Raw genomic sequence first — 285,882 nt, 5'->3', positions numbered from 1 at the left:
ACTGATAATGGGCCTCTGTACGCCCATGTAGATTTATCTTTTTATTTTATTTATTTTTTTATAGCTTCAATAGTCATTTACAACATCTACACTGTATTTCTGATCAATGTGATTATTTTAATGGGATTTTGTGTGTGCTTTTCTTTCAAAAACAAGGACATTTCTAAGTGACCCCAAACTTTTGAACGGTAGTGTATATTTGGAAGGGTTTGATATTAATTAATCTCCGTCTTGTAGCTGCTCTGGAAACTTCTGTGAAATACAAAAATCAGTCGGTCTTCTCAAACAGTAATTTTTGGGAGACATGTTCCAAGGCACCTTATCACTCTTTCTTCCCAAATAAACTCACCTGGTGGAGGGCTAAGATTCATCTGTTTCTCCACCTCGTTCTGTAACTCCTTCAGCTTTTCTGCTTCCTCCTCCATCTCTCGCACCCGAGCTTTGATCGCCTCCAGCTCCTGAAAATAAATAAATCAATACATCAATACTCATCAATTGCAACACACACCACACTAGTCAGCAGGCTTGACAGACATCATGGGAACAAAACAAATGTACAGAATAAATTATTTCATCGTATTCATCCATGCCGTGCAAGTGCGTGACACACTTGGCAGTTCAGTAGCCTAAGATGACCCTGTTCCTGCACTAGCTGCTGAGTGGAACAGGCTAGCAGCACATGACCATTGGCCCGGGGGCCTTTGTATCAGGCTTCACCATTCATTTCACAGACTGCTCACTCAGCAAGAATCCCCACCGCCCCAGTGATGGCCAATAAGACAGTGGTACCATACATCCTGTTGGGTGGGATCCCTTATTGGGTTTAGGCCTCCTTGACATTGCTGCATTGCAGCGCAGTGAGAGTTGCTCCAAATCCATCCTGGACTACTGACACAATTTGCATTGCAGGTTAATCCATGCCAGGTCTTGGGGATGTCTAGCATGGCCCCATTGATCATAACAACCAATAGACAAATTCAAAAGCTTCGACTGGCTTCAAGAGGAAACAGTGAAATTCCTGGAAACTACATGGCTTATTTGATTCGGTGATGACTGGCTGCATTTTGTCGCATATTTAGTGTAGTCTCTTCCCTCCTGAAAATATCGAAGGATGCAAGCCCAGCCCTAAAAAATACCGCACCCCCAGTCTCGCGCTTACATAATTGCTTTCGAACACATTCATGCCAAAGACTACTATCACATGCATATACAAATCAGAAACATTGTAGATAACATAAATGCAAGCCAACAGCTTTAATGTGAGTATTGTCAAACCGCATCTTTGCACACTACCACAGTAATATCCATTACCCACTAATTTATCAAGACAATACCTACTTATAGTCAAAATTACATGTTTAAAAATGCTTGCGTTTCGCAAGTCATTCAATGACTGGGAGAATAAACATTGCGTGTCAGGTGCATGTCTGAAACATCCCAATTATTAGCAAGCCAACTAGCATTATCTCGTCCGCTCCCTCCCACTAACGTTATATCCAGCCCAAATATCCATAAATTCCTACTACAACAGAGCAAGTGCAGCATACTTTTCTGCTAGCATTTTAGCTATATAACAGATGCATAGTAAGTCGCTCTGGATAAGAGCGTCTGCTAAATGACTTAAATGTAATGTAAATGTAAAACATTAAAGCGTTTTTACTAGTCATCACTTCAATTTTCACGGAATTGACCATCATGTTCCGTATGCGCATCAGCGCTTCCATTACAGCAGCCGTCAGCGTATGAGAAAAGAAAGGAGGCGTGTTTACCGTGAGCTCTCGCAGTGTCTGCGGATGGACTCGCAATCCGGCGGCTAATGGTGGCCTGTCCTACCCTCGCCCCTGTCTACATCTCCGTATTGCATTTTTGCGACGAATATTTTTTCTCCACTAGGTCGACAGCACTGGCGCAGAGAAACTACCAACGCTGCTGCGCCAACATGGCCGCCAAAATCACGCATGTCACCACACATTTCTACTGAGCCTCAATGTCGGATATCAACCAATATATTTTTTAAAAGACCACCGGGAATAAAAAATAAAGCTGATTGCAGCTTAAAATAACGCGTTACACCTGCAATCTCTATCGTACAATACACATGTATTGTCTCAACTTGAGTGAGAGTTTGGGCATAAACTATGCCCTTCACTTACCGGGTCCTCGATCGCGGCCTCTCCCTCCTCTAATCCAGGTTCCTCATCGCCAACACCAGGGTCTTCTAGTTCTGGGTGCCCTGGGTCTGAGTCCAGCAGGGATTCTTCAGTCATCCCTGAGTCCATTCCGTTACCGAACTCCGCCATCTCCCAATTCCGGTTTATCCGACGCGCCTCGTGGCTTAAACCAACGTTACAGGCCCCTACTCACACAGCGGGAGAGTGAGTGGGGCGAAAGAAAAAAAACGGCGGAAACCGCCGCTTAGGAAAGTTAAAACGTGAAATAAAAGGCCAGCTTCGACTCTAGTCACTGTCCGAACGGGTTCCAACTACAATTGCAAAGGCTACTTCAGTTGTGTGTGTATCAAAGTTTCAGTGGAGAGCCTAACGTTACAGTTTATTTACATTAAGAAATATACATAACCTAAAAGATTCTCTTCGCGAGTGCTGTGTCCTCAGTTCAGAAATGGAAGTCGGGGGTGGAGTTACGTACTGCGGGCGTAAACTTGCAATCTTATTACCCAATTAAGCATTGTAGACACACCTTCTACCGTTTTTCCTTGTCGTCTATTGGATATATTTCAGCACATTTATGCATTCTTACCAATTTCGCTTTTACACTTCAAACTCTGATTCGATTAGAAGTATGTCAATCACAAAGCCCACCCATTTCGTCTTTCGACCGATGACTGAATTGTCATTAATTCTCTGCTCCTCCACAAGCACAGATAGAACAAATGAGACAGATATTTCACCGGATGTATAAATGTGAAGCATCCGCTTGGCATTTGCAAAAACCACCAAATCTGTTTTTGAGAGAAAGCCCAGTGCCCAGCAACGGGAACGATGGAACATTCTGCAAAATTTCTCATCGATTAAACGTTTGATCTCATTACAGTTGTCTGTTCCCAAAACTAGAATATGTTATGAACAGAGTGGACTAAGTCTTGTACACTTTACCTTTTGCGAATATTTGTTTTTAAACCACGTTAATTTGTAAGGAGTGCAATGGCGAATTGAGTTATTGCACACGCGCACTAACAGAGTAGGTGTTCCCTAACGGAAATAAACCGACGCATGCAAGAACGGGCCAATAGGCTCTCGTTTGCTCGTGCTTGGCTCTTCCCACCTCCTTGCTTGTTCTGCCCACTGTGACTAATTCTTTCCCATTGGAAATGACAGGCTGTGGTCTATCTTGGTTTAGTTATATAAATATTTGCTGCTAGCGTGACACCTTCGAGTCAGGTGAATCCACCTCAATCAATTACATATATTTGGCAGCAATGCACACTTTCAATATTAAAATAATAAAAAAGAAAAAAATTCCCAGAAATGATGGGGAATGTTACTGCAAGAAAAGTCTAGTGAGAGAAAGTGTTGTGAATAAAGTACATAGCTAAATGTTTACCATGTAATTTATACATGGTAATTTAAACTACCAGATCAGGTTGGGTTACAGATTAGGTTGTAATCTTGAAAATAAATGGCTGGATGTGTAATAACTGTACATATCTAACTGCAGACAACCAATGTATATTGAGAGCTCCTCACAGGCGCAGTAGAACTATCATCAGCTTATGCTACTGCGTCCATGTGCCCAGGCTCCATAGGCCTATCCAAATGAGCTATCACAAAAGCCCTATAGGTATCTCACCTCTGCCACCAGTGTAGCCGACTGATGTACACATAAGTATTGGGTGCTATCGTACTATCCTGCGGTCCAGAGACGAGAGCTCTACCATCCACACCAACAGCCCAGGGGCCTCATTTATCAATCATGCGTAGGCACAAATCTGTGAGTAAACCAAATGTGAGATTGATCAATATGAACGGTTGCTTGTGTGTGCATAAATGTACGCACAGCCATGACCATGTGTATGCACAGTGCCAAGTGGTGAAACTGCTTGTCAAACGTAGAATTGGGAAAAGGTGTTGAAAATGTGTGAAATTGTGAGAGTAGGCCTAATAATTAAATCATTTTTTAATTTGTGAACTCATGCATCATACTGTATCTTAACAGATAATTTGACCCCCATCAGTACATTTGTTAAGATAATAATCCATATAAAGTATTTTGTTCAATTAGAGAAGGTATTCCCAAACTGGGGTTTGCGTAACCACAGGGGTACGAGCAATGCCGTCGGGGGGTACGCCAAATAAAAATGTGATTCAGATTTTTTAAATAAAAATAAAACTTTTTTTGTTGTTGTTTTTTTCACATTTTCAAACGGTATATTTATATTTTCCAACAGGGTTATCCATTTGAGTGAGTTTTTTTCTCTGGCCTGAATAGCCTTGTTTCACTGCCAAAAATCAAATTAAACCATCTAGTGTTCAGCAAATAGCAACACAATGTCAAATACAGGTAGCCTAGTCAAATAATTAACATCCAATCACATTAACCATTTCTCTCTCGCGGGAATTCCACTAAAATGCTCTAATATTGATAAATGGTTAAAAGAAGTAAGGCTCGCGTCCATAGAGACATATACCAGCTCTACTGATAGTACTGCTACTACCAGCAGTACTACACCTGCACCTGTCGATGACACAAGTTCTTCTGCTTCCAGGAACACATCCAATGCTAGCATCAGTAATTCTACATTTGTTGTTAGCCCAGCTAGCATGAAAGTTGTGAATCTGATGCAGCCGAAGAGCTACTGCCCCCTTACCCGTGAAAGCACCGAACAACAGGCAGGGGCGTTGGACCATCGAAGAGGCGCAAATATGATGAGAACTACATTGATTTGGGGTTCACTTATATTGGGAGTAGTGCCTTTCCCCAGTGACAGTGTGTTTTATGTGCAAAAGTATTATCTCACAACTCGATGAAACCTTCACTCTTGCGCAGACATTTAGAAACAAAACATGCCAATTTGAAAAATAAGCCACGGGAGTTTTTTGAGTGAGAATTAAGATGACATTCAAGTCATAAGACATGTATAAAAGCAACAGATACCATTAGTAAGAAGGGGCTAGAAGTGTCTTATATGGTGAGCTACCGAGTGGCTAGGACAGGCAAGCCCCATACTATTGTGGAGGACTTAATTCTTCCTGCTGCCGCGGATATGGCTCGGACAATGCTGGGGGAAAAGGACAAAAAAACTATACAGACAATGCTTTCATCAAACTACACTGTTTCACGATGCATCAGTGACAAGGCAGGAGATGTTTCAAAACAATTACTGCTTCAAATACAAGCCAGTGAATTCTATGCGTTACAGCTGGATGAGTCAACAGGCGTGGCGGGCCTGGCACAGCTCCTGATATACTGTATGTCTGTTACATTTATGGGGGGTAAATTAAGGAAGACATCCTCTTCTGCAAACCACTGGAGATGATATTTTTAAAGTACTGGACAGCTTTGTGACATAAAGTGGACTTTGGTGGTCAAGATGTGTTTGTATCTGCACTGATGGCTCAAAAGCCATGACAGGGAGACATAGTGGAGTGGTAACGCGCATGCAAATGGTACACTGCAGCATCCACCAAGAGGCTCTTGCTGCCAAGGGAATGGCTGACAGCTTGAAAGATGTTTTGGACACCACAGTGAAAATTGTTAACTTTGTTAAAGCAAGGCCCCTGAACTCTCGTGTATTTTATGCATTGTGCAATGATAGGTGCAGCGAACATATAACACTTTTACAGCATACAGAAGTGCGCTGGTTATCAAGGGGCAAAGCATTGACACTTTTTAAAACATTTTTTTATGGAGAGACAAGCTTAAAGGTTTCTTTACTGACCATAATTTTCACTTTTCTGACCGCTTGCATGATGACGAGTTTCTCACACGACTGGCTTATCTGGGTGATGTTTTTTCTCGCCTGAATGATCTGAATCTAGGATTACAGGCACTCTCCACAACTATATTCAATGTGCGGGACAAAATTGAGGCTATGATTAAGAAATTGGAGCTCTTCTCTGTCTGCATTAACAAGGACAACACACAGGTATGTCCATCATTGTATGTGCAAATGAATTTAAACTTACAGACAATGTCAAATGTGATATAGCAAAGCACCTGAGTGAGCTGGGTGCGCAATGTATTTCCCGAAACAAACAACTGGATTCGTTATCCCTTTCATGCCCTGCCTCCAGTCTATTTACCGATATCTGAACAAGAGAACCTCATCGAAATTGCAACAAGTGGTTCTGTGAAAATGTAATCAGAAGCCACTGCCAGATTTCTGGATAGGGCTAGGGCTGTGCTCAGAGTATCCTGCCTTGGCAAATCGAGCTGTTAAGACACTGATGCCCTTTGCAACCATATACCTATGTGAGAGTGGATTCTCAGCCCTCACTAGCATGAAATCTAAATACAGGCACAGATTGTGTGGAAAATGATTTAAGACAGATTATCTCCAATACAACCCAACATTGCAGAGTTATGTGCATCCTTTCAAGCACACCCTTCTCATTAACCTGTGGTGAGTTATTCACAATTTTCGATGAACAATTAAGGTTTTATATAAAAAGATGGTTAAATAAAAGAGCAAAATTATTGATTATTATTCTTTGTGCCCTGGTCCTATAAGAGCTCTTTGTCACTTCCCACGAGCCGGGTTGTAACAAAAACTCATTATTATGTTTAATAAATGTATCGTATGTGGCAGGCTTACAATGATGGCAACAACAAACAAAAAACATTTGAGAGTGCGCTGACCCTGGTGCTAGAGGGGGTAAGCAGCTGGAGGTTGAATGTTTGAAGGGGTTATGGAACTATAACAAGTTTGGGAACACTGAATTAGAGGCATGTGTGAAAGTGAAACCATTGTTGAAATAATTTTTTTTTAAAGACTGAGATCATGGGAAATTGAATGCGAGATGGCTGATCTTGCTCTCTTGGAAGATTTGGCACACGCTACTTTTAGTAGAGAGCGCGTTTTGGAGACAGGTTTTTTGTGCATTACAGATTGGCTCATCAAATATCGTTTCCCAAAACCAATCTTATAAGATCTTTGCGAAGATTTAAGACCTGCTATAGACATGCCATTCCGGTGCACATCAAAGTGCTATCCAGTGGTGGAAAAAGTACCCAATTGTCATACTTGAGTAAAAGTAAAGATAACTTACTAGAAAATTACTCACGTAAAAGTGAGTCACCCATTAAAAGTATTTGGTTTAAAATGTACTTAAGTATCAAAAGTAAATGTAATCGCTAAAATATACTTAAGTACCAAAAGTAAAAGTACATGTATAAACATTTAATAAAATTCCTTATATTAAGCAAACCAGACGGCACGCTGATAGCCAGGGGCACACTTCAAAACTCAGAGGTCATTTACAAACGAAGCATTTGTGTTTAGTGAGTCTGCCAAACCAAAACCAGTAAGGATGACCAGGGATGATCTCTTGATAAGTGTGTGAATTAGACCATTTTCTTGTCCTGCTAAGCATAAAAAAAATGTATCTAGTACTTTTGGGAGTCAGGGAAAATGTAAGTAAAAAGTACATTATTGTCATTACGAATGTAGTGAAGTGAAAGTAAAAGTTGTAAAGTAGTAAAGTAAAGTAGTAAAGTAAAGAACAGATTCCCATCTAAAACTACTTAGTACTTTAAAGTATTTTTACACCTCTGGTGCTATCCATCCAAGGGTTTTTGGCAACGACACTTTTCAGCGTGAGGTGAAAAACATCCCTCGATGATCCAATGTTTCTGATGCAATCATCAGCAAAGCAAACTGTAACATACAATATTTATACACCGTAGCACAACATGTTTAATTAAGTCAATGGGTTCCCAAATATCAATGGATCAATAGACAGCACCTACATCGCCATAAAAGCACCATCCCAAAACGAGTTCAACTATGTGAATAGAAAAGGCTTCCACTCTTTATGTGCAGGTGATAGGTTATGTGATGAGCAAAAGACGCTGCTGATTGTGGTGGCAAGGTGGAACGCACGACTCGTTCATTCTTCAGAACAGCAAAGTTGACCTATACGCCGACAGGAGGGAGCTGATGGAGATGGATGCTTATTGCTGAGTGGTGCCTAGTCATTTGAAGTATATTTGCCAAAGCAACTTAATTGTCCTAATGGTCCACCTGGATGTGCACCGGAGTGGCATGTGTTTGCCTTCATAAAGTAGGTCTACCCTATTAGATTGGTTTAGGGAAATTATATCTAATAAGCAAATGTGTACATTCTGCAGAAAAAGTCCCACCGTTCTCTTAAAACATGCTCTCTGCGAAATGCAGCGTGTGCCAAATCAAGCAAGATCTGCCGTTTCTCATTCAACTTCCCATTATTTGTCTTTTATAGTATTGATGGTCCCATGATTTATGAGCTGAAACAAAATATCCCAGAAAATGTCCATACACACAAAAAGCTTATTTCTCTCAAATTCTGTGCACAAATGTGTTTACATTCTTGTTAGAGAGCATTACTCCTTTGCCAAGATAATCTATCCACCTGACAGGTGAGGCATATCAAGTAGCCGATTAAACAGCATGATCAATACATATATGCACCTTGTGCTGGGGACAATAAATGGCCACTTCTGTCACACAACACAATGCCACACATCTCAAGTTGAGGGAGTGTGCAATTGGCATGCTGACTACAGGAATGTCAACCAGAGATGTTGCAAGAGAATTTAATGTTAATTTCTCTACCATAAACTGTATCCAATGTCGTTTTAGAGAATTTGGCAGTACATCCAACCGGATTCACACAGTCAGACCACGTGTAAACATGCCAGCACAGGACCTACACATCCGGCTTCTTCACCTGCGGGATCGTCTGAAGGGTGACGGGTGCTGAGGAGTATTTATGACTGTAAAAATGCCCTTTTGTGGGGGGAAAAAAACATTCTGATTGGCTGGGCGTTGCTTCCAAGTGGGTGGGCCTACGCCCTCCAAGGCTCACCCACGGCAACATCCCTGCCCAGTCATGTGAAAACCATTAATTAGGGCCTATTGTATTTATTTCAAATTATCAATATCCTTATATGAACTATAACTCAAGTAATATCTTTGACATTGTTGCATGTTGCGTTTATATTTTTTGTTCAGTATATATAGCATGTCAAAGATATGTTGCATTCACAATGACATCGAAAAATAATTAAATTACTCTCAATTTCACACATTTGGCACAGTTCCCTTCATCCAACACTTGGCACTGTGCGTACAAATGGTCATGGCTGTGTGTAAATTTACACACACACTCAAGCCAACGTTCATATTGAAAAATCTCACACTGCTTGGAAATTATCCCACGCATGTTTTGTGCAGATTTGTGCCTACATATTATTGATAAATGAGGCCCCAGGTTCCTGATGGAGACAGAACTCTCATTACTATATAACCAGTCACACCTTACACTCAGCAGAGTACAACCATGGCAAAAAGTCAGCTATGCTATATGTTCATCATGAATTTACAAATACATCAACTCTCTTGGCTATGATAACATGTAGCCTATTACAAGAGACTAGTGAAATTGATTTACCAAGCAATGAAACTGGTTGACATACCCATTACATGCTAAGTAGACCGGTTGTTGTTGTTCAATTTATTTTATTTGTTTTCTGTATACCAAAAGAAAACTGAATGGGAGATCAACACAAAATGAAAGTACAAGTGAGGAAAAATATAAGCTTTGTCAATATTCTAAACATTTTTTAAACACACTGCCACCATTATTGTTCAATATTCATACCAATACCATCTTTCTTGTGAAAAGAGGCATCATTAAAACCGTTATGGTTTAATAATAATCAAAACCGTGATGAGAGTAATGATAACAATAGCAGAAGTAGTACAGTTATAACAATTGTGATAATCAAGTGACAATGAAAAATGATTAGAATAAAAAGCAGGTCTCCATAAAACCTACCTACCTTGGACAATGCAACATTGTGTAATCCCATACTTGAAGCCCTGCAACCCAGTCCTTGTTTTAGACAAATGCTACAGCTCCACAACATTAAAACAAATTATTAGTAATTATGGAGGACATTTTAAAACGTTTAGTCTTTGAGCCCAATATAGTGCCTTCCTCATGTTGTGAAGGCTGAAATGCATTAATATGTAGCTCATGGTAAAAATGTTGGACTGGCTCAAGTGTCAAGCCATGGGAGTTACTTTACAGTTTGCATGAAGAACATCTCTCCTGCTCTCTGCCAACCTCAAGATTGCTTTTTGGTTTTTTTAAATGACAGAAAGCAAAAGGAAGGGTAACTTTGGAATATCAGTTTTTTGTAATATATTTCTTTTTAAAAAATCATTTAGTTTAGCATTTTGTTAAAACTATTAATAGTAACATTATTAATAACAATAATATACAACATAAAACCGAAGGAAAACATATTTAGTAGTTTGTGTCCTTCAAAACAGCACCTTCTTTGTTAGCTCCGTCTTGACTTTTTGTATGTCCCTATTGCTTACAAAAAGGTGACTAGAGTACCAAACTGACTCCCTTCTCTTTGTTTCTGGACAAGTTGCATTATTTCTACCCAGTACAAAGATGACAAGTATTAGCTTGCAACCACATATGTTTCAAGACAAAAATATATATAAATTAAACCCCAAAAATTCAAACCCTGTTCTTTTCTTGGTCAAGTCTTTTTCATTTGACCTCCACAGGAAGTTGATGTATATTGATGGTTATAAGCAATAGCACTTGTTCCAATCTTATGCAATGATCCGTTGTGGATATTTTCATTGACCAAATAATAAAAAGGGGAGGAAACATACAATTTTCTTGCTCCACATACTCATTCAATACATCTTGCACACCAGTGATGCATTAATAGATTGGAAATAATTTAACAATAGTTACTGGACTAAGACTCTTCTTGCACGGCGTTAAGGTCTGATCCGTCTTTTGTTTGGAGTTTAATAAGCCAAAACATACCTTTTTTGACAGACTGAAACAAAAACAATGTTTCAATTTAATTATTGTGACTCACCATAAGACATCCAACATGCACATATTTCATTAAGTAGAAATACGCTCTGCATAAGAATGCTTAAGAATAAAAACGTTTCATACAATGTGAAACGCATCAAAGTGCTGTATAATGAGTCTGCCCTCTTCAGCCTCTTCACCCCCCATCTATAGAGGATTGTCATGAAAACAGAGTGAGTTGGTCTCTAGTCCCATAGGGCTCTAGTCAAAAGTAGTGCACTATATAGGGAATATCATACCATTTCAGCCGCAGGCAATGTGCTAACAGGAGGGGATAATAATCTGTTCAGTTTAACGCGCCAATTCTAGTCACAATCAGTTAAAAGTACCTTTAAAATCCAAGTGAAGTGAAAAACACCATCTCTAACTGAACACACTCCACCTGTATCCGAACAAAAAGTTGGGGATACAGATAAAATCAAGACTGCTTTCGTTCAAAGCCACTAAAACAGAGCTACTTTTCATTTGTTCTGGTCAAATCTATCCATGTACAGTCAATCCCAGCAGTCCCAGTTTTATAGGATGCAGTTGGACTAACAAAATGACTTAGGAAGGAGTATACTGTGGGAAATGTAATATCAGACCCAGTCTCAAACAAGTGCCTGGTCCACTATTAAAACTTCAATTTCTAGGAGCACTTATGAGGATAAGAATCTTGCAGTCAGTCATATAATGGCCTAATCGTTTTGCATAAGCAGTCTTTAGGGGATAATACACAAGTATTGTAAGAGTCATTTTAAGGACAAGGATGAGACGACAAGGATTATAACTGCAGACCAGGAAAATATCAAAGGGGACTGGTACATGTTCATCAGTCATTTGATAACTTTTGATTAAGCGTGAAGCAGTGTAACAATAGTCGGTGTATCCAAATGAGTCCAGTTTGGAAACAAGAACTCGGCAGAAAGACGTCCAAGGAGAGGGAGAAAGGGCAACCGGGCCTTTCCAAACATCGAAAACCAAAGGATATTAGCTTGGAAGACCAGTGCCCAATTTTTGTTTCTTAAAATGTAGGAGCCCAATGGGTCCCGAGTCTCTACCAGCACCGACGGGTGCCTTAGCTGGTGCTGCTGGCTGGGGGTGGGGAAGCTGGAGGGTCCTCTACAACAGACCCTAAGGCGGAGACAGAACTGGACCCGGTATCAGATCCGTTGTTGATGATGGTCGCCGGCTGGCCAAAGTTAGTGGTTCTCAGAGTGGCTAGATGTCGAGGGGAGAAGACATGGGATCTTGCTGCTGCTCTGGACTCAAAGCCTGCATTGCAGGCCTCGCACCTGCCTCTCAGCATCTCTCGACCTGCTGGCTGGCCCCTGGCTGGGGGAGAAGATGGCTCCAGGACCGTCAGCTGAACCGGTTTGGGAAGGATAGGACGGTGGGCTCGCAGAGCATTGTACTGCAGATAGCTGCCTGAGCTCATGTCAACCTTCTTGGAGGGATCTGACGACACTGGAGACTAGAAGAGGGAGGGAGAGGGACAGAGAGACAAAGACGTTACTCCAACAAAAAAGGTTAGTGGTGAGTGACCTCAATGTATATATACACACTTCTAGACAAGGAGTAAAGTTTTAGGGACGGTTGCCCAGACACAGATGAAGCCTAAGTTCTAGACCAAAAATCCTGCACAGTGGAAATCTCTATTGAAATATATTTTTTATCCAAAACTAGACTTAATCTTTTTCTGGGAAACCAGCCTTTAAAGTAAAAATAATATGAACAACTTCCCACACCAATGCATAGCAAACTGTACAGTCAAATGTCTCACCAGTTTCTCCTGCTGCAGCCTCCAGCGTTTCTCCTTGGCGCGGGTATTCTGGAACCAGATCTGCACCACCTTGAGTGGCAGCCCCAGCTCCGTCCCTACTGCCTCACACTCCAGCGCATTAGGGTGGGCGCACGTCTCATAGCAAGACTGCAGGATGGACAGCTGCAGACAGGACAGGTGTGTGCGCGGCCTGCGGGTGGTGGAGTGGTGCAGGAAGCTTCCCTCCGATGGAGCAGTCTTGGCGATGGTGACAATGCTGACAGTGGTCTGAGGGCTTGCGCTTTCTGTTGTGGTGGTGGTTGCTCCGGTAGAGGCAGCAGCAGAAATATTGAGCGCAGTGGTGGCAGTAGTGGCGCCGACAACTGTGGGAGCACGGGGGGTTGACAGACCCAACTGTTCCCTAGAAAGTGTGTTGATCTTAAAGGGGCCCTTGGCCGACCAGTAGTTGAGCCCATTTTGTTTTTGAGATGTCGCAGCAAGGGACTTGCTAATTGGAGTAGAGGGCATTTTTGGTACCATGCGGTTAGTGGATCCAGGCCCAGCTAGTGGCTTCTCTTGGTTATGATCATCCACTTCTTCGTCAGAGTCATTTTCCCCAACATCCTCTTCAGGTGTATGTTTGGGAAGGGGGCAAGGCGGGGTAGGATGGGTCTCCTTGGGTACGACAGGGGGAGATGGAGCAATGCTTTTGGGGGCGATTTTGACCATTGTGACATTGTTTGTCACCTCCATTTTGGTATTTGGCACTGCAGACACACTGCTGCTCACGGAGGAAATGGAAGAGGCCACCTCCTTGGGCCTGTTAGGAACTTGGTTTTTGATTTTGACAATTTCCTCTTTCACCTCAGTCTTTGGGAGGGCCAGTACTGGATTGGCTACAGTTGAGACGCTACAGTTGGTGTTTGATTTGGGGGTGCTGGAGAAGATGGGTTGTGACAGTGGCCAGGTGAACTTGATGAGCGGTTTGCCCACTGCTGCCAGAGTGCCATCACTGACGAAGCGAACCTCACCCTTGCGCTCCCTGGCCCGCATGTTCTGGAACCAGATCTGTACAACCTTCTTTGGGAGATGGACCCACTCTGATATCTGCTCAAACTCATGTTTCCCAGGATTTGGATCTTTGAAATAGCAGCCATAAAGCACATCGAGCTGCTCAGCCTGGATGATGGTCCTGGAACGTCTCATGTCCCTGTACCGTCGTGCTTTGGGCCTGCCTTTCTGGTCCCTCTCCTTCTCTTTTTCCCTCTCCCTCTCTCTCTCAATTATGGAGGTGTTCAACCTCTCTGCTGCCCTCATGTAAACAGTGCTGGCCTTAGCCATGTTATTGCCACGTGCAAAGCCACTGCTGTTGGATGATGCTTGCTCAGGTTTGAACTTGACCACACCGAGTCTCCCTTCCTCAGGTAACCCAAAAGCTGTGGGCCTTAGACCTAGCCCGTCAAGCAGACGGCCCTTTTGTGCTGAAGTCTTGTCACCCATGAGAGAGGTGGAGGAAGCAGATGTTGAGCGATGGCTTTTCCTGATGCTGAGATCTAAAGCAGCCTCACAGTCTCCACCATTAGACATGTAGTGGGAGGTGTGGGTTAGGAGGGAGAGTGGCGATGTAATGAGAGGGTCAGAGAACCGGGTGATGTTAGGAGGGTTTGGAAAGGCAGGTACTTTGCCTCCATCTCCTTCTGCAACTCCAAGCCCAACCACTGAGGGAGGGAGAGAGAGAACATAGGGGCTAAGGAATTGAGTAGAGAATGGAGCCAGGGACAGAGACAGAGGGAGGGAGTGTAGAATGCCACTTGGAAGCCCTCGATGGTCAATGGAGATAGAAAGTTGGGAAGGAGGATCAGCTTGGGCCTCTAGTTCCAAATCCACATCGGGGTCTAATCTCTCCTTCTTGACCTCCACCTCCAACTCCCTCTTTCTCTTTCTTCTCTTTGCTCTCTGAGATGCAGCCTCCTCGTCATCATCGTCATCCTCGGCGTCTGAGAGAAACACAGTGGTGGAGCGCAGCACCTTTCCTCCTCCTGAGCCCTGGTCTCCTGCCAGTTCTACCAGAGCCTCCTCTTTAGCAGGGCTGCCTGGCCCCTCCCTCATGGAACCAGTCAGACTGTCCTCCTCACTCACGATGACAGAGGTGTAGAATTCTTCATTGTCTGAATCAGAGGCCAGACACGAGTCCCCTTGGCTCTCCCTCCCCAACTCTTTCCTCCTTCCTCCACTATTGGACAGATCCATTGCGTGACTGCCAGAGGCCTCACCGCTGTCCCTTCCCTCAAGCATATCTATTGTAAGGGCACCTTCCTCCTCTTTGTTATCAAGACGCTTGGATCTTTTACCGTAGGCTGCAATGCTGCGCATGTGCCCTGCGCCCCCAACTTTCTGCTTTTCTTTGGCGCGTCGGGCGTCAGTGAGCCACTTATGTACTTCCGCCTCGGTGAGCCCCACCTCCCTGCCCAACGACTCACAGTCATCACGGGGAGGACTGGCTGCGTCAGCCCCACTACGCGACTCCAGAAACGCACGCAGAACCTGTATCTGGAACTCTGACAGTATCGGGGGACCTGGGGAGAAGTGCCGAGCCCTCAAATTAGCATGGGGATGAGTTGGATCAGAGGAATTTAAGGCGCGTTTAAAGGGGCTCAATTTTGGTGACAAGACAGAGGCACAAGGGCTTGTGCCAACTTGAGATTTTTGAAGGGTACAATCAGGGCTAAGCATAAGATTTAAAGTGGTAGGACTTAGGCTTGAGTTGCTGGTAACAGACGGTGAGCGGTCAATACACTTGTCAATGTTCTCCCCTTTTCCATCTGCAGAGTTCCCTTCGTATGTTGTGCCATCTTTCATTTCATTATCTTCATCTATCCTACATGACTCAACCCTGTTATTTTTGCTTACTAAGGCGCTGATGAGCTCTTGTGCATATCCTTTACTATCCTCTTCACAAATCTCTCTTTCTCCATCACATTCCAGGGGCCAATTTTTACCTTTTTCAGCCTTAAGTGACCTTTTCTCCTCAATTGTCGTCTCGTTCGTCTCTTCCTTCAATTTGCTCTTGTTTGTTTGGTTGTCTTCTGAACAGGTTTGTGTGGTTGCTTGGAGGTCGACAGCTGGCCACTGGTTCTGTAAGCTACTGAGTCTTTGGGCCAGGATAGCTTGCTGGGCAGCATTGAGACCTAGAAGGGGAACAGACTGTGTCAAAAGCTCTGGGTTTAGACTCTGGCTTTGCGTTTGGAGCCCATTCACGATAAAGGGCATGAGCATCTGATGCTGGGGTATGAGCTGAGGTGTGGCTGTGGCAGGGGACGCCCCAGCCGCAAACAGAGAGGGGAGGAGGGAGTGTGAGAGAGAGCTTGGGCTGGACGTGAGGAGGGTGAGAAAGGCAGAGACTGCCTGAGCAGAGGCTACAGGGGAGGAAAGCAGCGAGGGAGCCGGCTGAGTTTGAATAGGTTCTCCGTCTTTGGTAGTCATTGCTGCTGCTGTCAGGCTTGCCGGGATGACACAATTACTGCTGGTGGTGCAAACCAACTGTGCAGTGCTGCCCCCAGAGGTAACAAGTAAGTTAGTAGCCATGTTGTTACTTCCCGAATTTCCAGTTGCACCGTTGGCAGAGATTACTGCATTTCTGCTACGGGTCTGGTGCAAAACAGATTTCAAATGACTCTCCAGGGTAATGGCATGGTTGTAAGAGACTCGACACACAGCGCACTGGTAGGGCTTGTTTGATAAATATGGCCGAGACAGAAAAGAGACTGAGGGAGCAGGGGTGTCATTTTCACCACCCTGTTTTAGGGATCCTGTTCTCATCCGTTGCACATGGGATGCAGAGTTGTAGTGAACACACAATGTGGTCCTGGTAGGAAAAGCCTCTAAGCACGCATTACATTTGAATGGACGGCTGTCATCGCCATCAGCCATTACACCATTTTTTCCTGTGGACTTTTCATTGTCGACAAGTGTTTCTGTGGACTGATCGGTCTCCTGATCCGACTCCAAGACAACTCCACCTCCCTCCGGGTCTTTCACTCCGACTTCCTTATCCATCTCTTTATCGCCAGGCCCAATGAGAGTGTGCCTACTGTTGTAATTCTGCTGGGGTCCTTCAGAGTTCTCATTATTTTGACATGGGTCTGAGAGGGAGTCTGAAGCTTCTAAAAGCTTCAGTTGTAATGATGTAGCATCTGATGTGAAGCAGAAAGACAATATATTTCAGCAGGTGTTTTGGGTCCATGGAACCTTGACAGATCCTGATTAACTGACAACACAAATACAGTCATAGCATATTGATACTTTTAGTTCTAAACCTTCAAGGAACAGGCGTTTAAAATTAACACAAGCTAATTGTTTAGGCTACTCAATATGTCAATGTGCTTGTATCCTTTCAAATAATGCGTAACTAAAATTCATAAAGACAGTGCAAAACCGTAGGTAATGCTGTTAGAGGACAAACTCACCTGTATCATGCTTAACATTGGTGTCCACTCCACTCGGCCCCTGTTTGGGAGCAGCCTGGTAAAGAGAGAAAACTAACATTTTACCTTAAGACTCAATTTTGCTGACACAGGAACCCACTGCTTAGTGCTGCAGTCCAACAAAAGAGCATCTTGGTATAAATTGGTGACTCGTTCTATGATTCTATGACCTGCCAACCCTTTAGAGTACCAGACGCACGCGGCAAATTGGAGATTCAACTCGCGCGCAGAAAACGCCGAATTGGGGTTCTCTTTCCCCCAGCACGCTCGTGCGCGCACTGTCTGTGAGTCTGATCGCAATTATAGAACTATACCAAATCAATTCAACAAAAGGTTGGAATACTTGCTTGACAGCATTCCATTTACACAGATGGTAAAAATCACTAACAAGATCTAATTAGAAAGAACACAAAGGGTCTTTATTCTTGGGAGTTTTTAACATTTTATTAAACAAATAAGTTAGTCTCAGGTTGCGTGATCCTCGTAATGTTGTGGAAAATACAACTAATGGGACGCAGAATTCAAATGTATCTCACACTCGCACAAATGCAACAAGTTACTCGTATTTTAATTTAATTTCTTTCACTAGCAAATGCGAGTGAAGTGCTGGCACTTTCGAGCCCACTGAATCTTATGTTTGCTTGAAACAATTAATGTTTCCCTTTCCACAACACATGGAGCCGAAAAGAGATTTGTCCATGTGTTTACATACAGCTGACAGTCGGCAAACTCAGCATCACAACAAACAGGAGGGGCAGACACGGGGTAGCTACGTCGAAAAACGAGGTATTAATCTCCATTGACTCAAACTCTGTACATGTCTGTGTGTTGCCACTCGAGAAACAGGATGTTAAATTTACTCAGTGATACATTTTTTGTTCAAATGGAGACAACCCCCCCCCAAAAAAACAGGCCCTATTCATTTCTGCGTACTTTTAACTCAGATCTCGTACATGGACAGAGAATTGTGTAGTAGGTACGCAAAATGCATGCATGTTAGAAGGTCTGTATAATAATGCACTAAATAAAGATTTGGCACATTGCACAAGTTGTTACGTATCATGAAATACAGTACCAGCCAAAAGTTTGGCAACACCTACTCATTCAAGGGTTTTTCTTTCTTTTCACTACTTTTGACATTGTAGAATAATAATGAAGACATCAAAACTATGAAATAACACATATGGAATCATTTAGTAACCCCCCCAAAAGTTTTATTTTATATTTGAGATTCTTCAAAGTAGCCACCCTTTGCCTTACATTTACATTTACATTTAAGTCATTTAGCAGACGCTCTTATCCAGAGCGACTTACAAATTGGTGCATTCACCTTATGACATCCAGTGGAACAACCACTTTACAATAGTGCATCTAAATATTTTAAGGGGGGGGGGGGGGTGAGAAGGATTACTTTATCCTATCCTAGGTATTCCTTAAAGAGGTGGGGTTTCAGGTGTCTCCGGAAGGTGGTGATTGACTCCGCTGTCCTGGCGTCGTGAGGGAGTTTGTTCCACCATTGGGGAGCCAGAGCAGCGAACAGTTTTGACTGAGCTGAGCGGGAACTGTACTTCCTCAGTGGTAGGGAGGCGAGCAGGCCAGAGGTGGATGAACGCAGTGCCCTTATTTGGGTGTAGGGCCTGATCAGAGCCTGGAGGTACTGAGGTGCCGTTCCCCTCACAGCTCCGTAGGCAAGCACCATGGTCTTGTAGAGGTGGAGGTGGTGGTGTGATGGTGCTTTGCTGGTGACACGGTCAGTGATTTATTTAGAATTCAAGGCACACTTAACCAGCATGGCCACCACAACATTCTGCAGTGATAAGCCATCCCATCTGGTTTGCACTTAGTGGGACTATAATTTGTTTTTCAACAGGACAATGACCCAACACACCTCCAGGCTGTGTAAGGACTATTTTATCAAGAAGGTGAGTGATGGAGTTCTGCATCCGATGACCTAGCCTCAACAATCACCAAACCTCAACCCAATTGAGATGGTTTGAGATGAGTTGGACCGCAGAGTGAAGGAAACTCATCCAACAAGTGCTCAGCATATGTGGGAACTCCTTAAAGAATGATGATAAAGCATTCCAGGTGACGCTGGTTGAGAGAATGCCAGGAGTGTGCAAAGCTGTCATCTAGGCAAAGGATGGCTACTTTGAAAAACTCAAATATATTTTGATTTGTTTAACACTTAGTTACTACATGATTCCATATGCTGTTACATCATAGTTTTGCTGTCTTCACTATTATTCGACAGTGTAGAAAATAATAAAATTAAAGTAAAACTCTAATGAGTAAGTGTGTCCAAACTTTTGACTAGTACTGTATATTGAGGCAAAATTATAGACAGTAGTAAAATAGAACTCAATTGAATGAACATTAAATGTTTATAATATTCTTGAATTATATAGGCCTACGTAGTTTATACTGTAGGCCATTTATCTTTTAAAGCAGTCATCTTGGTTTCCTGAAGCATATTTTTATTTGCTTGTTTGTAACAGTTAAAGACTTGCAACTTTGTAGTTGTTGTCAACTTCGTTGTGAAGTTAACAGTCAGACAGAACCATTTGATGATGTTTAGTGGAGATCTGTCTATAAAGTGGCGTGGTACACAAAAAAAACTGCTTACGACGCAATTAGCTGTTCTATGAGTGGTCTAAGGCAGTCCGTAACTAACAAGCGTTTTCAAATGCAGCTTTAGTAACAATGGTTTTTGTAAACAGCTCGGAGATTTAACCATGTTCTTACAAAGATTCTAAGTTAGTTCAACTTACACTTAAGAGGCTTTTGGGAAACGTTTTAAAATCCTACAATAACATATACAAATAATGCATGTACAATAATTGATAATGTATTATATTTGATGTCATCCAAGAATCATTAATTAAACACATAGATACAAAAGTCAAGTTCTGTTGACTCGTGCGATGGGAGAAAAATAAATAAATACTAGTCCAGAATGAACTTGCATTGCACTACTTACAATGTCCAGCAACTTGTCTACACAGTTAGGAAGCACACTATGCCCATCATTCAGGTGCAGAGCAAGGGAGCCCCTGTCTGGTAACCCTTGTTGACACAGGGGGCATAACCACACCGCCACTCCGTTGCGGTCACCGCACACTGTCTCACCAGACTCCTCCTGCAAGATCAAAATGTATTTTAGTGGAATTAAAAATATTTCTGACCATGTCCAGGGGTGTTACTCTGTAGAACCAAAATAAAAGCTATACAGTGCAAATGTTCAGTAAGTATGTTGGAAATAAAAATAAACCTAAACAGAAAGTAATCCAAGTTCAGCCTCAATATAGATAATTAACTATTAGATAACAGAAATAGATAGCCTAATTGTTTAGGCTACATTAGACCTACCTAAAATAGTATCAATTAAACTTGGTCCAAATCAATTGAATCAACTTCAAATTAAATTCCTCTGAGGACTACCAATTAACAAATTAACAGTTCAATAAATAAAATACTTTACATTTCTGACATGTAATTGCAATGTCATGTGACACGAAGAAACATTTAAACCACTTCAATTAAAATGTAAGTGAATGGCCTGAATATTGACCTTGACCAGCATAAACTGTCAGCGACTAGCATGATATTTAGGGTCATGCAAAACATGTCGTTTTATAACTAATAAGCGAATAATAGCCATTTGAACATCATACACACTCTAACGTTAACAAAATAGCCTAATGGCCAACATACCTCACCATGAGAACTCAATGCAGTATTGTCCTTTTCCAATGCTACTCGGCAGAAATAGAATTTTGTGGTTAGGTTTAACGACTTACATCGTCGCTATTATTAAGATCCAAATTTGAATACTACTAAATTAATCGAGGCGCGATAAAAACAAAAACAAATCCCAAATACCAACACTTGTATTTGCCCACTTCCGTCCTCACCAATTATCTAGCCGTGCCCAGAAAATATCGTTTAACCAGCAAGGTTGCATGATTATTATAGTTGAGAAAGTGCAATGAGTAATAAAACATAGTTTAAGGCTATATATAACAACGGCGTGGATAAAAATGCCCAAATGGCTCGTGATTCTTTAGCTAATTAACGTCCAACCTAATTAGCTACGCCGAAGTGTTGAATCAATTAGCTAGCAAGCTAGCTAGCGTTAGTTAGCCAAGCTATCGACGTCGCAATAGTTGTTTCTAGCTTGTGTTACGAAATGCAAGAAACACACTAACTCTGTCCTGCAATTATCAGACGGTTAAAAACTGAGACTCGAAACTATTTACCGCCTTGTCTATTCATTAACGTTGCGAAATTAAACAAAAGGACCAAAATAACAGTCGTGGCACTTAGCCTACTAGCTAACAAGAACTTAACCCGTCGCTGTCAAGCTTCCTCAACTAGTCTGAAAAAAAAAAACTAAACCCAGGTGTACATGGCTACACATTCGGAAGTATACCGATCTACTACAAATAGATACACTGTAGGCTTTAGATACTCCGTCCAAAACATCGGCCTCGAGTGCTTCACTTATCCCTCGGATTGTGGGCTGCCAATCGGGGATCCAGTATTACACCACCCGCAGCCTGCTCAACAGCGCAAATTGAGGCCTACATGGACTAAGCTATTTAATTAATGAATATGGGTTCCCTTTACAGATGTGTAAAAAACGGCGCGCCCCCTACTCCCCCACCATTCCACAAAATCTGATAACACATTTTAATGATCTACTTCATTATACAAAATATTTAGTATTTATAAACATCTTTACAATCATTTTAGATGGCTTCGTGCAATAATTGACAAAAGAATCTAATGCTAAGCTACTTGAAACAGACTACTTGCACACTGCGCACGGCAAAAGGGGTGGTGGGGTGAAAAGAAACGGAGACGGAGGTTGAAAAGTTTGGAATTTAATGTTCGAATCCGGTGAATAGAACCATTTGATATACAACATTCATCTTTCGATTGAAACTATCATTTGCACAGCAATCTTTCAAACGCACAATCGCAATTAAGCAAACAGCAATATCGTTTAATTAACTTCAGAGCAATTAGCTAATGCATTTACCTGCATGGTCGTCGCTCCAGCGCACGCTTCCTCTCGCTCTTTAAAACTGAAAAGTTTTCTCTTGCTCGCCCTCCCTCGCCTGTTCTCTCCCTCCCTCATTCGCCCTCTCTCTTTCCCCTCTTCCCTCTAGTAAACACACGACAGCTCCCCCCAAGGCTGATATCTGACATTCAGTAGGGAAGAATACATTTGGCGTCACTATAAAACCTTTATGTAACAATATTAGTTTATTCAGATAGCCTAATATTTGTCTCGTCGAACCAGTGCTGCAGTTTAATGTAATGAAGCATGATGAGAGGGACTCTCCAGAGCCATGTCCCTTGATCTGAAAAAGCATTTGTAGAATTCAATCAACCGGATTGAATCGGATTGCATACCCAAAATACTGATCCTCTATGGAGTCATCAGATTAGGATGAAAATAAACAAGCAGGGCGAATAGCCTACATATTGAAATGTTAAACAATCACAACATGTCACGTCAGGGTAGCCTAGTGGTTAGAGCGTTGGACTAGTAACTGAAAGGTTGCAAGTTCAAACCCCCGAGCTAACAAAGTACAAACAGGCAGTTAACCCACTGTTCCTAGGCCGTCATTGAAAATAAGAATTTGTTCTTAACTGACTTGCCTAGTTAAATAAAGGTCAAATTAAAAAATAAACTGTATCTAGACATTACGCTGCGGAAAATTTTACATCTATTTATAATCATGGTGAGACAATATATGTCTTTGATTAGAGCTATTTGGTCTCTATTTCGTTTCTCAATCCATCAGTAGGCTATTGAATGAGATTGGCATTTCCCAATTAGGCCTAATAGGACCCCTGTCCAATTAGGACACTTGTTACAGTATGTTCACCAAGCCCTTTTATATTACTGTACATCATATTGTGTAGTACTGCATGACAATAGTTTAATTATTCACGAAATATGGGGGATTACGGTTATAACAAAAATACAAATAGTATAGATTATAGGTTTAAAAACGGTACTAACAGTGGTTTTCCAATCTCTGTAAAGTAATTGTTCTGCGTTATTATGACGGGCTATGATGCTCATGAATGCAGTAAGCACCTAGGTGTCCACACTGCGCCTGCCTAAAATACTTGCGGCTGTCAGTGATTTAGTGAATGCTCAATCAACAGTCTTGAACCGATTTTACAAGACTGTTGAATCGGTAATAGCGGTCGTTAAATGGAGGTGAGGTGTAGAATATATGAAATGTTTAACGCTAACGTACTAATCTAGTGTTACTCCTGCACGCGCTCTGTATTTATTACATATCGTAGCTACGTTTCCACACGGCTCAAGGCCAATATTGGGACCATATACTATTCCCTAAATTGAATTTATCATGTGTAGTTGTTAGATTAATTTATTTCACAGTGAGCATTTTGATGCTGATAAATTTGTGTCATTACAGAGTACAATGAGTGTGGAAGTGGAGAGGAAATTTGTCTGTGACGCTGACATTCAGAAACAATTGGAAGAGATGGGAGGTGTGTAGCCTCCAAGTTGTACCATCTCCATAACTCTTGATTTTATATTAGAAACACCAAAAAATATGATTGATGTAGGCTACTTACAATATAGAATGCACCATTTTAATGTATAATGTGGGCTAACTACTAGATTAATTATAGTGGAATGCTGCTGATGAAGGTTGGTAAAGAAAGCTCAAATGTAGACTACACTGTTAATTTAGTTTTATCAGGACAGATTTTATTTCTAATACTTACTTGATATTATTTCTCAGTATACTTAGAAATTAAAAACAAAATTGCATCCTTTCCAGCAGTGAAAACTATTCATTCAAACAATATGTAATACATTTTCTCTGCACCCTTCCCTCTTTCTTGCAACGTTTCTCTCACCAGCGGTGTGTATTGGTCAGAAACAATTCCAAGACAAGTATTTTGACACCCCAGACTTCCTTCTCACCTTGAGAGATGTTTGGTTGCGTTGTCGCCAGGGATGTTGGGAACTCAAATGCACTACAGTTACAAAGGCAGAAGACAGAGTGGGGGAGCCTCAGAAGGCAGAACTGTGTTCACGCTATCAGGAGATAACCAATCTGTCTCAAATTCAGATGAAAGTGAGAGAGTTCATGAAAGAAGGTAATAGGGAGCAAAAAACTGCCAACCAGACGCACCCAGTGGTCCATCAAGACACACCCAAAACTGAAGGTGCAGAGAATTGCCCCACATGGAATGAGTCCTGGCTGATGGAGCTGAATCTGGTTTGCTTTGCAGAGTTCACAACACAGAGGTGTTCATTCACTTTTGGGGGGGAAGGAGATGAAAGTGGAGTGCGTGTAGACCTTGACCAGGCCGACTTTGGCTATTGTGTAGGGGAGATAGAGGTTCTCGTGCCACAGGGAGAAGACATTCAGTCTGCACTGAGGAAGATTGAAAAGACTGCCCAAAGACTGGGTGAGCAGGGGATGCTGGGTATCAGTCATTTATGCACTTATTATTCTTTCTCTCTTAATTTTCATGGTAATGCTTGTTTCTGCCAGAAAGCATGCATCATACAGATTGATGGCATATATGTATTGTACTAATGTCTTCTTATAGATCATTTGTCGCACTTTATGTTACATCATGGAATAAAATGGTGATAACATGGTAATAGTAATGTAACAAATTATTTATACTCACAATAAAACATTCATAACCGTTAATTTCAGTATAATTACATTCATGTTTAAGGGTAATAGTTTGTTATAAGATTTTAAGGATGAAATAAGAGTTTAATAAGGAAAATGGTTGGAAAAAGGGCTCTGTATTGTTACCCCTCTATACTATGGCACAAAGCATGTGGTGTAACCCTGAAATAAGAATATAATTATACTGAAATTACGGGGTATCTGGACAAATAACGTTTCAATGTGAGTAACTATAACTTGTTACCATATCATTACCATATTATTACAACTTTACTCTGTGCTGTAATGTCACATCTTACGGTTAATTTTGTATTTATGTTATATTTATTTTAGAAATATTTAATATTTTCTTTATTTTTCCCTATTTCACCCTCTCCCCCTCATCTTTAGGTTTGTCTGGCGATCAGAAGGTTCAAGGAAAAATGGATGTGTACCTGCAAAGATACTGCCCAGAACACTATGCAAAATTACTAAGTGCATATATATTGTAAGAAATAGTAGCTGGAAGGTAGCTGACTAATGTCATTGAAAATTCTGCATGTCCTTAACTTTATCTAATTCAAGTGGTTAACACAAAAATTATGGTCTATCTTTGTTATTACAATAAACAATGAAAATATATTATGATTGTTGCCCTTGATTTTGCTTTCACAAGACTTCATAATTTCATAATCTCATATGTCCTGCTATGCTGTCTGGGTGTCATAGGCCTAGTACATGGTATTCAACCAGTTCTAAAGAATAATGAACTACCACCCTGTCCACTTGCTGAGTCACTGAATGATAATGACATCTGCCATTCAGCATGTTTTGGATCCACTTTTGCTGGAGACATAGGATGATTGGGAATGGGAATGTCTTCCAACCTCTTATCCCCACATGGTGTGGTTGGTCTTGTCCTGCTTACCAACCTTGAAATAACAAATCAACTAATACCATTGAGTTAGTGTAGTATATAATTCCCTTGCCAAATGAAATACAAAACTTTATTTTTAAAGATCATGTGCAATCATGCATTAAGATAGTTGTGTACCTACAGTTGAAGTAGGTCGGTTAGGACATCTACAATGTGCATGACACAAGTAATTTTACCAACAATTGTTTACAGACAAATTATTTGACTTATAGTTCACTGCATCACAATTCCAGTGGGTCAGACGTTTACATACATTAAGTTGACTGTGCCCTTAAACAGCTTGGAAAATTCCAGAAAATTATGTCATGGCTCTGGAAACTTCTGATTGGCTAATTGACATAATTTGAGTCATTTGGAGGTGTAGCTGTATTTCATTGCCTACCTTCAAACTCAGTGCCTCTTTGCTTGACATCATGGGAAAATAAAGAAATCAGCCAAAACCCCAGAAAAAAAAGTGTAAACCTTCACAAGTCTGGTTCATCCTTGGGAGCAATTTCCAAATGCCCGAAGGCACCACATTCATCTGTACAAACAATAGTACCCAAGTGTAAACACCATGGGACCACGCAGCCGTCATACCGCTCAGGAAGGAGACGTGTACTTTGGTGTGGAAAGTGCAAATCAATCCCAGAACAACAGCAAAGGACCTTGTGAAGATGCTGGAGGAAACAGGTACAAAAGTATATTTTTCCACAGTAAAAAGAGTCCTATATCGACATAACCTGAAAGGCCGCTCAGCAAGGAAAAAGCCACTGCTCCAAAACCGCCATAAGAAAGCCAGGCTACGGTTTGCAACTGCACATGGGGACAAAGCTCATACATTTTGGAGAAATGTCCTCTAGTCTGATGAAACAAAAATAGAACTGTTTGGCCATAATGACCATCGTTATGTTTGGAGGAAAAAGGGGAAGGCTTGCAAGCCGAAGAACACCATCACAACTGTGAAGCACAGGGGTGGCAGCATCATGTTGTGGGGGTGCTTTGCTGCAGGAGGGACTGGTGCACTTCACAAAATAAATGGCATCATGAGGCAGGAACATTATGTGGATATATTGAATCAACATCTCAAGACATCAGTCAGGAAGTTAAAGCTTGGTCACAAATGGGTCTTTCAAATGGACAATGACAAAATGGCTTAAGGACAACAAAGTCAAGGTATTGGCGTGGCCATCAGAAGGCCCTGACCTCAATCCTATAGAACATTTGTGGGCAGAGCTGAAAAACGTGTGCGAGCAAGGAGGCCAACAAACGTGACTCAGTTACACCAGCTCTGTCAGGAGGAATGCCAAAATTCACCCAGTTTATTGTGGAAGGCTACTTGAAACATTTAACCCTTGTTAAACAATTTAAAGGCAATGCTATCAAATACTAATTGAGTGTATGTAAACTTCTGACCCACTGGGAATGTGATGGAATAAATAAAAGCTGAAATGAATAATTCTCTCTCCTATTATTCTGACATTTCACATTATTAAAATACAGTGGTGATCCTAACTGACCTAAAACAGGGATTTTTTTACTAGGATTAAATATCAGGAATTGTGAAAAACTGAGTTTAAATTTATTTGGCTAAGGTGTATGTAAACTTCTGACATTAACTGTATATCTATAATAAACTAAAAATATATTTTTTAAAGAAATATTAACAAAAACAAATGTATAGCAGCCATATGAGATTAGGCTAGCTAGGGGAAGTGCTAGGTAAAGTGCTGAACCTTATGTCATCCCTATAATGTGTTGCTATCCCTGCGGTTTTATGGATGTCCTAATTTCAGAGTTTTCCTGTGGAGAATGCCATCCATGTGTAGAGTTTTGTAGGCATGAGGTCAATTTTCTGAGCTCTTCACATCCAAGTTTCAACATGTCCTGTCAATTTGCACTGGCACAAATTGACTGACTTGGTAGCTTGTTCTCGCGTGAATAGGTCATGTGACACCAAAAGGGCTGGGGTTCTCGCGCAGTTTGCTCCAGTATTGTAAACCATAGAAAAAATAATGAGTTTCTATGTTGTAAACAACATGGCGCATCACGGACTTCGCAACTTCGGTCTGGTTTTATCTTGAAAACATCGGCAGCGAAAACGGCGTATCATCCACAGATAAAAACCGTTTTCTTAAACGGACTCGTGACAACATAATTGGCAAGTTTTTTAGCTTAATATACTACAACAAATAACTGTCAAGCGCGTGTAACCTTATACTTAGAACAGTGTAGGTATCTTTAGGCTAGGCTAGCTGTATTAGCTAACTAGGTAGCTCGTCAGACAATTCATGCGATGGTTAGCTCGTTTTTTGTAACGAACGTTAGAGCAAGTCGCTTGATGATTTTTGCCACTGCATTTTCTTAGCTAGCTAAGTCTTTGATAGTAGTTGTATGTCTGTGTCAAGAAGACACGGTCAATCCCTTACACGTCAGGCAGCTCACCCATACAGGTGAACAGATTTATTATTTTAAAGTAACTATCCTGTGTTTCCAGATTGTTATGAAATATTACTTATAGTTAATTACAACATGAGTTAAATAGTTTACCTTCCCCCAAATGTTAATTAAAGCAGCTATATGTAACTGGGGCGACACGACCAAATTCACATTGAAAAGCTTTTCACAGCGGTTTTGACAATATTTGTCGACATCAACGTTACTTGTTTTGTCACAAACTGAAATTAGATGAACTATTAGAATAAATAAAAAAACAGCAAATTGCGGTGCGATTTCTGCATATTGTACCCTTTTAAGTAACTATGTTAATAAGCAAATGTTATGTGTTGGAATGGTGTTGGTGTAACCCAATGGTGTGGTTTTATGTAATGGAAAAATATGTATGCGAGTAGACAGCTGATTTGCCAGTTCATTCTCCTTAGGAGGATGACATCCTCTATAAGGAATTAGCACGTATCATAGCCATATACACTGAGTGTACAAAACATTAGGAACAACTTCCTAATATTGAGTTGCACCGCTTTTTTTCGCGCAGCGTTGGAGTTATTGACACACTCAAACCGTTCAAAGGCACTTACATCTTTTGTCTTGCCGGTTCACCCTCTGAATTGCAAACATATGTTTTATTTGCCGCCAGCCTTACAGCTGTAATATGTCACTTTGGCGACCCTACCAAATTCACATAGAAATGTGTTATAGATCTGTCATTCAAATATCTGGGGGGTAGTTTTTTTTTTTACCCCTTTTTTCTCCCCAATTTCGTGGTATCCATTTGGTAGTAGTTACAGTCTTGTCTCATCGCCTGCAACTCCCGTATGGACTCGGGAGTGGCTAAGGTCAAGAGCCATACGCTCTCCGAAACACACTGATCGCTTAACCCGAAAGCCAGCCCCACCAGTGTCGGAGGAAACGCCCGGCCTCTACAAGGAGTTGCTAAAGCGAGATGGGACAAGGACATCCCAGCCAGCCAACCCTCCCCTTATCCGGATGATGTTGGGCCAATTGTGTGCCGCCTCATGAGTCTCCCGGTCGCGGCCGGCTACGACACAGCCCACGACACAGCCCGGTATCAAACCTGGATCTGTAGTGACTACTTTAGCACTGTGCCTTAGACCACTGTGCAACTCGGAAGGCTCGATCTGTCATTCTGGAAGCAAGTCTGAGAAGCGCTAGATCTGTCCTATGTACGCTATTTCTATGCTTCCCGTTCTTAAGTTTAGTTTTTGCATCTTTTATTTTCGGTTTTGTACACCAGCTTCAAACAGATGAAAAAACAATATTTTTGGTTATGGAAAAGATATTTCAGTGTTAGATCAACTGAAATTAATCGAACTATGTGACAAAATAAGTATAGTACAAGGATTCCATACACTCAGAAATTTTTGCAACTATGCAATGGCAGAGCGATTTCGTCTTAGTGTGGGAAATGTATATAAAACACAGGAAATCACATTTTTCACTGCACTGGGCCTTTAAAGCATTTGTCATCATTATTCACTTTTCATAGACAACATCATTGACTTCCCTGGCAGGCTCTCGGTATATGGGCTCTCAGTCTAGTTCTGGGATGTCCGGCGGTCGGGGCTCCAGCGGCAACCCTGACCAGTCTGAAGCGGAATCCAACCAGAGCAGCAGCAGTAATAACAGTAACAGCAGTAGAAGTCGTAGATCAGCTGAGGGGCAGCAGGGTGACAGGCAGTCAACAGCAGAGGAGGACGTCGATTTAGCTCAAGTGCTGGCTTACCTATTGAGAAGGTAAGTTGAAGTTGGGACTGGGAGACAGTCTGACCATAGCCTGTACAGTAGCCAAAGAGTAGACCTAGCACTAAAGAAGTTCACTCTGCTCCAAGTTTAAAAAAATACTCAACACAAACTCACATTACTGCTTCTCAGCAGAGGGGAAAACGTTCGTTTTTCCTTTATCATGGTGCTTATAAGGAAATCATGTCAATGCAGAATGGAGTGCTTTCTCCTCTGGAGTTGTGTCCTATGTGTAGCCTCGTCCTAGTTCATGTCAATAAGCACAAGTGTTTCCCCATCCCTCTCCTCCTCTTTGTGTGTACATGAAGGGGCCAGGTGAGGCTGGTCCATGGGAGTGGAGCAACAGGCCTGCAGCTTGTCCAGTCGTATTCGGACTCTGACGAGGACAGCGATGGGGCCTGGGAGGGGCGTCTAGGAGACCGTTACAACCCTCCTGGTAAATTAAGCTGGGTTTCATTGAGTGTACTAGTCACATTTAATCCTACTTTTTAATTTGTGTGCAAGCAATGGAAGAAAAATGACCAAAAATCTGATAAAGTGCTATTCATATAGATATTCCAATGTACTTGACACCACAGTTAAAATAAAAAGTATTGGCATTTTTGTTACACAAGTGTGTTTACACATGTACACCTACTTGCATGCCTCACTGTTCTCTTAATCACTGCTCCTGTGTCTTGTCAGTGGACTCCCAGCCAGACACTCAGGAGTTGGACCGGAGTGAAATCCGGACTCAGATCCTCCTGACCACGGCCTCATCTGACTTGAAAGGCAGGCAAAGCTTCACCCACATGCTAACAGAGGTGAGGGCAAGCATTGTTGGGCAAGCATGTTGGGTCTACTGTGTTCCTCAGGTCTAGAGGGTGATTCTGATTTGTGTTAATCTCTCAGAGGGAACAAGGCCGATGTCGAGGCTCCAGTTTTTCTCACGGAGAGTGTAGTCGCATTCGCTCACAGTGAGTATTACCAAAACGCCTCACATCCACACACTAAAACTAAGCACCGTAAACTCATTGCAGAAACAAGTGAAAGGGGATGTGTTATGAATTGTTCCACTTAAAAGTTGTAATGAATAAAGCCTTATTTATCGGACCATTGACCTGAATGTTAATAGATGAGGAGCCTGTTGTTGCTGAAATCCATTGGTGTTCCGTTTACACTTCTCAGTTTCCTGCCCAATCATGTGACACACAAGGACACATACCAGCAGAAAGCGTTCTGTGGTGTGTACAGTGACGATGGCAACATGTTCCTCTCTGCCTGCCAAGGTAAGGACGTGAACACAACCGTTACAGTAGACTGGGGAGATGATTGAAATTCCTTTAGTTCCTAACCACATCGCTGTGTTTACATGTACATTTACAAAATGGATATTAAAACAATTTCACATTTTTATTTGTAGTGACCACTGATTTCTAAAACATGCATCCTTCCCTGGCTTTCCTAGACCAGAACATCCGTTTGTATGACACCAGTAGCGGGCGCTTTAACCTGAAGCAGACTGTGAAGGCCAGGGACGTGGGCTGGAGCGTGCTGGACGTATGCTTCACCCCCGACTCCCACAACGTGCTCTACTCCAGCTGGTCTGATTACAGTAAGGCTAGGCCACCAGAGCGACGATACCACCCACACTGGGGGGTGCTGCTATTTTAGTCACACTGACCTTAACATAGATGAAGGAATGGGTAGGATTATAACTTAATTTGATGATAGTGAGGTGGAAGGACAGCGCTTCAACCAAAATGAGACGAGGCGCAGTCGATAATCACAGCTATGTCGATCTAATATAAAAGAACTCAACTCTAACTCATTTTGAAAAAAAATGATTTCTAAACATTAAAACGGATGGTTATTTGCCATCATGATCTTCACCAGAATATATCTATTTTGGGCTTCTTGTCATGATGTCACTGGGGTGTATTTTGTACTGATGTGTGCTCTCTTGTACCCCTCTAGTTCATGTCTGCAGTGTAGATGGAGACAGTGAAACCCATACCGCCCTGGACCTCAAGTTAGTGGTTCCCCTCATAGTACTTATAGCTTAACCAATCAGGTAATAAACTGTTCTACCTTCATTCACAAGGATGCCTGACCTTGGAACTAGCTATCATTTCAACTGGCCATTGTTCATTTTGTGTGCCACTATAATGGAGCAACAGGAACCATTTAAGTTAGATGAGTTCATAATGTATTACATGAAAAGCTGAGTGACTCCATTTATGTGATTTTCCCACTTATTTCCTGCTGTTTGGGCTAAATCCTAACTTCTTTGTAACTTCAATGCTTTTGTTTACTTAAATTATATGAATTTGTGTAAAAGGGGCTCACTGATTAGGTGGCTCGTAAGTCTACACTTGCACTGAGCTTTGAGTTACGCGTGTGTTTCTCTGAAGCTAGGATTCAACTTTTTGAGAGCAGCACCATTTTAGGCCAATTATTTCCATGGATTGTAGATGATGTTCCATAATTGGAGATGTCTAAGTGGAGGAGGCTGGTTAATGTTCTGTTCTTCCCTCTTAGCCCAGACGAGAGGAGGTTCTGTGTCTTCTCTCTGGCTGCCTCCACAGACGGAAAAGAGATCCTTGGAGGGTTGGTGCACACAATTTCTTCATCCCAATTTGACATTTTCAGATCAATTTCTAATATTTTTTTAGTTGGTTAGGGACACGTTTAATTGCCTACAGTGCATATCTCACTCTTCGTTGCTTTATTTTCTTCACAGAGCAAATGATGGCTGCCTCTACGTCTTTGATCGTGAACAGAATAGGAGAACCCTTAAGGTCTGTGTGTGTGTCTGTGCTTATAGACCATATTTGCTGTTGACATTGCACTGCAAGTATTTAGTCACACCCTGGTCACCCTCTGTCTGCCCACCAAGCCTCACACTATCGCCTTGCTGACGATACAGAGCGTCCCTCTTATCTTGGAACCCCTCTGTGTATATCACAACCCACCTCACTGTGTTGACCTCTGCTATCTCTTTCCTCCTCACTCTTTTACACACTTCCCCCCTCTCCTCTTCCCTCCTCCCCATCTCCTTAGATTGATGCTCACGAGGATGACGTGAACGCGGTGGCTTTTGCTGACAGCTCGTCCCAGCTGCTGTTCTCGGGCAGCGACGACGCGCTCTGCAAGGTGTGGGACAGGCGGACGCTGCGGGAGGACAGACCCCAGCCCGTGGGCCAGCTGTCTGGACACAGAGACGGAATCACCTTCATACACAGCAAGGTAATAGAAAAAAACACTAGCTGCGTGTGTGTGTCCAGCATTTGTAATCACCATCTATCTACACATTAGGATACAATGTATGTAATCATCCATATCAAAGTACTATTTGAGTATGTACAGTGCCCACAGAAAGTAGTCATACCCCTTGACTTATTCCACATTTTGTTGTTACAGCCTGAATTCAACACTGATTACTTTCTTTTCCCATCTACACAAAATACCCCATAATGAGAAAGTGAAAACATGTTTTTCTAAATTTATTGAAAATTAATTACAGCAATATCAAATGTACATAAATGTTCACACCCCTGAGTCAATACTTTGTAAAAGCATCTTTGGCAGAGACTAAAGCTTTGAATAGGTTTTGGTGTCTGTATCAACTTTGCAAATCTGGATTTGGGATTTTCTCCCATTCTTCTTTGCAGATTTTCTAAAGCTCTGTTAAGTTAGATGGGGATTGGCAGTGAACAGCAATCTTCAAGTCTTTTCAATGGGATTCAAGTCTGGGCTTTGGCTGGGCCACTCAAGGACTTTAACAATTTTGTTCTGAAACCTTTCCAGCGTTGGTTTGGCTGTATGCTTGGGGGTCATTGTCCTGTTGGAATGTAAATCTTTGCCCCAGTCCAAGGCTGTTTGCATTCTGAAGCAGGTTCTCATCAAGGGTTTGCCTGTATTTGGCTCCATTCATTGTTCCCTCTATCCTTACCAATCACCCAGTCCCTGCTGCTGAAAAGCATCCCCATAGCTTGATGCTGCCACCACCAGGCGTCACATTTACATCATTTACATTTACATTTAAGTCATTTAGCATACGCTCTTATCCAGAGCAACTTACAAATTGGTGCATTCACCTTATGACATCCAGTGGAACAGTCACTTTACAATAGTGCATCTAAATCTTAAAGGGGGGGGGGTGAGAGGGATTACTTATCCTATCCTAGGTATTCCTTAAAGAGGTGGGGTTTCAGGTGTCTCCGGAAGGTGGTGATTGACTCCGCTGTCCTGGCGTCGTGAGGGAGTTTGTTCCACCATTGGGGGGCCAGAGCAGCGAACAGTTTTGACTGGGCTGAGCGGGAGATGTACTTCCTCAGTGGTAGGGAGGCGAGCAGGTCAGAGGTGGATGAACGCAGTGCCCTTGTTTGGGTGTAGGGCCTGATCAGAGCCTGGAGGTACTGAGGTGCCGTTCCCCTCACAGCTCCTTAGGCAAGCACCATGGTCTTGTAGCGGATGCGAGCTTCAACTGGAAGCCAGTGGAGAGAACGGAGGAGCGGGGTGACGTGAGAGAACTTGGGAAGGTTGAACACCAGACGGGCTGCGGCGTTCTGGATGAGTTGAAGGGGTTTAATGGCACAGGCAGGGAGCCCAGCCAACAGCGAGTTGCAGTAATCCAGACGGGAGATGACAAGTGCCTGGATTAGGACCTGCGCCGCTTTCTGTGTGAGGCAGGGTCGTACTCTGCGGATGTTGTAGAGCATGAACCTACAGGAACGGGCCACCGCCTTGATGTTGGTTGAGAACGACAGGGTGTTGTCCAGGATCACGCCAAGGTTCTTAGCGCTTTGGGAGGTAGGGATAGTGTTAGACGGGTGATGAGCTGTGCCTGGTTTTCTCAGACATAGCGCTATGTGTTCAGACCAAAGAGTAAAAAATTTCTAATCAGACCACAGAATATTTTCCCGAATGTGAAAGAATGTGTGTCTTTCACATTCCTTTTTCCAAACTCCAGGTGTGATGTTGTACCTTTTTCTCAGGGGTGCCTTCTGTCTGGCCACTCTCATAAAGCCTAGATTGGTGACATGCTGTAGAGACTGTTGTCCTTCTGGCAGGTTTTCCCATCTCAGCCAATGAACTCAGAACCAAGGTTCTTCTTGCCCGGTTGCAGTTTGGTCAGATGGCCAATATTGGAGACCACTGTGCTCTTGGAAACTTTCAAAACTCTAAAAATAGTTTTTTACCCTCACGAGATATAAGGGGATACCCAGTCAGTTGCACAACTGAAGGTACTCAACCGAAATGTGTCTTCCGCATTTAACCCAACCCCTCTGAATTGTACATTTACATTTGAGTCATTTATCAGATGCTTTTATCCACAGCGACGAGCGTGTGTATTAATTTTTATACTTTTTATTTTGTACTGGTCCCTTTGTGGGAATCGAGCCCACAACCTTGGTGTTGCAAGCACCATACCAACTGAGCTACATGGGACCATATCTGAATCAGATATATGCCTCCTCACAATTCTATCTAGGAGATCTACGGACATTTCCTTGGACTTCATCGTTTCTGCTCTGACATGCACTGTCAACTGTGGGACCTTATATATAGACCGTTGTTAATTTCTAAATCATGTCCAAACAATTGAATTGGCCGCAGGTGTACTCCAATCAAGTTGTAATGACACCTCAACGATGATCAAAGGAAATTTGATCCACCGGAGCTCAATTTGGAGTGTCATAGCAAAGGGGTGTGAATACTTACAGTACCAGTCAAAAGTTTGGACACACCTACTCATTCCAGGGTTTTTCTTGATGTTTTACTATTTTCTACATTGTAGAATAATAGTGAAGAAATCAAAAACATGAAATAACACATGGAATCATGTAGTAACTAAAAAAAAAATCATATTTGAGAATAGTCAAAGTAGCCACCCTTTGCCAAGATGACAGCTTTTGTACACTCTTGGCATTCTCTCAACCAGCTTCATGAGGTAGTCATCTGGAATGCATTTCAATTAACAGGTGTGCCTTGTTAAAAGTTCATTTGTGGAATTTCTTTCCTTCTTAATGTGTTTGAGCCAGTCAGTTGTGTTGTGACAAGATAGGGGTGGTATACAGATGTTATCCCTATTTGGTGAAATACCAAGTCCATATTATGGCAAGAACAGCATAAATAAAAAAGAGAAATGAAAGTCCACTACTTTAAGACATGAAGCTCAGTCAATATGGAACATTTCAAGAACTTTGAAAGTTTCTTCAAGTGCGGTCGCAAAAACCATCAAGTGCTATGATGAAACTGGCTCTCATGAGGACCACCACAGGAAAGGAAGACCCAGAGTTCCAACTGCTGTGTGTTTGTGAGACACAGAGTAGGTGAACGGATGATCCTGCATGTGGTTCCCACCGTGAAGCATGAAGGAGGAGGTGTGATGGTGTGGGGGTGCTTTGCTGGTGACACTGTCTGTGATATATTTAGATTTCAAGGCACACTTAACCAGCATGGCTACCACAGCATTCTGCAGCGATACACCTCCCATCTGGTTTGTGCTTAGTGGGACGATCATTTGCTTTTCAACAGGACAGTGACCCAAAACACACCTCCAGGCTGTATAAGGGCTAGGAGAGTGATGGAGTGTTGCATCAGATGACCTGGCCTCCACAATCACCTGACCTCCAACCAATTGAGATGGTATGGGAGGAGTTGACCCGCGGAGTGAAGGAAAAGCAGCCAACAAGTGCTCAGCATGTGTGGGAACTCTTCAAGACTGTTGGAAAAGCATTCCTCATGAAGCTGGTTGAGATAATGAAAAGCTGTCATTCTACAATGTTGAAAAATTAAAACCCTTGAATGAGTTGGTGTCATCTTTTGACTGGTACTGTATGTGTAAATTAGAAATTTCTGTACTTTAAAAAAATATTTCTAAAAACATGTCATTATGGGGTATTTTGTGTAGATAGGTGAGAGAGAAAAAACTTGAATCCATTTTGATTTCAGGCTGTAACACAACAAAATGTGGAATAAATTGAGGAGATTACTTTCTGAAGGCACTGTACATGGTTAAAAAAAAAATAGTCATCTGGATAGGTCAAAGCTATGCAGTGCTGTTTCACCAATCAGAAAGGGTGTCGATCAGTGAGGAAGGATGTATTATTAGTATTTTTACCCTCATTCTGTGGTAACAACACCTTCTGTGTGTCCGTTGAATGCACAAATCACCCGCAGGGACAACTATTTCTCTCAGGAATATGTACATCCATCATTAATCTGCCCTCTCCAACTGGCAGGGCGATGCACGTTATCTGATCAGTAACTCCAAGGACCAGTCCATCAAGCTGTGGGACGTGAGGAAATTCTCCCCCAAGGAGGGCCTGGCGGCCTCGCGGCTGGCCGTTACCCAGCAGAACTGGGACTACCGCTGGCAGCAGGTGCCCCAGAGAGGTGAGAGGCCTGGGGAAGGGGGTTAGGGACGTTTGAGGCAAAAAGGTTGTTATACATTACTGGTTCCTCTTCTAGCTTGCACATTAGATTAAGGTACTATGCAAGTATACATGGTTAAATCTATCCAACCATTTTTTTCTATTTATTACACAGTTGAAGTCTGAAGTTTACATAGTTGGTTTGGAGTCATTAAAAGTATTTTTTTCAACCACTCCACAAATGTCTTGTTAACAAACTATGGTTTTGGCAAGTCGGTTAGGACATCTACTTTGTGCATGGCACAAGTCATTTCTCCAACAATTGTTTACAGACAGATTATTTCACTTATAATTCAATGTATCACAATTGCTGTGGGTCAGAAATTTACATACACTAAATTTACTGTGCCTTTAAACATCTTGGAAAATTCCAGAAAATTATGTAATGGCTTTAGAAGCTTCTAATTGACATAATTTGAGTCAATTGGAGGTGTACCTGTGGATGTATTTCAAGGCCTACCTTCAAACTCAGTGCCTCTTTGCTTGACATGGGAAAATGAAAAGAAATCAACCGAGACCTCAGAAAATAAATTGCAGACCTCCACAAGTCTGGTTCATCATTGGGAGCAATTTCCAAATGTCTGATGGTACCACATTCATCTGTACAAACAATAGTACTCAAGTATAAACACCATGGGACCACGTAGCCTTCATACTGCTCAAGAAGGAGACGCGTTCTGTCTCCTAGAGATTAACGTATTTTGGTGCGAGAAGTGCAAATCAATCCCAGAACAGCAGCAAAGGACCTTGTGAAGATGCTGGAGGAAACCAGTAGATTGTTTGGACATGGTTAGTATCTATATTCACAGTAAAATGAGTCCTATATCGACATAATCTGAAAGGCCGCTCAGCAAGGAAGAAGCCACTGCTCCAAAACCGCCATATCCCAGAACAACAGAAGATGCAAAGGACAGTATATTTTCCACTGACATAACCTGGCTCAGCAAAAAGCCAGACTACCTTTTTGCAACTGCACATGGGGACAAATCGTACTTTTGGAGAAATGTCCTCTGGTCTGACGAAAACCCCAAAACAGAAAAAAAATAGAACTGTTTGTACAAACAATAGTAATGACCATACCGTTATGTACTTTTGGAGCAAATCAATCCCAGAACAACAGCAAAGGACCTTGTGAAGATGCTGGAGAAACAACATTTTTCCACAGTAAAAGAGTCCCAACCTGAAAGGCCGTCAGCAAGGAAAAAGCCACTGCTCCAAAACCGCCATAAGAAAGCCACAGTTTGCAACTGTGGGGACAAAGCATCATGTTGTCTGATGAAACAAAAATAGAACTGTTTGCTTTGCATGTTATGGTTGGAGGAAAAGGGGGAAGAGAACACCATCCCAATCGTGAAGCACAGGTGTGGCAGCATCATGTTGTGGGGGTGCTTTGCTGCAGGAGGAACAGGTGTACTTCACAAAATAGATGGCTTCATGAGGAAGGAAAATTACGTTGATATATTGAAGCAGCATCTCACGACATTAGTCAGGAAGTTAAAGCTTGGTCGCAAATGGGTCTTCCAAATCGACAATGACCACAAGCATACTTCTAAAGTTGTAACAAAATGGCTTAAGGACAACAAAGTCAAGGTATTGGAGTGGCCATCACAAAGCCATGACCTCAATCCCATAAAAAAATTGTGGACAGAACTGAAAAAGCATGTGCGAGCAAGGAGGCCTATAAACCTGACTCAGTTACACCAGCTCTGTGAGGAGGAATGGGCCAAAATTCACCCAATTTACTGTTGGAAACTTGTGGAAGGCTTCCCGAAACGTTTAAACTATTTTAACTAACTATTTTAACTAACTAAGTATGTAAACTTCTAACCCACCGGGAATGTGATGAAAGAAATAAAACCTGAAATCATTCTCTCTACTATTATTCTGACATTTCACATTCTTAAAATAAAGTGGTGATCCTAATTGACCTAAGACAGGGAATTTTTACTAGGTTTAAATGTCAGGAATTGGAATTGAGTTTAAATGTATTTGGCTGAGGTGTATGTAAACTTCTGACTTCAAGTGTGTGTTTATATCACGAAATTGGGATGAAAAAGGGGTAAAAAGCCTACCCCTTTCTCATCCCAATTTCATGATATCCAATTGGTACTTTAGTCTTGTCCCATTGCTGTAACTCCCATATGCACTCGGGAGAGGCGAAGGTTGAGAGCCATGCGTCCTCCGAAACAGGACCCTGCCAAGTCGCACTGCCTCTTGACACACTGCTCGCTTATCCCGGAAACCAGCCGCATCAATGTGTCAGAGGAAACACTGTACAGCTGGTGACCGAAGTCAGCATGCATGCGCCCGGCCTGCCACGTGGAGTCGCTAGAGCAAGATGAGACAAGGACATCCCGGCCAGCCAAACCCTCCCCTAACCCAGACGACGCTGGGCTAATTGTGCACCACCTCATGGGTCTCCCGGTTGGCTGCGACACAGCCTGGGATCGACCCCTTGTGTGTAGTGATGCCTTAAGCACTTCGATGCAGTGCCTTAGACCGCTGTACCTCTCGGGAGGCCGATCCAACCATTATTACTAAATTTCTTAGAGGATTTGTAGACTAAGTTAGCAGTGGCTTTCGGGCTAGGTTTGGCAACCGGGCTCCCATCAGTGGTCTAGATTTAACATTTGCTTTCAGAACATCTCATAACTGCTGCATCAAGTATTGATGACATGGGTCTACCGACAGTTAGGGCAGGGAATTGCCAGGGATCCCTCGATATGATATCACGATACTTAGGTGTATTGCGATTCTATACGTATCACAATTTTATATGTTTTGCTATTTGATTCAGTGATTTTTTTTTTTTGCGATTCGATGTTCCATACATATTGCTCATTATATGTCTGCTGCAGAGGGACAAGACAAAGCCATAACAACATGTTTTGGGGAGGAAAAATTCTCAACATATAGGCTCACCATTTAAAAAAATGTTTAAATCTGAAATTCTTAAGCCATGTCCATTTCCGGTATCATAACGACAAAATCAAATAAAATTGTATTTGTCACATACACATGGTTAGCAGATATTGTGAGTGAAGCGAAATGCCGGGGCTTCTAGTTCCGACAATGCCGTAATATCCAACTAGTAATCTAACAATTTCACAACTACCTTTTACACACAAGTGTAAAGGAAAAAATATATGAATGAGTGATGGTATAGAACGGCATAGGCAAGATGCAGTGGATGGTATAGAGTACAGTATATACATATTTTTATTTGACCTTTTATTTAACTAGGCAAGTCCAGTTAAGAACAAATTCTCATTTTCAATGACGGCCTAGAAACAGTGGGTTAACTGCCTGTTCAGGGGCAGAACGACATGAGATGAGTAATGTAGGGTATGTAAACATTATATTAAGTCGCATTGTTTAAAGTGGCTAGTGATACATTTTTTACATCAATTTTTCCATTATTAAAGTGGCTGGAGTTGAGTCAGTATGTTGGCAGCAGCCACTCAATGTTAGTGGTGGCTGTTTAACAGTCTGATGGCCTTGAGATCGAAGCTTTTTTAGTCTCTCGGTCCCTGCTTTGATGCACCTGTACTGACCTCGCCTTCTGGATGATCGCGGGGTGAACAGGCAGTGGCTCGTGTGGTTGTTGTCCTTGATGATTTTAATGGCCTTCCTGTGACATCGGGTGGTGTAGGTGTCCTGGAGGGCAGGTAGTTTGCCCCCGGTGATGAATTGTGCAGACCTCACTACCCTCTGGAGAGCCTTACGTTGTGGGCGGAGCAGTTGCCGTACCAGGCGGTGATACAGCCCGACAGGATGCTCTCGATTGTGCATCTGTGAAAGTTTGAGTGCTTTTGGTGACGAGCTGAATTTCTTCAGCCTCCTGTGGTTGAAGAGGCGCTACTGCGCCTTCTTCACGATGCTGTCTGTGTGGGTGGACCAATTCACTTTGTCCGTGATGTGTACGAGAGAGGGAGTACAGGTGAGGGCTCAGAACTCACCCTTGTGGGACCCCAGTGTTGAGGATCAGCGAAGTGGAGATGTTGTTACCTACCCTCACCACTTGGGGGCGGCCCGTCAGGAAGTCCAGTACCTAGTTGCACAGGGCAGGGTCGAGACCCAGGGTCTCGAGCTTGATGATGAGTTTGGAGGGTACTATGGTGTTAAATGCTGAGCTGTAGTCAATGAACAGCAGTCTCACAGGTATTCCTCTTGTCCAGATGGGTTAGGGCAGTGTGGTTGCGATTGCGTCGTCTGTAGACCTATTGGGGCGGTAAGCAAATTGGAGTGGGTCTAGGGTGTCAGGTAGGGTGGAGGTGATATGTTCCTTGACTAGTCTTTCAAAGCACTTCATGATGACACCCTAGCTAAGTTACCGTAGCTTTCTTGGGAACAGCAACAATGGTGGCCCTCTTGAAGAATGTGGGAACAGCAGACTGGGATAAGAATTGATTGAATATGTCCGTAAACACACCAGCCAGCTAGTCTGAGCATGCTCTGAGGATGTGGCTGGGGATGCCGTCTGGACCTGCAGCCTTGCGAGGGTTAACACGTTTAAATGTTTTACTCACGTCGGCTGCAGTGAAGGAGAGTCCGCAGGTTTTGGTAGCGGGCTGTGTCAGTGGCACTGTATTGTCCTCAAAGCGAGCAAAGAAGTTGTTTAGTCTGTCTGGGTGCAAGACATCGTGGTCTGCGACGGGGCTGATTTTCTTTTTGTAATCCGTGATTGACTGTAGACCCTGCCACATACCTCTTGTGTCTGAGCTGTTGAATTGAGACTGTACTTTGTCTCTATACTGACGCTTAGCTTGTTTGATTGCCTTGCGGAGGGAATAGCTACACTGTTTGTATTCGGTCATGTTTCCGGTCACCTTGCCCTGATTAATAGCAGTGGTTCGCGCTTTCAGTTTCGCACGAACAATGCCATCAATCCACGGTTTCTGGTTTGGGAATGTTTTAATAGTTTCTGTGGGTACGACATCGTTGATGCACTTGCTAATGAACTCGCTCACCGAATCAGCGTATTCGTCAATGTTGTTGTTGACGCAATGCAGCAAATACAGAATACAGCAAAGAGCTGCTGTTTTTGAGTGAGTTCATGTATAAGTTCTTACTCAGCACTCTCAACACTTTGTATTCAAAACTTTTATGAGCCATAAAATGCACTTTCTTTCTATAAAAAAGCAGTGCAGCAGTAATGAATTAGTAGGGAAGTGCATCTATAGTCTTGCGTTATTAGTGGCTAGGATCTTTTTTAATATCAAGGAATATTTCACGTTCTGTTCATAGGAGTAACGACATGAATTTGTGCATGAGGCAGGAATAATGCAGTGTGACTCGTGTTGCGCCTTCAGCTGAAAGACTGACCCTTTTTGGTCAGGGAGAGTGAAGGGATGTTGAGAGGCGGACCCTCAGATTTCTGCTCTCCCTCCGCTGATACTGACCATCAGATGCAGGCACCATCAGCCCAGAAAAATAAAAAGCAAATGATTTAAATGTATGCTCACTCAGATGTGCCTCATAAGTAATACAACAACAGATCTATTACCGGTGTGATCATATAGCCTACCATAAATGTTTAAATATAATGGTACAAACATCAATACATTGGCAGGGCAATTCAAGCAAAGCTAATATGCGGTGATAATGTATATGGCCAATAGCTTACTGCACAAACTTCATTGCTACAGTACTTTTCATTTTTATTTTAATAGGAAAATGTTGAATAGGCTTATGTTTTTTAAATCAAATCTGAGCGGTTGATCTTGGCTTGCATTTTGACTCTTGTGATATTGACTCAAAAGGTTGGTGACCACTGTTCTAGAGTTTTCCCTGTTAACACTATCAACATTTCCCTTTGCTGTGGAAATTGTGATCGAATCAACGCAATATTAGCTATTTCCAATGCAACATCCCGAAACAAAATTAACTACTAAACAATAAGCTACTAAACAATAGTCATGGATACCACGAAAAACGGGGTAAAATTCCCCCAAAAAATGTAGAGAAAAAAATGTTATGGGATGCATTTTCTCCATTGTTTTTGATGGTAGTCCACTCTGGTAGGCCTACATTATGATCAAATAACCACAGTAGCCCACGTGGCCACTGTTAACAGTGACTTAAAGCAGGTACAGCCTCAGTGTTCACAGTAAACACGTGCTGGAAGACCTGAAAATCTGCTCAGTCCCGAGGGAACATTGCCTACAGTATCTTTTGAGCATTTATCCTCTACTACATGTCCTATTATAAATCTTTGGCCATAAGGCAGCTGTATTTGACTGTGTAAATAGAAGGTGGTGTTGACTGACCTGTCGTTTGCCTGCTGTTCTTCTTTTCGCCTGTCCTCCCAGCCCTGAAGAGACACAAGCTGACCGGCGACACCTCGGTGATGACCTACAGGGGTCACGGAGTTCTGCACACACTCATACGCTGCCGTTTTTCCCCGGAGTTCACCACCGGACAGAGGTTCATCTACACCGGCTGCTCCACTGGGAAGATCATCGGTGGGTCACTATGCCTGGGTGTGGATGTGTTTGTGTGTGTTGAGAGAAATATAGTTTGATTCTGTTTATGTAGAATGCAAAGTGTGTACGTATGTTGGTCTGTATCTGTGGGAGAGAGAAATGGGAGTCAAAAGCATTGTAAAGGGGTTTAACGGACGCTGTGTGTGTCCAGTGTATGACGTGCTGACGGGCAGTGTGGTGACCAGACTCTCTGAGCATGACGCGTGTGTGAGGGACGTCAGCTGGCATCCCTACCAGGACAACATCATCAGCAGTTCCGTAAGTCTCTAACTGGCTCTGCTCCACTTCACTGAGGGGATGTCTTCAATTCAGGAAGTTAATTTAGACCATTCAGAATACCTATCTCATTAAATCAATGTGCTTGTAAGTTCTCTTATCTTTCCTGTTATTTAACATATTGTTCCTTTTCCTCCCTCTTATACCCACTTCACTCATTATTTTTGTCTTTCTCTCCCTCAATCTTTATTTTATTTTTTTCACAGTGGGACGGAGCAGTGCGTGTTTGGGAGCACAGGCAGACCCACCCACTGGATGAGGAGAGGGAGAGGGACTGAAAGAAGGACTGGAAGTGATGATGTCATAGGTATGGGATAGCCTGACCGTGTCAGTCAGTGACATCACTCTGGGGAGAGGTGGAACCACAACAGAGGGAGAGAGCGAAACAACAAGCTCAGAGCTAACCGTGAAATCTCATTGATTCAATGCTGGATAACAATAATTATAGTGTGATTGTGAAGTGTTAATCTCCCAATTCTACCTTCTTACTTCTCTGTGTTGGTGCAGAAGCCATTATTACCCCCGTATTCGCCAATCTGCAGAGAACGGCAACATTTTTAGCGAGACAGTTGAGGCATTGTCTTCTGACAGGTGGTGGTATTCCTACACAGCACTAGTCCTTCCACCGACAGTGCAGACGGAACCATGCTATCTAACTTTAAGACCACGACAGTTAAGAAGAGTTGATGTCTCTCCTCATGCAAGTATAGGCTAAAGAAGGCTGCAGCCTTTTCTAAGTTGGGCTGGAGTCTTTTATGCAGAACCTATTAAAGCTCAAAGCTAACTAAATGCTTGCTCCGCGAGCCCCCAACAAGCCTCTTAACAACAGTATGTTTTTGTTGCTTTGAGTAAAAAGCATCACCCAAATAATGTATACTGTATGTAGACGGAAACAATGTTATAAATTACAGGCGAATTGTGAACAGCCACAAAGACTTGTGACAATTCTGTATAAGATATAATACTTTAATGGTATTAATGTCCATGGGTAAGAATAACTTATTTTGGAGTCCAACAATTCCAATTCAAATATTTGAATGTGTGAATTATGTGTGTTGGGGTTTAAGACACAGTGAAGGGTTGGGAGATGTGTGTGTGTGTGTGCACGTGTGGATACCCACTGGGCGAAAACTGGTTGAATCCACGTAAAAACAATTTATGTGAAGTTGAATCGACATGGAAAACTGATTGGATTTACAAAAAGTCATCAACCTAAGGGAATTTAATATTGTTTTCACCAAACTTTGAACCTAAATCCGATGATGAAATGCTTTGTTGATTTCACGTTGAATTTACATTTGCTGACAACTCAACCAATTGTAAGTCAAAACTAGACATTAACTAGACATCTGCCCAGTAGGTACACACACATTAATGTGTGTATGTTGTTTGACTGTGTGTTTATATCGATGTTCATGTTCCAATCTCAATTGTTTTACAATATCAATAAAACATTTATTTGAACATATTCACCAGAGTTATTTTGTAGAAGTACATAACCTGCCAAATACAGTTGTCAGAAATAATATGAAGGGAATTGCCAGATTGATATCATTGAAGGTTATCTGATAACAACTGTAATTGTTACTACTTCAGTCACCTGTCTTTGCAGTAATTTGCTTTACAGATGGATTTTCACAAAAGTCGCTGCTTGAGCAATAAGAAGCAAGAGGGGAATTGTTTTTTTATGGCATAACAGCTTTAAATTAATGCATAGCCAACCACAGCTAACAGACAATTAGTTGCTATAGAGCCACATCATAGGTCCGTGGGGGGTATTGTAACGGCAGGAATGTTTTTGAACTCTAATATTCGAGTCAGATTTCTTGGCACTCTCAGAGAGCAAGGGAGGAGAACGAGAGAACGAGTGAACAATTAACACACATATGGGATTGGAGCTGTCTGGAGACTGGCCTCTGAGGTTATTAGTAAGTATCTCTGAGATAAACCACCAGGGGCTCGTATCTGAATGAATACAGGCAGATGTTAAGTGGTGGGATACATGGAGCAACATATAATGGAATGTTAAGTGGTGGAATGAGTTTTAGAGAATGCTCTGTGAGGCATGTGTTGCTTGTGACAAACACAGACAGCACGGATGGATTCAAATAAGCATTGACATCGACATTTGAGCATTTGAATGAAGGGCCTAGAAAAGAGGACTTGGCCAAAAAATGAGACTGGCTTTTACTCTAAATGTATTAACAATTTTTGTGACATATGACACAATTATACTTACATCACAATACTGGTGTACGAAGAGTATTGTATTGCATTAGTACAGTACCAACTCTGGTTGGAAACATTTCACAATCTATTAGGCTGATCTTGTGTGCAGGGCCAGATTAAGAAATCATAGGCCCAGGCTCACCATTTTCTGTAAACAAATCTGTGCACCAAGATGCAATCCAAAGTGTGGTAAAATGTACTGTTGAAGAGAAAGGCACTTTATAATAAAGCCATAATAACATTTGCAATGTGGCATAGGCTACAGTTGAGCAGAGGCGTTTTTTGGATTTTTGAGTTTAAATGTATAGAGATAAAGTAGAGGGAACACTGGAACACCAATGATAGGAGTGTATAGGACAGCACTGAACAAATAAAGCTGTAGTACATACAGTGAGGCAAAAAAGTATTTAGTCAGCCACCAATTGTGCAAGTTCTCCCACTTAGAAAGATGAGAGAGGCCTGTAATTTTCATCATAGGTACACTTCAACTATGACAGACAAAATGAGGGAAAAAAATCCCGAAAATCATATTGTAGGATTTTAAATTTATTTGCAAAATATAGTGGAAAGTAAGTATTTGGTCAATAACAAAAGTTTCTCAATACTTTGTTATATACCCTTTGTTGGCAATGACAGAGGTCAAAGGTTTTCTGTAAGTCTTCACAAGGTTTTCACACACTGTTGCTGGTATTTTGGCCCATTCCTCCATGCAGATCTCCTCTAGAGCAGTGATGTTTTGGGGCTGTTGCTGGGCAACACAGACTTTCAACTCCCTCAAGATTCTCTATGGGGTTGAGATCTGGAGACTGGCTAGGCCACTCCAGGACCTTGAAATGCTTCTTACGAAGCCACTCCTTCGTTGCCCGGGAGGTGTGTTCGGGATCATTGTCATGCTGAAAGACCCAGCCGCGTTTCATCTTCAATGTCCTTGCTGATGGAAGGAGGTTTTCACTCAAAATCTCACGATACATGGCCCCATTCATTCTTTCCTTTACATGGATCAGTCGTCCTGGTCCCTTTGCAGAAAAACAGCCCCAAAGCATGATGTTTCCACCCCCATGCTTCAAAGTAGGTATGGTGTTCTTTGGATACAACTCAGCATTCTTTCTTTCCAAATACTCTCTAGCAAACTTCAGATGGGCCTGGACATGTACTGGCTTAAGCAGGGGGACACGTCTGGCACTGCAGGATTTGAGTCCCTGGCAGCGTATGTTACTGATGGTAGGCTTTGTTACTTTGGTTCCAGCTCTCTGTAGGTCATTCACTAGGTCCCCCCGTGTGGTTCTGGGATTTTTGCTTACCGTTCTTGTGATCATTTTGACACCACGGGGTGAGATCTTGCGTGGTGCCCCAGATTGAAGGAGATTATCAGTGGTCTTGTATGTCTTCCATTTCCTAATAATTGCTCCCACAGTTGATTTCTTCAAACCAAGCTGCTTACCTATTGCAGATTCAGTCTTCCCAGCCTGGTGCAGGTCTACAATTTTGTTTCTGGTGTCCTTTGACAGCTCTTTGGTCTTGGCCAGTGGAGTTTGGTGTGTGACTGTTTGAGGTTGTGGACAGGTGTCTTTTATACTGATAACAAGTTCAAACAGGTGCCATTAATACAGGTAACGAGTGGAGGACAGAGGAGCCTCTTAAAGAAGTTACAGGTCTGTGAGAGCCAGAAATCTTGCTTGTTTGTAGGTGACCAAATACTTATTTTCCACCATAATTTGCAAATAAATTCATTAAAAATCCTACAATGTGATTTTCTGGATTTGTTTTCTTATTTTTCTGTCGTAGTTGAAGTGTACATATGATAAATTACAGGCCTTTCATCTTTTTAAGTGGGAGAACTTGCACAATTGGTGGCTGACTAAATACTTTTTTGCCCCACTGTACTCCATAACAGAGTACACTCTCGGCCAACAGGAAGAGGTAGGAAGAGGATGATTAAAAAAATTGAACACCTAAAGATGTGACTGAAGAAAAGAGAATAGAAACAACGGACCGAAAGATTGAAGACTAAATCAAATGGAATTTTTGAAAATGAACATAAGTAAACTACACCAGTGGCTAAGGAACAGAGCTGACCAGGAAAGCTTGTCATGTTTCTCAACACAGTTCTGGTGGTTGTGACAGACCTTTGGGCTGGACTGCTTGGTAGTGCCATATTCAGACACCCTTTTCACCTCCTGTTGTCAGGCTTGGTTCTGTTTGGACCAGTGCTGAGTCTGTGGGTGTCCAAGTACAGCATCTTTGCAAACAGAAACCACTACCTCTGCAGGTGAGAAGACTGTCACGACATAGACCAACACCAAACAGTATTTTGGGGATTAAACGGGCATGATATAAAATATTGGAGAGAGTAGATAAGTTACATTATTTTTCTCTTACTGTTGCTTTGTGATCAATGAATGTATTCTTTATGCTACCTGATTTCACACAGATAATATTCAAGTATCCATACCATCTAGTTCTGTCCCGAGCTATATAGCCATCTTACATTACTGTAGAAGTCTGCTTTGAATTCTCTCAGGATGTTCCTGTGATCATGCTGGGGTTGGGCCTGCGTCTTCACGGGCTCCTTCCTCTTCTCCATCTGTCGATAACCCCCTCTCTCCCTTTGCCACCTCTCACAGATAGCTGTCATGGGAGTGCTGTGGTGGTGCTGTCACCATCTTCTGACTCTGATGGAGAATGCAGCAGGTAGCGGCTACAAGCCAATGCCTGCTACACTGGATGGGGGCCTGAATCTGGGCCAGGGAACCAGTGTCCCAGGTCAGTCTTTACTCTTGCTCCATGAGGGCAAGGCCTCATGCCTGAAAACGGGCATGCTGTTGCGAGGCTTGGAGGTCTCCGAGGACACCCTCCTCCTCTGCTGCCGCCTCCTGGCTGAGGAGACTGCCATATTGGGGCCCTACCTGGCCCTAGGAGGGCCTGCTCCGCATCTCCCTGCTGGGCTTGTGGCTGATGATGCTGTTCTGTCTGCTGGCTCACTTACCATAGGTTCCCTTCCCAGCTGCTGGGGGGAGCTCTAGGATATCTGGGCTGGAGGGGGCTGTAGCAGGGCTGGTATCATTTGCAATCCAGCTGATGCTGTCCTTGGTGGCCTGGAGAGGGACTACTCACCACCACTCAGAGAGCAGTGAGAGAGATGTCCATGACGTGTGGAGGCACTGACCTAAACATTTATGTCTTAGGATAAGAATGGTTGACACTCCACAGCACAAAAAGTCTCTGCCTGATATTTTATAAAAACTAAGTTATGATTTTTGCTTGCGCTTTTCTGGTGCTTTATATTCAATGGGATAACTCCTAATGCCAATAAGATCGAATTGGATAACAGGACGATGACGTACATTACCACAGGATGGAGTAAAGTCTCAAATTTTTCACATGTTTCCTAAACAAAATATTTAAATACTTTCAAATCTCACCTTGAGGCAAAAAAGAACAACTCACTTCATATGTCAGTTATCACTGCTTTATTTTGAAATCTGAATAAAAATGATTGTGTAATACAGCAGGGTTATTTTTATCATTGATGAAAATGAAAACGTTTTTAAATGAACTGTCTGAATGTATTCAGTTACCCAACAATCATCTTAACATGTTGCACTACACGATTTGTATCATAACCAGTGAATGGTTGAGTAGGTGTATTGCCGTCTCCAGTGCACATACAACAGTCAGTTGATCATCAGTAGATGAGGGCTTTGCAGTCCCCTCTGGGCTTCTTGATCTTGTCATAGTTCTTGTTAATTATGTCCAACAGCACGGCCTGGTGAGTGGGTGACAGAAATAGCAGGGTAATTACATCACTGAAATATTTCATCATCACTTACACCATCCTTTCATGTCAAGGGCATCAAACAGTGGAAGATGTCAGGGTAGGTAAGTACAATGAAAATAGCAGGAGGCATTGTAATTATGGACTCAATCAATTTGTTAACAGGGTAAGATTTCCAATGACAACTTGAGGTCTCTTGAGGTTAATACTTGTTCACACTGGTAAATGTTATTCAATTCTGGGTTGAACATTATGGGGATGCTGAGCACTTGAACTCTAATGAGGGGAAAAAAGGAATGATACATCAGGCATCTTGGCTTACATAAGTGTTGCGGATCTCCAGAACCACAATGCGCAGCTCACAGTACTGGTACTGGTCCAGCTCATGCACCAGCTGCCTGTAGTCTCCCTTGAGTTATAAGTATATGCAATATGGTTAACACACACACACCAATGAAAGTGAGCATGTGCATGCACACACACACACACACAAAACACAGAGTTAAACTAACCACATGTGGCTCTTTTGAGGCCTTGTCAACAGCATCCCCTCTCTCACTGTAGTACCTGACAACACATCAAATAATAAAGGTGTGTGTTAGTCACATTAACACATTGATTACATACATAATTAGATAGTATGTAGGTAAAGAGTAATTACACAACTAATTGAAATTATTTTGGTCTAAGTCTCTTACTTTGAGATCTGTGTCTGGAATCCCTCAATCTTCGTGCGAGTGTTGGTCAACAATTCAAACACTTTTTCCTGTGGAAAAACATTCATGAAAATAGGCCTGCACAGGTAAAAAAAACATAATATGAATGACTATAATATATATATATATATATCAGATATGACAATATCTTAGTCATCTCAGAAGTCCATAACACTGACCTGCACAGCTACCCCAAAGTTGTTCCCATCTTCAATTTTGGGAATCTGAAGTTGCACCCACATTGACACCTGCCAGAGCAAGAGATTATAGAATGTATGTATTTCTATACACACTTGCCTTACAATTACACATGCCTTCTCACCTATTTAGCAATAGAGATGTGCTAGTGAATCTTAGATGTAAAATAACAGTTTGGCCAATATAGAGTAACAGAGACAAAAGGCTGACTGACGGTGTTGAGTTTCTCCTTCAGTATCTGGATCTGAGGCTTGATCTCCTTCAGAAGACTTTCCACTCTCTCGTTGCAGGGGATCGGACCACAGGCAGGCCCTAGGGAAAAACACCATCAGAAAACCCAGAGTAGGACAAAGCTATCCCAATGCACTGATCTAAGATTTGATTTGTGTGTCCCCTCTAATGCTTAAAAGTTCAGACGCAGCTACTTTAAACGGAGCATACAAAACATTAAGAACTCTTTCCATGACAGACTGACTAGGTGAATAAAGGTGAAAGCTATGATCCCTTATTGATGTCACTTGTTAAATTCACTTCAAATTAGTATATGTAGTGGAGGAGACAGGTTAAAGAAGGATGTTTAAGCCTCAAGACAATTGAGACATGGTTTGTCTATGTGTGACATTCAGAGGGTGAATGGGTAAGACAAAATATTTAAGTGCCTTTGAACGGGGCATGGTAGTATGTGCCAGGCGCACCGGTTTGGGTCAAGACTGCAATGCTGCTGGGTTTTTCACGCTCAACAGTTTCCTGTGTGTATCAAGAATGGTCCACCACCCATAGGACATCCAGCCAATGACAACTGTGGGAAGCATTGGAGTCAACATGGGTAATAATTAAGTACCTTACTGTGATTGTTTTACATTAAAATGGTCAAAAATAAACAAAAGTAGCTTAGCAAAAAGCAATTTCTCAAGAAAGAATTTTGCTAGGACTGTCTAGCAGTGGTCTGAAGAGGGAGGGGAAAACTAGCTGTTATTGGCAGAGAGGTTTGTAACTCTTTCTTATTGGTCTATTTCCAAATGTACCACCTGATGATATCACCAGGCAGGCCAAAACTCCATCCCACCAAAACAGGATGAAATTATTCCAACCTAAGTGTGGAAATATATATAAAACACAGGTAAATCACATTTTTGACTGCATTGGGCCTTTAAAGTGTCACTCTAGTCTAATGTTCACCTCCTTTAACCTAATTTACTTAATAAAATGTATATCTCAAAAGGTGGTCAAGGTATGTCATGACATAGCACAAGTGGGGATATCGTTTTTCAACAGTAAAAGTACAAAAATCTCTGGAGGACGTTTTTAAGATTAGGGGATGATCCCAGATCTGTACATACAGAAATTTAACAACTAACTGTGGTGGTACATCAATGGTATTGTGTCTTTACCTGCATCGTCATCTTCTTTATCGCTGTCCTTGTCTTTCTTTCCTTCCTTTGCTTCTTTCTGACAAAAAAAAGAGGAACGGGGTAAAGGATTTGCAAGATTGATCAATTTGCATGGTTGATACTACTTTTAATGATTCCAGTGTAATCCAAGGGGTTAATCATGATATAATACTGAATTAGTGAAATGTATGTACCTCCTCTTTCTTCTTTCTCTTTGCCTCTTCTTTAGCAGGGTCTGGCATTGGGATGTCCAGAGGTGACTTCAGCGCTGCCAGGCCATCAGTGCTAAAGGATTTCTGGGGTCCATTTCAAGGGGTATGAATGATAAACAAAGCATTGACAAACAGCTCGTATTTGCCTACTTACAATAGCATTGCGTCAATGTATCTGGACTGAAATCGAAAAGGTGTTTTTTCATGGTCAACATCTGTCCATACCTTCAATAGCATCTCCATCTCTGCAATCTTCTGAGGGAAGAATGATGTGACCAGGGTCTCTGCCTATAACGCACAGGAAATACATCAGTTACCAACGTTGGACATAGTCATGATTACCATCTAAAATGTGCTTATTAGACTATCAAAAATAAATATGTCAATTACCTCTTTAGTGAGCTGAGTGCAGAAGTCATCGACCTAGGAAATTGAAACCAAAGAAATACGATGTATTTATTTTTGTAAATGAAACTGTATGCAAGGCACAGCAGAAAACCCAACTCCCACTGTCTCTACTTTACACCTACTTTACACCTGACTACGATAGCCGGGGTAAGGTCACCTGATGTGGCCTCACCTGGATCTACTGTTGGTCTAATTATCAAAACGCCTTGAAGATTATCAGGGCTGGTGAATTATCTAAACACACATTATATTGGTAGGCTACAGCCATGAATGATTATAGGTTACATTTGGCTTGTGTTTGTTATTACACTTATAACATTTCAATTGACAACCTACCATCTTCTTGGACTCCGGGCGAATGTCTATGGAAGTCATCTTGTGTGATGGGAATATATTTATTTGATAGTCAAAAAATACCCGTTTCAATGCAATAATAGGCAATAATTAAATAGTTGAAAGAATGCGCGATTATCCTAAATGTCTAATTGTACACAACGCGGAAAACAGTCGCAGTTAGTCAGCACACAAAAAAGTGAAAATGAAAGCAAGTAAACACTTTTCAGTGTTCCGTACTTTCCAGTTTTGAAGCTCAAGATGCAGCATCGTGGGATTTGTAGTTTAATTGTGGGTTTAATAACCTGCAGACACTAGGCTCTCCATTTAATGAGTTTGACACCCCTGCTGTAGAAAGCAATAGTAATGGCGTCTTTTTGTAGGCACGAACGCTGCCATGGCTCGTTGGCAAAAAGCCTATGGGGAAAAATGAAACGGAGGACCACTGCGATGTTGGGGTCAACACCTTGAATGGCACTTCAGTGCTCACACATTCTAGTGTGAAACTCCCCTGAGGTCTCTCCAACACAAATGAACCAGCAATTGTGTAGATCACATTGTGAGAATTTCAATTTATGGTAATTTAGATTTTTATGGATTTGATCCAGCAACCTTTCGGTTACTGGCCCAACACTCTAACCACTAGTCTAACTGCTGTACTTTAAAGTACTACTTAAGTCATTTTTTGTGGGTATATGTACTTTACTATTTATATTTTTGACAACTTTTACTTTACTACATTCCTAAAGAAAAGAATGTACTTTTTACTCCATACATTGTCCCTGACAACCAAAAGTACATTTTGAATGCTTAGCAGTACAAGAAAAGGGTGAAATTTACGCATTTATCGAGAGAACGTGTGAAATGGTGCCATCTGCTTCGCTTAATATAAGGAATTTGAAATGCTTTATACTTTTACTTTTGATACTTAAGTATATTTTAGCAATTACATTTACTTTTGATACTTAAGAACAGTTGAAGTCAGAGGTTTAGCCGAAAACATTTAAACTCAGTTTTTCACAATTCCTGACACTTAATCCTAGTACAAATTTCATGTTTTAGGTCAGTTAGGATCACCACTTTATTTTAAGAATGTGAAATGTCAGAATAATAGTAGAGAGAATGATTTATTTCATCTTTTATTTCTGTCATCACATTCCCAGTGGGTCAGAAGTTTACATACACTCAATTAGCATTTGATAGCATTGCCATTAAATTGTTTAACTTGGGTCAAATGTTTTGGGTAGCCTTCCACAAGCTTCCCACAATAAGTTGGGTGGATTTTGGCCCAATTCCTCCTGACAGAGCTGGTGTGACTGGTCAAGTTTGTAGGCCTGCTTGCTCACACACGCTTGTTCAGTTCTGCCCACAAATTGTCCAATGGGATTGAGGTCAGGGCTTGTGATGGCTCGTGATGCCATCTATTTTGTGAAGTGCACCAGTCCCTCCTGTAGCAAAGCACCCCCACTTTGTTGTCCTTAAGCCATTTTGCCACAACTTTGGAAGTATGCTTTGGGTCATTGTCCATTTGAAAGACCCATTTGCGACCAAGCTTGAACTTCCTGACAGATGTCTTGAGATGTTGCTTCAATATATCCACATCATTTTCCTTCCTCATGATGCCATCTATTTTGTGAAGTGCACCAGTCCCTCCTGCAGTAAAGCACCCCCACAACATGATGCTGCCACCTCCGTGCTTCAGGGTTGGGATGGTGTTCTTCGGCTTGCAACCTTCCCCCTTTTTCCTCCAAGCATAACAATGGTCATTATGCCAAACAGTTCTATTTTTGTTTCATCTGACCAGAGGACATTTCTCCAAAATGTACAATCTTTGTCCCCATGTGCAGTTGCAAACAATAGTCTGGCTTTTTTTATGATGGTTTTGGAGCAGTGGTTTTTTCCTTGCCGAGCGGCATTTCAGGTTATGTTGATATGGGGCGGCAGGGAAGCCTAGTGGTTAGAGTGTTGGACTAGTAACCGGAAGGTTGCAAGTTCAAACCCCCAAGCTGAGAAGGTACAAATCTGTCGTTCTGCCCCTGAACAGGCAGTTAACCCACTAGGCTGTCATTGAAAATAAGAATTAGTTCTTAACTGACTTGCCTGGTAAAATTATAGGACTCATTTTACTGTGATATAAATACTTTTGTACATGTTTCCTCCAGCATCTTCACAAGGTCCTTTGCTGGGATTGAGATTTGCACTTTTCACACTAAAGTAAGTTCATCTCTAGGAGACAGAACGCATCTCCTTCCTGAGCAGTATGTCGGCTGCATGGTCCATGGTATTTAAACTTACGTACTATTGTTTGTACAGATGAGCGTGGTACCTTCAGGCGTTTGGAAATTGCTCCCAAGGATGAACCAGACTTGTGGAGGTCTACAATTTTTTTCTGAGGTCTTGGCTGATTTGTTTTGATTATCCCATGATGTCAAGCAAAGAGGCACTGAGTTTGAAGGTAGGCCTTGAAATACATCCACAGGTACACCTCCAATTGACTCAAATGATGTCAATTAGCCTATCAGAAGCTTCTAAAGCCATGACAACATTTTCTAGAATGTTCCAAGCTGTTTAAAGGCACAGTCAATTTAGTGTATGTAAACTTTTGACCCACAGGAATTGTGAAATAATCTGTCTGTAAACAATTGTTGGAAAAATGGCTTGTGTCATGCACAAAGTAGATTTTATATATTTTATATATGCCATTTAGCAGACGCTTTTATCCAAAGCGACTTACAGTCATGTGTGCATACATTCTACGTATGGGTGGTCCCGGGGATCGAACCCACTACCCTGGCGTTACAAGCGCCATGCTCTACCAACTGAGCTACAGAAGGACCACCAAGTAGATGTCCTAACTGACTTGCCAAAACTATAGTTTGTTAACAAGAAATTTGTGGAGTGGTTTAAAAACAAGTATGACATTTGGGTACTTTTTCCACCAGTGCGTGAAACTTTTCATACATTTGGTGTACTGGCATTGGGTACAATTGCCACAATTGCCAGGGTGGATAAGCAGGAGCCTGGTCTTGTTTGAGCTTGACATCGGATCTGACAACAATGTCCAACCTGGTCTCAGAGCATTTCGTATTATTCTTTACGTAAATCCGTGTCTGTCCATTTAGTATATGATACGTTTCGCATGGTATGTATTAATTTGTGGATGTCCATCACCCATTTCGTATGATATGTTTCAAATTACAATTAGTATTATACACTGAACAAAAATATAAACTCAACATGCAACAATTACAAAAATGTACAGAGTTACTGTTCATATAAGTAAGTCAGTCAATTTAAATAAATTCATTAGGTTCTCAGCTATGGACTTCACATGACTGGGAATACAGATATGCATCTGTTGGTCACAGACACCACAGTCTTGCAGTCAGGTCAAGAACGTGTTGAGGACGATGAGCACGCAGATGAGCTTACTTGAGACGGTTTCTGACAGTTTTTGCAGAAATTCTTCAGTTGTGCAAACCCACAGTTTCATCAGCTGTTCGGGTGGCTGGTCTCAGATGATCCAACAGGTGAAGAAGCCAGATGTGGAGGTCCTGGACTGGCATGGTTACACTTGGTCTGCGGTTTTGAGGCCGCTTGAACGTACTGCCAAATTCTCTAAAACAACATTGGAGGTGGCTTATGGTAAAGAAAGTAACATTCAATTATCTGGCAACAGCTCTGATGGACATTCCAGCAGTCAGCATGCCAATTGCACGCTCCTTCAAAGCTTGAGACATCTGTAGTGTTGTGTTGTGTGACAAACATCACATTTTAGAGTGGCCTTTTATCATCCCCAGCACAAGGTTCACCTGTGTTTAATCAGCTTCTTGATATGTCACACCCATCAGGTGGATGGATTATCTTGGCAAAGGATAAATGCTCACTAACAGGGATGTAAACAAATGTGTGCACAACATTTGAGAGAAAAAATGCTTTTTGTGCATATGGAAAATGTCTGAGACCTTTAATTTCAGCTCATGAAACATGGGACCAACACTTTAAATGTTCCGTTTATATTTTTGTTCAGTATATGTTACGAATTTTCAAAACGTAGGATATGTTACTATTATTATGTTACGAATTCTAGCTCGCGCTAACGTTAGCTAGGTTAGGGGTTAAGGTTAGGGTTAAGTTTAGGAGTTAGGTTAAGGTTAGGGTTAGGGGAAAGGTTAGCTAAAAGAGTTAGGGGAAGGGTTGGTTAACATGCTAAGTAGTGGCGAAGTACCTAGCTGAAAAGTTACTAATTAGCTAAAATCTTAACTGGAGTGTCTTGGAATTATGTACAGAATAATAAGAAATGCTCTGAAACCAGGCTGCACTGTCTTTAATGTTTTCATCTCGACAGTAAGCACTGCAGGAGGCTGCTGAAATGTATTCCCTGGAGCTGGGTCTAAGCGTAGAATATCCCAATGTTTTTGATGATGCCTAGTAGTTCTGGACTTTGCAGGGTGTAGGTAGTGATCAGTTGAATGGAGGGTTTCTACATTAAACCCAAAAGGGTTCTCCTATGGGGACAGCTGAAGAACCCTTTCGGAACCACTTTTTCTAAGAGTGTATTCAAACATGTTTGTGGGAGCATATCAGTTTGGCAGACATCCAGGATTTACCCTACAGAACGATGAGACAAGACCAGAAATGTATACCAGGCAACAGTGATTACGAACCCCTCTCTGCTCCAGACCTCCAATAAAGCATCAGCAGCTTAGTTACTTGTCATATAGGACTGTATTGTCTGAGGGTCCTTGTTTTGCTATAGTGTGTTGCAATGATGGAATAATCTAATTTGGCTGACATTCAATTTCAGTCAAAGGAGAAAGATGCAAACCAATTACAAGCACACAAGGAAATTGCTTGAAAATGTCTTGAATTTTCTCTTGGCTATGTACTTAATGTGTACGCTGAGTGTACAAAACATTAGGAACACCTTCCTAATATTGAGTTGCACCCCCTTTTGACCTCAGAATAGCCTTAATTCATTGGGGCATGGACTCTACAAGGTGTCGAAATCATTCCACAGGGATGCTGGTCCATGTTGACTCCAATGCTTCCCACATGTCAAGGCTCCGAGTGGCGCAGCAGTCTAAGGCACTGCATTTCAGTGCTAGAGGTGTCACTACAGACCCTGGTTTGATCCTGTGCTGTATCACAACTGGCCGTGATCGGGAGTCCCATAGGACGGCGAACAATTGGCCCAGTGTCGCCCGGGTTAGGGGAGGGGTTGGTTGTCATTGTAAAATAAGAATTTGTTCTTGCTTAGTTAAATAAAGTTTAATAAAAAATAAATAATAATAACTGTGTCAAGTTGGCTGGATGTCCTTTGGGTGGTGGCCCATTCTTAATACACACGCAAAACTGTTGAGTGTGAAAAACTCAGCAGCGTTGCAGTTCTTGACACAGTCAAATCGGTGCGCCTGGCACCTACTACCACACCCCGTTGAAAGACACTTAAGTCTTTTTTCTTGCCCATTCACCCTCTGAATGCCACACATATACAATCCATGTCTCAACTGTCTGAAGGCTTAAAAATACTTATTTAAACTGTCTTCTCCCCCTTCATCTACACTGATTGAAGTGGATTTAACAAGTGACATCAATAAGGGATCATCGCTTTCACCTGGTTATTCTGTCATTGAAATAGCAGGTGTTCCTAATGTTCTGTACACTCAGTGTATCTCCTTTACAGTCAATGGAGACTTACACAAAATGGGCCAGAAAATGTTGTTAGACTTTGTGATGCATTTAATCCAAAGGGCAAAAGTAATCTTGAAGTGTTTGCGAAACCATTAATTATTGATTGATGTGATTGAGTGAGTGATTCAAACTTGAGCTGTTTTTCACTTCTGCCTAATTGCGAAATATACTGACCAAAGGTCTTTCCTCAATGGATGACAGATGAGAAATGGGAGGGGAGCATTTAGAAGAGAAACAAAGGAAGAGTGGCAAAGGTTGACTGACATGTTAATAGAAGTTGTGTTCTGTACCATAAATAAACGTGCTCAATGAAATAGTATACGTTCAAACAAAGAATGCAATTCTAAATCAAGTTTAATTACTGATACATTAGTCACGTTATGAAAGTACAAGCATCAATAATTATTGTTTGATCCTCTGCCCAATACTTTTCCTTTTGATTAAAAACAAAGTGCAAACATTTAAAAAATATTTCAACCAAACCAGATTTATAATTGCATTCTCTGCCATCTCCCTTTGAATGTGTATTTGAAGATGACATTTGAGTTTCATCCTGGTTCTGTGATCTGATTTGAGTATGCAAACAAATGAACAACAGACATTCCTTGGCCTGACCATTTAGCTGGTTTGAAAATTATTTAAAGGACAGAACACACTTTGTATTTACTGATGATGTTAAATCAAGACATAACAAAGGGTGTCCCACAGGGATCGATTCTTGGTCGGGTTCTTTTCACTATTTACATTAACATTATTTGTTTATCTGTAAAAAATAAATACAAATAAAATACAAATATGCTATTGCCCCCACAGCTGCCAGGTTCTGTCAGAGCTTCAATCTGCCTTTATTGCCCTGCAGAAAGCATTTGTCAAACTGAAATTGGTACCCAATGCAGGTAAAATCAAGTGTATGTTATTTTCCAAATCACGTAAAAATGTTTCTGATGATTTATGTATAAATACATTGGATGGTGCCCTCATTGATTGTGTTCCTGCTTATAACTATCTGGGCATCTGGATAAGTGGAGGCTGGTGGGAGGAACTGTAGGAGGACGGGCTCATTGTAATGGCTGGAATGGAATAAATGGAACAGTATCAAACGCATCAAACATATGCGAACCACATGTTTGAATCCATTCCATGAATTCCATTCCAGCCATTGCAATGAGCCCATCCCCCTATAGTTCCTCCCACCAGCTTCCACTGATCTGGATTGATGAAAAACTATCTTTCAAAAAGCATGCAGATGAGTTAAGAAATAAAAAATAAAAATAGGGTTTGAAATAATTTTGTTCAAAACCTATTTCAAATAGTTTTCATTGTTGGATTGTTGGACATAAAAGACTAAAATCACCTGGAACACAGCTCAAAGTGATTTTCCCAAGTATTTCCATGCATAAATAGGGGCACATGTGACATCTTATTCCAATTTGGGGCGGTAGGTAGCCTAGTGGTTAGAGCGTTGGTCAAATCCCTGAGCTGACAAGGTGAAAAGCTGTCGTTCTTCCCCTGAACAAGGCAGTTAACCCACTGTTCCTAGGCCGTCATTGAAAATAAGAATTTGTTCTTAACTGACTTGCCTAGTTAAATAAAGGTTAATCAAAGTTTGACATTATTCTGTTATGTCAAATACTAAACTCAGAAAAAAAAGAAACGTCCCTTTTTCAAAACCCTGTCTATCAAAGATAATTCGTAAAAATCCAAATAACTTCACAGATTTTCATTGTAAAGGGTTTAAACACTGTTTCCCATGCTTGTTCAATGAACCATAAACAATTAATGAACATGCACCTGTGGAAAGGTTGTTAAGACACTAACAGCTTACAGACGGTAGGCAATTAAGGCCACAGTTATGAAAACTTAGGACACTAAAGAGGCCTTTCTACTGACTGAAAAACACCAAAAGAAAGATCCCCAGGGTCCCTGCTTATTTGTGTGAACGTGCCTTAGGCATGCTGCAAGGAGGCATGAGGACTGCAGATGTGGCCAGGGTAATAAATTGCAATATCCGTACTGTGAGACGCCTAAGACAGAGCTTCGGGGAGACAGGACAGACAGCTGATCGTCCTCGCAGTGGCAGACCACGTGTAACAACGCCTGCACAGGATCAGTACATCCGAACATCACACCTGTGGGACAGGTACAGGATGGCAACAACAACTGCCCAAGTTACACAAGGAACGCACAATCCCTCCAACAGTGCTCAGAATGGCAAAAGGGTTTTCTAATGATCAATTAGCCTTTTAAAATGATAAACTAACACAAGGTGCCATTGGAACACAGGAGTGATGGTTGCTGATAATGGGAATCTGTACGCCTATGTAGATATTCCCTAAAAAAGCTGCTGTTTCCAGCTAATAGTAATTTACAACATTAACAATGTCTACACTGTATTTCTGATCAATTTGATGTTATTTTAATGGACAAAAAAATGATTTTCTTTCAAAAACAAGGACATTTCTAAGTGACCCCAGAATTTTGAACGGTAGTGTATGTTCCAGCCTTCTAACTATCCACTCAAGGGGAAATCGTCCGACATCTGAATGTAATTTGGGACCCATTGGACACAGTTTATCATAGCGCATTGCTCTTTATTATGGGCAATAGGCTCAGTACACATCATTTCATTTTGTAACAGAAAGTAGGCTGGCACTCATTGAAGTCTCGTAGATCGATGCACTGCGCTCTTTTTGTCTATAACGCCCTGGGTTAATAATGCTCTCTTGCATAAACTTCCACCATACCTTACAGTACCTCATTGTTAACCTTCAGATGTATAAATGACCAGACCCCGACTCAGGGATCGCTTTACCCTGGAGATCCCTTCAATCTCCACCGAGTTAGGTAAACTGCTTGATGTTTTTTTGCGCCTCATGGGGAACGATCTCCTAAAGTCCTTAAAGTTGGTGCCTCTAGGGTAATTCCGGTGGATGTTAGAGGGCCTTTTTACTGATGAATATGTTTGTTTCATATGATTGTGTTTTGATTTTGTTGTTTGTTTTTTCATGTATAGTGTAATTGTTGTTTATATATTGGTTATGCTGTTATCTGTGTCAATCATGATGGCATAGCCTAGGTAATTTGTTAGGCCTATTTATCCTATGCAGTGCTTCATTTGTAAATTGGTTTGGTGCCGGAACAAAAAGTGAGCGTGAGAGGGGAGTGACATTGGGAGCTGAGGTACCGGAACCGTTATACTAAAACATTGCATGTATATCATCACATTTGTGTAGTGGAAACCTTTTCTGTGACCTAGGGTCCGGTAAATGTTTTGCCATTAATAAACGCATTGGCCTTTTATAAACGCATTTTATAAACGCATTTCATGCAATTCTACGTGACTGGAGACTTCGGTATAATCTTGTTTTAATGCTGGCAAAACTGGCAAAACAACTGGGAATTCCGAGCTGTGAAATCTCCAACTTCTGATTTTACTGCGTTCAAGACGAGCTCCGACTGGGAAAATTGATTTTGAACGGTCATCCAACACAGAATTCCAAGTGGGGAACTCTGGCTGGCCTCTTTCTAGAGCTCCGACTTTCCGACCAGTTGTCTTGAAAGCACCATAATACTGCATGATCGTAAATGACAGGCTATTTTGATACTGACAAACTGAGAATCTGAGCTCAATGAAAACGACCTTGTCTTGAATCCATCAATAGCCTAGGTGTGTGGAGACATATTATATCCTATGATATGAGGAGGAAATTATAATCCTAAAAATGCTTTCTAGTTTCACTGACTCGCCCAATGATGCACAGCTCACTCCCTAGTGATGGCATATGTGCTCCGTTCTGTGCCACATGCCTCTTACTCTCTCTCTCTCTCTTTTGTTTTACAAAGTAAAACAATATTTGGAAGTTGATCAACTGGTTTGGTAGCCTAAACTTGACAGATTAGACTGAGAGTCTTCTCTTTTCAGCAGGAGCCATTTGCTTCCCAACCAGAGTTTTCCCGCGATTGTAGACTATTTTAAATATTGCGATAGGCCAGTTTTGTATGCATGCTGTTTTTTCACTGAGATATTTTCTGCACGTTTATGACTGCAGGCCATACGCGTTATTGGGCTACTCTCCACAGCTAGGCAATTTTAAATAATACATCCTTTATCCTCAGTGGCTAAATGTTAGGCTTTCTCATGGTTGAGAAAGAGGCAACTCGAATGAACTTTGATGGCGTTTATTATAATTTATTTTACATTGCAAAAAGCTACAATCATTTTTCATGCCACGAGAGGTACCGGATAAATAGGTTCCGGAACGAAACAGGCCAAAACAGAGAGGTGGATTATCCATTTCCAACAGGATCCTGCTAAACCTAAGCACTGGATATGTCGCGGGTGTAATAACGCAGGCAGGCTTACTATTTTATGCCCATTATAAATAACACTTTTGGATCTAGACCATCTGGGTCAAGATAATTTCAAAAGCCTGTTGTCATTATGAGACATCCTTCCGCTGTACTACTTTCTCGACGACTTTGCATTTATTCAGCTGACTCTTCAACAACTTTCTTCCTAAACATTTGATTCTCCATCCATATGCCGTACGTGCCAGTCACCACGGTGGCTGTTCTGTCTTGGCTGATACAGAAACGTCAGAACTTGCATCAGCCGGCAGAGGCGTTTTTGTTGCATGGGCAGTAAACAGTGTATATGTTCAGTAGGAGCAGGGACAGGATATGATAGTTGTATGAAATGCTCTACTTTGTTTATTCTCTTTGCAGTGTTATAGAAAACAAACCAGTTTAACATGAGAGACACCTCCTCTCAGACCTTTTATTTGTTTTCAGACAGTCCTGTTTAATAGCCTAACCTTTGTTGAACGGATAGCGTTATCAGTAGCCAAGACTACTGCTGGATTACTCGACGAAAGAAATATACATTTAGCTTGGTGTATATATGCAATCGGTTGGCTATTTGTTTGCATTGAAGTTGCGGTTTGGAGAACGAAGCGCAGAACCTGGTTCAAGGCGTATGCCTCTCCGATAAGTTACACGTGTTGCAAAGTACAAGGTTCTCTCATGAGCCTACACCAGGTTACCTCAACATTGGAGTTCTTCTTCATAGGCCAATCCGATATGAGTTGTGGTTGGTCCTAAAAGCGCACACGTCTCTCCTCTTTTTGTGAAGATATCTATTTTATTTTATATTTTACAAGATGTCGTGTCTTTTGCTTGGAGTTATCAGAAGGTGAGTATCTAGCATATTGCAATTTGAAACATATTATTTCCTTATTGACTAACCATGGTACAGTATGCTGTACATAGTGTATTCGTTGTCTATTTGAACTGTTCCCAGCCTTGCTACATTTAAAATGTTTTAACTGCATTAGGCAAATCATGGAATGGTGATGATGGTATAAAATGAGTAGTCATGAATTAGTAATATCACTATAGTGGATAAGATACTTTTACCAGTTATCGCAATTTCGCTCATGATATGGCTGTTGGCAGCAATCCTATGCAAACATCCTTATGATGATAGGGTATACATTTATGATGGAAAACTCAGGGAATATCAGAGTTGCATTGTAACCAAATGTTAAGGACACATAAACTAGAAATGACATGTCCATAAAGTTAGGATTAAATATCCTCATTGTTGAATGGAAAGTCATATTGAAGACTATGCAAGGCACTGCAATTAGCCGTTCATCATCTCCAACTTGATTGTCAATTGCTGTTAAATTGACCGTCTTGTTTTAAAATGATCAGCGGAAAGAATAAGTCCAAGCTAGCCAATGAGTTCTATACATTCAAAGGTACAATTTGAGTGCCATCAATTAGTTTATTATTTCTCATAAATCAAATTATATTTCAACAAAATAATGGTTCAGGAATGCTAATCGTATCTGTTTCTAACTGCAGAAATGATTTCAAAACAATCTGAGATGGTGGGTGTAATGGCTTGCTGACATGACATGGAATGACCCCAATGTCAATGAACTACAAAGAAAGATCTTAATAGAAAATGCCACAGACATATAGCACAGCACACACAACTTTGTGTGTCTTGGTTTGTGTCTGACCGACTTGGTGGTGCACAAACCTGACCGACCAGATTTCAAAAGCTGTTCGCCCCGGAGATAGAAAATGACGGACAGAATTTCAAGATCCTATTGCTTTGAATCTCTGTCATTCCACTTTCTCTTCACCATTCTTTCTCAAGGCTGTTGGGTGACGTCACACGGAGAATAACAAGTATGTGAGAAGTCTTGAGTGCATCTTACCTTACTTTTCAGAGTGAACTGCATGACACTGTCAGTCTTACAAACTTGAGAGGGTTCTATGTTTGTGTGTCTACTATGCATTTGTTATTGGTGTGTGTGTGTGTGTGTGTATATGTGTGTGTTGAAACAGCATCATAGTGAATTCGAGATTGTCCGGATTTGTGTAGCCGCCTAATTGACAGAAGTTTCAATGCCTTACTTCTGCATGTCTATGTGTTATGACATTTTTTTCTGTATGTAGGTTGCATGTGATATGTGCATTTCTGCTCAGTTCCTGAAAACGCACTATGGACCAAGCTATTTACATTAAATTTGGGGGGAGTGTGGGTGTGACTGTGTGTGGTGCACAGTGATTGGTCTACATTTTTGGAGGTGTGTTGCATTGTCCTTGTGGAAATGAGACTAAGCAAAGCCCAGCTGCAACCCAAAGAGAGGGCCACAGGGGTTGAGAAATGATCAATTTTCAGGGCTATCTTTGTCCTCGCATTTCTCCCTGACTAGGTCCTATTCTCACTACGAGATCTAAAGGAGAGTCTGAGGAGCGTGGTGGCTAAAGATAATTCTACTTTTCAATTCAAATTACATCATTGCCTTACCTTTAGTTTTCGCTGGCAAAGCAACATTCTTGGTCCACAGCTCAAATTGACCGTAAATATCACAGTAGTGACAAGCAATGTTCCCTAATTTTTTTAAGGGTCAAGTGAGCAGATTTCAAGTCTGCTGAGTGCAAACTTGAACGTTGTGAGAATTCTGTGCAACTTTCGGCGCACATTTACTGTGAACACTGAGGCTGTACCCGTTTTAAGTAATTTTTTAACAGTGTTCAAGTAGGCTACTGTGGCTATTTGATCATAATATAGTAGAGGTTGACCGATTATGATTTTTTCAACCCCGATATGTCACACCTTGGTCATTGTATCTTGTGTTTTTGTTATGTTTGGGTAGGCCAGGGTGTGACATGGGTTTATATGTTGTATTTCGTATTGGGGTTTGTATTAATTAGGAGTGTGTATTAGTAGGGGTGTGTCTAGTTAGGCTTGGCTGCCTGAGGCGATTCCTAATTGGAGTCAGCTGATTCTCGTTGTCTCGGATTGGGAACCGTATTTAGGCAGCCTGAGTGCGCGTTGTATTTCGTGGGCGATTGTACCTGTCTTTGTGTTAGTCACCAGATAGGCTGTAATTAGTTTCACTCGTTTGTTGTTTTGTATTCTCAGTTATTTCATGTACAGCATTTTCTTCATTAAATGTCAATAGTAACCTACACCCTGCATTTCGGTCTGCCTCTCTACAAACAACAGACGAAGTTCATTACAGAATCACCCACCACGATTCACAGACCGAGCAGCGTGTGAACTGGCAGGATCTGAAGGAGGACGATATGGATTATACTACGTGGGAAGAAATCGACAGGTGGGCAGCCGACCCAGTGCGAGTGCAGGAGCCCGCCTGGGATTCCCTACAGCAATGCGAAGAGGGCTATACACGGATGGAATCGAAAAGGAGAGCACGGCTATACAGAGGGAAAACCGTAGGTAACGGGGGAAAGCGCAGAGAGAGAGTGGCAGAGTCAGGAGTCAGACCTGAGTTAATTGTGAGGAGCAGCAATATGAGGACTTCTGGTCTTGGGAGATGATATTAGACGGAAAAGGACCCTGGGCGCAGCCGGGAGAATATCGCCGTCCCAAGGAGGAAATAGAAGTAGCTAAAGCGGAGAGGCGTGTGTATGAGGAGGCAGCACGGCGACGCGGTTGGAAACCGGAAAGTCACCCCCCAAAAAATATTGGGGGGGGCTAAAAGGGAGAATAGTTATGCCAGGTAGGAAACCTGTGCATACTCCCTGTGCTCACCGTTGGGCTAGAGAGACCGGGCAGGCACCGTGTTATGCTATGGAGCGCACGGTGTTTCCAGTGCGGGTGCAGAGCCAGCTGCGACACATACCAGCCCTTCCTATTGGCCGGGCTAGAGTGGGCATCGAGCCAGGTAAGCTTGGGCAGGCTCGGTGCTCTAGAGCTCCAGTGCGTCTGCACGGTCCGGTCTATCCAGAGCCACCTCCACACATCTATCCCCGCACCAGGCTTCCTGTGCGTGTCCTCGCGCCAGTACCACCAGTTCCAGCACCTCGCACCAGGCCTCCAGTGCGCCTCGCCTGTTCAGAGCAGCCAGTGCTTTTCTCCCCTCCTGCGCTGCCGGAGTCTCCCGCTTGTTTAGCGCAACCAGAGCTGTTCTCTTCTCCTGCGCTATCGGAGTCTCCCGCCTGTTTAGCGCAGCCAAAGCCTTTCTCCTCTCCTGCGCTGCCGGAGTCTCCTGTCTGTCCAGCGCCACCAGTGCTCCCAGTCGGCCCAGCGCGTCCAGTGCGCCTCGCCTGTTCAGCGCAGCCAGAGCCTTTCTCCTCTCCTGCGCTGCCGGAGTCTCCTGTCTGTCCAGCGCCACCAGTGCTCCCAGTCGGCCCAGCGCGTCCAGTGCGCCTCGCCTGTTCAGCGCAGCCAGAGCCTTTCTCCTCTCCTGCGCTGCCGGAGTCTCCTGTCTGCCCAGCGCCGCCAGTCGGCCCAGCGTCACCAGTCTGCCAGGATCCGCCAGAAGTGCCAGTCTGCCAGGATCCGCCAGAAGTGCCAGTCTACCAAGATCTTCTAGATCGGCCAGACAACCTTAATCATCCAGGTCCACCAGCCAGCCAGGATTTACCGGAGCCTACTACCTGCCTGAGCTTCCTCTCAGTACTGAGCTTCCTCTCAGTACTAGGCTCCCTCTCTGTACTGGGCTTCCTCTCAGTACCGGGCTTCCTCTCAGTACCGGGCTTCCTCTCAGTACCGAGCTTCCTCTCAGTACCGAGCTTCCTCTCAGTACCGGGCTTCCCCTCAGTACCGGGCTTCCCCTCAGTACCGGGCTTCCCCTCAGTACCGGGCTGCTTCGGTCCCGGGCTGCCCCTCTGTCCCGGGCTGCCCCGCTGTCCCGAGTTGCCCCTCTATCCTGAGTTGCCCCTCTATCCTGAGTTGCCCCTCTATCATGAGTTGCCCCTCTATCCTGAGTTGCCCCTCTATCCTGAGCTGCCCCTCTATCCTGAGCTGCCCCTCTATCCCGAGCTGCCCCTCTATCCCGAGCTGCCCCTCTGTCCCGAGCTGCCCCTCAGTTATGTGGGGATCAGGGTGAGGACTATTAGGCCATGGTCGGCGGAGAAGGTGGATTATCCTAGGACGCGAAGGGGAGGAACTAGGACATTTATAGAGTGGGGTCCACGTCCCGAGCCAGAACCGCCACCATGGACAGACGCCCACCCGGACCCTCCCTATGCTCTTGAGGTGCGTCCCGGAGTCCGCACCTTAGGGGGGGGTTCTGTCACGCCTTGGTCATTGTATCTTGTGTTTTTGTTATATGTTTGGGTAGGCCAGGGTGTGACATGGGTTTATATGTTGTATTTCGTATTGGGGTTTGTATTAATTAGGAGTGTGTATTAGTAGGGGTGTGTCTAGTTAGGCTTGGCTGCCTGAGGCGATTCCTAATTGGAGTCAGCTGATTCTCGTTGTCTCGGATTGGGAACCGTATTTAGGCAGCCTGAGTGCACGTTGTATTTCATGGGCGATTGTACCTGTCTTTGTGTTAGTCACCAGATAGGCTGTAATTAGTTTCACTCGTTTGTTGTTTTGTATTCTCAGTTATTTCATGTACAGCATTTTCTTCATTAAATGTCATTAGTAACCTACACGCTGCATTTCGGTCTGCCTCTCTACAAACAACAGACGAAGTTCATTACACGATACCGATTATTGGAGGACCATAAAAAGCCAATACCGATTAATCAGACAATTTTCTACACATGTATTTGTAATAATGACAATTACAACAATACTGAATTAACACTTATTTTAACTTAGTATAATACATCAATAAAATCAATTTAGCCTCAAATAAATAATGAAACATGTTCAATTTGGTTTAAATAATGCAAAAAACAAAGTGTTAGAGAAGAAAGTAAAAGTGCAATATGTGCCATGTAAGAAAGCTAACGTTTAAATTCCTTGCTCAGAACATGAGAACATATGAAAGCTGTTGGTTCCTTTTAACATGTGTCTTCAATATTCCCAGGTAAGAAGTTTTAGGTTGTAGTTATTATAGGAATTATAGGACTATTTCTCTCTATACGATTTGTACGACCTTTGACTATTGAATGTTCTTATCAGCACTTTAGTATTGCCAGTGTAACAGTATAGCTTCCATCCTTCTCCTCGCCGCTACCTGGGCTCGAACCAGGAACACATCGACAACAGCCACCCTCAAAGCAGCATTACCCAGATGTAGAGCAAGGAGAACAACTACTCCAAGTCTCAGAGCAAGTGACGTTTGAAACGCTATTAGTGCTGTACCCTTAGTATTGCCAGTGTAACAGTATAGCTTCCGTCCCTCTCCTTGCTCCTCCCTGGGCTCGAACCACTCCAAGTCTCAGAGCGAGTGACATTTGAAACGCTATTAGTGCGCACCCCGCTAACTAGCTAGCCATTTCACATCGGTTACACCAGCCTAATCTCGGGAGTTGATAGGCTTGAAGTCATAAACAACGCTGTTACATTGCACAACCTTCAATGTTATGTCATAATTACGTAAAATTCTGGCAAATTAGTTCGCAATGAGCCAGGCGGCCCAAATTGTTGCATATACCCTGACTGAGTGCAATGAACGGAAGAGAAGTGACACATTTTCACCTGGGTAATATTGTCTGCTAACCTTTCTTTTAGCTAAATATGCAGGTTTAAAAATGTAAACTTCTGTGTATTGATTTTAAGAAAGGCATTGGTGTTTATGGTAAGGTACACGTTGGAGCAACGACAGTCCTTTTTCGTGAATGCGCACCGCATTGATTATATGCAACGTTGGACACTCTAGATAAACTAGTAATATCATCAACCATGTGTAGTTATGACTAGTGATTATGATTGATTGATTGTTTTTTTACAAGATAAGTTTAATGCTAGCTAGCAACTTACCTTGGCTTCTTACTGCATTCGCGTAACAGGCAGGCTCCTTGTGAGGCAGGTGGTTAGAGCGTTGGACTAGTTAACTGTAAGGTTGCAAGATTGAATCCCTGAGCTGACAAGGTAAAAATCTGTCGTTCTGCCCCTGAACAAGGCAAAAATCGGCATCCAAAAATACAGATTTCCGATTGTTATGAAAACTTGAAATCGGCCCTAAGTAATCGGCCATTCCGATTAATCGGTCGACCTCTATAATGTAGGCCTACCAGAGTGGTCTACCATAAAAGAAATATGGAGAAAATGCCATAAAATAACATTTTAACATGGAAATAGTTGTGCTATCGTTCAGCCTACACAGGTGGCCATTGCTTGGTGTTCAATGTAGGCCTAAAAATCAGCCGTTTCCAACTAGAATAGTCATTTACAACATTAACTATGTCTATACTGGATTTCTGATCAATTTGATGTTATTTTAATGGACAAAAAATGTGCTTTCCTTTCAAAAACAAGTACATTTCTAAGTGACCCCAAACATTTGAACGGCAGTGTAGCTCTCGCTTTGATCTTAAAACAAGCTCATCTACTCATGACCGCTCATGCTGTAAACACAGTCCAGTTCAAAGTGAATGGCAGTGGTGTAAAAAGTATCCAATTATCATACTTGAGTTAAAGTTAAGATACCTTAATAGAAAATGACTTAATTGAAAGTCACCCAGTAAAATACTACTTGAGTAAAAGTCTAAAAGTATTTGGTTTTAAATATACTTAAGTATCAAACGTAAAAGTACAACTAATTTCACATTCCTTATATTAAGCAAACCAGACAGCACAGTTTTCTTGTTTTAAAATGTACAGATAGCCAGGGGCACTCTCCAACACTCAGACATCATTTACAAACAAAGCATTTATGTTTAGTGAGTCTGCCAGATCAACGGCAATAGGGGTGACCAGGGATGTTCTCTTGATAAGTGTGTGAATTGGACCATTTTCCTCTTCTGCTAAGCATTCAAAATGTAACAAGTACTTTTGGGTGTCAGGAAAAATGTATGGAGTGTAAAGTATATTATTTTCTTTAGGAACGTTGTGGAGTAAAATTTGGCAAAAATATAAATAGTAAAGTGTTAACTAACGGGGAAAACTCTAGAAAGTTGAGTGAAGTTCAATCTTGTGCTTCTCTGAGCTGGCTGATATTTCTTTCGCAAGGCAGTCCCTGGGGGAGCTGCGGGCATCTTAGAGGGAACATTGGTCACAAGCCAGGATCCATAAACTATTGAACAATGACAGATGCTTTTCCTCTAAAACGTATACACTATTGAATAATGCAACCAAACCATATTACACTCTTGAATAATGCAACAATCCACAAGCCTGTGTGTGCAGACAGTTGAATGAGTTATTTTCTTGTCTGTAGGCTACACTCATTACATTTTAGTTTCAAGACAAAAGCACAGAGTTGCTATAACAGCATGTCTTCATCAAGTAACGTTAGCCTATCAAAAATGAACTATTAACCGTTTCATACAAATATAAAAGTGCATTAGGCCTATCTTACAACATTTCAACAAACCACGCTTCATTTTTATTAATATCATGCAAGTCATTTTATGTGGTATAAGAAAATTGTGACTGAAAACGTGGGTATACTGTAAGTGAATTCACCCAAAGAGGTGTTTTATATTGTTTTATATATACCGCCAACCAAATATTTTTTATAAAATGCCATTCGTAACATATCATACATAGGTATGGTGAGCTACATTGAAAAATGACACAAGCAGATTTGTTCAGAAGTGCTGCTATGGTACTTGTAGTGGAAGCTGGGACTTTTGCTGTACCCTTAAATGGAAACATGTTGTGCTTATATGGGGCGCCAGGGTAGCCTAGTCGATAGAGCGTTGGACTAGTAACCGGAAGGCTGCAAGTTCCAATCCCCGAGCGGACAAGGTACAAATGTTCCTAAGCAGTCATTGAAAATAAGAATTTGTTCTTAACTGACTTGCCTAGTTAAATAGAGGTAAAAAAATATTTAAAATACAATACATATGAGCACATGTTATATGTTGAGCACAGTCCTCCCTTTACCTTATACATCTACCATGACAATCTGTCAAAAGTGACTGATGGAGTGAGAGAGAGAGAGGGCAGGAGGATGAAATAAGCCATCAAAGGTGAAACGGAGGAGAGGGGAACTTTGGAAAAGTAAGAAAAGAGGAAACCGGGGTTCCCCAACTGACAAAACGTGGGCCGAATTTGGCCCACTGGTGGTTTAAATGACCCCCAAGTTTTCTGAGCAAAATATACATGATTTTATTCATTTTTATGTTCATGTTGGACATACATAAAACACTGTAAAAACACCAGGAAATCAGCTCCAAGTTATTTACATTTTGGAAATCTGTTCTCAAGAATTCCCAAGCATTATAGCGAGATTGTATAGAAATGTAAGCAAGGTTTGAAATTATGATATTTTGGGCTTCTTGTGGTCAATTTGCAGTCAACAAATTATTTGTAATTATGTTCCAGCCCCCCTGACCATCTGCTCAATAATTGCCCCTTGGCTGAATTTAGTTGATGATCCCTGGTTTAAAAGAAAAATAGAAACCAACCTCCACTCACTGTTGGCTCCCTAATTCTTATTTACCGTGAGTTAAGTTCTAGACAGATGCTCAAGTGATTCTAACAATTGGGCTCAACATGACAGGACAAAAGAACATTAACATTAGAAGCCTACTCCCTAAGTACTCCCTAAGTACTCCCTCCTCCCTAAGTTACTCACTGCTCTAGCACACTCTGCCAACCCGGATGTCTTAGTCGTGTCTGAATCCTGGCTTAGGAAAACCACCAAAAACCCTGAAATCTCCATCGCTAACTATAACATTTTCAGCCAAGATAGAACTGCCAAAGGGGCGGTGTTGCAATCTACTGCAAAGATAGCCTGCAGAGTTTTCTATTACTATCCAAGTCTGTACCCAAACAATTCGAGCTTCTACTTCTAAATATTCACCTTTCCAGAAACAAGTCTCTCACTGTTGCCACTTGCTATAGACCTCCCTCTGCCCCCAGCTGTGCTCTCGATACCATATGTGAATTGATTGCCCCCCATTTATCTTCTGAGCTCGTGCTACTAGGTGACCTAAACTGGGACATGCTTAACACCCCGGCCATCCTACAATCCAAGCTTGATGCCCTCAATCTCACACAAATTATCAAGGAACCTACCAGGTACAATCCAAATCCGTAAACACGGGCACCCTCATAGATGTCATCCTAACTAACTCGCCCTCCAAATACACCTCTGGTGTCTTCAATCAACATCTCAGCGTTCACTGCCTCATTGCCTGCATCCGTAATGGGTCTGCGACCAAACGACCACCCCTCATCACTGTCAAACGCTCCCTAAAACACTTCTGCGAGCAGGCCTTTCTAATTGACCTGGCTGGGTATCGTGGAATGACATTGACCTCATCCCGTCAGTAGATGATGCCTGGCTATTCTTTAAAAGTGCCTTCCTCACCATCTTAAATAAGCATGCCCCATTCATAAAATTTAGAACTAGGAATAAATATAGTCCTTGGTTCACGTCAGACCTGTCTGCCCTTGACCAGCACAAAAACATCCTGTGGCGTTCTGCATTAGCATCGAATAGCCCCCGTGATATGCAACTTTTCAGGGAAGCTAGGAACAAATATACACAGGCAGTTAGGAAAGCTAAAGCTAGCGTTTTCAAACAGAAATTTGCATCCTGTAGTACTAACTCAAAAAAAATCTGGGACACTGTAAAGTCCATGGAGAATAATAGCACCTCCTCCCAGCTGCCCACTGCTCTGAGGCTAGGAAACACTGTCACCACTGACAAATCCACTATAATTGAGAATTTCAATAAGCATTTCTCTACGGCTGGCCATGCTTTCCAGCTGGCTACCGGTCAACTGCCAGGCACCCTCCACAGCAACCCGCCAAAGCCCCCACCATTTCTTCTTTACCCAAATCCAGATAGCTGATGTTCTGAAAGAGCTGCAAAATCTGGACCCCTACAAATCAGCCGGGCTAGACAATCTGGACCCTCTCTTTCTAAAATGATCAGCCGAAATTGTTGCAACCCCTATTACTAGCCTGTTCAACCTCTCTTTCGTATTGTCTGGGATTCCCAAAGATTGGAAAGCTGCCGCGGTCATCCCCCTCTTCATAGGGGTGACACTCGACCCAAACTGCTACAGACCTATATCTATCCTACCCTGTCTTTCTAAGGTCTTCGAAAGCCAAGTTAACAAACAGATTACCGACCATTTCGAATCCCACCGTACCTTCTCCTCTATGCAATCTGGTTTCAGAGCTGCTCATGGGTGCACCTCAGCCATGCTCAAGGTCCTAAATGACAACTTTGAACTTTGACATCATAACCGCCATCGATAAGAGACATTACTGTGCAGCCGTATTCATCGACCAAGGCTTTCGACTCTGTCAATCACCACATTCTTATTGGCAGACGCGACAGCTTTGGTTTCTAAAATGATTGCCTCGCCTGGTTTACCAACTACTTCTCTGATAGAGTTCAGTGTGTCAAATCGGAGGGCCTGTTGTCTGGTCCTCTGGCAGTCTCTATGGGGGAGCCACAGGGTTCAATCCTCGGGCTGACTATTTTCTCTGTATACATCAATGATGTTGCTCTTGCTGCTGGTGATTCCCTGGTACACCTCTACGCAGACGATACCATTCTGTTTACTTCTGGCCCCTCTTTGGACACTGTGTTAACTAACCACCTCCAGATGAGCTTCAATGCCATACAACTCTCCTTCCGTGGCCTCCAACTGCTCTTAAATGCACGTAAAACTAAATGCATGCTATTCAACCGATCACTGCCCGCACCTGCTTGCCCGTCCAGCATCACTACTCTGGACGGCTCTGACTTAGAATACGTGGACAACTACAAATACCTAGGTGTCTGGTTAGATTGTGAACTCTCCTTCCAGACTCACATTAAGCTTCTCCAATCCAAAATTAAATCTAGAATTGGCTTCCTATAATGCAACAAAGCATCCTTCACTCATGCTGACAAACATACTGTAGACATACCGTAAAACTGACCATCCTACCGATCCTCGACTTTGGTGATGTCATCTATAAAATAGCCTCCAACACTCTACTCAACACACTGGATGCAGTCTATCACTGTGCCATCCGTTTTGTCACCAAAGCCCCATACACTACCCACCATTGCAACCTGCACGCTCTCGTTGGTTGGCCCTCGCTTCATACTCGTCGCCAACCCCACTGGCTACAGGTTATCTACAAGTCTCTGCTAGGTGAAGCCCCGCCTTATCTCAGCTCACTGGTCACTATAGCAGCACCCACTCGTAGCACGCGCTCCAGCAGGTATATCTCACTGGTCACCCCCAAAGCCAATTCCTCCTTTGGTTGTCTTTCCTTCCAGTTCTCTGCTGCCAATGATTGGAACGAACTGCAAAAATCTCTGAAGCTGGAGACTCATATCTCCCTCACTAACTTTAAGCACCAGCTGTCAGAGCAGCTCACAGATCACTGCACCTGTACATAGTCCATCTGTAAACAGCCCATCTATCTACCTACCTCATCCCCATACTGTATTTATTTATTTATCTTGCTCCTTTGCACCCGAGTATCTCTACTTGCACATTCATCTTCTGCACATCTACCATTCCAGTGTTTAATTGCTATATTGTAATTACTTCACCACCATGGCCTATTTATTGCCTTAACTCTCTTATCTTACCTCATTTGCACTCACTGTACATAGACTTTTTGTTTTATTTTGTTCTACTGTATTATTGACGATGTTTTGTTTATTCCATGTGTACCTCTGTGTTGTTGTATGTGTCGAATTGCTATGCTTTATCTTGGCCAGGTTGCAGTTGTAAATGAGAACTTGTTCTCAACTAGCCTACCTGGTTAAATAAAGGTGAAATAAAAAGAATTAAATTAAAAAAGCTCCAACAGTATGTGCTCTATAGATTTTCAGTAAAGTCTGCTTGCAGTGACCTGTTCCTGAGAATGGCAATCTACACAGAGGAAAGGGTGGAAAGCCTAACCGTTCTCCTCTTATGGTTCATTTTTTGTGTTCTTGCTTGCTCTCTCTTTTCCTGCTCAGTACTTTGTGGGCAAAAGGTCTCTCTCTCCTTCCCTCCCAGTCTGAAGTTTCTCAATACACACATCTGGTCGACTGCATGCAGAAATGAATCACTTATAATAGACTTCATAAACTGGAGAAGATCTAAGATGACTTCTCATCACATAAATGGTTAAACAGTGTTTAAACAATACTTGTTCCCTGTGACATTGGGCATTTTCCCACCAACAACAACCTATATTCTCTGTTTGCACGTAGGACACTGGGCAGCCTTTAACCCTTCCTTTAGAAATGGCCGTTGTTTACACAGGAAGTTCAATGACACCCACAATGCAGCCAATTGGAACAGACTTTGTCAGCCCTTTTACCGGAACCTGTCTTTCACCTAGCTACCAAGGTAGAATAGTGTGATTTAAATTCTTAGACAAATTAGTCAATAGACCTAGCCATGGGTTGGAATGCAAGTCAAATTATGAGGCAGCTCCTAGAGACAAAGAGATAGCCAAACCAGCTCCAGAGGTTCCTAGACACATCAGTATAAAGAGTTATTAAAAAAATTTTTTTTTAACAAAGTTTCAATTGAAGAGTGCATCTGAGCACACAGAATCCTCCTCAGATTTTTTTTGTTGTCAAACCATCAACCATCGCACCTGGTGTTTCTAGTCAGCTAGCCAGAGCTCTCACACATGTTGTAATTGATTGTGTTTTACCCTTGCATGTGAACACTGGGCTGTTAACAAACAAAAGACAGCCCCCCTACGTGCCTCCACTATTATAAAGAGCTCTGAGCTGAAGTGTCAGGTTGTGATGTCTGTCTCATGCAGATGATTAAATAATAGTGAACATGTATGGGTATTATTTGTTTCTAACCATACACCCGATAATGAAATGTTATTCTAGAATATGTTCAGAAGTAACACATTCACAGTGCTTGCCGTGGTTTAGGTAAAACAACATTCCCAAGAATCCGTTTGGAGAAGGACCCAAGTCTACTCCTCTGTGACACCCCATTGCCCCATTGCATTATTTACCTGTGAATTGCTCTAATACTAGCACTAATAGTAAGAATGTAGTGACACATTTTCCTGTAATCTACTCTCAATAGAATTGCATCCCTGAAACCATACTGAAGGGGTTGATTGTGCATCTTGCTACCCAGTATTTAAATGTTGCTCCTATTGTGTTACCTATTTTAACACCAGATTTAAATTTGATATCCATTTGGGGCACATCTTATTTGATAACTGCGAGTTGCTAAATTATCATAGTGTTGCACCTCTTACAGCTGCTATCAGCCAGCAACCTAATATCATGTCTATATAGTACAGTATGTTTGAATACAGTTCCTCCCCTGTAAACCTCTGTAACACACCCACTTCTACCTCCCTGTGTCTTGGTACAGACGGGGTGGCGTGGGGGCATCTGTGGGGGTCCGCTCCCTGGCCTCGATCCCCTCTCTGCCCCCAGCGGTGGCTGACTTTGTGAAGGGGGCGGTGGATGAGTGCAAGCCTGCCAATGTGCATGTGGTGACGGGGAGTGCAGAAGAGTCGGCCCACATCCTAGCTGGCCTGGAGAAGGAGGGCATGGTGAAGAAGCTACCAAAGTATGAGAACTGGTGAGTGCTGCTGTGATCACTGCTACAAAGGTTTAGTAGGAATTTTGGTCTTTATGTCACAAAGCAGGTTAAGTTCACTAGTGATCTAAGTTAATGTAGAGGAGAATACATTAAAAAATATTCTGGTTAGTGAAGAATTCTTAAATTGAATGTACGTTATTTAGAGTACTAAGTCTGTCAAACAAAGTTATCTGTCTGACTCTGTAATATTAATCTGAAACAATTTCAGTCATACATCAAAGAATCTCCTGGGTCACCTTTTCCACTGTGGCCTTGAGATCAACAAAAGACTCCAAGCCTGTTATACTCATTGCCATAAAGAATTATAAGATAATTAATAGTCTGTTTATGGCTTTTCTGTCTGGGCAGCTGGCTGGCACGCACAGACCCCAAGGATGTGGCTCGCGTGGAGAGTAAGACGGTGATCGTCACCAAGAACCAGAGGGACACCATCCCCACCCCCGGTGGGGGGGCTAAGAGCCAGCTGGGCAGCTGGATGAGTGAGGGTGACTTCCAGAAGGCCAGGAAGGACCGCTTCCCAGGCTGCATGGCAGGTACTGTACTGTACACGCCGTTCTACTCTGGGGCTTTCAGACAAGAGGTTTAACACAACCTCTCTATAGTTTCAGCTGCCTGTATCAGTTGTCTGTAATGGACTGTCAGTCTTCATTCAAATAGGGTTTGTCACTTTTTTAAATGCCTATTTTTGCATCACAGAAAACCGGCCTAAACTTCTAAAATAACTTGCTAAGGCGCCAGTGGCAAATGTTATAGTTGCCTATCAACGTTGTGTTATAATGTTACACTACTGAAGTCCAATTTGGACTAATTAGACTATTTAGACGGTAAGAGGGTCAAGAGTCATTAAATATCAAATGGTAGAGTTTAGGAATAAAGTGTGGGGTTAAATGATTCTGAAACATTCAAATTTTATTGAGACACCAAGGCTTTCAACTAACCAACTGAGACTCGTCTGTAATGGGAAATAATGTCTAACACTCAATTAAAATTTTAATTACTTAATTTCCTCATTCTTCCTCAGGTCGAACCATGTATGTGATCCCTTTCAGTATGGGCCCGGTGGGCTCTCCGCTGTCTAAGTTTGGCGTGCAGGTGACGGACTCGCCCTACGTGGTGGCCAGCATGGGCATAATGACACGCATGGGCACCCCAGTCATGGACAAGCTGTCACAGGGGGCAGAGTTTGTGCGCTGCCAGCACTCCCTTGGGCAACCTCTCCCACTGAAAGGTACCACTGCCCAGAGACTCTCTCTCTATCGCCATCTTGTAAGTTATATCATAAACTTGGAAAACAACAACATTGTTGCATATCACATACAGTTGAAGTCGGAAGTTTACATACACTTAGGTTGGAGTCATTAAAACTCCAGAAATGTCTTGTTAAAAACTAGAGTTTTGGCAAGTCGGTTAGGACATCTGTTTGTGCATGACCCAAGTCATTTTTCCTACAATTGTTTACAGACAGATTATTTCATATATAATTCACAATACCACAATTCCAGTGGGTCTGAAGTTGCCATACACTAAGTTGACTGTGCCTTTAAACAGCTTGGAAAATTCCAGAAAATTATGTCATGGCTTTAGAAGCTTCTGATAGGCTTATTGACATCATTTGAGTCAATTGGAGGTGTACCTGTGGATGTATTTCAAGGACTACCTTCTAACTCAGTGCCTCTTTGCTTGACATCATGGGAAAATCAAAAGAAATCAACCAAGACCTCAGAAAATAAATTGCAGACCTCCACAAGTCTGATTCATCCTTGGGAGCAATTTCCAATCGCCTAAAGGTACCACGTTCATCTGTACAAATAATAGTACGCAAGTATAAACACCATGGGACCACGCAGCCGTCATACCGCTCAGGAAGGAGACGCGTTCTGTCTCCTAGAGATTAACGTACTTTGGTGCAAAAAGTGCAAATCATTACCAGAACTTACAGCAAAGGACCTTGTGAAGATGCTGGAGGAAACATGTACAAAAGTATCCACAGTCCTATATCGACATAACCTGAAAGGCCGCTCAGCAAGGAAGAAGCCACTGCTCCAAAACTGCCATAAAAAAGCCAGACTACGGTTTGAAACTGCACATGGGAACAAAGATCGTACATTTTGGAGAAATGTCCTCTGGTCTGATGAAACAAAAATAGAACTGTTTGGCCATAATGACCATCATTATGTTTGGAGGAAAAGGGGAGGCTTGCAAGCCGAAGAACACCATCCCAACCGTGAAGCACGGGGGTGGCAGCATCATGTTGTGGGGGTTCTTTGCTGCAAGAGGGACTGGTGCACTTCACAAAATAGATGGCGTCATGAGGGAGGAAAATGATGTTGAAGCAACATCTCAAGACATCTGTCAGGAAGTTAAAGCTTTGTCGCAAATGAGACTTTCAAATGGACAATGACCCAAAGCATACTTCCAAAGTTGTGGCAAAATGGCTTAAGGACATCAAAGTCATGGTATTGGAGTGGCCATAACAAAATTCACCCAACTTATTGTGGGAAGCTCGTGGAAGGCTACTCGAAACGTTTGACCCATGTTAAACAACTTAAAGGCAATGCTACCAAATACTAATTGAGTGTATGTAAACTTCTGACCTACTGGGAATGTGATGAAAGAAATAAAAGCTGAAGTAAATCATTCTCTCTACTATTATTCTGACATTTCACATTCTTAAATGAAAGTGGTGATCTTAACTGACATAACATTTACATTACATTTAAGTCATTTAGCAGACGCTCCTATCCAGAGCGACTTACAAATTGGTGCATTCACCCCATGACATCCAGTGGAACAGCCACTTTACAATAGTGCATCTAAATCTATTAAGGGGGGTGAGAAGGACTACTTTATCCTATCCTAGGTATTCCTTAAAGAGGTGGGAATTTTTAGGATGAAATGTCAGGAATTGTGAAAAACTGAGTTCATATGTATTTGGCTAAGGTGTATTTAAACTTCTGACATTAACTGTATCCTACATAATTATACATGTTCAGAAGTATGCCGTTCAAGCACCATTTGCCTCACCTCATTTTGTCTTTCTCCATCTATTCCATTCCTTGCTTTCAAATCCCCCCCCCTCCTCCATCACCATCTTCCTCCCATGCTCCCCACCTCCTCCTCCGCTCCTCCCAGCTCCCCTGGTCAACTCGTGGCCGTGTAGCCCAGAGAAGGTGCTGATCTCCCACCTGCCAGACACCAGGCAGATCCTGTCTTTCGGCAGCGGCTACGGAGGCAACTCTCTGCTGGGCAAGAAGTGCTTCGCTCTGCGGATCGCCTCGCGCATCGCCAAGGATGAGGGCTGGCTGGCCGAACACATGCTGGTGAGAACGGGGACCTGATAGGGGTGCACCTAGGGGTAGGGGACCCTGATAGGGGTGCACCCACCTTTCCCTTTTTTGAAGGGGTTCCAACAGGAATACTGTATCTTAGACATGAAGAGCAGACAGGGAACATAGTAATGAGTAAAAGAGTGAATTCTAATCGGCCAATTGTTTATTTTTTTATTTGTAATAATGACAATTACAACAATACTGAATGAACACTTATTTTAACTTAATATAATACATCAATTTAGCCTCAAATAAATAATGAAATATGTTCAATTTGGTTTAAATAATGCAAAAACAAAGTGTTGGAGAAGAAAGTAAAAGTGCAATATGTGCCATGTAAGAAAGCTCATTTTTAAGTTCCTTGCCCAGAACATGAGAACATCTGAAAGCTGGTGGTTCCTTTTAACATGAGTCTTCAATATTCCCAGATAAGACGTTTTAGGTTGTAGTTAATATAGTATTTATAAGACTATTTCTCTCTATACCATTTGTATTTCATTAACCTTTGACTATTGGATGTTTTATCGGCACCTTAGTATTACCAGTGTAACAGTATAGCTTCCGTCCCTCTCCTTGCTCCTCCCTGGGCTTGAACCACTCCAAGTCTCAGAGCGAGTGACATTTGAAACGCTATTAGTGCGCACCCCGCTAACTAGCTAGCCATTTCACATCAGTTACACAAGCCTAATCTCGGGAGTTGATATGCTTGAAGTCATAAACAGTGTAATGCTTGACGCACAACAAAGAGCTGCTGGCAGAACGCACGAAAGTGCTGTTTGAATGAATGCTTACGAGCCTGCTACTGCCTACCACCGCTCAATCAGACTGCTCTATCAAATCATAGACTTAGTTATAGCATAATAACACACATAAATACGAGCCTTAGTTAATTAATATGGTTGAATCCGGAAACTATCATCTCGAAAACAACGTTTATTCTTTCAGTGAAATACTGAAACCGTTCCGTATTTTATCTAAGGGGTGGCATCCATTAGTCTAAATATTCCTGTTACATTGCAAAACCTTCAATGTCATGTCATAATTACGTAAAATTCTGGCAAATTAGGCGGCCCAAACTGTTGCATATACACTGACTCTGCGTGCAATGAACGCAAGAGAAGTGACACAATTTCACCTGGTTAATATTGCCTGCTAACCTGGATTTATTTTAGCTAAATATGCAGGTTTAAAAATATATACTTCTGTGTATTGATTTTAAGAAAGGCATTGATGTTTATGGTTAGGTACACATTGGAGCAACGATACGCACCGCATCGATTATATGCAACGCAGGACACGCTAGATAAACTAGTAATATCACCAACCATGTGTAGTTAACTAGTGATTATGATTGATTGATTGATTGTTTATTATAAGATAAGTTTAATACTAGCTAGCAACTTACCTTGGCTTACTGCATTTGCGTAACAGGCGTAACAGGCAGGCTCCTCGTGGAGTGCAATGAGAGGCAGGTGGTTAGAGCGTTGGACAAGTTAACTGTAAGGTTGCAAGATTGAATCCCCCGAGCTGACAAGGTGAAAATCTGTCGTTCTGCCCCTGAACAAGGCAGTTAACCCACCGTTCCTAGGCCATCATTGAAAATAAGAAATGTGTCCTTAACTGACCTGCGTAGTTAAATAAAGATTTAATAAAGGTGTAAAAAATAAAAATAAAAAACGGCCAAATCGGTGTCCAAAAATACCAATTTCCGATTGTTATGAAAACTTGAAATTGGCCCTAATTAATCGGCCATTCCGATTAATCGGTTGACCTCTAGAGCTTACTGTATGTGACACAGTCAGTGCCTCATGCAGTAGCAGTGAGTAGTTAGTCCCTTCTGATGTTCCTACATTACCGGAGAAACTGCCCAGTCAATGCCACACCTATCCTCTCAGAAAATATCTCCCTTTCTCTCTTTCTCCCTTTCCTGTCACTCCTCCCCGACTAGATCCTGGGCATCACCAATCCTCGGGGAGTGAAGCGTTACGTGACGGCGGCGTTTCCAAGTGCTTGTGGGAAAACCAACCTGGCCATGATGAAGCCTGCGCTGCCTGGCTGGACTGTGGAGTGTGTGGGAGATGACATCGCCTGGATGAAGTTTGACAGCCAGGGTGAGGAGAGGGATGCACACTCAACACACACTCTGAGACTCAGAGCTTCTGTAGAGACAATGACAGACTAGTAAAGGCTCAAACAGTAACATACAAGAGCATTCACACTCATGTTATTAATTTCATGTCCAGACAGATTGTACAACCCATTGCAACTCCCACTTGTCAAGTCCTTTCCCCTCCTTTTCTTAGAGAGGAAATTATTAAGTTGACTACATCACTTCTTCAAGGAGCAAATCCTTAAATGCATCTCTGTGACTCACCTTGTCACTTTCTCCTCAGGTAAACTCAGGGCCATCAACCCAGAGAACGGCTTTTTCGGCGTGGCTCCTGGCACGTCCCTGAAGACCAACCCTCACGCCATGGCGACCATCGCCAAAAACACAGTGTTCACCAACGTGGGCGAGACCAGCGACGGAGGGGTATGGTGGGAGGGACTGGACCCACCTGCTGCAGGGGTCTCCCTGACCGACTGGCATGGCAAATCCTGGAAAGCAGGTAGAGTTGACTCACTGTAGTGGGGCATCAGGTAGCCTAGTGGTTGGAGCGTTGGACTAGTAACCAAAAGGTTGCAAGATCGAATCCCCGAGCTGACAAGATGAAAATCTGTTGTTCTGCCCCTGAAAAAGGCAGTTAGCCCACTGTTCCTAGACCGTCATTGAAAATAAGAATTTGTTCATAACTGACTTGCCTAGTGAAACAAAGGTCAAATAAAAATTAAACAGTGGACAGCTAGAGTTCACTCACTGTAGTGTCAACAGTGGACAGGTAGAGTTGACTCACTGTAGTGTTAACAGTGGACAGGTAGAGTTCACTCACTGTAGTGTCAACAGTGGACAGGTAGAGTTCACTCACTGTAGTGTCAACAGTGGACAGGTAGAGTTGACTCACTGTAGTGTTAACAGTGGACAGGTAGAGTTGACTCACTGTAGTGTTAACAGTGGACAGGTAGAGTTCACTCACTGTAGTGTCAACAGTGGACAGGTAGAGTTCACTCACTGTAGTGTCAACAGTGGACAGGTAGAGTTGACTCACTGTAGTGTTAACAGTGGACAGGTAGAGTTGACTCACTGTAGTGTTAACAGTGGACAGTTAGAGTTGACTCACTGTAGTGTTAACAGTGGACAGGTAGAATTGACACACTAGTGTTAACAGTGGACAGGTAGAGTTGACTCACTGTAGTGTTAACAGTGGACAGGTAGAGTTGACTCACTGTAGTGTTAACAGTGGACAGTTAGAGTTGACACACTGTAGTGTGGACAGGTAGAATTGACACACTGTAGTGTTAACAGTGGACAGTTAGAGTTGACTCACTGTAGTGTTAACAGTGGACAGGTAGAGTTGACTCACTGTAGTGTTAACAGTGGAGAGGTAGAGTTGACTCACTGTAGTGTTAACAGTGGACAGGTAGAGTTGACTTACTGTAGTGTTAACAGTGGAGAGGTAGAGTTGACACACTGTAGTGTTAACAGTGGAGAGGTAGAGTTGACACACTGTAGTGTTAACAGTGGAGAGGTAGAGTTGACTTACTGTAGTGTTAACAGTGGAGAGGTAGAGTTGACTTACTGTAGCGTTAACAGTGGAGAGGTAGAGTTGACTTACTGTAGTGTTAACAGTGGAGAGGTAGAGTTGACTTACTGTAGTGTTAACAGTGGAGAGGTAGAGTTGACTTACTGTAGCGTTAACAGTGGACAGGTAGAGTTGACTTACTGTAGTGTTAACAGTGGAGAGGTAGAGTTGACTTACTGTAGCGTTAACAGTGGAGAGGTAGAGTTGACTTACTGTAGTGTTAACAGTGGAGAGGTAGAGTTGACTTACTGTAGCGTTAACAGTGGAGAGGTAGAGTTGACTTACTGTAGCGTTAACAGTGGAGAGGTAGAGTTGACTTACTGTAGCGTTAACAGTGGAGAGGTAGAGTTGACTTACTGTAGCGTTAACAGTGGAGAGGTAGAGTTGACTTACTGTAGTGTTAACAGTGGAGAGGTAGAGTTGACTTACTGTAGTGTTAACAGTGGAGAGGTAGAGTTGACTTACTGTAGTGTTAACAGTGGAGAGGTAGAGTTGACTTACTGTAGCGTTAACAGTGCCTCCTGGAGACATGGTGTGACACTGTCCTTGTGTTGTCATTGGGTAGAGAAAGTACACAGTAACACTTCATTAGAATGTCTACTCATAAACTACTTAGAGTTAACCATTAGTAAACTCTTTGTAAATCACTACATCGTGTTTATCCATTAATCTAGTAGCATTAAAAACAATGTAATCATATTTCTAAGTTATTTATATGCTTATCATCAAATCCAATGTTGTAGAAATGTTCATGTACCAGTACTACTCATTTATATACAGTCATAATGTTTTATTCTGTTAATAGTATTCACCGTCTTTCTCTTCTTCCACAGGAGACTCTGCCCCGTGTGCCCACCCCAACTCCAGGTTCTGTACCCCGGCGGCCCAGTGTCCCATTATCGACCCCCAGTGGGAGAGTGACGAGGGAGTGCCAATCGATGCCATCATCTTCGGGGGCAGAAGGCCAGAGGGTGAGTGGCCTTTAATGATCCAATGACTAAACTGTGGTTCAGGAACTCGTATACAACAAGAATAATATTATATTGTCATTGTATTCATGTAGCAGACACTCCTACAAAGCGAGCCTCTGGTGGTATATCCAGTGTTACAAATTATACAGTTTGGTTAATGTAACTGGAAAATAGGTTATTCTGTATTATAACTGTTTTGAAATTGTATGTTCTAAAATTCTTGCTCCCAGTGTGTAGCTGTGGGACACTCTGTCACACTGTTGGCCTTGTACTGACCCCTGACCTCTCTGTTTCCCAGGTGTCCCACTGGTGTATGAGTCGTTTAGCTGGCGTCACGGTGTGTTTGTGGGAGCCTCTATGAGGTCTGAGGCCACAGCAGCCGCTGAGTACAAAGGTACAGTACCTCATAAACCTCATTAAAGAGCTTGTCATAGTATTACATGTGTTAGTACGTAATTTAAGTGGATATGAGCTGTCTATAGAGTACAATGGAAAATTATAGAATAGAACAGGAAAAACATATCTAGGGCTAATATCCCCTGATTGGGTGGTATACTGTATTCCCTGATTCCTCTCCAGCAGTGTCAATGTATAAAGCAATGACCTTTTGATTATTATTATTTTTTTCATCCCTAGGCAAGGTTATCATGCATGACCCCTTTGCCATGCGCCCCTTCTTCGGCTACAACTTCGGTGACTACGTGGCCCACTGGCTCAGCATGGAGACCCGCAAGGCCCCCACCCACCTGCCCAAGATCTTCCACGTCAACTGGTTCCGTAAGGACCCCACGTCGGGCTCCTTCCTCTGGCCAGGCTTCGGGGACAATGCACGCGTGCTGGAGTGGATCTTCAAGCGTTGCGGCCGCGAGAGGGAGGACGAGGCAGCAAAGAAGAGCTTGGTGGGCTGGGTGCCACAGGAGGGAGCCATCAACCTGCAGGGCCTGGGCAGCAAAGTGGACATGGGGGCCCTCTTCGACCTGCCCAAGGCCTTCTGGGAGAAGGAGACCCAGGAGCTGCGGGCGTACTTTACCCAGCAGGTGGGAGCCGACCTCCCCCAACAGGTGGAGGGAGAGCTGAAGGCTCTGGAGGACAGGGTCAGGAATGGAGAGGCATAGACCCAGATGAGTCGGGGTTGAAGGGAGAAAGTTTAGACTATTGGACATTACACTACACTGATGTTGCAATATGGTGGGGATGGGTAGGGGGGGTAAGAAAAAGTGGCTGACAAACTGATTGCAGTTTGGGGGGGAACTGCATTGAGTATATGTGGGAAGATGTAAAGCAAAGGTTCTAAATTGTAAGAGAATACAATGATATGATGCGACTGCATCACTAACCAATGCAGTTCAGTCGCCACTCACTGTCAATGGATACTTGAGTAGAATCAATGTGTAGTAATGCCTTACTGACATCTTGCAATGAAGTACAAAGACATTGGATGTTTGTTTACAAGCTATTATCCCAAATAATAATCTCTTATCATAACAAGGTTTAACATCCATATACATTTTAACATTTTGCAGAATATTAACTACATCTTTTGAAATGCACTGCTGGCCTCTCACTAGTCACTGAGATTACTGAATGGCCATTGGCTTGGAACATGTGAAGAAAATACATCTGATTGGCTCAGGGAACACCAAAACATTTTAACTACATTTTATTGAGTGAAAGATTCATTCACAGTTTTTGGCAACTTGTATTGTCTTCAATTAACATGCATGATAATGATATGTTTACGTTATGTTCAATGTTGGACCAATAATACATTCAATGGAAATTTCATTTAAATGGTTTATTACGATGCAATTAATAAACAACCTCAAAATCTGCCTCAATTGTGTCTTTTGATCAACAATCTAAAATAAAAGAGAGCCGCAGACTCTAGGAGCTCAGATGCAAAAAATGTAATTACCAACGTTTCGACAGCCAAGCTGTTTTCATCAGGGTGTAATCACAAACTGCGGGATGACTCGTTTATATAGTGTCAAAAGACACAGGTGTCTGTAATCATGGCCAAGAGTGGCCTAATATCATTGGTTAATTCTCAAATATAAAAATATCATACAAATGGATAGCATACGATCATAGATTAATTTGACTACACAAGCTTACAAACAATTACAATGGCAAAGTCACAATAATCACAAGAATGGCTTCAGATCAAAGTCTACGTTGAGACCGAAGGGCGCTGGGGTCTTTACATTAAAGATCCAGGCAGCCTCTCGTTTTAACAATAAATGATCAAGGTCACCCCCTGTCCTAGGGAGGTGACATGTTCGATGCCAATATAACGCAGAGACGAAATAGAGTGGCCTGCCTCCAATAAGTAGGCCGCAACTGGATAAGTAAAGTTTTTACATCTAATGGTGCTACGATGCTCTGAGATACGTACTTTTAATTCGCGTTTCGTTTTACCTACATATTTTTTTTACCACAAGGACAAGTTATAAGATAAATAACTGCCTTAGTGGAGCACGTAATAACACCTTTTATTGGGATCGATTTCCCTGTTTGTGGGTGTTTGAAGGATCTACATGTATAAGTGCCATTGCATTGAGCACAGCCATTACATTTGTAATTTCCATCCAGTAGGGGCGCAAATAGACGTTGTTCAGGAATATTTTGGGGTGGTAAATCAGAGTTTACCAATTGGTCTCTGAGATTTCTGCCCCGCGAGAATACGACAAAGGGAAGGTCCGAACACACATTAGCGAGACTATCATCGGATTTTAGGATGTGCCAATGTTTGTGAACAATTCCCTTAATTTGTTCAGAACACTTTGAATAGCGGGTAGTTAGAACGCAAGAATGCGTCTTTCTGCGAGACTGACCTTGAAAAAGGTAATGTTTTGAATTTTCTCAATGGCAATATTAATCTGATCATTCTTGTAGCCCCTCCTTGAACTTTCTTTGCGTCTCAGCCATATTTCTGTCGAAATCGGATTGTTTTTTGCAAATTATTTTGATTCGACAGAATTGGCTGTAGGGCAAACTATTTTTCAAGGGAAGTGGGTGACAACTATCAGCCCTCAACAAACTGTTACGATCAGTAGGCTTCCTGTAAAGATCAGTGTATAGAACATTATCTTCTCAGAAAATCAATAAAACTGATTTGACGTGTATCAGATTGCATAGTAAATCTCAGATGCTCAGAACAGGAGTTAAGAAAAGCATGGAACGCCTGGAGCTGTTTTGCTTCACCCCTCCATAGAACAAACATATCATCAATATACCGTTTCCAAATAATGATGTGAGGCAAGAAAACATTTGAGAGGATTGAAAATAGACTGTTTCTCCATGTAACCCACATACAAATTAGCATAGTTAGGAGCCATGGGGGATCCCATAGCAGTACCTTTCGTCTGAATAAAGCAATAATTTAGAAACTTGAAATGGTTATGCGTGAGTACTATTTCAGCCAATGTTACAATGCAGCACTGGAAGGTAGTTCATTAGGGTGACGTTGCAGAAGAAAATGTTCCATAGCTTCAATTACCGCCCTCATGTGGAATATTAGTGTATAATGACTCAACACCAAAAGTAACTAACAAGGTATTCTCAGGGAGAGGATCAAGAGATTCAATGATAGAGATCATACTGCTGGTGTCCTTTACAAAGGAGGGGAGCTGTTCTGCGAGTGGTCTAATAAAAAAGTCAACAAAAGTAGATAGAGGGGGTACACAAGTCGATAGAGGATCAACACTCAACATAAAAATGGACATTATAACTCCTAAAAAGATACATGGACTGTATATAATATTATAAAGATAACTGTATTAAAGAAGAGGGAAACAGTGACCAATAGATTTGATCATCAGTCAGGCTATTTACACTTACTTCACCAACTTCCTGTCTTGTTTCAAACCACTGTCTCCAGCTAAGTTTGTGTCTCTCCTTAAGCAATCAACCATTTAAATGTATTTATAGAGCCCTTTTTACAACAGCAGTTGTCACAAAATGCTTATACAGAAACCGAGCCTAAAACCCCAGAGAGCAAGCAATGCAGTCATAGTTGACTTTATATGGCTTTAAACTGCCTTCAGTTGCAGGTGAATCTGCTATAGCTTGTGGAACCCACACTTTTAATCAGTTAAGCACTTTTTTCACACCAGAAAATTCAACAAATATCCAAATAATTGAGTTGCACAAAGTTAGAAATAAACAAATCTGCCAATAGAAAACAAATACTCAATACATACTGTACATACCAAAAATACTTCAAATGCACTTTTCTTATCTACTTGTGCGTAAACTCTATCTAGGTCATTAACTGGAGGTTCCTGGGCCCCTCCCGGTCACACTGACTTCAGCATAGTCACTCTCCTGCCCCTGTTCCCTGTCCAGGGCTGCAGCTGGGGTCTCTGAGCCCAAGTTTGGAGAAGTCTATCTCATTGTTTCAATGCAGAATTATAATGTTTTGGTCATTGAGATGAATAACATTGACATGTACAGTCAGTGACTTGACCCATTACTTTAGACAGGACATTCCCTTTGAACAGATGCCCATTGTGGCCACTGCTCTCACGAAGGGGCAACGTTGGGCTTTACAATATACATTTGTTTTTTGTTTTTTTACGGGTCAATGTGTCTGCTGATTATGAAAAGATGGAGCAACATTTTTATTTTAGAATATCTGTTTGCAGCTGGGGGTGGTGCAGGGCATAGAGCTGGAGTTTGAGATTGGAGTGGAGCTGGAGATGGGCCTGGAGATGGGAATAGAGTTGGAGTAGGAAGTGGAGCTGGAGATGGGAGTGGAGTTGGAGATGGGAGTGGAGCTGGGCCTGGAGCTGGAACTGGGTCTGTGGTTGGTGCTGGATCTGGGCCTTTAACTGGAGGTTGGGCTGAGGCTGGAGCTGAGGCTGGAGCTAAGGCTGGAGCTGGAGGTCAGACTGGAGCTGGAGCTGAGACTGGAGCTAAGGCTGAGGCAGGAGGTTGGGCTGGAGCTGAGGCTGGAGCTGGAGGTTGGGCTGAGGCTGGAGGTTGGGCTGAGGCTAGAGCTGGAGATTGGGCTGAGGCTGGAGCTGGAGCTGGAGGTTGGGCCTTGCGCAATACCCTAGATGCAGTTGCAGCCCTAAAAACGAAAAACATTTCTCATAAGAAACTAGCTCCCTGGTACACAGAAAATACCCGAGCTCTGAAGCAAGCTTCCAGAAAATTGGAACGGAAATAGCGCCACACCAAACTGGAAGTCTTCCGACGAGCTTGGAAGGACAGTACCGTGCAGTACCGAAGAGCCCTTACTGCTGCTCGATCATCCTATTTTTCTAACTTAATTGAGGAAAATAAGAACAATCCGGAATTCCTTTTTGATACTGTCGCAAAGCTAACTAAAAAGCAGCATTCCCCAAGAAAGGATGGCTTTCACTTTAGCAGTGATAAATTCATGAACTTCTTTGAGGAAAAGATTATAATTATTAGAAAGCAAATTACGGACTCCTTCAAAGCTCAGTTGTCCTGAGTCTGCACAACTCTGCCAGGACCTAGGATCAAGAGAGACGCTCAAGTGTTTTAGTACTATATCTCTTGACACAATGATGTAAATAATCATGGCCTCTAAACCTTCAAGCTGTATACTGGACCCTATTCCAACTAAACTACTGAAAGAGCTGCTTCCTGTGCTTGGCCCTCCTATGTTGAACATAATAAACGGCTCTCTATCCACCGGATGTGTACCAAACTCACTAAAAGTGGCAGTAATAAAGCCTCTCTTGAAAAAGCCAAACCTTGACCCAGAAAATATAAAAAACTATCGGCCTATATCGAATCTTCCATTCCTCTCAAAAATGTTAGAAAAGGCTGTTGCGCAGCAACTCACTGCCTTCCTGAAGACAAACAATGTATACGAAATGCTTCAGTCTGGTTTTAGACCCCAACATAGCACTGAGACTGCACTTGTGAAGGTGGTAAATTACATTTTAATGGCATCGGACCGAAACTCTGCATCTGTTCTCGTGCTCCTAGACCTTAGTGCTGCTTTTGATACCATCGATCACCACATTCTTTTGGAGAGATTGGAAACCCAAATTGGTCTACATGGACAAGTTCTGGCCTGGTTTAGATTTTATCTGTCGGAAAGATATCAGTTTGTCTCTGTGAATGGTTTGTCCTCTGACAAATCAACTGTAAATTTTGGTGTTCCTCAAGGTTCCATTTTAGGACCACTATTGTTTTCACTATATATTTTACCTCTTGGATGTCATTCGAAAACATAATGTTAACTTTCACTGCTATGTGGATGAGACACAGCTGTACATTTCAATGAAACATGGTGAAGCCCCAAAATTACCATTGCTAGAAGCATGTGTTTCAGACATAAGGAAGTGGATGGCTGCAAACTTTCTACTTTTACATTCGGACAAAACAGAGATGCTTGTTCTAGGTCCCAAGAAACAAAGAGATATTCTGTTGAATCTGACAATTAATCTTAATGGTTGTACAGTCGTCTCAAATAAAACTGTGAAGGACCTCGGCGTTACTCTGGACCCTGATCTCTCTTTTGAAGAACATATCAAGGAAAGCTTTTTTCCATCTACGTAACATTGCAAAAATCAGAAACTTTCTGTCCAAAAATTATGCAGAAAAATTAATCCATGCTTTTGTCACTTCTAGGTTAGACTACTGCAATGCTCTACTTTCCGGTTACCCGGATAAAGCACTAAATAAACTTCAGTTAGTGCTAAATACGGCTGCTAGAATCCTGACTAGAACCAAAAAATGTGATCATATTACTCCAGTGCTAGCCTCCCTACACTGGCTTCCTGTCAAAGCAAGGGCTGATTTCAAGGTTTTACTGCTAACCTACAAAGCATTACATGGGCTTGCTCCTACCTATCTCACTGATTTGGTCCTGCTGTACATACCTACACGTACGCTACGGTCACAAGACGCAGGCCTCCTAATTGTCCCTAGAATTTCTAAGCAAACAGCTGGAGGCAGGGCTTTCTCCTATAGAGCTCCATTTTTATGGAACGGTCTGCCTACCCATGTCAGAGACGCAAACTCGGTCTCAACCTTTAAGTCTTTACTGAAGACTCATCTCTTCAGTGGGTCATATGATTGAGTGTAGCCTGGCCCAGGAGTGGGAAGGTGAACGGAAAGGCTCTGGAGCAACGAACCACCCTTGCTGTCTCTGCCTGGCCGGTTCCCCTCTTTCCACTGGGATTCTCTGCCTCTAACCCTATTACAGGGGCTGAGTCACTGGCTTACTGGGGCTCTGCCATGCCGTCCCTGGTAGGGGTGTGTCACCTGAGTGGGTTGATTCACTGATGTGGTCATCCTGTCTGGGTTGGCGCCCCCGCTTGGGTTGTGCCATGGCGGAGATCTTTATGGGCTATACTCAGCCTTGTCTCAGGATGGTACGTTGGTGGTTGAAGATATCCCTCTAGTAGTGTGGGGGCTGTGCTTTGGCAAAGTGGGTGGGTTATATCCATCCTGTTTGGCCCTGTCCGGGGGTGTCCTCGGATGGGGCCACAGTGTCTCCTGACCCCTCCTGTCTCAGCCTCCAGTATTTATGCTGCAGTAGTTTATGGGTCGGGGGGCTAGTGTCAGTTTGTTATATCTGGAGTACTTCTCCATTCCTATTCGGTGTCCTGTGTGAATTTAAGTGTGCTTTCTCTAATTTCTCTTTCTTTCTCTCTCTCGGAGGACCTGAGCCCTAGGACTATGCCCCAGGACTACCTGACATGATGACTCCTTGCTGTCCCCAGTCCACCTGGCCGTGCTGCTGCTCCTGTTTCATCTGTTCTGCCTTATTATTATTTAACCATGCTGGTCATTTATGAACATTTGAACATCTTGGCCATGTTCTGTTATAATCTCCACCCGGCACAGCCAGAAGAGGACTGGCCACCCCACATAGCCTGGTTCCTCTCTATGTTTCTTCCTATGTTTTGGCCTTTCTAGGGAGTTTTTCCGAGCCACCGTGCTTCTACACCTGCATTGCTTGCTGTTTGGGGTTTTAGGCTGGGTTTCTGTACAGCACTTTGAGATATCAGCTGATGTACGAAGGGCTACATAAATACATTTGATTTGATTTGATTTTGAAGCTGGAGGGTGGGCTGAGGCTAGAGCTGGAGGTTGGGCTTAAGCTGGAGGGTGGGCTGAGGCTGGAGGGTGGGCTGAGGCTGGAGCTGGAGGTGGAGATTGAGCTGCACCAGGACCTGTGTCTTATTCCCCGGTTGGTAATAATATATGCATGTACACTGAGTATACAAAAAATTAAGGACACCTGCTCTTTTCATGACATAGACTGACCAGGTGAATACAGGTGAAAGCTATGATCCTTAATTGATGTCACATGTTAAATCCACTTCAATCAGTGTCGATGAGGGGGAGGAGACCGGTTAAACAAGGATTTCTAAATCTTGAGACAATTGAGACATGGATTGTGTATGTGTCATTCAGAGGGTGAATGGGCAAGACACATTATTTAAGTGCCTTTGTACAGGGTATGGTAGTAGGTGCCAGGCGCACCGTTTTGTGCCAAAAATGGCAATGCTGCTGGGTTTTTCACACTCAACAGTTTCACATGTGTATCAAGAACGGTCCACCACTCAAAGGACATCCAGCCAACTTTACACAACTGTGGGAAGCATTGGAGTCAACATGGGTCAGCATCCTTGTTGAACACTTTTGACACGTTGTGGAGTCAAATCAAATCAAATTGAATTTGTCACATGCGCCGAATACAACAGGTGTAGAACTTACCGTGAAATGCTTACTGACAAGCCCTTAACCATCAATGTGGTTTTAAGAAAATAGAGTTAAGAAAATATTTACTAAATAAACTAAAGTTAAAGAAGTAACACAAAAAATAACAATAACGTGGCTATATATAGGGGATACCGTACCGAGTCAATGTGGGGGGGTACAGGTCCATGCCCCGACAAATTGAGGCTGTTCTGAGGGCCAAGGGAGGGGGGGGTGCAACTCAATATTAGGAAGGTGTTCCTAATGTTTGGAATACTAAGTGTATATTTTGTCCCAATAGAATTCACACGTACACACAGACATTCATTCTTCAACCACTTTCATCTTCTGAATCACTGTCCTTCTCTACATCTGTGCTGACCGAGCCATCACCAGTCAACAGTGAAATTATTCTGTTCTCCATTTTATCTAGGAGCAGCACAGAGGCACCCTGTTGGCTCAGCCTCACACTGCCTAAGACAAGACCCAGGTGAAAGCATGTTGGCTCGGCCTCACACTGCCCAAGAGAAGACCCAGGTGAAAGCATGTTGGCTCGGCCTCACACCGCTGAAGAGAAGCAAGGGCCTCTTTAAAAAGCCCAGCTCTCGCTGGCAATACAAAATGCCATTTTGTAGGTCTGCCTGTATAAGGTGCCTCTTCTCCGCTGCCCAAAGGCAAATGTTATGTAGCATCACTGCACGCTACTTTGCCTGGAGCAGACTGTCCCCCAAGCTGTTGGACACCTGGGACCAGACTGGATAGTCTTTCTGGAGAACATCCACGTACTCCAGTCGTGGGTGTAATTGAGGTGACTTGTTCCTTCCATTGTAGGCATTGATCTGCTGTTTTATTCTCTCCGATGTCCGCTGGACTGCACTTCCGGCGTCGGCAGAGATGGCCGCCTCTCTTTGCGTTCTTAGGAAACTATGCGGTATTTTTATTTATTTATGTGTTATTTATTACATTGTTACCCCAGGAAATCGTAGGTTTTATTACATACAGTCGGGAGGAACTATTGGATATAAGAGCAACGTCAACTCGCCAACATTACGACCAGGAATACGACTTTCCCGAAGCAGATCCTCTGTTTGGACCACCACCCAGCACAATGGATCGGATCCCAGCTGGGAACCCAATACTTACTCCTGCCAGGTAAGGAACAACGTCCTCTTGTCTGTGAGACATCAAACATCTCCAATCGAAAATCAAATCAAGAGTCGGCTTTCTATTCCGCAACAAAGCCTCCTTCACTCACGCTGCCAAGCTTACCCTAGTAAAACTGACTATCCTACCGATCCTCGACTTCGGCGATGTCATCTACAAAATGGCTTCCAACACTCTACTCAGCAAACTGGATGCAGTCTATCACAGTGCCATCCGTTTTGTCACTAAAGCACCTTATACCACCCACCACTGCGACTTGTATGCTCTAGTCGGCTGGCCCTCACTACATATTCGTCGCCAGACCCACTGGCTCCAGGTCATCTACAAGTCCATGCTAGGTAAAGCTCCGCCTTATCTCAGTTCACTGGTCACGATGGCAACACCCATCCGTAGCATGCGCTCCAGCAGGTGTATCTCACTGATCATCCCTAAAGCCAACACATCATTTGGCCGCCTTTCGTTCCAATACTCTGCTGCCTGTGACTGGAACGAATTGCAAAAATCGCTGAAGTTGGAGACTTTTATCTCCCTCACCAACTTCAAACATCAGCTATCCGAGCAGCTAACCGATCGCTGCAGCTGTACATAGTCTATAGGAAAATAGCCCACCCATTTTCACCTACCTCATTCCCATACTGTTTTTATACTGTTTTTATTTATTTATTTTTCTGCTCTTTTGCACACCAATATCTCTACCTGTACATGATCATCTGATCACTTATCACTCCAGTGTTAATCTGCAAAATTGTATTAATCGCCTACCTCCTCATGCCTTTTGCACACATTGTATATAGACTGCCCATTTTTTTCTACTGTGTTATTGACTTGTTAATTGTTTATTCCATGTGTAACTCTGTGTTGTCTGTTCACACTGCTATGCTTTATCTTGGCCAGGTCGCAGTTGCAAATGAGAACTTGTTCTCAACTAGCCTACCTGGTTAAATAAAGGTGAAATAAAATAAAATAAAAAAGGGTCTCCCTTATCTGACGGGTCCAAACTTCCACGTCTGACTGTGTGCTGCCTAAGACATAATCAAGGGCCTAATTCAATCTATTGCCGAACAAAATAAACCACACTGGCAGTTGTGCTGAGTTCTACATGTGCAATGCTCACAAATCAATCAAATGTATTTTATAAAGCCCTTTTTACATCAGCACTTAGTTGTAAAACAGCATCACAAAATGCTTTACAGATACCCAGCCTAAAGCCCCAAAGAGCAAACAATGCAGAGGCAGAAGCACAATACAAGTGGTTCATGGGGTGCATGCTTGTCAGACTGATGTATAATCAGAAGAGAATAGAGCACACAAAAACACTTTCTAATGTTCTTAGATGACCAGCAGGGTCGGGTAAAAACCATAATGGCTATAAAGGGTGCAAACATTTCAAGACTAGGGTCAGACGGCTTTCCTTTTTAAGGAAGTCAAGGTTAATGGGTGGTGTGGGATGTGGGGGCTAGTAACTTTCCATTTACCTTCCCACCCATGGGCCAGACTACATTCAATCCTAGGACTGACAGAAGAGAGATGGAAAACTATTGAGAATGGTTGCAGACTGTATTGCCACCCCTACTTGCCATGTCTATTTGCCAAAGCAAATAGACATGGCAACTCCAAAGGAGTGTGTGTGTGTCCACAGGCGTGGAAGGAAGCTAAAGTAATTACACTACCTAAAAATAGTAAAGCAGCCTTTGCTGGCTCTAACAGCCGCCAAATCAGTTAGCTGCCTTTTCTTAGTAAATTAATTAATGGAAGAGAATTGTGTTTGAACAAATACAATGCTATTTTTTTAAAGAACAAGTTAACTACTGACTTTCAGCATGCTCATAGGTAAGGGCACTCAATTTGTACTGCACTGACTCAGGTGACTGTTGATTGGATAAAATAAATGGATAATAAGATAATAATTGAAGCTATATTATTAGATTTCAGTGCAGCCTTTGATGTTATTGATTACAATTTGTTCATTTAAAAAACTCACTTACCACTTACCATCACATGGTTGAAGAGTTGCTTATCCAGTATAAGCTTCTTTAACATCAGATATGTACAGTGCGGTATCCCTCAGGGTAGTTAGCATGGGCCGTTAATATTCTCTATTTTTACAAATGATTTGCCACTTGTCTTAAATAGGCTAAAATGACTATGTATGCTGATGATTGCACACTCTACACATCAGCACCTACAGCCAGTAAGCTCACTGAGACGCTTAAAAAGGAGTTATAGTTAGAGTCAGTGTCAGAATGGGTAATTAACAATAAACTGGTCTTAAATACACCTAAAAGCATTCTCTTAGACCTAAACCATGGGCATAAACGGTGTGACCATTGTGCAAGTTGAAGAAGCCAAACTCCTAGAAGTAACATTGGATGGTCAGTTATAGTGGTCGAGTCATATTGACAAAGTTGTTGTGAAGATGGGAAGAGGTACAGTATGCCTGTTGTAAAAAGATGTTCTGCGTTTTTGACACAAAGATCAGCTGACTAGTTGTTCAGGCTTTGATCTTATCCCATCTTGATTGCTGTCTGGTAATATGGTCAGGTGCAGCAAAGAAAGACCTAGCAAAGTTGCAGCTGGCTCAAAACAAAGCAGCACACATTGCCCTTAACTGTACACACAGTACTAACATCAAAAACATGCATGATAGTCTTTCATGGTTGATGAGAAATGTACTACTTCTCTTCTAGTCTTTTTAAGAAACATTTGGGTGTTGAAATTGCCTGACCACTTGTATAATCTATTTGCATACATTTCAAACAGATCCCACCAGACACCCAAAACAAAAACAGATATAAGCGTAGCTCAGTTATGTATAGAGCCATGTCACCGTGGAATGCTCTGCCACAAGAGGTTACTCAGGAAAAAGCATATTTTACTTTAAAAAACAGAGAAAAAATATCTTGTATCACAGCGCCTCTCCTCTTTCTAAATATCTAATTTAACTGTACTGTATCTAGTATTTCTGTTGTCTCTGTGTATTTCCTATATATAATAATAATAATATATGCCATTTAGCAGACGCTTTTATCCAAAGCGACTTTCAGTCATGTGTGCATACATTCTACGTATGGGTGGTCCCGGGGATCGAACCCACTACCCTGGCGTATATATATATATATATATATATATATATATATATATATACAGTGCCTTGCGAAAGTATTCAGCCCCCTTGAACTTTGCGACCTTTTGCCACATTTCAGGCTTCAAACATAAAGATATAAAACTGTATTTTTTTGTGAAGAATCAACAACAAGTGGGACACAATCATGAAGTGGAACGACATTTATTGGATATTTCAAACGTTTTTAACAAATCAAAAACTGAAAAATTGGGCGTGCAAAATTATTCAGCCCCCTTAAGTTAATACTTTGTAGCGCCACCTTTTGCTGCGATTACAGCTGTAAGTCGCTTGGGGTATGTCTATCAGTTTTGCACATCGAGAGACTGAATTTTTTTTTCCCATTCCTCCTTGCAAAACAGCTCGAGCTCAGTGAGGTTGGATGGAGAGCATTTGTGAACAGCAGTTTTCAGTTCTTTCCACAGATTCTCGATTGGATTCAGGTCTGGACTTTGACTTGGCCATTCTAACACCTGGATATGTTAATTTTTGAACCATTCCATTGTAGATTTTGCTTTATGTTTTGGATCATCTTCATCAGGTTTTCTTCCAGAATGGTCCTGTATTTGGCTCCATCCATCTTCCCATCAATTTTAACCATCTTCCCTGTCTCTGCTGAAGAAAAGCAGGCCCAAACCATGATGCTGCCACCACCATGTTTGACAGTGGGGACAATGTGTTCAGGGTGATGAGCTGTGTTGCTTTTACGCCAACATAACGTTTTGCATTGTTGACAAAATGTTCAATTTTGGTTTCATCTGACCAGAGCACCTTCTTCCTTCTCCTTGTATGAGCTGAAAGTTTAGAAGGACGGCCAGTTCTTGGTAGATTTGCAGTGGTCTGATACTCCTTCCATTTCAATATTATCGCTTGCACACTGCTCCTTGGGATGTTTAAAGCTTGGGAAATCTTTTTGTATCCAAATCCGGCTTTAAACTTCTTCACAACAGTATCTCGGACCTGCATGGTGTGTTCCTTGTTCTTCATGATGCTCTCTGCACTTTTAACGGACCTCTGAGACTATCACAGTGCAGGTGCATTTATACGGAGTTTTGATTACACACAGGTGGATTGTATTTATCATCATTAGTCATTTAGGTCAACATTGGATCATTCAGAGATCCTCACTGAACTTCTGGAGAGAGTTTGCTGCACTGAAAGTAAAGGGGCTGAATAATTTTGCACGCCCAATTTTTCAGTTTTTGATTTGTTAAAAAAGTTTGAAATATCCAATAAATGTCGTTCCACTTCATGATTGTGTCCCACTTGTTGTTGATTCTTCACAAAAAAATACAGTTTTATATCTTTATGTTTGAAGCCTGAAATGTGGCAAAAGGTCGCAAAGTTCAAGGGGGCCGAATACTTTCGCAAGGCACTGTATATATATATATATATATATATATATATACTGCTCAAAAACATAAAGGGAACACTAAAATAACACATCCTACATCTGAATGAATGAAATATTCTTATTAAATATTTTTTTCTTTACATAGTTGAAATCACACAAAATGTATCAATGGAAATAAAATTTATCAACCCATGGAGGTCTGAATTTGGAGTCACACTCAAAATTTACGTGGAAAACCACACTACAGGCTGATCCAACTTTGATGTAATGTCCTTTAAAACAAGTTAAAATGAGGCTCAGTAGTGTGTGTGGCCTCCACGTGCCTGTATGACTTCCCTACAACACCTGGGCATGCTCCTGATGAGGTGGCAGTCTGTGGTGCATCGTGGCGTTGGTGGATGGAGCGAGACATGATGTCCCAGATGTGCTCAATTGGATTCAGATCTGGGGAACGGGCGGACCAGTCCATAGCATCAATGCCTTCCTCCTGCAGGAACTGCTGACACACTCCAGCCACATGAGGTCTAGCATTGTCTTGCATTAGGAGGAACCCAGGGCCAACCGCACCAGCATATGGTCTCACAAGGGGTCTGACGATCTCATCTCGGTACCTAATGGCAGTCAGGCTACCTTTGGCGAGCACATGGAGGGCTGTGTGGCCCCCCAAAGAAATGCCACCCCACACCATGACTGACCCACCACCAAACCGGTCATGCTAGAGGATGTTGCAGGCAGCAGAACGTTCTCCACGGCATCTCCAGACTCTGTCACGTCTGTCACATGTGCTCAGTGTGAACCCGCTTTCATCTGTGAAGAGCACAGGGCGCCAGAGGCGAATTTGCCAATCTTGGTGTTCTCTGGCAAATGACAAACGTCTTGTGTTGTAACTTTAATGTGTTAGAGTTAATGTTTAAGTTTATTCTTTGAGCTGAGTTAATCTTTAGATTTATTTGCATATGTAATTGTATTGGGTTGTGTTGAATTACGCTTTTTGACTGCAAGTCCCAGAATGCCTTGTGAGAGGAATGAGTGATAACGCGCCAATTATGTGCAGGTGTTTTGGTGATTGTAGCGGACTTTCCGACAGCATCTTACCTGCATTGCTCTGTACCAAAACCATTGTTGTTAAATGTAACGTAAACTAGTATTCTTACTAAAAGAAGCTTTCTTATAAAAACCGACGTCCCGAGTCATTACTAAGAAGTTAGCAAATCTGTAAGCCCAACCCCCACCTGTGGATGGCGGGCCCTCATACCACCCTCATGGAGTCTGTTTCTGACCGTTTGAGCAGACACATGCACATTTGTGGCCTGCTGGAGGTAATTTTGCAGGGCTCTGGCAGTGCCCCTCCTGCTCCTCCTTGCACAAAGGCGGAAGTAGCGGTCCTGCTGCTGGGTTGTTGCCCTCCTACGGCCTCCTCCACGTCTCCTGATGAACTGGCCTGTCTCCTGGTAGTGCCTCCATGCTCTGGACACTACGCTGACAGACACAGCAAACCTTGCCACAGCTCGCATTGATGTGCCATCCTGGATGAGCTGCACTACCTGAACCACTTGTGTGGGTTGTAGACTCCGTCTCATGCTACCACTAGAATGAAAGCATCGCCAGCATTCAAAAGTTACCAAAACATCAGCCAGGGAGCATAGGAACTGAGAAATGGTCTGTGGTCACCACCTGCAGAACCACTCCTTTATTGGGGGTGTCTTGCTAATTGCCTATAATGCCCACCTATTGTCGATTCCATTTGCACAACAGCATGTGAAATTTATTGTCAATCAGTGTTGCTTCCTAAGTGGACAGTTTGATTTCACAGAAGTGTGATTGACTTGGAGTTGCATTGTGTTGTTTAAGTGTTCCCTTTATTTTTTTGAGCAGTGTATATACAGTGGGGCAAAAAAGTATTTAGTCAGCCACCAATTGTGAAAGTTCTCCCACTTAAAAAGATGAGAGGCCTGTAATTTTCATCATAGGTACACTTCAACTATGACAGACAAAATGAAGAAATAAAATCCAGAAAATCACATTGTAGGTTTTTTAATGAATTTATTTGCAAATTATGGTGGAAAATAAGTATGATGAATATACAATGAATATATCAGAACTCAGGATAAGACCCAGATGCAGACAGCTAGTCACAGATGTTCATTGACCCAAGCAGGGGGCAGGCAAAAAACAGGTCAAAGGCAGGCAGAGGTCTGTAATCCAGGGCAGAGTTAGACAGGTACAGAGCGGTAGGAAGGCAGGCAGAATGGTCAGAACCAGGGAAACAGAACTTGCAAAAGCAGTGCGACAGGAAACCACACTGGTAAAACCTGACAAGACAAACTGGCAACAGACCAACAGAGAACACATGCATAAATACACTGGGGATAATGAGGAAGATGGGCGACACCTGGAGGGGGGTGGAGTCAAGTGCAAAGAAAGGTGAAACAGATCAGGGTGTAACAGAATATGAGGTCAGCTTTAATTTGAGTGTACTCATCCATATAGGGTAAACTGTTTAGATATTACAGCACTTTTTGAACATAGAGCCACAATTTTAGGTGGAGGGAGTGCTGAAGGCTTTGAAGGACAGGGTCGGGAATGGAGAATAATTGAATAAGACAGGGATGTTTGAAGAGAGAAAGCTAGGACTATTGGACACTACATTATTTTCATGCTGCATTATGATAGGGATAGGGATGGGGATAGGGTGGGTCTGACAACAGGGACTGACAAGCTCATTACAGTTTTGTGAAGACTGCATTGTGCATATGTGGGTACATGTAAACTAAAGGTTCTAAAATCTAAGAAAATACAATTAAAGGAAATTTCACCCTGGCTCTGCCACGGCATATAGCCCTTACTATATTAACAACATTACATTTTTATCATAAACATCACAATTATCCAAACTACAAGCTAGAACTGGCACATTTTCATTTCTGTCATGTTTGTCATTTATTATCATGTCTTGTCCCTGTGCTCCCCATTCTGTTCGTTTCCCTCTGCTGGTCTTATTGGGTTCTTTCCCCCTTTCTATCCCTCTCTCTCCCCCTCCCCCTCTCACTCTCTCGCTCTCTCTTCTCTCTGTCGTTCCGTTCCTGCTCCCAGCTGTTCCTATTCCCCTAATCATCATTTAGTCTTCCCACACCTGTTCCCGATCCTTTCCCCTGATTAGAGTCCCTATTTATTCCTTTGTGTTCCGTTCCTGTCCCGTCGGTTCCTTGTTTAGTATTCACCATGCTGTGATTGCGTTTCGCCCTGTCCTGTCGTGTTTTTGCTATGATTGTGTATCGCCCTGTCCTGTCGTGTTTTTTTGCCTTCATCAGATGCTGCGTGTGAGCAGGTGTCTCTGTCTACTACGGCCTGCGCCTACCCGAAGCGACCTGCAGTCTGTGGCCGCTTCTCCAGTTATTCCCCTCTACAGACTAGAGGATTTCTGTTATTCCCTGTTTGGACTTAAATAAACTCTGTTTCTGTTAAGTCGCTTTTGGGTCCTCTTTCACCTGCATGACAGAAGGAACCGACCAAGGAATGGACCCAGCGACTTCAGACGCTCGTTACAATGCCGTCAAGATCCAAGGAGCCATGCTCGGCAGACACGAGCAGGAATTGTCTGCTGCTCGCCATGCCGTGGAGAACCTGGCCGCTCAGGTTTCCGACCTCTCTGGACAGTTCCAGAGTCTACGTCTCGTGCCACCTGTTACTTCCTGGCCTGCCGAGCCTCCAGAACCTAGGGTTAATAACCCACCTTGCTACTCCGGGCAGCCCACTGAGTGCCGCTCCTTTCTCACGCAGTGTGAGATTGTGTTCTCTCTCCAACCCAACACATACTCTAGAGAGAGAGCTCGGGTTGCTTACGTCATTTCACTCCTTACTGGCCGGGCTCGAGAATGGGGCACAGCTATCTGGGAGGCAAGGGCTGATTGCTCTAACAAGTTCCAGAACTTTAAAGAGGAGATGATTCGGGTTTTTGACCGTTCAGTTTTTGGTAGGGAGGCTTCTAGGGTCCTGGCTTCCTTATGCCAAGGTGAACGGTCCATAACGGATTATTCTATTGAGTTTCGCACTCTTGCTGCCTCTAGTGAGTGGAACGAGCCGGCGCTGCTCGCTCGTTTTCTGGAGGGACTCCACGCAGTGGTTAAGGATGAGATTCTCTCCCGGGAGGTTCCTTCAGATGTGGACTCTTTGATTGCTCTCGCCATCCGCATAGAACGACGGGTAGATCTTCGTCACCGGGCTCGTGGAAGAGAGCTCGCATCAACGGTGTTTCCCTGCTCCGCATCGCAACCATCTCCCTCCTCTGGCTTTGAGACTGAGCCCATGCAGCTGGGAGGATTCGCATCTCGACTAAGGAGAGGGAACGGAGGATCACCAACCGCCTGTGCCTCTATTGCGGAGTTGCTGGACATTTTGTTAATTCATGTCCAGTAAGAGGCCAGAGCCCATCAGTAAGCGGAGGGCTACTGGTGAGCGCTACTACTCAGGTCTCTTCATCTAGATCTTGTACTACTATGTCGGTCCATCTACGCTGGACCGGTTCGGGTGCTACATGCAGTGCCTTGATTGACTCTGGGGCTGAGGGTTGTTTCATGGATGAAGCATGGGTTCGGAAACATAACATTCCTTTCAGACCGTTAGACAAGCCTACGCCCATGTTTGCCTTAGATGGTAGTCATCTTCCCAGTATCAAATTTGAGACACTACCTTTAACTCTCACAGTATCTGGTAACCACAGTGAGACTATTTCTTTTTTGATTTTCCGTTCACCGTTTACACCTGTTGTTTTGGGTCATCCCTGGCTAGTATGTCATAATCCTTCTATTAATTGGTCTAGTAATTCTATCCTATCCTGGAACGTTTCTTGTCATGTGAAGTGTTTAATGTCTGCCATCCCTCCCGTTTCTTCTGTCCCTACTTCTCAGGAGGAACCTGGCGATTTGACAGGAGTGCCGGAGGAATATCATGATCTGCGCACGGTCTTCAGTCGGTCCCGAGCCAACTCCCTTCCTCCTCACCGGTCGTATGATTGTAGTATTGATCTCCTTCCGGGGACCACTCCTCCTCGAGGTAGACTATACTCTCTGTCGGCTCCCGAACGTAAGGCTCTCGAGGATTATTTATCTGTGTCTCTTGACGCCGGTACCATAGTGCCTTCTTCCTCTCCGGCCGGGGCGGGGTTCTTTTGTTAAGAAGAAGGACGGTACTCTGCGCCCCTGCGTGGATTATCGAGGGCTGAATGACATAACGGTTAAGAATCGTTATCCGCTTCCCCTTATGTCATCAGCCTTCGAGATTCTGCAGGGAGCCAGGTGCTTTACTAAGTTGGACCTTCGTAACGCTTACCATCTCGTGCGCATCAGAGAGGGGACGAGTGGAAAACGGCGTTTAACACTCCGTTAGGGCATTTTGAGTACCGGGTTCTGCCGTTCGGTCTCGCCAATGCGCCAGCTGTTTTTCAGGCATTAGTTAATGATGTTCTGAGAGACATGCTGAACATTTTTGTTTTTGTCTATCTTGACGATATCCTGATTTTTTCTCCGTCACTCGAGATTCATGTTCAGCACGTTCGACGTGTTCTACAGCGCCTTTTAGAGAATTGTCTCTACGTAAAGGCTGAGAAGTGCTCTTTTCATGTCTCCTCCGTCACTTTTCTCGGTTCCGTTATTTCCGCTGAAGGCATTCAGATGGATTCCGCTAAGGTCCAAGCTGTCAGTGATTGGCCCGTTCCAAGGTCACGTGTCGAGTTGCAGCGCTTTTTAGGTTTCGCTAATTTCTATCGGCGTTTCATTCGTAATTTCGGTCAAGTTGCTGCCCCTCTCACAGCTCTTACTTCTGTCAAGACGTGTTTTAAGTGGTCCGGTTCCGCCCAGGGAGCTTTTGATCTTCTAAAAGAACGTTTTACGTCCGCTCCTATCCTCGTTACTCCTGACGTCACTAGACAATTCATTGTCGAGGTTGACGCTTCAGAGGTAGGCGTGGGAGCCATTCTATCCCAGCGCTTCCAGTCTGACGATAAGGTTCATCCTTGCGCTTATTTTTCTCATCGCCTGTCGCCATCTGAGCGCAACTATGATGTGGGTAACCGTGAACTGCTCGCCTTCCGCTTAGCCCTAGGCGAATGGCGACAGTGGTTGGAGGGGGCGACCGTTCCTTTTGTCGTTTGGACAGACCATAAGAACCTTGAGTACATCCGTTCTGCCAAACGACTTAATGCCCGTCAAGCTCGTTGGGCGTTGTTTTTCGCTCGTTTCGAGTTTGTGATTTCTTACCGTCCGGGTAGCAAGAACACCAAGCCTGATGCCTTATCCCGTCTGTTTAGTTCTTCTGTGGCTTCTACTGATCCCGAGGGGATTCTTCCTTATGGGCGTGTTGTCGGGTTAACAGTCTGGGGAATTGAAAGACAGGTTAAGCAAGCACTCACGCACACTGCGTCGCCGCGCGCTTGTCCTAGTAACCTCCTTTTCGTTCCTGTTTCCACTCGTCTGGCTGTTCTTCAGTGGGCTCACTCTGCCAAGTTAGCTGGTCATCCCGGTGTTCGAGGCACTCTTGCGTCTATTCGCCAGCGCTTTTGGTGGCCGACTCAGGAGCGTGACACGCGCCGTTTCGTGGCTGCTTGTTCGGACTGCGCGCAGACTAAGTCGGGTAACTCTCCTCCTGCCGGTCGTCTCAGACCGCTCCCCATTCCTTCTCGACCATGGTCTCACATCGCCTTAGGCTTCATTACCGGTCTGCCTTTGTCTGCGGGGAAGACTGTGAGAGCCGCCAATAAACGCAGGATTAAGAGTCCAAGGTATTGTTGCGGCCAGAGAGTGTGGCTTTCCACTCGCAACCTTCCTCTTACGACAGCTTCTCGTAAGTTGACTCCGCGGTTCATTGGTCCGTTCCGTGTCTCCCAGGTCGTCAATCCTGTCGCTGTGCGACTGCTTCTTCCGCGACATCTTCGTCGCGTCCATCCTGTCTTCCATGTCTCCTGTGTTAAGCCCTTTCTTCGCACCCCCGTTCGTCTTCCCTCCCCCCCTCCCGTCCTTGTCGAGAGCGCACCTATTTACAAGGTACATAAGATCATGGACATGCGTTCTCGGGGACGGGGTCACCAATACTTAGTGGATTGGGAGGGTTACGGTCCTGAGGAGAGGAGTTGGGTTCCGTCTCGGGACGTGCTGGACCGTTCACTCATCGATGATTTCCTCCGTTGCCGCCAGGATTCCTCCTCGAGTGCGCCAGGAGGCGCTCGGTGAGTGGGGGGGGTACTGTCATGTTTGTCATTTATTATCATGTCTTGTCCCTGTGCTCCCCATTCTGTTCGTTTCCCTCTGCTGGTCTTATTGGGTTCTTTCCCCCTTTCTATCCCTCTCTCTCCCCCTCCCCCTCTCACTCTCTCGCTCTCTCTTCTCTCTGTCGTTCCGTTCCTGCTCCCAGCTGTTCCTATTCCCCTAATCATCATTTAGTCTTCCCACACCTGTTCCCGATCCTTTCCCCTGATTAGAGTCCCTATTTATTCCTTTGTGTTCCGTTCCTGTCCCGTCGGTTCCTTGTTTAGTATTCACCATGCTGTGATTGCGTTTCGCCCTGTCCTGTCGTGTTTTTGCTATGATTGTGTATCGCCCTGTCCTGTCGTGTTTTTTTGCCTTCATCAGATGCTGCGTGTGAGCAGGTGTCTCTGTCTACTACGGCCTGCGCCTACCCGAAGCGACCTGCAGTCTGTGGCCGCTTCTCCAGTTATTCCCCTCTACAGACTAGAGGATTTCTGTTATTCCCTGTTTGGACTTAAATAAACTCTGTTTCTGTTAAGTCGCTTTTGGGTCCTCTTTCACCTGCATGACAATTTCACTGATAGAATCGGGAAGTTTCGATTTCTGCTCATAGGGAATTACAAACTCCGGCAATCATAGCGAATGCAGATACCACCCGGTAAGGTAGATGGGGCATTCCCACAAACTTGGACGACGGTGGTGTGTACTTCGAAAGAACACACAGCAATCTCAGAAGTTCTGTAAACAATATTTTTTTGGACAATGTTTTTATGCCAGTGTGGTGTTCTGTGCCTGGCTCTGCTAATTACAAACAAGTGTGAAAATGAGTATGAATCATCTATGGTTTGTTCTCAGCCAATTTAGTGATGCTAGTTAGCTAACCGCAAGCAGACAATATTAAAAATGTCCATGTTAGGTATGGTAACCTAGCCAGCTAGTAATAGATATCAATGCAATTCGTGGGGTGGATAAATGTAGTATTGTTGTTTATTTTATTGTAGGTGGTACAGAATCTGATTCCACCAACAGGCGCTTCCAATCCCTAGCTCTGCACAAAGTGAAGGTAATTTGGTTAAGATATTTACAAGCTGATGGCTAAGATAGCTCCATTTACAGTAAGCATGGTATAAACAGGATTTGGGTAATGTTTGTGTTACAGGTGGTTAGAGGAAGCCTGAGGAGCTCAGAGTACCTTCCAGACCATGTCATCAATTTAGTCTACCTTCTCTTTTTACCTTTTCTTTTTGTAAAAGGTTATCTGGAGTCAGTCCACAGTGGCCTGCTGAAAAATAACCCAAAGTGGCGCCATTTTGGGAACACAAACATGAGGGAGTGCATGCACCTTGCGGTTATGGAGCACAGCAAGATAGTGGGATAGAAACCAGCAAGGGCCCCTGAAAGGTATGAAATCAACACAACCACCTCATTCTTCTCTCTGCAGATTCTCAAAACAGAATACAAAGACTACAAAAAGCCCCTGCAAAGGGCTACTATTGACAATAATGATCTGTCAAAGTCAATGAGCTCAGTACTTTGAGATGAGGAAGGGGGTTTTGGTTGTGCTTAGACCAGGGTTTCTCAAACTTGTCCTGGGGACCCCAAGGGATGCACGTTTTGCCCAAGCTCTACACAGCTGATTCAAATAATGAACTCTTCATCAAGCTTTGATTATGTGAATCAGCTGTGTAGGTCTAGGGCAAAAAATAAAATGTTCACATCTTAGGTCCTCAGGAACTAGTTTGGGAAACGCTGGCTTTAACAGCAAATGTGTTGTTGTGTATGAGAGCAATTGAGGTGCCATTTCTCCTCAATCTCCCACACAGCAATTCATTCTGTGTAAGAACTGCCCTCCTAAGACTTTTCACACCTTCTGCAGCCCATTCACTTTGTTGACTAATCTTTCCTCTCAAAAGCAGCTCCCAATGTCCTCTCATTGTCCCTAAACCATATGCTAGCTGGTCCCATTCGGTTGATTACCAACAAAAGCGCATTGCACAACGTCCCTTCCACAAAAAGTGTAAAATGCTAACACGACAACCATGTCTTTCCAGGAGACGTACAGTACCTGCAAATCTTCTGCAAGAGGACCAAACAGTTGGGGGTTAAGAAGCCCTACACCACTTTCGTCATTCTTATCCAGCTGGCTGTTCACCGCAGACCGGACGAGACGTAAGCATAAAGAGTCTCAGCTTCCCCATCCCACCATGCTGAACACCATTGCCAGTGTACCGAAGCTGGATAAAGAACTATGGCTGCGTTTACACAGGCAGCCCAATTCTGTTATATTTTCACTAATTGGTGTTTTGACCAATCAGATATTTTTCAGAACTGATCTGATGTGGTTAAGACCAATTAGTGGGAAAAATATTAGAATTGGGCTACCTTTGTAAACGCAGCTGGTGTGGCTCAGCTGAAGACCATGTAGAACAGGGGTCTCTAACCCTCTTCCTGGAGAGCTACCCACTTGTAGGTTTTTGCTCCAACCCCAGTAACTAACCTGGCTCATCTTATCAACCAGCTAGAATCGGGTATGCTAGATTAGGGTTGGAGTGAAAACCTACAGGACCATAGCTCTCCAGGTACATGGTTGGAGATCCCTGATGTAGAACCACCATAAAATAAATATGGATATTTTCTATCAATCTTATACATTTGTCTGCATTTATGGAGTCACAGAATATATGTATATTAGCATTCAAGGACTCTGTAGCAACAAACAGATGATAGACCTTCAGATATCCAAATAATGTTTATTTGTCTAAATCTAAGCAGGGGAGTGTATACTATTTCATGTTAACTCAAGATAACTGGTTAGTCAACAAGAATGTTGTGCTAAAATGTTTTTTTATTTTTATTAACTGTAGTACAGTTCCGTGTGTCCGAGTGTGTCTCAGGTGTAGAGACAGTGCAGTGCAGAAAACAGTAGCTATAGATTGGTACACCAGATAATGTGATTTACTCAAAGATTATTGCCAAAATCTTGTCTATTTCAAGTCTTCTCTCATTGATCGAGACAAGTGGGTGTCCACCCAAAAGTGTTGCATGTCATAATGACAAAGACCTGTCTCGATCAATGAGAGAAGACTTGAAATAGACAAGATGGCAGCGTACACATTGTTGGATTACTTCATGGAGCAAAATTAAGTATTTATTTTAATAACGTAACAGTTTCTCAATTTAAATCGAGGACGAAGATGGCATTGCTAACACCATGCCCTTTGCGGACAAGCGCACGCGTCCGCAAATTGATTTTGTCCCCCCAACAACGAACGCGATCGCGACACGCAGGTTGAAATATCAAAACAAACTCTGAACCATTTATATTAATTTGGGAACATGTCTAAAAGCATTAAACATTTATGGCAATTTAGCTAGCTTGCAGTTGCTAGCTAATTTGTCCTGGGATATACACATTGAGTTGTTATTTTACCTGAAATGCACAAGGACCTCTACTCTGAAAATTAATCCACACATAAAACAGTCAACCAAATCGTTTCTAGTCATCTCTCCTCCTTCCGGGTCTTTTCTTCTTTGGACTTTATATGGCGATTGGAAATTACTTTCATAAGGTGTATTACCACCACCGACCTCCGTTCATCTTTCAATCGCCCACGTGGGTATAACCAATGAGGAGATGGCACGTGGGCAAATGCTTCTAAAAGCCCATGAGGAGCAGGAGAGGCAGGACTGAAGCACGTCCTGTGCCACAAATAGAAGCAACACAGACTCTAGTTGGTGCGCGCGAGCAGTGTGGGTGCAATGATTGAATAAAATGTAAAGTCGGAAGTTTACATACACCTTAGCCAAATACATTTAAACACAGTTTTTTCACAATTTCTGACATTTCATCCTAGTAAAAATTCCCTGTCTTTGGTCAGTTAGATCACCACTTTTTTATTTTAAGAATGTGAAATGTCAGAATAATAGAGAGAATAATTTATTTCAGCTTTCATTTCTTTCATCACATTCCCAGTGGGTCAGAAGTTTACATACACTCAATTAGTATTTGGTAGCATTGCCTTTAAATCGTTTAACTTGGGTCAAACGTTTCGGGTAGCCTTCCACAAGCTTTCCACAATAAGTTGGGTGAATTTTGGCCCATTCCTCCTGACGGAGCTGGTGTAACTGAGTCAGGTCTGTAGGCCTCCTTGATCGCACATGCTTTTTCAGTTCTGCCCACATGTTCTATAGGATTGAGGTCAGGGTTTTGTGATGGCCACTCCAATACCTTTGTTGTCCTTAAGCTATTTTTATCCACAACTTTGGAAGTATGCTTGGGATCATTGTCCATTTGGAAGACCCATTTGCGACCAAGCTTTAACTTTCTGACTGATGTCTTGAGATGTTGCTTCAATATATCCACATAATTTTCCTCCCTCAAGATGCCATCTATTTTGTGAAGTGCATCAGTCCCTCCTGCAGCATAGCACCCCCACAACATGATGCTGCCACCCCTGTGCTTCACGGTTGGGATGGGATGGTGTTCTTTGGCTTGCATGCCTCCCCCTTTTTCCTCCAAACATAATGATGGTCATTATGGCCAGACCAGATGACATTTCTCCAAAATGTACGATCTTTGTCCTCATGTGCAAACCGTATTCTGGCTTTTGTATGGTGGTTTTGGAGGAGTGGCTTCTTCCTTGCTGAGTGGCCTTTCAGGTTATGTTGATATAGGACTGGTTTTATTGTGGATATCAATACTTTTGTACCTGTTTCCTCCAGCATCTTCACAAGGTCCTTTGCTGTAGGTTCTGGGATTGATTTGCACCAAAGTACGTTCATCTCTATGAGAAGGAATGCGTCTCCTTCCTGAGCGGTGTGACGGATGCGCAGTCCCATGGTGTTTATACTTGCGTACTATTGTTTGTACAGATGAACGTGGTACCTTCAGGCGTTAGGAAATTTCTCCCATGGATGAACCAGACTTGTGGAGGTCTACAATTATTTTCTGGGGTCTTGGCTGATTACTTTTGATTTTCCCATGATGTCAAGCAAAGAGGCACTGAGTTTGACAGTAGTCCTTGAAATTCATCCACAGGTACACCTCCATTTGACTCAAATGATGTCAATTGTCAATCAGAATTGGCCTATCCTTCTAAAGCCACAACATCATTTTCTGGAATTTTCCAAGCTGTTTAAAAGCACAGTCAACTTAGTGTATGTAAACTTCTGACCCACTGGAATTGTGATACAGTGAATTATAAGTGAAATAATCCGTCTGTAAACAATTGTTGGAAAAATTACACTTGTCATGCTCAAAGTAGATGTCCTAACCGACTTGCCAAAACTATAGTTTGCTAACAAGATATTTGTGGAGTGGTTGAAAAACAAGTTTTAATGACTCCAATCTAAGTGTATGTAAACTTACGACTTCAACTGTATGTGTACATTTATTTTGCTACGCTCGTGCACACAACTCGAGCAGTGTGGTCAGCATGTAAGTTGGTAAAATGTGCTACACCAAACAGTAGCTATCCTGTAACTCCCAGTAATGGATGCCACAGATCTTTGATTAAATCACAGTATCTGGTGTAACAATCTGTAGCGAAGAGTACTACACTGATCATACTGTATTTTCTTACAGTATGTTTATTTTTGAATGGCAATTTCATCATGACCACCAGTAAAGTTCAAGGAATACTTGTAAATCTGTGAGAGGAGTGTGGTCATGATGAAACTGCCATTCAGCATAATGTCTAATCCCTCGAAGGATACAGTTCATGGGATACAGTTCTGCTACAATGACACACACAGGCAAAGGAATTATGTTTCTGTATCCAGAATCCACTCCAGGAAGAAGCCCAGGCACCACAATGTTATCTACAAGACAAAACACTTAAATAAATTATACTCTATTGTAGTTTGAACGACAGTTGAACTGTGCCAGGATAACAGAAACATTAGGGTAGACTAGTTGAACATTTATAGATGTGCACAGGCACAGAGATTACAACCATATCTAGCCTAATAGAAAATAATATAGCATGCCATAATAATAATAATAATAATTATAATAATAAACATGTTGTGGTAAAAGTTTTAGATTTTACAACAGTAAATTGTTGTATTATTGTTTCTCCTCACTGTTTGCTAGTAAACTTAGCTAGCTAGCTTGCTGGATATGCAATATTTACATCTGCTTGGAATCCTATCTTGCGTCGTGCTTATCATTTTGTGAGATTGAAATGCATCCACGTCGTAATCATAACCACTGTCAACCCTCGTCAATTATGTTACATAGCTAGCTAGTAAAATGATTTAGAGTTGCTGATGTTACAGTTTTGCAAACAAGTTACAAACATGAGGCGTGTCACATAACAAGTTCTCAGGCGCAAAGCTAACTAGCGAACATTTGCTGGTAAACTTAGCTTCAGTTGGCTGGTTGTCACGTTGTAGTTTGCTGTTTAGTAGCCACATTTAGGCATACCCTTACAAAAATGTTCTCATGGTCGTACAATGAAAAACAAAATTGTACTAGCAGCATGTAGTGAGAAATTAAAGCATGTATTATTATGGTCTGTGTCTCACTGTTTTTTGGGTAAAGTGACCACATAATGCACATTGACTACTCGCTCTACTATAGCAAAGCATAGGCCTAGTACCCTCTTAAACCCCTCATGGTGAAAAACCTCAACACACATGGTCTAGTAGTGTAGTGTACCCTCTTAAACCTTGGGACCCGGATATGGTAAGACGAATGAGAGTCTGAAACCTTAATGATTTAAAATAGTTTCTGGTGCTTCTCTCTTCAGGGATCCTGAGTGGTGCAGTGTTCTAAGGCATTGCATCAAAGTGCTAGAGGCTTCACTCCAGACCCAGGTTCAATCCTGGGCTGTATCACAACTGGCTGTGATCGGGAGTCCCATAGGGCAGTGCACAATTAGACTAGCGTCTTCCGGGTTAGGGGATGGTTTGGCCACAATTGTAAATAAAAATGTGTTCTTAACTGACTTGCCTAGTTAAATAAAGGTTAAGTTAAAGAAAAGTTTTTAAAATTCGGTTGGCGAGAACCACTAGAGCCAGAGTCTCCCTCTGCAACCCGAGACAAGCACAACACCCCTTGACGATAAATAATGTAAATGATTACAAATGGCCAATGATTAGGATACAAATATATATCACATTCTCCCACATTTCATGTTGGCGACACAGGGAACCGAAACATTAGCAAAAAAACGTTACTATTAATTTTCAAAGCAACTATTTAACTTTTTCTTTGATGTTACAGACAAACTAGGACCAACCATAGTAGCCTGCCTCTCACTTCATCAGAATTCATCAATATAATACCAACCAACCTCTTTTGACCTTGGGGGGATTTATTTATTTCATGCAATATACTGCTATTGTACTATGGTAACACATCATTAAAAAAGATGGTACCATATGATCATGTTTTTATAATTGTGCTTTACCATGGTAGAATGTATATTGCAGGTTAAACAATGGTAATTTCATGATCCACATCTATACTATGGTAAAAATGAGGCAATACCATGGTATTATTTAGGTGCATGCCTGTACCATCATACTTCAAAGCTAAAATCATGGTACATTTCTATGATTCAATCCATGCCATGGTATAAATGATGCAATACCATGGTAATATTTAGGAACAATGGCAGTACCATGGTAGTACCATCATACTTCAAGGCTAAAACCATGGTGCATTTAGATGATTTAGACTATACCATAGTAAACTCAGCAAAAAAAATAAACATCCCTTTTTCAGGACCCTGTCTTTCAAAGATCATTCGTAAAAATCCAAATAACTTCACAGATCTTCATTGTAAAGGGTTTAAACACTGTTTCTCATGCTTGTTCAATGAACCATAAACAATTAATGAACATGCACCTGTGGAACGGTCGTTAAGACACTAACCGCTGACAGACGGTAGGGGAAAAATAACTTACAGTACTTGTATTTGTCATCTGCCCTCTTGGTGCTGGCATCGGCTGTATCTGAGCTTCTAGCGTTATCTAAATCCAAATTTTGCTTTCAAATCTAACGTCACCATGAAGTTAATAGAACATAAAAAAATACTCAATGGTTGAATTCGTGTTGTGCGCTCTCCTCAAACAATAGCATGGTATTCTTTCACTGTAATGGCTACTGTAAATTGGACAGTGCAGTTAGATTAACAAGAATGTAAGCTTTCTGCCAATATCAGACATGTCTATGTCCAGGGAAATGTTCTTGTTACTTACAACCTCATGCTAATCGCATTAGCCTACATTAGCTCAACCGTCCCGTGGAACGGACACCGATACTGAAGTAGTTTTAACTGGAGGTTCCTGGGCCCCTCTCCCGGTCACACTGACTTCAGCGTATTCACTCTCCTGCCCCTGTTCCCTGTCCAGGGCTACAGCTGGTGTCTCTTTGGGCCGAAGTTTGGAGAAGTCTATCTCACCGTAGTGGATCTCCTCAGGCTGGTCTTCTGCTGGTTCCTCTGGTTCCTCTCCGGTCATGGCCTGATTAGTATACACCATCCCAACTGGGGAGTTCTGTGGAGAGAACACAGAAAGGAAAAGGTGTCAGGAACCATACTTTGTAATAATAATGAACTGATAATTTTAAAGGCATTAAGTTATACAACACATTACACATAGGATGTGTAACATACTGATATCAATTGCTAGAAACTGACAGAAGTACAAAGTTCAACAAATATGCTGTTATTATTAGTTGTTCTTACAGGATGTGGCATCATTGCTATCTGTGTGGTCTTATCACCCTAAATGTCCTCTTAAATTATTTTTTTTGTACTTCCTTCATTGCATTTTGTAGACAGGTTTTAAAAGTTTAGCCTCATTCCCACCTGTCCCAGTGGATTGTCTGTCCTTTCAAGTCCATCAGGGAGCCTAGATTTTCTCTTCCTGGAAGACATTTACGAAGACTTTCTGAATGCACTGAGAAGGATTTCATATACAAAAGCACAAACACAAGATAAATACACAGTTTTGCAGAGGCCGGAAAAGATTTTACCATCCAAAGAAAGTGATCAGGATGATTAGCAAAATTACTCCCAAGGTTCCTCCTGCTCCTGCAATTCCCAAAACCCTTGGGATAAGAGGCTCTTCTTGCCCTGAAAATACAGCATATATTATGGTCATTTCTTTCAAAAACAGCTCTAAAGTCTAAAGTAATATACACTTCATTCAGAAAGTATTCGGAACCCTTGACTGTTTCCACATTTTGTTACCTTATTCTAAAAATGGTTAAATAAATTATTCTTATCAATCTACACACAAGACCCTATGATGATGAAGCAAAACAAGTTTTTAGAAATTTTAGCAAATCTATTAAAAAAAACACTTTGCATAAGTATTCAGACTCTTTGCTATGAGACTCGAAATTGAGCTCAGGTTCATCCTGTTTACATGATCATCCTTGAGATGTTTCTAGAACTTGATTGGAGTCCACCTGTGATATATTCAATTGATTGGACATGATTTGGAAAGGCACACACCTGTCCACAGTTGACAGTGCATGTCAGAGCAAAAACCAAGCCATGAGGTCGAAGGAATTGTCTGTAGAGCTCTGAGACAGGATTGTGTCGAGGCACAGATCTGGGGAAAGGTACCAAAAAATGTCTGCAGCATTGAAAGTCCCCAAGAACACAGTGACCTCCATCATTCTTAAATGGAAGAAGTTTGGAACCTACAAGACTCTTCCTAGAGCGCGAGGCCCGGCCAAACTGAGCAATAGGGGGAGAAGGACCTTGGTCAGAGAGGTGGCCACTCCTCAGTAAAAGCCACATGACAGCCCACTTAGAGTTTGCCAAAAGGCACCTAAATAACTCTCAGACCATGAGAAACAAGATTCTTTGGTGTGATGAAACCAAGATTGAACTCTTTGGCCTGAGTGCCAAGCGTCAATGTCTGGAGGAAACCTAAAAGTTCTACCCTGCTAGAGTTGCCCCGTTCAACTGTAAGTGCTGTTATTGTGAAGTGGAAAGTCAAGGAGCAACAACGGCTCAGCCGCGAAGTGGTAGGCCACAGAAGGTCACAGAATGGGACCACTGAGTGCTGAAGCGCGTAGCGTCTGTCCTCAGTTACAACACTCACTATCGAGTTCCAAACTGGAAGCAACGTCAGCACAATAACTGTTCGTCGTGAGCTTCATGAATTGGGTTTTCATGACCAAGCAGCCACACACAAGCCTAAAATCACCATGCGCAATGCCAAGCGTTGGCTGGAGTGGTGTAAAGCAGACCTCTATTGGACTCTGAAGCAGTGGAAACTGTGTTATTTTGAGTGATGAATCATGCTTCACCATCCGACAGACGAATCTGGCAATGGCGGATGCCAGGAGAATGCCACCTGACCCAATGCATAGTGTCAACTGTAAAGTTTGGTGGATGAGGAATAATGGTCTGGGGCTGCTTTTTCATGGTTTGGGCTAGGCCCCTTAGTTCCAGTGAAGGGAAATCTTAACGCTACAGCATACAATGACATTCTAGATTATTCTGTACTTCCAACTTTGTGGCAACAGTTTGGGGAAGGCCCTTTCCTGTTTCAGCATGACAATGCCTCCGTGCACAAACAAGGTCCATACAGAAATGGTTTGTCGAGATCGGTGTGGAAGAACTTGACTGGCCTGCACAGAGCCCTGACCTCAACCCGATCGAACACCTTTGGGATGAATTGGAACGCAGACTGCGAACCAGGCCTAATTGCCCAACATCAGTGCTCGACCACACTAATGCTCTTGTGGCTGAATGGAAGCAAGTCCTCGCAACAATGTTCCAACATCTAGTGGAAAGCATTCCCAGAAGAGTGGAGGATGTTATAGCAGCAAAAGGGGGACCAACTCCATATTTATGCTCATCATTTTGGAATGGGATGTATATCTAACCAAAGATTGTGTCCTATGTGCCCCTGTGTTACCTTCAATAGCTAGAAGCACTTTCATTGACTTCTCAATGCCGTGATCATTTCTTGCTTCACAGTAGTACATCCCTCCATCACCAACAGTCACATTGATGGTGTAGGTCTGTCCAGATGCTACCTGTGTTGGTTTACCCCCACAAATCTGGAACCATGTGAAGTTTGTCACAGGAGGGTTGGCTGTGCTGCTGCAGGTCAGATTCACACAACTGCCCACTGATACTGGATCAGCTGGACTGAGGGAGGCTGAGGTGTTTTTAGGAGAAACTGGGGGAGAGGGGTTAATTAGGAGTGTATCTGGTATTTTGAATAGTCTGATCAATACCAGTCTATGACATAATCATCAGTGAAAACATAATGACAGAATGATCTACAGGTTCCAGGGACTAAATCTTACATAAAACGTTAAGCGTCATGGTATGTTCAGCTGTCTTGTTGCTTGTTCCTACTGGGTAGACTGCAGTACAAGTGATGTTCTTCTCATGATGAAGGTGTGAAGCAGTGAATGTCACCGTGGAGAGAACAGATTTGGTTTGATCTGAATTCTCTTGCAGTTGGTTCTCAGGTGTAAACAGGGTTGGGAGAGTCCATGTCAGTTTAGGAGAGTGTTTGGGACAGGGAGCTGCAGCAGAGCAGTTCAAACTGACAGGCCTCTCTTCCTTCATCTCACCTGAGACAGTAATCTTGGGTCCGAGAGGCAAATCTGTAATACATTGCAGGTTAACTTATTTTACACTCACGGTTGGGTAGGTTACTATGTAAATGTAATCTGTTACAGTTAAAAGTTACCTGTCCAAAATTGTAATCAGTAATGTAATGTACGGATTACCAAAATGTAGTAACATAATCTGATTACTTCCAGTTACTTTTGGAATCCATCAAACACATTTGGTGTGTTCATTGTGGTCTCGGATTTAAACCTGTACCTTTTTTCAATGCTGAATTGAATGTCATTGAGAAAACAGAAGTGTCATAATGTATTTGTATTCCGCAAACATCATTTCTGAATTTAAATGTAATCGAAAAAGTAGTCATCTACTTTTTCAAAAGTATCTGTAATCTGATTACAATTTTTTTTTTGCTGGTAACGTAAGTAATTGCAGTTACCGTTGTTTGTAATATATGATTACATGCAGTTACACTTCCGGTTCCGGTTGGAGCGAGTGGTCGCATCTGCACGTCGCTCCAACGGGTAGTATAACTTTTTCATTATATTTCATATATTTCATTATATCACAACGGTTTGATTTGTCTTATCCTAGCAATTTCCTCTCAGCTAGCTACATAGCCGTCTTTGTATCAAAGATAATTGCGTAATTATCGTACTTCGCCGTCCTAACGTAGTCTTCACTAGCCAGCTAGCTAACGTCCACTGATTAGCTGCACTGGGAAAACTATTACACTCAACTGAACGACTTGATTAGTTTAGTGTTAGCTAGCTACATAGCTGTCTTTGCTGTCTTCGTATCATCGTATCCAAGATAATTGTGTTGTTTAGGTTTAGAGTGTGTAGTCTTAGAGTGATTATCTTAATTTACCGAGGTTAGCTAGCCAGCTATTTGTCGTCCTTAACGTAGGTGACTCTGCTAGCTAGCCAACAGCTAGCCAACGCTAGCCAACGTCTTCTGTATAGAACTCAACTACCCGGTCGCATTCACAGGTTGTATCACATTTTCACTTCATTTCATTACAGTACAACGGTTTGATTTGTTTGATCGTAGCTAGCTACTTAGCTAGCTACATAGCCGTCTTTGTATCAAAGATAATTGTGTAGTCTAGAGCGATTTTCTAGGTTCGCTAGCCATCTATTGTCGCTCTTTTAACGCAACGTAACGTAAACAACACTGCTAGCTAGCCTGCTAGCCCCGAATAGCAACACTGCAGAAACTATTACACTCAACGGAACGACTTGATTAGTGTAGTGTCAACAACGCACCCACTGCCAGCTGGCCTACTTCAGCAGTACTGTATAATTTTAATCATTTTAGTCAATAAGATTCTTGCTACGTAGCTTAACTTTCTGAACATTCGAGACGTGTAGTCCACTTGTCATTCCAATCTCCTTTGCATTAGCGTAGCCTCTTCTGTAGCCTGTCAACTATGTGTCTGTTTATCCCTGTTCTCTCCTCTCTGCACAGACCATACAAACGCTCCTCACCGCGTGGCCGCGGCCACCCTACTCTGGTGGTCCCAGCGCGCACGACCCACGTGGAGTTCCAGGTCTCCGGTAGCCTCTGGAACTGCCAATCTGCGGTCAACAAGGCAGAGTTCATCTCAGCCTATGCCTCCCTCCAGTCCCTCGACTTCTTGGCACTGACGGAAACATGGATCACCACAGACAACACTGCTACTCCTACTGCTCTCTCTTCGTCCGCCCACGTGTTCTCGCACACCCCGAGAGCGTCTGGTCAGCGGGGTGGTGGCACCGGGATCCTCATCTCTCCCAAGTGGTCATTCTCTCTTTCTCCCCTTACCCATCTGTCTATCGCCTCCTTTGAATTCCATGCTGTCACAGTTACTAGCCCTTTCAAGCTTAACATCCTTATCATTTATCGCCCTCCAGGTTCCCTCGGAGAGTTCATCAATGAGCTTGATGCCTTGATAAGCTCCTTTCCTGAGGACGGCTCACCTCTCACAGTTCTGGGCGACTTTAACCTCCCCACGTCTACCTTTGACTCTTTCCTCTCTGCCTCCTTCTTTCCACTCCTCTCCTCTTTTGACCTCACCCTCTCACCTTCCCCCTACTCACAAGGCAGGCAATACGCTCGACCTCATCTTTACTAGATGCTGTTCTTCCACTAACCTCATTGCAACTCCCCTCCAAGTCTCCGACCACTGCCTTGTATCCTTTTCCCTCTCGCTCTCATCCAACACCTCCCACACTGCCCCTACTCGGATGGTATCGCGCCGTCCCAACCTTCGCTCTCTCTCCCCCGCTACTCTCTCCTCTTCCATCCTATCATCTCTTCCCTCCGCTCAAACCTTCTCCCACCTATCTCCTGATTCTGCCTCCTCAACCCTCCTCTCCTCCCTCTCTGCATCCCTTGACTCTCTATGTCCCCTATCCTCCAGGCCGGCTCGGTCCTCCCCTCCCGCTCCGTGGCTCGATGACTCATTGCGAGCTCACAGAACAGGGCTCCGGGCAGCCGAGCGGAAATGGAGGAAAACTCGCCTCCCTGCGGACCTGGCATCCTTTCACTCCCTCCTCTCTACATTTTCCTCCTCTGACTCTGCTGCTAAAGCCACTTTCTACCACGCTAAATTCCAAGCATCTGCCTCTAACCCTAGGAAGCTCTTTGCCACCTTCTCCTCCCTCCTGAATCCTCCGCCCCCCCCCCTCCTCCCTCTCTGCAGATGACTTCGTCAACCATTTTGAAAAGAAGGTCGACGACATCCGATCCTCGTTTGCTAAGTCAAACGACACCGCTGGTTCTGCTCACACTGCCCTACCCTGTGCTCTGACCTCTTTCTCCCCTCTCTCTCCAGATGAAATCTTGCGTCTTGTGACGGCCGGCCGCCCAACAACCTGCCCGCTTGACCCTATCCCCTCCTCTCTTCTCCAGACCATTTCCGGAGACCTTCTCCCTTACCTCACCTCGCTCATCAACTCATCCCTGACCGTTGGCTACGTCCCTTCCGTCTTCAAGAGAGCGAGAGTTGCACCCCTTCTGAAAAAACCTACACTCGATCCCTCCGATGTCAACAATTACAGACCAGTATCCCTTCTTTCTTTTCTCTCCAAAACTCTTGAACGTGCTGTCCTTGGCCAGCTCTCCCGCTATCTCTCTCTGAATGACCTTCTTGATCCAAATCAGTCAGGTTTCAAGACTAGTCATTCAACTGAGACTGCTCTCCTCTGTATCACGGAGGCGCTCCGCACTGCTAAAGCTAACTCTCTCTCCTCTGCTCTCATCCTTCTAGATCTATCGGCTGCCTTCGATACTGTGAACCATCAGATCCTCCTCTCCACCCTCTCCGAGTTGGGCATCTCCGGCGCGGCCCACGCTTGGATTGCGTCCTACCTGACAGGTCGCTCCTACCAGGTGGCGTGGCGAGAATCTGTCTCCTCACCACGCGCTCTCACCACTGGTGTCCCCCAGGGCTCTGTTCTTGGCCCTCTCCTATTCTCGCTATACACCAAGTCACTTGGCTCTGTCATAACCTCACATGGTCTCTCTTATCATTGCTATGCAGACGACACACAATTAATCTTCTCCTTTCCCCCTTCTGATGACCAGGTGGCGAATCGCATCTCTGCATGTCTGGCAGACATATCAGTGTGGATGACGGATCACCACCTCAAGCTGAACCTCGGCAAGACGGAGCTGCTCTTCCTCCCGGGGAAGGACTGCCCGTTCCATGATCTCGCCATCACGGTTGACAACTCCATTGTGTCCTCCTCCCAGAGCGCCAAGAACCTTGGCGTGATCCTGGACAACACCCTGTCGTTCTCAACTAACATCAAGGCGGTGGCCCGTTCCTGTAGGTTCATGCTCTACAACATCCGCAGAGTACGACCCTGCCTCACACAGGAAGCGGCGCAGGTCCTAATCCAGGCACTTGTCATCTCCCGTCTGGATTACTGCAACTCGCTGTTGGCTGGGCTCCCTGCCTGTGCCATTAAACCCCTTCAACTCATCCAGAACGCCGCAGCCCGTCTGGTGTTCAACCTTCCCAAGTTCTCTCACGTCACCCCGCTCCTCCGTTCTCTCCACTGGCTTCCAGTTGAAGCTCGCATCCGCTACAAGACCATGGTGCTTGCCTACGGAGCTGTGAGGGGAACGGCACCTCAGTACCTCCAGGCTCTGATCAGGCCCTACACCCAAACAAGGGCACTGCGTTCATCCACCTCTGGCCTGCTCGCCTCCCTACCACTGAGGAAGTACAGCTCCCGCTCAGCCCAGTCAAAACTGTTCGCTGCCCTGGCCCCCCAATGGTGGAACAAACTCCCTCACGACGCCAGGACAGCGGAGTCAATCACCACCTTCCGGAGACACCTGAAACCCCACCTCTTTAAGGAATACCTAGGATAGGTTAAGTAATCCCTCTCACCCCACCCCCCCCCTACGTTTTAGATGCACTATTGTTAAGTGACTGTCCCACTGGATGTCATAAGGTGAATGCACCAATTTGTAAGTCGCTCTGGATAAGAGCGTCTGCTAAATGACTTAAATGTAAATGTAAATGTACTCCCCAGCCCAGTTTACACTGACAGCCACACTGTCCACTTGTTCTCATTCCACTTGTGTAATTTGATGCAAGGACTCTAAATATATTTTTTGGGGGGGATAAACAGTTAAATTGTCTCTTACCTCTGACAACTATAAGAACAGACTTCTCAGGGTCTGTTGCGCTGAATGGTCTACTCTCAATTCTGAAGAAGTAGCTGTTAGTGTAACTAGAGGTTACATTGAAGAAGACTGTGGTGCAGTCCTTCCAGGACATGTTTCCAGTTATCTTCCCTTGATAGGTGTTGTATGTCTTACTACTGTTAAATATCACAATGTTCTGCCTGCCACCAAAGTACGGTGATTCTTTAATCCACACTCCGGAGGTAATTACTGTGCTGTTAAATGTAGAGCAATCTTGAGGAACATCAAATGCACATGGGATTTGAACACAGGAGCCACTCAGTACATCCAATTTCTCTGGCATTGTGGTGATCAAATGTCTTTGGCCAAAACAGGCCAAAACACCTGCAATATCAAGGTCAACATCAGAGAGGTTATGTGATATTTTCAGTAGTCTCTGTCGATATTATGCCATTACAGTTAAATAAGATTAACTTATTTCAATGTACAGGTGATTCATGATACTGCATGTCGAGATTACATGCCCTAGACTGGAGCATACACATATATGGAATACATAATAAGAATGTATTTGAATTGAGACAATTAAACTGCAATTATCCGTAGTCAACTGTACTCTATTTTCACATTGAGAAAGATGGAAATATAGCTCATACCATAAAATGGAATGACTCTTTGTCCTGTTCATAACTACAAATAATTGGAGCTGTGTGGAAAACTCACCTGACATAAAGAGGCCAATGAGAAACATGTTGTCAGTACTACATGCCATGTCAGAATTCACATTCACCTGAAACGGTACAAACATACACTTAATGGTAAAGTAGCCTAACTCACACAACACTTTGAAATCAATTTCTCTGCACCTACTCAAATGGCATTGGAGGAGAAGATCAATTCAGATTTTCACCTTGAATGAATGTTGAAGAGTCGTGGAGAGAGGATGCAAGGAGTGAGGAAGACAAGGCCAGTAACTGAAAGGTAAATGGTTTGAAGTCCTGAGCCAACTACGTGAAAAATATGTCTGTTCCCTTCAGCGACTCACTTAACCCTAATTGCTCCTGTAAATTGCTATGGATAAGAGCATATGATGCATTCAGAAAGTATTCAGACCGCTTGACGTTTTCCACATTTTGTTACATTACAGCCTCTAAAATGGATTAAAAACATTTTCCTCATCAATCTACACACAATACCCCATAATGACAAAGCAAAAAAAACACAAAAAAACAGAAATACCTTATTTACATACACCACCAGTCAAAAGTTTGGACACAGCTACTCATTCAAGGTTTTTTTTTCTTTTTACAATTTTCTACATTGTAGAATAATAGTGAAGACATCAAAACTATGAAATAACACATATGGAATCCTGTAATAACCCAAAAAGGGTTAAACAAATCCAAATATATTTCATATTTGAGATTCTTCAAAGTACCCACCCTTTGCCTTGATGACAGCTTTGCACACTCTTGGCATTCTCTCAACCAGCTTCACTTGGAATGCAGGTGAAGGAGTTCCCACATATGCTGAGCACTTGTTGGCTGCTTTTCCTTCACTCTGCGGTCCAACTCATCCCAAACCATCTCAATTGGGTTGAAGTCGGACGATTGTGGAAGCTAGGTCATCTGATGCAGCACTCCATTACTCTCCGTCTTGGTCAAATAGCTCTTACACAGCCTGAAGGTGTATTGGGTCATTGTCCTGTTGAAAAACAAATGATAGTCCCACTAAGCGCAAACCAGATGGGATGGCGTATTGCTGCAGAATACTGTTGAGACAATGCCAAGAGTGTGCAAAGCTGTCATCAAGGCAAAGGGTGGCTACTTTGAAGAATCTTAAATAAAAAATAGATTTGGATTTGTTTAACACTTTTTTTGATTACTACAAGATTCCATAGTTGTTATTTCATAGTTTTGATGTCTTCACTATTATTCTACAATGTAGAAAATAGTAAAAAATAAACAAAAACCCTTGAATGAGTAGGCGTGTCCAAACTTTTGACTGGTACTATCAGTATTTAGACCCTTTGCTGTGAGGCTCGAACTTGAGCTCAGGTGCATCCTGTTTCCATTGACCGTCCTTGAGATGTTTCTACAACTTGATTGGAGTTCACCTGGGGTAAAATAAATAAATTGGACATGATTTGGAAAGGCATACACCTATCTATATAAAGGCCCCACAGTTGACAGTGTATATCAGAGCAAAAACCAAGCCATGAGGTCGAAGAAATAGTCCGTAAAGCTCAGAGACATGATTGTGTCGAGGCACAGATCTGGGAAAGGGTACCAAAACATTTCTGCAGCATTGAAGGTCCCCAAGAACACCGTGGCCTCAATCATTCTTAAATGGAAGAAAATTGGAACCACAAAGACTTCCTAGAGCTGTGGGGATGTTTTTCAGCGACAGGGACTGGGAGACTAGTTCGGATCGAGGGAAAGATGAACGGAGAAAAGTACAGAGAGATCCTTGATGAAAACCTGCTCCAGAGTACTCAGGACCTCAGACTGGGGCGAAGGTTCACCTTCCAACAGGACAACAACCCTAAGCACACAGCCAAGACAACGCAGGAGTGGCTTCGGGACAAGTATCTGAATGTCCTTGAGTGGTCCAGCAAGTGCCCAGACTTGGACCTGATCGGTCATCTCTAGAGAGACCTGAAAAGAGCTGTGCTGCAACGCTCCCCATCCAACCTGACAGAGCTTGAGAGGATCGACAGAGAAGAATGGGAGAAACTTCCCAAATACAGTTGTGCAAAGTTTGTAGCATCATACCCAAGAAGACTCAAGGAGTCTGCCAAAGGTGCTTCAACAAAGTACTGAGTAAAGGGTCTGAATACTTATGTAAATGTGATATGTCAGTTTTTTATTTTTAATACAATTTTTAAAAAGTCTAAACCTGTTTTTGCTTTCTCATTATAGGGTATTGTGTGTAGATCGATGAGGGGGAAAAAAACAATTTATTCCAATTTAGAAGAAGGTTGTAACGTAACAAAATGTGGGAAAAGTCAAGGGGTCTGAATACTTTCCCAATGCACCATATGTAAAACACATGCTCTCCCCTCTGTATGTATTTGGACAGTGAAGCAAAATTGATACATTTAGCTCAATACTTCACCATTTTAGATCAAATGTTTCATATGAGGTGACAGTACAGAATGTCACCTTTTGTTTGTGTGTATAAAAAAAAACTGTAATGCCCAGGGTGTAGTGAAGGAAGAAGTCAGGCGCAGGAAGCAGAGAGTTCAGGGTAGAAATGCTTTTAATACACCACACCAGTGAAAACAACGCCAACCCAAATAAATGCCCCAAACATGGGGAACTAAACAGTTCAGCAACACACACACACACACACACACAACCGTGACTTACAGTCGTGTACAATCGTACACTGAAAATAATCCCGCACAACCAGCAGGTGGGCCAGCTGGTAAATAAAGACCAACCAATTAACCTAACTAAACACAGGTGCAACTAATAAATAGACAAGGGGGGAAAAAGGATCAGTGGCAGCTTGTAGGCCGGTGACGATGACCGCTGAGCGCCACCCCGAACAGGAAGGGGTGCCACCTTCGGTAGGAGTCGTGACAAAAACACTGTAGTAAATATTACAATAATGTCCCAAAAATCACTACATTCCGCAAAAACAGTACAGTTTTTTAAAACTATAGTAAATACTACAGTATTTAATTTGCATATACCCTGCCCACTCCCCTCTCCCATATCCCAATTTGTGCCACCCATAAGTGAAAGACCTACATGCCAAGTCTAGAGCATGTATTGTGTTCTTTACAGGTTATAGAAAAGTGCAGAACCGCTGAACTATCTGTTTAGATCCAGTCCTACCGACCAACAGGTTATGGAACATTTTTATCATTTTATGTCAAGACTTAGTCTGTAAAGCCATTACATACTACAGTAACGTCTACAAAAACACTCCAGTGGATACTATAGTATTTTTTTCATGTGGGTGTTTTGATGTAGCCCTTAACTTCCTTTCTCATCATTGTTCATGATTCATTCTTAATCATGGCATTATCAGGATTAGAGATGTATTGCATTGAACCGTCCCTGTATCCAGTGGTGGAAAAAGTACAGAATTGTACTTCAGTACATGTAAAGATACTTTAAAGTAAAGTATAAATAATTTTAAATTGCTTATATTAAGCAAACTAGACAGCACACTTTTCTTTTTTTCTTTACAGATAGCTTTACAGATAGCACACTCCAACACTCCGACATAATTTACAGATAGCCAGGAGCCCACTCCAACACTCAAGACACAATTTACAGATAGCCAGGGGCCCACTCCAACACTCAAGACACAATTTACAGATAGCCAGAGGCCCACTCCAACACTCAAGACATAATTTACAAACAAAGCATTTGTGTTTCATGAGTCCGCCAGATCAGAGGCAGTAGGATAGAACAGGGATGTTCTTTTGATAATGCGTGAATTTGACAAGTACTTTTGCATGTCAGGGAAAATGCATGGAATAAAAAGTACATTATCTCCTTTAGGAATGTAGTTAAGTAAAAGTTGTCAAAAATATACATAGTAAAGTACAGATACCTCAAAAAACTATTGTTACTTAAGTACTTTACACCAATGCTCATATCAAATAGGTATTTCAGTTTTGAAGCAAATACATGAACTATCAGCAGTACTTTGAACATTTTAAATCTCATTACTTGCAATGAATTTCCTTCATTTAATTTGAACACTAAAATTAAAAGATAAGATTGTGAAAAAGTCAAACACTTGCCTTACAATCATGAAAACCATCCACAGGAAAGGAGAAGCTATCACACACCCGTAGTGGTTTCTGATAAACAAAAGTGTTATAATTAAATTGAGTCGCATCAGTCACATACTTCCTATTACTATGCCTAGCGTTTAGACTGTTTGTCCAGTTACTGAATGGTTGCTGGTTAGAATACCAGAGCCGACAAGGTGAAAAAACTGTTGATGTGCCCTTCAGCAAGGCATTTAACACGAGTTTGCTCTTACTGTGATTGTTTTCAATTCAAATGGTCAGAAATAAACAAAAATAGCTACTTAGCATGAGCAATTTCTCAAGCATGAATTTTGCTAGGACTGTCAGGTGTGGTCTGAGTGGGGAGTGGAAGATGGAAAACTAGCTGTTACTGGCAGAGAGGTTTAGAACTCTGATTGGTATTTTAAGTAGTTTACCGACTGGTGATGTCACCAGACTGGCCAAAACTCCATTCCACCAAAAGGAGGCGGAACTTCAGGCAGTCTTTTCAAAAAGCTCTTACATTAAAAGGGCAATATCCCCCCCCCCCCGTCCCCGTCCCTGTCAGAACAGCCCAAATTTGTCAGGGCATGGACTCTACAAGGTGTCGAAAGCAATTAACAAGGATGCTAACTCTATATGCTTCCCACAGTTGTATCTAGTTGGTTAGATGTCTTTTGGGTGCAACCCTGCAGTGTTGCAGTTCTCGACACAAACTGGTGTGCCTGGCACCTACTACCATTAGAGCGTTGGGCCAGGAACCAAAAGGTTGCTGGATTGAATCCCCGAGCTGACAAGGTAAAAAATCTGTCATTCTGCCCCTGAACATTTCAGTTGAATGCATTGTTGTACAACTGACTAGGTATCCCCCTTTCCCTTTCCCATACCCCATTCAAAGGCACTTAAATCTTGTCCTGCCCATTCAACCTCTTTATGGCACACATGCACAATCCATTTCTTAATTGTCTCAAGGCTTAAAAATCCTTCTTTAACCTGTCTCCACCCCTCTAACTACACTGATTGAAGTGGATTTAACCAGTGACATCCATAAGGGATCATAGCTTTCACCTGGACCCACCTTGTCAGTCTAGGTCATGGAAAAGGCAGGTGTTAATAATGTTTATACACTCAATGTATACATAAAACACAGGGAAACCACATTTTTGACTGCACTGGGCCTTACAGTGGATGCTTTAAAAGGCTATGTGCTGGGCGTCCTAATCAGATGTGAAACAGCGCACGCAAATGTGTATATGCTAATATTTGAAAAATCCCCTTTCTATTAAACCTTCCACAATTTGTTTCCGTCATGAAAAATTCAACAACAAAAAATGCATCAAACAAAGCTTTTGTCAATAGAACCATCTCACCGTCCTATATCTCCGGGCTTTAATGGGAATGCATGTGGGATTTGGAAAAAATATAAATCAAAATACAAAATTCACTATTACTTTAATTCAAGAAAAAAGCATGTTAATAAAACTTGCTAGTTTAATTGGAATACGTTAACCACTACCCCATTCTCACATTTTCAACATGAAGAACAGACTTGGCTAGACACTGTAATTGTAGTTGTCTAATTATCACGCACACTCCTCAACTTCCTCTTTCCTTGGTTGACTTCCTCTTTGAAGTCTATTCCTAAATAAATAGGAGGAAGTAGCGAGAATTATTTTAATATGGATACAGTATGGTGTGGACAATGTTTTTTATTAATCAAACATAGATGAGGTATGGTATACACTGAGTGTACTAAACATATTCCTAATATTGAGTTGAATGTTGACTCCAATGCTTCCCACAGTTGTGTCAAGTTGGCTGAATGTCCTTGATACACACAGGAAACTGTTGAGTGTGAAAAACCCAGCAGCGTTGCAGTTCTTGACACACTCAAACCGGTGTGGCTGGCACCTACTACTATACCCTGTTTAAAGGCACTGAAATGCATTGAATATGTATAGGTTTCTCTCTCAGAGAGCCAATGATGGTGAATGGAGTCCAGTCATTCCGGTGTGCTGCCTTGTCGGCTCTTCATCATCTTCTTACAGCTGTTCTTGATGCAGTCCTCACTGTGCACAAACACACTTCACAGTATGAGACATTTTTATCACTCATACCAACCATGGCTTAACATCATGTGCATGTGGAGCAGGATTTCAACCGTGTGAAAAAGTAGTGCCATTGTCGGAAAGTACAGTGCCACATTCAAATAAAATCGACTTATTTAGAATACAAAAGTGTGACTGAAGCGTATATTCTCATATTTACACCAAGTCAAATTTCCCATTCGTCGTGCATTGACGTCAATGTAGGATTCATCCCTGCCATTTTTTACTCAAATAAATCAGAGTGAGGCTCCATAAGGGTTGGAATATTACCTCAGTGATACTATATTATGTCGATCCTATCCTGTACTTGAACTGTTTCTCTGCACACATGAACTGGATAAGGGTGTCCTTGTTGGGCTCGCTCCACTTGAGGTTACTGTGGAGCAGTCCACAATGTCAGGCTGCAGGAACAGACCTCTGGACTCCTTATACAGGCAGTCCTCTGGGGCAGGGTGCTTCTGCAAGGGGCCAAGGAGACAAACACTCACACTGACTTCTGGGAATAGGATAACTGCTGCGTGACGGTTTGGATCTCAAACTAGGGACTGCTTATTATGTGGGACTGTCATGCATGTGTGTGTTTAAGAGGAACAAATTAAACTATGGAGAATTGGGATTACAAACTCTTACAAAGTTTGACAGTCACAACACAGGTGAACTCACAGAAGGATAGGAAGCTTCCTAAGATAGAGAAACAGAAATGTTACAAGTAACCTCAAAAACAAAATATACAACACACACACACAGCTTCTATTGTTATAATACTGTTAGATAAACTGTATGACTGGGATGAAAGATGGGTAAGGTGGTATATAAACTGCAGTAGTACTTTGCGTCGCTGGGGGTGAGGTGCCTCAGTAGGATCCCTGCTCCAAATGTCAGGCTGTCCGTATCTTCTGTTGCCGTGGCGACTACCGCCTTAACCAGAGCAGTGCAGCTCACCTCTGCCTCACATGGAGCCTAGTGGGTGAGATGGAAGATCATTTAGATACGTTCAATACTTAATGAATGGACCGAGGTGTACAGTAACTATGTGCACAGAAGATTGATTAGTTTATGGGTGGCTAAGGAAAGGAACAAAACTTGAGACAAACCTTGATGTATGGCACCCCCATTAGGGTGAGCAGCTTCTTGCACTCGTCGTTGTGCTGCCGGGTAACTTTCACCAGACGCTTAGTGAACTTGTCAATGTTCTCCTGCTCCCCTGGTGGTGAATAGAAAAATTGGTCATCACTACACACGTGTTGGTGACTTGCTGTACCTGTTTCCTGCACCTGGGCCAGCAGGTTCTCAGCCTCTGCCCTCCTTCTCCAGCTAAAACCACACAGAGAGAGAAGTTAGATTAAGACTCCCGAGTGGCACAGCGGTCTAAGGCAATGCATCGCAGTGCTTGAGGTGTCATTAGACACCCTGGTTTGAATCTAGGCTGTATCACAACCGGACGTGATCGGGAATTCCATAGGGTGGTGCACAATTGGCCCAGCGTTGTTCGGGTTTGGCCGGTGTAAATAAGAATTTGTTCTTAATTGACTTGCCTAGTTAAATAAAAAAAGATGTTGTTTACATTACATTTACATTTAAGTCATTTAGCAGATGCTCTTATCCAGAGCGACTTACAAATTGGTGCATTCACCTTATGACATCCAGTGGAACAGTCACTTTACAATAGTGCATCTAAATCTTAAAGGAGGGGGGAATACTTATCCTATCCTAGGTATTCCTTAAAGAGGTGGGGTTTCAGGTGTCTCCGGAAGGTGGTGATTGACTCCGCTGTCCTGGCGTCGTGAGGGAGTTTGTTCCACCATTGGGGGGCCAGAGCAGCGAACAGTTTTGACTGGGCTGAGCGGGAGCTGTACTTCCTCAGTGGTAGGGAGGCGAGCAGGCCAGAGGTGGATGAACGCAGTGCCCTTGGGTGGGTGTAGGGCCTGATCAGAGCCTGGAGGTACTGAGGTGCCGTTCCCCTCACAGCTCCGTAGGCAAGCACCATGGTCTTGTAGCGGATGCGAGCTTCAACTGGAAGCCAGTGGAGAGAACGGAGGAGCGGGGTGACGTGAGAGAACTTGGGAAGGTTGAACACCAGACGGGCTGCGGCGTTCTGGATGAGTTGAAGGGGTTTAATGGCACAGGCAGGGAGCCCAGCCAACAGCGAGTTGCAGTAATCCAGACGGGAGATGACAAGTGCCTGGATTAGGACCTGCGCCGCTTCCTGTGTGAGGCAGGGTCGTACTCTGCGGATGTTGTAGAGCATGAACCTACAGGAACGGGCCACCGCCTTGATGTTGGTTGAGAACGACAGGGTGTTGTCCAGGATCACACCAAGGTTCTTAGCGCTCTGGGAGGAGGACACAATGGAGTTGTCAACCGTGATGGCGAGATCATGGAACGGGCAGTCCTTCCCCGGGAGGAAGAGCAACATTTGAGAAAATACATAATGCATTTCAACATCCCAAGGAGGGGCAATAAAGTTGTGATCTTGATGTGACCCCTGTCCTTACCTCTTGTGACTTCAACTGTGAGGGCTTGCCATCAAAAGCGTAGACAGGTTTGATGCCATGCCCAAGCATGTGGATGGTCTGGTAAAACGTACCCATAAGGTGGCTGAGGATGCAAGTGAAATCACATGACTAACAGAGACTTGAAAATATAATATTAGAATGGGTTAGAATAAAATACAATGTATACAATACACTACAAATACCAAAGTATGTGGACACCCCTTCAAATGAGTGGATTCGGGCCTCTCGAGTGGCGCAGTGGTCTAAGGCTGTGCTAGCTGCGTTACTAAAGATCCTGGTTCGATACCGGGCTGTGTCGCGACCGGGAGACCCATGAGGCGCCGCACAATTGGCCCCAATCGCCTGGGTTGGGGGAGGGTTTGGCCGGCCGGGATTTCCTTGTCCCATCGTGCTCTAGCGACTCCTGTGGCGGCCCGGGCACATGCACGTTGACATGGTCGTGTACATTCCCGTTTTAAGCGTGCAGTGCGGCTTGGCTGGGTTGTGTTTGTGACACATGGCTATCGACCTTCGCCTCTTGGGGAGAAAAATGGCGTACAAAAACAACAACAACAAAAAAAATATATATATATATATATATATATACATACATAAATAAAACGTGTGGATTTGGCTATTTCAGACACGCCTGTTGCTGACAGGTGTATAGAATTGAACACACAGCCATGCAATCTCCATAGACAAACATTGGCAGTAGAATGGCCTTACTGAAGAGCTCAGTGACTTTCAACGTGACACCGTCATAGGATGTCACCTTTCCAACAAGTCAGATCGTCAAATTTCGGCCCTGCTAGAGCTGCCCTGGTCAACTGTGGTAAGCCACACAAACTCACAGGATGAGTGCTGAAGCGCGTAACACCTAAAAATCGTCTGTCCTTGTTTGCAACACTCCCTACTAAGTTCCAAAAAATGTTTTGTCATACCAGTGGTATAGGTCTGTTATAAACTGGGTGGTTAGAGCTCTGAATGCTGATTGGCTGACAGCCGTGGTATACGGACGTATAACACGGGTATGACAAAACATGTATTTTTACTGCTCTAATTACTTTGGTAAACAGTTTATAATAGCACTAAGGTACCTCGGGGGTTTGTGGTATATGGGCAATATACCACGGCTAAGGGCTGCATTAATTTATAAATGAGTTTAGACAGCTAGCTTGCTAGCTAACGTTAGCAACTTGAAGATATTTGAATGTAAATATTTTCTACAATATAATATTTTATAAAATAAGGATTTATCATGACTAACATACGAATAAAACATTGTTTACATGCAACTCACTGGCTGTTCTCGTGTCACAGCTGTTTCAGGCTGCGAAGAAAATGGGAAAACTGTATCAAGGCATTACAATTTGTACATATTGTACAATATTAATGAGAGACTGGGGTTGACAATCCAGGACTCTTCGAGTATCGTTCATCGATTGACCGGTAACAGATTAAAAGGCCTGTGTCTTTGGCAGGAAGTAAATAAACATATTTGATTGGTTAGTGAGATTAAGGGAAATCCGGTCGAGAGAAATGTCATGAATTTAAACAGTAATCAGAGGAGACACAACAACAATTACTATGCACAAACGAAATAATTATATTGATCATATTTTATTTAGATAGAAAATATAAGAGATTTGAAGATAGGTACCGTGGAGGTGTGTTTTTGCTTCTTCACACCGCCCACTCCGGAAAAGTCAGTCATCGTTAGCTATTTTTATTTTTTAAGGTGACGTGGAGACGGTCCCCTTCTTCATCCCGATTCATGTGTCTTTAAAAATACGATACATATTTCTAGATAATCAAAGTAGCAAAATTGAAACTAACTAGAATATTAAAAATGTGTATCAATATTTAGATTCAATCAAAGCAGGACATCGCTGAGGAGGCGAATATTCTTGGGCCTGGAATCTAAGGAATCCAGCGGACAGACAGGTTTGGTACGATATGTTCTAGAGCTAGCGAGATGCACGGTACGATAGCTAGTTCCTCGGTGTAGCTGGAGGACTTTTTTTTAGATGAAAGCAAGTAATTGTGTATGTTTATTCAACTGTAATAACGTAGATAGTACAGTCAACACTGACTACGTACAGACTATTTGCAGAGTTTACTCTTGCAATGCACTATCGATGTGCTGTTGTTTCACAGGTAGCCAGGGACAGTCGCTATGTAGGTGATGGCTGTTGTTGATATAGCGAAGTGATGTTATATCGACATGATGCAATGGTTTGCTCTCACTGAATATGCTTATAGGCTTTTTGACAATTGACCTGTTCAATTATTGGAATCTATTCATTTTCAACAGGGCCCATGATGGCTGAAATTGAACATCCTAACCAGCAAGGAGTCTGTCGGATGATAGGTTATTGCATCTTGGTCCTGTGTCTCGTGCCACAGATAACATGGGCTACAGTGAGCTACAAGCAAGGGGATCCTGTAACATTATATGTCAACAAAGTTGGTCCTTACCATAACCCTCAGGAAACGTATCATTACTACACGTTGCCTGTTTGCAGGCCTAAAGAGGTCAGTGAATACATGTGAATATCATAGGAGTTTGGTGGGACCTTAATTGGGGAGAACAGGCTTGTGGTAATGGCTGGAGCGGAGTCAGTGGAATGGTATCAAGTACATCAAACATATTTTCCATGTGTTAGATGCCATTCCATTTGTTCCATTCCAGCCATTGAGTTGTTCTCCCCTAAGCAGCCTCCACTAGTAGATATGCAAATATATGATGAATAAATTATGCTTGTAGGGCTCTACAGATGCATGTTACTAGTATGTGTGTATAATAATTATATTAAGACTTGGCATACCACGTCTGAGAACCTTTTTCCCCCAGGTGCACCACAAGTCCCTTAGTCTAGGAGAAGTGCTTGATGGGGATCGGATGGCAGAGTCCCTGTATGAAATCAAATTCAGAGAGAATACAGAGAAGAAGTTACTCTGCCAGCTAACCCTCACAGAGAAAGAGGTATTTGCATTCGGACAACATACGCAGAACTTCACAGTACATTGCATCATGGAAAGGTGTAACTAACCTAGTTGGTGATGTTTTTTCTTTATTGCTACTTTCATGTAGGTGGACCAACTCCGAGAGGCCATAGAGGAGCTGTATTACTTTGAGTTTGTCCTGGATGACATTCCCATATGGGGCTTTGTGGGGTACATGGAGGAGAGTGGCTTCCTGCCCCATAGTCATAAGGTGGGTTAGTCGGACTCCCTTTCAGACCCTCGTGTCAAAACCCAAATATAAGTCTACCTGCATTATGTGTCTGTCTGTGTGGGTGTGTGTGTGTATATAGGTGGGGCTGTGGACACACCTGGACTTCAACATTGAGTACAACGGAAACTCTGTGATCTTCGCCAACGTCTCCGTGAAGGACTCTAAGCCAGTGCCCCTGGAGGAGGGTGGTGCCGGGCATGGGGCGGTGGGGACGGGCGGCGGGCTGGCACTGTCCTTCTCCTACAGCGTGCACTGGTTCGAGAGCCCTCTGAACCACGCCCGGCGGGCCGAGAGGCTGAGGGACTACTCGTTCTTCCCCAAGACCCTAGAGATCCACTGGCTGTCTATTATCAACTCCCTGGTGCTGGTGGTACTGCTGCTGGGCTTCGTCATCATCATCCTCATGAGGGTCCTCAAGAATGACTTTGCCAGGTGACCAATGAGGGGACGGAGTGAGGAGGTTTAGACATTAATGATGTTCTGTTTTGGGGCCTCCCGAGTGGCGCAGCGGTCTGCCACTAGAGATTCTGGGTCTGAGTCTGGGCTCTGTTGCAGCCGATCGCGACCTGGAGACCCATGGGTCCAGCGTCATCCGGGTTAGGGGAGTGTTTGGCTGGCAGGGATGTCCTTGTCCCATCGCGTAAAAATACAAATAGATTTTTTTAAAGGATGTTCTGTTTTACTGGAGAGCTCACATTGATATTGGCATGTAAGAGTTTGGGTATAATTAGAGTAGGTCTATTTGTGCCTATGTATCATGTTTTATTAGGATTGTGTATGGAAATGGTAGCTAAATTGTGTGCGAATGACATTCCCATATCTCAAGATCTTTCTCCCTTCTGGTTGTTCCTGTAGGTACAATGTTGAGGAGGAGGGCGGCTGTGATGATCTGGACCAAGGGGATAATGGCTGGAAGATCATCCACACAGATGTCTTTAGGTTCCCGCCTTATAAAAGCCTGCTGTGTGCTGTGTTGGGAGTGGGGGCTCAGTTTCTAACCCTGGCCACAGGTAACCATCAACACACTGGTTTAACACTCAGAACACATGAATTAAATCTTACAATTACTGCTCCTCAAAATACAGAATCGCAATTCAGGAATATCTACGAGCAGATCAGGTTTGAATTTGACCATTTGTGAATGGTTGTGTGACGGTTGACATCTAGTTCTAGCGCACATCAAATGCATTGCATTCCTTTTCCATTGTTACTCCCCATTGGAGGAGGATTGAATGTCTGTGTGACAAGAACTGGAAATCTGATCAGCATGGACACACGCATAACTTGGATGTGACCACCTACCTACATGTACAAATGACCTCGACTGACCTCTACCCCAGCACATTGACTCGGTACCTGTACCCCCTGTATATAGCCTCGTTATTGTTATGTAATTTTCTTGTTATGTTTATTTTTTTACTATAGTTAATTTAGTAAATATTTTGAACTGCATTGTTGGTTTAAGGGTTTGTAAGTAAGCAATTCACGGTAAGGTTGTATTCGGGGGATGTGACAAATAAAATGTGATTTAATGTACATGTACTATGCCTGTGACAAAGTAGTCTGTAGAAATGAAGAACTGTGGTTATCACTACCGGCTCCTTCCCCCAAGCTCTGCCATTTGACCTCTGTCTCTGGTTGCTGTAGGGATCATCGTCATGGCGCTGCTGGGAATGTTTAATGTGCATCGACATGGTGCTATCAACTCGGCTGCCATTATGCTGTACGCGTTGACGAGCTGCGTGTCAGGATACTGCTCCTGTAGCTTCTACACACAGATACATGGCCAGCGCTGGGTCTGGAATATCATCCTCACCTCTTCACTCTTCTCAGGTGAGCGGACAGATTTGGTCTTTTGAATCACGTCATACATATATACGGTAAATATTCCATATATATATATTGTCCGTGTCATTTGTTTTGGACAATTCTGGTTGAGTTTCAATTACAATAAAACTCTGAACATCTAAAGTTTACACCGTGTTCATTTTTTAGCAGGATGTGTGTCGAACTGTTGAGTTTCAATTACCATAAATCTTCTCTTCTCTCCGTCTCTGCTTGAACCGGACTTTCTCCTCTATTTCCCCTCCCTTCACTCTCCTTCCTTCCCTTTCTCCACCCATCTCACCTTGTTAACCACCCTCTCTTCCTACTTCCTTGATTCCCTCCTGTAACCATCCTCCCTCAATCCCACAGCTCCCCTGTTCCTGACTTGGAGTGTGGTGAACTCAGTCCACTGGTGGAGCGGCTCCACCCAGGCCCTGCCTGCCTCTACAGTGCTGCTGCTGCTGGGGGCCTGGGTCCTGGTGGGATTCCCCCTCACTGTCATCGGGGGCATTGTGGGCAAGAACCGTGCAGGCAACTTCCAGGCCCCCTGTCGCACACGCAACATCGCCCGCCAGATCCCCACACAGCCCTGGTACAAGCACACGGCTGTACACATGGCCATTGGGGGCTTCCTGCCTTTCAGGTGTGTGTAACAATATCAAAATAAGAGAGCTTCCCTCCGTGTTTGGTAATGGAGTCCCGTTGCTGAGTCATGAGTGAGCGCTTTTCCCCTGTCTCAGTTAAACAGCTGTCGCTCTAGAGTCTATAACTCAGTGTATAAAACCAATCGATCAGATTTCATTTGTGGTTGTGCCTTTCAGTAGCTGTCATTTGTCACAGGAAAAAACAGAGTGCATCTATAACATTAGTGTGTAATCCTACTCCTGTCTTGTTTTAGGATTAATTTTTCTACCTCCATGTCAGGGCAATCTATTGTGATTACTTTGAGCTAGCTGCTTAACACAATCTGAATGTTGTTGAACACCCAGACAAATTGTGTGTATATTGTCTAGCCTACTCATTCCCCTAACCTCTCTCCCTCAGTGCCATCTCAGTGGAGCTGTACTACATCTTCGCCACCGTGTGGGGACGTGAGCATTACACCCTGTATGGCATCCTCCTCTGCGTGTTCGCCATCCTCCTCTCTGTGGGCGCCTGCATCTCGGTGGCGCTCACCTACTTCCTGCTGTCGGGCGAGGACTATCGCTGGTGGTGGCGCAGTGTGCTGAGCACAGGTTCCACGGGCCTCTTCATCTTTGTCTACTCAGTCTTTTACTACCGCAATCGTTCGAGTATGAGCGGCCTGGTGCAGAGCGCAGAGTTCTTTGGTTACTCACTCCTCACAGCGCTGGTCTTCTCCCTCATGCTGGGTACTGTCTCCTTCTGGGCCTCGCTGGTCTTTATTCGCTACATCTACCGCAGCCTCAAGATGGACTGAGGAATGTACAGCCGATTACATAACAGCCCAGTTTGAATGTCTTTGTCCTTTCAGTTAGTCGATTTGATTGGTTAAGAAAATATTTTTTTCCCACCAATCACACAGGTCAGTGGTTGACAAATGAGGAAAGATGCATCTGGACATAGGAATGGGTCTGTGTATATGCCTCAAATGGGGGGGAGGGGGAACCCAGGGGCCTTTTGAAATATGAAAGACTGCCATGGAGGTTGAATAAGGGAATCATTTAGGTGGAAAGGGTATCTATAAAGGGATGAGTGTGTGCAATATGTGATGCAGGCTTGGTTGGACATCAGCCTCAAGGATCAGCTCTTGCATAAGCGATGGGAGAAAGTGTACTAGTCACCATCCACTGATTGGTTCTGGTGTAAATATACAACCTTTTCAATAAAGACATCTTTTTATTACCTATTCACAGAGCTAGCTCAAGACAGTTCCAGGCCTCCTCAGTGATTTTATTCACAGGAGACTGCTGAGGGGAGAACAGCTCATAATGGCCAACATTTGATTCAATTGATAACATGCATGTTCTCCCAATTATGGGACTAGCGCACTGGCTAGGGAATGTGCTATTCCAGCTCACGAGAGCTTGGGATTAGACACGCTAAACAAGTGTGGAAAGCCTGTATCTGACATTAAGTGTAGGCTTAGGTGAAACTACATAAACTAAGTATTTTGAATGAAAATTTGCCCTGTCAAGACATGGCTTATTTGTGCACCAAGTCATTATTTCCTCATGAAAGAGTGACAACATTGGTGTCATTACCATAAACCAGTGTCAAAGCAGTCATGTACATATTTACACCAGGTAGGTTGCTGGGTTCAGCTTACAATTATGCCTTCAAAGAAAAGACTAATCCAGTTCAACTCTACCAGTAAACCATTTGCCCAAAATGTCAGGAGTATATCACCTAAGATTAGTAAATGCCACAACGTTATAATACAACATTTATTTAAAAAAAAACATAACACAATAACACTTGAAGACATTGGCCTTGTTCTGTAGGCACAAAGTGTAAACAAATTGAAACTGGGAGGTAGTATTTGAAATCAGCCAAGAACACCACTTATTGTACATGTCAGTGCATTTTCCCCATTTTGGGCTTACTAAACAAAACCCTGACATGGGGGGGCATCACCACACTGTACAACGAGGTCATAAAACATGGCAGTAATGTTAAGAGCATCCAATAGCATAAAAATCTGGTGCGGCATGGACCAACAAACATTCAGTAGGAACGTGTAACATCTAGTAGTGCCTTGCACAGATCACGTCAAATAGGCTAGTGAGGGAATAAAAGCATGCCACTCCCAGCATAGACACGGCAAAGCTTCGTCAGAGTAGTATCAAAAAGCAGAATGTCAAAACAGCAAAGATATTAAATACACAGATAAGAACTTTTGAGGTTATAAAACATCAAACTTCAGATTTTAAAGAATATGAGGGGATACAATTTTCACATGGGGCCGGCGAATGGTTAAAACAGATTGATAAGATAAGCCAACACCTCGTCACCAAATGAGAATTTCCTGTCTAAGCTTAATTGTAATAATCATTCAAAACAAAAATGTAATAGTTTGACAATCCAGTAAATTTACCACCATGACCACTAACATTTTACCTCTTGTTGATTATTGGCTAGACTTTTGCATGGGGCTCATGACTTTCCAATCATCACGGTTGATGCTAGGAAAGTGGTTTGCACTGACCGTGCTGTAGCCATTGGGGTACTCATGGTGGGTCACAGCTGGGGGCAGGGGCCAGATGCCCGGGGGCCTTGCAGGGGGCTGGGGGGGAGAGGATAGCCGAGGATACCCAACAGCATAGTAAGGCAGGTTATGTTGAGGACTCCTCCTTAACATGGTCTCTCGAAACTGTTGAGCAATGGGGTGGTCCTGGATCTGTGCTTGGGGTTTGCCCTGAAACTAAAACAGATGGTGGTTAATATCAATAAGTCAAAGCACAGCTGTGCGTAGAGATGTATCGCCCAGCCTTTAAGACATTGTCCAGACTAGGGACAGGTCTCTAATGGGGACGAGCCACTAAGCCTGTTGCCACCGTTACTGACCAACAGGATGTACAAGCTAGACAGCTGGTTGCGCAATATATACAATAAATGTAGTATTGCAAAAAAATAGTCAATTGCCTTAATTTGGTAAGGAAAATGTCTATTGGACAGGATTACAGAGCACTCTCTCTGCAGGGTTGGCAGAAAGTGGATGTTTGTGTCCCCCCCCCCCCCCAATACCTGTTTCCCCTGAAAAACAGATGTGGGGACACTGCTCATGCATCTTTATTCACCTGCTACATTAAGTTACAGCACTACAATTATTTTCACCTGGGGGCGCTGTGGCATGTTGGGGTAGCCAGGGTTGGGGTAGCCAGGGGATGCCCAGCTGTCGTCTTTCTGGTGCCTCTTCAGTTTCATCCTGCGATTCTGGAACCATGTTTTTACCTGGGGGGAAAAAACATTTGGAAACAGAAACAAATACCAGCTATGATTTGATACATTTGTTAAGTGCAGATTGTTCTTAACACAGTAAGTAGCCTTAACGCACCTGTTTGTAAGTAAGCCCAGTCAGTCTAGCCAGGGTCTTCATCTCAGCAGGGGTGAGGTACTTCTGCATGGTAAACCTATGAGTAAGGGCATCCATTTGGCCTGTTGAGAAAGCAGTTCGAGCTTTTTGTTTGGGGATATTCTTGTCCACTTTCTCTGGGGAAGAAGGGGGCAATGGCTGCAGGGTGCAGTCCTCACTCCGCATAACGTGTTGACTTCGAAACTCCTCTGGATGCGAACTGGAGACATGCTCATTGCTATTTGAGCTTCCACTGGCTGCCTCCAACTCATTTCTCACCCAGGTGGTATAGTTGGCTTGCGGATTGTACTCCTCTCGGTCGTTCACTGAACTCAAAGACTCTGAGTGAGGAAATTAGAAAAATATATATACTTACTGGCATGTGAAGTCAGTTTGGATTGTCCACGCAATCTGACCAAGAGTAAACCTTTGCGCCAGTGGGCACTTTTAGCGGTTTATAACAAATAACCAGTAAGATGGCGTTGGATATACAAACACATGGGCTTAGTTTGAGAGAGAGATCGTCACCTTAGCCCGAGACCCATCAAATACAGTGCAATAACTACCACCATGACTGCGATACCGTCCGTTACAGACAAACTAGTAACCTAGAGTAAAGTAGGACCCATTTACACGGATAGAGACTTACTCGGCGATTACCTAGCACAAAACAAGAACAAGCTAATGTTAGCTACATACTTGTAGCAGTAATGTGGATAGTTATTTACCTGGTGAGGTGTGAGTCTCCGAGTCGCTCTGAGTGTCGCTACTTGGCCGCTCGGTCTCCGTTTGCGGATCATGCGGAGCCCGGTTGTTGGAAATGAAGAGGCGGCCACTCTGGGTATGGCTGTGAGGGTCACCAAGACATACAGCAGAACCCGGGTATTGGCCATTGCTCGTGCCAGCATTGTTTAGTTCGGGACTCCAGGATGGTGATTGATGCTGTGTCTGCGCTTGCGAGTAGTAGCTGGCGCTGACCCCAGAGTTATATGTGGCCTCTGTCCAGCTGGAGAAGTTAGGATGGTTTTGCTCAGCCCCTGGTTGGTACACGAGACCATAGGTAAAAGCGTGGTAGGATGGGTTGAAGCTCACTGGTACCTTCCAGTCTGCCATATTTTTCACTAAGGTTAATAGGCCTATGTGAACAAGAAACCGTCCAAACAAATTACCACGCAGTTTCCTAAAGATGGAAAACTCCGAAACCACCCTTACAGAAGTTCAAAAATTCCTTGGTGTGCTGTTTATAGGTGAATGGTGTGGGTGTGGGTCAAGGTCGCAGCCAATCAGTCTTCCATTCAGGTATCTTGGCAGTGAGGCCGCGCCCCTGGAAGGGTCAATTCATTATTTCCATTATACACACATTTTGAACTAAATAGTAATTTGTACAAGCAAAATAGTTTTGACAGAAATATGCTAAAAAGTATTTGACAGAAACAATTTAATGAATGGTTGATTTATTTTGGTGCAATGTATTCCTCTTTATTGGAGATCCATAAATATTTAAAAATATATTTTAAAAGATTGAACTATTTGCAGAGTGCACACTTAATAGCTAGTCATTTATAATATCATTGCCAGTGCCAATGTGAGTTCCCATATTTGATTTATACGTTTGATCCTTTCTTCACCTTGAAAATACTTTATTTGATTAAATGTGGTAATGACGTTTAATGGTTAGGGTGTTGTGCTCTGCCTGCTTATCTCATATTTTAATTTAAATAGGCCCATAACGTTTAAAGACATTTTTATTGTCAACTCTTGAATTGAACCACTGGGCACACACTGGTTGAATTCACATTGTTTTCACTTCATTTCAATGAAATTACGTTTAACCAACATGGAATATATGTTGAATTAATGTCTGTGTCCAGTGGGTTATCACTATAATTGATATATCTATCAAACATAGTGGCATAGCCTATCACTTCTATGTAGGCCTAATTTATTACACATGTTTATCTCTCCTTGGATCAGAATGTTAATTTCCTCACATCTCTGCCATAAAGATATGTCCCATTGTTGTTCAGGTACGAGTGGTAGAAATATGTGTATTAATTTAACCTCCAGAAATTGAATTAAATTCCAAAATTGCAATGGACAAGAATGTAGTAAATAGCCTAAATACTTTTATTTTGGAGTGTAACTCCCTATGTTTTTGTCCAGACAGATAACTGTCAGGGGGCAACTCATCATGTTTAGATGTGATTATCACTCCATGATTTAATCAAAAGGGATTGTAATGTGTCTTTGTTGTTTGGTTTAAAAGTGCAAATTGAAACCCCCATCTTACATGTCTCTCACAGCATGTTGTTGATTATGCAGCAGTTAGTACACCTCAAATACAAAGATTACTTTGTACTTGAGCTTTTACCCTCCTCAGATACAATTTGTGACCAATGGCTGGACATGTAAATGCCGGTCAACCCTGGTAGCAATACTTTCACAAACTGTCTCAAGTATTACCATTCAAATGCTTGTTTGTTGTCCACATCCTTGGCTAAATTGACATTTAAATTGTATAGTTAGTGGTGAAAATATGTGATAATGTTGTGCCTATGGGACTGTTAACATAGCTACTGATCTTTACCTGGGGAGGATACTGTAGCTAAGACAGTATCCTAAATGCGATTTTATTCTAAACGCTAGGCCTATTTGTACACTAAATGCATTTTGTATCTTTTGTAGATTCACAGAAAAATGTACATACTTGGACACGTGTATGTAGGGGCTCCTGAGTGGCGCAGCGGTCCGACACAAACACCCTGGTTCAATTCCAGGCTGTATCACAACCGGCCGTGATTGGGTGGGTGTCCCATATGGCGCGCGCAATTGGCCAAGAGTCGTGCGGGTTTGGCCAGTGTAGGCCGTCATTATAAATAAGAATTTGTTGTTAAATAAAGGCTAAGTTTTTATATATATATATATATTATGGCATACGTGAGTGTGTAGACTATATTCGTGGACAGATCTTTATTCGTTTGTAAAAACAAAAATATTGTTTTGTTTTACCTCATCAATGAAGGGAGAAATACGTATTATGGTACAGTATTTAACGTTTTATAAGTATAGTAGTTTATAAGTATGTGTTATTTGAATTAAGGTCTACATCATCATTATGTTTAGACTGTGGCACCAAATAGTATTCTAGATAAACCTTTACATTATAATTTGTGATGACAGAAAATGTTTAATTTTTAATAAGAAAATGAGTTGTCCACCTTGATGCCTGTGAAAAGAACATATGACGCATGTGAAAACAAAAGATAGGAACAGGAAGATCAGCCAGGCAAGTTGTTTTTTCGTTAATCGATGTCTTTAGTGTCACAGTGTGGGACGAGGTACTCCCGCTTTTGTTGCTTAAAGAAAATGCAAATTGTCACCTATACTACGATGCATGTCAATTGAGTCATTTTCAACTTACCACAACGTTTTTGCAACTTCAAAACGTTCAGAATTAGTCATGCAAATAGTAGTTTGTGCTGTTCGCTCACTAACAATAACTGATCATGGTTTACCCTCCGTCCAAAAGCAGGCGCTGTACATTTGTGCAGGATGTGTTTGTGTATTTCAATGTGGTCCCTTTAACAACGGGGTTCACGTGGAACTCCTAGGGTTCTGTCCCTGGTTTTAATGTCTATGGTTCTGTCCCGCGTGGTGACTTGCTGGAACTAACCAGACTGGGAGCGACACTCAAATCTCAACCGCCGCAGATTTGGGTTTACTAAACCGGTGTAACAAAAAATAACCATAAATATTTTAATTCGCTAGTTAGCTAACTAGCTAGAGAAATTATCACATTAGTTCACTGTTTAGCCCTGTCAAGGGCCAACTTTTGGCACATCATTTTGAATAATAACGTTACCATCAGAAACACAGATTTTCGGAAGAGCCAAGATGTCTGGGGAACTAGAACAGATTCTCTTACAACTTACGCAGCCTGACAATGCGATTATTCAGCAGGTAATGATTCCTTACTGAACCTATAAATGTGGGATTTACCCTGACATGCTTTGATAACAAGCACCGGTAACTAACGTTAGCTAGCTAACTAACTAAGCTAACTGTTAATCAAAATGGACACCTGTTGCTAGCCAAATTATGTCACGTCACGAACCAGTGTGGCTAACTGACTGTATTCAAACGCAATCTTAGTCACTTCATAAACTTGACAGTTCGCTAACGTTTACGCTGCCTGCCTGGCTAGCTTTCTTTATTCCAGCCAGTTTGTACCATATCCAACATATTTTTCTCCCCCCTACAGGCCACCGCCCAATTGAAGCTGGCTTTTAAAGACCCAGCCATAATCCCAGCGTTGTGTGCTGTCATGACTGGGTCCCAGAACCCACAGGTATGTAACTAGGTTACATATTAGTTAGACAAACGCCTATCATCAGTGTGCTAGATACAGTGCCTTGAGAAAGTATTCATACCCCTTGACTTATTTAGCATTTTGTTGTTAAAGCCTGAATTCAAAACAGAATACATTTTGTGAATACATTTTTTTCACCAATCTACACACAATAATCAATAATGACAAAGTTAATAAAAAAAAAATGTTAGCCAATACATTGAAAATCAAATACAGAAATATCTAATTTGTATAGGTATTCTGCCCTGCCTGGTTCACCAATTACTTTGCAGACAGAGTTCAGTGTGTCAAATCGGAGGGCATGTTGTCCGGTCCTCTGGCAGTCTCTATGGGGGTGCCACAGGGTTCAATTCTCGGGCCGACTCTTTTCTCTGTGTATATCAATGATGTTGCTCTTGCTGCGGGCGATTCCATGATCCACCTCTACGCAGACGACACCATTCTGTACACTTTCGGCCCGTCATTGGACACTGTGCTATCTAACCTCCAATCGAGCTTCAATGCCATACAACACTCCTTCCGTGGCCTCCAACTGCTCTTAAACGCTAGTAAAACCAAATGCATGCTTTTCAACCGATCGCTGCCTGCACCCGCTTGCCCGACTAGCATCACCACACTGGATGGTTCCGACCTTGAATATGTGGACACCTATAAGTACCTAGGTGTCTGGCTAGACTGCAAACTCTCCTTCCAGACCCATATCAAACATCTCCAATCGAAAATCAAATCAAGAGTCTGCTTTCTATTCCGCAACAAAGCCTCCTTCACTCACGCTGCCAAGTTTACCCTAGTAAAACTGACTATCCTACCGATCCTCGACTTCGGCGATGTCATCTACAAAATTGCTTCCAACACTCTTCTCAGCAAACTGGATGCAGTTTATCACAGTGCCATCCGTTTTGTCACTAAAGCACCTTATACTACCCACCACTGCGACTTGTATTCGTCGCCAGACCCACTGGCTCCAGGTCATCTACAAGGCCATGCTAGGCAAAGCTCCGCCTTATCTCAGCTCACTGGTCACGATGGCAACACCCATCCGTAGCACGCGCTCCAGCAGGTGTATCTCATTGATCATCCCTAAAGCCAACACCTCATTCGGCCGCCTTTCGTTCCAGTACTCTGCTGCCTGTGACTGGAACGAATTGCAAAAATCGCTGAAGTTGGAGACTTATCTCTCCCTCACCAACTTCAAACATCAGCTATCTGAGCAGCTAACCGATCGCTGCAGCTGTACATAATCTATTGGTAAATAGCCCACCCATTTTCACCTACCTCATCCCCACAGTTTTTATTTATTAACTTTTCTGCTCTTTTGCACACCAATATCTCTACCTGTACATGATCATCTGATCATTTATCACTCCAGTGTTAATCTGCAATATTGTAATTATTCGCCTACCTCCTCATGCCTTTTGCACACATTGTATATAGACTCCCCTTTTTTTCTCTACTGTGTTATTGACTTGTTAATTGTTTACTCCATGTGTAACTCTGTGTTGTCTGTTCACACTGCTATGCTTTATCTTGGCCAGGTCGCAGTTGCAAATGAGAACCTGTTCTCAACTAGCCTACCTGGTTAAATAAAGGTGAAATAAAAAAATTAAAAATTCACACCCCTGAGTCAATACTTTGTAGCAGCACCTTTGTCAGCGACTACAGCTGTGAATCTCTTTCTGCCCAAGTCTCTAAGAGCTTTCCACACCTGGAGTGTGTAACATTTGCCCATTATTCTTAAAATATTATTGAAGCTCTGTCAAATTGGTTGTTGATCATTGCTAGACAACCATTTTCAGATCCACCACTATGCTTGAAAATATGGAGAGTGGTATCAATGTGTTACATTTTAGTGTGGGACGAGGTACTCTTTCGATTTGCCCCAAACATAACACTTTGTATTTAGGACAAAAGTTATTTTATTTGTATATATTACTTTAGTGCCTTGTTGAAAATAGGATGCATATTTTGGGTTATTTTATTATGTAGAGGCTTCAATGTTGTTGACCCATCCTAAGTTATCTACTATCACAGTCATTAAACTCTAACTGTTTTAAAGTCACCATTTGCTTCATGGTGAAAAATCTGAGCGGGTTCCTTCCTCTCCGGCAACTGAGCTAGGAATGACACCTGTGTCTTTGTAGTGACTGGTTGTAAGTGTAATCAATACCTCTAAAGTGTGATTCACAACTTCACACTGCTCAACAGGTGCCCTTCTTTACGAAGCATTGGAAAATCTCCCCCGATCTGTGTGAAATTTTATGTGTAGGGTACAGAGATAAGGTAGTCATTGCACACAGTGAGTCCATGCAACTTATTATGTGACTTGTTAAGCACATTTTTACTACTGAACCTATTTAGGTTTGCCATAACAAAGGGGTTGAATACCTATTTTATTTTTGAAATAATTTGTAAAAATGTTATTCTACTTTGACATTATGGGGTATTGTGTGTAGGCCAGTGATGTTTTTTTTTTTTCAATTTAAATTTGATACATTTTAAATGAATGCTCTAACGCAACAAAATGTGGAAAAAGTCTAGGGTTGTGAATACTTTCTGAAGGTATGTGTAACCCAGGGGTTTGCATGCCCTACTCGGTTATTTGTGTTCTATTTGTACGGCTTATCGCCGGCTCTCATCAGTGCATTCATTGTTTTTCTACCCTCCCTTCAGATTCGCCAGTCAGCTGCAGTGATGTTGCGGATGAGAGTAAAGAAGCATTGGAAGAAGATTAGCCTTGATCACAGAGAGAGAGGTTGGCTGCCCTTTGTCTAATTCCCCCACAATCAGCCATATCTAAGTCTTTTGTATTGGACTGTTGAATGAATTCCCACTGAGCTTGATTTGTTATGTTACCATTGTATTTTTTTCTTGCTTCTTAGTCTGAAAGCAGTGGTACTACAAGCTTTTCAGCAGGAGACAGAGTAAGTATATTTTATCCTTTACATAAAAACAGTCACATAGCTTTTGAGGTGGAAAACTAGGCATATCCTACTAGAATATCAATGGGTTATCATACAGATTTATAGCTACAACATATCTGACCATAACCACTAACCCATCCAACACACCAATTAAACTTGTTCAATCTGAACTTGACAATAACCCTCCTCTGTTTCCAGACACACAGTGCGCCACTCCCTCTCACAGCTCAGTGCAGTGATGGTCAAACACGAGACGCCAGACCGCTGGCCTGCTCTATTCACACTCCTCAACCAGTCCACCAAGAGCAACAACCCAACGGACAGACAGGTATCAGCTTCTATAGACAGAACTAAAACGCAGTGATGTATTTGTTGTACATGAACAAAGAGAGGTTTTGCAGTATGTGGCTTTGATTTGAGCTCTTGATGGTTGCTCACTGATTGGTCAGAATATGCATAGATCAAAATATTTTGAAACATTCTATGTATCTTAGGTACCCTCAGCCAATCACTAAAATACCCCTGTCTCTCTCAGGTGGGTCTACTCTTGCTCAGCAAAGTGGTGGAGTCCAACCCAGAGCCCTTCAAGCCCCATTACCGCCAACTGCTGCAGCTGTTTGGCACCGTGCTGCAAGACCTGGACAACCCCACAGCTATGTACTACTGCATCCTCACCCTCACTGCTATGACTGCCTACACTGGCACAGAGGAGATGGTGAGGCCAGAATCAATCTATTTTATGCCTTTTTGGCGTGAACAGAAATGTAGTCTACCATCATCCTTCATTGCTGTGCTGAAATGAAATGTCCTGTGTCTTTCAGAACCTCATGCGTGCCCTCATCCCAAGACTGATCATTGCGCTCAAGCATCTAATCAAGGCAGACCAAGTAGGGTGTAGTTCAATATGTCAGCCCCCACTAGCACCACTGCTGTATTGCACTGATGATTGCATAAGTCTTCTGGGATTACTATTAAATGGAGCTTCAAACACTATTGTCCCTTGATTGGAATGTTTCTGACCAGGGTCAGGCCAGTGATGCCATGGAGGTGTTTGATGAGCTGATGGAGAGTGAGGTGTCCATCATTGTGCCACACATTGCTGAAATTGTCCATTTCTGCTTGGAGGTGAGAACAGAGCTTCTAATTATATTTGTAATGACTTTTTGCTTACATTGTGATGGGTTATCTTGTTGACAGTGAAATGTGTGTATGTTCGTCTCAGGTCAGTGCAGACACCACCCTGACTGACTCCCTGCGTGTAAAGGCTCTTTCCTGCATCGCTTTTCTCATCCGACTCAAGAGCAAGGTAAAGTCACCCAGTTATAAATGGATGCTTTAGACTATGGAGATGCACCCAGAGCACTGTGCCTTTTTATCCTTTTTGTCAGTTAAAATATGTGTAGCTTGTCAGTGATGTATTCTGTGCTCTCTGCCTCCTACAGACGGTGCTAAAGCAGAAGCTGCTGAATCCCATCCTGCAGACAGTGTTCCCTGTGCTGAGTGCAGCGCCCCCACCTGGGGAGGAGGACCCAGAGGATGAGGAGAATGGCGACGAGGGCGACACCGACAACGAGAGTCCTAAACACTTTGCTGCTCAGGTCAACTTCCTTTAAGACATAGCCACATACAAAGAACAGAAGGGGTGTATTTGTGCCTAAAATATAATCTCTTTTCGACTGCAGGTTATTGACACCATGGCTCTTCACATGCCTCCTGAGAAACTATTCCAGCAGCTGGTTAGTAAACACACTCACTTGCTTTATATGAATGCTATAATTTGCCTTTCAGTCAGACACTTCATGATATCTCTGTGCTGCAGCAGTATGTAGCCATCATTGTATTAGTAGCTGCATTGTTTATAACTTGCAGTCATACTGAGTTGTACACAAATTTCCATGCATAGAAGTACAAATAGTTTTATTATGTATGCATGTCTGACCCATGGCATGTCCATCAGATGCCCCTGACCCAGGTGTGCCTGGCCAGTGAGAACCCCTATGAGAGGAAGGCAGGCTTGATGTGTATGGCAGTGCTGGCTGAGGGCTGTGCCGACCACATACGGACCAAGTGAGTCGATGCTGCTTTCTCTTATTCAGTGGCTCCCTGTCCAAAAAACAGTTGATTTAATTTGTTAAATTTGTCAATATCCAGTCCTTTAGTGTGTTTTGGATCTGAAAGAATCCAGAGCAATGTTTTTCTGTCTTATTTTCTTTCATTCAAATAGAACTATTGTCTTTTTCCTGCTAATCCCACTGTTCCTCTGTGTGTCAGGTTGCTGTCCTCCATGCTGCAGACGGTGTGCCAGAGTCTGTCAGACAATAACCAGGTAGTCCGCAGCGCCGGCCTCTTTGCCCTGGGACAGTTCTCAGAGCACCTGCAGCCCGAGGTCAGTAAGTACTGTGCCGAGCTGATGCCACTTTTGCTGGGCTACATGTCAGCTTTGAACCAGGCCAAGATCGGACACATCACCAAGGCCTTCTACGCCCTGGAGAACTTCATGGAAAACCTGGGTGAGGATCCTCCCATTCACCTTTATCCTGATCCATACTCAACTGTCTTGCTATTATTTGGGGCAGCAGCGTAGCCTAGTGGTTAGAGCGTTGGACTAGTAACCGAAAGGTAGCAAGATCAAATCCCCGAGCTGACAAGGTACAAATCTGTCGTTCTGCCCTGTTAAAAAAGCAGTTAACCCACTGTTCCTAGGCTGTCATTGAAAATAAGAATTTGTTCTTTATCTGACTTGCCTAGTTAAATAAAGGTAAAAAAATTCAAATTGGTCCCAGATCTGGGTTCAGAAACATGTGTATTTGTTATTTAAAATACTCTTTCTGTGTATTTGAGTGTTTTGTAATACACAGCTTTTATTTTAGTTTATGAATTACATTTTTTTCAGATTTTTTTATATTTTTTATTTTTAATTTTTTTTTGCAATTGTGTTAAAGTATTTTCCAATACGTATTTCAAACACTATTTTCAAATTCCTGAGTATATTTAGGTTTTTTCAAATACTTGGAAGTGTATTTCCAAATGCATTCCAATATTCAACCCAAGTATGTTTGGTTCTATTCTATACTAATTGGAGGATGCCAAAATGCTAAGCTGTTGGTAAACAAATGTTGAGCCTCTGGCTCTCTAGTCTCGCCCCTAGACTACTTTTAAGGTACTGATAATGCAACATTTGAACATGTCATTTGGGGGAAATTTAACCCCCTCTGTTCTGATGTTTTCATAAACTGTTCCATCCTCTATCAGGTTCGGAGATTGAGCCTTACCTGCCCACCCTGATGGAGACCATGTTGTCTGCCCTCAGCAATGCAGAGAACCTGAAGCTAAAAGAGCTGGCTGTCAGTGCCATAGGAGCTATAGGTAATACTGCCAAAGTCCATTTAGGATCGAGCCTTTCAATAGCGCATGTTACAGCTCAATAATTTAGAATGGCTTCCGCTTGAGTCTTCCTTCATCCACATTTATCTGAAAGGACAGCTAAAGTCTAAAGTAGTCCCAGTTGCTTCGAAAACATCTTTCAGGACACAAGGAGAGGAGGACACTTGAGACTATTGAGATGCATCAAGTGTCTATTTTAGACATTTTAAAAGACTGGAATGTGTATCACTGTAACTGTATTAACCTTTCGTCCCTTCTCTTCCTTTCAGCCAATGCAGCCAAAGAGAAGCTAGTTCCTTACTTCCCACCTATTATTGAGAGCCTGAAGGGCTTCCTCACTGACACAAGGGATGAGATGAGGGCTCTGCAAACACAGGCTCTAGGTAGGCTAACTATCTCTAAGCCTTAGTCAGTTTGATGTGGTCGTCCAGCAGACACTTGTAGTCCATGCTATTGACAGATTAGAGCTGATCTGTCTTGCGTCATAGATATTCTTTTAACCCGAGTCACGTCTAGATGACGAATGGGGTTTCCTTTGTTCTGTCAGATACTCTGTCAGTGCTGGCCCGCACCATAGGCAAGGATGTGTTCAGCCCCCTGGCTGCAGAGTGTGTTCAGCTGGGACTCAACCTCACCAACGCCATCGACGACCCCGACCTGCGGCGCTGCACGTATGTAGTGTGTGTCTGAGATGCTCCCACTCTAATAGAAGTCCTGCCAGCCTGTTGGGTTTGGCATTCACAGAGTGCATGACTGTTTTCTGACTTTCTGATGACTTTGTATTGAACCCATGTGCTTCTCCTCCCCCCTCGATCCTTCTCTGTCTCTTTCTGTGTACAGGTACAGCCTGTTCTCGGCTGTGTCCACAGTGAGTCCAGACTGTCTGAGCCCCCACCTCACAGCTATCACCACCATCATGCTGTTGTCCCTCAAGTCCACAGAGGGAGTCACGGTCAGTCTGACAGACACTGTGCTATAATTCCTATTCACACACTATTCTATTCTCTTACACCATTGAGAAATTGCTAAAAATATAGTTTACATAGTTTAAAAAAATCATTTTCATCCTTAGGCTCACCTTGAGGAGGACAAGACTTTTGTCCTGCTGGACGACGACGATGATGATGATGACGCCGAGGGAGATGCCATTTTGGATGATGAGGGGGCCGACACCGTGGACCCAGACACAGCCGGGTACGTTTCTCATCTGATTATCTTTCATTTTATGACCTTTGATGTGTTTTTTTTGTGGGGCAGGAGTAAAGACACAATGAAACCTTCAAAGCAGCTGACATATAACTAGTCAATTGAAACGAATGGAAGCCATTTTGTTTGTCAGGCTTGTGCCTAAAGAACTAGATGGAGGGGATTCCCTCTGTCCTTCTCCATTTTAATCTCTGTGCTCTCTCCATTCCCCAGGTTCAGTGTGGAAAACGCCTACATTGACGAGAAGGAGGACGCCTGTGATGCTCTGGGAGAGATTGCCTTCAACACCGGGTAAAGACTCAAGAGCAAAGAGTTATTTTTTAGTGTTGCATGTCACAAACCATCTGGGTTCTATGTTCATTCTGCGCTGCATGGTATCTGCAGCTAGCCACTACTCCGGTTGACCCCTCTGTGCCTAGAGTCCTTGTAAATCTGTCGATACAATCATCTCACTTCGCAGCAACTTTTCCTCATTAAACTTCCACTGTCTTCCAGTATGCAAAGGGAAATGTGTTGTCCCTGATGTCTCCTTATCCTTTTCACCCCTTCAGTGCCGCCTTCCAGCCCTTCCTGGAGTCCAGCTTTCAGCAGGTCTATGAGCTGCGTGATGTAAGTACTGTAGCACAGCTCATCCATCCTCTTCTCCCTTTGTGTCATGGGTAGTGTATGTTGGTCAGCGTTGACTCTCTCTGACCATGCGTTCCGTCCTCCCCTCAGTTCCCCCACGAGGACGTACGCAGGGCTGCCTTCGGGGCCATGGGCCAGTTCTGCCGAGCTCAACATAAAGTGTGGCAGGAGAATCCCACTGAGGCCAACCACCAGGGTAACTCACTCAACCTCTACCTCATCAGAGCTTTGGCTCTTTGAATTTCTGAGGCATCTTATGTGGTGCAATTATAGAGTTTTTCAAAGAGAATTATTAAATGTATCAAATGAGATAATAGTTAAGACATTCATTCTGGGAATTAGTCAGGCTTGTCTAAAAAAAAAAATACAATTTAAAACCTCTTAGGGAAGCTGCGAAAATTCGCAACTTTTTGTTAAAAATCGCGCAACATTTCAGCGCCCTGCTATTCATGCCAGGAATATAGTATATGCATATGATTAGTGTGTGGATAGAAAACACTCAGACGTTTCTAAAACTGGTTAAATCACGGCTGTGACTATAACAGAACGTGCGTTTCATCGAAAAGTGCAGGAAAATCTGATCACTGAAAATGGAAAAAAATATCCATGCGCCACTTCCAAGGATTGTTAAAGGTGAACCGGATTAAATGAGGTCGAGGTTGCAATACCTACAGCTTCCACACGTTGTCTAAAGTCTTGTCATTTGCCTACTATTTGTTTCTTGGTCAAACAGACGCAAGGCAGCGCATTTCTTCAGGTCTCCGACCGGATATTTTGGTTGAGATTTATCCGGACAGCATTTCCAGACGGACACCTATAGAATTGACATCGCCTCGTGATCAATTTTATCGCTTATTAACGTGTACTAATACCTAAAGTTGCATTACAAAAGTATTTCGAAGTGTTTTGTGAAAGTTTATCATCGACTTTTTTAATTTAAAAAAATGACGTTACGTTAGAAAACACTATTTTTTTCCGTTCACACAGTGTTCATAGATTGATATCTAGGCTATATATGGACCGATTTAATCGAAAAAAGACCCAAAATGATGTTTATGGGACATCTAGGAGTGCCAAGAAAGAAGCTCGTCAAAGGTAATGAATGTTTTATATTTTATTTCTGCGTTTTGAGTAGCCCCCGTCTATCGCAAAATCTGTCGTTAGGTGACGTTGAAGTATTTTGGGGGATACATGCTATCAGATTATAGCTTCTCATGCTTTCTCCGAAAAGCATTTTACAAATCTGACCTGGTGGATAGATTCACAACGAGTGTAGCTTTAATTCAGTACATTGTATGTGCATTTTAATGAAAGTTTGAGTTTTATCAAAAACTATACGTGGCACACTTGAAATTTCCGCTGATTTATGTTCCCACCTTGGAACCACGGCCCTAACAAGTTTTAAGCTTCCTTCCATCTGTCCCTCAGCCATGCAGAAGCTGCTGGGGGTGGTGCTTCCCAGCTTCTTGGAGGCGGTGCGCGGTGAGCGTGAGCGCCAGGTGGTGATGGGTGTGCTGGAGGCCATGAACGGCGTGCTGAAGGCCTGCCAGGGGGAAGCACTGCAGAGCCCTGGGCGCCTGCAGGAGATCAGTCAGGCCATCCGAGATGTGCTCAAGAAGAGGGTGAGCTGACACAAACCAAGCCTGAGTGCTCTTCACAGACAGGATTTCCACCATTTATTAATTTAGGATATGTGATATTAGGATATGTGTTTGTGTGGACGTAGCTCTTTCCACTCACAGCCCCAGTCATCCCATATACGGGTTGAAAATGCCCCATTTTGTCATTGATCAGCGCCTAAATTGGAATCCAGTGGCTATACAGTAACATGCTATACATGACGTCAGCACTGCTGCGACAAGATACCCCATCCCTTCTGCTAATTGGGATACTTTTGCACATTTGTTGTCTGAGTGAGGGAAATGCTGTAAATTGAGAGGAGTCTGTGTTCTGACAAATGAAATGTTGAGGATTATAATAAATATCGCTTCGATGTCATACAAGCAAACCATACACCTATGAGTCCAAATGTGAAGGTCATATTTCCATATTTGAAAATTGAATTTACATGATCAACATTTACGATGGCTATGTTTGATCCACAGTTACAAGGATGACATGTGTTATAGACTGGGTTGTCCTGAACACAATGAGCCTATGTTTGATCCACAGTTACAAGGATGGCATGCGTTATAGACTGGGTTGTCCTGAACACAATGAGCCTATGTTTGATCCACAGTTACAAGGATGGCATGCGTTATAGACTGGGTTGTCCTGAACACAATGAGCCTATGTTTGATCCACAGTTACAAGGATTAGCTAGTCATGTTGGCAATAGAATAAGCTTTAAAATTATGCCAACCTGACCCAGAAAGCGATTTATAATGACATGTTTTTGGATTGCATACAGGGCCTAAAATGTACTATTTAAAAAATCTACCAGCCACTAAGATTTTTTACTAGCCAAAATAATTTTAAGTCATAAGTGCTTTGAACTGACTAATGAACTGTGCAGAGTTGGAGACACCGGTTAGACCTCTCATTCAAACCCTGGGAATAGTTTTTTTTTCTTATCTTGCACCTACTCCAAAATGTCAATGAATATTCTTATGTTACTGAATGTATCAGGAGTATTTTTAGACTTTGTTATTGACAAATGCTGTGAAAAGTACAGTAAATATAAAATGCACATAAAATCAAACGTGTCATGTTTACATTGGCTTGTCAGGTGAACTTTTGTGTCCTCACTTTTTGTTATGATCATTTCCCCATAATTTATTAGACCAAGTGTTCTCTTTCAATTGCTACCATGGTCATGCATATGCTTTTTACAGTTCTTCTGTTAAAACATTTCAATTTGGCTCTATCCATATAGGCCAATTTCCACAAATGTAAGGGGTTAAAGGGCATCGTAGCATAATAGGAGAAGAATGTGATAATCCTTTGACCCTCCCCTTACTGTGTGTCTACAGACTGTCTGTCAGGACGGAGGAGGAGATGAGGCAGATGATGACGAACAGCAGGTGGTGTTTCCTCTCTTTTTCGTCACACTCCAGCACTGGCAGGATCGTATGTACTTCCAAGTGTATGGTGCAAATTATATGACCATGTTGTGTGTTCTAGGCGGAGTATGATGCCATGCTCCAGGAGTTTGCAGGTGAGGGGATTCCTCTGCTGGCCTCCGCCGTACCAGCGGACACCTTCCAGCCCCATCTCAATGAGCTGCTGCCCCTCATCATGAACAAGGCTGTGAGTCGACCTACCACTAGTCCGTTAGCATTGGGTTCAAATCAATATAGAAATTAATAGAGCTAATTCATTTTCTGTTGAAATTTGTATTTTATTTTGTAAAATATGTCAGTGTTAAATACAGAGGCATACTGAAGGATGAACCTTTAGTTTGGTGTGTATTGAATGAGGATGGATTTGTTCCTCAGAAATCATCGTGCACGGTGGCTGACCGTTCCTTCTCCGTGGGCACGCTCGGAGAGATCCTGCAATCCCTGGTCAGTGTGTCCGGGGGAAGAGCCTGTGCTGGTAAACTGTCCAATCGGCTGCTGCCTGTGCTGGTGGCCGGGGTGAGAGACAGTGATAGTGAGGTTCGCAACAACAGCGTGTTTGGACTGGGAGCTCTGGCCCAGGCTGCTGGACCACTCGTCGCTCAGTATCCCTCTCAATGTCTATTCTCTCTGTGTGTGTGTGTGTGTGTGTGAGCATTGTTAAAGACATGCTACGGTACTTTGGCGACTAAGATCTACTGGCTAAAACGTATACAAACGTAACGGAGAATCTCTTTTAACTCAATGATATAGTTCACATGAGTAGCTAGGTACATTGACCAGCACTGACCATATGATTTAGATTATATTACTGTAGTACAGGCCTGTCCAGCAGCCATGGGTGTTTTCCTCAACTCCTGTCCCTCCCAGAGACTACCCCATGATGCTGTCCCTCTTCTCCAACCTGCTGTCCAAAGAACAGGACAGGAGGGTGATTGACAATCTGTGCGCTGCACTCTGCAGGATGATCATGAGCCACATGGAGGGTGTCCCTCTGGAACAGGTACTGTCTGCATTTTCATGCATGGGATTTTATGCCGGGCCAATGCCTAACACAAGGTGTTTGTAATGACTCTGGAAGATTTGTGTGGAACTTTTGAGTTGCTCTGAGAATATCTGTGACCTGTGTCTATGGCCTTGTCTCCAATTCTTCAATGTCCCAAATACTGTATATTAGATTTACAATGTGAGTTTGCCACAGGCTTATTGACGTACACCGCCACACGAGTTGAAGAGTTGACTGTCCTTAGTGATGCTGACATGGATAACTCTTATCTCTCTGTCCTAGGTGTTCCCTGCCCTCCTGGCCTGCCTCCCTTTGAAGGAGGACATGGAGGAGAATAAGACTGTGTACAGCTGCCTGGCCATGCTCTACTCACAGAACCCTGCAATGGTATGTTCCCACTCATTTATTTAGCCTGTTTGGCTTTCTTAAACTGATCACATCATATGATACATTATTGTCCGTTTCCATGGAAATACGCAAAGATCTAGAATTGAACTCAATGTGTAATTCCACAATGTTGGCTAGTAATAAGTGTTGTCTCCTTAGGTGGTGAGTCAAATTAAGCCAATAGTATCTGCTTCCAGCCACGTCCTGGGAACGAAGGACCTTGATCCAGGTAAGAGAACTTTAAATCGTGACAGGTTTCCTTTCTTCTTCGTATACCTAAGTTGTATGTAGATATAAAACGTTATGACAATGTTGGTCATCCAGAAACCCAGAACACCCTGGTCATGCTGCTCCGAGACGTCGCTCAGCGCCACTCCCAGAAATTTGAGGGTGCCGTGGGGTCACTTCCTGCCGAGCAAAAGATGAAGCTGACTGCGGCCGTCAGCCAATCGTAACACACCACACCAAGCAACTATTTCATTCTCCAGTGAAAGCCAGTGAAATGTATTTTTTTTTTTTTTACTAGATGAAAAATGGGACAGTAGTTGGGTCATTCAAATTTGCTAAACTCCGGCACTTGAACCATTCTACTATTGGTAGTATTATAATTTTTCAGAGGTTGTACCCAGTATTAACATTTTTATTTATATTGCCTGTTTTTATTATTTTAATGATTTCATTTTGTGTGAGTCACTTTTTTTTTTTTTTTCACTTGTTACCCTTGTTGTACCTGAGAGCCTCTTATCTATTTGCTGCTGTCCCCCTTTTGCCACAAATTTGATTAACTTCTGGCTGGGCTAGTTGAGTATGAAGCAATGTACTGAACTCATGATAAATGCCTTTTTTGCAGACTTGTCAGTGTCATGCAGTGTTCTTTGCCTTTCCCCTCACTCATCGTACGATCCCCCCCTTTTCCGGTTCCATTGTTTCTCTCTCAGCTGTCCCTTATTCAGAGAGCTCCCCATCGTGCTTAGTAAGGTGGTTTTGTGAATCAGGGGAAATCGGCCACAATGCACTAATCTGAACTCCAGTGGTGGTGTGTTGCATAGTATCTCCAGTTCTTTCTTTATTCCCAAACTACAGGATTTTATATTTACTCATGAAAAGGCTTCTTTTTTAAAGTATCTTATTTACATCTGACACAATTGGCATCGTATGCTTTCTGGCAGATACACTCAACACTTGCTTAACAGCAATCAGATCTTCCCATTTATAATTTCTTTCATTCTATCAACAGTTCTTTCAGCCCACAATCACCTACTCAAATCCATCTGGCATGTGCATATTACCAGCAATAGCTGGACAAACTTAAGTCTATAGTCTACTTAGAGGCACTCCAGTCCACTTTTCACCTCTTAACACATTTACTTAACAAAAGGCACATCTCAATAGGTGGTCCAGATAAGTCATGACATAACAAGTGTGGGGGGGGGCTTTCCTCTATTGTTGCTCAAGCAAGGGGGAGGCCGGAGAAGAAACTACTTCCCATCAAACTTCCTTGAAGTTTGCAGTTGTCTAAACTTTTGCTCAAAACATTGTTTCAAGGTGAATGCATTGTAGGTCTAAGCTTGCAACAAAATACAAAGACTGCACTTAAAGAATGTTCAAAATTATTTCCCTGGTGTGTGTGAATGCCTAGCGATCCTATTTACATACCAAATTGACGAGCTCTTTCTGTAGGGTCAAAAGGGCATGTTACCACATTTCATCTCAAAATGCCTGGAATGCATTCAACCCAACATCTTTGAATATGTAAAGTAAATGGTAAATTATCTAAAAAACAAATTAGTAAAATAAAAGGTACCAATTATATTGGTTAAGGGTTTACACTGGTAATGTCAGTTTCTTTAGCTCAGAGCTAGAACATGAAACATCTGGCCCAGCAGCCATGCCTTCGCTCCCCAAACATGGAGACTCAAGTCACACCTATTCTGGTCTGGATTCAGCAGAGAAACAGGCTGAGGTCACCATTAACTCATACCACAGCATTGACCTCTGCCTCTTTTCCATATTGCAGCCTGAGGCTACAGACTTGTGCTGTGATACAGGCTGCACAACTCCCTCCTAACCAACAGTTAATTGTATTGAGTAATTCAGCCACGAGATCAGATGATTATGCCAGCTAGGCACAATGACTTCAATCCAGGAGAGAGCAATGAGGTCATAGTCCAGAGTAAACCTCTGGTGAGTTGGTGACTGACTTGTTCATGATCCTCTACTGCCCCCTGCAGCCTATTCCTCAAAAATACATCAGTGTAGCAAAAAACTCTTTCCCACTAATATCATTGACCACAAATTTAAAGGGATAGTTCATCCAAATTAAAGTTAGTCAGATGTTTTTATATCTCAGATGTGGTCTTAAATTGAGTCCACCCCAACTGACTGGGAGATAATGGCACCATTTTAACTTGATAGAATTACATTTGAGGCTTATTAATAATGAGTAAACATGCATTTTATTTAAAAAAATACATTGAATGAATGCTTCATCGTATGAACAGAGCAACATACCACAATTGATAAGATACAAAAACCAAAGGTTAAACAAACTTTGTCAACAATATCAACTTGTATGACAGTTGACAAATTAGTATAAAAATATCTGCTAGGTACAGTATTAAATATGAATAATAAATACGCTATTCAATAGATTAATTTAAAAAATACCAACTTTGAATAAAAAAGCTTTCCCTTCAGTAATTTCACTTATAAAAAGGTTTCACTTATAAAGGTTAAAAAAAAGTTAACTCCAAGAGGTCATCGTTTTGGGTGTGTCCTACAAATCAGTTTGAGGTGATGATCTCTTATGAACGATATTTGGGACATGAACATTATTACTCTGTTATAAAAGTATGGCAGCACACATCCCGTGTGTGGAGACCACTGCTTAACTTGGACTGAAATAGGTGCCGGGTACTGTTTATAATTAGGTGCAGGAGCTCCACAATACTTTTAAGCTAATATTCCATAAGAGGAACAGGAGCTCAAGCAGTAGAACATTTGAGGTGCCGGTACTCAGCTGCGGTGAAATCCTGTCCAAGTCAAATGCTGGTGGAGACATCCTCTGTGTTCCTCAGGCCTGCACGGTGCTGAGTGGTCCAGGGATGATTGTGATGGGGCTGTAGGGTTCAGCCTGACATACAGCCAGGTCCCCAGCAGACACCAGCTCTGGACCATCACAACACAACACACAAAATACCTGCATGTTAGTTAAGTAAAACAATATTGGAATGCATACATGCATATAGCCCCACAAGTGATATCCATTTTTCCTCTGTTCTCTGTCAGCTCTCACCTAGCAGTTTGGAGAGAATGTGGGCTGCAGTAGTGCGGTCTGTCTCCAGGGGCAACAGAGAGTAAAAGGTGACTTTCCCAAACCTCAGGAGGTACGAGGACACCACACTGAAAGGAGCAGAGGGAGATGATAGCCATGTGAAAAACACTGCCCAGAGTTTCACAGTTAGAGAGAATAGATATAAATATAGAATAGTGCAGTAATAACTGAGTTAGAAGCTGTTGGCTAGCCTCTTCACTTTTGCCATCAAATTCATGAACCAACACAATTGCACTTGACAAACCCCCCACTTACTATGACATGTGGTTGTCCCACCTAGCTATCTTAAGATGAATGCACTAACGCTAGGTTGCTTTGGATATGCGTGTCTGCTAAATGACTCAAATGTAAATGTTAGGATATAGATAGAATAGATGCAGGGTAGTGATGATAGATGGGTGATTAGTAATACTACACCTCAACAGGCCCTCTGCAGTGACCTCTCTACCTTCCGTCTCTTCTCTGTCTGGTAGAGCCACATGTTCCTCTTCTATAGCCTCCATAGGCACTGGGGCTTCTTCCATAGGAGACCTGAACAGAAAGTATTAGTTAAAAGTGACACGAGAAATGGGCAAAGTCTCAGCGCTATCCAACCAGGACAACTACATAATGAGACAACTATATATCCTTATTTTTTCTCACATATGCATGTGCACACACGTATGTACGTACATAAATACATACATACATACGTGGGGAGAATAAGTATTTGATACACTGCCGATTTTCCTACTTACAAAGCATGTATAGGTCTAATTTTTATCATAGGTCCACTTCAATTGTGAGAGACTGAATCTAAAACAAAAATCCAGAAAAATTACATTGTATGATTTTTAAGTAATGAATTTGCATTTTATTGCATGACATAAGTATGTGATACATCAGAAAAGCAGAACTTGATATTTGGTACATAAACCTGTGTTTGCAATGACAGAGATCATACGTTTCCTGTAGTTCTTGACCAGGTTTGCACACACTGCAGCAGGGATTTTGGCCCACTCCTCCATACAGACCTTCTCCAGATCCTTCAGGTTTCAGGGCTGTCGCTGGACAATACGGACTTTCAGCTCCCTCCAAAGATGTTCTATTGGGTTCAGGTCTGGAGACTGGCTAGGCCACTCCAGGACCTTGAGATGCTTCTTACAGAGCCACTCCTTAGTTGCCCTGGCTGTGTGTGTCGGGTCGTTGTCATGCTGGAAGACCCAGCCACGACCCATCTTCAATGCTCTGACTGAGGGAAGGAGGTTGTTGGCCAAGATCTTGCGATACATGGCCCCATCCATCCTCCCCTCAATACGGTGCAGTCGTCCTGTCCCCTTTGCAGAAAAGCATTCCCAAAGAATGATGTTTCCACCTCCATGCTTCACGGTTGGAATGGTGTTCTTGGGGTTGTACTCATCCTTCTTCTTCCTCCAAACACAGCAAGTGAAATTTAGACCAAAAAGCTAAATTTGTCTCATCAGACCACATGACCCTCTCCCATTCCTCCTCTGGATCATCCAGATGGTCATTGGCAAACTTCAGACGGGCCTGGACATGCGCTGGCTTGAGCAGGGGACATTGCGTGCGCTGCAGGATTTTAATCCATGACGGTATAGTGTGTTACTAATGGTTTTCTTTGAGATTGTGGTCCCAGCTCTCTTCAAGTCATTGACCAGATCCTGCTGTGTAGTTATGGGCTGATCCCTCACCTTCCTCCTGATCATTGATGCCCCACGAGGTGAGATCTTGCATGGAGCCAGAGACCGAGGGTGAGTGACCATCATCTTGAACTTCTTCCATTTTCTAATAATTGCACCAACAGTTGTTGCCTTCTCACCAAGCTGCTTGCCTATTGTCCTGTAGCCCATCCCAGCCTTGTGCAGGTCTACAATTTAACCCTGATGTTCTTACACAGCTCTCTGGTCTTGGCCATTGTGAAGAGGTTGGAGTCTGTTTGATTGAGTGTATGGACAGGTGTCTTTTATACAGGTAACGAGTTCAAACAGGTGCCGTTAATACAGGTAATGAGTGGAGAACAGGAGGGCTTCTTAAAGAAAAACTAACAGGTCTGTGAGAGTTGGAATTCTTACTGGTTGGTAGGTTATCAAATATCATGCAATACAATGCTAATTAATTAATAAAAAAACATACAATATGATTTTCTGGATTTTTGTTTTAGATTCCATCTCTCAGTTGAAGTGTACGTATGATAAAAATGACAGACCTCTACATGCTTTGTAAGTAGGAAAACCTGCAAAATCGGCAGTGTATCAAATACTTGTTCTCCCCACTGTATATACACACACATACATATATATAAAAATACATATATCACCATCTGCTGACAGGGGTGATCTGCTCGAGGGATTTGTCTTCTCTGGACACGTCTAGAAGAACCTCAGCTGAAAACATAGAACACAAACAGATATCAAAATGCAACAGTAAAGCAGTGGTGGAAAAAGTACCCAATTATCATACTTGAGAAAAAGTAAAGATACCTTAATAGAAAATGACTCAAGTCAAAGTCACCCAGTACTATACAACTTGAGTAAAAGTCTAAAATTATTTGGTTTTAAATACACTTAAGTATCAAAAGTAAATGTAATTCCTAAAGTATACTAAAGTATCACAAGTAAAAGTATAAATCATTTTTAAGTCTTTATATTAAGCAAACCAGATTGCACAATTGTTTAAATATATATACACACATGAATACCCAGGGGCACACTCCAACACTCAGACATAATTTACAAAAGAAGCGTTTATGTTTAGTGAGTCTGCCAGATCAGAGGTAGTAGAGATGACATGGGATGCTCTCTTGATAAGTGTGTGAATTGGACAATTTTCCTGTTCTGCTAAGCATTCAAAATGTAACGAGTACTTTTGGGTCTTAGGGAAAATGTAGTGAAGTAAAAGTTGTAAAAAAATATAAAGAGTAAAATAAAGTACAGATACCCCCCAAAAAACTACTTAAGTAGTACTTTAAAGTATTTTTACTTATGTACTTTACACTACTGCAGTAAAATGATTGTATGTACATTTCAATGGCATCATCATAGAAGTAGAATCTTATTCTAGTTCTGTGGGCGTCATTTTATAATTTCAAGTAACTGACAGGAAAACAATGTTTGACCTGATGCTTCAGATGGGGCTGTTCCTCCTGATTTCAGCAACTCTCGTGGGATCTGGGGATACAAAAAGAGAGAGAAAAGACAGTCATCTAGACTTCAGACATTTCTGAACTGTCTGTATACATGAAAAACGAAGCAGTATAGACTAGATGCTGTTATTCCAGGCTCTCTGAGTCATTTGAGATATTATTAACAGTATTCACTGTCTTATTCAACTTCTCCCTTAGGTACATTTGAATTCACCCACAAGTCTTTATTATGTAAATTACTGCTTACAAATGTCCTGCTCAAGTATCCCCTGGCGGCATTGGTAATTTAGAAGAATATGGTGTCAAACTTCACCCTGCAGTCCAACTCATCCCAAACCATCTCAATTGGGTTGAGGTCTGAGTGATTGTGGAGGCCAAGTCATCTGATGCAGCACTCCATCACTCTCCTTCTTGGTCAAATATCCCTTACACAGCCTGGAGGTGTGTTGGGTCATTGTCCTGTTGAAAAACGAATTAATAGTTCCACCCAGCACAAACCAGATGGGATGGCATATCACTGCAGAATGTTGTGGTTGCCATGTTGTTTAAGTGTGCCTTAAATTCTAAATAAATCAGTGTCACCAGCAAAGCACCATCACACCACCTCCTCCATGCGTCACGGGGGGGAACTACACATGCGGAGATCATCCGTTCACTTACTCTGCGTTTCACAAAGACACGGCGATTGGAACCAAAATTCTAAAATTTGGACTCATCAGTCCAGCGGTCTAATGTCCATTGCTCATGTTTCTTGGCCCAAGCAAGTCTCTTCTTATTATTGGTGTCCTTTAGTAGTGGTTTCTTTGCAGCAATTTGACCATGAAGGCCTGATTCACAGTCTCCTCTGAAAAGCTGATGTTGAGATGTGTCTGTTACTTGAACTATGAAGCATTTATTTGGGCTGCAATTTCTGAGACTGGTAACTCCAATTAACTTATCCTCTGCAGCAGAGGTAACTCGGTCTTCCTTTCTTGTGGCGGTCCTCATGATAGCCAGTTTCATCATAGAGTTTGATCGTTTTTGCTGCACTTGAAGAAATTGTAGATGTCTTAAAGTAATGAATGACTGTCGTTTCTCTTTGCTTATATGAGCTGTTCTTGACATAATATGGAGTTGGTATTTTACCATACAGGGCTATCGTCTGTATACCACCCTACCTTGCCACAACACAAATGAATAGCTAAAATGCATTGAGGAAAGAAATTCCACTTTTAACAAGGCACACCTGTTAATTGAAATCTATTCCAGGTAACTACCTCATGAAGCTGGTTGAGAGAATTCCAAGAGTGTGCAACGCTGTCATCAAGGCAAAGGGTGGCTACTTTGAAGACTCTCAATATTTAGAACGATTATTTGGTTACTACATGATTCCATATGTGTTATTTCACACTTTTGATGTCTTCACTATTATTTTACAATGCAGAAAATAGAAGAAAAACCCTGGAATGAGTAGGTGCCTCCAAACTTTTGACTGGTACTGTAGATCCACTCACCTCTCGCATGCTAGAGTCCATCCTCTTCCTCTCCACCTCTATCCTCACTCTCTCCATCTCGGAGCTGCCCTCCTCCTCAGTCTCCTCCTCTCTGCCTCTCTCCCCGGTGCGAGGAAGCGTAGTGAGGACGGCGCACTGTTTCCATAGCAACATGAGGTCAGGGTGCAGGAGAGCTGCGTCGAGGAAAGAGAGAGAAAAGACTCAGTGAAATCATCATTATAACCTCATGGTGTGGCAGTTGTGAGGTGGCTCCGTTGGTTGGAGCAAGGTGCTGGCAACATCCAGGTTATGGGTTTGATTGCTACATTGGATTCATACACATACTGTACTACTATATAAGAACTATGAGTTGCTTAGATTTTTTAAAAATGTATCTGTTATTTTACCAGGTAAGTTGACTGAACACGTTCTCATTTGCAGCAACGACCTGGAGAATAGTTACAGGGGAGATGAGGGGGATGAATGAGCCAATTGTAAACTGGGGATTATTAGGTGACCATGATGGTTTGAGGGCCAGATTGGGAATTTAGCCAGGACACCGGGGTTAACACACCTACTCTTATGATAAGTGCATTGGGATCTTTAATGACCTCAAAGAGTCAGGACACCCGTTTAACGTCCCATCCGAAAGACGGCACCCTACACAGGGCAGTGTCCCCAATCACTGCCCTAGGGCATTGGGATATTTTTTTAGACCAGATAAAAGAGGGCCTCCTACTGGCCCTCCAACACCACTTCCAGCAGCATCTGGTCTCCCATCCAGGAACTGACCAGGACCAACCCTGCTTAGCTTCAGAAGTAAGCCAGCCGTGGTATGCAGGGTGGTATGCTGCTGGCTGAATCAAAACATCTACTAAATGACCATATTACTACCATCTCAGGAAAGGAGTCATATACTCACAGCCAGAAGGGGCAGTGTAGAGCTCTGCTGGGAGGAGCTTCTTCTGGGCAGGAAAGTTTATCAGCACCTGAGACTGAGGAGGAGGCAGACAAAGCAATGAGAATACGATTATATCCTTATTTTCTTTGAAGTAATCACTGATGTGGGTGGTGTTCATTAAGCACCAAATGGAAGAAAACCCACTGAAACAGGGAGGGACTACCTGGACCTGTCCAATAAGAAACTTACATTTTTGTTTCCAGTTGCAAACCCTTTAAAATGTTCCTGTTGCATGCCCCAATGAACACAACTCTGGTAAGATTAGTGAAGGATAAGTAGTGGAAGGCTTGAGTTTTACCAGGAGCAGAGTCTCAGCCTTAGTGTCCTCGATCTGCACCCGCATGGTATCCTGGGAGATCTGCACCTGAGGGTCTGCAAAGATGAGCTGGCGCCTGCGACCCCGCCTCATAGGAGGAGGAGCGTGTATATGGGGGAGCTGGGATGATGAGAGAGGGATGAGAGAGGCAAGAAAAGAGAGGAGAGCAGATGGGAGGGTAATGGATAGATCAAACTGAGAGGAGCCTGTACACACCCACACATTTGGCAGGAGAAAATATAGGACAGAAATATCTTGTTCATACGGATGCTTGGATTCCTGAGTCCTCATGATGAGTCACACACAGAACAGTGTGAACACACACACACACACACACACACACACACACACACACACACACACACACACACACACACACACACACACACACACACACACACACACACACACACACACACACACACACACACACACACACACACACACACACACACACACACCCACACAAACCTCGCCACAGGAACTTTCTGCCGCTTTCTCCGTCCCCCTCTCTGACTGACTCGCTGACTGCCCCGCTCTCTCTGAGGTGTCTGGGGCAGAAGGCATGGCCACCTGAGGAGGGGGGGTCATCTCCATGGGAATGACCTCTAAAGGCACCTCCATGGGCAGGCCGGTCTCCTCGTCCAGCAGCCACACACTGTCCCCCACCACCACCGACACCTTCAGCCTGGAGACACACACAGAGAGAAAGAAAAACAATACAACAAAGAGTAAGTTTAAAAACAGACATGGGAAGATAATAGAAGATCAAGGTGACCTGCCCATGATTATTCCATATAACTTACTGGTCAATGGAGGTCATGCCTGACTCCATGTCCCTGGTTTTCTCTCCCTCTCTCTCCCTTTCCCTCTCTTCTAGCTCTGTACACACACACACACACACACACACCAGTTTACGCAAACTTATATTTACTCACTGATTTCCCTTTCATTATCGGTCTTATGGGTCCTAATATGTTATAAAGGCCTGTTTTTTCATCAATTACTAGGGTACGGTCTGAGCAATTTGCTCATGCTGTTGCACAGTAGCCTATCTCATATCTTACTAAGACCATAACGTGGTGACCATTGTCCGAGTCGACAAGAGAGATTATTTCACGGAAAATAAGAATGTTCCGGAGTTTAAAGTGATGAAAAGTACCTCGCTAACTGCTCTTTTGCATCTCGTCATTGAGCAGCCCAAAGCGGAGCCGTTGCTATGGATACTATACAGGTAGACTAGCAGCAGAGCGGATGCAGGGTAGTGATTGATGAGGTAAAAAGGTAAATCAAACTTGACCAACACAATATAATTGCCATGGAAACACATGGGGCAAAGATCCTGAATATCCTCATTGCCCCCAAGCAAAATGTGCCTACATTTAGTCTATTGTTTATATGTGTATTTCATATTGAGGTAAAAATCTGAGTGTAATGTTTGTATGGATGTCAACCCCAACACTTGTTCATGTCATCGTCACCCTATCAACTAACTGCATTACAGTTACAAACAACTGACTACCACCACCAATTCCATATGCTAGCTATGCTAAGCTAACCAGCATCAAAAACAGCCAAATATATCCAAATTGGACTTAAGTTACCACATTGTGGGCCTGTTACAATACATAAATCATGACAGATTTGACGAATATCCACTTTGTTAAATCATATTTGTTGAATGTGCACCAATCTGGTTAATGGACCAGTATACTATTATATCTCCCTACCAATAAGTGCCCTTCTTTGCGAGGCATTAAAAAAACTCCCTGGTCTTTTGTGGCTAAACACTATTGTGGCACACAGAGTGAGTCCATGCAACTTATGTGACTTGTTAAGCACATTTTTACTCCTGAAAACAAAGCGGTTGAATATTTATTGACTCAAGACATTTCAGCTTTTCATTTTTGATTAATTTGTAAAAATGTCAAATAAGATAATTCTGGACGTGTTATTAGCAACTGCAGGCAGGTGCTGGTGAATAAACTGCCGAAACAAGCACCACTAGCCCAGGGAGGGGAGGACAGACAGAGACCAGCAGCTAATGGATAATAATGAAGGAAGTTATTTCTGATTTCAGGTTCGGCAAGGCCTTCAATTTGGCAGAAGCAATTGGGCCTGAACGTTGCAGGCATGTGCAGGGCTCTATTCTTTACTCTCCCTCTCTTCTCTCACCATCATGGAATTGGTCCTGCTGCTCCAGAAGCATGTCAATCTCTTTGCCAGTGGCTTCAGGAAGCTCAGCTCCTTCAAACTTTATGGAGAGAAGGGCAGAGGGAGACCGAGTTCAACTTCAGGAACGATTGAGAGCTCAGGAAAGATCCTTTTGGATCCAAATTCCTTGTTGTTTTCACATGGTCTCTTATTAGGCAAAGTAAGTAAAGGTTTATAAATATACACAATAGCCTTTCTATGTCCTTTTATCAGTATATTACAACACTATATTCAGGTCACCTCAGCAGCAACGATGACAAGCTGCTCCTTCTCTTTCAGGGTAATGGCATCAGGAGGGGATTTGAAACCTGAGAGTGAGAGACAGAGGGCAACAAACATTAGTAATGCAGATTTGTTGCTGAGGATTTTCCATCCCAAATAAGACTGTCACTCACCTCCATCCTCACCTCCATCCTCTGGTGCAGTTTCAGGACTGGCCCCTATGGGGCGCTCTGGAGTCATGCTCTCCATCAGCTGCCATGGCTGGGAATGAACGAGACACACAGAGGGAGTGTTGTTAGAACGGTGTTCAATCAATAAATGCATTATCAACTCACAAGCTGACTCAATGAGGGTAAAGTTAAATATGTGTCTTGAAAAGGTTTTTTTGTGTACTGTGTGTACATAGGAATTGACTGTGGCCGTATGGGGGTTACATATTTTTGTAGTGACATACCGTTGGAAATGTGTTAACTAGGTAAAAATTGTGTAGAAATGGTTGTATACCTGAGGGATCCTATAGGGACTAGGCAGCAGGTGCTCAAAGCCCATCACCCCAAAGAAGGGGTCCTGTGCCCCCTCGGCCTCCTCCAGCAGGAACAGGGAGTCTGGGACATTTGGGGCTTGTCTGGGGAGGGAAGGGTGCTAATGTTATTACTACAACATGGCTAGAAAACGGTTGACATGAATCACCCAGGCGACACATTGGTGGTGAACACCATACAATGTACAGTACCTTTTGACCTAATAAAAAAAACAGTACATAAGTCCAAACCATTATTATTGTCAATATACACGGAGTGTACAAAACATTAGGACACCTGCTCTTTCCATTACATAGACTGACTGGGTGAAACCAGCTGAAAGCTATGATCCCTTATTGATGTAATTTGTTAAATCCACTTAAATCTTTTGTCATTCCCATTCACCCTCTGAATGGCACAAATACTTAATCCATGTCTCAATTGTCTCAAGGATTAAAACTCCTTTTTAGTGTCTCCTCCCCTTCATCTACACTGATTGAAGTTCCTTTGAACGGGGTATGGTAGTAGGCACCAGGCGCACCGGTGTGTCAAGAAATGCAACGCTACTGGGTTTTTCACGCTCAACAGTTTCCCGTGTGTATCAAGAATGATGGAACACCCAAAAGGACATCCAGCCAACTAGACACAACTGTGGGAGCATTAGAGTCAACATGGGCCAGCATCCCCGTGGAACTCTTTCGACACGCCCCAACGGATTGGGGTTTTCTGAGGGCAAAAGGGGGTGCAACTAAATATTAGGAAGGTGTTCTTAATGTTTTGTACACTCAGTGTATGTGTGACAGTTATATCTGACAACTCAAGGGGGCATGTGTGTATGGGACATACGGGTAACGGTTTGTGTGTTTTTTACCTGTCAGTGTCAGCCAGGTCGATGCGTGCGTGTCTCTCAGAGCGTACCAGGCGCTCAATGGTCTGTTGGATCTCCTCTAAAAGGAAGGAGAAAAAGGTTGCGGTGAGGTAATTTAGCAGACATTCTTATCCATAAGCAATTAGGGTTATGTGCCTTGCTCAAGGGCACTTAAACAGATTTTTCACCTAGTTGGCTCTGGGATTCAAACCAGCAACCTTTCGAATACTGGTCCAACGCTCTTAACCACTAGGCCACCTGCCATGGCATGCATACATACAAATACATCCTCCTGACTGGACAGCTGCGGTTCTGAACACGTGGTTCTGTACAAGCTGGTGACTCTGAACACAATATGATAGTGGATCTGTGTATCTGTTAGCATGATTTATGTCTGGCTGCTTAGGAGGCTATATCAGACTATCGAGTTGCCTGTTATGATAAGTGAGTATATCTAAGCGTAATCATTCATATCGACCTCTAGCAACAATGTGGTTGTATACTTTATTGTCTCAGGTTGTATCAATGAGTGTGTATGGATGGAGAGTAACCGGTAGGCTGCATTTCTGTTCAATCAGTGTCCTTGGTCCTGTAGCTTGTCTTGCCATTAGACCTGATATAGTGTCTCTGATTACTGGCCTATTTCGACAAGCATCTCTTTACATGGCGTTAGTCTGTAATCTCTGTATGCCCTTCATTTGAACCCTTCCCTCTCTCACCCAGAAGGAAACCACACTGGCGGTGGTAGACGATAACCACCCCATACTGCAGCTGGGAGGACAGGTAGAGGGAGAAGCGAGGCCGAGGGAGACCAGGGCAGAGTGGAGCCACCTGGACCGTCACGTAATCCATGATGTCCTCACTGCAAATACACCACCATAGCTACATGATTGACATCAGATTACTATCACATTCACAAATGATGTGTATGGACATGGCACAAAATAGGGACATGTTTCATCAGGACAGAACTTAGTTAGGGAGTAGCTGCCCCAGTATCTGTGTTAGAGATGTCAATGTGTCTCCTCTGGTGTCTCCAGATGTAACAGGAGAAAATTAAGATAGTTCTCAGCGAAACACCATATTTTGTGAGTTAAAAAAATAAAAATTTTACATTATAACGTTAATGCGTGGGAGTTTGAATCAGAGCTTCATGGGTGTTAGGGAGGAGACACTTCATAGTTGACATCTCTAACGCAGAGATAATGGGGCAGGGACTAGCTAAGCAGGGACCATGGGTTGATCACTTGACATAATATTTTCCCTCAGACATAGAAAGGGAGAAGGATTGTGGTCACCATGTCCGTCCAACGTTGACCCTCAGAAGCTCTCTGCGTGTTATCCTGATCCCTTTGGTGGCTGCCAACCTAAAACACAGAAACAAAACAGCATGACAATACCAGAAACAGAAAGGTCACTGATGATGATGGCATACTCACATTACATTGACTGAGATTCACAAGCTACAAAATATTAAACTCAGCCTAAGAGGATCCCTAGCCTAGCTAATATTAGCTAGCTAGCTAATGCTAGAGAGCAACTCACCAAATAGTGGAAAAGCAACCGGTGTGCCTTTGAAGAACGTTTGGATAGTAAAACATCTTTCCTCAATTCATGCAGAAATACTGTTTTGCAATTTGGTGTCTAGAACCTGGTGTAGAACGTAAAAAGATCAGATTGATCAATAAAAGGGTTGATGTCAGCTACTAGATAGCTAACGTTTCCAGGCAGATTCTCCTCAGAAAGCAGCGTTATCGAAATTCGCGCCAAACGTAGCTAGCTTGATGACGTTTAGGTTTTTGACCAATCATGGAGAGTGCAGTAGTCCAAAAAGATAAACAGCAGAGCCATTTATCTTGAGAATGAATACATGGATCTGATAAACACATCAGTCTGTAATTTAGATAATATAGTAGCAGTAGATGGTAGGCTGAACATGTTTTAGTTCTAGCTAAGTGAACATCAGATTATGTTGGAAATCATTTAAAACTCAAACGTTTAATTAGGTCGCTACTTTAGAAACTGCTGTGAGGGAGAACATGCAGTCTAACCTGTAGTGCGTCTCGTGCAATAACGTGATTTAGAATTTCACACCAGAAAGCTTTGGTAAATAATTTGGCCGGGCAGAAGACCAATCAAAAACGTGTGGAAGTGGGAAACTCTTTTCACGCCACTTCGATACCGAAATGACTTTTTATTACTCATAACCTGCGACGTTAATCACTTTGTATTGAAGTGGCGTGAAAAGAGTGAAAGTGGAGTCAATTTCGAGTCACCCACAAAGGAGGTAGCCCTATGACGTTTCCACATTTTCTTACGGGAAGTGGTGAGTTAGTTGCCACGCCTCTGCGCGGAGAATGTCAGTGTCAGATTGAAACGAGTACAGGGTACACATATTTTTCACAACACCAATTATAAAGCTTTTAAAATGGCATATCATACAGGTAGTCCGTATAGAGGACAACCTCAACAACAACCGGCGACGGATCAAGGTTTTCTTTGGAATATATTTCAGAGGTGAGTGGAAAGACGTCTTTCGTGGCTATCAAAATAACGGTACTCCGCATTGATTTGAGCTTCATTTTGAAAACTGCTGCCACAGGGCATAATGGGCAGAGATTATAATACTATAGCAGTTAATGTTCAGTATGCATAAAAAGTTATTGTTTTTGTCTTAGTATTATAGCCGTGGTCCGGTGATTACATTTGACAGACTTATTTTTTGTTTTTCTTTAAGAAATTCAAATATCAGGATTTATTTTGCCTGTCAGTGTTCTATTTACTTTTGCATATGACATTTTCCTACCACACACATACAATGCCTTGTTTTTCAATTGTATTCTATACAGTTACCAGTTACAACCAGTATAGGGCGTAGATATGATCAATGTCAGTCATGTAACGTTAGCTAATTAAAATTATCTCATAATTTACTATCTGTTTCTATTGTGTTGGTTCGTTATTCTATTAAATTAGTTTGGAATACACTTTATTTTACAGGGACTGACAAGAGAGCAGACATGACAATCTACCACTACTTAAAACTGGCAAAACGTTGTAGAAAAAGAGGGAAGATCGAATTTCCCCTATTTGTAGTATTGACGAAGATGGTTGATAAATGAACATGTCCCACTCATGACCGTTTCTGAAAAAATTGTCACTGGTCTGTTAAATGGGTGGTTCTCCCATATTCACCAATGCGTTAACAGCTGGGCCTGGTCTTCTTAGTTCATTGACTGTATATCAACCAGAAGAAAGGAGCGAGTGAGATGTCTCGCTTCATGTTAGTCCCTGGTATTGAGTTATGTAATACTGCAGAGGATCCATGGTGCTCTGCTTTCTCACAACATTAAAATGCTGCAGGCAGCAAAACACTTTGTAAAACACAAAACACTTTGGAGAATAATTTATAAGGAGGCAAAACCTAGAAAACTTGGTCTTATCTGTCTATCAGTATTCCACACACTCTACACTTCAGAGGTGTATCTAGTGTATCTAGCCTGAGCTGAAGGAACACACTGGGGCTGGATCTAATGGAAATCCATTAGTCACCAGCAACCTGGTGCTTTTCTTAGCATTTTGTTAGGCTTGAGTCATAGAATGATCCTTTTCCACTCCGCCTATATGATCATTAGATTCCATGACATGATCCCATGACAAACAAGTAGTCACTAGACCTAAACAAAACTCACTAGTCCATGGTCATGTGGCATTACACTGGCATGTCAAATGTAGGCCAAAAAGGCTTGAGTTTACACAGGCTACCCAATTCTAACCTTTTGACCAATCACATCAGAACTTTTCACATCAGATTGTTTTCAGAGCTGATCTGATTGGTGAAAAGACCCATTGGTGAAAAAAAGGATCAGAATTGGACTCTGTGTAAACACAGCCAAATACATAGCCTAGTGTAGAACAGCAAAGGATCCATCTAGGCATAGATCAAAATCTGATTCGTGACAAGACAAAACAATTCCTTACACTGTCTGTCATCAGTGAGTAAACAAATGTTTAGGATAATTTTGTCTGAAAATCGGCTTTGTGTTCAGAAGAGCTACCTCCACTTCCCCCTACCATGAGAGCCAGCATGAGATAAGCTGCTAAACCATTTGACTGGAAAACTAAGTTCCGCCAGGCATGTCATAACTTGAATAGCTCCATAGGAAAAACTGAGACAGGCTGTTGAAATGTTACGATTCCAATGGCTGCTGTGCTGCTTGTAGTACTAATGTGTACAACTAATGTTTGGGATTTGTTCTGAGCACCATTCAGAAAATGGGACGATGGTTCTGCTTAAGGCCAGGGAAAGCAATTTTAATGATGCACTTTCAATTCACCTAATTTTATGTAAAAACCCATTGAGGTAAGTCAAACCTGAGGGGTAACAAAGTAAGTGAGAATGAGCAGTGAGACACACATATGCACAGCACAGACTCTACTCTAAAAGTGTTTGGTTAAGGTTAGGTATGTCCCCCGTCTGACCAAGCACTCCATTTCATTCATTCTGGAGGAAGTCACAAAGCGTGCCTTCATGGAAAGTCAGGTTTTGTATTTCTATGTGGCCTGCAGTTGGGTTGGTGTGTTGTTGGTAGGTTGGTCTAGGGAGGTTACTAAGGAACATGTGAGTCATTGGAGGATTGTGCTACATTTTACAGAAGAGGTTATTCCAGAACTGGAAGGCAAGGCCTCTAATTTGTGTTAATGTTCAACTCTCATAAAACGTCTCCCACGTCTAAACAGAACGACTGTACCATTCTAATACTATTCAATTGGAACACGATTTTAAGAATTAGGCTAATTAGTTTGTGAGGTTACACTTCTATAACAGATGGCCTAGCGCATAGCTTTATACTGAAAGGCAGTGGGTTCTGAGATTGTTCAATAGAATGCAATAAGATATTTATGTGTATTGTAAATTCAAAGCAAAAAAGTTTATTGCATCTCTGATCTATTTTCTCTTGATGAAGAAAGTATCTGAAGTCTCCTTTCTTTGGCATTGCACTCAATATACAGTATTAGCTAGCCTGATCCCAGATCTGTTTGTGCTGTACAGTACCCAACTCCTATGCTTGTCATGCCAAACATGTTGGCTAGTTTTGGTTTCACTTTTCACTGATCTGTGATGTTGGGGATGGTGGCGAGTGTAAAACGACCACCATCCACCATCCCCACAAGTCATCGTTCAGTCCCTAGCCCAGCCCGCACACTCCCATTGAATGGAGTGTTTAGATCCTGACAAGGGGCTTACAGCGTAGCGCCGGTAGGGTTTGCATTGTGGGCTGCATTGTGTGTTTGATACAGTCTGCCTGTCTGTATCTAATTGTGTGTTTCCTCCCCAGAGTGGACAAGGACAGGAGCTGTGTGATATCAGACACAGAGCTCCAGCAGGCCTTATCGAACGGTACGTCTCTTCCTTCTCCTCAACACCTCCTCCTCTCATTTCAACACCTGGCGAGGGACGGAGAGAAGCTTGCTGAGGAGAGTTGGTGGTCTGAACTTGAAATTGACACAGACGTTTTGTTTTTACCTCAAAAAACAGATGGAAAGGTTGTCTGGTGACAAAGGGAAAGTACTTCCTGAATGAGACAGGAAATGGCTGACGACATGTGCCACCTGATAATTAACTCAACACCCTTTTGTTGTTGAGATATGACAGAGCGGAGTGGCTTAGCCAACGCCACAAGCACAACATGACATTAGTCTTTCCACTGGGCTGGATGGCGAGATATGCTCATGATTGAATCAATGCTATGAGTGAACATCGTGTTTTGTAGCTTAGGGCGCTAGTTACTAGAGTACAGCACACCAGACGTTGGGATCATCTTTACAACAAACATGTATTCTGTACCTCAACATTTTGAATTGGTCAAGGTCTCTCTGCGGAAAGGGTTTTGAAAGGGTTTGAATGAACATTCTTCTCTCAAACAGTTTTTTTTTACACTGTGAAAAAGTGTTGAGGCCCAAGAGCGATGAAAGGAGCAGTTATCTGGTAGTATCCCTGGTTCAGAATACTGATGACCCAAGCTGTGTGGAAGGCAGGCAGGCGCAGTGTTCACACAGTCAGTTCATTAGTAGGGCTGTGTCATGATTTGGCTGTGCCAGTGAGACTGTGTGCAGGCTGATGACTGAATGCAAGCTGTGCCCTGTTCTCGGCCATGCACTTCACTGACCATGCCCACGGTGCTGTCACTAGATCACGCTGACACCCCCCCCAGACCTCTGTTCCCTCTTTCCTGATCCCCCCCCCTGCTCTTTTCACCTCTCCATTCTCTTCTCTTCTCGATCCTGTCCTCCTGTCTTCCCACTTCTCCCCTCACCCCTTCCCTTGATATCCCTCTCGTCCCCTCAGGCAGACTGTGTAGTGTTACCACTATAAGCTGTTGCTCGTCCTCTCGGGGCTGACGTCCTCTCTCCATCAGACCCTGTGACAGTGCCGCTTCCTGATGAGAAACAGATGGCCCCTGTTGTACATCGCCAGTCTATCAATAAAGGGAATCTTTTATAGGTGTCGGGGTCTTTTAGCTAGCGCTCCATATTAACGGTCCTCTGAGCCCCCGCTCTACACCAACCACCTGTCAAAATGTGCCTCTCCTCCCCGACTGAGATTAATGTGCTTTGATTTTTTTTTCTTTTTTTCGGAGCAACCAGCCAAGTAGTTGCTGAAATCGGCAGCATTGCATTCACTGTGCTGAGTAGATACAATGGCAAATATATGTGCCAAGGGAATATAGGCCCATCTACTAATGGGAAAAACTCCCACATTGACTACTCCTGAATCGCCTCATGAACATTTTTCAAAAGGCAGAATAAAACAATCATGTATGGCTTTGACAGCAACTGGGCAGATTGTCTGGCATCTGTGGAGAAGAGGTTCCCTGGTCAGCACCCTGCCTGTACTGCATGTAGGACAGGGGTGAGGGGAGGGGAACTGGTGGTCATTTTCTATCTCAAGGTTGAGCTCAACCTTGCACATGCTGTTTTAGCCTGCCTGGAGCAGTTAATAGTAAGTGAATAAGTGTGTGTATCTGTGTGAATTCAAACCTGTGTGAGGCCTTTTCGAGGTGTGTGTATGTGTGTTAGAGCGCTCTCACTAAGTCTCTCCTGTGGGGTGCAGTTTTGCGGTCACCCTGTTTTTTTCTTCCATGTGCCACTCCCTGTTCCCCCAACCTCGTCATGAGTGGGCACTGGGCAGCGCAGTGAGAAGGTCCAGTGTGTGTGCTGGACAGAGGAAGCTTTGTCTCACAGGCCGGGCGGGGGCAGCCTCGACAAACACGCACACACTCCTGTGGTACCCGTCTGGGGGCTTGACCAACAGACAGGGCACCTCTCTCGGACATGGCCGGTCACTGTTGTTGACCTCACAGCTGCTGGAGAATGGGGAGTCTGGCTGGAGACCTGACCATTCCTCTCTCTTCTGGGTGTAGTCCAGATGCTTCATGTCTGTTCCTTGGCCCAGACCAAATCCCAGCCAGTCCCACCCAGCTGTAAAACTAGCCCAGGTCGGAATAAAGAGGCAGAGCGTCCTGAATGGGAGACATCTGTTCGAGGCTTGTCGTTGCAGAGGAAATGCTTAATGTGAAAAGTGGTTCACTTTACTGGACTGCAAAGCCTCCTCTATCTCTCGCTCTATCGCATTCTCTCCCCCCTCAGAGCAGTGAGAGTGAAAAGGTTGAGATGGTGAGTCAGCAAGGTTTAAGAAACCCTGATAAATCTCCAGCAGTTCTCCTCTGTTACCCAAAATACTGGCTTGGTAAAAAGAATACCCAAGATAAGAACAGAATGGTTGCTTAAGTCTTCCTAACTCTTTACTTGGCCCATTTCCCTCTTCTTCTTGTTCTGTTATAAATAGCCTAGTTCATTAAAGTCCAAATGTATTAATTAACTTGGCACAGCCGTCCTGTGCAATTGAACTTTTTGTGGCAGAATGTCTTCGAGAAAAGATTGTTGAACAACAATGACTATCTTCTCTCTGTAGGTACATGGACACCTTTCAACCCAGTGACAGTCCGATCAATCATATGTGAGTATTTGTCCCTCTTTGACCCTTGACACACAAACAAACTTGCACAATGACAAGCCTATATTGTTCTGACCTGGTGTACTACCATTGTTTTATACGTTATCCCCATAGCAACCCTTTTCATTAACGTTGGTGCACAGTGACACATTTCAACCCGTCTCCCCAGTTAAGTGGAAGCATGCAGCTATTGGTAAAAGGGGGAATGAGGAGCATTTCTTTCTAACAAACAGGAGGTGTTTTTTTATTTCTTAAGGCATCTATCTATAACCATCCACTGACTATTGATTGGCTTACACACTTACCCTTTCACCAGCTGGAATCTGCTTTAGTCCAAGTGTCGCTGAATATGAATAGAAAGATATACTAAGAAGATACAACTAGTTTTATATTTAGTGCTATTATTTTGAATCTCAATAATCCACCATTGCTTCCCACTCTGACTGTACTGTACACAGTAAATCAGTTGTATTCAAATGGCCATCCAGCCGACCAGCCCTGGGCCTTCCATGCGATGAAGCACTCACTTTGTTAGGATGTACTTGGATTAAACTGCAGGGGAAAGTTCAAACGGGCAAGATTTCTTTAACTCTGTGTCATAACAGATGCTATGGTAGTCCTTAGTCCAGTGTGTTGACGTTATGCCTTCTAGCATTGAACTACACTTCCCAGCTGTCCCTTCTTCTTAGGTGGTGTTTCTCAGGGGTCTATTCAGTGTGGTAACATTTCAGAATTATGAGGAGAGAAATATAATGAATAAAGTTTACATGGTGCCTGATTCTATAAGACTAAGACAGAAAAAACATACATATACTACAAAATGCATTTCTATTTGAACATTGTTTTGTAACATTGCACCCTTCTGAACAGACCTCTTGCTCTCACTCATATCTTCTCTATTGACTTCCGTCTTCCAGCCATGTTTGACAGGGAGAACAAAGGAGGGGTGAACTTCAACGAGTTTGCCGGAGTGTGGAAGTACATCACGGACTGGCAGAACATCTTCCGCACCTACGACAGAGACAACTCGGGCTTCATCGACAAGAACGAGCTTAAGCAGGCACTGACTGGATTCGGTGAGCAAAGTATGCCTTCTCTATTTGACCATACTGGTGGCGGGCCAACCGATATACCAGTTACATTAATTTCTGTGGTTCACAAGGTCAGATCCGATATTCTAATGCCTTTCTGTAAGATCAAGTAAGGTCAACATGCATGAGCCTGGATAAAGATATGTGCCAAAATAGTTGTGTAGATGCATGACAATATTAATTGTTCGCCTCGCATGCATGTTGTTGTTTTCTACCCTTATTGAAATGTAGTAGTTCTTAGTCCTGTATGTGAAGTAAGCAGGTGAAAGTCCTATGCATGTTACAAATTGGTTAAGGGTTGTTGAACAGATGTGTTTCTGTGATGTTGACTATTCTCTGTCCTCCTCAGGGTATCGCCTCTCTGACCAGTTCTACAATACTCTCATAGAGAAGTTTGACAGGCAGAGGAAGGGACAAGTGGCCTTTGATGACTTCATCCAGTGTTGTATCGTTCTACAGGTAACCGTCCTACTGGGCTTCCTGTGCACATAGCACTGGTTATGTAGCCTACATAGTTTTGTCAAAATATTGTGTGTACAGTATATACAGCCCATGTTGAATTTGGACTTTGTGTTGGCTCAGTATGGTATTTTGGGCTGGTTTCTCAGACACAGATTAAGCCTAGTCCTTGACTAAACTCTTTCAATGTAGAATCTCAATTGAGAATGCTTTTTAGTCCTGGACTAGGCTTAATGTGTGACTGGGAAAGAGGCCATTGATGTTTATTTACCAAAACGGCATCTGTACTGGCTAGGATGTCTAAGTCAAGATCTACTGTAAAATGTTCTTTGTCACTTTCAGAGGTTGACCGACGTGTTCAGGAGGTACGACACAGACCAAGACGGCTGGATCCAGGTTTCTTATGAACAGTATCTATCCATGGTTTTCAACGTTGTATAGTAGATCCAACAGCACAACTGGACACAACTGTGCCAAAGCCAAATCCTTCCCACCTCCACGTGTCTTCCTTGATCAAGATGACTGGGATTCTGGGATAGGATATAAAGACATTATGTTCTGTCTGTCATTGTTCATAATGTTTGTTTAATGTCTGAATCTTATCTTGATAATGAATATCTGTGTTTAAGGTAAACCTGCATTGTACATATCATTTAGGACAAATAACCGCATGCTTCTGGGGGACTTTTGCCAATGTTCAAAGCATACACTCTTAATCTCAGATCTATTTTGCTGAAGTCATGTTTACAAATACTGTGAAAGCAGGTTATGGTTGGGCACAAAGCCTGCTTTTAGATTCACTGACATGCCAGCTAATGCCATATTTGTATAAAGACATATTTTTAACCAGCAAATCTATAAAAAAAAAGTTAGCCTGTTATTATTTTAGGTAGAAGAAGAGTACGCTTTTGTATCATTTATTGTTTTGTGTGCATGATGCCTTAAACTGTATAAATACAAGAGGAACCTCCTTTTATTAAAAAAGAAACCTGAAAAAAAGTTGTGAGCTCTGAATTGAATGTGTGGTGGAAAGACCTAATCGTTTGCTGTAGACAGACACAATAGTATACATTGTTACTGTATACAATTATTGACTGAAGATGGATAAATAAAATTGTCATGATTTGATGATAACATAATCCTTTTCTGGGAAGAGGTAGATTTAGTCAAGAGAGGCACTGACCTTCTAACTAACACCTATTCATCTGTGCTTAAGAACTTTATTTTCTACAGAAAATGTACCTCTGTGCGGGAATGTGCAACTGCAGTGCAAGAAATGGCTCAACTTTGCCCTCTCCTGTCTGCACTTGTGTTTAACACCCCTGCATGCTCCAATCATGTGCAGAACCTTACTTACAGTTTTCCTTGTTTCTGGGGGGGAACTTGCAAGGTGCTGCACATTATTAGTAAACATTGGAACGTTTGTTGATGGGTAGACATTTTTATTTTGTTTGTAGATGTGCATAAGGGACTATCACTTTTGAATTAGGGCTACTTTAATTCCTGTAAGCTTCAGACGTTTCTATTTGTGCTTGTCAATCACAACTATGACTCTCCAAGCGTGTCCGAGTACGACACGTGCTTTGTTAGCTAGAAATCTGAGCTGGCGAGCTGCTACTGCCCTAGTCCGGTTAATTGGAAAAAAGTATTTTGAGAAAAATAGCCTTTACAGCACTACAGCCGGAAAGGAATCAGAGAAAGGTAGTACGTCGAAGAACACAGTTGTCATATGCAATGGCATATCTCTGGCAGCCGAGGGCAGCAAATACTTGCTTTCAGACCAGACCATGGACATGCGGCAGAGTGCAATGTGGAGCCTATTATATATTCATAAAATATTTGAGACATATATTTCTCAAAGCATGCGCCATTATGTATCACTTTGTTACAAAACATGCATTTAGGATATGTGGATATAATTTGTGTGGAGTTCTGCACACTCAATTTACTGTCCTTGACTTCCAAGAACTTCCAATTGGAATATGAAATTGTAGTCAATATTGAATAACGCAAAGTCACACTTTCATATACTATATTATATGGAATTGTGTTTTGGCTCTCACACTGTTTACTTTGTATGATTGTAGGATGGGTGGGGTGATGTTGCATCTCTCATTTCTTTTGTTGAAGTTATTTTGGATGCAACTACCTTGATTTCGGTCCCTTTTTCTTACCGTAAATATGTCAAGTCAACTGTACGCTCTCTGCCACAGAGCTTCATCCTCAGCCATGATCTATTCCAGTCCCAGTTTTGGGGACATTTCTTTCTAAGTGCTGCGGTCTCACTTCTCTTCTCTCCTATTGTTGTGCAGTCGCCGGGCGGACTGTGGTGAAGGAGAGGAGGGGGTCAGTGGTCACAGTGGCGATCAACCGGCCCGAGGTGCGGAACGCGGTGAACCAGGAGACGGCTGGACGGCTGCTGGACGAGCTCACGGCCTTCGACAGCGACCCCGCCCTGACCGTAGCAGTGCTGCATGGCAACGGTTAGACAGACACCTTGCACACTACAGACAGGAGCTCAGCAAAGCCTCTGATGGCAGGTTCGCAGTAGCCTGGTCCCAGATCTGTTTGTGCTTTTGCCTACTCCATTGTCAAGTCAAACGTGTTTTGCATAATAATTCCAGAAAGAGTTGGCAAGAGAGCAGAAACTGACTGGCATCTAGGCTAGGTCAGCAGGTTAATGTAGCAGTTGCTCATGGTCACACGATGAGGTAGCCCCGCCTGGGACTTCAAAATCTGTCATCCCTTGGCCCAAAAGGGAATTTCTTCTTGGACCAATAGTTAAGATGTTGGTTTCTTCTGCAGTAGACCTCGGTTCAGATCCCGCCCATGACATTAGCACATAGAGACAAGCAAAGAGGGTCTCTATGACAACACCAGAGACATGGCTGATGATGATATATTGCAGTAGTAGGCAACTAGATTCAGCTACAAGCCGATTTTTGTCGTAGAGGATGGTCGGGGCTGGAACATAATTATAATGATGTGTACACTGCAAGTTGACCACAACTAAGCACAAAAAGAGATTATTTTTTAAATACAATCATTTTATACATTGATACACGATCACAAACAGTACCTTCAGAATGTTCACGTCCCTTTACGTTTTCTACATTTTGTTGTGTTACAGCCTGAATTTGAAATGGATTCAATTGAGATTTTGTGACACTGGCCTACACACAATACCCCATAACTTCAAAGTGTAATTATGTTTTCTTTTTTTTTCTTTTTTTAATGCATATTAATTAAAAATGAAAAGCTGAAATGTCTTGAGTTAATAAGTATTCAGTCCCTTTGTTATGGCAATCCCTAAATAAGTTAATGAGTAAATATTTGCTTAACAAGTCACTATGTTGCATGGACTCACTCTGTGTGCAATAATAGTGTTTAACATGATTTTTGAATGGCTACCTCATCTCTATACCCCACACATACCATTATCTGTAAGGTTCCTCAGTCAAGCAGTGGATTTCAAACACAGATTCAACCACAAAGACCAGGGAGGTTTTCCAATGCCTCACAAAGAACGGCACCTATTGGTAGATGGGTAAAAATACAAATAAAAAGCAGACATTGAATATCCCTTTGAGCATGGTGAAGTTATTAAATACACTTTGGATGGTGTATCAATACACCCAGTCACTACAAATATACAGGCATCCTTACTAACTCTGTTGCCGGAGAGGAAGGAAACCACTCAGGGATGTCACCATGAGGCCAATTAAAACAGTTACAGGGTTTAATGGATGTAATAGGAGAAAACTGAGGATGGATCAACAACATTGTAGTTACTAAACAATACTAAGCAAAATGACAGAGTGAAAAGAAGGAAGCCTGTACAGAATACAAATATTCCAAAACATGCATCCTGTTTGCAATAAGGCACTAAAGTAAAACTGTTGTGTTGGATGGGGGCAAGTACAACACAACACATCACTGAGTACAACTTCATATTTTCAAGCATGGTGGTGACTGTCATCATGTTATGGGTATGCTTGTCATTGATAAACATTTATGAATAGAGCTAAGCACAGGCAAAATCCTAGCGGAAAACCTGGTTAAAGTCTTTCCACCAGACACTGGTAGACAAATTCACCTTTTAGCAGAACAAAGACCTAAAAGACCAGGACAAATATATACTGGACTTGCTTACCAAGACGGCAAACAATGTTCCTGAGTGGCCTAGTTACAGTTTTGATTTAAATCTGCTTGAAAATCTATAGCAAGACTGAGAAATGGCTGTCTAAAATAATGTGCAAATATTGTACAATCCAGGTGTGCACAGCTCTTAGAGACTAATCCAGAAAGAATCACATCTGTAATCGCTGCTAAAGGTGATTCTAACATGGGGTGTGAATAGTTATGTAAATTGGATTTATGTATTTAATTTACAATACATTTGTAAACCTTTCTAAAAACATGTTTTTTATTATGGGGTATTGTGTGTCATAAAAATTCAGGCTATAAACAAAATGTGGAATAAGTCACCGGGTATGCTTTCTGAAGGCACTTTTTTATTTTTATTTGTGGGAATACTTCAGAACAGATTTCCTCAATTTAACACATTTTAGCTGAATTTCTGGTGATTTGAGTGTTTTTTGACCCAAAATGAATATTATTTTATTTATTTTAAAAAAAACGCTCGCAGGATGGTTTTGGCCTGTTGCGGACACCTGATGTATTTTCGTTCCACGGCTCACTAACAGTTACACGTACAAAACATGACATCCCACTCTCCCCCAGACATACAGAACAGTAGACAGCAAACTCATAGAGATGCAATTACACCCCTTTTATTGGATGGAAACGGTATATTTTGTATGTCTTTGACAACAGAATGCTAATAAGGACATTTACATTCAGGCTATTATGATATTTACAGTGCCTTCGGCAAACATGTCTAAAAACATGTTTTCACTTTGTTATTATTGGATATTGTGTGTAGATGGGTAAAAATAATCATTCATTTTGAATTCTGCCTGTAACACATCAAAATGTGGAATAAGTCAAGGGGTATGAATACTTTCTGAGGGCACTTTATATATCTTATTCCTACATAGCAAGGTGTTCATAATAACCCCTTAAGAACATGACTTCCTTATCATTTCGGCAGAATATAATTATGTGGGCGGGCTCCCAATAACACACTATAAACAGTCACCAATTATTTAGATATCCTTAATTACACATGTAGAACAATGCTGCCCAATCAGCTGGGGCGAGAGATCAAACTCACTTTGAATCATTTCGCCGGCTAACTGCAGGCACTAGAAGCCATGAGTGGGAATCACATCCTCCACTCCTCCTCCTCATCCCCCGCTCACACTGCCTAATTAGCCCTGATTTAACAGCATCCAGGAGATGGGCTCACAGGGGCCCTGAGAGCCAGCCATGACGGCCTGCGCAGTGTCTGTATTAACATATGTATGCTCACAGCTTCCAGGGCCCTGCTCTGTGTCAACCAGAGAGCGAGAATTATACACACTTAATACCTCTCCAAAAGATCATCTCACCCCATCCAAATGAACTCCCACAATGGAAATGATTTTTTCAACCAGGATCAATTCTCCTCTCTTAGAGTGTAGCGTCGGCAGAGAGGCTTTATGTTAATGCTTAAACACCTCAAAGCTGTAACCCAGAAATGACGGCTGCTAAATGCCGGTCGCTTCGGCACTGAACTGAAAATAGTGTGTCGGTAATTGCCTTGTGTTATTTGGCTTAACTTTGACCAACGTAATGGCCGAATCTGGCAGAGTGCACTTGGATTCCTGTGCTGGCCATCGTTGTTAATTGGAGTGTAAATCCAGTTTGTAGGTTGAAATGTGGTACTGCCCTGGTAAATGCTAATGTCTCTACTTGTGGAGGTGACAGCTAGACATGTCCATTCTGGAATACTAACAGTGCAGCCATAAGGAAGCTATTTGGTCCAAATTAGTCCAAAACATTATCATTTTCATCGCCATTTTGGGAGAATTGTTTCAGTACTTTTCACTAAATTATGAGTAATTACCTCTGTTATAAGAATTTTGAATCTGTTGGCACATATTTTGAGTATTTTGGAATCGTATTTCTCTGTTTTTATAGTAAGGGGGATGGGGGAATCTGAAGGTTTGCTAACTGCTGAAATAGCTGCAAAGGTCACTGTTGTAGCACCTTTCAATGAGGCCATTTTATCCCCATTGTAGAGAACATACGATAAAGTGTTGTCACGTGAGGCCAAATCCAAACTTGAGATATGGGTATGTTACTTCAACTTTTCCATTAATATCAATAATAAAATACTTTTAAGGGCTTTCCCCAAAAAGTTGTGTGCACTGCACAATTTGCATATTGGTTTTAGCTTGTTTCTCTGATCCTAAACTCACCATGAAGTTACAATATGCTCTCATCAGTTTTAAAAACAGAAAACAATATCATAATATCTCCTGATATAGTCCTTTTACAATATGTCTTCGTACAGATTCAATCAAATCCAGAAAGCACCGGCATATAATTACACAGACACAGTCTTTTAAAGAACACTCCTCCTCGGATCCACTGCTGCTGTAATCAAGCCAGTCTCAGTGGAGGGGTGTTGTAGCACATTTCTCATCCTCAGTCTCATTACAGTTAGAAACAGAGCGGTCACACCATTTTACAGCCCTCCGCCTCAGCGCCTGTGACTTAGTGTTTGTAGGCCTCCTGGGTAATGTTGTAATTACCACATGAATCCAATGGAAGGGGCTTTGGTCAGGGTGCGTTATTCTACCATTAATGAGAGCATTGTGCAGTAAAGAGAGACTGAGCCCACGCCAAGAGCAGAAAACCATTTGTGTGCCAGCCAGCCATATTTCCTCATTCATTTCTAAATTGCAGCCCTGCCTCTCTTCTTCAAGTTGTTGTATTTTTTTCATCCTCGTCATTTTCCCTTCCTCTTCAGTTGCCAGCTGCCATACTTTGTAATTTTGTGGTCTCTTCCAGGAGGGAATTTCTGTGCTGGTTACGATCTGAAAGAGCTGGCCCATCACACTGCCTCCCTCAAATTGGAGCAAGATGTCACCAAAGGTCCTGCTCCTATGGTGCGCGCATCTGCAAAAACCTTCCTTGACTTTGCATCACCCTCACACGCGATCAGTGTGCACAGAACCGTTGATGACTGATAACACACAACCTAACTTTCAATGTATCTGTTTGTCATTATTGACCCCTCTGTATGTATATGTAAATAGTTCAGTTGTGGTATGTCTTTCATGCAGTGCCTTCAGAAAGTATTCTTACCCCTTGACTTATTCCACATTTTGTTGTGTTCCAGCCTGGGCATTGGGTTCTTGGTCACCTCTCCCTGACCAATGTCCTTCTTGCCCAGTTTCTCAGTTTGGTCGAATGACCAGCTCTGGGCAGAGACTGGGTAGTTCCATATTTTTTTCAATTTCGCAATGATGGTGACAACTCTGCTCTTGGGAACTTTCAACACTCTAGAAAATGTTTTATACCCTTCCCCAGATATGTCTCATCACAATTCTATCTTGGAGATCTACAGACAGGTCCTTGGACTTCATGATATAGTTTATGCTCTGACATGCACTGTCAACAATGGGACCTTATATATACAGGTGTGTTTCTTTCTAAATCGTGTCCAAGCAATTGAATTGGCCACAGGTGGACTCCATTTTGAATTTGGGCTGTAACACAACAAAATGTGGAATAAGTCAAAGGGTATGAATACTTTCTGAAGGCACTGTATATCATCTGTTATCTCTATTGCCAGTCTTTCAAGCTTGTGTATTCTTGTATTCTTGTAAAGACCAAGGTCCTTCCTTGTTGTGGGAGTATGTTTGTGCAGGAAGTCTAGTTGCAGCCTTGTTTAGGGAGTGTATTCTTTTCATGCCTCGCTCAGGGTGTGTGTGTCATGTTGTGTGCTTCCCAGGGTCCCTCCCGACTGGTGTTGTCCAAGCCGTTGATAGCAGCGGTCAGTGGCTACGCAGTGGCTGGAGGGCTGGAGCTGGCTCTGTTGGCTGACCTGAGAGTGGTGGAGGAGAGCGCTGTCATGGGGGTGTTCTGTCGCAGATTTGGTATGTGTATCCCACCTACGAGATGACCCCTAGCCACCTCCCTGAGCCTGGTCCACCCCCCCCCCCCCACTAGTGTGTGTGTATGCCATGTAATTGAGTGAGGTTTGAGCCCTTAGCCCACCAGTGGAAGTCAAAATTGTTACAAAGTGCCTGATTCATTTTCCTTTCAACAGCAACATAGAATTTCAAGCCGTTATCACTTTAGCTTTCTCCTGTTTGGGTTTCAGCAACAATGACCATGGCCTTTGAAAGCATTGCAAGTACAGACACCAGTACTGTACATGCTGAACTCTCTGATAACCAGAAGGAGAGGAAATGAATGTAGCGTGTAGTAGCATCTCCCATCTCGATACCAGTCTGCCTCCGGGGTTAAAAATATGACCTCTGTGTTTATAGATAGGACCGGTCGTACTATAATTTACTGGCAGCGGGTAGATCCTGGGTCTCTTTCTCTAAATGGGGCTTATCATTTTGGCTCTGTAATTAAACAGCATCCTGGCAGTGCCCTTGCCTGACTTGCGACCAGAGCTAGGGCCAGAGCCAGTGCCACCGTTCAGACTGTCTTGTGGCAGGGGCATGGCCACCATGTCTCGTCTTCTTCACATCACATCATATATCATACTGACGCCGCTAAGTGCATGACATTAGGGGTAAATCGCAATAGTCTGTTGGCTTCCTCAATCCTCAAATTGTCTCCTTTCCTTGATACGTACCGAATTGAGCTGGTGAAAGGGGAATGACTAATCGCTCACTTTAGATCTCCTTAAGCAGCCTAGAGTGGAGCATGTGTGCTCTGTGAGGTTTTGACACTGTTGGCGGCAGAGGCACATTTCCTCTCAGCTGCTTATGTTCAGCCACCACACCATCTCGGCTATGCCTCATTCCACAAACCCCTGGGTTGTTTGTCAACACTTTCCCCAGTCGTTTCCCCAGCTTTGGCCACTGTGGCTCGTTCTATAATTGGATGTGAGTTTAGCACTGTAATTGTTATTTTGACCATACCCAGTTATCAGCTGTGGACGTTGTGTTCCTCCACTCTGTAGTTAGCCTGGAGTGTATAGCAGTAAGGCTCTACTCATCAAAAGTAACTCTACTCCTCTGTAGTCTATCTCTCTGGTAGGTTTGTTGCATTTCTTTAGTTTAATGGGAGAATTCTGTTAGCGTTTTTGGTGGAGAAACACTTGGACATCAGCCCAAGGGATCCCCTGTGGTTTGAATGAATAACCCAAATCTATGTCATGTGGCCCAATGGAAGACACAAGTGAGTGACAGCTTCCTGTCACATGATTCATTGGAGCCCCGTCTCATGTGGAAAAACGAGGTGGGCCAAAACGAGGGATTATAGGATAGCCCACATGTTTAGAGCACAGCCCGGTCCAAAGCTGACATCATGTTGGCCAATTCAAACAAATATCCGATGACTTGTTATTGATGACATGGGGATACCATTCAAAAGCTCTGCTTACGTGAAGCTGCATGGCTGAATACTTCCCCTCTAAGCAGTGCATGGGCACAGGAGTGGACAGTTAGTCTAACCTCTACAGGGAGTCCTTAGCAGAACCTGAATTTCGAACCTCCTGGCTGTCCTTGGCCCAATGCAGGATAACCTCTGGACCTTGGCTCCGGGACGTTCCGGCTGCACTAAAAGATCCAATTAGTGAGATGGATGGGGTGGTGGGGTGAGATACAGCTGCCAGAGACTGTGTGTGATACTGGACTGGACCTGACCCCAAGCCAGCAGAGAGACTAGAAAGACCACACCCCAATCTTAAGACTAGAGGATCTGGCTAGTGGCTAGAAAGGCACCTGCAGCACTGTGCGTCTCTGTGGTTTACTGGATGTGAGTTAAACTCTAGTTCTCAGAATGTCCTGTGCGTTCTTCAGAGCCCATGGGGAGGTCTTCATCAAACAATGAACTCGCAGACACCAAAAAACGTCCAAATATTTATTTGATGTGCTGAACAAAAAGGGAATCCTGTGACAGTGTATTAAGCCCAAAATATTTCTCCAAGATGGAGTGTTGGGGTGTTTCAAAGTGAACCTCCGTTAAAGGTTCACGTTCTCATCTCTGTATCCGTTCCGTACGGATTTGGCTGGAAATCTTTAATCCGCATCGAACTTAATCACATTAACCCTCATGAGAGTCCATTGTGGACAGCTTTGCTTTGAAGTGGTGCAGATGCCTGTATCTCCAGCACAGCTCAGTTCAAACTAAAAAACATCAGTCGTCTGCCCAAACTGTTTCACAGAGTTCAAAACTTCACTGCTGTACTGGCAGTCTTACTGTACCTATAGATGTGGTGTTTGAACCAAGAGGAAGCAAATGAATGAGAGTGAGGCTAGGGCTGTTGCGGTGACTGTATTACCGCCACACCGGCAGTCATGAGTCATGACCGCAGGAAAATTCCATGTGACCATTGAGTCACGTTAATCTCCTCTTACCCAACTTGCTAACAACCTTCAGGTCTTAATGGTCCGGTACTCCGGGCTCTATTGTCCCTCTAATCACTCTGACATCAATGCATTTGAAAATCAAATCAAAACTCTTATCATCAAAAGAGTATTGTGCTTCTTAAACTCACCTCACTGATGATAAATTTGAAGAAAGAAGTTCAACAGCAGGTTGAAACTGAGTGGTAAACATGGTTGTTGTGGATGTTGTTTCAATAATGCAACGAAATGGACAGCGCTTTCTAAGGTGATGATTCATTCAAAACACCAATACCCACATTAGAGCTTCGGAGTAGGCCCCCCCCCCAAAAAAAAAACAACCGGAATTAAAATGGCAGAAAAACTAAAGTGATTTAAGAAGTTTTTGCTACATAATTGGTCTAGCCTATACTTCAAAATTAAACAAATTTGATTTATTTCCTTTGAGTGTGGACTGTATTATTATTCATACAGGATGGACTGGTTACCTTATGTTATGCTCCAAGATGTATATCCATGAGTCTGGGAGAGAATGTATAGCCCTAGGCAATGCTGTTGGTTCATTGATTGTGCAGGGCGGCTTACAGAGTTGGCCTACAATTATAGTGCATTTGTTTTTGAATTGCCTAGGAATGTGCCATTTTTTCTTCAGAATTAATTGGTTGACACATTACCTTTAGCTATACAGAATCTCACCCCTGTGCGTTTCCATCTCCTACTCTCTCTATTCCTTTCTAGAGCGCGCAGAGGGGCTGTCAACAGTTTAGTAAAATATGTTTTATTGCGAAATCATGTTACTATTGATGTTCCAAATCAAGCAATGGGTAGCTGCAGGGTTTGGGCGTAATATCACCTGTCGCGCAGCTAGAGCATGCTTCTCAAACATGGAGTGAAAGTGTTCTTATATGTATAAATCAGCTGCTCATATTAAGCACATGCTCCACTATAAAACCTAAGTAGCCTACCCCGCATCATTGAAAAACGGTCCGGCGGGAAAGCGAGCGGCCTCCATTCGCTATTCCAGTGTACCATACGGATGACATGTCTTTTTCACCTTGTTCCTGTCCATTTGATAATGGGCCATTCTAAATCCAAACAAATTTGACTAGTAAAGACAAGATTCAATTGAGAATAGACTGATGGGTGAAAATATGATCACTTGATGAGAGAACAGCTGTGCAGCCTGAGGCAAGGAACAAGCTTCTTTTTTTTGCTACATTCTCAAATCATCAATAGATAATGTTTTGATTTCAAAGACATTCTAAGGTTTGTATCATTCACATCTAAAGTTGCCAAATAACTATACATCTAGCGTATAGGGACCTGTTTCAAATGATCACGTTTTACGCTCAACATAGCCACTTCAAATATCAGCTAAGTTAAATTATATTCGTATACTATAAAATCATATACGTTAAGGGCTAATCATCGAGGGGCTATGCGTTCAATGTAAAATAATGAACGACTCAGAAGGTGTGTTCCACGATGTGCAAGCGAAGTTGAACTGACCTTCCACTGTTTTCCAGAGAACGCATTGAGCCCGAGTTGATTATCCCTTTTATACCATGGCTATAATTGAACACATTTGCAGCTAGAAATGTGTTCAACATCCACTGAAGTAGCTAGCAAGTTTACTAGGTAGCTACAGTAGTTGCCGTGGTAATCAAACAAACAGACTTGGTAGTTTAGCTAACCAAACCATCAGTCCTAGCTTGCCATTATGAACATCGATTTCAACAATGCCAATCATGTTTTCAATTCTACTTTTTCTTTCAAAAGCAGCTCAAACATAGAACATGTAAGAATGAACTATAGCCATTGAATTCTACCGTGCAGATATACATAATGCCCTTCAAGCCAATCAGAAACAAGTATTCAACAATGCCATGATATAATATAAAATAATGGCACAGGACTTATAAGCAGTCTTTTGCAATAACCAGCTGACAAAATGTCATGACAGACACAGCCCTAAGTGAGGCCATTGTTGCAACCAGCATACATAGAAATGATATTGGAATATGAATGGTTAACCATCATCTCCCCAGCATAGCAGCGTTTTAGAAAAAAAACATTGGATAAAAAAGTGGTAAAAGGCATATCCTCCTGCACTACCCCTGCAATGCAGAGGATAAGGCTGACAGTCAGGAAGAGAACCACCTATATCTATTATTGGACAATGGGCTCTGCTGACACACGCAAAAAAACCTGTTAAAACTGGTATGACTCTAGATGGATTTATCTGCTTTGAATTGATGAGGAATTAAAGGAAGTTCTGGTATATCCACAAAATGGCCTTTCTCATTCTCAGATCTCCCCCCCCAAAAAAAGGTTTTTTAAAAAAATTAGACGATTTCAAGGGGACGTTGCCCAACACACTGGATTCCATTCATAGGGAACAAAGGATAGGCTGGTGTGTTAATGCAAACAGGACTAGTTTGAGACAGACAGGGAGAGTATCAGTAGGCTTTGAGGCGGCTGCTGGATAAGAGAGGACCCTTCCGAGGGCTGATAGCACGGTGCCAACAGCACTAAAGATTATCTGGCCCAACCTGGCTCCTCTCTCTCCAATCTGGCCTGTTAGTTCTGGACACGGACTGAAGAGGCTCTCTGCGCCACAATCTAATCTAGCCTCCGGCCCTGAGAGAAACTAGGGGGTTGTGTGTGTGTGTGTTTGCGAGGGGGAGAGGGACTCATCAGTATGTGGGGTGGAATTGCTCAAACTGGCCATCCTGTTTGAGAAAATGTAACAAATGGACTTAAAGTCTGTAATGCGATGTTATTGTAAAAAAAAAAAAAATGGAATTGAAGTCAGATTTCTTCACCTTGGGCTATTGGCAGCACACTCTTTCATAGGAATTTTCAACGGAATCGACCTGACCGGTAGAGACAGGAAAATATGTATTTGCTGACAAAGAGCTCCCTCCCTAAGAACCTGTCTTGTGTCAGGTTGCCATATGTGCTGAGTTTTTGACCCGAGGCCTCTCGATTGGTTGCAGATGTATTAACACTGGTATTCAATGTATTCAAATGTGATTTATTTGAAGGACTCCGAGAATGTAGCGGGGAGTATGAATGAATAGAATTAGTGTTTCCACAACTCTCCCCTGGGGAACTCCCACCGAAAACCCAGAAAGATGATTTCAGGTTATGAAAATATGTTTGGACTCATATGCTCTTAATAATGGGTGGTCAAGCAGAATCTCTGACTGACAGGACTTGAGGACACAAGCTCCCTGTGCTTCGGAGGCCAGTAAAACTCTACCTCCATCTGCCTCACGGCCACAAGGGCTTCCGCAAATATCCTACTATCAGAATTCTCAGGCTGGTGGATATGGTGGTGGACATGGTAACTTTAATTTAGCTACTCTGGATCATTATTTGGACTCGTATTGTCATATCTTGATTTCTTGTTTTGATTTTTGATTATTTGTTTATTAGTATTGTATTTGCGAGACATTCTACTGCACTGTTGGAGCTTGTAACATCAGCATTTTACTGCACCTGATATAACACATACAAATATGTGTACGTTACCAATAAACTTAGATTTAATTTGTATATGAATTATGATATTTTAGGAGCCACTCAGTGTTGGTGGAAAAACACTCATTTTTAAGTCATACATTGGTGCAACCAGGAGTGTGTGTAGTGGAGGGTAAAAGCATGACAACACTGTTTATGCAGCTTTTTAATTTTGCACGAGCGTTTACCCACCTTTTGTGGAAAATGCATTAAAAGTATAAGGAGCATTGCTTTACTCACCACGAACGGCGGTCAGCGTTTACTCCCATATATATTTTAACACTACATCACTGGGTGGAACGCATGAGTGATAAACTCCCTCACAGTCTACCTACCCACTTATAAGCGTATGTGTATGTTTGTGTGCAACATTAAGACTAGACTAGTCAACCACTCTGTAAAGTCCTGCAGCCCTCCTTAGAATGTCACTCATGGATGATTCCCCTGTCACCTTAGGCGTCCCCTTGATTGATGGGGGTACAGTCCGGCTCCCCCGTCTCATTGGTCTCTCCCGGGCTATGGACTTGATTCTGACTGGAAGACCCATTGGGGCACAGGAGGCCTTAGCCTTCGGATTGGCTAACAGAGTGGTACCGGATGGCCAAGGTAAGAAATATGCCCTCTCTTGAGGTTTTGCTGGTAATATTCCTCTCCTCACTCTGAACAAGTATTTTTTTAACTGCATTTTGAAGTTTTGTTACAGTGGGGCAAAAAAGTATTTAGTCAGTCACCAATTGTGCAAGTTCTCCCACTTAGAAAGATGAGAGAGGCCTGTAATTGTCATCATAGGTACACTTAAACTATGACAGACAAAATGAGAAAATAAAATCCAGAAAATCACATTGTAGGATTTTTAATGAATTTATTTGCAAATTATGGTGGAAAATAAACTTTTGTTATTGACCAAATACTTATCTCAATACTTTGTTATATACCCTTTGTTGGCAATGACAGAGGTCAAACGTTTTCTGTTAGTCTTCACAAGGTTTCCACACACTGTTGCTGGTATTTTGGCCCATTCCTCCATGCAGATCTCCTCTAGAGCAGTGATGTTTTGGGGCTGTTGCTGGGCAACACAGACTTTCAACTCCCTCCAAAGATTCTCTATGGGGTTGAGATCTGGAGACTGGCTAGGCCACTCCAGGACCTTGAAATGCTTCTTACGAAGCCACTCCTTCGTTGTCCGGGCGGTGTGTTTGGGATCATTGTCATGCTGAAAGACCCAGCCACGTTTCATCTTCAATGCCCTTGCTGATGGAAGGAGGTTTTCACTCAAAATCTCATGATACATGGCCCCATTCATTCTTTCCTTTACACGGATCAGTAGTCCTGGTCCCTTTGAGAAAAACAGCCCCAAAGCATGATGTTTCCACCCCCATGCTTCACAGTAGGTATGGTGTTCTTTGGATGCAACTCAGCATTCTTTGTCCTCCAAACACGACGAGTTGAGTTTTTACCAAAAAGTTATATTTTGGTTTCATCTGACCATATGACATTCACCCAATCTTCTTCTGGATCATCCAAATGCTCTCTAGCAAACTTCAGACGGGCCTGGACATGTACTGGCTTAAGCAGGGGGACACGTCTGGCACTGCAGGATTTGAGTCCCTGGCGGCGTAGTGTGTTACTGATGGTAGGCTTTGTTACTTTGGTCCCAGCTCTCTGCAGGTCATTCACTAGGTCCCCCCATGTGGTTGTGGGATTTTTGCTCACCGTTCTTGTAATCATTTTGACCACACGGGGTGAGATCTTGCGTGGAGCCCCAGATTGAGGGAGATTATCAGTGGTCTTGTATGTCTTCCATTTCCTAATAATTGCTCCCACAGTTGATTTCTTCAAACCAAGCTGCTTACCTATTGCAGATTCAGTCTTCCCAGCCTGGTGCAGCTCTACAATTTTGTTTCTGGTGTCCTTTGACAGCTCTTTGGCCTTGGCCAGTGGAGTTTGGTGTGTGACTCTTTGAGGTTGTGGACAGGTGTCTTTTATACTGATAACAAGTTCAAACAGGTGCCATTAATACAGGTAACGAGTGGAGGACAGAGGAGCCTCTTAAAGAAGAAGTTACAGGTCTGTGAGAGCCAGAAATCTTGCTTGTTTGTAGGTGACCAAATACTTATTTTCCACCATAATTTGCAAATAAATTCATTAAAAATCCTACAATGTGATTTTCTGGATTTTTTCCCCTCATTTTTTCTGTCATAGTTGAAGTGTACCTATGATGAAAATGACAGGCCTCTCTCATCTTTTTAAGTGGGAGAACTTGCACAATTGGTGACTGACTAAATACTTTTTTGCCCCACTGTATCTGTTCCAATGTAATGGCTGTGGTAGATTAGACAGATTTATGTAAGCTATTTTACTCAAGAGTTATCAAATTTATATGCCATTTCATTGGTTGGAATAAACCTTACGAATAACTTCCATCAAATTCTTTGAGAAATGATAGTTGAATTGGACTATGTATAATTTCCAAAATGGCATTTTTGCTATGGATGTGTGAACTCCAACTCCTTCATCCCTATGAAAAGCCTTTTCATGTGCTCTCCTGGTTAAAATTCCTCAAAAAACATTAGAAGATTAAGCTAAGTCTTTTCGGAAGTCATTCCCACAGCCAAGTCCGACTAATTGGACTCTGAGGCTGATCACTTTGGTTAGAGATAGCTCAAAGAGAGAGGGGGCACTTGGGCATCACTCACATCAGCCCTTTGCTTCCATAGGAGATTTGGATGTCATCCATTGCTTTCATGTGGCCCAGGGAACAAAGTGGCTTGGCTCAAGCACAGAGAGGCAGGAAGTGCAGGAGGAAGGGAGGATGCACCAGCAGTAGCTGTAACTGAATAGCTGCCAGGTTTCCTATGCTAATGTAATTATTGAAACTAACTACAAAGGGTATATATCATGTGTGTTTGTGTATAACACTCGCTTGGTGGTGTGTATGAGTACGTTTGGTGGTGTGAATGTTTAGAATGGTGCCCGAGGGGATGGCTGACATTTTACATGCTCCTAACCAACTTATTTTAACTTATTTTGTATATAATGTTGCTGCTACCGTCTCTTATGACCAAAAATAACTTCTGGACATCAGAACAGCAATTACTCACCTCGAACTGGAGCTTTTTCCTTTAACGAGTCCGGTGCAAAGGATATACTGCTTTCTCGGGAACAGGGCCAAATCCCCATCATTTGAGTGATAAAAGACGGAGAAAAGGGTGCGGAGGTCTGGCTGCCTTCTGAGAATTCGTAGGTGAGTGGGTAAACCTCCACTGATATCCGCTCTATTGGGCAATGTGCAATCATTGGAAAATGAAATCGATGACCTACAATTAAGATTATCCTACCAACGGGCCATTAAAAACTGTAAATTGTTTCACTGAGTCGTGGCTGAACGACGACGCGGATAATATAGAGCTGGTGGGATTTTTCAATGCACTGGCAGGACAGAGAAGCTACGTCTGGTAAGACGAGCAGTGGGGGTATGTCTATTTGTCAATAACAGCTGGTGTGCGATGTCTATTAAAGAAGTCTCGAGATATTGCTTGCCTTAGGTAGAGTACCTTATGATGAGCTGTAGACCACACTATCTACCTAGAGAGTTCTCATCTATATTATTTGTAGCCGTCTATTTACCACCACAAACTGATGCAGGTACTAAGACTGCACTCAACCAACTGTATAAGGCCACAAGCAAACAAGAAAACGCTCTCCCAGAAGCGGCGCTCCTAGTGGCCGAGGACTTTAACGCAGGAAACTTAATTAAATCCGTTTTACCTCATTTCTACCAGCATGTCACATGTGCAACCAGAGGGGAAAAACCTCTAGACCACCTCTACTCCACACAGTTTGGAACTAGGTAGTGAGTGTTGCAATCGAGGACAGACGGAAATCTTCAGCACTCGTGTGCCCTACCACTTCGCGGTTGAGCCGTTGTTGCACCAAGATGTTTCCACTTCACAATAACAGCACTCCCAGTTGACCAGGACAGCTCTAGCAGGGCAGAAATTTGACAAACTGACGTGTTGGAAAGGTGGCATCCTATGACGGTGGCACGTTAAGTCACTGAGCTCTTCAGCAAGGCCATTCTACTGCCAATGTTTGTCTATGGAGATTGCTCTCCTAGTGGCCGGGGACTAATGCAGGCAAACTTAAATCCATTTCTCCTCATTTCTACCAGCATGTCACATGTGCAACCAGAGGAAAAAATAACTCTAGACCAACTTTACTCCACACACAGAGATGCATACAAAGCTCTCCCCCGCCCTCCATTTGGCAAATCTGACTATAATTCTGTCCTCCTGATTCCTGCTTACAAACAAAAACTAAAGCAGGAAGTACCAGTGACTCGCTCAATACACAAGAGGTCAGATGACGCGGATGCTACGCTACAGGACTGTTTTGCTAGCACAGACTGGAATATGTTCTGGAAATCATCCAATGGCATTGAGGAGTATACCAACTCATTGGCTTCATCAATAGATGCACCAACAACGCCCTCCCCATGGTGACTACGTACATATCCCAACCAGATGCCATGGATTACAGGCAACATCTGCACTGAGCTAAAGGATAGAGCTGCCACTTTCAAGGAGGGGGACACTAATCCGGACGCTTATAAGAAATCCCGCTATGCCCTCAGACGAACCATCAAACAAGCAAAGCTTCAATACAGGATTAAGATTTAATCCTACTACACCGGCTCTGACTCTCATCGGATGTGGCAGGACTTGAAAACTATTACGGACTACAAAGAGAAACCCAGACACGCCCAGTAACGCGAGCCTACCAAACGAGCTAAATGCCTTTTATGTTCACTTCGAGGCACGTAACACTTAAGGCTCACATAAACAGCATCCTCCCTTATACCCTAGACCCACTCCAATTTGCATACCGCCCCAACAGATCCACAGAGGATTCAATCGCAATCCACACTGCCCTTTCCCACCTGGACAAAAGGAACACCTATGTGAGAATGCTGTTCATTGACTACAGTTCAGCGTTCAACACCATAGTGCCCACAAAGCTCATCACTAACCTAAGGACCCTGGGACTAAACACCCCCCTCTGGAACTGGATCCTGGACTTCCTGACGGGCCACCCCCAGGTGGTAAGGGTAGGCAACAACACGTCTGCCACACTGATCGTAAACACTGGGGCCCCTCAGGGGTGTGTACTTAGTCCCCTCCTGTACTCCCCGTTCACCCACGACTGCGTGGTCAAACACGACTCCAACACCATCATTAAGTTTGCTGACGACACAACAGTGTTATCACCCACAACGATGAGACAGCCTATAGGGAGGAGGTCAGAGACCTGGCAGTGTGGTGCCAGGACAACAACCTCTCCCTCAATGTGAGCAAGACAAAGGAGCTGATTGTAGACTACTGGAAAAGGCGGGCTGAACAGGCCCCCATTAACATCGATGGGGCTGTAGTGGAGCGGGTCGAGAGTTTCAAGTTCCTTGTTGTCCACATCACCAATGAACTATCATGGTCCAAACACACCAAGACAGTCGTGAAGAGGGCACGACAACACCTTTCCCCCACAGGAGACTGAAAAGATTTGGCATGGGTTCCCAGATTCTTAAAATGTTATACAGCTGCACCATCGAGAGCATCCTGACTACTGCCTGCTATGGAAACTGCTTGGCATCTGACAGTAAGGCGCGACAGAGGCTAATGCGGACAGCCCAGTACATCACTGGGGCCAATCCTCCCGTCATCCAGGACCTATATACCAGGCGGTGTCAGAGGAAAGCCTCCAAACATTTCAGAGACTCCAGTCACCCAAGTCATAGACTGTTTTCTCTGCTACCGCACGGCTAGCGGTACCAGAGCACCAAGTCTAGGATTAAAAGGGTCCTTAACAGCTTCTACCCCCAACCCATAAGACTGCTGAACAATTAATCAAATGGCCACCGGACTATTTACATTGACCCCCCCCCCCATTTGTTTTGTACACTGCTGCTACTCGCTATTTGTTATTACTCTTAACCTGTAACCCCGCACATTGAATCGGTACTGGTACCCCCTGTATAAAGTGTTGGGGCGGCAGGGTAGCCTAGTGGTTAGAGCGTTGGACTAGTAACCGGAAGGTTGCAAGTTCAAACCCCCGAGCTGACAAGGTACAAATCTGTCGTTCTGCCCCTGAACAGGCAGGAGCGCCAATCATCTAGACTGAGTCTGTCGCCGTTCCTAGGCCGTCATTGAAAATAAGAATTTGTTCTTAACTGACTTGCCTAGTTAAAAAATAAAATATATAAATAAAGGTAATAAAACCTCATTATTGTTATTTTATTGTCAATTGTTATTATTTTTTACTTAATTTTATTTGTGAAATATTATTTTAACTCTTTCTTGAACTGCACTGTTGGTTAAGGGCTTTTATATAAGCATTTCGCGGTAAGGTGTTGAATTCGGCGCATGTGACAAATAAAGTTAGATTTTTATTAGTGTACAGTTGGTGGTGTGTAATGAATGTACGCTTGGTGGTGTGTGTGTGTACATGTATGTGCTTATTTGCCTCCGCATGAGTCTGTTTCTTTACGATGCTCACTTACATCGATGGGGCTGTAGTGGAGCGGGTCGAGAGTTTCAAGTTCCTTGTTGTCCACATCACCAATGAACTATCATGGTCCAAACACACCAAGACAGTCGTGAAGAGGGCACGACAACACCTTTCCCCCACAGGAGACTGAAAAGATTTGGCATGGGTTCCCAGATTCTTAAAATGTTATACAGCTGCACCATCGAGAGCATCCTGACTACTGCCTGCTATGGAAACTGCTTGGCATCTGACAGTAAGGCGCGACAGAGGCTAATGCGGACAGCCCAGTACATCACTGGGGCCAATCCTCCCGTCATCCAGGACCTATATACCAGGCGGTGTCAGAGGAAAGCCTCCAAACATTTCAGAGACTCCAGTCACCCAAGTCATAGACTGTTTTCTCTGCTACCGCACGGCTAGCGGTACCAGAGCACCAAGTCTAGGACTAAAAGGGTCCTTAACAGCTTCTACCCCCAACCCATAAGACTGCTGAACAATTAATCAAATGGCCACCGGACTATTTACATTGACCCCCCCCCCATTTGTTTTGTACACTGCTGCTACTCGCTATTTGTTATTACTCTTAACCTGTAACCCCGCACATTGAATCGGTACTGGTACCCCCTGTATAAAGTGTTGGGGCGGCAGGGTAGCCTAGTGGTTAGAGCGTTGGACTAGTAACCGGAAGGTTGCAAGTTCAAACCCCCGAGCTGACAAGGTACAAATCTGTCGTTCTGCCCCTGAACAGGCAGGAGCGCCAATCATCTAGACTGAGTCTGTCGCCGTTCCTAGGCCGTCATTGAAAATAAGAATTTGTTCTTAACTGACTTGCCTAGTTAAAAAATAAAATAAATAAATAAAGGTAATAAAACCTCATTATTGTTATTTTATTGTTAATTGTTATTATTTTTTACTTCATTTTATTTGTGAAATATTCTTTTAACTCTTTCTTGAACTGCACTGTTGGTTAAGGGCTTTTATATAAGCATTTCGCGGTAAGGTGTTGAATTCGGCGCATGTGACAAATAAAGTTAGATTTTTATTAGTGTACAGTTGGTGGTGTGTAATGAATGTACGCTTGGTGGTGTGTATGTGTGTACATGTATGTGCTTATTTGCCTCCGCATGAGTCTGTTTCTTTACGATGCTCACTTACATATCTTGTGTGTGTGTTTTTGCGTGTGTGTGTCTCAGCTCTGCAGGCAGCTCTGGAGCTAGCTGAGCAGATCAGCACCTTCCCCCAGCAGTGCATGCGTGCAGACCGCTCCTCTGCCCTCTACAGTGTCTATGATGCCCCCTCCTTCAGCGTGGCCTTGCAGTACGAAATGGACCATGGAGCGCCAATCATCCAGACTGAGTCTGTCGCCGGGGCAACCACGTTCAGCTCAGGGACAGGAAGAGGCGGGAAATTCTCCTCAAAGCGCTAGTTACACTTTATTTAGGTATGCCTATTTTTTTTCACCTTTATTTAACCAGGTAGGCTAGTTGAGAACAAGTTCTAATTTGCAACTGCAACCTGTCCAAGATAAAGCATAGCATTTTGACATATACAACAACACAGAGTTACACATGGAATAAACAAAACATAGTCAGTAATACAGTAGAAAAAAAGAAAGAAAAAAGTCTATATACAGTGAGTGCAAATGAGGTAAGATAAGGGAGTTAAGGCAATAAATAGGCCATGGTGGCCAAGTAATTACAATATAGCAATTAAACACTGGAATGGTAGATGTGCAGAAGATGAATGTGCAAGTAGAGATACTCAGGTGCAAAGGAGCAAGATAAATAAATACAGTTTGGGGATGAGGTAGTTGGATGGGCTGTTTACAGATTGGCTATGTACAGGTGCAGTGATCTGTGAGCTGCTCTGACAGCTGGTGCTTAAAGCTGAGGGAGATATGAGTCTCCAGCTTCAGTGATTTTTTGCAGTTTGTTCCAGTCATTGGCAGCAGAGAACTGGAAGGAAAGGCGGCCAAAGTATGAATGGGCTTTGGGGGTGACCAGTGAGCCATACCTGCTGGAGCACGTGCTACGAGTGGGTGATGCTATGGTGACCAGTGAGCTGAGATGAGGTGGGGCTTTACCTAGCAGAGACTTGTAGATGACCTGGAGCCAGTGTGTTTTGCGACGAGAGTGATGCGAGGGCCAGCCAACGAGAGGTTACAGATCGCAGTGGTGGGTAGTATATGGGGCTTTGGTGACAAAACGGATGGCACTGTGATAGACCGCATCCAATTTGTTGAGTAGTGTTGGAGGCTATTTTGTAAATTACATCGCCAAAGTCGAGGATCGGTAGGATGGTCAGGTTTACGAGGGTATGTTTGGCAGCATGAGTGAAGGATGCTTTGTTGCAAAATAGGAAGCCGATTCTAGATTTCATTTTGGATTGGAGATGCTTAATGTGAGTCTGGAAGGAGAGTTTACAGTCTAACCAGACACCTAGGTATTTGTAGTTATCCACATATTCTAAGTCAGAGCCGTCCAGGGTATTGATGCTGGACGGGTGGGCAGGTGCAGGCAGTGATCGGTTGAAGAGCATGCATTTAGTTTTACTTGCATTTAACAGCAGTTGGAGGCTACGGAAGGAGAGTTGTAAACATGACTACATAGTGTATGACTATGTACACTACATGACCAAACGTATGTGGACACCTGCTCATTGAACATCTAATTCTAAAATGATGGGCATTAATATGGAGTTGGTCCCCCCTTTGCTGTTATAACAGCCTCCACTCTTTTGGGAATGCTTTCCATTACATGTTGGAACATTGCTGTGGGAACTTGCTTCCATTCAGCCATGAGCATTTGTGAGGTCGGCACTGATGTTTGGCAATTAGGCCTGGCTCGCAGTCGGCGGTCCAATTCATCCCAAAGGTGTTTGATGTTGAGGTCAGGGCTCTGTGCAGGTCAGTCAAGTTCTTCTACACCGATCTTGACAAACCTTTCCTGTATGGACCATGCTTTGTGCACAGGGGGATTGTCATGCTGAAACAGGAAAGGGCTTATACCAAACTGTTCCCACAAAGTTAGAAGCAGAATCGTCTAGAATGTCATTGTATGCTGTCGCGTTAAGATTTCCCTTCAGTGGAACTAAGGTGTCTAGCCCTAACCATGAAAAACATCCCGAGAACCATTATTCCTCCTCCACCAAACTTTACAGTTGACACTATGCATTGGGGAAGGTAGCATTCTCCTGGTATCTGCCAAACCCTGATTTGGCCATCGGACTGCCAAAAGGTGAAGCGTGATTCATCACTCCAGTTTTCACTGGTCCAGAGTCCAATGGCGGCGAGCTTTACCCCATTCCAGCTGACGCGTTGCATTGCGCATGGTGATCTTAGGCTTGTGTGCGGCTGCTTGGCCATGGAAACCCATTTCATTAAGCTCCTGACGAACAGTTATTGTGCTGACGTTGCTTCCAGAGGCAGTTTGGAACTCGGTAGTGAGTGTTGCAACTGAAGACAGGCGATTTTTACACACTTCAGCACTCGGCAGTCCCGTTCTGTGAGCTTGTGTGGTCTACCACTTCGCACCTGAGCCATTGTTGCTCCTAGATGTTTCCACCTCACAATAACAGCACTGTCTTTCAGATGGGACGTTATGGTGTCCTGACTCTCTGTGGTCACTAAAGATCCCGTGGCACTTATCGTAAGAGTAGGGGTGTTAACCCTGGTGTTCTGACTAAATTCCCAATCTGGCCTTCATACCATCATGGCCACCTGATCACCCGAGTTTAAAATTGGCTCATTCATCCCCCCTCCTCTCCCCTGTAACTATTCCCCAGGTCGTTTCTGTAAATGAGAATGTGTTCCCAGTCAACTTACCTGGTAAAACAAGGGTTCAATAAAAATTAATTTAAAAAAACTTACAGTTGACCAAGGCAGCTCTAGCAGGGCAAAAATTTGATGAACTGACCTGTTGGAAAGGTGGCATCTTAGTTAAATAAAGGTAACATTTAAAATATATATATAATAATGACTGTGCCACGTTGAAAGTCACTGAGCTCTTCAGTAAGGCCATTCTACTGCCAATGTTTGTCTATGGAGATTGCATGGCTGTGTGCTCGATTTTATACACCTGTCAGCAACGGGTGTGGCTATAATAGCTGAATCCACTACTTTTGTATATATAATGTATATGTACGTAGTTTTTTCTTCATGATTTATAAATGATACCAGGTCCACTAAATGGTTTATAGATGGTAAACACGTATACATGGTTTACTAATGGTTAGAAAAAACTCATTCATAATGGATTATTAGCCGACTGTCCACCTTTTTCCCACCATTTTGCATCACACGGTGTCATACTGGTGTGTCAGATACAACCTCCGTGGGGCAAATGACAAAGTCATACAAACAATGACAGAACCTCACCAGCTGCTTATCTGTACAGTATATTTCATTATGATCCCCCACATACCAAAGGTTCTTTAAAGTTAAATCACTACGCTCGACAATTGTGGTTGGTATACCACCCTCATATCTAGAGGAATTAGAGGGAGGGCTAGTAGGGGTATGGAGGCTGATTGAAAGAAGCAAAACCTTTGAAAGACAAAGACTGGAAAGCAGCAATAGCATCAAAAGCACCAGCACTATACTGGCATTGTTTCTGGTTGGAGTTGTACAATGGTTGTGTGATGTGTGGGGTCTTGGGTCTACCACCAGACTATACTGTAGTAAGATGGTGGTGTGGATATTTTTGTGTGGAAATGCCATGTTTAGAGGAATAATTATTGTGCGAAGAATGACTGTGAGTGTGTTTATGCCTGTGTGTATGTGTGTGTTCCCACATGTTTATGTCTGTATAATTAGTGTGGAATATTTAGCAGTCCAAGTGAACTTGGTGTTATGAGTGAACATTCCTCTGGTGGACAGCTCCCCCTCAATTATCTGTGTGTGTGTGTGGGTGTTTGTGCGCACATGCATATGTGTGAGAGATGATTTAGCTTGGAAGCAGAGAAAGTAGTACCCTAAGGCGTGTGTGTGTGTGTGTGTGTGTGTGTGTGTGTGTGTGTGTGTGTGTGTGTGTGTGTGTGTGTGTGTGTGTGTGTGTGTGTGTGTGTGTGTGTGTGTGTGTGTGTGTGTGTGTGTGTGTGTGTGTGTGCGTGTGTGTGTGTATACTGTATGGTATATCCACATATATATATATATACTGTATATCCACAGGTTGCAATGAGACCAGCCTGTGTATGAGGGACTCCAATCTCTCTCCTCAGGTTGTGAGTGTGACCCATCGTGTGTGTGTTAATTAGGGTGAGGAGAGGCTCTGTCTAGACGCCATGATGACAGGACAAACACCCCCTGTTTAGCCTGTGTGCCCTCCCTCTGCTTCCTCTTGCCTCCTCACCCACGGCCAATACACCCAGCTATCACCTGCTCCCAACACACACAGACACACAAACACACACATTGTTATTTCCTATTCAATTTTTGTACCGCTCGAAGTGGACGTTTAAGGTTGAATATTCGTCAATAGCCAGACACTAATCGTGGCATGTCTTTACAATTATGTATTTTACTTGCTAATACAGTAAGAGTGGCATGCCTAAATTAGATGTGATGATGTGTAAATAAAGCTAATATTAAGACAGTCAACTGTTGGTCCAATATAGTATATTTTCTGTGTCATCCTCCGTTTTACTAAATTACTAGCAAAGAATGCATTATTGACAAATGGTTCTTGGTAGAAGGGGTTCTGTATTGAATTTTATACATTATTTTTCATTTTTACTTTTTTAAAAGTTCATTCTACATGGCTGCAAACAGACGAGTTCAATCTCTACGACCAAAAACAGTGAGCAGGTAGCCTTTTATATAACAGCCAGACTTCTTTTACTTTTCCCCACTGTGCTGGCTGTCTGTCTGTCTCATCACTTCCCCCCCAGTCCTGTAGGCAGTTGTTGGGAGTCTCCTTCCTCTCTTTCGCCTGGACCTCAGCCAGTGGAGGAGGTGGGGAAGGAGGAAGGGGGAGGGGATGTGGCTTTGATGCTGCTACGCTCTTCAAGCTCCCAACAGATAAGATAGGCTGCAGAGAGATAAGGACACCCTGCCTTCCTATCAGAGGGATCTGGGTCCACAGACAGACACAACATGGAGGGGGGTGGTGGTGTGGGGGCACTCTCTTCTGTTCCCTCTCCAACCCCCCTCACCCTAAATAAGTAGTACTTTATTATTATTTTATTTTTCCTTTATTTAACTAGGCTCATGACTCAGTGACATAATGTTGCTCAGTTATATAGTGCATATGAATAATGGAGTTCGCTTTTTTATTTTTTTATTATTTTTTTTACATTTGTCTGGTGCATTACACATTTATCGGAATATAATAGTGTTATTTTGAGCACCATGTGTGGTATTGAACCCTGTCTCTTGAAGCAAGTGTGTAACGGAGTCATTAAGCAAACGTGGATCAGAATTTGATACAATTTGCATAAAGAAGTCTAGTATAGTAATATTGTAACGTGTCTGAGAGGTTGCTGTTTTTCATTTCATCGTCAGGGGTCGTGCATAACCAATATAATATTATTTCCAAACGGACTATAGTAGTTTTCCCTAAAGAAAGTCCTTGAGGACCTTTAAGAAACAAGTGTCTCAAACCTTTTAACTACTTAAAAATAAGACCGTTATGACCTGTCCAGGTTATTCGAATAGTATATATCACTATTTTTCGGGCAAAGAAAGTTTTACATTTGGTGCGAAGGTTATTGCAGACAAATGGTCATAAATGTGAATTCAAGTATTTTTAATTTATCATGCGTATGAAAAGATGTACAGCTTTTGATGGGCACTTTCTACATGTAAATCAAATGTCGTCAGCCCCACCTATCTTCTGCACGCACTAACTGGGCGGGTACAGTGGCTACACGCGCTTTACTACCTGCTAATGCCCGTTACTCAGAACTCATACTCATACACTGCAGATACACATTCAACCGGTGGAATTGAGGAAACTTCAAGTTAAGGGGTTATTTCTTCTACGCAACATTGGGAAATATTGTATTTAAGAATTAAATACATACAGTAGAGTACAATGGTTTCTTTCAGAGTTATATTTTTACCAGAAAACATGTCGTGTAACTTTTAATTTTGACTGGGTCTGACTTGGACTTACCGAAGCGTTCATAAGTTGTTTTACATGCTGCCTTTGACGCAGAAAGCCGAGCTGTGGACTTGGAGACTTTTCAGAAATTATGAAGACCAATTTTACGAACATTTTTTGTTGGATGATATTGCATAATGCGTGAATGATTCTCGATTTATTTCAAAGGGGCTACTTTAGCTTTCAGTGAGAACAAGGAGCTCATTTGAAGAAAAACAATTGAAACTTATTGAAACCGAACGTCAGAGACACACTGACTAGAAACTGGACATACAATGACAAGCTGTTGGTTTGCCTTTGTGGGTTTGTGGTGGAGCGCTTATTGCATGTTCCTTATTGCAGGTAGCAATTATTTATTCGATGGGAACAACGAGGTACACCCAAGTTTCATTCACCGGCGGTTGCGGACTCACGAAAAGAGAGAGATGCAGAAGGAGATCCTCTCCATCCTTGGACTTCCACACAGACCCAGACCGCATCTGTCACATGGAAAGTACAACTCCGCTCCGCTCTTCATGCTGGATCTTTACAATACGATATCCAGCGAGGAGAAAAACGAAGTGGAGGGCATGTTGGAACAGTACCAGTCCATGTACACCACCCAAGGTCCCCCTTTGGCAACATATCAGGAGAATGCCTTCCTAAATGACGCCGACATGGTGATGAGCTTTGTCAATTTGGGTAAGTTATTAATTATTCTATCATTACAAATGTAATGTATTCAACTATAGTCATTTAACTAATTTGGAGTTATAAAATAGTCAAAACAAGTAATGGTTTATACATCCTTAATATCAATCGCAATCTAAATGCAAATTGGAGACGTAGACTACACTCGTGCGTAAAAAGCAGTATCTTGAAGTTCATTCTACAGAGGCTGAAAAAAATAGAGACCAGAAGTGTTCCTTTGCAGCCTACTTGTGAATTGTTGTTCACAAGGTGTTCGATCCAGTGGCAACAATATTCCAATGAGCCTGTATTGGGCGGTGGTTGCCTGCAACATTGCGCGTGCTCCCACCAATCACAGGGACAGATATCCTCTAAACTCTTCTCAGTCCTCAACAGTGGTAAAAACGACAGCTCGATAAAAAATAACATGTTATATTTACTGTGTTGAAATATCAGAAGTTCTCTTAATTGTAACATTTACATTTGAGTTCTTTAGCAGACGCTCTTATCCAGAGCTACCTGCAGGAGTAATTAGGGTTAAGTGCCTTACTCAAGGGCACGCCGACAGATGTTTCAACTCGGGGGATTCGAACCAGCGACCTTTCGGTTACTGGCCCAACGCTTTTAATCTCTAGGCTTCCTAACTTTGTTTGTCTATGGACTTGTCTATATGGAGGATCATTTACGCACAGATATACATTGGTTAATTAAGTCCAAATGCTGATTCCTCAATGTTGTGCAATCGGTGCAATGATTTAAATCTGATGGAGGAAAATGAAAAACTTATCCACACCAAACTAAATACAAAAAAAAAACAACCAGCACGCTGGTATTTATGTAAACCTATTCCTGGCATTGACCATGTAAATTGCGGTTTAATATGTGAACTGTGTTGCATTGTTTGTGTTGCTTCGTTGGATTTCTTTAATTAGACCCTGGACGATAAAGAGATACTTTCATCATAAACAGTTCAACATAAAAGCCCACGGTCTCTCCCATTAGCCGCGCGAGTGTTTACAGTGCTCGTCTAAACAGACTGCGTGAAGATAAACAGAGGCGCTGCCAGACTCCGGTCAACGCTGCTAAGCTTGATGGATGCCATTCTTTGCATATTGTCATTATTGAGTCTGAGAATACTACGGAAGTGTCCGAACCAAGATTGATTTTTTTTAAAGTCTGTTAAAAAAAAAACTAAAACCTAACCACACAATTCCACAAGTGATTATCATGAGATGCAATTCAAAGTAGAGCGTGTAACAAACTAAGCAGCGAAAGCTTCCTTTTTTAATCGTCCTCTGGAGTGTTCAATGGTGAAGTTGCATCATGTAGTGATGAAAAACAGATATTGCAGTGTGTTTTTTCTCTCTCAAGTAACTCGGGTGACTCTATTGACCGCTGTTGGAGTGTGGTGAGTGGTTTCGAGTCCCTGTTAGTTTGGGTTTTTGCTGCTGTTGCACATCTGGGTATGCACTTAAATTAATAATCTCCCATACATCAGTTCACAATTCCCTGCAATGCATTGTATCCAGGGATTAAGTTGCCATCCCAATAGAACAAGAGTACTGCTACTTAGTTACTGCCTTGGAGAAGATGGCTTCCTCTTCCAATGTGATTCTAATTAATGCTAGACAGGCCAAGGTGCTCCATCTGCTTTGCGAATAAAGCATTGCATGACTACTGTGTGTCATCGGATTAGTTTTTAATGCGCTTTCCTCTATATTTTATGGTTTCCTGACGGATGGCCGAGAAACAGACCACTGGATGCTGCTTATTGTCTGGGTGGTCTCGTTTCTTTCAAGTCTGCCTTCAGTCTGTGTATCGTATAGGGACAACCGTCGGATCTGATCGGTGTTGGAGAATATGGTGATTGACCTTTTACGTTTGCATTGTAGGTCTCAATTGATCCACGGCACACCCAGCTCTACTAATAGAGACCTCATTTTGGGCATTCCCAAGGCGGATCATGGATTTAGGAGTCCCTTAACACTACGGTGCTACAGCATCTGTCTGATGTGTGGCCAGTGTGAAGCAGACGTTCTGTTCTTTGTCAGTGACTCATGTTTAGGTCTTGTTTAGTCATCCGCTCATTGAGAATACCACTCATGCCAACGACCCATATTGACTCATCACAAGTAAGAGGAAAGAACTTAAATTAGTTTAACAGAAACATCCCTTCCTTTCCGTCCCACTCATTCCCTAAAATAGTGTGTTGATCATCGTCATCACTCTGTTTGCCTGGTGGGTACCCTACCCTGGTGCTGGCATGGTGCAGTTACACAGTGTTACACTATGTACAGTATGAGTCATAGTCTATCGTGTTGTACCACAAGTCCAGACTTGTCTTAATGCACCGCTGTGTAGTAGCCACGGTCAGCCGGTCAGTGGCAGCTCTAGTCAGCCTGAAGATGATAGCTTTAGTCCTGTGAGAAAGGACTTTCCCTTGGAGTGAGCTGTCATTCTGTCTTCTAGGAAAGTAACTGAGTCGCATGTTCTGTGAAACACTGTTTTCTAAACCAGGCCCAAACTCGGTCCTGGGGCACTTCCTAGGTGCATATTTTGGTTTTTACCCTGGCACTACACAGCTGATTCATATAACCAACTTATCACCAAGCTTTGGTCATTTTCTGACCAGAAGAAAAGAAAACATGAAGAGAAGAAGAGAAAACATGGTCTAAAAACAGTCAATTCACTTTTTCATGTAGGACATGGCCGCTGTGTTAAAATAGTCTTCAGCCAATGTACAGAAATGTCCAATAAGAGTTGGTTTAGTTTGTGTGCTGCTTGAACAGGAACTTCAAATGTTGTTCTCATGTCAATTTCACTTATTTCTGATGGATTCACTTTGCCTCACAGACAGGTGAAGGTCTTCCCGAGCGTTGCTTGGCATGAGATAACTACCAAAACTCCCATCTCCTGTTTCTCCTCATAACTCTCTATATTTGTCTATGAGTTCCTCTAAAGGGGGACTTCCAGTAAGTAAGAGCAAAATCCAGGAAAATCCATCCCTGTTTGTAGGAGTTGTCTTGTTTGGAACTTAATTTTCCACCTGCCGGGACAAGGCAGCTGTTGGTTTTTTTAGCCGCCCTCCTTCCGTGGTTTTCATGATTCACGGATGAGCCGGTCCTCACCCTCCCTAACTCGATCTACGTTCATCCCCCTCTCCACACCCCATTGCACTGCAATGAAGGATCTGTCAGTGCCCCTCTTAGCTAAGTCAATAGCCACCCGCGTCGGGTGTTAACACACCAGCAGCCTCCCACACTTGAAAGGTGACCTGGGAGACAGAGGGTTTTCTTGGGGGGGTTTCAGGAGATTACCCGGGTCTAGACAATACCAGGCTTACTCTCGCAATCCCAGCCTTTTTAAAATGTGTGTTTCCTGTCTTACGATGCCTGGGTGCATTTCTGAGCAGCTCAATCTCCAGGTAAGCTGTGTTCTTTTTGCACCAGAACGTGTCCCAAAGCTCCGGCATGATGAAATAATTCATTGGGAATGATCAAAGAGTTAATTGTTTGATACAAGGGCGGCTTTAGCCAATACCCGTGAAAGCCTCTAAACAACTTCCTGTAGACCCCTTAAACAAAATCAACCGTGTCATTCCTGCTTTGTGTTCAGTGTTATAGGAGTAAATGAAGTGACGCATTGGAGATGTGCTGTCGTGGAATAAAATACAAAGTATCTAGGCCATGAAGTTGAAGGAAAATAAGAGATACAAATAAATAAACGTCAAAAAGGATGGAGTTATGATTTAACACCTAGCTCTGTAATACAATTCCATACTGTCTAGAAAAGCTACAACAACCAGACTCTGGAGACGTTTCCTCTATCAAACTGTTTGTTTCTATGAAGCGGCTGTATGTTTTGCCAAAGAGCCTCATGTCCAATACAGTCCAAACAGCGGAAAAGGAAGCTCTTTAAATGCGGTAACTCAATATGCAGAATCGTTTGTGTATCTTGGGCACTTCATTGGAACTTTATTGGTCCCATGTTAAGAGTGGAAGCATCATATGTTTGATACGTAAAACCTATGAAAGCCAAAATAAAACTTATGAAAGCCAAATAATGTTTATGGTTTGTTTATGGTCACATTTATCCCCTCGTTTTAAAACTTTAAGTTCAGCCCCTTAAAGGGCTACTTTCTGTCCTGCAGTAGGCCTATGTGCAGGAAATGCCTTAGAGAACACTTTGAATCTTAAACATACATACATACATACATACATACATACATACATACATACATACATACATACATACATACATACATACATACATACATACATACATACATACATACATACATACATACATACATACATACATACATACATACATACATACATACATACATACATACATACATACATACATACATACATACATACATACATACATACATACATACATACATACATACATACATACATACATACATACATACAGTGGGGCAAAAAAGTATTTAGTCAGCCACCAATTGTGTAAGTTCTCCCACTTAAAAAGATGAGAGGCCTGTAATTTTCATCACATGTACACTTCAACTATGACAGACAAAATGAGGGAAAAAAATCCAGAAAATCACATTGTAGGATTTTTAATGAATTTATTTGCAAATTATGGTGGAAAATAAGTATTTGGTCAACTACAAACAAGCAAGATTTCTGGCTCTCACAGACCTGTAACTTCTTCTTTAAGAGGCTCCTCTGTCCTCCACTCGTTACCTGTATTAATGGCACCTGTTTGAACTTTTACAGGCCTCTCTCACCTTTATAAGTGGGAGAACTTGCACAATTGCTGGCTGACTAAATACTTTTTTGCCCCACTGTACACACACACACAACAGAGATGAGATGACCCCAAGGTCGAAAGATAACACTTTTTAAGAAGGCATTCCGTTTACACTCGAATAAGTTTATGTCACACCCTACTCTTAAAAAACCTGATGGTATCGCTCCCTCTCACGCCATCACTCTCTAACTTGACAAGATGGCTGCCACGATTGGACTTTATACGTGTTAAGAATGCCATGTTCCATACTTTATTTTTTCAAAGTCCCGCTCTGAAAATTCTACAGACATTCCTATTCCCGGTGGGACAGTGTGGGATGGGAGCGGAAGGAGATAAGAGCGTGATACACGGCACACTCCGGCAGTTAACCATCTGTCAAGGAGCGCAGATGACTGCGACGGAACATCTGATTACGGGCCGCTCTTCTCCCATTTATCACGTCGTGTGCTGGCATGCAGGAATGTTTGCTCTGCTATATCCCGAGGACAGACCCAAATCTCCCTTACGGCTCATTCTTGCAACTGTTGCAGTGGTGTCAGAAGCCAAGAAGAGAGTGGAGTACAGTCGGCCTGCTTCTGCTATGACCTCTGACCTTCTGACTCCCTGCTGGTTCTTTTAGAGAGGGCTTTAGTGAGGAGATAATTAACCGTGTGTGTGTGTGTGTGTGTGTGTGTGTGTGTGTGTGTGTGTGTGTGTGTGTGTGTGTGTGTGTGTGTGTGTGTGTGTGTGTGTGTGTGTGTGTGTGTGTGTGTGTGTGTGTGTGTGTGTGTGTGTGTGTGTGACCAGAGGATTCCCTAGGCCAGAAATAAAGATAGGAGCACTACAGTCTATCCTGGTGATAGAAACGTTGCTTCCAGTTTGCTGAATGAACTATTTTCTAGATTAATTATCCTATATGATACACGTTTGGTGTAACAAGTGATACATTCTCTTTTCACCTGCTCTCTAAGCGGGGGGGGCAAAGGCCATTGATGGGAGGGTGAAAACAGCATCGCTCCTCTTTCTGAACACCCCCTCTCCTGCTCCTTAGGCCTTTACCTCCCCTGCTGAGGACTTATTGATGCCTGGGTGGCGTTAGCGCTTCCTGAATCAACACAGCACTGATATCAACACAGCGTAGCAGCTGTGAAATATACACACACACACGTGAATGCCCTCCCGCTATCCTGGCCAGTAGCGTACAGATACGTACAAACACATCCGTAGACGCAGGCACGTATGCCTACACACAGACATAGACACGCACACACGCCCGAGGTGTATTCTCATCAATCTCCTTTGTTGCTTGCTTTTCAAGCTTGACATGCTGCAGACAGCAGAAGAGATGCAACTGATATCATTGATATCAAATTGATTCAGGGAGGTATCGAAATTGCACTTGTGTTATTCTGTAAATCACACACACAGACGTTAGGATGATCGGTTATGGTGGATATCGGTTACTCTGTGAGATGTAATTCCAGGCAGCTATCCGAATGATCAGGACTTCATCAAATGTGCTTAACAATAAACACGGTCAACAGGGACGGCCACTAAAGAAGAGATGTACGTGTGTAAACGTCATGTCTAACTCATGACAGGCTGCCTGTCACATTCCAACATGGAGCTTTGTTCTGTCCAATACAGAAAAGAGCAGGATTTATCTCCAGCCAACAACAGGCAAAGGAGGGCATACCCAGATGTGGCACAAAGACAGAGACATGGATACAAAGAGCTGAGAGGGACAGGCCACTGGGGCCATGGGTGATTTAAGTGGTTCTGTGGCCTGGAAGGGTCAAGAGGAAGGAGAGGGGTCAGGACACTCAATGGAAGACGTCTGCGGGTGGAGATAGGACAGGGTTGACCATTGCTACCCATCCGTGTTCAGTGTTCCCGGTCCGAGCTCTAAAGAGGACGTGCCTGAAACAACAACACAGGGAGAATCAGGGCCTCCGCGTGCTCTGAACACTCCAACCGCTCCAACCTCCACAAGCAGCCCCTCTATTTCAAACGTGCCGCCGCTGACAAATTTATGAGGGCCAGACGAGCCGAGGGGCTGTCTTTCCAAACATGATACAGGCACGAAAACAAAGCGAGATGGGAGCTCCCTGAGCTGAGGGGAGGGATGGAGATCATAGCCACACTCCCACTGGCACATTCCACTAGTCAGGTCACTGTCTAGGCAGCTTTCAGACTGTTTACCCGCCCTCGGACCCAAAACACCCTGTATTGTTCAATGTTCACACTCCTGTCCTGTAGCCTGGGGAGGTATGTATCCTAAATCCTGGCTGCTAATGAATAGAATAGAAAATGTGTGAGCTGAGTTTCTCAGCGGGGCTCGCCTGCTGTCCCGTCTCTGACTTGTCAGGTCTGGAGGGTTGGCACTTGGAACTTTTGATTTATGGGAGCACTTAAGTGTTTTTGGGGGGACCCTCCATTTTGGAGTGCTTTTTTAAATCATATGGCCAGTATTAAAGCAGGGTAAGGAATTCCCCCCGTTGGTTGGTCTCCATGGTTATGTCTGTGTCATGTTTCGCTCTGTCGATTAGTGGAGAGGGAGTGTTGATCCTTTTTCATGGCCACAGCACCTTCATTTGGTATTACATGTCCAGATGGCTGGTGAATTACTTGAGAACCCCAAAGAATATTTTCTTGTAATGTTGATTACCATGCTGACATTTTTACTGACAGACCTGTGCAGGTACTTATCGTAGTACTTATCCTAGATTCTGTTCAGGCCTTTAGTACGATCTCCGGCCCTGACCACATCGCTGTGTTTAATTTGTGTATCTTACATTTTCTTTAAACACCGGGGAACAATGGAGCTGCTCTGATTTATCAGCGGATCATGTGCTCTGGTTTTGAGCCCCTGAATGGCATTGTGGTCTACTCAGAGTTTCCAATGGGAATAGCATTGATCCTCAACCCTCATACCAGTCAGGGAGAGAGGGAAAGGAGGTGTAGACTAGAGAGAGAGGTAGGGGGATAGAGAGAGAGATACCCTGGCCTTCTAACTTGCGACTGTGGAATGCAAGCCACCAATATTTTGACTTCTCCTTTGGAAACAGCTGCGTTTCCTTTTTCAAAGATATTTTTTCCTTATTTATCGGATCCCTCAGGAGAAATCCATCTCGTCCGTCTGACACAAGCTTCCTCCTCTAAATCGGAGTGCAGAGGCCCGCCGAGCGCTCAGACACACACCTGCTACAGCAGACACCAGATCACTATAGCAGGTCTCCCCACCCGGTCCCGCTGCCCCCTCACACACACACAGATGTGTGCGCATACACATACAGTACACACACGCATGCATGTATGTGCATACACACGCATGTGTGCAGACATATACGCGCACACACACTCCCTAGGGACCAGCTCTCAAAAGGCATTCCACAAAGCCTGAAAGGCCAATAAAAAAGAAACCTTGACAATAATAATCACAGACTTGGCAGAGTATGAAAAAAGAACAGTCGTGAAAATTACAAGTGTACATATTTGGGGGAGAAGTACATCAAAAAACAACGGAGTACATCTCTGTTTATATTTAGTTTGTACTAATGGAAGCCAAACTGAGAAGTAGCAAGGGAGACATTTTTTATAGAGGGTCAGTAGTTTGGCCCATAGGAAAGAAGTAGCCTTCGTCGTCAGTAGCCTATAAATTTCAGAGGAAATTGACCGAAACATCAAGGACAGAGGAATCCGACATTAGTGGAAGAAATGAGATCAGAGGCTTTTTTAAAGATCTCCAAATCGGATGGCCATTGATTCTCCGATTAAGTTGGACATTGATGGTATCCTGATCCTCTTAGCTGACGATTATTATGAGTCTCAAATGTATTTGGTGTAGCTTCAGAGAGCAGATATGCATTGGGATAAGTGAAAGGCAGTTTGGGAAACCCCTCTGGCCCACACAGATGGTTTGTCCCTGTATCCTATGGCTACCAAGGGACAGTGAACTGTAAGGACAGGATAAGAGCCATGTAAACACTTCTATGTGTATACTATGCATGTCTGTAATATGTATTGCAATATGTTGTATAATAGTGATGCTGACCTCAGTATTGTCGCTCTCGCATTTGTGTAGAACCACCAGCCAAGAACCTTATATCGCTCTTACTTTGTTTACCAATGTTTGCTTGGGTTTATTTTCTTGTTTGTGTGTGATTGAAAGCATCCAGCGGTTTTTCCTGTCCCGGGATGTCAGGGAGGAGACACATGCAGGATGGTATGAGAAGATCCCGTTCTGTGAGACTGCCAATGCAGAGCAGTAGACTATACTGTAGTCTGTCCTAACACTGTTATATTAGCTATACCTTAGCTGTACTTTTGATGCTTTCGTTCATGTCTCTATAAGTCAAAAAGTGGAAAAGAATGTGAGTGTTTATTTTCCAGACCATTGCCACGATTTTTATGGAATTTCCTTCTCAATTATAAAAAAGATGTTACCCTATTTGTTGACAGGTCATTGGCTCACATTGGGTAGCGAATTAGAATGGCTGCTTTTACAAGGCATGTTGAAAAAAAATCACTGCTGACCATTAATGTCAATGAGCCTGCTCTGTGGACACCTGAGGCCTGTAGCGTACACACGAACACACACACACACGGACACACACACACAGAATCATTTCCTCTCAGCAGTGTACAGTAGTTATGTCCTGAGAGCTGTGGAAGAAATGGGAATGAAATCTCCCAATGACACACAGGTATGAGGGGGATGACTGCTACCATTCAGCAGTCTGCTGATTGGGGCTCCTGATAGTCTCTTTTGGTTACATTCAAGGCCGTGGGCAGGCAGCACCCGGACATCTTTTAGCAGAGCCCCCGCAAAGCTGCAATTATCACAAATTACCCGTGCCTTCTGACTACCCCGGGACTTTAAAACCTGAGATGTGCGTCCAGATGTCATTTTTTTCTGGGCATTCGTGTGGAATGCAGCGCTGACGGACTTGCCGGTGGAAAAATAGGCCCGGACAGTAGACGTTAGACGCTGCCTGTCAGGGGTTTGGATCGGACTCAGTATTCCTTTTTAAAGGATTATGATTATAGTCAGAATAGGATTCTAATGGGGACTGATGTCCCAATGTAGAATTCCTTCCTGAGTGTTGTCATTACGTAACCTGGTGGGCTGATGGGCCAATAGCTGTCCAGTCTTGGCTTGAAGGCTCTTCTTCTAGTGCAGATGGTGTAGGACGTTCTTTGCATATCCTCGCCATGGTGGAGTGGTCTGCCCATCCATGTTCACATTTGTGTACTCTGACATTGGGGCAGAGGTGTGTGGGGGCTGTGACTGTGTGCGTGCATATGTGTCTGTGCACGCAGGTACGGCTCCGCCGTAAAGTGACCCGTGCCTGGGCCGGTGTCTTCAGGCGGGCAGGCTTTGATGCAGGCTCCGCCGTAAAGTGACCCATGCCTGGGCCGGTGTCTTCAGGCGGGCAGGCTTTGATGCAGGCTCCGCCGTAAAGTGACCCATGCCTGGGCCGGTGTCTTCTGGCGGGCAGGCTTTGATGCAGGCTCCGCCGTAAAGTGACCCATGCCTGGACCGGTGTCTTCAGGCGGGCAGGCTTTGATGCAGGCTCCGCCGTAAAGTGACCCATGCCTGGGCCGGTGTCTTCAGGCGGGCAGGCTTTGATGCAGGCTCCGCCGTAAAGTGACCCATGCCTGGGCCGGTGTCTTCAGGCGGGCAGGCTTTGATGCAGGCTCCGCCGTAAAGTGAACCATGCCTGGGCCGGTGTCTTCAGGCGGGCAGGCTTTGATGCAGGCTCCGCCGTAAAGTGACCCATGCCTGGGCCGGTGTCTTCAGGCGGGCAGGCTTTGATGCAGGCTCCGCCGTAAAGTGACCCATGCCTGGGCCGGTGTCTTCAGGCGGACAGGCTTTGATGCAGGCTCCGCCGTAAAGTGACCCATGCCTGGGCCGGTGTCTTCAGGCGGGCAGGCTTTGATGCAGGCTCCGCCGTAAAGTGACCCATGCCTGGGCCGGTGTCTTCAGGCAGGCAGGCTTTGATGCAGGCTCCGGTCAGAGTAGAGGATCAGAGACGGGGACAAGTGTTCAGGGACCCCCCCAAACCCCCACTCTCACCCCCCACACTTTGAACCCTATCTAGTTGCCTCCAAGCTGCCTTACAACAAACCCCATCAGGTCAGCAGGACGTGGAAACAAGCCCTGGAGGAAATGGAGCGTGGCGGCCCCTCGGGGAGCGCCACAGGCAGCTCCTTAGGCAGATGGATACAACCACTAACTCCAAACAGTATCCTGCTGAGAGGATACTGCGAAAAGTCTCAACTTTTATAGAAGAAAGGATGTTTTTCCAAGAGATTAGTTTTTGCATGGCTCCTAATACCAACAAATAGGGTTTGAAGTTGAATGGAAGCCCAGGAGCTTTTATGTTTAGACTAGAGCAGATCTTTTTTTTTTTTTACTTTGAGAAATGTATTTTTCTTTGGCTTTGTTTTGTTATGTGCTGCGGTTCTAGAAGAATTGGGCCCACCATGTGAAGCCCAGAGAGTTTCCCAAGAAACAGGAGTCGAACAAACCTTTAATTATGAACACTGGAGCAATTAGTGAAAGCGGGAAGGCATTGGGATGTGTGAGAGCCCCCCCCCCCCCAGGAGCCATCAAATCTGAGATGGAGGCAAGAGAGAATATAATTACATAAACACGATATGAATTCTTCACATGCCTTGGGCTGCGCTTCCTTTTTATTGGTTTAATCATTGGAGGCGTCTTTAGAACATATTTTTTGTGTCTGGTCTGTCTGAAAGGGTGCAAAGAAGTCCTATTTAATTGAAGGGCTTGTGCGATTTTAATTTTTTTTTTTTTATCTCGCTTTAGTTCACAGCTATGCAATGTGGGTATGGCAGCTCATTCCTGAATGAATGGCAAATTAGAGAGACTTAACGACAAAGTGGATTGTTGAGTAGATTTACAGTCTGAACTGTTGGCTGGATTCTAACCCAAGCTCTTGTTTTGGGTTGTGTAAAGTTCCAAGTTGTTTTCCATTGTGGCTAACAATAATGCATATTACATGCCTCAGGTCAAGTGTGGTTTATTCACAGTCGAAATGTGACAAACTATGTTCTCTGCACTCCATGTCATGGATTTGTAATCAACATTCTACTTCTACGAAAACACGAGATGTGGGCTATATAGTTTGCAGCTATAATTAGAAACTGGGTTTTAAAACAACATTATCCAAATGGATCCAAACCGCTTTATTCTCCATCAGAGTGGTGGTACCCCAAGAAAACCCCTCTCCCCTGCCGATTTGGGCTACCCTGACTGAACACTACTGAGATAGCTCTCCCCTGCCGATTTGGGCTACCCTGACTGAACACTACTGAGATAGCTCTCCCCTGCCGATTTGGGCTACCCTGACTGAACACTACTGAGATAGCTCTCCCCTGCCGATTTGGGCTACCCTGACTGAACACTACTGAGATAGCTCTCCCCTGCCGATTTGGGCTACCCTGACTGAACACTACTGAGATAGCTCTCCCCTGCCGATTTGGGCTACCCTGACTGAACACTACTGAGATAGCTCTCCCCTGCCGATTTGGGCTACCCGACTGAACACTACTGAGATAGCTCTCCCCTGCCGATTTGGGCTACCCCGACTGAACACTACTGAGATAGCTCTCCCCTGCCGATTTGGGCTACCCCGACTGAACACTACTGAGATAGCTCTCCCCTGCCGATTTGGGCTACCCCGACTGAACACTACTGAGATAGCTCTCCCCTGCCGATTTGGGCTACCCCGACTGAACACTACTGAGATAGCTCTCCCTGCCGATTTGGGCTACCCCGACTGAACACTACTGAGATAGCTCTCCCCTGCCGATTTGGGCTACCCTGACTGAACACTACTGAGATAGCTCTCCCCTGCCGATTTGGGCTACCCTGACTGAACACTACTGAGATAACACTACTAGCTCCCCTGCCGATTTGGGCTACCCTGACTGAACACTACTGAGATAGCTCTCCCCTGCCGATTTGGGCTACCCTGACTGAACACTACTGAGATAGCTCTCCCCTGCCGATTTGGGCTACCCTGACTGAACACTACTGAGATAGCTCTCCCCTGCCGATTTGGGCTACCCTGACTGAACACTACTGAGATAGCTCTCCCCTGCCGATTTGGGCTACCCTGACTGAACACTACTGAGATAGCTCTCCCCTGCCGATTTGGGCTACCCTGACTGAACACTACTGAGATAGCTCTCCCCTGCCGATTTGGGCTACCCTGACTGAACACTACTGAGATAGCTCTCCCCTGCCGATTTGGGCTACCCTGACTGAACACTACTGAGATAGCTCTCCCCTGCCGATTTGGGCTACCCTGACTGAACACTACTGAGATAGCTCTCCCCTGCCGATTTGGGCTACCCTGACTGAACACTACTGAGATAGCTCTCCCCTGCCGATTTGGGCTACCCTGACTGAACACTACTGAGATAGCTCTCCCTGCCGATTTGGGCTACCCTGACTGAACACTACTGAGATAGCTCTCCCCTGCCGATTTGGGCTACCCTGACTGAACACTACTGAGATAGCTCTCCCCTGCCGATTTGGGCTACCCTGACTGAACACTACTGAGATAGCTCTCCCCTGCCGATTTGGGCTACCCTGACTGAACACTACTGAGATAGCTCTCCCCTTAACCCTCATGTTGTCAAACCGTTACCCAGCAGAAACTCGTTGGCTTTGACACTTGTTACATTTGCACACACTGTATATAGATTTTTCTTTTTTTCTATTTTGTTATTGACTGTACTTTTGTTTATCCCATGTGTAACTCTGTGTTGTTTTTGTCGCACTGCTTTGCTTTATCTTGACTTGGTCGCAGTTGTAAATGAGAACTTGTTCTCAACTGGCCTTCCTGGTTATATAAATGTGAAATAAAAATATTATTTAAAAAACACACAGACCTCCCCAAAGTTGCTTTGAGCTTTCAGAGACCTGTTATCTGGGTCACACAGGTGCTGTTCAGATTTGGTGTTAACCACCACGTTTTGCTACAGCGCCCCCATGGTTTGGGAGGGGATAGTGGAGGTGTGTAACTACTAGCTAGCCAGTGCCCTGAGGAGCAGTGCTGTGGGGGAGACGGCATTTGTTTTTCTTTGCGGTTGCGGGCGGTTGAGGGAAAGGACTGGATGCAGCCAGAGGGATGAAATGGAAGGCGACTGCCGGGCTCTCTCCAGGGGATTGGATGGAAAACATTTAGAGTGAGAGACGCCGTTGACCACTGACCACAGAGCCACCCGCCCACCTCTCCCTCAACGCCAGTCTGGTCTTCTTAACACTGCAGACACTCTCTCCTCTGTCCTCTCAGCTCCCTCCTTCTCTTTTTCTTATTTTCTGTGGTTCCTTAACCTTTACTTTTCCTGCATTCGAAAACAGACCTCAATTAATTTAAGTTAATCTTCCTGATTTTGGTTTCTTTTCTTAGTTTCCTTCTCTTTCCCTCCCTCCCTGCATGTCCCATTTAGTTTCCTCAGTCATTCCTCAGTCATTTCCTACTACTAGAGCGTCCATACTGTGTGGGGGCTAATGGCAATAGCACCAGGACACTGAAGCCACATGTTGCGCAGGTGGAAACAAGAGAACAGACAGCAATAATACCTTTCCGAGACCCCCCTTCTTTTTCTCTGTCCCTTTCTGTGTGTGTCTCTCTCTCTCTCCTTCGGTCGTATCGCCCACCAGGTTTTAGTGAATCATCAGAGACATTCCATTCTCACGTCTACAGCATACTTTCTACAGCATACTTTCACAGGTCACCACTGTCTCTAGGGCTGCTCAGTGTACTTTCCCACTGTATGTGTGTGTGCGTGGTGATGTGTGTTTGTATGTGGATACTAAAGACCTCAGGTGCAGGATCATTGACATTTATAGCCGCAATTTTTTTTTAATCAACGGTCCTTTGTAAATGCAGTCATTTGTGTGGGGGTTATGAGTGATGAGTGTGTGTGTGCCTGTGTTGGGGGGGGGGTGCATACACTCGCACTGGCTTTGTGACCACATTCTGTGGTTGTGCTACAGCATGTGACCACTGTCTCTGTGCTGGAGGTGTGCATCTGGTCCGTCCACCCTAACTCTCCCCTATTGACCCTACACATGTTACTGTATTTCACCTACTGTTAGCAAGACGTTGCTAATGTTCTCTTAATGCTACATGTTCTGGAATACTCTCAGGAGAAGCAACTCAAACGTCCCATTCATGCCTTCTCCCTATAGCGCCCAGGTCAGTTTAAACAAGATGGAAGTGCTCAACGGACCATCAATTGCATTTCAAGCCTCCATCTTAAACCCATGGGTGCTAAGTGAGATTTGGAATAACCTGGCTCTCCCCTTGAAAGAACTGTCACTAGTGTAAACCTCAGGCTGACCTCTGAGCTGCAATTCTCACGACAACTTGTGTGTGTTTGTGTGCCTGCGTGCCCGGTAATGAACCATTCACTGTCAAGAGGCATCAGAGGCCACGTCAACATTCGGGCTGCTGATGTGAATAAGATCTTGTTGGTTTCCTGTGTGTGTGAAGGTGTCCGCATACTTCCCATCAAAGTCTACGCCCCTCCGTTGATATTCTTCAAATTAATGTTTGCTGTCAATCAACTAGAGAGTAATTGTCTTTATACAACAGCCCAAAAAATGACTTGAGAAATACTGCACCAAACAACTTATTAGTATTTCAAAATAAAATGGGGGGGGGGTGTCGATCAGCTTTAATATTACAGATAGATTGTAGCTTCCATTCTTTATTTTTACTCTTTTCTACATACCCCCAACTGGAGTAAACTACTGAACAACAACACTTAGACTTCTAGTTTGTCTCTTCACAGCAAAATCTGCAGAGCTGGGAAGGTTGTATCACCCACGTACAGTGGGGCAAAAAAAGTATTTAGTCAGCCACCAATTGTGCAAGTTCTCCCACTTAAAAAGATGAGAGAGGCCTGTAATTTTCATCATAGGTACACTTCAACTATGACAGACAAAATAAGGAAATAAAATCCAGAAAATCACATTGTAGGATTTTTTATGAATTTATTTTCAAATTATGGTGGAAAATAAGTATTTGGTCACCTACAAACAAGCAAGATTTCTGGCTCTCACAGACCTGTAACTTCTTCTTTAAGAGGCTCCTCTGTCCACCACTCGTTACTTGTATTAATGGCACCTGTTTGAACTTGTTATCAGTATAAAAGACACCTGTCCACAACCTCAAACAGTCACACACCAAACTCCACTATGGCCAAGACAAAAAAGCTGTCAAAGGACACCAGAAACAAAATTGTAGACCTGCACCAGGCTGGGAAGACTGAATCTGCAATAGGTAAGCAGCTTGGTTTGAAGAAATCAACTGTGGGAGCAATTATTAGGAAATGGAAGATATACAAGACCACTGATAATCTCCCTCGATCTGGGGCTCCACGCAAGATCTCACCCCGTGGGGTCAAAATGATCACAAGAACGGTGAGCAAAAATCCCAGAACCACACAGGGGTGAGTGAATGACCTGCAGAGAGCTGGGACCAAAGTAACAAAGCCTACCATCAGTAACACACTACGCCGCCAGGGACTAAAATCCTGCAGTGCCAGACGTATCCCCCTGCTTAAGCCAGTACATGTCCAGGCCCGTCTGAAGTTTGCTAGAGAGCATTTGGATGATCCAGAAGAAGATTGGGAGAATGTCATATGGTCAGATGAAACCAAAATATAACTTTTTGGTAAAAACTCAACTCGTCGTGTTTGGAGGACAAAGAATGCTGAGTTGCATCCAAAGAACACCATACCTACTGTGAAGCATGGGGGTGGAAACATCATGCTTTGGGGCTGTTTTTCTGCAAAGGGACCAGGACTACTGATCCGTGTAAAGGAAAGAATGAATGGGGCCATGTATCGTGAGATTTTGAGTGAAAACCTCCTTCCATCAGCAAGGGCATTGAAGATGAAACGTGGCTGGGTCTTTCAGCATGACAATGATCCCAAACACACTGCCCGGGCAACGAAGGAGTGGCTTCGTAAGAAGCATTTCAAGGTCCTGAAGTGGCCTAGCCAGTCTCCAGATCTCAACCCCATAGAAAATCTTTGGAGGGAGTTGAAAGTCCGTGTTGCCCAGCAACAGCCCCAAAACATCACTGCTCTAGAGGAGATCTGCATGGAGGAATGGGACAGAATACCAGCAACAGTGTGTGAAAACCTTGTGAAGACTTACAGAAAACGTTTGACCTCTGTCATTGCCAACAAAGGGTATATAACAAAGTATTGAGATAAACTTTTGTTATTGACCAAATACTTATTTTTCACCATAATTTGCAAATAAATTCATTAAAAATCCTACAATGTGGTTTTCAGGATTTCTTTTTCTCATTTTGTCTGTCATAGTTGAAGTGTGCCTATGATGAACATTACAGGCCTCTCCCGTCTTTTTAAGTGGGAGAACATGCACAATTGGTGGCTGACGAAATACTTTTTTGCCCCACTGTATGTTATGTCAGAAAAGGCAGTTATAAATTCTTCTGTCCTGGTTAAAAACAAGTTGTCATCCAATAGGCTTTGATTCAATTTCCAATATCCTCGCCCACGTGGAAATTCTGTAAGAGTAATATATATGCTAATCATGTGATGGTCCAACTGCATTCTGAGCCCTATCAAAACTTTTTAAACTTTTGGTACCAGAGAGAATGACATAAAAATGTAATCAAGACAACTAGCTTGATTAAGCCTCCATATATCCACTAGTTCCAATATATCCATGACATTTGTGATTTCCTTAACATCTTAGTTAGATGTAACCAAACATCTTAGTTAGACATAAAATTGCGCGTCTAAGACCTTCCTCAGCAAAAACGTCACAATTAATGACATATTTCTTGAGATATCTTAGATTAATTCTGACTATTTTGAAGAAGTGGTTATGGCGTCTCAAGCTGAACAAACAGTACTATTGATGCTTTTTTCATGTTTTTCAAGCTACGTTCTTTTAAGGGTGTATGCGAGCACACTCCTTCTATTCGCATAGCTGAGTTCGGCTAGGCGCCAGTGGAAGGCTTAAGTGGGGTCCTGGCCTTGTGAGTCCTGGCTGGCTGCAGATGAGACCTGAGGTGAAGTGAGGCGCATCTTCCTCCACGTCCTCGCGCTCCCCCATCTTCCATGGTGTGCTCTGGGACGTGTGTGTGTGTGTGTGAGTTTGAGTGATTGAGTGAGTGAGAGTGTGCGCTAGTCTCTAAGGGGGTAAGCTCTGGTAAACCCCTAAAGCAGTGAGTATCTCTCTGTGTGTCTCCAGGGGGCAGCTCGTCATTGAGCTTTCCTGCTGTCTTACCAGGGGCGGACTGGCCAAGGTTAGTCAGTCAATTGAAGCCTCAGTAGTTGGATGGGAACAGGGGTCCCGCTTCATACTGTCCCTTATTCTCTGTGAGACCCTCCAAAGTGTCTCTCCTCCCTAATTGGGAACACATATGTCACAGATGTACTATGGGTACGGGGGTACCCTTGACCCCTGTTTGAAGAGGGGCGATGCCCTGTGTCTCTAGGAGAGAAGCTACTGTCCCACAAGAAAGTCTCTTCATGTAGTCTCCATACTGAAGTACTGAACCTCCTTATAGTACCTCCCTTGGCCCTCCCCCTCTCTCCACATCCCTGCTCTACCATTTAATTTACTCCTCAGATTTGTTGGGGAGGGCTGGTGTGGCGGAAGTGTGGGCTCTGTGTCTGCACCTCACAAGGGAACGCCACATGGAAATCCAATCAGAACGGGAGAGGGGGACAGGACACTCCATCCCGACTGGACTTGTACTTATGTGGCGGGAAACACACAGGCAGTGGAGCCAGTCCTGGGAACTACAGCGGTGATTGTGTGTATGGTGTGTGTGTGTGTCTATGTGTGTGTGAGACTGAGCATGGTTTGTGGCACGAATGCCATCAGTGTGCAGGGGAGCTCACTGTGGTTCTTGGTTCTCTCTCTCTCTCTCTCTCTCTCTCTCTCTCTCTCTCTCTCTCTCTCTCTCTCTCTCTCTCTCTCTCTCTCTCTCTCTCTCTCTCTCTCTCTCTCTCTCTCTCTCTCTCTCTCTCTCTCTCTCTCTCTCTCTCTCTCTCTCTCTCTCTCTCTCTGTGTGCTATTGAACTGTGGGGAAGTCCCGGAGCGAAATGGGAACCAATTCCCTGGGGAACGCATTATTATTGCAACGCATGTTGCAGTTGAAAGAGGGAAGCTCTGTTGGGAGGCAATAGTTGATTTTTGTCATTTGTAGCCTCTGAAGTGGTCATTGGAACACAGACTGAGTTTACAGCCCTGAAATCATGGGTTTTCACTTCAGACAATGACAGGGAATTTATTTTAGGAAGCTGTAAGCCACAGCCCTATTAGTTCATATGCATAAATCACATGTGATGCTTTGAAACCCTTTTATGGTGTACCTCAGTGCTGTGTCTGTGAATGAGATACTGTGTTGACCACTCAACTGCATAGGAATACATGGAACGCCTAAGTAACTAACCGCATTACAGTATAGCAGGCGGAAGTCCGTTTTTACTATTAAAAACATTTTTTACTATCCCTGTGTGGCTTCTTCATGTCAAGCCCTGTTTGTTATGCTAGCTGAGTTACATGTTAACATCCCACAGTCAGTAAATCCCCATAAAGTCAGGGGAATATTTTTAAAATCTAGAAACCTGTAACTGTATATAGTTGGTCAGCTTTTCCTGTTGGTACATCATTTTTTTGTGTTTAGCCTCAATTATTTAGACAACTCAAAGTAAGATCTGTTTACATCCACAGACTTTGCAATATGAAACCCAATACTATGTGTCTATGTTAATGAAGACGGTTAAGATTCACTTGACATTGTATACTAGTGGGTGTGGAGGGATACGAGATGCATCAAAAGTCATCCTGCGTTCAGCTATCTCTCCTGTTCAGTTGAATCCCTAGGTTTGACTGTTGCATGTCTCAGCGAGGTCTAACCAATGATCTGATTTAAAGTATGTGCGTGTGGCTCTAACCTGTGTCTCTGCCCTGTGTGTGTTTGATAGTGGAGAACGATAGAGAGCTGTCGCCACACAGACGGCACCACAAGGAGTTCAAGTTCAACCTGTCCCAGATCCCAGAGGGAGAGGCTGTCACCGCCTCCGAGTTCCGCCTCTACAAGGAGTGTGTGAGCCGGACCTTCCGCAACGAGACCCTCCTGCTCAACGTCTACCAAGTGGTACAGGAGCACCCCAACAGGTAACACAGCCACACCGATACCCCCAGCATTCACTCACAGTCCAGGCTTTAGAATATGTCAATCTAGTGAGAATATGATCATATATTCAATCCCTTTTCACAGTCAAATAGCTTGGTGCATGCTAGTGTTATATGAATGGGTTTATATCAGGGTTATCTTGTTGTCAGTTGTACTGTTTGAAAGTGCTGCAGCGATGAGATGTTATCACATATATTTGAGGTATAGTAGTATAGTATTTGTAAGGGCTGCTGAGTGAAAATCCTCCATAAACCATGGGCAGACCGCTATGGAATCCTCTCTCTAGTCCCCATCTGGTTGTGCTTCCAATTAGCTGTCTAACACTGGGATGACATGAACAATACAATACCAGACCCTAAGACTAAGTGAACACTGAGATATGATGTGAGACCATCCCATTCCCAAACTCCAGCTATGCCGTCCTCCTAGTCAATCCTGAGCTTGTCCAGATGAGGGGGAAAGTATACTGTATGCAAAGGGAGGACTTAGCTACATGCACTTCTCCAGCCATTGATTACATGTTAGTGTAGCGTAGGCAGCATCCTCTCCCGGCCTGGGAATTGATAGGGTGTTGGTGAATTTAGTCCAGGCTCCTCTCTCTGTCGCTGTGGGAGACAGACTTCCAGCTCTGGTTTTCTGCCATGTATTTTTTGTAGAATGAGGCATGACCACAACGCCTTACCGAAATAGCCTGACTTTAGTAGAGTCCAAAAAAGAGTAGCAAGGCCAAACATTTACATTGTGGCTGCTGGGAGAGACGTCCCACGCAGAGACAACGGCCAATGAGATAGCTGGAGGCTATATACTTTTTTAAACAGTGACCAATAGGAGACGATGTAAGATTATGCAGTTGTTCATTGAGGCACTTTTCAAAAGCCACAAAAAGTTGCATAATATGTCCCAAAATGCTTGTCCCATGGCTTTGTAAGATTGGGGTCTGTCCTCTGTTTTCCTCCTCATGTGTAGTGATGTAGTTGTATTATTACATTTGCCGTATACGTTTCTGGTCGTCTACAAGTCTACAAGTCCTCAATTCGATTACAGTTGTAAAGACAGTTGCTCTTTTTGCATTTTTGCTGGATTCTTCTTTTCCCCATAGCGTTTCTATGTCTATCATGAGGTACTTGTTTGCCACATTCCTTTATCTTTACAATAGACAGTTTGTGCTCTGCTGCCGACATTTTTAGCAACATGTTTTGATATTTCGGAGATTAAAGGGGCCAATATCTCCAACTACTGTATTATTGTAGGACAAGGTTTTACCTTGAAGCGAATTATATAGTTTGGTTCGTGGGCTCTCCGAGAAACTCGCTTTGTGCTTGCAAATTATTAATACTTGTGTGGCTTGCAGAACACATTTGCTGACAAACAGATTCAATTTGCAAGTTGTTAAAGTCTTGGAAGTTATAATTGCTTTGATTATAGCTCCTAATCTTTAATAAGCAGATGGGGTAGTGAAAGCTTGCAAGTAGGGCTGAACAGAGGTGCAACTGCATATCATTGCCAAAATACATTCTCTGAAGTTTCATAAAAAGCCACAAGATAAGCAAAAAAATATAAATCCATACGTAAGGATTCATTTGCAACAGTAATGTCTCTGGTAGTTGTTGTTAAAGTCATGCAGGCGGTCTACAAACTCTGGGGCTTTCCGCTCCTCCTCCCTTGTTCACAGTTTAAAAGGCTTCTGTTATGACACTCAGCAATAATGATAGGCTGTAGAATTATACTACAGTATTCACTTCATTGGGGTGGTTTGTTTGGCAATACGCAAGGAATGCGAGGTCTTGCAGATAATGTGTTGATTGCAAAGAATGTGGCCTTAGTCAGTGGAAAAAATGTCAGGTTAACATGCACTGGTATGTGTTTGTTTCCTTTCTAAATAACATTACTACGTAGTTTCATATTCTCTCTCAACAACACCCAATATGTCAGTGCACATTTAGCATGGTGTTCTTGAGAACTGTGACGTAATTATTTTGTTTACAAGTCTTGTCACCAGTCTAAAGCTGAATGTATGTTAGAACAGTACAAGCCGTCTAAACAACATGGCCGATATGGTGCGTTTTTAACTGCATTCATTTGACAGGGCCAGTAAAGGAGATTTATTGGAACCAAAAAACACAAAACGTTGACATATGACCTTATTATTCCAGTTCATTTAAGCAGTCAATAAGAGGCTTTACAATAGGGCTTTAGTGCCACGCCCCCTGCTGCTCCCAGATGGACCCCCTGCCAGTCCACAGGCTTTAAAATGGCTGCCTCGATCAGAATGAGTCAGCACTGACCCTCCGGACCCACGCTGTGCCAAACGTGTGAACTACCCGAGGGGGGCATTGGGAATGGCCTCATATGGAAGCCCTCAGAAACACTCTCATTAATGAGCAATAACGAGGGGCTGCCGATGTATGACTGCAGGGGCATTCCCGGAACACCTGGGAGTTTGTGGGGCTTTGATGTGTGGCCTGGGGAACGCCCGGCGGACCTGCGCTGTGTCTTCACAGTAATAGGGATGGGGAAAGACCTCTTTTCTCTCCTTCTTCTTCTCTCTCTCTTTCATTGGGTTGTTGTTGTCTTTTGCACCTGAGACCTAGCTACAGTTATACAGTGGGGCAGGGGATGGTGGTGGGGGGGATGTTACGTAGTAGATGAATGTTATACAATGTAAAACAAAAATGTCCTATGTGGCTCAGTTGGTAGAACATGCACACAATACTGTAAGTCGCTTTGGTTAATATAATATTATATATTATTACAAAGTCAAGTCAAGTGTCCCATAGACTCTTGATGTGCAGAAGTTAATGTCAATCAGAAGCATGCCAAAAATGTATTTAACATATTTTATTTAACCAGGAAGTCCCATTGAGGTCAGAAGGCATCTTACTCATGTTTACAGTATAGGACTTAGCTATCCTAGTGTATAGTGCCAAAATCCCTGAATGGAAGCTGTAAGAACACATGAAAGTCATACTGACATGATACGGTATCTGTTATGGTAGTGTACCAGTCTTTGATGTACATTTGTATACTTCTCTGAAGATGGGAAAGCTGCTAGCTGCCCCTCAGTCATGGCTCCTTGTTGTGAACCGTGTCCCCAGGGAAGCAGACCTGTTCCTGCTGGAGTCTCGCAGGCTGTGGGCGGCCGAGGAGGGCTGGCTGGAGTTTGACATCACGGCCACCAGTAACCTGTGGGTGATGAGTCCCCACAACAACATGGGCCTCCAGATCAGAGTGGAGACCAGCAGTGGTGAGCACAATGCTAAATTAGAAACATATGCTAACGGCTAACATTAGAAACATGCTAACTAACATTAGAATTTTCATCATGAAATGTAAACAGTAGTGGGCAATAAGTGTTTTTTTATGTGTCACAATGCTGAAATGAAAAGGTTGATATCTTTGCAAATCAAATACATTTATTTGACACAAAACATCCATCAAAGGAAAAATACAGACATGTGTCACAAATATATCAGTAGAGTGTATGATACTCTTCCAGGTAGACTACTCTCAGCAAACTGTAGCCCATTCAGTATGTCCAAGTGATTGATGGCTGGCCTCTCTGGAAAACAGGGCGGAGCATTAGCTCCAAGGAGGCGGGGCTAGTTGGTCGTGACGGAGCGCTGGAGAAGCAGCCCTTCATGGTGGCCTTCTTCAAAGTCAGCGAGGTGCACATCCGCACCGCCCGCTCCACCAACAAGAACCGCAACAAGAACCGCAACCGCCCCACACAGCCCCAGGAAGGAGGCTCCAGGGGCCCAAGCCCAGCAGGTGGGTCCATAGTTTGACTAACTCCCACTTAAACCCTCAAACTATTGTGCCGAGTACCGACACAAACTGTACTGTGCTGGCTTGGATTTATTTTTTCTACATTGTCCTTTCCAGCAATTATGGTGGATGCGCTACCAGGCTAGTTCATTACAGCTCAGTAGTGTGACAAGTATATAACAGTGTGAGGAATGGGTATTGCTTTGTTTTACTTGCTCGCTCAATTCAATATGTGGAACGTTTCTTTCGATTTGTACATATTATTCACTATTGGAACATCAATCATAAAGTCAGCTGGGGACTTTAACAAATCAAATATGAGGAAAATGCTACTGAACTTCTATCAACACATTGCCTGTATTACTCGTGCTTCAAAAACACCATTGTTAATGTCCCTTCTGGGATGGATACAAGGCACTTCCCCATCCCCCTTCAGCAAATCAGATTATGACTCCATTCTGCTCCTCCCTTCCCATAGGCAGAAACTCAAACAGCAAGCACCCGTGCTAAGGTCTATTCAACAATGGTCTGACCATGCTTCAAGATTGTTTTGTTCACGCGGACAGGGATATGTTCCGGGTTGCCTCTCAGAATAACATTGAAGTACAGTTGAAGTCGGAAGTTTACATACACTTAGGTTGGAGTCATTAAAACAAATTTTTCAACCACTCCACAAATTTCTTGTTAACAAACTATAGTTTGTTATGACACTACTTTGTGCATGACACAAGTAATTTTTCCAACAATTGTTTACAGACAGATTATTTGACTTATAATTCATTGTATCACAATTCCAGTGGGTCAGAAGTTTACATACACTAAGTTGACTGTGCCTTTAAACAGCTTGGAAAATTCCAGAAAATGATGTCATGGCTTTAGAAGCTTCTGATAGGCTAATTGACAACATTTGAGTCAATTGGAGGTGTACCTGTGGATATATTTCAAGGCCTACCTTTACATCATGTGAAAACCAAAAAATGTGGACCTCCACAAGTCTGGTTCATCCTCCAAACGCCTGCCTGAAGGTACCACGCTCATCTGTACAAACAATAGTACGCAAGTATAAACACCGTGGGACCACGCAGCTGTCATACCGCTCAGGAAGGTGACACATTCTGTCTCCTAGAGATCAATGTACTTTTGTGCGAAGAGTGCAAATCAGTCTCAGAACAACAGTAAAAGACTATGTGAAGATGCTGGAGGAAACAGGTACAAATGTATCTATATCCACAGAAAAACAAGCCCTATATCGACATAACCTGAAAGGCTGCTCAGCAAGGAAGAAGCCACTGTTCCAAAACCGACATAAAAAAGCCAGACTACGGTTTGCAACTGCACATGGGGACAAAGATCGTACTTTTTGGAGAAATGTCCTCTCGTCTGATGAAACAAAATGAGAACTGTTTGGCCATAATGACCATTGTAATGCTTGGAGGAAAAAGGGGGAGGCTTGCAAGCCGAAGAACACCATCCCAACCGTGAAGCATGGGAGTGGCAACATCATGTTGTGGGGGTGCTTTGCTGCAGGAGGGACTGGTGCACTTCACAAAATAGAGTGGCATCATGAGGCAGGAAAATGATGTGGATATATTGAAGCAACATCTCAGGACATCAGACAGGAAGTTAATAGCTTGGTCGCAAATGAGTCTTCCAAATGGACAATGACCCCAAGCATACTTCCAAAGTTGTGTCAAAATGGCTTAAGGACAACAAAGTCAAGGTATTGGAGTGACCATCACAAAGCCCTGACCTCAATCCCATAGAACATTTGTGGGCAGAACTGAAAAAGCGTGTGCGAGCAAGGCCTAGAAACCTGACACCAGCTCTGTCAGGAGGAATGGGCCAAAATTCACCCAATTTATTGTGGGAAGCTTGTGGAAGGCTACCTGATACGTTTGACCCAAGTTAAACAATTTAAAGGCAATGCTACCAAATACTAATTGAGTGCATGTAAACTTCTGACCCACTGGGAATGTGATGAAATAAATAAAAGCTGAAATAAATCATTCTCTCTACTATTATTCTGACATGTCACATTCTTAAATAAAGTGGTGATCTTAACTGACCTAAGGCAGGGACTTTTTACTTGGATTAAATGTCAGGAATTGTGAAAAACTTAGTTTAAATGTATTTAAACCGTGGATAGATGGCAACATTCATGCAAAACTGAAAGTGCGAACCATGGCAAGTTGACTGGGAATATGGTTGAATACAGTGCAGTTATGCACTCCATAAGGCAATCAAACAGGGAAAACGTCAGCACAGAGACAAAGTGGGGTCGCAGTTCCAACGCTCAGACATGAGACGAATGTGGCATCCCAAGCTGTGTCCTCAAAGCATGTGCAGACCAGCTGGCTGGAGTGTTTACGGACATATTAAATCTCTCCCTATCCCAGTCTGCTGTCTCCACTTGCTTCAAGATGTCCACCATTGTTCCTGTACCCAAGAATGGAAAGGCAACTGAACTAAATGACTGTTGCACTCACTTCATTTATCATGAAGTGCTTTAAGAGGCTAGTTAAAGATCATATCACCTCCACCTTACCTGACACCCTAGACCCACTTCAATTTGCATACAACTCCAATAGATCCACAGACGATGCAATCGCCTTCGCAACTGCGCACTGCCCTATCCCATCTGGACAAGAGGAATACCTATATAAGAATGCTATTCATTGACTACAGCTCAGCATTCAACACCATAGTACCCTCCAAGATCATTATCAAACATGGGGCCCTCTGTCAGAACCCTGCACAGTGAAACTGTGTCCTGGACTTCCTGAAGGGCCGTCCCCAGGTGGTGATGGTGGGAAACAACACCTCAACTATGCTGATCCTCAACACAGGGACCCCACAAGGGTGCGTACTCATCCCCCTCCAGTACTCCCTGTTCACCTATGACTGCGTGGCCAGGCACGCCTCCAACTCAATCATCAAGTTTGCAGACAACACAACAGTAGTAGACCTGATTACCAACAATGACGAGACAGCCTACAGGAAGGAGGCGAGGGCCCTGACGGAGTCTACAAAACGAAGGAGCTGATTGTGGACTTCTTGGATACAACAGAGGGAGCATGGCCCCATCCACATTGACGGGGCTGCAGTGGAGGAGGTAAAAAGCTTCAAGTTCCTCGGCGTACACACCACTGACAATCTAAAATGCTCCACCCACACAGACCGTTTGATGAGTAAGTCGCAATAGCGCCTCTTCAACCTCAGGAGGCTGAAGAAATTTGGCTTGGCCCCTAAGACGCTCACAAACTTTTACTGATGCACCATTGAGAGCATCCTGTTGGGCTGTATCGCCGCCTGGTACGGAAACTGCACAGCCCGCAACCGCAGGGCTCTCCAGAGGGTGGTTCGGTCTGCCCAACAAATCACTGTGGGCACACTGCCTGCCCTCCAGGACACCTATGGCACCCGATGTCACAGGAAGGCCAAACAGATCATCGACCACCCGAGCCACGGCCTATTCACCCGCTATCATCCAGAAGGTGCGGTCAGTACAGGTGCATCAAAGCTGCTATCTCAAGGCCATCAGACTGTTAAATAGCTGTCACTAGCCTGCTACCGCACCGTTACTCAACCCTACACCTTAGAGACTGCTGCCCTATGTACATAGACATGGAATCGCTGGTCACTAATAATGGAACACTGGTGACTTTAATAATGTTTACATACTAATTTCACATGTCTATACTGTATTTTAGTCAAGGAAATCCTATTAAACTATTGCTGGATATATTATATTCTACAGATATACTAAATATTCTATCCACATACTCTCTATAATGTCTATACATCCCATCATACATATATACAGTGCATTCAGAAAGTATTCAGACCCCTTACCTTTTTCCAAATTTTGCTACTTTACAGCCTTATTCTAAAATAGATTAAATAAATGTTTTTCCTCATCAATCTACACACAATACCCCATAATGTCAAAGCGAAAACAGATTTTTAGATTTTTTGGGCAAATTTATTACAAATATAAAACAGAAATACCTTATTTACAAACGAATTATTCAAACTCTTTGCTTTGAGACTCGAAATTGAGCTCAGGTGCATCCTGCTTCCAATGTGATCATCCTTGAGATGTTTCTACAACTTGATTGGAGTCCACCTGTTGTAAATTACATTGATTGGATATGATTTGGAAAGGCACACACCTGTCTATATAAGGTCCCACAGTTGACAGTGCATGTCAGAGTAAAAACAAAGCCATGAGGTTGATGGAATTGTCCGTAGAGCTCCGAGACAGGATTGTGTCGAGGCACAGATCTAGGGAAGGGTACCAAAACATTTTGGCAGCATTGAATGTTCCCATGAACACAGTGGCCTCCATCATTCTTAAATGGAAGAATTTTGGAATGACCAAGACTCTTCCTAGAGCTGGCCGCTCAGCCAAACTGAGCGATCGGGGGAGAAGGGCCTTGGTCAGGGAGGTGACCGAGAACCTGATGGTCACTCTGACAGAGCTCCAGTGTTCCTCTTTGGAGATGGGAGACACTTCTGGAACAGGGGTGGGCAACTCCAGTCCTCAAAGGTCTGATTTGTGTCAGACTTTGTCTCCTTCCCTAGAAAAATCAGCTGATTAATCAAATTGCATTCTAAACTGAAGATCATGATCAGGTGATTATTGGAGTCAGGTGTGTTAGCTGGTGCTGGGGCAAAACGCTGTCACCAATCAGGCCTTCGAGGACTGGAAATGCCCACCCCTGTTCTAGAAGGACAACCAGTCAGGCTTTTATGGTAGAGTGGCCAGTCCGAAGCCCCTACTCAGTAAAAAGCATATAAGGTGCCAAAATGCACCTAAAGAGCTCTGACCATGAGAAACAAGATTCTCTGGTTTGATGAAACCAAGATTGAACTCTTTGGCCTGAATGCCAAGCGTCAAATCTGGAGGAAACCTGGCACCATCCCTATGGTGAAGCATGGTGGTAGCAGCATCATGCTGTGTGGATGTTTTTCAGCGGGAGTGGGAGACTAGTCAGGATTGAGGGAAATATGAACGGAGTACAGAGAGATCCTGCAACAGACTGGGGCGATGGTTAATCTTCCAACAGGACAACGACCCTAAGTACACAGCCAGCACAACGGACAAGTCTCTGAATGTCCTTGAGCGGCCCAGCCAGAGACCGGACTTGAACCCAATCTAACATCTCTAGAGAGACCTGAAATAGCTGTGCAACGACGCTGTCCATCCAACCTGAGCTTGAGAGGATCTGCAGAGAAAAATGGGAGAAACTCCTTAAATACAGGTGTGCCAAGCTTGTAGCGTCATACCCACGAAGACTCGAGGCTGTAATTGCTGCCAATGGTGCTTCAACAAAGTACTAAAAATAAAATGTTGTACATTTTATAATAAGGCTGTAACATAACAAAATGTGGAAAAAGTCAAGGGGTCTGAATACTTTCCCGAATGCACTATAATTTTACTCCTGATTCTGACATTGCTCGTCCTAATATTTATATATTTCGTAATTCCATTATTTTACTTTTAGATCTGTGTGTACTGTTATTGTTGTGAATTGTTAAATATTATAACACAAGCATTTCACTACACCCGCAATAACATCGGCTAAATATGTGTATGCGACCAAAACGATTACATTTTACTTGAATCAAACCCAACTGTACCTTACAATTATCCCACAACATCACACCTTACACTCACACAAAGCACAAGACAATATCCAAACATCTGCAAGCCGAGCAGGGAAGCTCTCGAAGCACCGGATTTCAGTGTAATATGGTGAGTTGTGCTGGTATTGACGGGGACATCGGAAAAAATAGAGTCCGAGAGATGGAAACTATCCCTAGATGCATGACCTCATCATTTGAGAGTGCACTTTACAGTACCTGCCCTCTGCCCCCTCTTCATACTTAGCGGCTGATGTTATGAACAGGTATGCAGGCAAATTAAATTAGGCTCTAATCGGGCTACTCATCAGCCATCATCCCCTGGCTCCGTCATAACACTAGCATAACGTTAGCCTTTGCTAAACATAAAGCTGGCCCTGTGAGGGGGGATGCCAGTGCTTTTACAGCAGGAAGAGCTGCGGTTCAGAGGGCTTGTGACTAATATCTGCCTGATCCCAGCGCTAATTTGACAGATGAGGCCCAGGCTAATACTAAGCCCTTATGGGTAGGGTCACGGGGTCAGCTACTCAGCTTCGTAACCGTCAACGTTACAATAGTAGCTCAAGTGATTTTCCTCACCACCTCAGTTTCACGTCATCTGTTTTGATGGCGATACCATCCAAAGGTTAGAGGTGTTGTTGGATGATGTTTATTGGAGTTCTACAGTTTTTTTTTCCTTTTCTGGAACACATCATAGTTCATCTTTATTTAACCAGGATAGTCCACTAAACAGTTCTCATTGTTATCATGGGAGTCTGAAGTTATTAGTTTGTGGTTCCAGCTCTGTAATTCATCACACCAATCATTCTGGAAAGAATCTGCCATATCTGCTTTGCTGTAGAGTCTAGAGTTCTAGACATTACATTATGGCCATGCTATTCTCAGTAGTGTGGTGTCCATCAGATAAAAACCCTCAGAACAAAGCAGGACAGAGGAAAACGGAACAGAACAGGCTCCCAGAACGGAACAGAACAGGCTTCCAGAACGGAACAGGCTCCCAGAACGGAACAGAACAGACTCCCAGACCAGTCTGCTGGTGCTCAAGCTAATGAGGACAATCTGTTGAACCAACGTGTCCTGAAGGATTGGACTTTATGTAACCCAAAACATCAATCCCTCGGCCTCGCCACTTGGGATGTCTGGAGCGTAAATATTTAGATCCCGCGCAGGAAGTTGCGAGTCCCTTGCAACAGCAAGTGGCGATGATCAGGCAGACTAGTGAGGCATATGGTTCCAATACCGCATCACTCACTTCACAGGCTCTGAGGAAGAGAGGAAGGATGGATGGATAAAGGGAGCATCCTTCTTCTGTGCTGCTCTGAGGGAGAAACAAATAGGGACAGTGCCTCATTGTTTAGCATCTGATGGGACCACCACCAGTTTCCGATTCATAGTAACAAATCAATGTAGCTACACACCAGAATAATAGTATGCTTAATGCTTAAGAACACAACAGCCACGTCATGACCTCTGTTCCAACATCCACACTAGCATGCCACTTAAAATACATGCCCAATATATTGCTTCATTCTAAGTGGTATGCTAGTATGGATATTGGCAAATAGCCATGGGCTCATCATGTGACTTGGTGTTAGTTAGCCTACGATAACACAAGCAGAAAACCCTATCTGACAAATGAAATCACACCTACATACTGAGTTCCTTTGAGAGGGGAAGTTTGTACAGTAACTGTACGCTTGGAAATGAAAGAGAGAGAGAGAGAGAAAAAAAGAACTGTACGACACCTTTAAAGGTAATTTGGGGTTTGGGGCGGTAATGGAAGCCGGGCTTGGCCCTTTAACGATCATCCAGGAGGAGTATCACTGCAGCCTAGCCGGTCGTGGCCCCAGACCTGTCCCAGACCTGTCATTACCCAGGCCAGTCATTAGCCGCTCGCTAAAAGACTGACCAAGTTAACAGTATTGCTTAAAGAATTCTAATAACACGGCGCTGTCCAGCTGTGTGTTTTCATCTCTGCCTCTCATCCTCCAGTCTCCCTTTGTTTACTGTTGGTGTAATTAGACATTGGCGAGCTCTGCAGAGGGTTTAATAACCTCCCTGATGAAAGACAGGAAGAAAGATAAACTTCAGTGGAAGAGGGAGGGAGGGAGGGAGAAAAAACCCGGCATGGACACAGACAGACAACAGTCACATTCTCTTTTAAGTCTTCATGGGAGTTTGAAGAAGCTAGCCCCTTCTCTCGCTCTCTCTTTAGGAAAACCCTGTTCTTTTGGGAACGCCGCGGCCTATTAGCCCATCGTTCCATCACCGCCTCTCGACAGGCACAGCTTGTGTAATTGCTACTGTAAAAAGGGGCCGTTTTGAAAATGGCCTCTGTTTTTTTTTTTTTTTTTTGAGAAAGTTTCGGAAATAAACCATGGAATTACTGTGTTCAGTTCTGGAGATTGAGGCTTTTGGTGGAAGGAACCCATTTAATGTTGTACATGCGTCACTCCCCCCCTGCAACAGTGTAGTGATAATTTTGTAATTGGCTCCATTGACTTCTATATTTTTGGAATGACAAGGGATAAATGTTATTTATTGACTTTTCCCTTGTCAGCACCTTTAGCTCCACTGTTTTAAGGCCCTTTTGAATTGTCGTCTATGGTAATAAGGAAGCCAGGTTTTTCAGGTTAGAAGCCGTTAGAAGCGTACGAAAGCCCCTTGGGATCCATGCTCAGCGGTAACTGTGGTGGATTTACATTTTACAGGCAGGAAGGGGAGAGGTGGTTTATGGGTACCAAAACTCTGGCCTTTACACTCGCTCAATGAAAGTCAACAGTAAATATCAGCTTGACTGTAAATACGGATGGTTATAAAGACAGAGAGGTGCAAGGAAACAAGGTGTATGTGTATTCCTGTCTGTTAGAGTGTGTCTGTGTGTGTGTGCCTGCATGCACGTATACACATACACAAAGTATGTTTCAGAGCATGGTGTATTTATTTACTTTATTGTGTATATTCAACCTTCAGAATAACTTTTCCACCTGGTCACCCAAGCCCTCTGTTCCCCTTAGTCCTTTCAGACATTGTCCTGTTACATGTCAAACTGTACCAGGGTGCTTGTTAAAGCAGCTGCCCGGGGGGGGGGTTCAGTGACATGGTCCCGTGACACAGTCCCCACCCTGTGATTTGGCTGGGAGCTGAATGTCTGGGCCGTAAAACAGGGCCATCGGGCCTGTGTGTGTGGAGGCAGGTAGCTAGGTCACACCATGCCATGTGAGAGGAACACTAGCCCCAGGGGACAGGGGTTAAATACCCTTTTGAAACCGACTCCAGGACCTCAGTGAGAGGCAGATTTATCTCTGTAAATATTTACCTTGCAGAGGCACAGCCGAGGTGGCGGGGAACCCAGACTGGCCCGGGGGCTGACGGGCTAGGCAGGCAGGCTGACCCAGAGGCTATGGCTGCCCTGCACTGCATTAGGACAGATACTGTAGCTACACCCCTCCTCTATCGCCCCCATAGCTACACAAACCATCAGTAGACACCCAGCGAACACGCACACGCACGCACGCACACACACACACACACACACACACACACACACACACACACACACACACACACACACACACACACACACACACACACACACACACACACACACACACACACACACACACACACACACACACACACACACACACACAGGAAAGAACACGGGAAACACCTGAGTGTCTCTGACGGTAACAGCCAGGATGACCTCTCAACCCTGACCTTATGACCAGATGCCACATTTTCTGTTTTCCAACCTCGGGATGAGTTAACCCCCGAGTCAGGTGACTGCTGCACTTATGTTGAAGTGTTTCCTGTTCCAATGGGAAGCGAGTGGCGGGTATTTTTAATTACCGTGTTTCAGGGCAACTCTCTCTCTCTCTCTTTGCTCGCCTTGGGTCGTCATTGGGAGCAGGCACACTTGTCTGGGCTTATTATGTTTATGTGAATTCAATCTAATTAGTAATTACATCATGTCATTACAGTTATGAATCCCCCCCAAAAATGTGTTTGTATTTTTGTTTGAGTTTTTTGTTGAATTTCATCCTTTTTTTCTCCCCAATTTCGTGTTATCCAATTGTTTAGTAGCTACTATCTTGTCTCATCGCTACAACTCCCGTACGGGCTCGGGGGAGACGAAGATTGAAAGTCATGTGTCCTCTGATACACAAACCAACCAAGCCGCACTGCTTCTTAACACAGCGCGCATCCAACCCGGAAGCCAGCCGCACCAATGTGTAGGAGGAAACACCGTGCACCTGGCAACCTTGGTTAGTGTGCACTGTGCCCGGCCCGCCACAGGAGTCGCTGGTGCGCGATGAGACAAGGATATCCCTATCGGCCAAGCCCTCCCTAACCCGGACGATGTTAGGCCAATTGTGCGTCGCCCCACGGACCTCCCGGTCGCGGCCGGTTGCGACAGAGCCTGGGCGCAAACCCAGAATCTCTGGTGGCACAGCTGGCACTGCAGTACAGCGCCCTTAACGACTGCGCCACCCGGGAGGTCTATGAATCCAAATTACGGCTCTCTAATAACGGCTGAGTGGGTCGGCTGAAAACAAAACAAATAAAAGCGTTCATTTTGGCAGCCTGGTAGGAGCCTGCACTGTGTAGATTTGCTCGCTTGCATTGATAAATCGGGGAGTGGAGCCACTTGGTCATAACACAGTACAGTAAGGGCCATGAGTTAGTTCAACTCACCACTCCACACCCAGCTAACTAAATAAACTGGTTTAATGACTGGGTCCCGGTCTCCAGGGGAGAACAGACAGGGCAGGAGGGGGTCTGTGAGTAACTCGTCCCTTTCCCCCATTATTTTGACAAACACACGAACAAAGAGATGGTCCTCTCTGCCACCCCTGATGCCCACATGGGCCCAAGACTGTATGGCATATAGCCTGGCATAGTTTGCCCACTGTTGGCTTTAAGGGAGCTCCTACAGCATGAAGTAATGCCACTCTGTGCCGATATCATAGCTCTCCTCACACTCTCTCTGTTTAGTAGGAGAGGGGGACGAATGCAACAACAAAAAATCAGCAGGTGGACTCTCAACGTCGTCAGTGGAAAGTCTGAGTCACCCGTTTTGACTTCAGAACGCCGGCCAGTGGCAGCAATGACCTTCCCCTCTGAAACACCATACCTGTGGTTGACACCCGCTGAGTCGCTAACTCTGTGACTCTGCGGCTGGGTGGGACGAGAGGGAGATAATTCAAACAAACTGCGGAGAGACGAGGGCAGTTATAAACATGTTTGTCATCGGCGTCCGACCCAATGCGCCCAAAAGCCGACCAATTCAATTTGGCAAGCTTTCAAGTGAATTTATCTTCAAGTGAATGTGAGGCACATAAAATAATCCATTACACAAATGAACCCATGTGACTGTGAACTGGTGTAACACCCATACGTGTCATACTACCCAATACAATATATGACAGCGGAGGCATATGATTCAACCCTGACTTCTAGTTCTTTCTTCCCATTTAGAATACAACAGCAGTGACCAGAAGACAGCCTGTAGGAGACATGAGCTCTACGTCAGCTTCCGGGAGCTGGGCTGGCAGGTAAGGATCAAACACCCCCCCACTCCCCAGTAATTGCAGTGACACACTGGTGGACTACATTACCCACAATGTCCCATTTGTTCAGAGCAAAGAGAGTTCAAAACGATACAGACATGAGTCAAACATCACAGGTCAAAGAGAAGGTCATTGAAGACTACGGTTGCAAAAATATGGTAACTTCCCAAAAAATCCCTGGTTTTTCCAGAAAACCTGGAAAGAAGGAATCATTAGGAGGGAATAAACAGGATATCCGGAATCCTCCAATCATGATTTCTGGGAAAACCTGGGAATTTGGAGAAATTTACCAGATTGTTGCAACCCTAGTGAAGACATTTGGTAGGTGAAAGCAAACCAACAAGCAGGCTTTTGTACCGATTGAATAACCTTTTTAAAGAAGCATTTATAGGCATTTGGTAAGAGCTTAAGTGGCCTGTGAACTCTGTCAGGTCACTGGGTGTGTTTGGTAACAGGGGCCGCGAACAGTTAATGGAGGGGAAAACATGCAGCCACCTAGGTCCTGCAAAACAATCAACCCCCTGTTAAGACAGCACTGACATCTAGAGGGAAGATGCCAACACACACACACACACACACACATAGGCCTATACACACACACACAGAGAGAGAGTGAGAGACTGTAGCAAAACAGCCTGCTGCCTGAGTGATTCCACAGGCACTTGTACATTTCTGCACTGATCTGTCTTAGGAGACCCAGTTGAGACTGAAGGTTGTGAAGTAGGACGCTTCAGTCCAAATGGGTTTAGACCTTATGCGAGTATAAATGCCCTCTGACAATGCTGCGGCTGAACTGGCACTGTTTTACTGAACTGTATATTGTACCCATTAAAACACACAGTACCTTTTTGCCACAGGATTCCGTTTCCAGAGTCTTCAGAACACATTGTAGACCCGGGTTTAGCCATAGTAAATGTATCCCTCTTGTGATTGTATCAGGACTGGATCATTGCACCTGAGGGCTACGCAGCCAACTACTGTGACGGAGAGTGCTCCTTCCCCCTCAACGCCCATATGAATGCCACCAACCATGCCATTGTGCAGACACTGGTGAGCACTCCAGGAATTGAGCTAATACATTGCTAATAAAGAGCTATATCCTAATTTTCATGGAACCTGAATTTTCATGCAAATCTCCCATTGATGTAAATGTATATTTGATTTGTAAAACAAATGTTTCAAGTGCGCACTTCACGTTAGGAAAGTGACATGGATCGTTCAAGCTGTGCTTGAAGAGGAATGTGACCTCTGACCTCTTGTTGTCTCCTAGGTCCACCTCATGAATCCGGAAAACGTGCCCAAGCCCTGCTGCGCCCCCACCAAGCTGCACGCCATCTCCGTGCTCTACTTCGACGACAACTCCAATGTCATCCTGAAGAAGTACAAGAACATGGTGGTGAGGGCCTGTGGCTGCCACTGACGACCGCCAAACTGCCGCGTCATCATGGTCACCCGGCCATGGGCTGCAGCGGAGACTGTGTGCACACGACATCATGGGTCTGCCTGTTTGTGAGTGTGTGTTGTGTACTACCCTCTCCTCTCCCATACTCAGGGCGAGGAAGGAACTGATAAATGGACCAGACCAATGTGCTGCTCCCCCCCCCCTCCTCCTCCTTTCAAAACTAAGTGGTGTTCAAGTTCTCAGACGGCTAATGGCCCATTACAGCGAAACAACTCGACGGCGTCGGGGAATTGACTCAATGTTATCTCAATACTGACAGCCAACCTGTTACATGATGTCAGATGTAGTCAAATGACACAAAACGTGTAGAAATCCTTTTATAGGACCACAGGGGAAAAGCATTAGTCTAAGTACACCAATTCTAATAGAGATGTATGTATATTGTCTGACTAACCAAAGCCTGATTTTAACATGAACAATCTGCTGAAATATTCATGAAATGTATGCCACGATACATTAGTTAATGTAAAAAGATCCAGATATTTCCTACTCCTCTTTATGGATTGTACTCAGTTCTTCCGCCATATTCACCTGGCTTCCAAAAATATAATATGGGCCGAACGGAAACAACCACATACTATTTTAGTTGTGAACTCCTCAAAATATCTTCATTGGGTCAATATTTGTCAAGCTCATGCTGGGTGTTCACCAAGCTGGTTCAACAGGTAGCAGGTTGTGGCTTAACTGATGGACTGCTCTAAAGAGGATGACATTCACCTCATCCCTTGGACATCCCGCAAATTGTTATTCCACTCACTGAGTTAACATATATCCCCAAAAATCTATTTGTTGGTCAAACCAGCTGAACAAATGTTTTGAACCAGCTTTCTGAAATTAGCTTGGGTTTGACATTTTGATTTGGTTCATTTCAAAGTAATTGCTACTGTCGATTTATTTACGGATCAGGGCTCTATTCAATCCGTTATTGCGGAAGTTCAGCATTACAGAGTGATTGAAATTTCAAAGGCAACATTTCTGCATTCACGGTAAACGCTCAATGTCGGTTCAATTGAAAATGACCTTTACATTTCTATTGCACAATCTGTAATCACTTCCTGAATTGAGCCCAATCCTGAAAAAAAGAATTCAACTTTGTGCCTAACCAATCAGAAATCACAAAATATACCTCTAGTAAGCTGCTGTTTACATTTCTTGTGGTCATGTTTAGACTTACTTTTGTGTGTAAATACGTGTACATTTTCAGCTTATTTATTGCACCACTTAATCACATGCCATATTACAGAGAAAAACAAACTAATTAAAAATACTATTTTTGGAAAAAGACATTTTATTACAAAATCTCATGTTACAACTTGCCTTTTTTTTGTTTTTACAAAATTCATGGGCAGTGTACAACCCACTCACAAAAACAAAATACTGCTTTTCTTCACTGGAGTCTGCCTAGACCATGTACTATCCATAAAGATTTTACTGACAATAAGTGGTTAGCCTCTGAATGCATTTGTTTCCCTTAATTGAGCATTGAATGTAAACTGTCTCACACAGCAACTCCATGCAAACACATTCTCAGACCACTTAAATTTCAACCGCCCCTGAATAGCACACCAAACAAATCTGATCCACTAACACTGCAGGTTGATATATTCTATATATGGAGAAAAGAAAAGAAACTGTTGTCATAATTTATGGACTAAACAAGTCATGAGTGATCATTATATGGGTGGATAATATATTTTGGGTATTTGTTTTTTGACATCCCAAGCAACTGAGGTAAACCAAACAAAAACCCCAAAGTAAAATGACCTCATCACTGTTGTGCTTCACTGGGTGTTTGAGTGACGGCCTGATATGGGGCTTAATCAATGAAACAGAATTTTCATCCGCTTTGGAAAATCTATTACATTTACAGCAGACGTTTGTTCTATGCAACATTCTGAATGTTCCTTTTTTTTAAAGTCGTCCATGTTGGACACAATCCCTCAAACCATTTGTGAGGGATGTTTCAAACATGGATTAATGACACATGGTTTTCCTTTCATGACAAACTAGCACATTCCATGCATAAGGCATGACTCGAGTGTGCCAAACAGACGATCACAATCATTGTTCATAAAACAGTGAGAACGCCAAAACTGTCCCGAGGCGCCTGACATTGGACCGTGGGACTGAACCTCTTACAGCACTAAAATGGAAACCCCCCCAAAAAACTTTTACATTCAGACTTTTTGTAGTACAATTGCAATGTCACAGAAGACCACTCACTCACAAAGGGCAGTTTGACATGAAACACTTTCATGCAGCCTTTCCTGTCATAGCCAAAAAGCAGTTGGGGGAATTCGTCAGAAAAATATAGCCGATAAGAGATTGCAGTATGGCATAGGCTAAGAACTCCAACTGGGGGTCCCTGAGAGTTAAGTTAGTTAGGCCGTCACTGGCATGGATAAAAAGTACCGTCAACTTAACAATCAACGTCACTGGAGGTCACGCGGCTTTGACCCCTGTGCAACAGTAACATTACATCAACGGCTCATGATTGTTCGTCAACATGATTTTCTTAAATCACCAAATGAACATTAACATTTTATATCTATACAAACTCAGTCAGCTTAATCCAACATTTTTTTTGATACAACCAGCAGGCACTATTTAAGACGACTCTGCTTGAGTTGTCAAGTGTTGGGATGACTATAACGGTATGCATTTTAAGGTTTGGCCGATTTAAGTACCGCTGGCAAAAAGTGGTTTGCAGAGCCAGCCAATGCTCTCCAGAGGAACAGGGGGACTGGGCACCCAAACAAAATATATTCACATTTCACACAAACTATTGGATTATTATAGAATCAGACTGGCCTCACTCATGAGACATTACAGTGGGGGTTAAAAAGCAGTGCATTGATGCTACTCCTTTCTGAAAGGAAAATGATGGGAGATAAGAGCTGGTTGTTGTGGGTGAGAGGACTCCTCCCATTGGCCAGATATTCTGTGTTGGGTGGAGGAGAGAAGTAATGGTGGATGTTGTTTGGACAATGCTACAGCTCGTCTCGGGCCTGCTTCATCACAAAACTGTGCAGGCTCTCCAAGTCCCGCCCTCCGTGATGCTCCTCACCTTGAGCACCAGCTCTGAACAGCAGCAGGGTGGGGTACCCACGTACCTGTAGAAGAGAAAGGAGACAAAGTCAGCAAGATAACAACCCTTAGCTAGCCCCGACCTCTTCAGTGTTTGCTGATTTGAAGGGAATGGATAGGTATAAACAATATGGTCTTTACTTCACCTAGCCCCCAATGCCTTTACCATATCACGTCCACCTGTCCTTCAGATCTGCCAACTCCGAAGGAAATAATGGTTGCAAATGTTTTTTCTCTTACAATAACTATGCATGAATCGTCTAGATTGTTTAGCAGTGTGAGTCATAACGTAACACTAATTTAATCAATTCTAACAGTGAGCTACTAAGAGCCAGACAGGTTGCAGCTGAAGAGACTACTAGTCCAGAGAGCGTCCCATTAATAAAGGTTGCGATGGTTATAAGGGACTGTCTTCAGGGCCATGAGGGAGTCTTGAGATCCACCATTCCTGTTAGCGGAGCACCACTGATTATCCAATCCCGTGATGAGGTGGCTGTGCAGTTTTATGGCTTTTTGAACCATAGTACACTACCCCCGCTAACCCACATAACCCACCATGTATACTTCCTGTGGCGCTGGGTGGCGCTGCTTGTGTGTGTTTATGAACGGAATGTCAAGTTACACAATCAAGGTCTTGCTAATTATACCGCAGAGTATAGTACACTACAGTATTGCTCATTCTGAGGAATATCTTAGCTACTGACAGTCAATTTACAATTTATACTGAGTGTACAAAACATTTTCATGAAAGGTGAAGGTTATGATCCCTTTTGATGTCACCTGTTAAATCCACTTCAAATCAGTGTACAAAAATTGGAGACGACAGGTTAAAGAAGGATTTTTAATCCTCGAGACAATTGAGACATGGATTGTCTGTGTGCCACAAAAAATGTAAGTGTCTGTGAACTGGCTATTGTAGTAGTAGTTGCCAGTCGCATCGGTTTGTGTCAAGAACTGCAATGCTGCTGGGTTTTTCACACTCAACAGTTTCCTGTGTGTATCAAGAATGGTCCATCACCCAAAGGACATCCAGCCAACTTGACAACTGTGGAAAGCATTGGAGTCGACATGAGACAGCATCCCTGTGGAACACTGTCAACACCTTGTAGAGTCCATGTCCCGACGAATTGAGTCTGTTCTGAGCGCAAAAGAGGTTGCAACTCAATATTAAGAAGGTGTTCCTAATGTTTAGTACACTCAGTGTAGAACACCTACTGAAAACCTGTTGCAGATCATCCTTTCCACTGTGCAGTCCACTTTGGCAATCTTCACGTCAGTCAGGCCAGGGAACTCCTTCTTGGACAGGTCCTCCCATACAGGGGCCAGATTCTTACAGTGGCCACACCTGGAGTGGGGGGGGGGGGGCAAGTCAGTTATGATTATGCAGGTTATCCAGGCAGTGGACCACCGAGGTTCTCTTTCTCTGCATCTCAATAGTCGAGTGGTACTTTCATCTAGTGTACTTTTAGTCATGTGCACTGCTGTGACAAAACTGGCATCCATGATATTATTTTCACCTAGCCTAGATCAGGGCAGATAGAGTATTTCGATGGAACTTTAGTCTGTGAGGGTGCCACTCCATTACCTGAGGGGAAATGCACTAGCCTCCTCAACTTCTTACAAGTACCACTGACTCAAATAAATATCCAAGATCATACGGCGGGAAATAGATAGTTAAAAAGAGTGTTACTACTGTATATAAGAGCGCTTACCATGGAGCGTAGAACTTGATGAACGTCAGCCCCTTGGCCACTGCCTCGTCAAAATTGCTCTCTGTGAGTGTAATAACGCCAGACTGCAGGAAACAAACAGAGGTGATATCAGATTGGATCATTCCTGGTCATGTATTGGTTAATACAGTCCCTTCAGAAAGTGTTCACACTCCTTGACTTTTTCCACATTTTGTTGCGTTACAGCCTGAATTTAAAATTTAGATTTTGTGTCAATACCCCATAATGTCAAAGTGGAATTATGTTTTTATACATAAAAGCTGAAATGTCTTGGGTCAATAAGTATTCAACCCCTTTGTTAAAGCAAGTTTAAATAAGTTCAGGAGTAAATATTTGCTTAACAAGTCACATGGACTCACTGTGTGCAATAATAGTGTTTAATATAATGTTTTAATGACTAACTCATCTCTGTACCCGACACACAATTATCTGTAAGGTCCTTCAGTAGAGCAGTAAATTTCAAACAGATTCAACCACAAAGACCAGGGAGGTTTTCCAATGCTCAGCAAATCAGGGCACCTATCGGTAGATTGGTAAAATAAAAAGCTGATATTAAATATCCCTTTGAGCATGGTGAAGTTATTCATTACACTGCATAGTGTATCAATAATAATGTATCAATACACCCAGTCACTACAAATATACAGACATCCTTACTAACTCATGTGCCGGAGAGGAAGGAAACCACAGGATTTCACCATGTGGCCAATGGGTGACTTTACCATTTACAGAGTTTAAACAGTTACAGAGTTTAATGCCTGTGGTAGGAGAAACTGAGGATGTATGAAACATATAATTACTACCCAATACTAACCTAAAATGACAGAGTGAAGACACTAAAGTAATACTGCAAAAAAATGTGCCAAAGAAATTAACACAAAGCATTATGTTTAGGGGCAAATCCACCAACAAAATCACTGAGTACCACATCATATTTTCAAGCATGGTGGTGGCTGCATCATGTTATGGGTATGCTTGTCATCAGAAAGGACTAGGGGGTATTTTAAAATCTTGAAGAAAACCTGCTTCAGTTTGCTTTCCAACAGAAACTGGGAGACAAATTCACCTTTCAGTAGGACAATAACCTGAAACAAGGCCAAATATACACTGGACTTGCTTACCAAGATGACACTGAATGTTCTTGAGTGGCCTAGCTACAGTTTTGACTTACAGAACCAGTCAAAAGTTTGGACACACCTACTCATTCCAGGGATTTTTTTTGTCACTATTTTCTACATTGTGGAATAATAGTGAAGACACAAAACTATGAAATAGCACATATGGAATCATGAGCAATGGACATTAGTCATGAGCAATGGCCATTAGACCAGTGCAAATCTGTCCTTTGAGATCTTTGGTTCCAACCGCCATGTCTTTGTGAAACGCAGAGTAGGTGAATGGATGATCTCCGCATGTGTGTTTCCCACCATGAAGCATGGAGGTGATGGTGTGGGGGTGCTTTGCTGGTGACACTGTCTGTGATTTATTTAGAATTTAAGGCACACTTAACCAGCATGGCTACCACAGCATTCTGCAGCGATACACCATCCCATCTGGTTTGCACTTAGTGGGACTATAATTAGTTTTTCAACAGGACAATGGCCAAAATCACACCTCCAGGCTGTGTAAGAGCTTTTTGACCAAGAAGGAGAGTGATGGAGTGCTGCATCAGATGACCTGCCCTCCACAATCACCCGCCCTCAACCCAATTGAGATGGTTTTGGATGAGTTGGACTACAAAGTGAAGGAAAAGCAGCCAACAAGTGCCCCGCATATGTGGGAACTTCTTCAAGACTATTGGAAAAGCATTCCTCATGCAGCGGATTGCCAGAATGCCAAGAGTGTGCAAAGCTGTCATCAAGGCAAAGGGTGGCTACTTTGAAGAATCTCAAATATATTTTGATTTGTTTAACACCTACACGATTCCATTTGTGTTATTCCATGCCTCAGGATGACCTGGCATGATGACTCCTTGTTGTCCCCAGTCCACCTGGCCGTGCTGCTGCTCCAGTTTCAACTGTTCTGCCTGCGGCTATGGAATCCTAACCTGTTCACCGGACGTGCAACCTGTCCCAGACCTGCTGTTTTCAACTCTCTAGAGACAGCAGGAGTGGTAGAGATACTCTTAATGATCGGCTATGAAAAACCAACTGACATTTACTCCTGAAGTGCTGACTTGCTGCACCCTTGACAACTACTGTGATTATTATTATTTGCCCATGCTGGTCATTTATGAACATTTGAACATCTTGGCCATGTTCTGTTATAATCTCCACCCGGCACAGCCAGAAGAGCCTGGTTCCTCTCTAGGTTTCTTCCTAGGTTCTGGCCTTTCTAGGGAGTTTTTCCTAGCCACCATGCTTCTACACCTGCATTGCTTGCTGTTTGGGGTTTTAGGGTGGGTTTCTGTACAGCACTTTCAGATATCAGCTGATGTTCGAAGGGCTATATAAATACATTTGATTTTGATTTGTTATGTCATAGTTTTGACGTCTTCACTATTATTCTACAATGTAGAAAATAGTAAAAATAAAGACAAACCGTGGAATGAGTAGGTATGTCCAAACTTTTGACCGGTACTGTAAATTGTCTTAACTCTGGAAAGACCTGAAAATGGCTGTCTAGCTATAATCAGCAACCCACTTGACAGAACTTGAACCACTTTTATATTGTACAATCCATGTTTGCAAAGCTCTTAGAGACTTACCCAGAAAGACTCACAGATGTTAGAATCACCTTTGGCAGCGATTACATGTATTGACTCAGGGGTGTGAATATTTATCTAAATGCTATATTTCTTTGTGCAAAAAAAAATCTAAAAACATGTTTTCACTTTGGTATTGTGTGTAGATGGGTTAGAGAAAAAAATAGATATTGATTCCATTTTTAATTTAGGCTGTAACACAACTAAATGTGGAATAAGTGAAGGGGTATGAATACTTTATGAAGGCAGTGTATGTCCACAAGACCAGTAGCTTAAATTCCTACACCGAACATCCGTGACTAATCGAGCTCGTGTTGTATTGGAATTAGCTTTGGATCTCTCCTTAAACGACTCGTCCCATGTCTTTATTCAAGGTTGATGTCACTGTTCACACTGAACACTATATCCGAGATGCCTTGGCATGGGCGGAAGGAAATAGCTAGCCTGCCCATAATTGCTAGGTCTAGTTGACTGTTGTGCAGCAGAGGCCTATGCCTGGTGTAGACTGTAGTCTACAGCGAAGGCCTGAGTGGGCTAGATGGTAATCTCACTGCTAAAACATCTGCCCGAGAGTTTGTTCACTCATTAAGTATCTGGAGAAGAAACTTGCTGCCCACACACAACAGGGTACCCGCCCCCAAAATGAGATCTCGGCGTAACAGTTACCAATGTTAAGAGTTTTAAAATAGCATGTGGAGTATTTAAAGTCTGGAAGGCACATGTGCTTGGCCTCATGGTACCTGAGAGAAACAGTCAAACACACACACCTCCTCTTTGGCAGGTTCGGCGCTGGGTACTGGGATCTCGTTAGCATGTGGGTGCACGTCATCCTCCTTAGTTGCAGCCTTAACCTGGTTGTCGACAAAGTCCTTCAGAGATTCCAGGTCCCGCTTGCCTCTGTACTGATCCGCCTGGACAGACAAACAGCAGCAATGGAAAGGGTTAACGAATTGACTAGCATTTTAATGATAAAGCAATAGCTCCTTAAAAGCTTAAATGTGTTACAGAACACAATGACACAAGGTCTTCAGTGTGCTAGCCAACCAAACTCCGTACCTTCTCTCCGTCCTTGAAGAAGAGCAGGGTGGGGTAGCCACGCACAGCGTTCTCAGAGCACACCTCGTAGTGCTGGGTACAGTCCACCTGGCCAATCACACAACACACCAGTTTATTCAGAATTCATTCAGCATATCCAGCTCATACCTAGTATGTCATACTTCACATTTAACTCCTGTAGCTGGTAAAGACAGCTAGTTGTGCTTTTAACTTGGAAATATCAACATGCAATTCAATACAAACAACAGGCAACAGCCATAAATAACATTTGTTCAGTGGGTTGTATTATCTCATTGTACAAACAAAATGACTCGTCAGAAGATCCGTGTCCTGGTCTTGTTACATAGATAAGTGACTCCGGTACACTGCTGTTGCTCAGGCAGGGTTGGAACTTGTCACCAACCTTGCCGATCTTGATGTTGTCGGAGTGCTCAAAGCTGGTGGCCAGCTGCTCCCAGGTGGGGGCCATGGCCTTGCAGTGACCACACCAGGGGGCAAAGAACTTGACAAAGTGGGACCCTGTGGAGAGGAGGAAAAAAAGAAGAAAAGGAGATTATACTTAATACTGGAAAACATAATATATACATAAATGTACACCAGGAATAGCTGCAATCTGAACAAACTAATTATAAAGCATTTTACAGAGGTACATAATAGCTTAAGTTATAGAGTATAAGCGTCTTAGCTTAAGGATGGGTTACAAGTTGATGGAATAACATGAGAAATTACAACTATAAAAATGGCCTATGCAATGCGGCCCTAGAGACTAGAATAAACGGAGCTCACAGAGGTTAAATGCTACTGATTACACAATTGTCAGTTAAATCCTGCCCAGATTTAAATGTGAGACCCATAAACATTCCTCTTACAAATGACCTTGTCATATCCTGCATTTTTTTCTCCAAAACAGGAATAATTTATTTTTCTTCTCAACCTTAACATACGACTAAAAACCAGACTTAAAGGGATACTTTGGGGATTTTGGCAATGAGGCCCTTTATCTACTTCCCCAGAGTCAGATGAACTCCTGGATACCATTTTTATGTCTCTGCGTGTGGTTTGAAGGAAGTAATTGCTAACTAGCGTTAGCACAATGACCGGAAGTCTATGGGTATCTGCTAGCATGCAAGCAGACACCCATAGACTTCAAGTCATTGCGCTAATGCTAGTTAGCACTGGCTCGTGAAACTACCTCCAACTTCCTTCATACTGGACACAGATACATCAAAATGAGGAAGTCTGACTCTGGGGGAAGAATACTTAACTCTCAAAACTTGTGCACAAATTTGTTTACATCCCTGTTAGTGAGCATTTCTTCTTTGACAAGATAATCGATCCACCTGACGTGGCATAACAAGAAGCTGATTAAACAGCATGGTCATTACACAGATGCACCTTGTGCTGGGGGAAATAAAAGGTCACTTTAAAATGTGAAGTTTAGTCACACAACACAATGCCATGGATGTCTCAAGTTGAGGGAGCACGCAATTGGCATGCTGACTGCAGCAATGTCCACCAGAGCTGTTGCCTGAGAATTGAATTTAGTTCCTTTCTCTACCATAAGCCGCTTCCAATTTGGCAGTACAACTAACCGGTGTCACAACCACAGACCACGTGTAGCAACGCCAGCCCAGGACCTCAACATCTGGCTTCTTCCCCTGTGGGATCAACTGAAACCAGCCACCCGGACAACTAATGAAACTGAGGAGTATTTCTATTTTTGAAATTGTTGGATGTTGTGTTTATATTTTTATTCAGTATAGAAAATCCCCAAAGTATCCCTTTAAGAGCTGCAATTTCATTGGGACAATTATCATGACCATTTACTTTTGTTGTGCTTGTCCAGCGACCGGAAACATGCTATTTGCCTGAGATAAATGTAGCGTGGATTGCATCATGGTTTCAAGGAAATGACGGCACCTAAAATATGTTAAACTTTGTAGAAACTTTACATATGTAACTTGCATAAAATGTTCAGATCTAAAGAGACAAGCCTGGTCCCAGGTTTGTGTGTGCCGTCTTGCCAACTCCTATGGCGCATGACAATTGCAAGTCGGCAAGACAGCAAAAACAGTTCTGGGACCAGGCTATAAAGAGACCGTTGCCACGTCTGTGGTATTGATCAATCCCAGTCCTCCCCCCACATTACCTTTAGAGATGTGGGCCTTGAAGTTGCTGGCGGTGAGGTCATACAGGCCCTGCTTTGGCTCTGGGGTTTTGGGAGGCTCCAGCTCAGTCTCTTTCTCCTGCAGAACATCATGCCACACGTCAAATAAAGTCTACCATCACATTAGTCTCAAATAGTTTCCATTTCAATATATAATAATAATAATGATTAAAAAAAGAATATGCCATTCAGCAGATGCTTTGATCCAAAGCGACCTAGTTACGCGTGCATACATTTTACATATGGGTGGCCCCGGGAATCGAACCTACAATACAATACTACCAACTGAGCCATACAGGATCACCTACTGTATGTTTTATTTAGATCACTTGGATGACCTCTCTCCTTACCACAGGCTCCTCCTGCACAGTGTTGAGCATCCAGGTCTCCAGAGACTGCAGGTCCCTGGGGCCTTGGTACTTCATCGCCTCCTGCTCGGGCCTGAACAGCATCAACCTGCAAACAAGACAGGGATCAATGAAATCATACAACTCAATGACTAGGGCTTGGCCATACTGCTCTGCTGTATCAACATACTCAAAATACACCAAATTGGTAAATTCCGTTGTCATTACATGCATTGCAACTCATTTATGTCATGTTCAAGGCTAATAAAATGTTAATACTTTTCTTTGTGACAGTTGTTTTTTTTCCCCAACAGAGTAATTTATAAGCATGTTAGGGTCTAAATGCATGTCAATGTTCCCTGCTATCTACATTGAAGCTAACTGCTCTTTGTGGTTTATACCAGCAGCAAAATAGTGCCTCGAAATGGTGAGGTATACTCAACTTATCCAATAAGAAATCCAAGACGAATCTGTTCTATTGCACAATGTTTTGCTACGGTATTCCCGAATGCAGAGGTTTTCAAACTGGGGTCAATTGTGGATACCATTTGTTATGTCTCTGGGTCCAGTATGGAGGAAGTTAAGAGGTAGTTTCACAAGCCAACGCTAACTAGCGTTAGCATGACTTCCAGTCATTATGCTAACTGTTCATCAAACTCTATGGAAGTAGATAAATGACTTCATTGCTAAAATCAAGCTAAATTACATGTTTTTTTCTGTATAGAAAATTATTAGAAAGAGGAGGAAAAGAAGCGCTACTAAGGTACACAATAGTAAATGTTGGTAGACAGAAGGTGCTCTTTGGTAAACGGGGTGAATTGGTCATCAAAAAAAGAATGGAGGACCAAGGAACTTCATATAATGTTCAATAGATTTTAAACTACGCGCTTCAGCTAAAATTATTATTTGTGCCATCTATGTGGTAATTTTCAGAATAGAAAAGCAGTTTTGGTGCCAATTGAAACAACCAATACCAGATAGAAAGAATGCAGAAAAGATAATGTACTATATATTTTTTTCAATAATACCATCTTTGAAAAATACAGCTAAAATAAAGACTAGACAGTCGGGGGAGAATTGAGAATGTGATTTTTTATTTTATTCTTTAAATACGGGAATTGAGGGCACATGCACATTGATTTTGTTATGTTTGAGCAGAGGTACACAGCATTAGCATAGGCAAAATGCATAGAATTGGAGGAAATTTGCTTCAAAACTGCAAAATGTTCTCTCAACTCAATACAAACGATTGTAGAATTGCAGAAAATTTGCTTTACAACAGCAAAATTCTCTTCACCGACTATTCCCAAACTGGGTACGCGCAATGCCGTCAGGGGTACGCCAAATAAAAATGTGATTCACATTTTCAAACAGTCCATTTAGATTTTCCAGCAGGGCTATTACATTTGGTTGATGTTTTTTTCTCGTATGAGTAGTCTCGTTTCATTGCCCCCCCCCAAAAATTAAACCATTAAATAATGTCAAATAATTAACTGTTACCAGTGATGCAAACTTAGCAATTTTGTTGCTAGATTTAGCAACTTTTTTCAGACTGCACCTAGCAACAAATTTAGCTCCTTTAAAAATGTATTTGGAACTTTTAGCAACTTCTGAAAATGGACTTGAAGGCTAAAATGCACGCATTTTCCCTCTAAAATTACACAAAAACGATTTTCTTTGTCACACATTCAGTCACAACACACGTGCCAACACACCTGCTGCAAAAGTGCATTGTGCGTGACGTCAGCAGCAGGCGCTCAGCTCGTGCACTGGCAGCAGCAGGCCAGTAGCAATTTCAGTAAATTGCAAATCATTGTTGGCGGACTGCAGCAGCAGTAGTGCGGGTTCGTCGAGCCAAACCCAATGAATATAGTTGGTCACGAATGTTTGATCTTGAACAGAATTTACAACATCAATCAACATGTCTCAGTCAAAATTGTACAACCAGAAGTAAAGAAAAAAAAAGTGGGAGTCTGTACCTGAACAAATATCAAATCATATTTTTTGCCGAGATGGCAGTCAATTTGAGTAAAGTTATTATGTGTTTTACGTTATCACACAATGACATCACAACGTCTTTTAGCAACAAATCAACCTGCCTCTAGCAACCTACCCTGAAAATTAGTTGGCAGCACTGACTGTTACTCTCTCGCCGGGAATGCCACCAAGGGTATGTAGGTAGCCAAACGTAGCTACTGCTCATTCCGTTTGCACGAAAATTGATAGTAAAAAATAAAATAAAAAGTAAGGCCCACGTCCATAGAGACATATACCAGCTCTACTGATAGTACTGCTACTACCAGCAGTACTACACCTGCCACCTGTTGACGACACAAGTTGTTCGGCTTCCACAAGCACATCCAATGCTAGCATCAGTAATTCTACATTTGTTGTTAGCCCAGCTGGGATGGACACTGACCGTTCTGAATCTGATGCAGCCGAAGAGCTACTGCCCCCTGACCCGGAAAAGCACCGAACAACAGACAGGGACGTTGGACCATCGAAGAGGCGCAAATATGATAACTACATTGATTTGGGGTTCCCTCAGTATATTGGGAGTAGTGCCTTTCCTCAGCCACAGTGTGCAGTACCTCGGACCCCAGTTTGAAAACCTCTGCACTAGGGCACACCTTAGCAAAACATTTAAAAACCTTGCGCAATAGAACAGTTTAAATGTTTTGCTAAGGTGTGCCCTAGTGCAGAGGTTTTCAAACTGGGGTCCGAGGTACTGCAGGGGGTCCATTGTGGATACCATTTGTATGTCTCTGGGTCCAGTATGGAGGAAGTTAAGAGGTAGTTTCACAAGCCAACACTAACTGGCGTTAGCGTAATGACTTATATTGGGAGTAGTGCCTTTCCTCAGCCACAGTGTGTTATATGTCCAAGAAGAAACTGTTCTATTGCACAATGTTACCGAGTGGCTAGTACAGGCAAGCCCCATACTATTGTGGAGGACTTCATTCTTCCTGCTGCCGCGGATATGGCTGAGACAATGCTGGGGAAAAGGCCAAAAAAACTATACAGATACGGCTTCATCAAACAACACTGTTTCACGACACATCAGTGACAAGGGAGGAGATGTTTTGAAACAATTACTGCTTTGCATACAAGCCAGTGAATTCTATGCATTACAGCTGGATGAGTCAACAGGCGTGGTGGGGCTGGCACAACTGGCGGGCCTGGCATATGACCGTTATGTTTATGGGGGGTCAATTAAGGAAGACATCCTCTTCTGCAAACCACTGGAAACAATGACAAGAGGAGAGGACATTTTTTAAAGTACTGGACAGCTTTGTGACATCAAATGGACTTTGGTGGTCAAGATGTGTTTGTATCTGTACTGATGGCGCAAAAGCCATGACAGGGAGACATAGTGAAGTGGTAACGCGCATGCAAACAGTACACTGCAGCATCCACCGAGAGGCTCTTGCTGCCAAGGGAATGCCTGACAGCTTGAAAGATGTTTTGGACACTACAGTGAAAATGGTTAACTTTGTTAAAGCAAGGCCCCTGAACTCTTGTGTATTTTATGCATTATTCAATGATATGGGCAGCGACCATCTAATGCTTTTACAACATACAGAAGAAGTGCGCTGGTTATTAAGGGGCAAAGTATTGACACGTGTTTTATTATTGAGAGACAAGCTTAAAGTTCTCTTTACTGACCATAATTTTCACTTGTCTGACCGCTTGCATAATGACGAGTTTCTCACACGACTGGCCTATCTGGGTGATGTTTTTTCTCACCTGAATGATCTGAATCTAGGATTACAGGGACTCTCCGCAACAATATTCAATGTGCGGGACAAAATTGAGGCTATGATTAAGAAATTGGAGCTCTTCTCTGTCTGCAATAACTAAGGACAACACACAGGTCTTTCCATCATTGTATGTGTAAATTAACTCAAACTTAGGGACAATGTCAAATGTGATATAGCAAAGCAACCTGATTGAGTTGGGTGCGCAATTACTTTCCCGAAACAAACATCTGGATTCGTTATCCCTTTCATGCCCTGCCTCGAGTCCACTTACCGATATCTGAATAAGAGAACCTCATCGAAATTGCAACAAGCGGTCCTGTGAAAATTTAATTTAATCAGAAGCCACTGCCAGATTTCTGGATAGGGCTGTGCTCAGAGTATCCTGTCTTGGCAAATCGAGCTTTTAAGACACTGATGCCCTTTGCAACCATATACCTATGTGAGAGTGGATTCTCAGCCCTCACTAGCATGAAAACTAAATACAGGCACAGATTGTGTGGAAAATGATTTAAGACAGATTATCTCCAATACAACACAACACTGCAGAGTTATGTGCATCCTTTCAAGCACACCCTTCTCATTAACCTGTGGTGAGTTATTCACAATTTTTGATGAACAAATAAGGTTTTATATGTAAGATGGCTAAATAAAGAGCAAAATGTGTGTGACAAAAACTCACTCATTCTTAAGTTTAATAAATGTATCGTATAGTGTGTGTGGCAGGCTTACAATGATGGCAAAAAAACATTTGAGATTGCGCTGACCCTGGTGCTAGAGGGGGTACGCAGCTGGAGGTTGAATGTTTGACGGTGTACGGGACTATAAAACATTTCGGAACCACTGCTCTACACCACCAAGATACCTTTCTAGCTAATAGACTTAAGAGTTTACACTTCCTTTTCCAATGAACTGTGGGGAGGACATAGTAATGAAACTGTCCACCAAATATATTCATTGTCAAATATTGATTAGTTCTACTTGTCATTATCATTCACCTGATGACAAGACGTGATAATATATTTTTTGCTAATGTAAAGGTTGTCACACTGCTTACTTAGCGAGTACCACTTTCTCTCCAATTCAGCCCATACCTGGCGCGAACACGAGACCTCTGCCTCACAAAAACACGTGACAGTCATCCCTCAAGCATCTTAGCTGTTTGCGCCACCTCAAAAGCTATCTTATGAGGCGACGCAAGCGGGACACTTCAGGCTGAGGATTAAGTTTCACACATCCCCATTTGCTACACTAACATATGATGGGGGTGCCTGTGCAAGAAAAACGCCGGCTCTAATGATTACGCCCCTGTACTTACGTGGGGTACCCCCCTGATGCCATGGACGTTGGAGCAGAACTTGACGTCCTGAGTGCAGTCAACCTTTACAACGTAGGCGGGCGGCGACTCCATGCTGTTGTATTTGTCCGCCATCTCGTTCCATGTCCCTTGTAGGCTCTGGCAATGACCACACCTGAAAAGACAATGCAGCAGAGAATTGTTGTTTTTTTTGGCCAGCGCTACAGATGGCTATATCGGTTCGTTAATACACGACTAGTAAAGGACCTGTGCAGTACTTTTGTAAAAAAAAAAAAAATTGTAAGTATTGTTTTATCTAGATTTTTTTTTACGTTTCTGCAGCACCCTCAGCACCCCTACTTCCCACAGCTATGCTTGTAACTGTATATGGGGAGCTGTGACACTTCACATGAGTATCAAGGAACCATTGGGAGGAGACCAGAAATACTTTTGAGGTGGTGAATCTGAGAATATAAAACATATTTTTTACTTCCATGATTATGGACTACGTTTTTCTTTAAGCCTTTATGTCAGCAAAGACACCAACATATTTTATATCTCATTTAGGCCTAACTACAGCAGGTAGATTAGTCATTGGGTTTTAAAAAACTGACATTTTTAGGCACAGTTTTAGTGCGTGCGTGTTTACGTCAGTCAGTGCCTGCCACGTAAACGGTCACAGCAGGAGCGAATCATGAAATTATCTATTCCTCCACTGTACTGTTAGCTAGAAAGTTGCAGTATAGTAGAAACATTTAAGCAGCTAAATGAACACTTTGAAAAAACACTGCGCTGTGCATGTAGCGACTGTCAACTACAAGTGTAAAGTACGGGACAGTTCCAAGTTGAAAAGTGACTTTAGAAGGTTCGCTAGTTTAAATAGCTATCCCAAAATGTAGCAGCATGCTCCCTAATGTTAGCTAACGCTCGAGTAATAGCCAACGCGTTAGCCAGATTACATTGATCTTTCATCAAATGCAAGGACGGATTAACATGTTAAATACAACAGCCACATCATATGTGTAACTAAAAACAAGCTGGCTGACTAACTTAGATAAATAGTTATCAGTAACCAGTTAGCCAGCAAAAAGCTACGCTAGTTAGCTGCAAATTAGCTAGGTAACGTTTACTAGTAGCAGCAATCAAAGTTAGAAGCTTACCCATCATGACAATTTAAAATGAGACAGTTTGCTAAATTGTTAAGGACATGTGGTAACGTTATCTGAACATTGTCGATAACTTTACAAACTGCTAGCTGCTAACGTTGGCTAATCCATTCATTCAGGTTAAAACTTGAAAAAAACGTTTGCTTACCATGGGGCGAAGAACATGACAAAGTGAGGAGCTGTGGGGACAGCATCGTTGAACATATCCACCGTATACGTATGCTTGGCATGTTCATCTTCTTCTAAATCAGCGTTGCAAAATATATTACCAAAAAGGAAAGCACAATAAATAACACACAACATAAAAGGTGTGCAATTCAGTGCTGAGGAGGCCATGATCCCGTCAGTGAATACTTGGACAGCCCCTAGCCCTACTGCTGACTTTTCGGGAATCTGGATAGAGCCAATGCATAGCGAGACGCTCTGAACAATGGTTGCTGGCGTTTTACAGGTGGAGATGCAAAGCAGATTAAGATAGAGATCTGTGGCATCACGAAAATGGTGCACTTCAAACACTCCTGAACAAGCTCTTAACACGTTTAAATCCAGATGCTTTCACAATTAGGGCAGCTAGTATCAAAGTTTGCAACTTTTCAGTGTTGGTTACATTTCATTCATTTGCGTCATTCATTCGATATTTCTGTCAGCCAGCCTAATTGCTAGGTATACACATTCTTTTAAATAGTTTATTTGAGTAAGGACAGATATTGTCATGTTGAATAATCAAGTCTGTGCATTGCATCTTCATGCTTTCCCATGAGTTACAGTGCATTCAGAAAGTATTAATGTATTCCACATTTTGTTGTGTTACAGCCTGAATTCAAAATATATTAAATATTTTTTTCTTCTCTCACCCATCTACGCACAATACCCCATAATGACAAAGTGAAAATATGTTTTGAGAAATCTTAGGAAATGTATTAAAAAATAGAATTTACATAAGTACTCACATATGAGTCAATACATGTTAGAAACTTCTTTGGCATCGATTAGTCTTTCTGGATATTTTTTTAAGAGAGTTGCACACCTTTGTTGTACAATATTTTCACATTATTATTTTAAAAATTCTTCAAGCTCTGTCAAGTTGTTTGTTGACATTGCTAGACAGCCATTCTCAAGTCTTGTCATAGATTTTTATGCCGATTTAAGTAAAAACGGTAACTAGGCCACTCAGGAATATTCAATATCATCTTGGTAAGCAAGTCCAGTGTGCATTTGGCCTTGTGTTTTAGGTTATTGTCCTGCTGAAAGGTGAATTTGTCTCCCAGTGTCTGTTGGAAAGTGAATTGGACCATGCTGTCCTCTAGGATTTTGCCTGTGCTTAACTCTATTCTGTTTGTTTTTTTATCATAAAAAACTCTGTAGTTCTTACCGATGACAAGCCTACCCATAACATGATGCAGCCACCACCATGCTTGAAAATATGTAGAGTGGTACTCAGTGATGTGTGTTGGATTTGCCCCAAACTTAACCCTTTGTATTCAGGACATAAGGTTCCTTTCTTAGCATATTTTTTTGCAGTTTTACTTTATTGCAAACAGGATGCATGTTTGGAATATTTTTTTATTTTGTATCACTGTCATTTAGTATTGTGGAGTAATTACAATTATGTTGAGCCATCCTTTCTCTTATCACAGCCAATAAACTAGGTAACTGTTTTAAAGTCCCCACGGTGAAATCCCTGAGCGGTTTCCTTCCTCTCCGGCAACTAATATTAAGAAGGATGCCTGTGTCTTTGTAGTGACTGGGTGTATTGATACACCATCCAAAGTGTAATTAATAACTTCACCATGCTCAAAGGGATAGTCAATGTCTGTGTCTTTTATTTTTACCCATCTACAAATACGTGCCCTTCTTTGCAATGCGTTTGAAAACCTCCCTGGTCTTTGTGTTTGAAATTCACTGCTTGACTGGGGAACGTTACAGATAATTGTATGTGTGGGGAACATGTTTTAGAACAAGTTGCCTAAAATACTATACACAGTGTACAAAACATGAGGAACACCTTCTTAGTATTGAGTTGCACCCCCTTTTGCACTAGGAACAGTCTAAATGAGTTGGGGCATGGATTCTACAAGGTGTCAGTGTCGACAGCGTTCCACAGGGATGCTGGCCCAAGTTGTCTCCGATGCTTACCACGGATGTGTCAAGTTGGCTGGATGTCTTTTGGGTGGTGGACCATTCCTGATACACACAGAAAACTGTTAAGCGTGAAAAACCCAGCAGCGTTACAGTTCTTGACACAAACCGGTGCGCCTGGCAACTACTACTACAATACCCCTTTCAAAGGCACTTAAATAGTTTGTCTTTCCCATTCACCGTTTGAATGGCACACATACATATTCCATCTCTCAAGGCTTAAAAATCCTTCTTTAACCTGTCGTCTCGCCTTCATCTACACTGATTGAAGTGGATTTAAAAGGTGACATCAATAAGGGATTATAGCTTTCACCTGGTCAGTCTGTCATGGAAAGAGCAGGTGTTGCTAATGTTTTGTACACTTAGTGTAAATGATCAATTCTAATTTGTCCAAATATTCCAATATTTTACATTACATTTAAGTCATTTAGTAGACGCTCTTTCACAGAATTGTCCCAGGTACTGTTTTACACTGTTTGTGCCATGCTATATTTATTAATACCGTCATGGGAAGCAAGCGAAAATCATTCTGAGGAGGATTATTTATACGTGAGAACAGGAAATGAAATGAGAGGCCTTCCTCTCCTGAGCCATTTCGATACATAGAACAATGGAATACCATTTTGAGGAAATGGACCACATTTGTTTCCCTAGTCACATTGGTAATTTTTTTGTGACTTGGTATACGCCTTCTACATAGATGTTCTATGCATATAAACATGTTAGAGGTACATGTTGGTTTGTTAAACTAGGTCACTTGTAACAAACAGGTTGTTCTTTCAAAGTTCTCTCTTTCACCCAAATTCAGAATGTTAGAATTACATTTTATCCTGCAAAATTACAGTTGAGGTCTTTCAGACAAAGGGATGTCCATAATATTTATTGTTTCATATAGTTTTCCATTGTAAGAGCTCTTTGAAGTGAACTCTGTTTGTGAGAACTATTGTTTTGCTCATGAAATACAGTACAATAGTTTTCAAATAACCCTGCCAACAATATCCAAACTCGTCCCATTAAATGTGTAGAAACCTCAGCATGACAGCTGTCAGTAGCCTAGATTAGGGGACACATATTTCACCTCCAAGAGGTCTTTAGAAAAACCAAATTAGTCACTTTCAAATGGTCTTTGGCATGTTCCGGTTGACTGCAACTCCTTGGCAGCCAGCACAACTTTCCCTCACACCTAGCTCTGTCCTGCTCCTGGAACAAGCTTGGCCCCTTGGTGTGCAAGTTTCATAAATCCTTGAAGAAATCAGTGAAAAAAGAACAATATTCTCAATGTTGTGGAAAGCGATTTGTGGCAGAGAGAATATACCATTACGGCTTGCTTTCCACAAAATAAAACATCTAAGAGGGAGGTGTTGGATCGTACTCGGTTGTGATGAGTAATAGCCAGTTGGTCTCCCAAACTGATGGTCAGATATGAGTAAAGGTTGCCTACCTCTTCATCGCCACTGGAAATGATGCCTGAGAGTGAGAACATTTAGACCTATTAATGAATCCACTTTATTGCTTAGGCTATATGGTCCCTCCCTTGGGGGCTGTAGTGCTGTGCAATGGTTACAGAGCTATAAATCTGAGCTCCATTCCCAAGGTATTTAGTGCACTGCCTCCCAGGACTGACAAGTCTTTGGCTGGACAAACTATTTCCACCCTGTCACAGAAAGACTTCATCAACTCACAGTGCAGCAGTGCAGGCCCCTGGGTTGGTTTCTTAGCTAGACAACAGATGCACATACTCTAGCCTAGAGGTTCAGTGCTGTTTGTGCTTCAGCCATGTCGTATGGCATGACAATGATAAGAGTTGGCTATTGTAACCAGGTTACAGATACTGTATTTTGTAATGTTTTATATTTGTCTCTATTAAGACGCTGGTGTGCTGTATATCACCATTGCTAGCAACTTTTTGGTAGCAGATTCCAACTCATTTCTGGTCAGAAACAATGGTCTTGTTTTCATGGAGGAAGGTCACAAGAAAAGTCCTTAAGCTTTAGATGGACCACAGCTCCAAAAATGCTTAGGAACCACTGGTCTACAGTGAAACAATATGTATACCAGTGCCAGGGTCTGCTTTCAGACATGTTACTGGAGGAGATGTTTAGAAAGTGTTCTGGGTTTGGTTAAACTGGGGGTCACTGGTTGGAGGTGACCTGTGTCAAGGGATTGACTGTGACCTGCCATTCTCAGGGCGACCATTAAAATTCCACCATTCGACATGGACTGGGTCCGTTTATGGGGCAGCAACGTAACAGACTCTCCCCACAGAGATGCATGATGACACTTTGGCCTCAAGGTTGACTAGAGTTGAACTTCAACCTCTGGCCCAAGCATCCCTCCCGTTCAGAGAGAACAGCTTCATAAAATGCTTGGTGGTGAACAACTTTGTTGATGTGCAGACAGAGAGCAAGATCTAACAAAATCACAGGGCTGAGTAACACCCCCCACCATCACCACCAAGTCTACCTCTTATCTTGCCAATGGGCTTAAATATAATTATTTGTCAGGTTTCAGTATTCTTTGAAATGTTACACACAGAAGTGCTTATTAGATATTTTTTATCAGAAAAGGTCTGGATATATGCACTAGCTCAGAGCTCTCGCCATCCTATCAAACTCCAATCCCTCCCTGCTCATTGAAACCTCTGCCTTTACAGCTAACAGGAGGTGCAAAATAATATGATATATTTTCTTTGACTTCCATACATGATAAATAACATCTAGAGCCAAATCTACCATGGGTGTTCTGTTGTTACCATGGTCACCAGTATCCACATTTCACAATTAATCCCAACAGCTTCATCTCAACATGCCATACTGAGGGTAAATGTGACTAAATTGTAGCTGACACATTTACGCATGCCTCTCACAACGGAGGCCACATAGTTCCAGTGTCTACTGGTTACCCATTGTTGACAATCAGCAGCTTGCCAGGCCAACTATATGTGCTGTAATAGCAAAAGTAGATGAATGGTCCACAGGGACCCTAGGACGTGCTGTTTATTTTCTTAATTGCCTGAAGTTAGGGCTCGAGAGTGCAGAAGTCGGCAGGTGGTAGAGCGAGAGAGTGGGAGACTGAAAGAGAGGAGGAGAGTGAGGACCAAATTAATGGCAGTCAGATTTCTGTCTACCAAGGTTGAAGAATATAAGTCAAACAAAAAAGGCCCACGCAGCTATACCAACCAAAAATATTAATGCAACAATTTCAAAGATTTTACTGAGTTACAGTTCATATAAGAAAATCAGTCAATTCAAGTAAATTCATTAGGCCCTAATCTATGGATGTCATGACTGGGAATACAGATAGATACCTTAAAATAAATGTAGGGGCGTGGATCAGAAAACCATTTAGGATCTGGTGTGACCAGATCAGGTTGTTGATTTGAGGCCTGTGGAATGTTGTCCCACTCCTTTTCAAAGGCTGTGCTAAATTGCTGGATATTGGCGGGAACTGGAAATCGCTGTTGTACAGAGCATCCCAAACATGCTCAATGGGTGACATGTCTGGTGAGTATGCAGGCCATGGAAGTACTGGGACATTTTCAGCTTTCAGGAATTGTGTACAGATCCTTGCGACTCGGGGCCGTGCATTATCTTGCTGAAACCCAAGGTGATGGCGGAGGATGAATCGCACAACAATTGGCCTCATGATCTTGTCACGGTATCTCTGTACATTCAAATTGCCATCGATAAAATGCAATTGTGTTCGTTGTTCGTAGCTTATGCCTGTCCATACCATAACCCCACCGTCACCATGGGGTACTCTGTTCACAACGTTGACATCAGCACACCGCTCGCCCACACGATGCCATACACAACATTGGAAGCAGCTTATGGTAGAGAATTCTCTGGCAATAGCTCTGGTGGATATTCCTGCAGTCAGCATGCCAATTGCACGCTCCCTCAAAACTTGAGACATCTGTGACATTGTGTTGCGTGACAAAATTGCACATGGCCTTTTATTGCCCCCAGCACAAGGTGCACCTGTGTAATGATCATGCTGTTTAATCAGCTTCTTGATATACCACACCTGTCAGGTGGATGGATTATCTTTTCAAATGAGAAATGCTCACTAACAGGGATGTAAACACATTTGTGGTGTTGTTTTATAGAAAAAAGCTTTTTGTGCATATGGAACATTTCTAGGATATTTTATTTCAGCTCATGAAATATGTAAAGTGTTGGTCCCATGTTGGGTTCTATTTTTGTTCAGTATACGGTTTGGAAAGTATTCAGACCCCTTGACTTTTTATATTTAAGTTAAGTGTAGTTGTAAGAATGTAGAATAATCTGGATCTCTTTTAGCTATTTTGTGATATGTTCCCCCCATCCACAATTGCTAAACCATACCTTAGAATTTATATCTTGATCAAAACAACCAGGTTAAAGTGATGCAGCAGCATTTTGGTCTAATTTCAGCCAGGAGTTTTGAAAGGAGCGCTCAGGCGCCAAAACGGGCCTACGAAAATTGTGCACAACGTCATCCATTTCATATGATACGTTACAGTACATCCTGCAATTTTGCAATTCGTATGATATGTTACGAATTCCAATTCGTATAATATGTTATGAATTTGTAAGTGCTTAAGATCCCATTACATAACCCAGTAGACGTCTTACTTCACAGCTGTGGATTACATTTTAGAGTTTCACTCTCAAGTTCCAGTCTATGTTTAGAATGTTTCAGATTCAACATGCACAACGAGAACAGCAGGCCTTATTAAATCAAAATCAGTAACTGGGTTTTGGAAACATGTAAGAAAAAGAAAATACTAGCATATCATTTTTTTCCCCTGGGCTAAGCCTTACACAACACTATAATGAGGTCAGGATTATCTTCAACAGTTACATTTGTTTCCTGATTATATTGTAATAATTCCGATTTTCAATCCACACCAGGACTACATTGAACAAATTGGTTGGTAAGGTACAATACTTAAGCGGCACAGTCGTTTTATATATTTCAGCACAGCTTCTTGAGGATTACTTGAATATAAAGCAAATCACTGAGGAAGTTAGACAATAGTAAGTCTACATATGTTTTCTGAGAATATGAAGAAGCGATCATATCCGCCTATTTCACATGGCGTTTGGGGATACAGGAAGCGATCATATCCGCCTATTTCACATGGCGTTTGGGGATACAGGAAGCGATCAATCGAGAGGAACGGATGTCATTCACAGGCTAGCCGCTACACCAGCCACCTTCCATGGGAAAAGGCCTCCCACACCAACAGAACGGTTACGGAAAAATCCCATGCAGCCGAGCCTTTCATCTGGAAATCTGGGATGGATGGACACACACGGCTGAGGTCGGTCTCCATAGCGATGGCCATTGTATCACAGTGTTTTTATGTTCTACCTCTGCTCAATGGCTAATCCAAATGCAGGTCTCCTGAGGTATCTGTTGAAATTATCACAGTTTTTCCAACCTCGTAGTTGGGTCGGGTCAACGGGTCAGTGACTCCCCCGGTGGACATGGCAATCTGCAGGTTGTGTACAGGACAGTTGAGGGACCTGCAGTTAGGGGATCACAATATAGAATAATCTACATGCAGACAACTCAGGACAGCCACTGTTGCTTTTACATCTTATATGATCAATTGTTGTGAAAACTGCAACTTGATGACCTGGCGTAATCAGAACCCACTGGGCACAGACGTCAATTCAACGTCTATTCCGCATTGGTTCAACATAAGTCAATTGAAATGACGTGGAAACAACGTTGATTCAACCGGTGTGTGCCCAGTGGGAACATTCTGCAACTATAACTGTGGTAACAGGGTTTGGTCACAGGGTATAACCGTGGTAACAGGGTTTGGTTAACTGCGGAGGGGAAGCAACAGAACAGAACAAGCTCTCCTGGCTGATTCCATGAGCCTTCGCTTGCTGCCTTGCCATGTCTCACCACATCTGTAAAAAAATATGGACGCGGCTCCTTGTTCAACAATCATATGAGGCGCATTCTGAGCCCTGGTGACAGGACCCTCTGCCGGTGCTGCCTCTCACAGACGCTGGCCGGCCAATAGTCCCCCCCTTCCCCCGCCAACAAAACCCGTTAAGCCTCGTCTTCCTGCTGGAAAAGCCATCAGGAGCGTCGGGGCCAGTACAGACCTGCAGGAACTCTGGTGGTTGCCAGATCTCAGGCTCCCCTGTGGCTGGATGCTGAGATTGAGCAAGCAGAGGGGCCAAGCTGCAAAGTCTATCACCACACCGCTGCCCATAGGTGCCGCAGCAGGGAGCCGGCCATCATGGCAACCCAGCCAGATGGGGCATAGGCTGTTTGGTGAGATAAACATTCAATGTTATTGTGGCCATTGAGACAAAAGTCAGGACAGGGCTTGAACCAGGACTCCATGGTAATAGGGTAAGTGTCCACCTGTGTCATAAGGTCCACTTTTAGACAGAGGCCATAACAAATTTAGATACATGAGGCATGGAGGTCCTCAACTTTTTTTTAAAGAAGCTACTTTTATTTGAATGTGTGTGGTCTGGTTATCAAAATATCATTGTCAGAGTACAATCACGCAGCTGATACAAGGTCTTGTACCTAAATGGTCCTGTCTCAGGGCATCTTCCAACAGTCAATATATCATAGGCAGAGTGCTGTAAATGTAATGATGATCACTGACATTCACCTGCCAGCCAGAGAAACAACCAAATTGCCCCCACCCTTGATTCTGTTTAGACATACTGCAAGACATTTAAGCAAGCCTTACATTGCGTCAAGGTTTGTTTTTATTTTCCTTTTAAAAATAAATTGCAGATGTTGTCACTTGCTCATGGAAAAAGGGCCCAGCCTTGTTGAAGTGAGCCTGACATTGCCAACGAGAGGTGGCCAAGTCTCATAACAGATGTTTACCGTTTTTCTTAGGATGATTTGTTCTCTGCTCAATATTGATCCCAGTCCAAACATAACCACACTCTCCTCCCCAGAGCACTGCGCAACAGAATAGGAAAGCGGGGGCTTTCCTCTTAGGCTGAGACCAGATGCGTTTATGCGTGTGACCGTGTGTCCATGCATGTTATTGTATGTGAGAGAGTGTAAGTGTGTTGTGTACTGTATGTGTGTTTGTCTCTGTGTGTGCGTGTTATAAGAAAGTGTGTACTGTGTGTGTGTGTATGTCCTGTACCTGGGTACCATGTGTTCAGGCAGCCCTGGATGGCCCTCCACTCGCGCGGTCCCCACAGAAGCCATTAAGCTGCGTGGCTGGTGGGATAATGTGTTTGACTTGGCCGGCAGGGCAGGAACAGGTGCTGGGAGGGAGGCTCTGCTCAGGGCTACTACTCACTGGCTCCTTTGATGTGGTCCAAGGTCAGCCGTCTCTCCACCTCCCTCTCTATGCTCCTGCTAAAGGACTCAGCCCTGCTGCCGGCTGCAGCCCCACACAACTGCTGCTGACAGGCTTGTAAGCCCTCAACAATACAACAGGGTATATCGTATTGAGTGTAAGTTTAGATTTATATAGAAAATCGACCCTGGAAAACAAGTGCTGCCAGGGTCCGATATTTTTGGTGTGTTTTTAAAATGCTATGTCATACAAAGTGCAGGCTAACACATAGTTAGAACGGATGACAAATACAAAAAGCTGAATTGAACAAGCCATGTATCACTGACAGTTCTTCGTCCCCTGCTTAAATTGTGTTCATGTCAAGATGAACTATTCCGAAGTGACTCCACAACAACAAAGTTCTGACATTATGATGCCGGTTGGTCAGAGACAGAGGCCAGAGCGCTCTGTTGAGTCCAATGACTGCAGGGCCGAACGACATGATGGAAGCGCGTCGCGCAGTTAACATGGCCAGGCAGGACATGAGTAATGCTGCATTTAGCTCCAGGCCTCTGTACCTCAAGGTAAAGCCATTAGGGGCTGAGGATCGGCCTGAGATGAAGCGGCCCATTTGGGTTCAGGGAGGGAGAGGATGAAAACTAAAGCGCAGGCCGTCACAGGGCGCTGAAAGAGAGTTGCCTTTATTGGAAAAGCCCACTCCCTTACATTCCTCTGCCAAGATACTGGCCCTGGCCTGGGCCTCCCCAGAGCAGCGAGGATGGGAGACTGACTCAGACACAGGGTTCTGTTGTCTGGAGCTGTGCCACACACAGACATGCATGCACAATTGCACGCATACACTTTCATTGTAAACACACACACAGAGCACACACACACACACACTCATTGTGCTGTCAGTCGCATACTCAACATGATACACGGTGGCTAAGCAGGAGCAGGAATCCTCCATTTCCTGAATGGGTAACACACCATCTTATAAAATGAAATTGATTGATTTATTGGGTTTCAGGGCTTGTTTCGGGTTGGATATCGGATGTGGTTTAGAGATTTCATACCAGAGCCTTCTGTTTAAAGGAAAGGGATACTCAATGATGGCTCACCTGGAGGGAGTGGTTCCAATATAAGGGTTGAAAAGAATCTATTCATGGGCCTGAGCTTGACCAGTTATTATCTTATAATTCATAACCAAAATGAAAAAGTCCTGAGGTCAAAAGGAAAATACATACATAAAAGAGATTTCAAAGATTAAAAAGAAAAGGCCAACTGGGAACCATTCCCAGTATAATGTATGGTGTGTGCCTGGGACAAATAGAGCCCTCCTACGTTTGGAGAGGTTCATGTTGAGGAGATGAGAGCAGTACAGCACTCTGTCATCCACAGATGATTCGTGGGATGGAATTTGACCACAGAGAGGAACCGAGAGAGGGTAGGTTATCATGGAGTCTTCCTGCCGTCCCTGCTACTTCACTCACCTTAAGAAAGGCTGACTGGACCGTGGCTCCTGAATCATTCTTTATATTGTGTCCAGCTATTACATCTCTGTTCGCTGAATTATTTTGTGAAATCATCAATATGCCAACAACGAGCAATAAATAACTGATAAAAGGGTTGAGGAATGGCTTTCCCATGATCGTTTACCGATAGATTTCATTAAATCATTTCCTTTATTTCACAATGTCAAAATGGCAAACATTTTCAAGGGAGGATGTAAATTCAGCGTACCACAAGCTGGCACTGAGTTTAGGTAAAGTAAGGTAAAGAGATTCAGCTTATCCCTACGTTCCCTAATTGAATGTATTGGTGTACTGAATTGTTGTTCACCCAGCTACTACCTGCTCTGGAGGGATTTAAACAGGAGTTAGATACTGTGGTCTTTTTTGCCCCTTGTTTAAAAAAAGGTTGTTCTTTTCAGGCCACACTTGTGTTCATTGACAGGGTTATCTTTATATGACTAAGGCTATTGTGGTCTAACAATGTTTGGCAAAGCTGTGATTGAGAGGCATTCTCAAATATCTCAGAATTAATACTCACATTCCTCTGTGTTGTGACTGTAGCTTGTAGACTGTTATTGTGCTCATTAAAACCTTATCCATTACCTGTTGGCCAACAATGAGCAGAAGTCTAAAAACACTGTCTGATAACAACCATAGGTCTCCACTGTCCCCTGAAAGCACACAGATAACCTCTTATCAATGAACTTACAGGGAGATAGAGGAATCATAACAGTTTTCCCCCCCTTCCTGTCGTCACTCCAAATGACACAGAGTAGGATGTAAAAGAGGAATACCAGGACAATTTCCGGCCATGGGAGATGACCTGATAGCCTGCCAGACAAAAATATGTGGAACCAACATTGGTTAGACGTTGGGAGTGACGGAAACCTTTAAAATAATTATTATTTGTAAATAGTACATGGTATATAACATTTAAAAAATAATCTGTAGAGGTATGTAATTGGCAAAGGATCCAGACATTCCACAACTTCTAGACGACAACAAGCGGCAGGTTCCCTGTAGAGGCCAGGCTGTGATGACAAGCCATTCTCTGCGTCCTTTCTGACCATTGTTCTGGCCGTGATTGAATGAGGAAGGTGTTTGTTGTTGCTGGCCCTCATCTGGGTTTCTTGGACTTGGCAGGGACTAGTAGCGCAAGGCTGTGCCCAAACAGACCAAAAACACCCACGTGCCTCAGAGACGATTTGACCTTGGTGGTACAGTACATGGCAAAAAACTTATAGTGAACTTATTTGTTGAAGAAGGAATTCCATTTGAATCCCTTTCTAATTGCTTTTATACGCCACCTTGTTCTCATTTTAGAAACTGGCAGTGTATGAGGATAACCATGCTTCCCCTCTGATTTTTTAAAATGTCATAATTCATTATCCTGCAGTTCTTATAAGCTTATTTTCCCCACTTAGCAATTCTCAGGGTGAACATTTGCCACTGCCAAAGAATTCATATTACCACCTACTTCAGCGTCCACACAGGACCCATCCACCAGCTCCCTGTGGTGTTGTAATACTAGGTTATTAACTGGGAAGCACACCCAATTGTTCATTGCCATTTTCATTTGGACCCCACAGTAATTGAGTGAAAGGCCTATTATGTGATACAATGCAGGGGAGTGGGTGTATGGAGGCTAAATCTCAGGGGCTGTTGTAATGAATGCTTCTGTAAATGAATGCCCTCCACTTCACATTGTTCCATCGCTGACTTAAAATTGTTTCCCTTTTCAGCCCTCATCGACTAAGTTGAAAAGTGCACACGGGGTACTGCCAAAGGCCCCTGTCGGGCTTTCAGAAGCAGCAGTCCAGTTAGGGTTTATTGGTCCTGAATGTGTGAGAACACTGCGAGTCGGGGACAAGTAGAGCAGGCTGCAGACTGAAACAGCTATAGCACTCACCTCTTTGATCTCCACTTCAGAGAAGAGTGGAGGTGATAAAAGCAGTGAGCCGAGAGACTATCCTAATACACATGGGTTATATTAGGTATATTCAATAAGAAAGCAGACTGTGATTTCAGGGGTGAGGGAATATCTTTCCATTCCACTCCAGACTCATCCTGAAACACACACCATCCATGCCATTTCAATGGATGTGGCCCCTTTTTTGTTTTGGAGAAACCGAGGCAGGCTAAGATCATACATTTCCTAATCTGTTTCTCCATAGTCCCCCCGTCAGGACGGCCGGTCTCCGGGTGCTTTTACCCTGACGATTTATGTTGGCAGGGAATTGCAGCCAGCTCCTCGACTGGGATCGCCGCGCTTTTTCCATAACAGGAAGAACACAATGGCTCCGATAGACAGAGGAGACGAAAAACAAGCCTTGGTTCCTGAGGCACGCGGCGGTGGGCCAGAGGGACGATAAAGCTGGTGTCAGCCGGTGCCCGACTTGCGCCGTACTCATCTTCCCGGAACGGCGAGTCTATCGGGGAAGGCTGAGATGGGAAGCGCACGCTCCAGGGGCACATCCTCTACGAACCGCCACAGGCCAGGGGGCTTTCCATTGACTTCAATGTCCACCATCACCTCAATCCCTGTCTCAAAGGTCATTGACCTGAGTGGACATCTGCTTGGTACAGTGAGACATCCTCCAAACTAAAGTTAATGGTGCACCAGCTTCTCACAGCAGCGGAGGACTTAATAGGGGCGAAGGGCTTAGAGTACTTTCTCTTGAATAGCGAACACTCTGACTTTGTTGACCTTTCGGAATATATCCGGGAAGTTTTTTTCTCCCGCTCTCAATCTAAACCGAAAAAAATACACAGGGCCAGATGAAAGGTGCCTTGTTGGTGGAGGTGGGCTGCGTTTCCAGATTGTCACTCCTCATTAAGTGGTGATGGGCTGTCTGGCTTTGGCCAACTGTGCCCAGTCAGGGCCGGGGAGGGGAGTGAGTGTTCTCCCCTGGCTGCACAACATCTGCTGGCACGGGCGTGCTCTCTCTGATCTCTGATGACACAACGGCCAGGGTGCCCGCCCTGACGCCAGTCACTCCCAGAGGGCGACCCAGTGCAACCGGACAGCAGCAGCGCCATTGCTGGTCAGCGCGAGCGAAGTGGAAAAGACTGTGACTTCCCTGAAATGGGATACCTAGCTGTTTGAGCCCGTCTAACAGATGTGTCAAAAGACATTGCTGAACTACGTAGTATACATTCGTGTTGAAAGAATCCACACTTGAGCCATGCCAAGTTTAGCAACGCTTTATTCGACTTATACTGATTGATGAGGTCAGCATCCCCCCACACAACAATGGAGTCTTGAGTAAGGGGTCCATTCTGTGTTGATGAGCCATTTTAAATACTTATTCTGTCACTTTCCAACAGAGATATATCCTATTCCCAGGAGGTCAGGAATGTGTCAGGGTGTCCATCCCTCCATCAGTCTAAACAGCCTGCCATTGTCCAGTGAAAATACTTTCTCTAAACACTTGCATTGTCGAGTAGGAACCTGCAAGTAAGCATTCATTGGATGATGTATACAATGTGTATTTCGTACATAAGACAAATAAAACTTCACAACGCGTTAGAAGTCGCTACCTCTATTTAACAAGGGTACACAACAGGCCTGGGGAAACACCAGTAAATCACTAAATAATGTCAGCAATTGACAAATTGAGCTGGCTTCAGTGAAGCCATTTTTGATTCATGTCTTTTGAGAGGTTGATTGTTGTACTTGATGTCAGAGGTTGACTGTACTCTATTCTTAAGAGTTGGTGAGGGATGCCTAGTTGGGGAAACTGCTTAGTGAGTAAAGTTTGAGATGTTGACCCAGCTTTGAGTAGCGCTTCTGACATGAAACATTTTCACTCGCACGTAGCTTTAAATAGCTCACATCAGAGCCAAATCCCAGTTTATTTTCTTATACAGCTAAAGACAAACACATCTATCCACACCTCAAAGTATGATTCCATAAAAAAATCAAGATGTTAAAAGCTTCACAACCAAGGAAAAATCATGTTATTGCTAGTTTAAAAATGTCATTTTCCATAAGTTTACATATTCCATGTGCTTAGGACAGAAAATGTTGATTTTGATGGTCTGTGAAAATGCCACGTTGTTAATCACACTTTATTATTTGTGATCTGGAAAATGTGGACTTTTGTGCAGCACTAGTGCTCAGAAATCCTCTGTTAGTGCCAATGACTATGTACCGCATCAACCAAAGGCAATACCTTCATTTCACACAAGCATACAGACCACAGGAGGCTGCTGAGGGGAGGACAGCTCATAGTAATGGCCAGAACGGAGCGAATGGAACGGCAACAAACATGTATTTGATACCATTCCACCTATACCGCTCCAGCCATTACTACGAGCCCGTCCGCCCCAATTAAGGTGCCACCAACCTCCTGTGGTACAGACACACGCAGACGTACACACAGAGGATCAGAAGCGGGAGAACTTGGCCAGATCCTTCTTCATCTCGCTGTACATGACGCTGAGACGTCCGACAGCCTTGGCGTGCTCCTCGTCCACCTCCTCCTTCAGACGCTGCTGCTCCTTCAGAAACTCATCCCAGTCTTCCTTCCGTCTGTCTATGGTCACCTGCAGCTGGGTGCTCTGAGGTGCACAACACACAATGATCTGGGTTAGGCTCGACATAAAACATTTTCAAACTAAACAAAACAATGAAACAAAATGAAAACACACTTGGAGAAATTTAGGTGGTACTCAATTCTCCTGTTTAGTGCCAAATGACCACAACTCTGGTCTGTTGTCACAATCATTGCCTGAATGTAAATGACTTTCAATGGTTAAATAACATTGGTAATTCATTTGAGGAGAGCATGCATCTTTACCTGCTGTGCTTCTAGCGCCCTCTGCTGGATCCTCTGTGACATGTGATTCGCAGCCTCCACTGTAGGAAAACACAATGAACAAATGTTACATTCAACTACTTTCTGGCCTTAACAGAAAAGTAGTTGAAATAATACAATGCAGTTGAAATTCTGTGACACATGAATGTAATACATATTTTTCGTTATGTTTGGGACCCCAGGAAGACTAGCTGTCGTCATTGCGTTAGCGAATGGTGATCCTAATAAAAATTAAATAAAACAATATAATAACTGAAATCACTCGATATGACAACTGCAGTTGCTAGCAATTGAAATGCATGCCATCTAGGTAAGGAAGAGAGGCTTACGTCGGGTGAGAGCCTCAAAGAGGTGTTGATGCATGTGTTCTGAACACTTGGGCAACATCTGCTCGTTGGTCTCCACTACCATTTTGTTCAGGTTGTCCAGCAAACGGCTCTCTCTGAATCCACGTTTCTCCTTCAAAATCCCAAAGATGTATATGTTAACAAATTACAATTAATCAAATCACATTGTATGTCCCATTATGTTACGATGCATCTTTCCAAGCTGAATATTTACCTCAAATTCTCTCACAAAGTAGCGGATCTCCCCTTGTATGACAGGCCTATGGTCTATTAGCCTGGACTGAATATCACCAACATCTAATGGGAGACACAAACCATAAAATATTGTCATGTTGAGCAATTGCAATTGTCATATATTGAAACTTAATTCTAGGGCTTGCAGTCAAAACCGGGGTTAATTCAATTTCATCCCAAGGAATTCATGAAGTGTCCCCAGAGAAAATAATGAAATATTTTGACATATGAATCATTTACAGTAAAATAATCTGAATTCATATTAACCCGATGTCAATTTAGGTGGGGGTAAAGGAAATCTAGATAAGGAAAAGTAATACTTACTCAGAAACCTAGCGTTTCTATTGGCCAGGTTCAGCAAACAGGGCGGGACTTACCTGCATTTGTCCAATAGAAACGCTAGTTTTCGTTGCAACTAGAACGTTTTGCAACTGTTCTGGGTAATGGATTTACACCCCAGGTGAAGCTGCCTAAACAGATCTGGGACCAGGCTAGAGACTGCAAATTGTATGCGTTAATACTACAACACATGACTCTCTCGAGTTGTGCAGGCTAGCTAGCGAGTTTTCTGCAATTAATAACAACTGTAACACGGTAATGAACTCACCTTTGGCTATCTTGTCCATAGTTACGCGTTAATACACAAAAATCAAATAGTTACTTTAAACCTCGACAACACGTGAAATGCTTTGTTTAGCAGTTGGTTAGGATAGAATGAGCTTGCTGAGCTAGCTTTCAACCTATTTTCGACAAGGTAGATGTTTACATGCAATTTATCATATGCGACTTTGCAAATATTTAGCTCCAGCGTAGCTTAAATATATTCTAGCAAAAACCAAAACTGTAACTGTTGTCAGCTGATTTAAAGTCAGCTGATACAAATTCTCGAACTACTTCCGGGTACGAGGTCTTGGCTCAAACCAAACCTTCCCAAAACGGGGGCCACACTACACGAGGTAAATTCTGAGGTACCTGTACAGTCGTCACTATAATACATGTATAAACTGTAGGTGTAGCCTACATATTTAGCAGCAAATTTCCATCACCAGTGGTTTATGATCGCTCTCTCCCCTCCCTCTGTGCGTGTGTGTGTGTGTGAGAGATGAGGCGTTTAAATGGCTTTATTGTCATTGATTAATTGTAATTTATTCCAGGGCAATGCAATGATAATGATGGATAGAGGTCTTGCATATGAGTCAGGACTGCAGATGTCAGTCTTGCGCTATGGTGTGGCTTTATAAGGGAATTCTCTGCATACAGTTCAATGAATTGAAGTGTATGTTAGCAAAGAGAGATGATCCATTTAAATCCGTAAAATACACACATAACGCCACCCCATTCTAGCTGATGACAGTAGTAATTATAGGGATTGGCCATCATGTTGAGGGATTTCATCAAGTAATACCTTATTGTGTGTGGCTGTCACATGGATTTAGAATTGAAACATTATGCTGTGTGTGCAGTGTCGGTCATAGCAGAAAATAGTAGATATGTGAATATAAATTGTAGACTTTAAAATACAGATTATCCACTACACCTCCCAACCCCTTGGTTTTGTGCATCGTCCATTCAACCAGTAAACTTAGTACTATAATATTATGGGCCACTGTATCCTCACAAAGCTGACCAAAAATGATGAATATGTACACATGTACAATTAGCCTAGATTATTTAGTGGGCTTGTTCTTCAAAAGTCATGCAGTTATACTATAAAGAAAAGTTCGAGATCACTTAGTAGGCTATTTCTTCTGGGTAGTGTAATACTTCAGTTTTTTACAAAAAAAAGTGTGCTGCCTTAATTTGCCACTAGGTGGAAACAATGTCCACAATGTCCAGTCTGGTTAATGAGACCCTGTTAAGTAAATTATTTTCGGATAGAAAGTTCATGACGTTGAACAATTGAAATGCAAATATATATACAAGTACTCCTGGCTAAAAAAAATCACATTAAGAACATAAACATATTAGAATGTATTTATAAAGGGGGTTGTTTGGGGCTAGTTTTGCATGTTCAGACGTCAAACATTTGTTTGAAAATAAGTGCCTGCTATTACTCAGAAATGTCACTTCCACTTAAAAGAAAGTCTTCAGACAAGAGCTAATTCTTGTCCTGACCACATGATTTAGATAAATAGTTGTTATCTGCATCATTCATTTTGATCGCCGTCTATTAAAGAGATTGCAGTCATGAGATGTTCGTGTGCCGACTGATCAACTGCCATCGCAGAGTGCTCCAGGGTCCATCGACCAAGAGTGCATTAGAAATCTTTGACGTTTGTGAACATTTTAAATCGATTGCATACAAACAAGGTCAGATACAACATGAAAGTTGGACAAAACAGCACTTATGCTGTATGACAATGACATAAACTATTACCCTGTTGTGTTTATAATGTCCATGTGCAGCTGTGCAGCCAACTAATATTTTGATTAACTGCACAGCATTTCACAAATGATGAATCAAATATTTTGTTATACTTATTCCTCTATTTAATTAATAAACTTGTTTCATTTGAAGTATGCGTAATATGCGTAATGTATTGTAATGTAGATACAATGTAGTACAGTAACAGAATTTAAGAGTATAACGTAATTATAGTTATGATTAAAAATGTAATTACATGCTAAGAGCCATGATATTCAATCCAAAATGAATAGTCACTGCCAATTTGCTCATTAAAGAAGAAATAAAGCAAACATAATTTACAGTTGTTGAATTATACATATTTTATTTTATTTCAAAAGTACTTCCACCAATAACTGTACATTCTGGTTTGATTGCCTTTATGTAAAAGGATGAAAATGTTTTATGTTCTGTAGTTGACAGTGAATTAACACACATCTAAAGAAATGAGTGAACTGAGCTAAAGCCACAAAAAAAAGTGCACGATTGTGAAACTGAATGCACCTCATTACGTGATTTTACTGTCTCCACTGTTTGTTGGAAAAAGTACTAAATTGTCATACTTGAGTAGAAGTAGAAAATAAAAGTAAATGCTATACATGAAATTATACATGAAATGACATGCTATACATGACATTCAAGACATGGCACTGTCTTTGTCCACTATTAGCTGCCAGGATTGTGTTCCAGTAAGGTTTGCAAGTGATTGGCCCTTGTATGAGCCATATCATGCGTATACATACATCTCTCTCACAGGTCTATTAAGTGAATTCAGTGACAGTGGTGGTCTCTTTGCTGCACACTTCTGTTCTGAAATAGCAAGGCTTTTCAAGGGTAGATAACACAAAGTGGGGTGCATTCAAATAGTTGTTAAAGAAAGTCAAATAATAAAGATAGTCAAATAAAAATGTTGCAACAATGTTTCCTGCAATATTTCTAAAATAAATAACATGTTAAATCTTCATTAATAAGTTGTGAAAAATGCTAAATATTTTCACAATGTGAAGCAGGTTTTATGAGACAATCCTACAATTTTAAATGTGGATAAATATTTAGCAATACATTTTGTAATGTGCAATTTATTAAATCAGCTACAATTGTAATTTCCCTCGATAGAATGTTGATTTGTCTCCCATAATTTTGTTCTCATGAACCACAGCCGTGCACTTCCCTTTCTCAGACTGCAGTAACGTGGCTGAGGTCCTGGAGCATTGAGTCCTTAGACAAACGGTGAGTGTTCTGTGGGAGGTCTGGATGAGTGGTTTACAAAACATACCCATCAGGCCTGTTAGCATGGTGACGGCTTAGAAAACACAGCTCCTTTCCTTCTTCTTCTCCACACAGCCCCTAACGACGGTGCTGCTCACATTACCCAATGGGTATAATTATTTCGCATTACATTGCTCTCTGTCCCTCACTCTCTCTCCACCTCCTCTCTCTGGCTCTGCTCATGATCTCTGGGCCCTTGGAGAAGGCCAGAGGGACCATGGTGCTTGGCGTTCACAGCACGCTGAGTGCCAGTGACTGTGGCTCTGAACAGGTGCCGGTGGAAGGGGTCGGATGGGTGGGATTACTCACTGCCTGGGCGGGGGCCCCTCCTGCCACACACCCACCTGCCCCCCTCTTCTCCCCTCTCTCTCAGCCAGTCAGCCAGCTCACACTGCTCAGGTCAGTGGTCTTGGTGCCACTCGCTGCGTCCTGGAGGCTACTCCTGAGCTGCCCACCTCCCCCATGTCAGAGAACGAGAGAGGCCCCGGGAAATAACTGGAGCCCCGGTAATAGTGGCACCTCAGGAGGCATGGCGGAGCATGACGCTGCCCTGCTGTCATGTTCTCCCAGGGCCAAGAAAGCAAGGGGCCGAGTGGAGGAAGGCAGCAACAAGCAACATGAAGCAGCGGCAGCCACGTAGCTCACAGCCTGAAAATCAACATATGTAGTCATCATGTGCTTTTTGGGAAATTCTTTTTTTTTCGCCAAGCAACCTTGTCAGCCGCGTCTTGCGATTTGTAAACTGCCCCTCCTTTGAGTGGAACGATTGTGTCGTTTACGATTAGTGTTCTCAGCGGGCCCCGGTTTGGGGCTGTCCCCAGGATTAGCGGGCCGCTGCGCTGTCACTTCTCCCACGGGGCCGTCCACCGCAACTATAATCCAACCAAAGGATTGCCTCATCCGAGTGTGGCGGTGTCCAAGTCAACTGCCGGCAACAGGCAGGGAGAGGCCCAAACCTGTTGAGGCAGACCCTCCCACACCACGACGGCAATCAAAGTGACAGCCACAGGAGAGAAAGTAGGGACATTTTCTTTGCGTGAGCGAAATAAGTCCCCTGGCGGAATACCCCCCCCCCCCCCAAACACTTCTCCTTCTACCCCTTTACCATGTTGGCGGAGGAGCGGGGGCCGGTCTTGACGGTTGAGAAGTTTTTTGTGGGGCCGTGATTTTCGACGTGGGACAGAGGGGGCGCTCGGGGGCGGCTGTGTTTGGAGTGGTGCCTCGTCAGATTAGATGCATGCTGGCTGGTTTTGATGGCCAACCTGGACAGACAAGCCCTGCCAGGCACAAACTGCTCAGGCACATGATGTCAGGAGGACAAAAAATTATCCACCGCGAGACCAAGGAGACAGATGACACCCAGCAGGAAGCGAGAGCCAAATCTGTAAGCATCCACAATCCAGCTGGCTAGCCCTAGGGTACCTGTCTCTCTGAAGTGGAATCCGCATCACCCCATGAGCTGTCAAATTAGCTCACAGGACTGGAAATGCTGAAAAGATTTGGCCCCTATAAATAAATGTTATTAATTCATTTTTGCTTCCTGTCCTGAGAAGACAGAAAAAAAACACAAAACAAAAACAGAAGTGTGTAGGGAAAAACAGAAGTCAGGCCTCCTTCTGTGTGGACCTGTGGAGGAACATACCGTAATCCCAATGCATGCATAGACACATAACACACACACACATATACACACACACTTTATATTCACACACACAAAAACACAAGCAGACGTACATGCCAAAACACACGCACATACAGTACATATGCATGCAACTGTGCGTGCACACACCCTCACGCACAGGACGATCATTCACACGCACATACAGTACATATGCATGCAAC

General features: G+C 43.1%; 17 protein-coding genes, 2 long non-coding RNA genes and 1 pseudogene across 42 annotated transcripts in view; 10 read left to right on the top strand and 10 right to left on the bottom strand.

Moving 5' to 3' along the window:
* Positions 1–2,647, bottom strand: part of LOC124039659 (polyadenylate-binding protein 2-B-like) — a 13,588-nt gene extending 10,941 nt beyond the window's left edge. Inside the window, exons 1-3 of one of the 2 annotated variants that reach the window (XM_046355859.1) lie at positions 2,433–2,647; positions 2,154–2,401; positions 350–458 (exon numbers count right to left, since the gene is read on the bottom strand). In XM_046355859.1, the coding sequence (XP_046211815.1) occupies positions 350–458; positions 2,154–2,300 (256 nt within the window). In that variant the 5' untranslated portion in view covers positions 2,301–2,401; positions 2,433–2,647. Of the gene's footprint in view, positions 1–349; positions 459–2,153 lie in introns of both variants that reach the window. The other variant, XM_046355860.1, reaches the window with a different exon arrangement.
* A 7,041-nt stretch (positions 2,648–9,688) lies between these two features.
* Positions 9,689–22,473, bottom strand: zfhx2 (zinc finger homeobox 2). Of its 3 annotated transcripts, none has more exons than XM_046355853.1 (5): positions 22,339–22,473; positions 20,275–20,433; positions 17,277–17,331; positions 12,832–17,003; positions 9,689–12,522 (listed from the first exon to the last, which is right to left on the bottom strand). In XM_046355853.1, the coding sequence occupies exons 1-5, from the start codon at positions 22,435–22,437 to the stop codon at positions 12,127–12,129; spliced, it is 4,881 nt and encodes a 1,626-aa protein (XP_046211809.1). In that variant the 5' UTR covers positions 22,438–22,473; the 3' UTR covers positions 9,689–12,126. The 3 variants fall into 3 exon arrangements, with proteins under 3 accessions (XP_046211809.1, XP_046211811.1, XP_046211810.1); XM_046355855.1 differs by having other exon boundaries at positions 12,832–15,998; XM_046355854.1 differs by lacking the exon at positions 22,339–22,473 and adding an exon at positions 21,014–22,259.
* A 924-nt stretch (positions 22,474–23,397) lies between these two features.
* On the top strand, positions 23,398–25,614 carry thtpa (thiamine triphosphatase). 2 transcript variants are annotated; one of them, XM_046355858.1, is made up of 5 exons: positions 23,398–23,535; positions 23,759–23,834; positions 24,213–24,452; positions 24,588–24,767; positions 25,394–25,614. In XM_046355858.1, exons 1-5 carry the CDS (start codon positions 23,530–23,532, stop codon positions 25,492–25,494), a joined length of 603 nt encoding a protein of 200 aa, XP_046211814.1. In that variant the 5' UTR covers positions 23,398–23,529; the 3' UTR covers positions 25,495–25,614. The 2 variants fall into 2 exon arrangements, with proteins under 2 accessions (XP_046211814.1, XP_046211812.1); XM_046355856.1 differs by having other exon boundaries at positions 24,213–24,767.
* Positions 25,615–27,906: 2,292 nt separating this feature from the next.
* Positions 27,907–45,769, top strand: dcaf11 (ddb1 and cul4 associated factor 11). Of its 4 annotated transcripts, none has more exons than XM_046355849.1 (15): positions 27,907–28,059; positions 29,891–30,113; positions 30,428–30,555; positions 30,804–30,922; positions 31,011–31,075; positions 31,287–31,387; positions 31,567–31,713; positions 32,076–32,130; positions 32,640–32,708; positions 32,842–32,899; positions 33,162–33,347; positions 37,349–37,502; positions 43,852–44,004; positions 44,177–44,283; positions 44,508–45,769. In XM_046355849.1, the coding sequence occupies exons 2-15, from the start codon at positions 29,902–29,904 to the stop codon at positions 44,577–44,579; spliced, it is 1,626 nt and encodes a 541-aa protein (XP_046211805.1). In that variant the 5' UTR covers positions 27,907–28,059; positions 29,891–29,901; the 3' UTR covers positions 44,580–45,769. The 4 variants fall into 4 exon arrangements, with proteins under 4 accessions (XP_046211805.1, XP_046211806.1, XP_046211808.1 ...); XM_046355850.1 differs by having other exon boundaries at positions 27,908–28,059; positions 29,866–30,113; XM_046355852.1 differs by having other exon boundaries at positions 27,910–28,351.
* A 3,304-nt stretch (positions 45,770–49,073) lies between these two features.
* Positions 49,074–49,720, top strand: LOC124038973 (annotated as a pseudogene).
* Positions 49,721–49,985: 265 nt separating this feature from the next.
* LOC124039155 (proteasome activator complex subunit 1-like) lies at positions 49,986–53,830 on the bottom strand. Its single transcript, XM_046355050.1, has 11 exons — positions 53,567–53,830; positions 53,213–53,245; positions 53,048–53,110; positions 52,805–52,906; positions 52,611–52,668; positions 51,434–51,531; positions 51,201–51,269; positions 51,004–51,071; positions 50,818–50,872; positions 50,628–50,714; positions 49,986–50,296 (listed from the first exon to the last, which is right to left on the bottom strand). The coding sequence occupies exons 1-11, from the start codon at positions 53,603–53,605 to the stop codon at positions 50,216–50,218; spliced, it is 753 nt and encodes a 250-aa protein (XP_046211006.1). The 5' UTR covers positions 53,606–53,830; the 3' UTR covers positions 49,986–50,215.
* Positions 53,831–63,878: 10,048 nt separating this feature from the next.
* Positions 63,879–88,002, top strand: LOC124039654 (phosphoenolpyruvate carboxykinase, cytosolic [GTP]-like). Its single transcript, XM_046355847.1, has 10 exons — positions 63,879–64,448; positions 77,957–78,169; positions 78,539–78,723; positions 79,212–79,418; positions 81,323–81,510; positions 83,468–83,630; positions 83,913–84,128; positions 86,033–86,170; positions 86,469–86,564; positions 86,807–88,002. Exons 1-10 carry the CDS (start codon positions 64,417–64,419, stop codon positions 87,283–87,285), a joined length of 1,917 nt encoding a protein of 638 aa, XP_046211803.1. The 5' UTR covers positions 63,879–64,416; the 3' UTR covers positions 87,286–88,002.
* A 20,313-nt stretch (positions 88,003–108,315) lies between these two features.
* On the top strand, positions 108,316–111,569 carry LOC124039652. The gene is made up of 3 exons (XR_006839620.1): positions 108,316–108,801; positions 108,992–109,139; positions 109,790–111,569. It is a non-coding gene; the product is annotated as an uncharacterized LOC124039652 (long non-coding RNA).
* A 3,546-nt stretch (positions 111,570–115,115) lies between these two features.
* On the bottom strand, positions 115,116–124,073 carry LOC124038972 (vascular cell adhesion protein 1-like). Its single transcript, XM_046354880.1, has 6 exons — positions 123,941–124,073; positions 119,026–119,331; positions 118,629–118,895; positions 116,725–116,824; positions 116,558–116,615; positions 115,116–116,243 (listed from the first exon to the last, which is right to left on the bottom strand). Exons 1-6 carry the CDS (start codon positions 124,071–124,073, stop codon positions 115,980–115,982), a joined length of 1,128 nt encoding a protein of 375 aa, XP_046210836.1. The 3' UTR covers positions 115,116–115,979.
* Positions 124,074–124,124: 51 nt separating this feature from the next.
* LOC124039653 lies at positions 124,125–124,990 on the bottom strand. The gene is made up of 3 exons (XR_006839621.1): positions 124,851–124,990; positions 124,664–124,730; positions 124,125–124,324 (listed from the first exon to the last, which is right to left on the bottom strand). It is a non-coding gene; the product is annotated as an uncharacterized LOC124039653 (long non-coding RNA).
* Positions 124,991–129,264: 4,274 nt separating this feature from the next.
* Positions 129,265–134,772, bottom strand: LOC124039651 (flap endonuclease 1-like). Of its 11 annotated transcripts, none has more exons than XR_006839612.1 (5): positions 134,603–134,772; positions 133,503–133,836; positions 133,300–133,402; positions 131,899–132,008; positions 129,265–131,764 (listed from the first exon to the last, which is right to left on the bottom strand). XR_006839612.1 is itself a non-coding variant. In XM_046355844.1 (5 exons), the coding sequence occupies exons 2-5, from the start codon at positions 131,917–131,919 to the stop codon at positions 131,178–131,180; spliced, it is 255 nt and encodes an 84-aa protein (XP_046211800.1). In that variant the 5' UTR covers positions 131,920–132,008; positions 134,603–134,772; the 3' UTR covers positions 129,265–131,177. The 11 variants fall into 11 exon arrangements, 3 of the variants coding, with proteins under 3 accessions (XP_046211800.1, XP_046211799.1, XP_046211801.1); XM_046355844.1 differs by lacking the exons at positions 133,300–133,402; positions 133,503–133,836 and having other exon boundaries at positions 129,265–131,262; positions 131,468–131,485; positions 131,634–131,764; XR_006839614.1 differs by lacking the exon at positions 133,503–133,836.
* A 49-nt stretch (positions 134,773–134,821) lies between these two features.
* On the top strand, positions 134,822–140,234 carry LOC124039649 (transmembrane 9 superfamily member 1-like). 4 transcript variants are annotated; one of them, XM_046355841.1, is made up of 10 exons: positions 134,822–135,040; positions 135,170–135,246; positions 135,617–135,837; positions 136,157–136,288; positions 136,397–136,519; positions 136,620–136,972; positions 137,396–137,550; positions 138,188–138,373; positions 138,737–139,010; positions 139,412–140,234. In XM_046355841.1, the coding sequence occupies exons 3-10, from the start codon at positions 135,622–135,624 to the stop codon at positions 139,803–139,805; spliced, it is 1,833 nt and encodes a 610-aa protein (XP_046211797.1). In that variant the 5' UTR covers positions 134,822–135,040; positions 135,170–135,246; positions 135,617–135,621; the 3' UTR covers positions 139,806–140,234. The 4 variants fall into 4 exon arrangements, with proteins under 4 accessions (XP_046211797.1, XP_046211796.1, XP_046211795.1 ...); XM_046355840.1 differs by having other exon boundaries at positions 135,170–135,251; XM_046355839.1 differs by having other exon boundaries at positions 134,822–135,246.
* Positions 140,235–140,758: 524 nt separating this feature from the next.
* nanog (nanog homeobox) lies at positions 140,759–145,921 on the bottom strand. Its single transcript, XM_046355842.1, has 5 exons — positions 145,822–145,921; positions 143,129–143,724; positions 142,383–142,741; positions 142,163–142,279; positions 140,759–141,749 (listed from the first exon to the last, which is right to left on the bottom strand). The coding sequence occupies exons 2-5, from the start codon at positions 143,511–143,513 to the stop codon at positions 141,456–141,458; spliced, it is 1,155 nt and encodes a 384-aa protein (XP_046211798.1). The 5' UTR covers positions 143,514–143,724; positions 145,822–145,921; the 3' UTR covers positions 140,759–141,455.
* A 70-nt stretch (positions 145,922–145,991) lies between these two features.
* Positions 145,992–160,210, top strand: ipo4 (importin 4). The gene is made up of 29 exons (XM_046355836.1): positions 145,992–146,360; positions 146,662–146,748; positions 149,440–149,517; positions 149,647–149,690; positions 149,889–150,018; positions 150,226–150,405; positions 150,512–150,577; positions 150,714–150,815; positions 150,913–150,996; positions 151,133–151,288; positions 151,373–151,426; positions 151,648–151,757; positions 151,962–152,200; positions 152,943–153,056; positions 153,344–153,457; positions 153,622–153,745; positions 153,915–154,026; positions 154,147–154,268; positions 154,494–154,571; positions 154,832–154,889; positions 154,998–155,103; positions 156,336–156,529; positions 157,880–157,930; positions 158,031–158,156; positions 158,345–158,571; positions 158,837–158,969; positions 159,255–159,359; positions 159,519–159,588; positions 159,684–160,210. The coding sequence occupies exons 1-29, from the start codon at positions 146,295–146,297 to the stop codon at positions 159,812–159,814; spliced, it is 3,261 nt and encodes a 1,086-aa protein (XP_046211792.1). The 5' UTR covers positions 145,992–146,294; the 3' UTR covers positions 159,815–160,210.
* Positions 160,211–161,794: 1,584 nt separating this feature from the next.
* On the bottom strand, positions 161,795–174,141 carry rec8b (REC8 meiotic recombination protein b). 3 transcript variants are annotated; one of them, XM_046355047.1, is made up of 18 exons: positions 173,955–174,141; positions 173,708–173,776; positions 173,129–173,271; positions 172,413–172,488; positions 171,525–171,645; positions 171,194–171,281; positions 171,039–171,106; positions 170,760–170,838; positions 169,391–169,466; positions 169,056–169,272; positions 168,567–168,704; positions 168,230–168,302; positions 167,329–167,501; positions 165,809–165,860; positions 165,011–165,077; positions 163,111–163,224; positions 162,655–162,761; positions 161,795–162,527 (listed from the first exon to the last, which is right to left on the bottom strand). In XM_046355047.1, exons 1-18 carry the CDS (start codon positions 174,008–174,010, stop codon positions 162,433–162,435), a joined length of 1,812 nt encoding a protein of 603 aa, XP_046211003.1. In that variant the 5' UTR covers positions 174,011–174,141; the 3' UTR covers positions 161,795–162,432. The 3 variants fall into 3 exon arrangements, with proteins under 3 accessions (XP_046211003.1, XP_046211004.1, XP_046211005.1); XM_046355048.1 differs by having other exon boundaries at positions 171,206–171,281; XM_046355049.1 differs by lacking the exon at positions 173,955–174,141 and having other exon boundaries at positions 172,413–172,486.
* A 139-nt stretch (positions 174,142–174,280) lies between these two features.
* Positions 174,281–182,975, top strand: LOC124039646 (programmed cell death protein 6-like). Of its 2 annotated transcripts, none has more exons than XM_046355834.1 (6): positions 174,281–174,926; positions 177,749–177,810; positions 180,385–180,429; positions 181,344–181,511; positions 181,867–181,976; positions 182,319–182,975. In XM_046355834.1, exons 1-6 carry the CDS (start codon positions 174,838–174,840, stop codon positions 182,415–182,417), a joined length of 573 nt encoding a protein of 190 aa, XP_046211790.1. In that variant the 5' UTR covers positions 174,281–174,837; the 3' UTR covers positions 182,418–182,975. The 2 variants fall into 2 exon arrangements, with proteins under 2 accessions (XP_046211790.1, XP_046211791.1); XM_046355835.1 differs by having other exon boundaries at positions 174,296–174,926; positions 181,344–181,502.
* Positions 182,976–183,367: 392 nt separating this feature from the next.
* zgc:101569 (uncharacterized protein LOC449822 homolog) lies at positions 183,368–204,095 on the top strand. Its single transcript, XM_046355833.1, has 6 exons — positions 183,368–183,677; positions 184,289–184,459; positions 188,937–189,034; positions 189,883–190,027; positions 196,439–196,588; positions 203,716–204,095. The coding sequence occupies exons 1-6, from the start codon at positions 183,524–183,526 to the stop codon at positions 203,946–203,948; spliced, it is 951 nt and encodes a 316-aa protein (XP_046211789.1). The 5' UTR covers positions 183,368–183,523; the 3' UTR covers positions 203,949–204,095.
* A 5,310-nt stretch (positions 204,096–209,405) lies between these two features.
* Positions 209,406–248,175, top strand: bmp6 (bone morphogenetic protein 6). The gene is made up of 7 exons (XM_046355831.1): positions 209,406–210,303; positions 230,077–230,269; positions 233,384–233,532; positions 233,859–234,056; positions 245,181–245,257; positions 246,212–246,322; positions 246,543–248,175. Exons 1-7 carry the CDS (start codon positions 209,898–209,900, stop codon positions 246,690–246,692), a joined length of 1,284 nt encoding a protein of 427 aa, XP_046211787.1. The 5' UTR covers positions 209,406–209,897; the 3' UTR covers positions 246,693–248,175.
* Positions 248,003–264,551, bottom strand: LOC124039644 (thioredoxin domain-containing protein 5-like). The gene is made up of 10 exons (XM_046355832.1): positions 264,195–264,551; positions 262,888–263,055; positions 257,829–257,934; positions 257,461–257,557; positions 255,715–255,830; positions 255,312–255,398; positions 255,023–255,166; positions 251,534–251,616; positions 251,037–251,166; positions 248,003–249,847 (listed from the first exon to the last, which is right to left on the bottom strand). Exons 1-10 carry the CDS (start codon positions 264,380–264,382, stop codon positions 249,725–249,727), a joined length of 1,242 nt encoding a protein of 413 aa, XP_046211788.1. The 5' UTR covers positions 264,383–264,551; the 3' UTR covers positions 248,003–249,724.
* A 14,232-nt stretch (positions 264,552–278,783) lies between these two features.
* Positions 278,784–281,263, bottom strand: bloc1s5 (biogenesis of lysosomal organelles complex-1, subunit 5, muted). The gene is made up of 5 exons (XM_046355046.1): positions 280,975–281,263; positions 280,348–280,430; positions 280,116–280,245; positions 279,769–279,827; positions 278,784–279,529 (listed from the first exon to the last, which is right to left on the bottom strand). The coding sequence occupies exons 1-5, from the start codon at positions 280,991–280,993 to the stop codon at positions 279,356–279,358; spliced, it is 465 nt and encodes a 154-aa protein (XP_046211002.1). The 5' UTR covers positions 280,994–281,263; the 3' UTR covers positions 278,784–279,355.
* Between the last annotated feature and the right edge of the window lie 4,619 nt (positions 281,264–285,882).

Source organism: Oncorhynchus gorbuscha, linkage group LG07, assembly GCF_021184085.1.
Source record: "Oncorhynchus gorbuscha isolate QuinsamMale2020 ecotype Even-year linkage group LG07, OgorEven_v1.0, whole genome shotgun sequence".
Lineage (NCBI taxonomy): Eukaryota > Metazoa > Chordata > Actinopteri > Salmoniformes > Salmonidae > Oncorhynchus > Oncorhynchus gorbuscha.
The sequence above is the reverse complement of the archived record's forward strand: the minus strand, read 5'-3'. Positions and strand labels throughout refer to the sequence as shown.

Coding starts and splice junctions, on each gene's coding strand:
- zfhx2 (XM_046355853.1), bottom strand. CDS start 22,437: ATGAGGGAGGGAGAGAACAGGCGAGGGAGGGCGAGCAAGAGAAAACTT. Junction 17,332..20,274: donor TAGACAAGTTGCTGGACATT/GTAAGTAGTGCA, acceptor TCTCTTTACCAG/GCTGCTCCCAAACAGGGGCC. Junction 17,004..17,276: donor CAATGTTAAGCATGATACAG/GTGAGTTTGTCC, acceptor GCTTCACATCAG/ATGCTACATCATTACAACTG.
- thtpa (XM_046355856.1), top strand. Junction 23,835..24,212: donor ACAATTGGAAGAGATGGGAG/GTGTGTAGCCTC, acceptor TTCTCTCACCAG/CGGTGTGTATTGGTCAGAAA. Junction 24,768..25,393: donor AAAGACTGCCCAAAGACTGG/GTGAGCAGGGGA, acceptor CCTCATCTTTAG/GTTTGTCTGGCGATCAGAAG.
- dcaf11 (XM_046355849.1), top strand. CDS start 29,902: ATGGGCTCTCAGTCTAGTTCTGGGATGTCCGGCGGTCGGGGCTCCAGC. Junction 30,556..30,803: donor AGACCGTTACAACCCTCCTG/GTAAATTAAGCT, acceptor GTGTCTTGTCAG/TGGACTCCCAGCCAGACACT. Junction 31,388..31,566: donor GTTCCTCTCTGCCTGCCAAG/GTAAGGACGTGA, acceptor TGGCTTTCCTAG/ACCAGAACATCCGTTTGTAT.
- LOC124039155 (XM_046355050.1), bottom strand. CDS start 53,605: ATGACTTCCATAGACATTCGCCCGGAGTCCAAGAAGATG. Junction 52,669..52,804: donor AGAGAAAGAAGAAAGAGGAG/GTACATACATTT, acceptor TTTTTTTGTCAG/AAAGAAGCAAAGGAAGGAAA. Junction 50,715..50,817: donor CCTCAAAAGAGCCACATGTG/GTTAGTTTAACT, acceptor TTATAACTCAAG/GGAGACTACAGGCAGCTGGT.
- LOC124039654 (XM_046355847.1), top strand. CDS start 64,417: ATGTCGTGTCTTTTGCTTGGAGTTATCAGAAG. Junction 78,724..79,211: donor CTTCCCAGGCTGCATGGCAG/GTACTGTACTGT, acceptor ATTCTTCCTCAG/GTCGAACCATGTATGTGATC. Junction 86,171..86,468: donor CGGGGGCAGAAGGCCAGAGG/GTGAGTGGCCTT, acceptor TCTGTTTCCCAG/GTGTCCCACTGGTGTATGAG.
- LOC124038972 (XM_046354880.1), bottom strand. CDS start 124,073: ATGTCCTGGAAGGACTGCACCACAGTCTTCTTCAATGTAACCTCTAGT. Junction 119,332..123,940: donor TGTTCTTATAGTTGTCAGAG/GTAAGAGACAAT, acceptor AATGTATTACAG/ATTTGCCTCTCGGACCCAAG. Junction 116,616..116,724: donor CTGATCACTTTCTTTGGATG/GTAAAATCTTTT, acceptor AATGTCTTCCAG/GAAGAGAAAATCTAGGCTCC.
- LOC124039651 (XM_046355844.1), bottom strand. CDS start 131,919: ATGGGGGTGCCATACATCAAG. Junction 131,765..131,898: donor TGGGGGTGCCATACATCAAG/GTTTGTCTCAAG, acceptor CTCACCCACTAG/GCTCCATGTGAGGCAGAGGT.
- LOC124039649 (XM_046355841.1), top strand. CDS start 135,622: ATGATGGCTGAAATTGAACATCCTAACCAGCAAGGAGTCTGTCGGATG. Junction 135,838..136,156: donor CTGTTTGCAGGCCTAAAGAG/GTCAGTGAATAC, acceptor TTTTTCCCCCAG/GTGCACCACAAGTCCCTTAG. Junction 138,374..138,736: donor CACCTCTTCACTCTTCTCAG/GTGAGCGGACAG, acceptor TCAATCCCACAG/CTCCCCTGTTCCTGACTTGG.
- nanog (XM_046355842.1), bottom strand. CDS start 143,513: ATGGCAGACTGGAAGGTACCAGTGAGCTTCAACCCATCCTACCACGCT. Junction 142,742..143,128: donor GGAGACTCACACCTCACCAG/GTAAATAACTAT, acceptor TTCCTCACTCAG/AGTCTTTGAGTTCAGTGAAC. Junction 141,750..142,162: donor ACATGCCACAGCGCCCCCAG/GTGAAAATAATT, acceptor CATCTGTTTTAG/TTTCAGGGCAAACCCCAAGC.
- ipo4 (XM_046355836.1), top strand. CDS start 146,295: ATGTCTGGGGAACTAGAACAGATTCTCTTACAACTTACGCAGCCTGAC. Junction 150,997..151,132: donor TCATCCGACTCAAGAGCAAG/GTAAAGTCACCC, acceptor TGCCTCCTACAG/ACGGTGCTAAAGCAGAAGCT. Junction 152,201..152,942: donor GAACTTCATGGAAAACCTGG/GTGAGGATCCTC, acceptor ATCCTCTATCAG/GTTCGGAGATTGAGCCTTAC.
- rec8b (XM_046355047.1), bottom strand. CDS start 174,010: ATGTTTTACTATCCAAACGTTCTTCAAAGGCACACCGGTTGCTTTTCC. Junction 171,107..171,193: donor GGATGGAGGTGAGGATGGAG/GTGAGTGACAGT, acceptor TCTCACTCTCAG/GTTTCAAATCCCCTCCTGAT. Junction 168,705..169,055: donor CAGAAAGTTCCTGTGGCGAG/GTTTGTGTGGGT, acceptor TCATCATCCCAG/CTCCCCCATATACACGCTCC.
- LOC124039646 (XM_046355834.1), top strand. CDS start 174,838: ATGGCATATCATACAGGTAGTCCGTATAGAGGACAACCTCAACAACAA. Junction 180,430..181,343: donor GACAGTCCGATCAATCATAT/GTGAGTATTTGT, acceptor TCCGTCTTCCAG/CCATGTTTGACAGGGAGAAC. Junction 181,512..181,866: donor GACTGGATTCGGTGAGCAAA/GTATGCCTTCTC, acceptor TGTCCTCCTCAG/GGTATCGCCTCTCTGACCAG.
- zgc:101569 (XM_046355833.1), top strand. CDS start 183,524: ATGACTCTCCAAGCGTGTCCGAGTACGACACGTGCTTTGTTAGCTAGA. Junction 183,678..184,288: donor CGGAAAGGAATCAGAGAAAG/GTAGTACGTCGA, acceptor ATTGTTGTGCAG/TCGCCGGGCGGACTGTGGTG. Junction 190,028..196,438: donor GGTGTTCTGTCGCAGATTTG/GTATGTGTATCC, acceptor CTGTCACCTTAG/GCGTCCCCTTGATTGATGGG.
- bmp6 (XM_046355831.1), top strand. CDS start 209,898: ATGACAAGCTGTTGGTTTGCCTTTGTGGGTTTGTGGTGGAGCGCTTAT. Junction 230,270..233,383: donor GTACAGGAGCACCCCAACAG/GTAACACAGCCA, acceptor CCGTGTCCCCAG/GGAAGCAGACCTGTTCCTGC. Junction 233,533..233,858: donor CAGAGTGGAGACCAGCAGTG/GTGAGCACAATG, acceptor TCTGGAAAACAG/GGCGGAGCATTAGCTCCAAG.
- LOC124039644 (XM_046355832.1), bottom strand. CDS start 264,382: ATGGCCTCCTCAGCACTGAATTGCACACCTTTTATGTTGTGTGTTATT. Junction 257,935..262,887: donor CCCCACGTAAGTACAGGGGC/GTAATCATTAGA, acceptor TCTTGTTTGCAG/GTTGATGCTGTTCAGGCCCG. Junction 249,848..251,036: donor TGATCTGCAACAGGTTTTCA/GTAGGTGTTCTA, acceptor TCTCTTCTACAG/GTACGTGGGTACCCCACCCT.
- bloc1s5 (XM_046355046.1), bottom strand. Junction 280,246..280,347: donor ACTTTGTGAGAGAATTTGAG/GTAAATATTCAG, acceptor GGGATTTTGAAG/GAGAAACGTGGATTCAGAGA. Junction 279,828..280,115: donor CTTTGAGGCTCTCACCCGAC/GTAAGCCTCTCT, acceptor GTTTTCCTACAG/TGGAGGCTGCGAATCACATG.